Source organism: Petromyzon marinus, chromosome 10, assembly GCF_048934315.1.
Source record: "Petromyzon marinus isolate PM22_M1 ecotype Great Lakes invasive population chromosome 10, UKy_Petmar_22M1.pri1.0, whole genome shotgun sequence".
Classification (NCBI taxonomy): domain Eukaryota; kingdom Metazoa; phylum Chordata; class Hyperoartia; order Petromyzontiformes; family Petromyzontidae; genus Petromyzon; species Petromyzon marinus.
The window spans coordinates 6,814,317-7,102,674 of NC_133676.1; the positions used below are offsets into that span (position 1 = coordinate 6,814,317).

General features: G+C 41.7%; 2 protein-coding genes across 4 annotated transcripts; one reads left to right on the plus strand and one right to left on the minus strand.

Annotated features, from left to right (window-relative positions):
• Positions 1 to 50,690: 50,690 nt before the first annotated feature.
• LOC116941020 (contactin-associated protein-like 5) lies at positions 50,691 to 203,734 on the plus strand. The gene is made up of 24 exons (XM_032951569.2): positions 50,691 to 51,062; positions 105,244 to 105,354; positions 118,846 to 119,039; positions 140,918 to 141,065; positions 143,864 to 144,067; positions 145,212 to 145,414; positions 149,876 to 150,019; positions 151,012 to 151,276; positions 154,383 to 154,532; positions 155,722 to 155,881; positions 157,689 to 157,795; positions 160,979 to 161,098; positions 166,378 to 166,578; positions 175,523 to 175,679; positions 183,514 to 183,641; positions 188,581 to 188,751; positions 191,353 to 191,571; positions 192,607 to 192,846; positions 193,325 to 193,672; positions 194,606 to 194,733; positions 195,457 to 195,544; positions 199,414 to 199,680; positions 200,634 to 200,711; positions 201,262 to 203,734. The coding sequence occupies exons 1-24, from the start codon at positions 50,996 to 50,998 to the stop codon at positions 201,453 to 201,455; spliced, it is 4,092 nt and encodes a 1,363-aa protein (XP_032807460.2). The 5' UTR covers positions 50,691 to 50,995; the 3' UTR covers positions 201,456 to 203,734.
• Positions 203,735 to 209,613: 5,879 nt separating this feature from the next.
• GYPC (glycophorin C (Gerbich blood group)) lies at positions 209,614 to 218,558 on the minus strand. Of its 3 annotated transcripts, none has more exons than XM_032951564.2 (4): positions 217,495 to 218,558; positions 215,315 to 215,399; positions 214,119 to 214,157; positions 209,614 to 210,187 (listed from the first exon to the last, which is right to left on the minus strand). In XM_032951564.2, exons 1-4 carry the CDS (start codon positions 217,510 to 217,512, stop codon positions 210,042 to 210,044), a joined length of 288 nt encoding a protein of 95 aa, XP_032807455.2. In that variant the 5' UTR covers positions 217,513 to 218,558; the 3' UTR covers positions 209,614 to 210,041. The 3 variants fall into 3 exon arrangements, with proteins under 3 accessions (XP_032807455.2, XP_032807452.2, XP_032807459.2); XM_032951561.2 differs by having other exon boundaries at positions 209,614 to 210,235; positions 217,495 to 218,481; XM_032951568.2 differs by lacking the exon at positions 217,495 to 218,558 and adding an exon at positions 216,257 to 216,994 and having other exon boundaries at positions 209,614 to 210,235.
• Between the last annotated feature and the right edge of the window lie 69,800 nt (positions 218,559 to 288,358).

Genomic DNA, 288,358 nt, shown 5'->3' on the forward strand with positions numbered 1-288,358 from the left:
AAGCCAAGGCAATTACGGGACCTTGATTGTTGAGACATGGCACTTTTTAAATTGAAGCGCAGACTGACAATTGAAGGTCACCAGTCCACGCTGCATAATGTTAGCAAAGGCGGCATTTGAATAATCACAGAAGGCAAGAGTCGTGCCTGCCGAGATGACTGGGAAATGTAGAGAAATTTTGGAAATGCGTGGTAACTCATTACGTAATAATATTGGCTGGGACCCTCGCTCCATCCCACCCGTCACCACTGAGGAAGGGAGCAAAGGAACTTTGCCTCGGTTTCGATATCACTCAATATTATACATTCACTAAGAGTATAGATTTTGCACATTCTTATTTGAGACAATGATGAAATAGGCGGCTGAGATATGAATCACAAACTTACATTGCCATGTACCCTCCCAATGTGGCACACCAGGTGTTGACCACTCTTTTAATTATTTCCTCGTGCAGCAATGGAGCAAAGTGTGGTTTTGTGAAGGTCCTAATGTGCTGAGATGTACATCAATGCACGTGTGTACACCAGCATGCGATACTGAGTCGGGCCTGTAGGTGGCTGGCAGGGTTATTGAGTAACCATGCCAGCCACCAGTCACGTGGTTAATGGCGATTCATTTGGAAACTGCTGTGTGTGATACACGTGATGTTGCATTTTACAGATTACCACAATAAATGTGTTTGCCCTCGATTTGGAGCACCTGCCCACGTCCTTCATTTCGAGTGTGCAACATATATTTATTGATTGTTACGATAATAGGTTCTACATTTGTCGCAAAATTATGTAATATTCCAAAATAAATGCTTGTGGATTTTTCAGCGGGTCATCCCTCGAGCTTGGGGCCCAGCACAGTTAACTTCCCCCCCGCCCCTTCATGTAGCCAAGCAACAGTCGTCCTCCCTAAACTTCACGAAACACCAGAGGAACGAAATATAAAGGTGGTCGACTTCGTTGTATGCGTAGGGTTCACAGTCCATAATATGATCCAAATGGGTTGTGCTGTTTGCAAAACACATAGCATGTAGCAGCTGCACCAAGGCACACTCTTCCACACCTTGTGCTATTCCCAACAGGACGTTACACGGTTCACAGGTGCACAGATAAATAATTTATGGCCTTCATGCCCTCTTAAAGGAGTTGTTACCTTAATTCTGTTCCCAAAGGATGGCAGGTATATGATGGCACATTTATCATTGCTGCTGCCTGCATATCAGGCTGTGAAATTTAAAGATTTAGCCTGGCTGAATTATGCTGCAGAGACCTCTCTTTAATGGTTTAATGCCATCACATATCACACCAGGTGCTCATGTCATCCTCTCTCATTCCATCTTTTATACTTTCATCTCCATCCCCACTATCTTGCATTTCCTTGCACACAACCCAAAAGACATTGCACGTTTTTGGTAATTTAAGAACAATTTTTATAAGTACAGTATAGCCTTTCGTCGTATCCACTGCTGGATGAAAGTCTGTCCACGTGATGTTGGTTATTTGACCATACTTTAACAATGTTGGTCAGTGTGGGTTGGTCAAGGGCACAGTCTAGGACTGGATGCACAAAACTTGCCACTGATGTTGGTCATGGCTGGGAATCAAAATCAGGCTACTGGGCTCATGATGCATTGCAATAACCACTGTGCTGTCACTCCATCCCATTGTTAATTACTGTGTTGGCTGATAATTCCTGATCCAATAATCAGAGTTCTTACATTAAAGTCGCTGAATCCATTCATGGTCCACTTATCCACGACAGCCAAGCGTTGCCATTCACAGGTTCACTGGGTATATTTGCTAATTGTGATTATTTTTCAAGTACGCAAGCGTGCGTTAATAATGTAATAATTGGTAGAGGTAACAAAGATGGACTGGCCTTGGGGCTTTATCACTTCTTGTATATACAACTCCTCCATTCTTTAGCATTTTGCACTGTCGCTCCTCCCACAATAATGAGATACAGGTTCTCTCAAAGGGATGCTTCAGTTCTGTTTTGCTTTACGGAGTCCACAGCAACGTGTCTCTTTCCCCAGCATTATCCCTGGCAGTTCACACTCACGCCTAGAGCACCTTAACGATAAACTAACTTCAATCACTCCCTGCCTCTTGCTTCCATCACTTATTAATCAGCCAGACAAAAAATAACCCCTTGTATCCTGCAGCTCCTTGGGTTAATTTAGTCTCAAGCAAAACAACAATTTAACAGTTCCAGGGTCTTGCTCTTCAATTTCATTTGGGCCATAATCACTGCCTATATCACAAGTCAGTGAAGCATTAGCACTGGGAATTTGGAATTCTCAAACGCATTCATACACTGCCTGGGTGCACAGCCCATCCATCCTACAAGCACGCTGGGTGTCTATGGGGGAGCGGGGATGTTACGGGTTATGATCAAGTCCCCTTGCAGTTGCGTTATTCACTCCCGCTACCACGGAAGCACCTATCGTAAAAATCCAGACAGCAGGCTAAGCCCTTTTACCTTTTTGCCACGGTAACGCGCTTTCTCAGAATGGCGAGAAGAAATGATTGTATTACTTCAGATGAAATTGACAGGAATAATACATTTACCAATGCCATGCTTTGAAGCTGAACACTTACCTGCCAGAGAACAGGAGCCACTGTTAAGCCTATTTCAGCAGGGGCATGTTTTTCACCGAACGGTATAGGGGAGAGATAACGGTCATTATTCTCGTTAAGTGCCTTATAGTTGGCCAAAGAATAGACCTTTAGGCTTGAGACGTTAACCTATTTCCTTCTTTAACGGGCTGTTATTGTTATTGCATTCTAAAAATGTACCTGCTAGCCTTGATGAATATCTCAGTGTTATAGATGATATTTAATATAAGAATGCCTTTGTATGTGAAGAATACTTAATTCCGAGGACCGCAGCGGTCTCATATTTCACCTTGACCTGTGATCATTAAGGAGGGCGTGAGCTTCAAGGCCAATTTACTCACACGCAATAAATATCGGGCACTCTGAAAGCACGAGCCAGAATATTACTATCTAAACAAACAGTACATGCCTTGCTGAAGCTGTTGAGTACAACGTCTCTCTTTGAACAAGACACGTGGCCTCACAGTGCTATACTGTACATAGATTTTGAAATAAAATGAATATAAAACATGACGAGGAAGTTGGGGGTCGCCTGACGGGCAGCGTTCTGCTTCCGGCGAGGACGCAATGAAATTGATTTCTTGGCCCTTTTGGGGGAGTTTGGGAATTCGCATCTCGGCTTCCGTGAATCCCTGGTCGATAGAGTATTCATTATAACTATAGCGTAATGCGATAACGCGGATGTGTGGGCTGCCTTTTCAGGCAGCGGCCCTGAGTGATGGATTTAAGTTATCGCACCGAGAATTGGAATTTACATCCATGGCTACCTCCCTGTGGTGGTTTGAGGTCTTTATTTCAGGAGCGGCTGACTCTGCAGTGATGCAATTTACTAGTCTGACTGTCGGCAGATTCAGGATTATACCTGCACTGCCTCAAGCTTGCAAGTAAAGGTGACCAAATAGACCTTGAACTTTTCTATGGTTGGTACCCAGTGCCCAATACCTCGATCCTCAATGCAGGGGCATACTCACTGCAGGTGTTATAGATATGGCTAATAGACACCCCGCAACATTTAGGACAAAAATCATGGTGTGTTTGTGTAGGCATTGATCTCCCTTCAATAAGGTGTTCGGAAGTGTTGCTTATGCCAATGATGGAACCTTCAAATCCACAGGAGTGTTTAATCATTGGGCCAAGTATTGGGTCACGGATCCTACCTGTAATCTAACCAAGATCATCCAGCATTGCCATTCGCTAGTAGTGCACTCCAAGTGTGCCCCTACTTAAAATCAAAACAGTTACAATCGGGTCCTGAGGCTAAATTGCTAAAGCCAATGAGGCTAACCAACAGGGCCCTTTTCTATTTGTCACGACGAAATCTGTGAACCTTCTTGCGTTTGAAATGCAAAGCTACAGATGGATATTTTTTAAATGCAATTCTTTCTTAGAGAGGTGACATTAATGGCAAGGAATGCTATAATTAACGATACAGCTTTGGGCCTCTGGAAAAATAATATCATAAGTCACATGGTAATTACTACACAGCACGATCTTGTGGGATGAATCTTCGAGCAAGGGTTGTGAATGTAAAGCTACGTTATTGTGACTCGCCATGTCAGCAATTGGGAGCCATTGCGGCTTTCAGAACGGTCCAAACACTCCGAGCGGCGGGAAATTGTTCTTTAATATTCATCCAAAACAACAAAAGTAAACCGCATTTATAAACATTTCCATAAACACGATGAGCAGTTAACACATAACCTGCTGCAGTTTCTGCAGTGTTTTACTCCATACAAAATGTTTTAATTTATATTGTGACATATGCATCGATACTAAGAAGTAGTGCCCTCGTGAAATAATCTGAATTTTGAAGTGATTGCTATATTATTATTAACACAGAACTCACTTCCATTTAATGAATTAAATAACAGGTTACATGTGTATTTTTTCACATAAGAAAGCCAATTAGCCAATGTGTTGAGATCCTACTATGAGTGATATTCAAATAAAGTCCAATATGTTAATTAACGTATAACCTTACTGAAGCAGCAACTCGACAACAATCTTAATTGTTATAATTGATTCATGACTACATGTACAACCCTTTGTTAATCCACTGCTGGAGGAAGGCCTCCACATGCCATGCGGGTTGTGGGGGTTATTTGGACCGTACTTCATCATGCTGGTCAGTGTGTGTTGCGAAGGCAGGGAGCATACAAATTAAAGTAAAGAGCAACAGTGCAGCATTTAATTCCACTAGGCTGCCCTTTGCTTCCAGCCATTTAGCTTCACATCCTATATCACCTGTTATGCATGGCTGAATTACGCTGCATTTGAGCATTTTCCAGGCACAACCCTGTTAACTACATTGCCTGGTATACAAGAGGTCCGTGGGTTCGATCCCGACCCTGACGCCTGCTGTATATTTGGAGTTTGCATGTTCTCCCCGAGGTAGTGGAGATTTTTTAATCCGGGTCCTCCGGTGTTTCCCTCCACATTATATTCCAAAATTTGTAAGAGTATTTGGCTGCATTAAATTTCTATATGATCACTTCGTTGAGCTTTCAATTGTGGCCAGGTCGCTTCTGAAAAAAGCTATTGAGCTCAGTGGGCTTTACTTGGTTAAAAATAGTTTTGATAGTTTCTAGTTTTTTCCTTCCGATATCTGATGAACTCAAGGTGCATTTCGCGTGATTTGGTCACAGACTCTACTACTATGCTACTGTGGTACAATCTAATATTGTACAATGTATGTATTTCATTACACCCTTCCTGATTTTGATTTGCATTGTGAACTCATTCCTTCTTGTTGGTGATGAAAAGAAAATGGCGGCTGCAATCACATTCAGCTATCTGAAGGTGGGAAATCCCATTCAATCCACGTCTATCGCGACACGTATGATGGTCCAATGAGTACGTTAGCAAGCGCCACCCATCACCTTCTGTCCAGCATCTCATGAGACTCCCACCCCCCCCCCCCCACTCCAAACTATTTTCCTGTTTTCCGATTAGTCGAGTCATTGAGTTAATAATCAATAGGGCAATCGATTACTTAAATAATTGGAGATCCCAGTTGTACTTTACTGTGCTCATAGTTATTGGCTCCTAACATCAACCGGTACGGTATGGGTGATGCTGCCAGTGGAAATTGCGCTTCAAGTTCCTGACTGCACACACGTAGCAGTGATCCTTCAATTCTCAGTCCCACTGGGAATTTATGTCAAGACCCCGCATTCTAATATCGCCTCGATCTACAGGGCTCTGCATTGATCTGTATTGGAAATAAAGCTTGCCATTAAGGATGATGATAATAAGAATTTTAAACGTCGACCCACACAGGCGGCTCTGATAACTATGTTTTGGATTGCATTGCATCAGATTTCTTGAGCTGCAAATCAGGAGGGGAAAAATCGCAAGCCAGTCTTACAACGTGAATTAAAAAAACGGTAGATAGGTTTCCGACAGCCTGAAAAATAAGCATATAACCCACTAATTAATGATTTATGGTGAATCAATTTTTGTATTCCACTGAATACATCATTTTCATTAGGAAGGAAAAGCAATCATAAAGTGCCGAGAATACTGAGGCTGTGTGTGCCGTGCCGCGTGTACACGCACAGGGGACACGACTCCAGGCCCTAAGCTCCTCGCGCCTGTCTGTATGCCACGGCTGTGAATACTGCGATTCTTAATCATGTATTTCATCAGGTTCGAATGTGCATTACGAGGAGTGTAGGTGCAGTTGTTGGCGCACTGCACTATGAAACAGGTGACCTACATTTAATTACCGGTCGTCATGGTGAACGTGAATGGTGAGTGATAATCTCAATGGGTCCTGGCCACTCCCCTTCATCAACCCAGTAAACATTCATCGTTGGGGCCAACATTGCCATGTGAGCCAACACTGGGCCAATGTTGGCCCAACGTTGGCCCAACGTTCCATGTTGATTGGGAACCTGTATCTGGTTAAATATGGTCATCCAGCAGTGGATTGACAATGGGATGCAAATTAATAATTATAAAGTGAACGTGGACTTTTACTGACCATCCCCACTTACACCAAAGCAGTTACAAAAGAAGATCATCAACTTGATGTTTTTTGCATTCTACATTTGATTACGGTTGTATACATTATTTATTGTAATAATTAACAATGTACATGCCCTTTGTCAATGGGAATGGAAATAATGTATGGGAGTTCACAACAAAGTATCACAACTGCACTGCCGGCTCCCCAAAATATGTACAAAAATACATTAATAATCAGCATTGTGCTTGAGCTGATTTTAAACATGACCATGCATTTACATTGGCAGGGGTGAACATAGGTGCATTGATTTGTCAAGGAGCATGCATTATTTCATTAATATTACATTCACTGTGAGTGGGCACATACAGTACACTTATAATGGAAGCTCATTTTACATGCTTACATCATATTTAATATTTAATTCCACAAAGCATCGTTCGCACAGAGCCTTGCTTTCATTCTTATTTTTGTGTATTTTCTATTTTTTTTCTGCAAAGCATACAAATATTTTTGATTTAATATGCATTCCTCTTTTGAATGAAATGGCGCAATGAATACAACACAAATGCCTACACGATTCCATCCATGGCGGCTGCCAGCAGAGTTGTGTGCTCAGTTCCCCGGTAATAATCACATGGCCAAGAGAATATTATACCTGGAGGCAGCAGAGAGCCAAGGAGCTGAAAGGTCGTACATAGGCGCAGACGGAAAATAAAAAAAACACAGAAACGGAACCCACCAAGTCAAAGAGGAAATGTTTGGAGGCCAACCTGTTGTGCGTACGTGCGTATGTGTGTTGGAAATACAGAATGTTGCCCGACCCCAGGGCAAGCGACGAGCATAATCTCGGACCTTGAATCAACTTCACAACGGGAGGCCTCGGTAACACGGGAACACGCAAAGCGACCTTCACAAATCTAACATCTGCGAGCCAGCCACTAACCCTTTGAGTCGCAATGCTCGCCAAACACACGGCGGGCGGGAAAGCAGGGGCGGCAACTGGGATCGTTTTCTTTCATTGTTGCCTGCTGTGGGAACATAAAGCAATGGGACCGACAAATCGTTTAAGCGCCTAAAAGACAGAAAACATCCATAAATCCACGCCCGAAATCATCCCTCGCATTGTCTACGTAACTTTGGGCCGAGGCAGCCGGGTCGTGCTGCGAGTCGAAGGGGTTAAAAGTGGACTCTGGGCACGGGAGCAAACTGCTTATTTCGTGCCATTTCAATGCGCCGCCTGCAGCGCCGCCGACCAGAGGTTAAAATGATTAAATCTCGAAATAGACCTAGGTGAAGCTCTGAATTTCATAGCCTATTAGCGCAGGCCCTATAGACAACCTCGGACATAACCTTTTATTAACTGACAAAAAAAATCTATCAAGAACGTGCTGTATTTTAGATTGAGGAGAAAAAAAAATGGTTAGCAGCACCAGTTTTTGGATTATTAAATTGACAGTTCACGTATCCCATGGCGCGGTGAGCTTTGTCAGCAGGGAATTAATTTGAAGACTTGCTTAAACAACGTAACACATGGGTAAAATGTCTAATGATAAATTGCACCTTAAAGCACCGATATCAAGAATTACGCAATATACAAAAAGGATAACTCCTAATTCAGCTGTCACCCTGATTTCAATAGATTTTTATAAAATCCCTCTAGGCCAGCACATTAATAATAAAGGTCAGGTGTTATTATGCATAATCATATATTAATTATTATAATGCCTTTCAAGTACAGGTGTTGCATATGTTTATACCAATACCCCGTGGTCCTGTGTGTTTAAAACAAGATGGGTTGCTGGAGGAACAAAAACACACCCTTTAAAATGAAACCAATTACTGGTATGTTGCCCTGTTGAGGTGTAAATTATGCATTGCCTTACCATTACATGTGGTGATAAGTGTGATACATTTATGTTAATTTAAAATGTTGCCTGTGAAAAGTTTGGAGATCTGTATGCACTGATAATGACCTTGTGACTTGTGAGCAACCCATTTATAATCAAAGCCAAATTTATAAAGTTTTCAATTTACATGGCTACGAAACTAAATGCTTGTTAGAGTAAAAGGGAATGGCAATTTTAAGAAAATTCTGACACCCAAATATCTGAAATGTTGGAAAATGCAAGAAGAGGATTTGCAATTCTGATATATTTATTAAAATAGTTAATGATATTTATTGTATATTTATCTTTTGGGTGGGAGTGTTGGTACAGTTCTCAATGCGCTGTGCTATGAACATAGAAACCTGAGTTCGATTCCTGGCAATATTTAAACCTATCTTGGGTCTCGCCTTCAACCCAAACCCCCCAAGTGTGGTGAAATATAGTCACACAACCTTAGGGTCGACACATGGACAGACATTCATCCAGCAGTAGAGTGATAAAATATCTGTAAATTATTCATATTGACCTTCCTTTTTCCGATTTCAATTGACAAAAGTGGCCTCTTTTTTCTTTTCTGGAGCAGAGTGCATTCTGTCGAGCATGCAGGACAAACGGTATGTGTAACACATGATCAGGGGCAAGGCCAAGAAGGGGTTGAAAAGGTCAAAAGCCTAATGTCTCCCTTGTTGCCATTCCATAGTCGGGTCAAGGGAGATGGAGGACACGAGACGAGAGTTATTGATTGATGCATGTGGCTGCCGTGCATATTTCTAATTCCGAATACATGTTTTTTTATCTTCTCATCTGGCAAAAAGGGCAAATGTCAACCCATAAGGGCACGTGCATAAAGGCGTTGATAAAGGCATAAGAGCACAAATATATAAAAGCGAATGTCAGAGCATAAGGGCAAACGTGTATAAAGACGCGTTTTTTTTTATAACAGCACAGGCACGAAGACATGTCAGGGCATAAACCGACACGTTGGCTTAAAGGCTCTTTCCCAGGCATAAAGGAGCGGACATAAAAGACTTTGTCAGGCATAAGAACAAGTTTGGGGGGGTTTCGTGGAATAAAGGGATTTTTATCCAGCAGGGGAGCACTTGTGCATATCGTTTGATACTCTGCATTCTTTCCGGGGCTTCATGATCTTGAATTTATCCTGAAGGTCATGGAAGGAAGGCGTACACGTCGAGCCAAAACTGAAACTTACAAAATATTGAAGCTAGCAGACGCACATCACTTGATGAGCATAATTGATACCTCATGTAAGCAAAAAAACCTCCATAGTTTGAATGCCAATTTGCGCAATGTTTTTTTGCTAGGTTCTTGCAGGAATTATTTATTTATTTGATGTGTGGCCCTGTGTCATGACATCAGTGCAACGGCGATCCACAATCAATCTGGGATAGCCAAAGGCAGACCGGCATAACCGTTTCATCAGCTATTTCATGAGGTCTGCTTAATTTTCAATTTCAGCAGGCGTTTCTTATTTATTAGAGAAACTCATAATTGAAAATCCTTTCTGAAATGCATAAAACTTTCCAGCACTATTTTATTGCCATAAAATTAATGGCATTGACACGCCATCTATAAATTATGTCACTAGATCATCAGGACACACCCACGTGGGCTGTTAAATGCGGGAGGTTTGACTTCAAATTTAACACGCAGGTTTTGGCCACCAATATTATCTATATAATAGAGGTGTTTGGGTTTAGATTGCAGTAATATAAATGCGTCGTTAAACCTGTCCCCACCCGACACAGCCAATTAGTAAGGTTTGTGACATAAACAAAACATGCAAATTCTTTACTATTACAGCACACCGGTGTGTTGGAGTTTTGGAGAGTGGGTCGGGTGGTGATGGGTTTAACGACACATTTATATTTACGTAATCCAACCCAAAAACCTCTATTATTACTTTTTATTATTTTCATTTAAGGTACGCATACTATACAGATGGATAAAAATACAATACTACGTTGACTTACACCACTGAAAAAACGGAATTATTCTAGATTATATTATGACAACATCTCCTATTTTTTAAAAAAATATGTATGTTGAACTTTTTTCACACCATACATAGACAACCATGATAATCGGAGGTGGGGAGAAAGGACACCAAACTAAACACAAAAAGCTAAATAAGAGCAGAGAGACACAATCAAATCATGCAAATATCAAAGAGTGGAGGTTATTGCATTTTAAAAACAAGCCAGTCAAAGAATTCCAACCGTTTAAAGGAATCTGCTAGTCCATAAAAGCTGGAGTAACAGTTCTGGTCACGTCTTTAAAACCTGGACATTCGAAGTGAGATAACTGCTCATTATCCAAAATGATCACTTGCTCATTACCGAAGCAGTGAAAATTACTGTTGACGTTAAATAAAACCCCCCCAAAAACGCAACCTTTGCAATAAATCACGTTCGCAAATGGTAAAATTGAGCCTCGGGCAGATATGACAAAAACAAACAAAAAAACACCTGGGTGAAAGTCCGTTTGTTCATGACACCCACAAGCTTGCATCTGTTTTTTTTTGTTATTGTTCACCCCAGAGGAAGCGCATCTCTGTGCAGAGGTCTGTGCCCTGGTGGGTGTTTCGCAGGCCTCTTGCGCAGGACGTGCACTCTGAGTTGACCTTGTTTAACCATTGCATTATTTATTAACCTCACGGGCCCCATTGCCAGCTCATGCTACGTACGCGACGCCACTCTTGGCATAGCAAGGCGATCGCGAATATAAACACGGAAGACAAATCGTGCACGGATCCTCTAAGGCTCTCCAACATGCGTTTGTCTTCGGGAATATTACACGAGTCACAATAACGTCTTCCATGCAATGCTGTGTGACGTTAGCGAGATGATGACGGCACATGCAATCATGTCATTGGGATGGAAAGGTGCAAACACGGGGTGTGATGTCACTGGACAAATGGGTTTTAGCAATTAAGCGCTGTGTTTTCATCTCCAGCTTTTAGTCAATCTTTTGATTAATTTGTCTGGTTCTTTTATAGGGTAAAAGTCACGAAAAGCGGCATACATTCATACCGATGTTTTATTTATATTATAATCAACTTGGTGAAAATTATTGTGACTCCTGCTGTGGACGAACATTCATACAGAAGGAAAGACAGACGGACAGGAGCTAATTCCTGAATTATGACAACCTTATTTGGAAAGCTTTAGAATGAAAAACAATAATTTGCTCTCAAACTTTGTGTAACTATGTTTTATTTTTATGTATTTATATTAATGTAGTAATATGGTGTTTTTGCTGATTTGTTGATTGTGCCACTGTCTATTTTAACAGTTTGCTTAGATAATGCGTGGGATTAAACAACCACGTGTCCCGCAGAAGCGTGCGGACGGAGCGCATGACTATTATTTCTGCTGCCATTCCCCGCCCCCCGCACACAGTACACAGGTTCTCAACTTTCACCTGCATCCCTGTGAAGAGTCAACGGGAGCCTTGGCGCAATCCACCGCCCGTCATTTGAAGCCCTTCCCTGGCTAACTTGTCTCGGCACAGGCATACAAAAGTTGCAGCTCATGCAGCGATATTCAAAAGGAAAACCTACTATTCCAAAATGAAGCTCAAAATCAGCCATCTATAATTGCGTACAGTGAGGGAAAAAAGTATTTGATTCCCTGCTGATTTTGTACGTTTGCCCACTGACAAAGAAATGACCAGTCTATAATTTTAATGGTAGGTTTATTTGAACAGTGAGAGACAGAATAACAACAAAAAAATCCAGAAAAACGCATGTCGAAAATGTTATAAATTGATTTGCATTTTAATGAGGGAAATACGTATTTGACCCCTCTGCAAAACATGACTTAGTACTTGGTGGCAAAACCCTTGTTGGCAATCACAGAGATCAGACGTTTCTTGGAGTTGGCCACCAGGTTTGCACACATCTCAGGAGGGATTTTGTCCCACTCCTCTTTGCAGATCTTCTCCAAGTCATTAAGGTTTCGAGGCTGACGTTTGGCAACTCGAACCTTCAGCTCCCTCCACAGATTTTCTAAGGGATTAAGGGCTGGAGACTGGCTAGGCCACTCCAGGACTTTAATGTGCTTCTTCTTGAGCCACTCCTTTGTTGCCTTGGCCGTGTGTTTTGGGTCATTGTCATGTTGGAATACCCATCCACGACCCATTTTCAATGTCCTGGCTGAGGGAAGGTGGTTCTCACCCAAGATTTGACGGTACATGGCCCCGTCCATCGCCCCTTTGATGCGGTGAAGTTGTCCTCTCTCCTTAGCAGAAAAACACCCCCAAAACATAATGTTTCCACCTCCAGGTTTGACGGTGGGGATGGTGTTCTTGGGGTCATAGGCAGCATTCCTCCTCCTCCAAACACGGCGAGTTGAGTTGATGCCAAAGAGCTCCATTTTGGTCTCATCTGACCACAACACTTTCACCCAGTTGTACTCTGAATCATTCAGATGTTCATTGGCAAACTTCAGACGGGCATGTATATGTGCTTTCTTGAGCAGAGGGACCTTGCGGGCGATGCAGGATTTCAGTCCTTCACGGCGTAGTGTGTTACCAATTGTTTTCTTGGTGACTATAGTCCCAGCTGCCTTGAGATCATTGACAAGATCCTCCCGTGTAGTTCTGGGCTGATTCCTCACTGTTCTCATGATCATTGAAACTCCACGAGGTGAGATCTTGCATGGAGCCCCAGGCCGACGGAGATTGACAGTTTTTTTGTGTTTCTTCCATTTGCGAATAATCACACCAACTGTTGTCACCTTCTCACCAAGCTGTTTGGCAATGGTCTTGTAGCCCATTCCAGTCTTGTGTAGGTCTACAATCTTGTCCCTGACATCTTTGGAGAGCTCTTTGGTCTTGGCCATGGTGGAGAGTTTGGAATCTGATTGATTGATTGCTTCTGTGGACAGGTGCCTTTTATACAGGTAACAAGCTGAGATTAGGAGTACTCCCTTTAAGAGTGTCCTCCTAATCTCAGCTCGTTACCTGTATAAAAGACACCTGGGAGCCAGAAATCTTTCTGATTGAGAGGGGGTCAAATACTTATTTCCCTCATTAAAATGCAAATCAATTTATAACATTTTTGACATGCGTCTTTATGGATTTTTGGTTGTTATTCTGTCTCTCACTGTTCAAATAAACCTACCATTAAAATTATAGACTGATCATTTCTTTGTCAGTAGGCAAACGTACAAAATCAGCAGGGGATCAAATACTTTTTCCCTCACTGTACATTGCATAACAAGCTGAGGACACATTTAAATGACATTTCATTGACATTAATGTACATTAATGTACATCATCATGTAACATATTTAGGACGTCGTTATGGAGAATATGAGAATTTTAGTCAGCCACTCATATAAAAGCAAGTCACAATGCTAGCACTCATTGTGGACTTAATATGAGTTGGACTTTGGGTGTCACAGTATTTTTCAACGTCAATCCTTGAGACCGTCCCCACCAATTCAGCTTTCCGTGAGTGTCCAACCATCAGGTGCATGCCATGTAGAATGCACGAAAATGTTGTCGACTGTTGGGAGTTGTGAGGACTGAGGTTGAGAGAGACATATTTAGATGTTTGGATGGGTGTGATATTTGCTACAAAAATGTAATGAATGGAGCCATCCAGGTGCATAGCGTGTAGAGTTTTAACGCAATGTCTTGTGTACGGCGCTAGGCAGAACCAATCTTCATTTTCAATGGGTTTACTTTCAGGCAAGACAGCTTTATTGCTCATTTGTAAGGTTATCCTCATAGCCGTACGTTGCCAAGCGGGTGACACTTAAAGGTGCCCAAAGGCAAGTTCAAAAATCCACTTTGCCATACTGCCACCTCCTGACCACCTTGAACCGGTGGGGTTGGGAGTCTCACAAGTCTCCGCGTGATCCACCAACCCTTGCCTCTAAAAGCACTGGCTCAAAGGCGTGTACAACCATACCAAGCTCATATATCACTCAGCAGCAAAAAAAAAATCAGTATGTAATTATGCAAATACAAGTTTTTTCCGTAGTTGTAGCAAACAGTTGTGCGAGAAATGTTCGGTAAAAAGAGGAGCGAGGAATCACACGGCTGCAGCAGTGAATTTCTGTTGCCTTTTAATGGCATGTCAGGGCATCATTCATAAATTGTAGAGGACTATAAAAAATATTACATTACATTTTTTTTCCAGCAAGGCATTGATTTCTCCTGGCTACCGCATTTTGCAAACAAGTTCTGCTTCAGATGACAATCACCTCAATTAGCAAAAAGGGCACACGTCCAAGGGTGCAAGGTAACTGCGCTTGACATCCTAACTTCAATTGAAGGCGCCCTCTGTGTGAAGGCTTATATACCCTGCTCATGTTCTGTTCGTATTTCAACACAAGCTATGCATCAGAAGCAGCTCTGAGCGTGCTATGGGTAATGTTCTCGGAGAACTTGATGTATCACTTTTCCATCGGTGCCAACGGGTAGAGCTAAATCTTAAAAAAAAAGGATTCTCTGTGTTGAGCTGTGATATTTTTTTCTTTCGCTAGATCTTCATGCACGTGCGCAGCTATCTATAATCAAGGTGACTTGGGACAGGTTCTGTGCTAAACGGACACCGTGGTAGTACCGTGCTTGCATTCAAAATGATGTGCGTGCCTTCACAAAAAGAGAAGACAACTTTAGATATTTTTTTCCTTAGTTGCGCTACATTGCTCATAAATCGACAATAATTTCACACACTGCCCTTTGAGCTACATTTTTTTTATTGTAAAGGGATCTGAACTGAAAATCTAAAATGCATTAAAAAAATGACAACAACACAGTACCGGTAGGTTTGTGTTTTGATCAATGACTAATGAGCGGATCAAGAGCTCCCTCGTGCATTGCTTGTTTCTGTTTCATGCGTAACAAGGCACTCCCAGGGCACACGAGCTTGTACACAATAAGCCCGGCTCTTTTTCACCGGGGCCATTGGCTTCGGAAAGCAGACATCAGATCCATTCATTCGTGCTTCCAACCCACAACCACGTTGCAAGGTTAAACAGATGCGCATTTGTCAGTCAGGAGTGTTTGTGATCACGTAATTGCGAGATGAGAGAGCATAGTTGTTCATTAACAGCAGCCGAGACTGAGAGTGTTCCCCCGGGAGCATGCTGTTCATCCTGACGCTATGCACGGTCCCGCTATTATTAACTTCTGTGCTCCTTGGGCTGCAGATGTACCATTGTAATTATATCCGCTGTCGTCTTGACATTTTCATCTCCATCTTAATCGGGCCGACAGGCATGACAGATGGCCATATGCAGTCTACCACCGGCATGCATGTGTAATGACAGGGTGACACCGGCTGGCCTGTAGGGGTAATTACGGTTATAGCTGCATTACATAATGCCTTATTATCTGGGGTAAAGGTCAAGGGCGAAGTCAGTCGAGAAGCTCCGGGAACCAACCCGAAGGTTCTGGAAAAGGGGGCGCGGCCAGAGGTGGAGCTTGGCCGCGCCAGGCAGATATAAGGAGCACCGAACCCTGGGTTTGGGGCCGTTGGCGTGGGGTCTGGGTCCTGGTTGCGTCGCTGCCGTCGTTATTTCTTCGTCTTTGACCACGTGGCTGTTCTTCTGCAAGAGCAGCTCCGTCGCCACCGCTACGCTCGTCAACCAGCCAGCGTAGCTACGCAGGACGGAGATGGGCTGCGTGTTTGGACAGCCTAGGTGTAGCCGCGTTACGAAGTGTATCGCCCTGTGTGCTCTTAATAAATAAGAAGCTTTCTACTAGACGTGCCTCTCTTTCATGTGTCAGCTCGGGGTGCTGGTGACAGGCGCCTGCAGTATGGTGTAGTCGAGGGAGGAGGTTTTTTTTCAACCTCGCGCATGACATGTGATGGATATGCGTGGCCACAGGAGCATGATGCCCAGCATGATGACAATTTGCGTTGTTTTCTTAATATGCTGGCACACCCAGCGGCATTTCTGAATGTCTTGCAGATGGAAAGATAGATGCTTTCATATTTTCCGCAATCTGTTACATTACGTTTATTTTATATTTACAATGCGACTCTAGTTACAATAAAACGTTGGATTTATATGTATAGAGCATCGAATCCATATATAAATGCACTGCTTGATTGTTTCTCCAATAGGAGCAAGTGATGTCGAACGTCTTATCAATATCATATTCTGGGTAGGAAATAGTTACAAATGAATTTTGGGTGGAAAATTGGGTTATGGTGATTTTAATATTCCTTATGTGTTACACAATAATGACATTGTCTGCCAACTTACTTGAGTCATTCCTTAGTGCTGTAATGTACCGGTAATTTAAATATAATTTTGACAACTTGTGATTGGTTTGAAAATATTATTTAATTTAGGTGAGCTTAAATCAAATACAGAGAGGGTCATGTTTTTATAATGTTATGCAAACCAAATGTTAATACCATGTATATCTTAAATTCTGCACCACTCATTTACCATGTAATACTGCCCCCATTTAATATCATCATGAACAGCCATGATCTATTCGCTTTTGGACGAAGGCCTGCCAAAGGTGTCACCATCCATCATAGTCACGTGTTGCCATAATCTATCTACCGCTTGCACACAAGCTGATCTCATCACTCCATCTCCGCAAAAGGAGGCCTCTTTTATATATAATGATGTGATTTTTTTTCTATAACAATACTTGTGCTGACTAATACCATGTCATCCCCTGAATGCTGCATGGATTGATAGTCGTCAAAATACCAAGAAAACGTGAGGAATGCGCCAAGGTCAACTGTATGACGTATTTTGTCCACTAATAAGGCAGACAGCGAGTAAGTGAAAATTTTCTTTGCCTGGAGATGGGACACATCCTGTTTCGACAACATGAGACATGGCCTTATTTGCGAGGTTAAATCATAAGTTTGATTTCAAAACTCATACAGGTAACAAAAACAACTATAAACGAAGGTGGGACAAGGCCCATAATGGTGAAACAAGAGCAACCTAAAACAAACACCTCTACACACAGACCACAAGGAAAGTCATTGGGTGTGCGAGCGATAAGCAAAGCCAAGCAAAGTTTAGGACTCCAAACAGCTCACGGAGCCCTGGATGCATTAAGAAAATATGGGGTGTATCAAATATCTCAAATTAAAAACGTATGCAACATTACACGCTTATTACCATAAAACGCCAAATAAATCCCTCTCTCATCTTTGTCTTATCTGCATCTCTCTTCTTTCATCTGACTACATCTGTATTTTGGTCTACATTTATTTTATTTCATTACATTTATATCGCGTGTCGATAGCTCTTCTGTCATCTCACTAGGATTTTATAGATTGAATATGGGGGCTCCACAAATTAATTTCTGCTAAGGGCCCCCTGCGGGCCAGCGCCACAACTGTGGAAAGTAGACACGTGCACGCATTCCTATTCCACTATCTTATGAAGAGAGTTCGCACTGACCGCAGTCTACACGGCACTCGCAGAGAGTCTCGGAGCAGGGTACAAGTGAGTTGTGGTCACGGCAGTGATGGGAAGGTGCTTTGCTTGCTCACCTAACGTAACAAATGATGTACGTTGAACTTCTTTCGCACCGTAAGTAGCAAACCGTGTTAATCGAAGATGCGGAGGAATTACAACAAACTAAACACAAAAAGCAGTCCAAAAGAAATGCATTTTCAATCTAGATTATTCAAAAGTGCATAATAGCTCCAGTGGCTTCCTAATATCGGAAGGAAGAGCGTTCCAGACGGACAGCAGAAGCGCATCCGAAAGCGCACGATGCAGTGACCGTCTTTGTTCGATTGCTAGCCAAAAGCCGCTGCAGCTGCTGCTGCTGCAGCTGCTGCTGCTGCAGCTGCTGCTGCTGCAGCTGCTGCTGCTGCAGCTGCTGCAGCTGCTGCTGCGAGGATGACCGGGAGTTCGCGCCATGGCTTTTGCAATTTAACATCAATCAAGGCCAAGGCATTGTCGCCGTGCACCCTGCGATCTGGACTAAGTGCGAAAACACAAGAAGCCAAACGCTGGGTGTCGGCAGTGAGTGATGAATGGCTGGCCGGGCGCAAGTTGGCGTGCGGAAATCTCCTCGGGCCTCCCTTTCAAGGTCATTTGGTTCGTCTGTAAAACGCAAGGGAAAAAATAATGTGCATTTGTTTGGTGCAGACGAGGGTAGTGGAAGTTGGTGGCACCGACTGGACTGTATAAATGTGCCGCAATTGTATTTATTTCGATCTTTTAACGGGATCTTTGTATTTATTCCATATTGTTTTGATGTCTGGTAGCATCTGCAGCCTTCTTCTGCAATCACATGCCCACTACCTCCAGGGAAGAAAAGCTACTATAATTATCATATATATAGCACTGTATATAAACATATATATGCGTGTATGTGTAAGTTTGTGTGTAGTGGGGAGCGGTCGTGCAGTGGATAGCGCACTATGATACAAACCCGGCGACCCAATTTCGATTCCCGCTCACGGCCAACACCAGTGACAACTATCTGATCTGCTCTTGCGTCTCCTTTAGGTCGACTCAGTCTCAAATGAGCACCTGGTGCAGTGTGTAAATATCGCCACTCTGGAGACAAAGGCGGCCGGGTGTGGTGCTGGCCACCCATCCCCTCGTGTGCTGTGTGACCCTTCATAGGTGCTGCTCGCTAACAGCACTTGCCCCAAAAGTCTGTCAAGGCTGTGCGGGGGATCTTCGGCTTTGGAAGTTTGTGCACCCATGAATATGAGTTGTGCAAAGCGGTGGCGCAGTGCTTTGTGCGACTACGGACCCATCGATTGAGTTTAATTCCCGGCATTAGTATCGAGTGATATCAGGACCGATACTGCACCTCCCCTAGGTCGACTCAGTGTTAAATAGGTACTGTACCTGGTGAGGTATTGTAAACTTCAGCAGTAGGAAGACAAAGATGTCCGTATGTGGTGCTGGCAACACCACCCCTCATGCCCCATGCTAGGCTTCATAGAAGAGCACGAACAGAAATGGCCCCAACCGTCTATCAGGCTATATGGGGGATCTTTGTCTTTGTGTAAGTGTGTTCAAGCCTGCTTGTATGTATATTGCATTTAGATTAAATTCATACCATCTGTGAGTCAAAGTGTAGGTTTGTTTGTACAATGTTCAGAAAAATGCATAAGCCACAACTGTGGCATGATTTATCTGCATCTGGTTTTTAAATTGTTTCTTCATGAGTGTTAATTTTGGCATCCGTGCTGGAATTAATGTCAAGTCAATGAGTGATTCAATACAGAAAAAAAGTCATTAATCAATCAATCTATTCCATTATTTATAACAGGATAAGAACTCACTGAGATAACATATCTCATCTTTAATGAAGAGCTCATATAATACTTACACAATAATGTTCGTGCCTCATGTTCTAGAATAGATCAATAAAACAACGGGCAAATAGGCAAATATTTACGCACTGTTATGGAATAGCATAAGGATAGAATACATATGAGATATTATTTCAGATTAAATGCAGTGAAATGCATTTTCTGGAGCATCCAAAATGTATTTTTTTTTACTGCACACATGGGTGTGCTCAATTGCGCGCTTGTCCTGGCGGTGTGAACAGATGCCAGCAGCGTGACGTGGGCTGGGACAGAGTGTTTTCACACCCACCACACGCCTGGACGGGTCTGACGAGCTCAGCAATCCAGCAGCAGACTGGACAAATCCCACAATAATTGCTGCCCCCCCCCTCTCTCAAGGTCCGCCATCCAATCTCCAACCAGCTGGCACGTGTGCTGATAATTTATCCAGGAATTTGATTCACGTGTACACTGATTATATATACATGCCTTCTGATCAAATCACCAGCCATGCACCAGATTCCTCGTTGGATCTCTGAAGCTAAGCAGTGATGAGGCTAGACGGTGCTTGGATGAGCGACCACCTTTCGTAACAGGTATTATCGTTTGTGGGGGGGGACTTGAAGGGGAGTGCAGCAGTATCCATTCTACCACATTTCTTATACTCCAACATCTACGAACTCTGCCTTCGCACCCCGCACTGAGCAGCGGAGTGAAGTATATTTAAATACCTCCACAACCCGCACGGTCTGCAGTTGCCCTCATATCCAGCAGTGGATTGACAAACAGGTAGTTTTATTTAAATGATGTTAGCGATGTATACATACAAAGCATACACATTCCAACTTCCCCCTGAACTCGCCCCCTGCTAAACACCTCTCACTTTATCACACCAAATTCAGCAACAGCTTTATCTGCATCAGTAACCACTGCCTTATCTGTAAAAATCTCATCAATCTCAATCCGTTGGGAGGTGGCTCCTTTTCTGCTGCTCCCAGTACCTGGAACGAGCCACAGTCCATCTGTATTGCCAACTCCGTTTCTAGCTGAAGTACCAATTGGACACCCGGAATAAAACCCTGGTCACACCTCAGGTTAAGTCGTCGCAGTTTAAACAATGAGGCAAGTTTATTAAATTTCCATGCATACGACCAACCCCCCCCCCCCATATGAATGGATATACAATACATTAGATTAGTAGGTCCCGTGTGGTGTGAGTACTCCAATCTCTTCGAAGACGTTTGGCCAGCGTCTAAGAGTAGGTCAAAATACCGTCTAGAGGGGTCTCGAGAGCTCCCTTATCTACGCCAAGGTTTGAACTTCAATGGATCTCAAGTGACGTTGTGACTTTAACCTTTACACAGATCATTCTCTAACATGGGAGATGATGCATCGCTCTCTGTCAGACTTCCAACTGGAAACTTTCTCTCATCACATGCGATGCCCTAAAGCACACTTGTCATAACATTGGGGAAATATAGCAACAACAAAAGTACAAGAGGTCAATATATCCAGGTTAAATTAATGTGAGTGATACTTTAAAAATATGAAATTAGAGGAAGCATCTTCAGCACATTAGCAATTATTTTTTTATTTTTTGTAACATCACCTTGACAGCTTTCTGTGTTAATCTTCATTCTATTCCATATATATTTTTGAACGCCTCAGCTGCAGTAAGGTAATCTCCTTGTGTCAACAGTCTGCCAACTTTGTATGGATTTTGATCTTATTCCTTGGCATCTGTATCTACCTTTGTAACTCGATTTGGTGTTTGCCCTTAATTTCTGATGGAACATTCTTCAGCTGTGTTAGTTGTAGTTCCCAGAACGCTGGGATTAAATTGCATTGGGGAATTTGGGTTTAGTTTCGATGGTTGGTTGGAGTGGCCTAAAGTGTCGACCAGCTCTTAAGATGTAATGGGTTTGAATCTTTGCCTTTGACAAATGCCCTTGTAATATGAGACATATTTAAATACAGGGCCACAATTTCCATATAAATATCAACATTCGTGTCATGTATCAGCCAAATGCGGTGTGATAATGAGATATCATATAATCACCTATTAGGAGTCTGTGAATACTCATCACAGCCGTTGGCTCGTTGATCCTCTTGTCTATTTTGTAGATACAGATCATATTCATTATTTGGCACAACTGTGCTGCGAGTTGCCAAAATGAGTTGGGATGTGTTAGTCACGCAGCAGCTGTCCACAGGCGTGGTTATCTCATATTGTTGTTGGCTTCGGTAACATTACCCTGCGGACAGATACCTAATTGGCATTGCATTATGTGCTTATGGCACAATATAGTTATAGATAGAGATGGTTAACCCCGATGGTGGTGTTTGATACAGAGAGTTTCAAACAAGCAAAATTTTATTTTAAGTTTCAATAGAGCGTTAATATGTGTGCTGTTTTGCCTAAAAACGCCCCCCATAGTGCACAAGTGGCTGTGGTATAAACATATGTACATTCAAGGATATTTACGGCGGGTGGAGGAGTGCCCCAAAGGGAGATGCTTTAACACTCAACGCTCCTACACACAGCCCCACAAACAACCTCCCCGAACGTGTGTGGCTTCACAAGGACCCAATGATGCAGCTGGGGCCCATGGAGAATTTCGCTTCCATTTTCACCGAGTTATATTCAAGGTGGAACTGTATAGCTCCCCCCGCCCCCCACCTCCACCACCCCAGGGAGCACGATGTAACCCGCACGCGAAAACCATGGAGAACTCGGCGGCCGCGTTTCCACAGCAGTAGCGCTGGGACTCCATCGCGGAAAGTCCTATCTGGACAATACTGCGCACTCTTCATCTCACCAGTTCCCTGCGGCAGATGGGAGAGATCCTCTGAACTCGCCGTCACCAGGAACTCCCACAATTTCACACGGCATCTCCATGCGAGTCAACGCGTCTCTGAGATGAGAATAGCTCAGGATCACTGCGGCAGATGGAATGGCGTAGAGTCTCTGCCAACACTTCCACCAACTACCAGGAACTCTCACATCATAACGATAGTGGACGAGTGGCTACCTGGCTTTTGATCCCCATGCCACCTGTATAGCCGGCTTAGTAGGGTCCGGTGTGATGTGTTCCGTCGTAACAAAACTGACCATTCCTGGGGCATTCAGAACACACAACTGTACGACTACAACGATGTAGAGGAGGATGCTAGATAGCTACTCTTTTTGTGGAGGTTATATGTATGTGGATCTGTAGGTCTCTGTGTTAGTCTATGGGTCTCTATGCGAGTCTATGGGCCTGTATGTGAGTCTATGGGCCTGTATGTGAGTCTATGGGTGTTTGTGAGTCTATGAGCCTTAGTGATGGGGAGGAGGATGTTGCACGCATGCTGATTGACTCCTCTTTCCGTGCTGGATTTCCCAGCGATCTTCTCAAGCTGAACACTGAATGGCTCAAGACAAATTAACAGCATTTTTACATGTTGGACCTCATCTTGTTTGTCTTTGACTCCATGCAATCGGTATCCGGTCCGAAATTTATTAATTACTCACCAATTAATTAATTGGGAAAACCTCATAGCAGCATTGTCCCCGAATGGCAGATAAATACCGACATGCAGACCAGTGCTGCTGTAACACCACGTGCTGCACAGGGACAGCTGCCAATGGGTGGTCCTTTTGTCTCGACTGCACCAGGGAATTGGAATTGAGGCATTAAAGCGCCGCGTACATTCTGAAACAATGCTTTATATAGCGCTGAGACTCCAGGGTGTCCTCACAAAAGGACTTCTCTGGTGACGTGTTTCCAATTTAGAATGTATATATATACAAAAAATGGAAACCTGTCTAAATACGAAATGTCAGTTGATTGGAAACAAAAATTGTTGTTTCGGGATTTATCCGAACGTGTGCCGTCAAAGCAAATGACCCCACGTATATTGCGTCGCGTCTGTCCTTTTCCTACCAAAAGCATTGCCACGTGGCATCGTGCGAGGTTCAACTATGTTTTAGTTATTTTACCAGGTAAGGCCCCACTGAGCTCTTTCGCTCTTTTTCATAAGCGACCTGGACACAAATGGGAGCCAAATACTAAAACCGCACGTTCAGAAATGTGGAGCGGAAACCCGGAGGAACCGGAGAAAAATCCACGCGACCACGGGGAGAGAGACACCACAGCCTCCAAATATACAGCAGGCGTCAGGGTTGAGATCGAAACCACGACCTCCTGCAAACCAGGCAAGTGGTTTAACATCTCGCCACTGTGGCGCCCTTAGGCTAATAATCATAACCTCCTAAAATCCGAAACTGTTATATATAATAAAAAAAAATCGGAAAATGCAAAAATTAACACTGTATCTTTTTCCATCAATCCAAAAGCACCCCTGAGACTTGTGCCGCTGCTCGGTGTAAAAGTGCCCTCAGGGCACTCTCGAGGCTTCCACGCACAGACGAGGAGGCACACGGGACGTGAAACTGCAGGGGGATCCCGCGAGCGGAGAATTGAACATCCCTGGCCCTCCAAAGCATATTCATCATTTGCCATGAATAACACGGGAAACCGCTTGAGTCAAGACACTGTGAAAGAGGGATAGGCCTTCAATTTATTTGTCAAATCAAGTGAAGCGGAAGTAACGGTTATAAGTTGTGACAACGCACCACGCCGGGGCCAGTGTCGGATGCAGTGGCGAGAGATACTGTTATGAGTGAAGGGGGTGGGGGCATTTATTAAGTTGTGGGGGGGGGGGCATAGATAAGACAAGATGTTTGGGGGGGGGGTGTATGTGCATTCTTTGTGGATAAACGTCTCCCGTCGTTTCATGCTCCACTAACGAGCTGTTTAGCTGCATCGCTGTGTTTTACTTGTTGGAGATTTTAAAATTAAAATATATTTATATTTATTGCTTCACTGCCCTGCAATTATGGGAACCCTGGCCTGGCTAAACATGCATTGCTTAAATTCTCAAATGATGTGTTCGTACGCATTTCTTAGTCTCCTTTTTAAATTCTGCTCTTGTTCAATGTGTACGTGTATATGTGTACACGTGTCACTTAAAGATGTTCCTCAAATGATTCTATGTGTTCGGCTATGTCTTAATTTACGTTTTATTTTGCTTGCTTTTGACACTTCCACAGCACCCTTGTTAAAATTCCCACGCAGAGTGGAGTTCTGTATTGCATGAAGATAAAACATCTGTACAGCTTATGTAAATAAGGACTGGTATGGCTGCATATTTACTTAGAATATTCCATGGCACACATGGATTATAAGAATACATTCCAGATACAGGCCTATCCTGAAAAACATAATTTAATGAATGCTTTTTTAACTACTTTTTAAATGCGTACATTAGAAAATTTGCTAAAGATTATAAACCAATTACATTTCATGAGGTAGATTGTTTTTTATTGCAAATACAAACAAATATAAATGGCTGGAGAGGATTAAGGTGTAGTTCGTACATTTTTTTTAAATATATAAAATTCATGTAATCACATCACTCTACTTTTGTGTTACTAACACACCAGTGTGTTCCGTCTGCTATTGAACCTTTGCCAAACTCCTCTGGTCCAGGCAATATGAAAAAAAAATGTAATCTTCTCTTACATATTGTCCTGCACAGCGAAGCTGTACAACAATCAATTCTTTATTTATATTTCTCTTCTGACTCCCAGTTAGAAGCCAAGCCAAGCATCGAGTGCACATAAATAATGCAACGGAAGTAAAAAAGGTAAATGTATCATTATCAATCTTCTGCTGAATTAATGCCTCCCCCAAGCCAATCCTGTAATGTAACAAATATAACGCCGCACCTCGGGCTGATTTCGTCTCTCTCTCCGTGGCGGACGCACGCGCGGGCATGCTTCCCACCGTTGGATGCAACTCCATTGTTAATCTCGACCACCGGCCATCACCCCTTCTAGTAGCGACATGTCCTACCAAAGCCCCCCCCCCCCCCCTTTTCTTAACAGTCAATATGATATACCTGACGTGTGTATAATTTCTCATTTATGTCTTTAACTTGTGTCCGATTTCTAATCTCTAATTTGTGTATAATTTGGGGCGCCACGATGGCGAGATGTTAACTACCTCGCCTGGTATGCAGGAGGTCGTGGGTTCAATCATGACCCTGACGCCTATATATGTTGAGTTTGCATGTCCCCGCCCTGGTCGTGTGGATTTTTCCCCAGGTCCTCCGGTTTTCCCCTCCACATTTAGAAACATGCGGTTTGAAAATTTGGCTGCTATCAATTTCCACATCACAAGCCACTTCGTTGAGCTATGACTTGTGGCCAGGTCGCTTCTGATAAAGAGTTACTGTATATAGCTCAGTGGGCCTTACCTGGTAAAATAAATATTTTTTCATCGATGTGTGACTTTCTGTCGCTCACCGTAATTCCAAGCATGCACCTCTCATGCTCGTTTTACGCACTTTTGAGCTCATGATCCATCTTCTGCATCAACGTCCACATTTCTGAGCCGCAAGTTATCGCAGGTAATGTGCTCCGATGATATAAAATGTAAACTGCTGCAAATCAGATATTTTAAGATTGCAAGTACACACAAGTGAAAAAACTACATTTTTGTTTCAATGAACACAGTAAATTTAATAAAACGAATTAGTTTTTTTTTCTTGCTTAACATTGGTAATAAATCTGTGTTATATCTGGCTTTGTTTGGGATGCAATATAATAATATCAGAAGTTACCATCTGGATCAAATTATAGTTATTTCCAGAATATGAAAACAAATCCTGCTTTCATTACACAGTTTATGTATAAGTAAAAATATGTTTAGTACTATACGTTTTTATTTTAAGGTATTTGTTATGTTAGAACAGCTGGTCTCCCATGAGCTATCTAATTGGCCATGCACAATCTCTAAACTGTCTGCAGCTGGGGAGAAATTATTCAGGCATTGCTTACCAGGTGCCTTTAAACTAAAAATCATAATTACATTAGAAAAGGCACAACTTTAAAATAAATGTTATGGGGTTTCAGCACAGCGGTGCATTCCATGTACATTCTGTCTTTCACACCATACTGGTTTCTTTGGGTAAAAAAAAACCCCATGAATTAAACAATTTTTATGACCCGTGTAAATTGTGCCAATAACTCTTGTTTACTTTATATGAAGGAATTTATCTCGTTATTCAGTGACGAGCTCGTGTTTGATAAAACGTCTAATTTGATCAATTAAATATAAAAAAAAAGTTAGGTTCGAAATCATAGAGACAGGTGCTAATTAGAAATACACTTAAGCTTTCCATTTATTTTCTAATTGTCACTCTTCAATTCAAATAGACTCATCCATTCATTTGAGTTCAGTATAGGTTTTAAGGAACATCAACAGTATGGGTCACCGCGAAGCAATAATCGTTAGTACCAGTGGTTTTCCGAACTCGACGATAAAATCTATCGACCCGGGTTCGATTCCCGACGGTGGCTGACAGCAGTGGTAGTGACATGTGAGCTGGTCCTGGCCACCCCCTTCGCCAATCTGCACTGACCAGCATGAGTGAAGTATGATTGATCAAACAACCCCTATAACTGACAGGATATGGAGAGGTCTTCATCCAACAAGGAATTGACAAAGGGCTATAACAAAAAACAAACGTCAGAGAAAATTGTGCATCTCAAAGCGCAGCTGTTGCCTAAATCATAACGGAACACCAGACGACGCTCGTTGGTAGAGCAGCATTTCTGACCCTGTTGCCATGCGTGCTTTCTTTACAGTTTAATGAATTAGTTTAATATATGACCTCAATGGAAGTCAAATATGTCACGCAATTTTTTTTTTTTACAATTCTACTTCATGAAAAAAATCCCAAGTGAAAGGTCAGTATGCAACCAAATGTTAAAAGCATTTTTAAAAAAAAAATAAGAAACTGGCTTAAGCAATTTATAGCCATATCTCGCAGCAAAAGGCACCTGAAGTTAAATGTAGAGACACCTTCCTTATGAACAACATTTTTCTGCTGCTTAATGTTGCAGAAAGGCAGGCATGGGCTCAGAGTTCATCGTCCTGCATCACTCCACAGTATGTCATGGCCAAGCCCAAATAAAATGCTCCTCACCTGTCATAGCAGTCATAAAACAACTTTTGCAGCTACAGAAGATAGGAATGCTACATTTGAAGGGTTCCACGATGTGGATTCACGTGATAAATATAATACCACAGGCCCGCACTGCTCCTCAAAGCATGCAATAATACCAGAATGTATGCATGCGACTTACAAAAGACGGCCTGACCTAAGTATGTGCGTAGACTGCAACGTGGCTGGATTAGAAGTAGTTTAATAATTGCATTGTTCTCCAAGATGACATGTCGTTATTAGATTCCTCTGTAGTCCATGGATCCCCTGCTCCGAGTTCACTGTAAACTGCATATGCAATGCATGTACTTTATATTATTCCTCAAGGACACGAATTCGGGTGACAGCGGAGTACCACGCAAACATTATATTTGGATATTCGTCTTGAACTGATTATACTAATACCAGGCAATGATCGTTCAGTGAGGGAAAAAGTATTTGATACCCTGCTGATTTTGTACGTTTGCTCACTGACAAAGAAATTATCAGTCTATAATTTTAATGCTAGGCTTATTTGACCAGTGAGAGACAGAATAACAAAAAAAATCCAGAAAAACGCATGTTAAAAATGTTATAAATTGAGTTGCATTTTAATGAGGGAAATAAGTATTTGACCCCCTCTCAATCAGAAAGATTTCTGGCTCCCAGGTGTCTTTTATACAGGTAACGAGCTGAGATTAGGAGCACACTCTTAAAGGGAGTGCTCCTAATCTCAGCTTGTTACCTGTATAAAACACACCTGTCCAAAGAAGCAATCAATCAGATTCCAAACTCTCCACCATGGCCAAGACCAAAGAGCTCTCCAAGGATGTCAGGGACAAGATATTGTAGACCTACACAAGGCTGGAATGGGCTACAAAACCATTGCCAAGCAGCTTGGTGAGAAGGTGACAACAGTTGGTGCGATTATTCGCAAATGGAAGAAACACAAAAAAAAACTGTCAATCTCCCTCGGCCTGGGGGTCCATGCAAGATCTCACCTCGTGGAGTTGCAATGATCATGAGAACGGTGAGGAATCAGCCCAGATCTACACGGGAGGATCTTGTCAATGATCTCAAGGCAGCTGGGACTATAGTCACCAAGAAAACAATTGGTAACACACTACGCCGTGAAGGACTGAAATCCTGCAGCGCCCGCAAGGTCCCCCTGCTCAAGAAAGCACATATACATGCCCGTCTGAAGTTTGCCAATGAACATCTGAATGATTCAGAGGACAACTGGGTGAAAGTGTTGTGGTCAGATGAGACCAAAATGGAGCTCTTTGGCATCAACTCAACTCGCCGTGTTTGGAGGAGGAGGAATGCTGCCTATGACCCCAAGAACACCATCCCCACCGTCAAACATGGAGGTGGAAACATTATGCTTTGAGGGTGTTTTTCTGCTAAGGGGACAAGACAACTTCACCGCATTAAAGGGACGATGGACGGGGCCATGTACCGTCAAATCTTGGGTGAGAACCTCCTTCTCTCAGCCAGGGCATTGAAAATGGGTCGTGGATGGGTATTCCAGCATGACAATGACCCAAAACACACATTAAGGTCCTGGAGTGGCCTAGCCAGTCTCCAGACCTTAATCCCATGGAAAAATCTGTGGAGGGAGCTGAAGGTTCGAGTTGCCTAACGTCAGCCTCGAAACCTTAATGACTTGGAGAAGATCTGCAAAGAGGAATGGGACAAAATCCCTCCTGAGATGTGTGTAAACCTGGTGGCCAACTACAAGAAACGTCTGACCTCTGTGATTGCCAACAAGGGTTTTGCCACCAAGTACTAAGTCATGTTGTGCAGAGGGGTCAAATACTTATTTCCCTCATTAAAATGCAAATCAATTCATAACATTTTTTACATGCGTTTTTCTGGATTTTTTGTTGTTATTCTGTCTCTCATTGTTCAAATAAACCTACCACAAAAATTATAGACTGATCAGTTCTTTGTCAGTGGGCAAACGTACAAAATCAGCAGGGGATCAAATACTTTTTTCCCTCACTGTATTGCTAGAATGCGGGAAGAGAATAATAATAATAAATTAATAGATTTAATGTTCGAGGGCCTTGCAAAAAAGTTGGTGATTAAAACAATCAACTTTAATAACTCTAGTGTGCTTAAATTAAAACCATTTGGGCTACTTCAGTGGGGTTCCATGGGCACACCGATGACATGAATTTTTAAATATATTCTCGCACCCAACGGAGCAAAATTCTCCCAGGGATTCTCAACCCCACTGTGAATATGAATTACCCGTGCAAGCAGACCTGAAATCTCAAGTTCACGGCAGGATAACTTTCTAATGAAAAATGAATTCAACAAGATAAAAAAAGAACAGTGAAAACTGACATTACAAAAATCACAGTGGAAATTCAAACTGGTAATTCCAATTTAATAATTTATATCTGCGACTGCACATTATTGAATCAAAACGCAACACTGTAATTTCAACTTGTCACTTAACGCAGAAATGTACCCCAAGTATGTAAATCATGTTGTGAAAAATGTACAACAACAAAAACAATGTCCCGATTACTTGGCCGTAACTTACATGTACTTGTGACATTGCAATCGACGCTTACACTTTGGTCTCTCGGAAATCACTGAGGATGAAGCCAAATTCAGACCAGCAGTGCAAGTTTCCATCTTAAAATCTGGTGCCAACATTAATTACAACCTTAGAAGCAGGCCTCTTTATTACTACACATCGTATAAAGCCGCACAGAAAAAAAGGGGCTCACGGTCTCAATCTCTCTGGTTTTAAATCGTAATATCAATGACATTATGTTGGAGCTATACAAATGTGACTGGTGGCATGTGAATGATTACAGTGACAAAAAAAACCCCAACGTGAACAGGATAAGACTTTGTAAAACACGGTGATAAGCGCGCCGTTTTTTTTCTACCCTGCATACAATAGAAGAGCTATTGTGCTGCATCTTATCAGGTGCAGTGTTATACTTTCCGGATGAACTGTGCTTTTGTGATTGACATATCGCGGAAAGAGACTCCAGAATGATGTTGGTATTTACCAATGACAAATATGTTTTTGAATGTACACTGTCTCTGTGAATAACGAATTGTCTAAAATGTTGTTTTCAAAAATTATTCGTCATATTTTAGAATTAAAAAGCAGAAAGGTAGCACAGGAGGTATTGCATTGCGCTATGGATCCGTTGACCTGAATTCAATTCCCTGCCTGGGCTAACATCAGTGGTCAGTGGTATATGAATTAGTTATAATCCCCCCCCCCCATCCAACTTTCCTAAACTCACTTACCGGTGTAGTGAAGTATGGTCAAACAGTTCCTATGACTGATATAGCATGGTGATGCCTTCATCCAGAAGTGTATTGACAAAGGGCAGAACGTAATAATAATTAGTAACACATTATTTGATTCGTTCACTTTTGCTTCAATTGTCTGTGAAAAGTGGGCGGTGCACAGGAAATTATAATCTCTGGCCAATGCCACCTTCGCATGACTATTGATCATTATTAAGCAGCACAAATGTGATGCGTTCAATAAGTGCGTTTCAAACTTAGCAGATGCTGCTATGTTTGTGACTGACCCAGTGAGGCATCACGGTCCCTGCACAGACAAAAGGGCAGCTCCTTACGATGTTGAGCCATTGCCTGCAGGTATTTACGTCCGACAGCAAGGACTGCAGATGAACCTGTTAATCACATTGTCGAGCGTGTTAACGTGGTCGTGTATTGAGATCACAATGGCCACGGAGCCCTGATGACTCAGACATGCCCGATTGCAAGCAAAGTAGTGTGGAAAAGCACAAGCAAAGCACATGTGTCCTGACTGAATTAAAGTGACATTTAATCCGGTTTATTTTTTTGCATCATCCACAATCCACTGTGGGTGCATGTGCTTATTCGATTTTCGAGCATTTTTTTGCTGGTAGCTACGTTTCCTTTGCTTCTACCTAACAGAGGCATGCTCACGCAGCACGCTTACTAGCCGTGCCCACCTACAGTGTGCTTACAAGTAGATGCAGGGTACTGGAGGTACATGCACTGCTGCCTGATAATTAATTTGAAAGTGCTTTTTTCCAAATATCTTATTCTCCTGTGAAAAGCCAGTCCGAGTTTGAACGAGGTATACCGATGTATTTAAAATGTTCAGAAACGTTGGCACTGAAAGCGTGTATATTTTTTTGAAGTGACATGCGAATCCACAACCAGTGGCATCTTGGTTTGTCATCCAAAACTTTAATAACTGTGATTATCATCAGAAATGTGACTGCTGCTACTGCTGCTTTGGTATTCCCCATGTACTACGTCTATCATGTGACTGTACTTCAAAGTGAGCTTTGGGGATGATAAATATTACAGCCCGCGTGCTGCTAAATTATAATTGTGCGCCTTCGTGCCTGGCTTACCTTGTGGAGAATTTGAATATGCAGTCGCGTGGTCTCCTGTTGTGGGTTTTTACCGCAGGTTGATGACTTGCCTGTGCCACATGTCATCGTTGCTGTGTGGAGTTAATAACAGGACATGAGGTGAGGCAGTTCAGCACAGCAGGATGTTATGAGAAACTCAATTTTGAATGAGTTTACCTGGTATTGCATTCTGGAGATGGCGAGGCTATCGCGTTACTTTAAATGTTCACTTATATATGCTCGTATATATATTTTTAATTTACACCCACTTCCAAAATTAGCTGGATCAATTTCTCCACATGCTGTAAACTAGCATTGTGTGCATTGTACATTAGTAGTGTACACGTAGCATTTCCGTGATTAATACTTTATTTAAAGTGTTAAATGTTACTATAGAGCTCATAAATGTCTCAAATGGTAATTTGCAAGTCTCCTAGCATAATTACAGTTGACTATGGAAATTTAAATTACTAAAGTTCCGTTAATAGACATGTAGCATTTTGAGTAGCTATTGACAGCAGGAAATTGCATTTAAAATCAATATTTGATTAATTTAATCACGTGCAAAAGTTCTTGCTGTGAATGTTTTTTGTTATTTTAGATTCTACTTTGGTAATTTTCTCAATTACAGAAGTGTATCTGTAAATATAAGTATTTCCATACATTTCATGAACCCCCCCACCAAAAAAAAAATATATACATGCTTAGCTTTCGGTTATGCTTCTAACTTCGCTGAATGAGACTTTCCAGGGAATTGATTACCCAGCCAGGCTGATAATAAAAGCCCACCATTGTGAATAGCAACTAATTTCCATCTTGGCCCTCCATGTCACCCCAAATGACAAGAGAAAATGTTCAGCTCCCCAAAGGCTAACCCTTGTCCATGGCCAAGAGCAGAGCCTGGTCCATTAGGCCATCTAATTAAACTACTCAGCCGTTATAACTGAGGACCTCTAAAGCCAGGCTTTTACTTATGTGGGAGCAGATAGCAGGGGGCGGGGGGGGGTATACATTAATTTGCTAATTTATTGGTAATTGTCCAACATTTTAGTAGGACTTGCCATCATTTGCATCCTTGACTCGTCTTCGTCAAATTCAATGCAAATTTCACCGACTCCCATTACATAACACTAACTGCAATCAGTATATATATCCTTCCATGAAGTAAAAGGCCACTGATAGTATCATGGTCTAAAGTTTCCACGTTTTGAACATTACCTACAATTATGGTGCTAAAATGCATTGATTGATTGCTGGGCCCTTCATTATATAACTTGATGGGGCAGGAAATCATGTGGTGATTTATGATTCCACCTCCCACCACTGCCCCCCAACAGCAAATAACTGCCAAAATGCATGAGGATGCTGATTGAATTACTACACTGCGTATACATGCAGCGTTTTAAGTGGTAAATGCTGCGGCCAAATCGTATGGCGCCAAATGAGTGTCTATATATTTGGGGCGTTAAATATATAGCGTTGAGTTGTTGCAGGCACAAAAAGAATGCACAGGAATGCAAAAATGAACGGCAATAAAAACAATTGCCATTAAATGGCGTTAAATCAATATTATGACTTGCAAGCGTGGCTGTTTGCTGCCAGCTCCACAGCTTATCATGATGAAGCCGTTCCAAATTAACAGTTTGTTTATCATGATATGAAAGCCCAGATGGAGAATGGCCAGACCAAATATAAATAAAAGTAACTATATATGTAGACACAGAGTAAATAAATTTATCCTTGCGTACACGGAAAAATACGACAACAACAACCTGTGGTTACGTACAATTAATGACCGTAGTTTTAGAAATATTTTAATATACAATTAATATTCTTGTGAACATTGGTTACCAGTAATTAATTTTTGCAAAAAATCTCGCATTTTTTTCACTACTTTTCGTAATTAAAAACTAAAATAAAACAAGGCAATTAACCCAGGTATTCAACAAATCAAATTATGTTCTTGTTATTAATTGCATATAATAAATCTTCCTAAATATGGAAACACAAGGTAACAAGTTTTATGAAAATAAATAATCGTTGGAAATTCCACACTCATAATGTTTTAATGTAAACCAAAGATCAGTCGATGTTGTTACTCAACCAATGGAGAAAGTATCTTAAAGTAACGTTGTTTATGCAATTCACCGAGCCAACACATTGCCACACACGACACGTCCGGCCTCTGCTCGTGAGACTGCATTGACTGCAATTGCGATACATTATTAATTTCATTAATCAGATTAACTTCAATAGTTTATATTCAAACACCAAACAAAACTTGAGACCGATTCACTTGGAAACTGGCGATTTAAAGTGTTTATGAGTTCACGTCAAAGTGGCGGTGGCAAGAGGGCACGTTGTTTCCGACCCCGTGCTTCCTCAGCCATGCTCCCAAGGAGCTTTCTCAACGTGCTGGGAGTCTCGTGGTATGAACCCGATTTATAATGAGCACACTAAAGAAGGTCCATTTCAAATTGGTCTTGGCTCTTGGTCCAGTGTTGCCAAGAGCCAGAGTTCACATGCAATGGAGGTGAGAATAATTTGTTTCTCTTATTAATCAACCGTGGTGGACTGTGATAATTTATTTATACGATTGCCGTGAAACAATATGTACAAATTTGCAACACCTTTATTTGGAGGGTTTATGGCTTACTCTTAAAATGACATTAAACAAAAAACAAAAGTATTTTTGGCTTTTCTATTCATAAATTATTAATGCGTGTTGGTTTAACAAATGGCTGTGGAAAAAAAATATTCCTTAAAAATGGATTATTGTAGACGCATTTTGCTATTTTTTAAATATGTAATCCTCTAAAAAAAATTACCCAGGCACTCACTCAAATATTCACATAGTACAGTTCAACTGGATTTCCAAAGGAAATTTTAATAAATGATCATGGTGACCTGCTACATTTAATCCATCACAATACCCCACCCCATTCCTCATACTTCTTCCACATTTTGGCCAGGCAAGGCCAGTGCCACAGCCCTGATGCATTACCAGTAAAGCTGACATTTTGCTTATCAATTTTGGCTTCATTCTGTCGGCCTTTATCTGTATTGCAACTGCACACCGGCATTGGGAATATCAAGAAAGCATCATTGTATCAGAGCCCTGGAGTTTGCCACCGGGGCTCCGTTATGGAACGCCCGTGCCCTTTAACCAGGCTTATCTCTACATGGCAATAACCACTGCTGCATTTAGCCCACCTTGTCGCCGCAATCGCACGTTATTGCTTTCTGAATTCGTCTGCGTTTTATCATTGAGACATTCCTGCTGCATTTTTTTTGACAAAGCTTTTGATGTGTACTGTATACCCACACACGTGCACGAACACAAAATAAATTAAAAGTTCTCTGAAATGAGTGAGAAAAAAAATCAACCTTTCAGCCAACAGGGCCTTCAAAATCAATATTTTTCCATCGCCAATTATTCAACATGACCGACTTGTGTTGGTGTTCACATCGTGGAAGAGTTTTGTGCGCGCACGTGTGTGTGCCACAGCAATTCACACAAAATTACACATGCATACATTGACTTCTGCATCACATGCAAATTGTTCATATTTTCCCGAGGCTATTTAGCATTTAAAACTCTCCTTGGATCTAGCCTACTATAAAAACCAATACAGCTTGCCTTATGCATCCCCGTCTTCTCATAACTTGATGGGGAAGGTGCGATTTGCTATCTTTATCGGTCCTCTTGTAGCGAGAAGCGTAACAATTTGGGCTAGGGGATAGCTTTAAAATGGTGTGCTCCACCCCAAATGTTACCTGCACTATACATCCCCAGGTACCCTTTAGCGTTAACTACACAGCCACCACCGTCGCCATGCACTGCTTAATTTCGCCCCAAATTTTGAATTTCATGTAGAGTTATATAATTAAGGTATGCTCACCTGGGAAATAACAGAACAATAAGCCTCCTTGTATAATTAAGCCAGGGCATCTGGGGCGATTGATTTAACAATTGGGCACCCTCTCACCCAATCCTGCCCTCTCGTGCTGATCAAGATAGAATTCCCACAAATATGCCGTGGCGTTGCCTTTTCATAAACCTGCACGGCGCAGTAATTTCTGGTTATCTTCCTCGATTAGGAAACTGCTGTAATTCCATACAGAGAAGAATATCTTCATTTGATATGGTACAAAATGAGTGAAATATTTCTAAAGCCCCTATAATATCGAGTAATTATGTTGCATTCCTTTCACCTGTGCACCTCATTTGCACATTGTCTCTTAATTTGCGTCACATGATAGATGTATTAATAGTGACCAGGGCAGTCTTGTTTAAGTTTTTTTTTAATTCCGAGATTGTTTCTGTAAGCCTGAAGAGCCTTGTGCTGGCATTAACCCAGATGCCACCTTTGCAAAGCAGCTTCTCCCTTGAGATTCTGCAAACTAATGTTTCCCATTAAAATAAGGTGGAAATGAATTAACATAAGCGGACAATGGTGGAGTTGCACACTGATGAGTGTTTTGAAACCATCTGTATGTTTATTTAGGAATTGTTTCAATATCATGTGCTTTTTCAATTCACACAATTAATTTAGAGTCCCTTGGCAATGCACTTTTGGATGAAGGCCTCTCCATGCCTTTACGTCATCGGGGTTGGTTGACCATACATCACCATGCTGTGCAGTGTGGGTTGGTGAAGGTGCGGAGCCCAGGACTGGTTCCAATGTCCTGGCTGGAAATTTCAATCAGGTTTCTGTCTTCGTAGTGCAGTACACTAACTATTGTGCCACCGCTCTACATCACTGCACGTCCACTCCTTTCCCCCTTTAAAAGTTAAATTATGTATGCATGTTGAACTTTTTTCGCGCCGTATTTAGCCAAACATGCTAATCGGAGGTGTGGATTATTGAAAATTATGCTGGATGGATTTTTTTTTGTACGGACACACAATTCCCAGGAGAAGAATGCGAATAGGATCTTGGGAATGGTTTTCAGGAGTTCGCGATTTCCGAGCGCTCGCAAGTGCAGTGTGTGTGTTTGTTGAAACGTAATGGTGCCTCTGCAAATAGTAGGAGAATAAATTAACATGCAAGACAAAATTACGTTGAATGTCGACAGGTGGGTTGTCACGTTACAGTCTTGCAAAGTCTATTAGACATTTGCATAGAAATGAAGCACACGGAAATCTATTTCACCACTTAGGGTGATTGATTTACCCTGAATGAATAAACAGTGGTCTTATTACCAGGCTGCATGAGCGCACGGTGCCACACGTGAAAAAGATTGATGGATGATGTGTGCTGAATTATAACCTAATTTCTGCAGGTCTTACTCAGTCCACAGTCTAGCACAAGAGGACATTTGCCCTACACATAGCCCAATATTGGTCTCATGGCATGCAGCTGCTTAAAGTAATTACGAAATTATGAATTCCTGTCTCCAAAATTAATTGGTGCCCTGGTTATACCCTCAAATTCCCTTCAAAGAAACACATGGTAATTAATGGAATGTTGCACATATGACCAGCATTGCTGCTTCATGCGACTCCTTTCTGTATGACCTCTAATTAATAGGAAATTAAATACCAAGACTATAAATGACGGACACTGGTTTAGACTCAGTGTTTGCATTGGTTAATCCTGAAGTCGATACAGAGAGCACTAACAGTTTGACTTTGTGATTAATACAATGACAACCAAATTATATGCTAAACATTTGTCATTCGTGTAATGGACCACATTACAAAATTGCTCGCGTGACTGACTTGCTTGACAAAAAAACCCCTCAATATCTTAGGCCATGGCAAGGTTTGAGACTTACTTGCGGAGATGGTTTTACCTGCTTTGTGTTGTCTTCATTACCAACATTGTGTGTGTGTGTGACTGATTGATGAGATTGACCCACGCATGTTTTTCGCCCGACCTCAATCATCCCCACCTATGGGTGATGCATTCAGACATTTAGTGGACACCACTGATTCCATGAACGAGATACCCTCACGGCTGTTGTGCCAAATCCCCTACCCCCCACCAATCAATCAATTGTCGCGATGAAAGTTTGCTATTCGTTTCAAAAATCAATGCTTTTTTCAATACTGCTGCAGTGGCTGCAAAAATGGCACGAAACCATTTATGCAACATGCTGTAAATGAATGTAAAAACGCGTGTGTTTACAGTTTCAGTTTATTTATTAGGTATAGCCCTGTGAGGCATTCGGCTCTTGAATCGGGTGCAACCACAACAAACAAAAACATGAACAAGCATTGTGTGGAAGAGTAGGCCAAACATCCTCTAGATAGACTCTCTAGAGCCCTCTGTAATGGAAGTCCTTCCGCCAGGACTGGCAGGGCTGCACATTTATGTTCAACAATGCACGTATCACGACCTAAATAATTTATATTATTCGACGATTCTATAAAATTGTCAAAATCTTACCACTAAACATGGAACCCCTTCACGACCTCGCCTCCAGTGGCTATTGCTCTTTAAGAGCATTCATGAGGACATTTGGGCACTACCCCACATTTATCCCCCCCTCCCTTTTTTTCCTCCTACAGGGGCATCAGAGCTTAAGAAGAGACCAGGATTGTAGAAGTTATTGAAACAGTTTATTGAAACATGGGGTCGAGATAGGTTTCCATTGCACTGGAGTCTGCAATGTGTTTGTGCTGGTGTCAACCTCTTTTCACATCCTCTGATTCAACCGCATTAATTGATCAATCTAAACAGTTATCGTTGAAACCTTCTGCTGCCAGGCCACCAAGATTATACGGCTTACCAAAAATACATAAAGTAGATACACCCCTTCGTCTCATCGTCTCTACTATCAACTCGCCCACCTACAAACTGGCTCGTTTTCTGTCTGAAATCCTGCGTCCTTTCACTGGAAAAACCACCTCTGTCGTACAACATTCTACTTACCTTGTATCGACAATCACGGGTATTTCCCTGTCCCCAGACGACCTGCTTGTCAGTTTTGATGTAGTTTCCTTATTCACCAAAGTTCCTGTACCTGACACCATCGCAATCATTGAAGACTTGGTTCATCAAGGACTAAACACTGAGGTACCCCCCTGGTGAGACACTGCTTAACCAATACATACTTCACTTGGAATGGAATTTTCTATAAACAAACTGAGGGCACCCCAATGGGCTCCCCCCTATCTCCGGTTGTAGCCAGCATTTTCATGGAGAAATTTGAGACTGACGCCATCCAGACTGCCACTCTGCGCCAAACCTTATGGAAGAGGTACATGGATGACACTTTTGTCATCTGGCCAAATGGCCGGCCTGCTCTAGACCAATTCCTCGACCACATCAATTCCATACACCCAGCCATCAGATTTACCATGGAAGTCGAAAAAGATGGCAAGCTACCTTTTTTGGATGTCCTAATAAAAAAGAGACCTGATGGTTCAATGAGCCACTCTGTCTACAGGAAAGCTACCCATACGGATGCTTACCTGAAACCGGATTCCCACCACCATCCATCCCAGAAGAATTCCCTCATCAAGACTCTGCACCATAGAGCCCAATGCATATCCGACCAGGAACACATAGCCAGTGAACTCAAGCACGTACACCAAGCTCTTAAGCCTAATGGTTACTCCGACTACACAATCCACAAAGCTATCACTCCAACCGTGAAGAAGGACCCTCTTGAGGAGCCTTTCAAAACCATCACTTTACCCTACATTGCGGGGATCACAAAAAAGATCTCCAAAATCTTGAATAAACACATGATCCAGGTCCGATTCAACACATTACATAAAATCCGTGATCTGGTTCCGTCTGTAAAAGATGTGATTCCGGACATACATTACCCTGGCATCTACAAACTAAGTTGCCTCTGTGGTAGTAATTACATTGGAGAAACCAAACAACATGTCTCGGACCGCATTCGTGAACATAAAGCAGACCTAAAACACGGTAGGACCAACACCTCGGCCGTAGCAGATCACTGTTATAATTCAGTAGGCTCACATGACATTGACTTCTCCAAGACAGAGGTTATTTGCAAGCCATCTAGCTACCATGAAAGATTCGTTCATGAGGCTATCCACATATACAAACACAGAGACAATTTCAACCGAGAAGATGGATTCTGGCTTAGCAATCATTGGAAGGATTTGATAAACCATTTCGGGTCTTAATTGATTGTTCACGCTTTCGGTGGCTTTCAGATCGCATCCATTATTTTCATCTCCCCCCTCCTCTTTTCCGAACATAGATGGACTCGTCCATCTGAATAAATGCCAAATCGCTCTCCGTGGTGCTAATGTTAAAAAACCCGCCAACTTTTTCAAATTTTCTTGCTGTGGTTTTCACACCTGATGATGATTGCTTGTGTTGCAGTCGAAACGTCGTGAGAATTTTATTGTTTTATATTTTTATTATTTTATTGTTTCCCTTCTACGTGACTTTACCGAAAGAACCAGGAATATGAATCCCTGCAGTCACGAAAGCTTTAAATAAAAAATAAAATCCTCTGTGTTGTGTAACTGAATCGCCTTGTTAATTAAATACTTTTGACGTAAAAATATTGTCAAGATCTCTTTTGTTATTTAATTTTCTGGTTTGCCCACTGCGTTGGGTAGTGGAGGGTTATAGTTAAAACACCTGACATTATACCTACACGATCTAAACCAAAATTAACTCATTATGAACCACGACAATTTTCTGTGCATCGTTCCAACCCGAGTTGATAGACGATGTCCATCATTGACTGCCACTGACTGCCACAACAATTGGCGTTCGTGCGTTCTGTGCTGAATCTGCTCCTGCTGCATCTCTCCTTGATCAAGCCGAACCCCAGTAAAGTGGCGGTGTGCACTCATTCCCCTCTTCATCGATGTGCAATAAGCATCCTCATCTGTAATTAAGATCCCCTCACACAGGACTCCCACCTGCTTTGTTGTTCGTTTCTCTCGCTGAACATCTTTCTCCAGCATCGCGAGCCTGTTTATAACAATGAAAATGACTTCCTTTAAGCATCTGAATACTTACAGTAAGTGCTTTAAATGTTACAAATTAGATAATAGCTTAAAATGTACTCGGGCCATCTGTTTAATGCATGCAGGCTCTGCAAGTATGCTTAATTATTAAAAAAAAATTGGATTTCTTTCTTCTCCTAATGCTAGATATGCCTTGCCAGGACAAGAAACAATCACGTGCGTAATTTATGGATGCCATTATTACTCCTCCCATGCATGTACTGTCTGCGTACAGACACGTAAACTGTATATTAATAGTATAGGAGAATGTTAATAATATGTAAGAATTTGAGCATCATTTTTGCAAGGTCCTTTCATTTTATATTTAAAAAATAACCTTGACAATGAATTACCGTCATGAAAATAGAATGCCATTGCTAGTTTGCCTTATTAAATTACAATGTACAATGGTTATAACGACAACAGTTTCAAGTTCTCCATTCGTAACTACTGCGTGTGCTTAATAAATGTATATTTAAGCTTTAAATAGGGGGAGATAACAAAGATGTTACTCGGCTAAAATGTGTCCTGTTCGTCACCAGGGGCAGTGCATTCATGTTGCGACTTAAACGTGACATTTCACAGTACTGGTGATGACAAATCATACATTGCACAGCTGACCTCACCACATCTAGGTAAGGCAATTTAAGTTGAACGTGATAATGCGATGCAACATGCCACTGTCAAGAGGAAAGTGTTTAATCAATGCATAGAACCTGCTGCGTATGAGATATGGATCAAAAACATGGGTACCGATGGAGTGAGCAAAACAAAAGTTCAAAAGTGTACAAATTAGCGTGGAAAGATGCAGGCCCGTGATTACGCTGAGAGCCAACAGGACGGGTCACATCGACGAGGAATGGTTGGACGGTGGTTGAGAATAATGATGGAGAGGCGAACAAAGGAAATAGCTCATCCGAGGGGGCGATGGAAATCAGCCCATGTGCAGGTGCTATGTGGATTATTACACTGCAGGATCGCGAAGAATAGTGAAGGCTTTTCGATTTAAAGCTTTCGTGACTGCAAGGATTCATCTTCTTTGGTTCTTTCGGAAAAGTCACGTAGAATGAGAATACAATAACGTCGTGAGAATTTCATTGTTTTATTTTATTATTTTATTCTCATTCTACGTGACTTTACCGAAAGAACCAAAGAAGAATAGTGAAGGCTCTTTGGAGGAATTCGTCCAGCAGTGGAGTAGTTAAGGCTGATGGTATTCAAAGTCATGCCATCGGTTAACTGACCCTCACTAGGAATTCATTTTTTCCCTCTGGCCCTGACTGATTTTGTTTCTTTTTCTTCATAAAATAAATATGTCCCGGTGTTTCTGTAGAGCGTTTTGAGATGAGATTGCATTTAGATGCTCTATAAATCCAAATTGTCTTCTTATTACAATATAATATTTTATTAATGGGCAGGTTCAAGTTTCTAATAAAAAGTCTAATGACCCTCAGTACTGTATTCAGAAAAATCTGTAGATGTAGCAGCTATTAAATGTGCTATATAAATTCCAGAAATACAGTAAAGTAAAATACAATTTAGCAGGATTATGCAATATGCATAAAGCTATAAATCATGTTGTCTTCTCAGAGCACCAAGTTGGATTTGTTTACAAAATCGTAATGTTCTAAACCTTTTCAACTTACTTTTATGTAAAACACATCGCCTAATCTCAGAAACTAGCCTTTTGCCGACGGGTGTATTGCAGTAAATCTGAAACTTGCCAGCGAAAAGCAGACCGCGACGTGATATTCATTGCATCAACTCGTGTGCAATTTGTAAGGCCGCAGTGACAAAGACCTATTTTATGTTACGGTTATAATCCCTTGTTCATCACGACGTCCTTTTGAGTTTGATGTCTCAATCGCGTAACGGAGATCACGTGACGTGAGGGTTCTGCCTTTGTAGTGAGGGTTGTAAGTTCACGCCGAGGAGGGGGGAGGAGGCGCCTCGCCCCCCCCATGTGGAGTGACGTCAGCCGCTAATTATTATTAATGGAGGGGGGGGGGTGTCACCTGTTCATGATTATTAATCAGGGGGGGCTGGTCGATGTGGAGTGACGTCACCAGCTCATGATTATTAATGAGGGGGGAGGGTGCTCCATGTGGAGGATGTAACCTGTTCATGATTATTAAGCTTTAAATAGGGGGAGAAAACCTATTCTAATATTTTGGTATTGGCAAAGGAGGTCCCATAATGTACTTTATTCATTGTTTCCTTAAGTGCTTCCTCTTGCTTCATCCACCATGCTACAGAATGTATATGTACAGAACGTATTTCTTTCTTCAACCTGTATTACTATATTTTTTGCATTAAAATTTTGGGAATTGTTACTCAATGCAGCAGAACGATACTGGAGAGCCACACGAAACCTATCATTTATTAAAAAGGTCCGCCAATGATATTTATTTGTCACTGCAAGCGTTTTAGCCACAACTATAGGGTACTAAAGGGGAAAGTGGTTAGCCTATCGACACTTTTCCTAATTTTAAAGCGCTCAGCCACTTCCATCACTGCAAGGGCCTCTTTAAAGTCAGTCGACACGGGTTATATTTCCCATTGTCATTTGATTATGTTGCGGTATGTGTGTAAATGTGCAGCCCACCAAAGTTATGTAAGCGTCCGATTCGGCCATAAATAAGGAAGACATTTCAAACTACGGATTGAGAGCAGGTTACAAGTGTAGCTGGCCTCAGTGGCATAGCAAAGAACTGTGTCGAGTCCGCAATGTTATCATACCATTAGTTTTACAACACGCAGAACCGCGTGCTATGATGGTCGCACTGAGTCACAGGGGGCACGTCAGTTTGCCAACATGCTGCGCAGTTACATATTGCTTTTCATTCACGATGCTGCTATGAACGTGACATAGGGGTGTCCGATTCATAGACACACATGCACCTTTGCAGGCATATGTGTATAACGTACATAAGTCTACAGCCCATATTTGCCAATCCGCTGCTGGATGAGGGCCTCCCCATGCCGTGTGGGTCAAGGGGAGTTAAAATTATTCAGCGTGGATTGGTGAAGACAAGCAGCATAGACGTGGGTGCATAGTACAGTATCACGATGGATTTCAGAGTCAGAATATTTATTTTATCAGAATCTGAATTTGTATTTAGACTGGAGGAATCCGATGAGCTATAAAGCGTTTTGCACAGATGTCCCATTGGGGTGGGTAAGCAAGTTGTTGTACTGCACTGCCCTCTGATGCCTGCAACATAGCCGGGCAGCAGCAGCAGCACTGCAGCAGCAGCACTCTCGCAATCTGTGTTATGAATGGTGGTCGTCCATCAAAGTGTACAAATGTACAAGCATGGATCTGCTATGTGTATGTTTGGAGCTGCAAAACTTAAAAGTGCACTGAGTGCTCTCAGCCTTATTCAAGAACTGTGTGTGCCAACTGCATTATGCTCTGCCTGAAACTCACATAATAGTGCCACTTCAGTGAGTTAATTAAAATAAAATGAATAGACTGCTGAAATAGCGTGTATATGTCTGATCTTTTGTGCCCTTTGCTGACACTACCAGACAGTGTATTTAGCCTCAAAGTTTGGAGAAAACACATGGCCCAGCATACTATTATTGCATTAGATAGGAATATGGTGCATCAGTATGTACACGGATACAATAAAATTTCCAAAGTTATGCGATCATTTTGTCCAGCGTTGCTCATGAAAGGAACACGCGGGAAATCTAATGTCAATTCCAAATAACAATTTTCGTTTTTTTCCCCTCTGAGACGAGGCTTAACAGTCTAGATGTGTACGCGTGCATGTGCTGAACACACTGTAAAGTTTTCCGATAAGCATTAATGGCATGGGATACGTTTTTAACATAAAACAAGCCTCTACCCACATTCATTAATAAGTGTTGTAAAACTCATAAAAAAAATACATTAAAATACAGAGTTATTATCAAAAAGAACATTTCATAATTTATAAAAGATGCCATGGGTCACATTTTTCTATCAATGTGCTCCCCTGGCTCCTGTCCAGAAATATGAAGTTGTATTTTTAATGAAACCTACGTGAGCGTTTTACAGTGGGATGACAATAGCACTTATAGTTCCGAAACAGATTATGAAGTGAGTAGCTATGGCGGGTGTAGGAGCTTTAGTTCGGCAAACACAGGGCCCAATGTTGGAGTTGGCCGTGTGTGTTTGTGATGATAACATTTCCCGCAAACTGTCAGTGACCACAATCAGCATTTGCAGGTCACACTTAAATGCCTACACAACGTCTTTTCCCGTGACCCTTATGTTCTGCTCCCACCATAGTGCAGACAGGAGATCAACCACACCTAATTGTCTGAACCAAAGCATTGAGTTTTATGTTGAAAAAATATAATATTTAGTTATAATTTATCTCCACATGTTCTACCGTCTATACACTGGAAGTGTTAACATAATTACGTACATTCACACATGTGGGGGAATAAGCATTTATAAAGGAAACTGTTAAACATAACGTATACAAAACACTGTTTTTCTTCGAATTAGTTTTTTCTACAGGAAAAGTGAGATGCAACAATGCATACCGAACAAATATCGAACCAATTTCCCAGTTATCTCCGGAGTGGCGATGTTTACACATTGCACCAGGTATTCATTTGAGGCTGAGTCGACCTAAGGTAGGCCTAGAACTGGTTCAGATAATCGTCATTGTGTTGACCGGGTTAGAAGTGCAGCATGCTAACCGCTACTCTACCGGCCCCCAAAAGGCAAAGACAAGATAAACATCTCGTATATACTTATAATAATACTTAAATGCTATATTGCTTAATTCATGCTAAATGCATCCCATAAGGATGTTGATTAATTATATGTAAGCACCAAATCCGATATACAGCTACTGCGTAGCAAGTGAAAACCCTACTCGCAAGCAACATTAAAAATAAATAAATGGCACCAAAACAAAAGGCACAAACAACAACAAAAAAGTTATCACAATAGAGAAATTAGTGAATTAGGTCACATCCCTCAACAGACTTTTGGGGCAAGTGCTGCGTGCGAGTAAAGACAAAGACACACGCACACACACGTATGCATGGGAAGGCGTGTTCCGGTACAGCCTCACATGGTATTAACATGAGTCAATGCAGCACTGCGCCGCGAACATGGCGACAAAAGTTTGAATCTCGGCCACGGCTAACATCAGTGGCAAGTAACGTCTGAACCAGTTCTGGGCGCCCCCACCTCCACCACTTCACCTGATAACGCGGTGATTCTACAAACGTGTGAAACACCTCGACATTAATCAGACCCTCTTCAACGAGTCGTTTTCATGGGAGAGGAAACCGGCATACCTGGAGCATACCCACTCATGTGAGGGCGTGCCACTAAAGGGTTTACACAGGTTCACGAACCCGCTTGCAAAGTGCCTGGGCCCTAGCCACCCACTTTGTTTAAAATTGAATACGATGTCTCTAACTTGGATGTGTCTTTTAATGCATTTGTTCATCTTTATTTATCGGTATAATATTCCGAGCATGCCCGGAATACGCATTTAGCCGTTAAAGTTTAGAAACATGTTATAAATCCTGACGCTGCATTGAAGCGTCACAGGATGGATGGATAGATGGAGGAGGCCATTTTCTGGTGATAGGGGTGGGTGCTCCACTGATACAAAAAATTGCCTCTATTTCTATTCTGCCAAAATGTCACACGGCTTTGGATGTTGGGTGGGCGCGTCGCGGGATCCATCAATTCATCACAATCGTCTCCTGTCTCCTCCCGTCACCAACGCGCCGCCCTCCTTTTCTTTCGCCCTATGTTGCCTTCACCGGCTGAACGGAAGACCGGCTATTAGCTCCCAATTAGTGCTGAGATGGGGCCGCATCACACCGCGTGACCTTTAGATAAATCAAACTATTCACTCGCCGCCACATCAAGCCATCCAGACGAGTAAGAAGTCATGGGGCAGGAGCAAGGCGCAGCCACACTTTGGAAGTCGGGGGTGTCCCTCCTGGCGAATGGTTCCTGGTGGTTATTGGTTATATTACACATAGGATCAGCGAAGTTCGCTCCCACTTGGCCACGGATTAGAAAAGTTATACTGTACTATTGCTGTTATATCTACGCAACTACTGCCTTTTGAGCCTACTGTTTGTGTGCTCGTGTGTATTTTAAGGGGTCTGTCATCAGGATAATCAGCATTAATGTCAGTTAACTTGTTGAATAAATAAAAACACGGACTCAAAAAATCAACATGTCTTAAATGTTGGGGGCGTCTCTAAGCTGTGTCTAAAAAAATGTTGGGGGTGTCCGGACACACACGACAGCTACAGCGGGTGTGCCTCTTAGGCAGGATGGCACCAGAAGGAGTAATGGAGCTGTTGGTTGCTGGAAAAAAGAGAACACCCGCGGTGACGTGATTGATTTTCTAAGCTTAGAAAACAAGCCGCATGGTTTGAGTTGTAAATAAGATTTTAGTTGACGATCTGTTATAGTTATCGTTTTAATTGAATGAGTTCAGCTGTCGCACACTCTTAATCGAAATCCCCGCGGAATGTAACAGGTGTTACAGAGGTACATTTCAAGAGACAGTTAATAGAAGTGTTGCTTTCATACCTATGGTATATTGCAAGGTCGTAGCCAAGGAGTCAACATTGGGGGGGACCAAATCTTCCAGGGGGTCTGGGGGTCCCTCCCCCCCAGAAAAAAAATCTAAATTTGAAAACTCATTTACTGCCATTTCCTGCCTAAGATATTCAAAAATTCACTAACACATAGGATGGACTTTTTATTTATTTTTTACACAATAATGTCTAATAGTGTATTGTATTACATTGCTCTGTTTTTTTCTTTTCAACCTTTTCTTGTTTCATTGTATGTAATGTTTGAGATTAGGCATTAATAAAATACAACCATAACCACACTCATATGAACAGAAATCTATTTTATAGCAATATATATTGGGGGGGGGGGCATTTTGAGCGTATTTAAATATGGGGGGGATGCATCCTCCCCAATATATATTATAATTACTACGGCCTTGGTATATTGTAAACGTTATGCAATACGGATCAAACAAGTATGACTACCGCTTTGCACTTATTAAACTGCATTTTTTTCCGGATATAAGATAGAGCAGCTGACCTTCAGAGTTATAGGTAAGGTAATTTAAAGGAAACTTGATAATGCGCAGTGACAATTTACTGTATCTAAAGCATAACGTTATTAATCAGTGCTTATAACCTGTTTTGACATTTAGCTCAGAATCCAGGACACTGATGAAGAAGGTATAATAAAATGTCAAACGCGTGTAAGGAGCATGGAGAGAACCATGTGTAGAATTACACTGCGACAAAAACAGGAACATATGGCAAAGAGGACACACCACAAACATACGTGTTACAGATGTTATATCGACCGTTGAGAAAAATGAGCTTTCGCAGAACACATCGCTGGAAGGGATGATGACCCGTTGAGGAGAAAAACGAAGCAGTTGGGGTCAAAGCAGCGTCCGTTCGCCGTGGAGCTGGAGTGATGAAATCAGCTCGTTTGTGGGCGCTAGGTGGGTTGTGTCATCACGGGATCATGAGAGGTGGCGACGGCTCTGGGAGGCCTTCATCCAGCGGTTGATTGATTATGACTGATGATGATATTATTGTACAAAATCGTACAAATACCTTACTGGCCCAACATCATGGATGTGGAATTTCCAACACTGGTTCAGAACCCCAAATGACAATGAGTGCCGCCACAACCACTATTTGAGTGTGGAGACACTTAGGGCTTGATTAGTCTGGAATTTGTTTTCACGCTTTTGTGAAATTCTGGTGTCAGCAGGATATTCCGCAAAACGAATTTAATAGTTTCTGGTCTGATTAATCGTGCCTATGATAGATTAGCTTCAAATGCATGCCCACTGTTTTCGTACAGCATCTTGAGATGCGGTCGCATTTATATGCCATATCAATCCAAATTGTAGTTTGTTATAACGGTCTGCGAGAATACAGTACAGCAAGTGGATGCTTGAATATATGTTTGCAGACGTTTGATTATTATCCCCTCTAAGTGTGCATTTTCTTTGAATACTCCGATATCTACCCACATGAAAAAAAAACCCTCTTAAAACAAGTGGTATGATTCAGTGAGGCTTTCCTGCGAACGTTACATCTTCTGCACAATTTTAATAATCGTCATTATCAGCAGGATCAGAAACAGGAAAATCGTTATTGTTATTATATTGACATCATCATTATCATTGTCTTCGCTTATATTCAGGATTAGGTTTTAGGCAGGTATTAATGCATGGCTTCATATTTCATGGATATATTTTCCGGGTCTCCCCACACCCCCCCATATTTTCCGGAGTTCAGCCTCTGACAGCTCCTGTTGAAATGCAGCCAATGATGTATGTAAGAGCATTGCACAGAATTGGAATCTGCATAATGGATTTTCTATTTTTATTGTCCCAGAAGCTCGCTACGGGAGCTGTTGCCGTGCATCGTTATAACTGCCGCTGTCCGTGGTGCTGAATACGCACTCCTTTGCGCCGCCGCCTGGAATCTGGACGCAGCACAGCAGCGCAGTGCTGCTGTGTTGTTGAACGCGTTTGTCCCGTGCTACGAAAATCTAGTGAACTTCGACGACAGGCACATCCGTGTCACACAGCAGCGCGACAGGCTTTTTTTTACTATTCGTACGCCTGTCATTGTCTGTGTATTACGGCGCTCATAAGAGCACCACATAAAGCACTTGGACCTCTGGTTGTCCACCGTGGTTTTCGTCCACTTTGGGCGCAATGGACTCATCGTTCGCTTCCCTCTTTTTCGTCCGCAAATAATCAATTCTGGGCACGACACGAGGCAACCGGACCGTTCGTAATTTTCTCGCGTATCACTTTGCGCGCCACTCTCCGCGCACGTGTGTCGGCCAGGCTGTTTCGCACGTTGACGGTCATACGGGGAGCCTCTCGGCTACGCGGAATATTGTGTTCTCCATTAAATCCGCGTCTGCTGCAGCGTTTACAAAAAATATCGATTTTCGTCCACCTCGGCAAAAGATAAATGTTCGCCGCGTGTTTGGCGCTCCTGCAGTCGATGAACACAGCCGGCGTTTTGCAATTACTAACGCTGCGCCTTGCACCGCTCCAATCGGGGGTCCACGTGTAACGACGCACGCAGACCGCGAACCGTCACGGGTGCTGAGAGCGCGCCCGCGCTACGCGCTGCGTTATGGACGTGCACACGCGCGTGCACCACGTTGCGGAGTCACTCTACCTTCGCGTGCACCGGAGCGCTCGCGTCTTTGTGCGCCGCCTTACACAAACACGAGGAAACATCATCCCCCGCTTCCTCTGTAAATCTAAAAATCCCACGAGAAATAATAATATTAAGCAATAAGGGAGAGCTACTACTGCTGTGCTTTACGACCGCGACACTGTTTATTTACTGGGTGCTTTACGCGAAAGAAAGGAAAGGTGGTCTCGATTGGGTGTTGGGGAGAGGGAGGGTGGTGGTGAGGAGGAGTTAGGTTAAGATTACGGGTTGGTGTTGAAGCAGAGGGGGGAGGGATTGTCAGGACGGGTGGCTGTGGGGGAAGGGGAGGGGAGCTGAGGAGGAGGAGGGGTGTAAAGAGCGACTGGGCGCACACTGGAGCCGCGGGAATCTCACCGGGACCCGCACGTAGCAGCGCCACTCTCACTTTGGCCGGCGGCAGCGCGGACCGCTCCCCTCACGGCTGCTCTCCCGTCCACGGCTGAGCTCCACCTCCCTGCTATCTCTCTACCCACTATAGTATTACGCACCCTCTGTGGAGCGGCTCGGAGTCGACAGCGGAGGCGGCTCTGCGCCGAGTCGGAGCGGGCAAAGCAGAGTCGGGCGTCCCTTCACACGCGTTAGGGGCACCCTGCGACGACGAGACATGGGGCTGATTCCTTTATTAGTGGTCGCTGTCTTCCTGGCACCTCTTTCCGCCAAGGGCTACACGGGTATGTCAACGTGTGGCTGCTATTTTGTGATCTCGATCGCTTGTTTAATTCGTTGTCGCCCTACGTCGCACACAGATCCTGTGCGGCAGATACATCTGACGCGCTTGGTGAATTTACGCGGGTGTGTGTGTGTGCGTCTCGAGTGCACGAAAGTTACAACGGGATTCGTGAGTGTCCCAGCTAAAATAATCTCTCTCTATGTGCCATGCTCTCTCTCAAATACGTCGGCGATCATGGCCTTCCTTCCCTTTAGCTCAATAACTTTGCGTTAGATACTTTCAGTTGCATCCGATTGTTCAAATTGCCATTACGATCAATTCGCTGGCTTCTTGTACCTTTAATTGCCCCAGTTAAAATACATTTCTATTCAGTTTCAAATGATATACGTCGCCTGACCTTGCTTAGCCCCACACGATGCTGTTAAGTCACTTTGAAGTGGGCTCGTAACGCATCATTGGGGCGGACAGGCGGCGCGATGCATTGCGCCGCAAGTTTCGTCTTGCACAAGGAACGTCCCGGCCACTCGCCGCCACCGGGACACTCGCGTGTTCATAGAAGATGCGATACGCGTGGGCACCGAGCGTTTGATGCGCCTCAAACGCACTACTCCACGGACTGCATTAGAGTGTTGTAGTAACTTTGGTGTATATTCTTGGTTCTTTCGGTAAAGTCACGTAGAAGGGAAACAATAAAATAATAAAAATATAAAACAATAACATTATCACGACGTTTCGACTGCAACACAAGCAATCATCATCAGGTGTGAAAACCACAGCAAGAACATTTTCAAATTTTCACACCTGATGATGATTGCTTGTGTTGCAGTCGAAACGTCGTGATAATTTTATTGTTTCATATTTTTAATAATTTTATTGTTTCCCTTCTACGTGACTTTACCGAAAGAACCAAGAATATTAATCCCTGCAGTCACGAAAGCTTTAAATCAAAATTTATTTTGGCTTACTGAAAGCGAATCGCTATTAGCCGCAACGCGTGTTTACCAAAAACATGGTCGAGTGTGCTAAGCCGTGCAGTTGGCATCTCGAGCTCTGCAAAACCTATGCGAATGTCAAGTCACTTATTATCGTGGCCATCAGTGATGAGAAAATATAAGAAGGCGTGACAACTGCAACGACAGTATGGTGCATGCTATACCCCGGTGTCTGTTACCCCCTCCTAAAGCGCCATCTAAGTATAACCATTTTGTCGTGAGTTTTCTGCTATCAAATTACAGAATGCAATTAAGCGTGCAATAATGTATTACACTGTGCCATTAATTGCTCTGCCTGTGCGTGTAGCCTCGCGGTCTCATCTGAACTTTTACGAAGTGAGCAATTGCTTGCGTTTGCACAACTTTCAAATCGATCTCATAAACAGCCGCGTCAGCAGTTCACCTAATCTTGATGTGCGTGACCACGCAGTGCAGCCCAGTGAATGTTCGCGTTGTTAAAATGGAAATTGTTTACAGCCCTTCGTCAATCCACCGCTTGATGAAAGCCTTTCCACGGCGTAGCTGTCACCGAGTTTGTGTGACCAGCGCCTGTTCAGTGTGGGATGGCGAAGAGTGGCCCCATGTCGCGACAAATTAGTCTATCATTCGCTGCTGGTGTTAGCCGTGGCCTGGAATCCAACCCAGGAGACATGGTTTATAGCGCAGTGAGTCAACCACTGCCCATCCGCTCCTCTTTCTCGTGTTGTTAAAACAGTTCTCATAGCTCCTTGATCCATCGACACGAGCTAACGTTGACCACTTATAAAACTTAACACATGGCATATTATTGACGCTTTCATACCTTCTAGCGCGAGTCAGCATTACTTCCAATATGTTCAACGGTGCCTGCTATTTGTGTTTTTGTTATTCTACAAGGAACTGTTGTTTTTTTTTAGCCACAAATTTCGATAAATCGATCCGGGGGGTGGAATCTGCTTCAACCAGTTCAAGAAACCACACCGAGCCTCGACTCGCAGATGGGACAAATAGACTCATTACTATTCACCAGCCAACCCTTAAATCATGCACGGGCGGAGATCGAAGCGCAGCGGGTTTAATTTGAAGTAGAACACGTTATCAACTCTGAGACTCGCAAATCCAGGACACGTGTGCAGGTGCGACCCAGTAGAGTGAATTAAGAGCGGTAATCCGTTTCCAGTGCTATAAAGGTCGGTCATTACCGATGGCCAGTGTGACGCGCAAGGCAGCTGATGCAGCTTTGCTAGGTGGCCGGAGGTGTTATACTTAATTTGTACAAATTAATTGAACAATGTTCTATGCGCACTGTGCCGAGTACCATTAACAGCCATTTAATTATAACGCAAAGCAGCAGAAACTCAGAGGTCGCCGGTTCTATTCCCCAGCGCGGCAAGTTGGAGCAATGTCCAAGTTTCTTAAATCCATCCGCCTCTGTCCACCCAGCATATGTATGGGTGCACCAAGATTAGTTTGTTCGGCGGGTCGCGTGTGTACATTAGTACGGGTACTACCACCTCTTTCAGGACGTCTAGCCAGTGTGGAGGAGCAGACCAAATGCCTACTAGCGGAGTCCCTTTGTCCAGCAGTGGCGTGAGCCATTTATTTTAGCGTTGCACCTTTATTACCCAGAGAAGGAGCAGCCCATGACTTACAAAATACAACATTATTACACCGTAAACTACAGTTTGCATTTTAGATAGCGGCGTCTAAATACAACCGCATCCCAAGCCGCTGCTCATAAACAGCATATTTATGTGATTGAGGCAGTCATTCATAGGCGGAGGAAAACAGGAAGGCATTAGGTCCGACACTTTAGGAGTAAGCATGTATGTATGTTGAACATCTTTCGCACCGTGCTAAACGGAGGGTGAGGGAGTTGCAAACTCTGGGACCCACGTGAAGATTGTCTGGTGGCTTCGATTGCCAGCTTTGGTGGCTGGAGCGGACAGCGGACGGAAGGGAGGAGATGCGCAATGAGAGAGGAGCAGTAGGCTGGGACGGTTTCTGGAAGTAGAGTGAGATGAGTGATTCCTTGGAGGATAGGGAAGATGATGAGTGTGATCTTATAATTGGTCCGGGATTAAATCCTTCCTATTTGCTTGTGTTATTTCCCACCAGTCGCTTCCATGATGTTTGCCGGAAACGGGATAAAGGAGTTGAGAAAAAAATGGTTGAGTTTATTTATCTGTTTTCCCACCCATTCATTGACGTGGTCAATTCCAATGAGAACCGCGTTGTAATATCACTTGTTTTGCGCCATATCTTTAGGCCATGCGCCGTATGGTTCGTACACACACATGCTGTCATAAATTGTATTCCTTGCTCGTAAAATTTAAGGAAACGTGAAGTCTGCTGCCTGTGCCAAAATTACGTTCTATCGTACTGCATCACTGGTTTATTTTTGGAGGGGCCGTCCGAGTTTTTTTCTGCGCATAACTCACCAGAGGCCTTTCACTCCCAGAATATTCTGTATCGCTCATCAAAGGGCGATGACAAGCTTCATCTGACAAGTATAAAGCTTTCTCTCATTAGATGGGGCCAGGACACGGGGATATTTCTCACTCTTAACTATTGACAAAATTCACATCTGCTGTTGTGTGATTGCAAACATATATTGTTTTGTTTAAAAAGTCAATTTGAAATACTCTTTTTGAGCATGGAATTTGATATGAAATTTGTAAATAGATTTACAAAAAGGATTCTGCCAATAATTTACAAAAGCACAATGTTTATTTACTTACAAAAACACAATGACAAATAAAAATGGCTTCAGAGAACACAGGAGATATAATGAATTCCCTTTGATATACCTATTCTGCAACGGCCTTTTTTTAGAAGTTATTTGAGCAATCCAATGTATTGCTGGGTAGTGGTGACGCACGCCTGTAATCCCGTGCTGTGGAGGCGATGGTTGGTGGATTGCACAACGTTCCTAAACTCCCTTTCCATGGATGTCGATGAGATGCCATAACCTGGCTCGCCAGGAGAAGTAGGTGTAGAAAGGTGCATACTAATATCATCTGTCCATTCTATAAGAGATACAGTGTTGCCCCCTCACACACATGGATTTTCTCCGGGAGCCCGGGGTTTCCACTCATATGTATGAACACATTAATTGGCCCGAAATACATCTTAGTATATAGAGGACTACAGAGCTTGGGAAATCGTTGACGCTAGCCCACCACCTGGCTGCCTTCCAGCTCGTCTGCAATTCCTCAGCTGTTGTGAGATGCAATTTGCATGAATGAAAGTGTAGTGTTGGATGGTCCGCTTAGCATCATGTGGGTGTAAAACAAAATATGCTCTTACTCGCATCTTGTGGAAGTGTTTTGTAAAACATTTAAGAAACATAAGTCTTTCAAGTTTATATCACGCAGCCCACCGCGTTAACACAAAGAGGTCATGAACTATTGCTGCAAGTAAGAGCAATTTTGCATTTCAACCTATAAATTTGTAATGCGTCTATGCTGGTCTATAGTATCTGATTCAACTTTTACTGGCAACCATGCGCACAATGCACCTTTAGCCAGTGTGTTTAATAGAACATTAAAAATTTAAACCTTCGCTTTTGGGAATCTTTCCTCACCTTCCCAAGGCTAACAGACAACTTGTTTGCCCTTGTTTAAAAAATAAAAACCCTAAAGTACATGTCCAATAAGACGTTTAAATAGTGATTTTTAACAGGAAATGTATTTTATTTTATATTACTTAGTGAAAATATGACGCAGTCCACGCAGAGAAATACAGGCTGCACATTTCAGTTTTTGCACACAAAATCGGAGAGCACTGCAGTGAAAAATCAAGAACATCTACCTCATAGCAAACAGTCTTTGGCAATTACTCTTTGGTCCTTTCGGTAAAGTCACGTAGAAAATAAAATGAAATAATAATAGAATGCGTCGTTTCGATTGCAACACAAGCAACCATCATCAGGTAAGAATTAATGATAAAACAAATCTCGTAAACTTAGAAATATAATGCAATACAACGCAGAGAGTCGGCTAACACAACAGTCAACACCCCACCTGGTTGATTACGTTCTTCCAACGATTGCTAAATTTAAGAGAGACACAACACAGACACGGAGACAACATAGACAGACACACAGGCGGAGAGAGACAACACAGAGACACACCGAGCGAGACACACCAAGGCAAACAGGAATCTATTCTTTGGCAAGTGGAGCTCGCGTCAATGTGTGTTTTTTTTTCCTGCTGCTGCTCTGTCTTCTGTTACTTATGCTAACATGTGATTGCTTGTGTTCGAAACTGAGATAGATGACACGCATTTGGTTTACACTTCAACATGATCTACAGTTCAATGGCAGTTCATCTTGAGGAGCTCGCAGCTGGCGCGGGGCTAGCAGGGATTTAACGGAGGAGTGGAGCAGGGATCTGCCATCTGGGGGGGGGGGGGGGGGGTTATGGGCAGCAGTTTTTCACATTACCCGTGCCAATCAATGAGTGACAGGTGAAAGAGTGAAACCACTTTTCCCTTCCGTAGCTTCCAGCTGTGTTCCTAAATGCAACTGTTATCCATGTAAAGCTCCGATTGAAGGCATTACAGTGCTGTCTGGCACTCCCCAAAAATCCATTAACCCTTTGTATTCCGATTCAGCTCTACAGGATGAGGTTCTAGTTTTAACATCTTACCGCTTGTTCTGTCTACTCTAAGGGCTAGAGGTGACTAAATGGAGAGCATGGAGCCGGCTTTTTTTTCTCTGCCGGTCGCACCTTGTGTAACCCGACTGTGGGTCTATGAAAACGCAACGGGTGGTTTATGAAACGAACCTCTCCCCTCCGTTTGTTTGCCCAAAGGCTTGAACACAGAAGCTTGGTGGCGGTGCTGTATGTGTGCACTGATGGGCAAATATTGATGTGGGATTATTTTGTTGTTTGTTTAACAAAAAAATATACGCCAATCCAACAAGTGCAGTTAAAATGTTCACCGTCAATTTGCTCAAAGAAAGAGATAACTTTACACTGATGCTGTCAATGTGGCCCACTGGGTACTTCCCCCCCCCCCCCATTGTGCAAATAGTTGTCCACCCACCCTCCCACAAAGCTAAAACAACAGGTTGATACTGCATGTAATAGATCACTTCATGGAGCTGCTGGTGAAATATTTCGATGAATGATTGACTCGTTTTAATGGGATATCTGTTAAAGAGAGTGCTTCTGAAGAACAGGTAAACACACAATTAGTCTGACACCAACAAATTGTGTCAAATTATGAGCGCTCAGCCATTAAAGGTAGTCCCTTGAGCCACGGAGCCGGTTATTTATTAATATATATGCTTGAACTACATATGACTGCAGGACAGTCTTTCAACAGTTTTTCTTGTTGGCTTGTATCCATGTTATCCAGAAACTCTCAGTAAATGTTCTAAAAATAGTCTACACTGTATTGTAAGTATTTGCAGGGCTTAATTTCTCACTGACGATTTTATGGGTTACTGGTAGACTGAAGTAAAGTACATTACGCGACTGGTAGCCACAGCCCAATCGACAGGTACGTACAGTATATGGAATGTGGTGTGCTGGGTGTGAAAATATATTCTGAGATTCCCAGCCAGGCAGACTGGGCTGAAATAAATCCCTGGGTGTGTGCCACAACGCCTACGGAAAATTGTAATTGCTTCGACAGGAGTATAGGAGTCGAACCTAACTAATCATGGCAGAATAATAGGCCCACTAACAACGGGTGCACGAACGACTCTTTCAACGGTGGCTCTAAAAAAAAAAACCGAGACGGAGGAAGAAAAAAAAACCGCTCAAGGAGAGAGGAAAAAAAAACTCACACAAAACAATCTCCGTCGCTAAACCCAAGTCACGGCCGACGAACATTAGCAAAACATGGTTATAGTGGCAGAAAATGAAGCATGTCGAGGAATAAATTAGGAAGCGAATTAAAAGACTTCACGAATTGCCGAGCATTCGCTATGTTCCACAACACCCCCTCCCGTGCGTGCACCGGGTTCACGCGCTGGCACGGTCCGCGGCTCCTTGGCACGCGGAGGAGGCAGCTCTCGGAGCGTGCGCCCCATATGGTGCTGAGAGAATTCCTCGAGCATGAAAGCTAAGGTTCACCTTGAGGTTAAGGATGATTGGCTGCAATAGGACGCGCATCCTTGCCTCCGTTTGGCGGCACAGGCCACCGTGGGCTTAACAATGTGCCCAAGGAAAATTGTGATATTGATTATGCGCCAGTGCTGCAAGTGGGCCTTTAATGAGAAAGCATATGGCTGCGACAAAGTTGCATGAGATAAAAGCGTCTCCTTAGCTTCTTCATTACATTTCAAAGTTGTGCTGTTGTGATCGGCTAAATGATGTCTTGGTTGCGGTTTAAATGTATGTAGTTAAATTCAGCACTGTAGGATGTTTCTACAGATATACTCACTCAACATTGTTTATAATGTATTCGATATTTAGGCCAAACATCATTATATTAGCCATAAGAGGTTTTTTAGGGTTAGATCGTGTAAATATATAAATGTGTCGTTCAAAGCCACCACCACCCGACAGCCAACTAGTAATGGTTGTCACGTAAACAGAACGTGGCCAATTCGTCACTAGTACAGCAACACCGGTGTGTTGGAGAGCCAAGCCACAACATTTACAATCTGAGTACGACGTTTCTCCAGTAATTACAACTAGCTTCATCAGGCGACAGCCAGATTTGTGGAGAAGTCCACCTGTTTTGTTCCTTATATAGAGGAGGCGTAGATGTGGTGACCACGCTTCTGTGCTCTTGCGTCACGTGGTGGTGGGGGGTGGGGGTTAATGAGTCAACGTACATTATGCGAGCATTTTGAACTTGTCCTTCCTGTTTATTGTATGTATTTAAAAAGCCCTGCCAACGGTAATCCCTATTGACATATGCTACCCTTTGTAGGCATGCATTTACATAATGCATTATTTGACGATTCGCTTCCGCGCAGCACTTAGGCGGTAGCTATCCGAATGGTAATTTTTTTTTTTAAATCTGGCTGTCGCCTGATGAAGCTAGTTGTAATTACTGGCGAAACGTCGTACTCAGATTGTAAATGTTTTGGCTTGGCTCTCCAACACACCGGTGTGCTGTACTAGTGACGAATTGGCACGTTCTGTTTACGTGACAACCCTTACTAGTTGGCTGTGTTGGGTGGTGGCGGGTTTTAACGACACATTTATACATTTACACAATCTAACCCCAAAAAAACCCTCTATTATGGATTATAGTGGTCGCGAAAGCCTACGTGTTAAACTGACTTATCATTATATTAGCATTACGTTTAATTTACAACGTTTTCTATAAACAGCTTAATATTTAATACTAGTTCATGAAGCCTGTCTTCGCCAGGCATACGTTTTCAATAAATCTAATAATGAACCTGATATGATTTTTTTTTATAATTGGTATCTATGATCAGACACTAACTACTCCGTAAATGTGTATTTTCCCGCAAATAACAAACAAAATTTGTTGATGACTTGATTCAACTTCTTATTTTTAAAGACGTACCCATCGGAAACCGCTCAATTTAAAGATTCTGTTCTTTTTTATGAGAAAGAACAAAATGAATGGACTTAATACTCTGAGGGAAAGCTCCTATCCTTTACTGTTTTCGAATTATATTCTTAGTTTTTTCGGTAAAGTCACGTTGAAGAGAAACAACAAAATAACAAAATATATATAAAACAATAAAAAATTCTCACGACGTTTCGACCATAACTCAAACGGTCATCATCAGGTGTGTCGGTTTGCATAAATTTATTTTGAAAACGGCATATTTATTTATATATATAAAAATAACGTTTGCGTCACGCGCAACGATTGGCTGTTTGCCAGGACTAGTCCATCTATTTTTTGAAAAGAGGAGGGGGGAGACGAAATTTGTTTTTATGTATGCTGTCTGAAAGCCACTGTAAGCGTGAACAATCAATCAAGAACTGAAATGATTTATCAAATCTTTCCAATGATTGCTAAGATAGAATCCATCTTCTCGGTTGAAATTGTCTCTGTGTTTGTATATGTGGATAGCCTCATGAACGAATCTCTCATGGAAGCCAGATGGCTTACAAAGAACCTCCGTCTTGGAAAAGTCAATGGCATGTGAGCCTACTGAATTAGAACAATGATCTGCTACGGCCGAGGTGTTGGTCCTACCGTGTTTAAGGTCTGCTTTATGTTCACGAATGCGGTCCGAGATATGGCGTTTGGTTTCTCCAATGTAACTACTACCACAGAGGCAACTTAGTTTGTAGACACCAGGGTATTGTATGTCCGGAATCACATCTTTTACAGACGGAACCAGATCACGGATTTTATGTAATGTGTTGAAACGGACCTGGATCTTGTGTTTATTCAAGATTTTGGAGATCTTTTTTGTGATCCCAGCAATGTAGGGTAAAGTGATGGTTTTGAAAGGCTCCTCAAGAGGGTTCTTCTTCATGGTTTGAGTGATAGCTTTGCGGATTGTATAGTCGGAGTAACCATTAGCCCTAAGAGCTTGGTGTACGTGCTTGAGTTCACTGCTCATGTGTTCCTGGTCGGATATGCATTGGGCTCTATGATACAGAGTCTTGATGAGAGAATTCTTCTGTGATGGATGGTGGTGGGAATCCGGTTTCAGATAAGCATCCGTATGGGTAGCTTTCCTGTAGACAGAGTGGCTCATTGAACCATCAGGTCTCTTTTTAATTAGGACATCCAAAAAAGGTATCTTGCCATCTATTTCGACTTCCATGGTAAATCTGATGGCTGGGTGTATGGAATTGATGTGGTCGAAGAATTGGTCTAGAGCAGGCCGGCCATGTGGCCAGATGACAAAAGTGTCATCCACGTACCTCTTCCATAAGGTTGGGCGTAGAGTGGCAGTCTGGATGGCGTCAGTCTCAAATTTCTCCATGAAAATGTTAGCTATAACTGGAGAAAGGGGGGAGCCCATTGGGGTGCCCTCAGTTTGTTTGTAGAAAGTTCCATTCCAAGTGAAGTATGTATTGGTTTAACCAATACATATGTATTGGTTTAACCAATACATACTTCAAATCCGTGATCTGGTTCCGTCTGTAAAAGATGTGATTCCGGACATACAATACCCTGGTGTCTACAAACTAAGTTGCCTCTGTGGTAGTAGTTACATTGGAGAAACCAAACGCCATATCTCGGACCGCATTCGTGAACATAAAGCAGACCTTAAACACGGTAGGACCAACACCTCGGCCGTAGCAGATCATTGTTCTAATTCAGTAGGCTCACATGCCATTGACTTTTCCAAGACGGAGGTTCTTTGTAAGCCATCTGGCTTCCATGAGAGATTCGTTCATGAGGCTATCCACATATACAAACACAGAGACAATTTCAACCGAGAAGATGGATTCTATCTTAGCAATCATTGGAAAGATTTGATAAATCATTTCAGTTCTTGATTGATTGTTCACGCTTACAGTGGCTTTCAGACAGCATACATAAAAACAAATTTCGTCTCCCCCCTCCTCTTTTCAAAAAATAGATGGACTAGTCCTGGCAAACAGCCAATCGTTGCGCGTGACGCAAACGTTATTTATATATATATATATATATAAATATATAAATAAATATGCCGTTTTCAAAATAAATTTATGCAAACCGACACACCTGATGATGACCGTTTGAGTTATGGTCGAAACGTCGTGAGAATTTTTTATTGTTTCATATATATTTTGTTATTTTGTTGTTTCTCTTCAACGTGACTTTACCGAAAAAACTAAGAATATGAATTACTGCAGTCACGAAAGCTTTAAATCAAAATTTGTTTTCGAATTATTCAGATTTGAATATCATGAAGTGCGTATTTTTTTGTTTAAAACCGCTTGAATCCAAAACATCCCCAAAACAATAAAAGACAGAACAATGGTACTCGATTTAATTTTAGTTGCTGTTTATGGTTCCATCAAACGACAAAAACCCCGCAATCTTATATTTTGAACGGTTTCTGAATGACACCAGAAACAAACATGTTTATGGGGCAGTTTATTTTATTTTGGGGACCTTAAAATGAAAAATATGGGATTTTCCGTTTTTTTCCTGTTGTTTTTGTCCTAAAAGCTACCTATGTACCAAATGTCAGATTTCTACCTTGTCTGGAAGTATCCTCGAGGTTTTTGAGATGTACAGATTAAGGTTTTTATTCATATAGATATGCTTGCTGTAGATATAAAAGCGAAGGTTCATGAATGGCCAAGGTTATAGTAATACTGTCAAAATAATAACACTTTGAATAGCGTATATTTATTTCACAAGATTGAAATACAATTCAATAGGGCCAATGCAATTCAAAACAATAAAAAAACATGTTTAACAGAATCTCCCTCCAAGTTAAAATAACATTTGAATGGTATTCTTCTTATGATAAAAATTGGAACTCTCCAGGGGGGCAAGCTCTGGACCTGGCTGGAGCATCTGTCCTGGACAGGGAGAATGACTCCCCAAGCCATTGAACCTCTGCTCACACTTCTAAGCATGTTTTATCTGCTGGGAATCACGTGAGGTTTAATCTTTGACAACACCGGGCCCTTAGCATTCCGCAAGTCTGGTACACGGCGAATGTGGAATCTCGTTCTCTGACCGGAGGTTCGATTTTTTTGGCAACAATTCATCTTCGGTACAAAAACTCAATCGGCCACACATTTATGTACATACAACATAAACAATTCATTTTACTTGTTAGCACAGTGCTTTAAAATGCATTGTTACACTTTAGCAATCGCACAAGATGAATGCCTCGAATCCTTCTGAAATAAAAGCTCCTCCATCAACGTCTAAGCAAGTGCCCACAAATCCTGTCCCGTGTTTTTGCCAGTCGTGTCCATGCTGTCATGGGATGTGGGCAATGCAGGCAGGCCCTCAGGATGAAAACAGCCTTGGGGAAACAAATCATTTCGGACGATCGCAGGCTTGGCGTTGTGTCAAAGTGTTGTCACCGAAGTACCGAAGGCCGCCCCCTGTGTCTAACGAAAATATTGGCGTTCGTGACGAGTGGTGAAGTATACTCTTTCCCTTTATTTTTTCACATTGGATGCTTATGGCAGTGTTTGGCAAACAAAGCACAATTGTCATGAGTCATTGTGCTTTTGAGTCGTGATCCATGAAAAGCATGTATGGGAAATAAAACAAGTAACAGTGCAATGTAATATTTTTTTGAGGAATGAACCAATTCTGTGCTGTGCCTTACCGAGACAATGGGAGGAGACCTTGCGCTGCTCTGGCGTATCCAGAGAGAAATGGACCGTATCTCAAAGTTATGTGTTCAAGCCATATTTTTTCTTCATTCTTTCCAAGTTTTATGTTTGAAAGCAAAGAGGCACCTGTGAAAAATGGGCTGTAGCTATTTGGAGACAAATGTAAGGATGCTAAAATATCTACTTATGACATTCATTTCTCCTTTACCATAATTCAACAACATACTCTTGAGATGTAGTACACAGGTACAGTATTTGCTATATATATAAAACGTGAATAGATAGTATGTCTACTGCACACTACGACCTACTGGAGTGGCATGTACGTGTTTATTATTTAATTTGCATAGAATTACGTTAAAAATCTCCTGTGCTGTTTCCTGCATTTGTGTATTGTACATTAGAAGCCCGTGCCTTACAATTGACATTACAACCATTTTTTCTGACTGTAAAAGCAGTCACTCTTCTTGTACCTGCCAAGCGTAAACTCAGACACCCTGTAAACAAAGACAGCGCAAAGTTGAAGTGCCAATCAATTTAGCTTTAGCTTCTCAGGGGCATTTAATTCATAGCCATTGGCCTAACAGGCCTGCATGTACACAATGAAACTCTGACACCCAACCCCAACAATAAATATAACTATAACTTAATAGACTTAGAACATCAAAGACATTGATTTTTTTTGCAATGGAAGTGCCTATGGGATGAAGGTGTCATAATAAGGGTCTGCACCAAGTCTGGCTGCATTAAATATTCCTCTTGCATTATGTATCAGGCTACCTTCATTAGACAGCCGTTTCAAGGCTGGGTGTGATCTCATTTGCTGGTGATAGCAGTAGAAATGCCGCATTTTCCATTCTTGCATACCCTCCCGCCCCCTTTCACTCGCGTGTTAAGTGCAAATTGAAGATACCGTGTTGATCGGTACTTGATTGACGTAACGTTCGTTTTTTTGGAGATGCAGAGTTGGATATTGTTTTTTTTTAATCAGAGCAATGCAGTGCTTGCGTTAGCGCCACTGTTTTTGTTGTCTTAATAAAGGTGGGACATATATATACGTAATACAACGGACTTTATAACCTTGCAAGAAGTATGGCAGATTAAAAATGCATTTGCGAGCAAATTAAATGTAGAGCTACCGATGTAGACGTATCAATTTTATATTTCATTGCTAATGGATCCTTCACTGTTGCTAGATAACTTATGGCAGGAAAAGGAGGACCAATAAAATATGGATACTTTATAATGATTTATTGATGTCTGCACATGTGGAGTTTGGTAGCACTAAATAGACCGAGAGGAAGGATATTAATCAACATAAGCAGCAGTAGCAGCTGTACGTTATTGCCATAATTCAACTTCTCACTTGCCAGTAAAATGAGGTAATAATGACATTTATACCAAAATCACTGAATAGTTGCGGCAAAAAAGCAAGAAAAAAAACACGCTGAGGTTGGATGATTAAAATATTGCAGTGAATGGTTATAAAAACATTGATGTCAAAATTACCATTTTGTTTTTATTTTCCCCTGTAACATGCTTTTCTCAGTGCAAGATTGCACTGCAAATATGTTGCTTCTCATTGCTTGTCCGGTGTCAGTAATGCGCCACATGTCAGCCTTGCATTAAGTAACGGTACTCTGACAATTGTTGTTGCGGGCTGGGTTTCTACGTAAGCTACAAACGAGCAACTTTATTTATTGCCTTAATGAGAGCATTGTCTGAACGCCACGACGACGTGATTTCCCCAAAAGCCACGCCGCTCGGAAAGCGTCGTTGACAAATGCACATTTTATTCACGGTCTGCTGCACCATGCGCTTGCCTAATGGACAATCGCGCTGTCCACGCGCCAGCCTTCGCCGGAGATGATTACGAGCGGTGTTCCTTTAATCTTCTGCCTGTTTGTGAACCACAGTCATCTTCCCCATGACGTATGACCACAAGGCATCTCTCTCTCTCTCTCTTCAATTGCTGCTGCCTGCCTACCTGTTTGTGGGTGCTGTACCGCTCTTTCGAATGTGGGTGGAGGGGGGGTCTATTTGCAGGTTGCCCAGTTGCGCATGCGTTTGTTATGCAGATTCTCCTGCGGCACGCGAAGTAGCGGGGGTCGTGCCAAACAAAGCACGTTTTGATAGATGCTGGGCTGTGAGAGAATGCTCTGAGAAATTAGGGCTGTCCACCTGCATACACCGCAGTGTAGATATTGGAGCAGTGCAGGTGTGGGTGAATTAAGATTGGAGTCTATCACTCTTTGAAAGGGAGTTTGCCTTTGAGTGCGGTACAGCTGGTGTACTGCACTGCAGATAATTGAGAAACAAAGGTATGCAAATGTTTAAGGGCTGACAATTCTACACAAGTACGAGTGAGAATTCAAGTTCGTTTATATGCGGTGTAAAAAAAAGGTGCCATTTACAACATTTTTGCAATCCGTTGCTGGCCTCAACACATCGTGTCGACTGCAGGGGTTGTTTGATTCCCTGGCACCACAGCGATCAGTTTGTGTTGGTGCCGTGCTGGGGGGGGGGAGGGGGCAGACCATTTCACGTATCACAAGCTACTGATGTTGACCATGGCCTTGATTTGAACTCAGGTCACCGCGTTCATTTTGCAAAAGCATTGCATCACTGCACATAGGGCGCCACTGTGGCGATATGTTAATGCTTTCGACTGGAACACAGGAGGTCGTCGGGTCGATCCAAACTCTGACGCCTGTGTATTCGGAGTTTTCATGTCTCTCTCCCCGTAGTCGCGGGGATTCCCTCTGGGTCCTCCGTGTTTCCTCTCCACATTTAGAATCATGCGTTTAGAGCATATGGCTGCTATACATTTCCACGTGATGAGCCACTTTGTTGAGCTATTATTGTGGCGAGGTCAATTCTGAAAAAGAGCTATATAGCTCAGTGGACTTTACCTGGTAAAATATATATATATTTTATAGTTGACCCATCTATGCACAATGTACATGATTGTAAATACGTAAAAGGTTGGATATATGGATTGTAAATATACAATATATAGAATTCCCACGTATTATCAATCTAAGGTTATTGCATTGGAAATACCATAAAATATGTATAGGCATCTATAATAATTATTATAATTAATTGATTCATCAAATTAAATACATCCTTCTGCTCATGATAATGAATCTTTAAACGAATTATTTATGCTATTGGAATAAACAGAATTCTACAAACGTCACGGAACAAACCAGAAAAACAGTACAAACGAGACAAAACATTTTGATTGCATCAAATCGTGACCATAAATTGTGACAATCAACTCACCCAGAGTGAGCATGAACAGAAACTCTTATGTAAATGAGTAAATTAATATATTCGTAGCCTGATACATTGATTTTTTAAGCCAAAATTTGTCATGAAAGAATAACATTGGAGACGATGTGAACAGTTATTGTAAAGCAACGCTTGTGTGTGCACTTAAGTATCATTTTATTCCCACATCGAGATTAATGCAACAAAAGGAAATACCAAAGCACTTTGGAGAATGTGTCTTATTAATATTTCACCGTTTATAAATGTGAGGCTCTACCACAATCGTTTCGGCCACGTGGGGAATTGCAGGCTGGGATTAATGTTTGGCGGTGGCGTAAGGTGCCATCCTCCCAGACCCAATCGGTTTAATGTGAGCATTACCAAACGTGAATTGCGGAGGGAGCTGCCACTGAAGAGGGGTAAACACGGCGTCACAGCTCGTTTATCTTTCAGAGACGTACGCGACATGAAGACGCGCCTGCTGAAGATGAGCGTTGCATGCCGAGGGAGAAAAGTACCACAAAGATCCCATAGATCCCGCCATATGGCCTTAAGTGTTGCTATCGAGCATCCGATGAAGACGGAACGACGCACAAAGGGGAGGGTGGCGAACGCCACGCCCGGCCGCCTTTGTCTCTCTAAGTGGCCACGTTTACACATTGCACCAGGTACTCATTTGAGGCTGAGTCGACCTAGGGGAGGCCCAGGACCAGGTTCAGATAATCGTCACTGGTGTTGGCCATGAACTGGAATCGAACTCGAACTCGATTCCCGTTCATTCGCGCAGCGTGCGAATCGCTACACCACCACTCCCCAAAAGTGCACCAAGCCGTCTACACACACACACTGCTGCCGAAAATTCGCTCAGCCTCCTGCGCAGCAGCAGCAGCGACAGCAGCAGTGGCAGCATTGAACTGTGATCTCTGCTGGATTGTGCCGTTTATATATGCAGTATATGTGAGAGAAGAAAAAAGTTGTTTGCCCAATTTTATATTCCTGAAATATTTTAAGGCCATGACACAGTCACACAAATTGAAAGGTAGGATTACTCTTCAATCATCTTTAAAGAACATTGGTGTACGATCACCTGGTGTTGCTCACATAGAAAAGCAGAGTAGAGTATGGTATGAGAATTTATTGTTTGAGTATGCGTTAATTTCTAATAAAACATTTGCAATTATTTTCATATTGCAATATTTCTTGGAGGAAATCATGTATATTTTTTGGAATGCCAGTTGTCAGAATGAGTGTAGAATACATTAAATTAACTGCAATGTCTATGTTTTCTGACTATTCAACAGGGTACTAACATCGCATTAAAAAAACATTTCCACTTTCAAAGTGGTTACGTTCAAGGTCATGAGAACTTCAATAAATAATAGGGCTTAATTGAGCGCAAAGTCAGATTTCAGTAAGTGCTAAATCGTTTTGGACCCTCTTTATATAGAGAGCATAGCTCACCACCATCATCATGTGCATTTTTCTTTATATAGAGATGAGCATAAAATCGCTTCACTAATAAAAAAATAATAATGTCTCTATCATGTATGTATGTAGAACTTCGTTCGCACCATACGTAGACAACCGTGCTAATCGGAGGTGCGGATGAGTTATGGTTCCTTTTCTTCCCGAAGAACAACCATTAGTGAATTATCAATCATCAACCTCCTTTTTTCTGCCTTAATGCTCCCAGTGCTTGCTGTGACATTTTCATTAATTCTTGTGTTACTCTCTTGAGTGACCAATTTAACAGTTTTTCTCATTGTTTCCTGAGTTCTGTGTATTCAATCTTCAGTCTAGAATCTCCATCTTCGATTACATTTCTCCCTTTTCCTTAATTCTTGTGTTTTGGACAACTTGCTCTCGGTATGCTTTCTGTTACCTTTCCCCCCCCCCCCCCCCCCACTTTCACTGTACTATTCATTATTATGCTGGTTACATGATTTAAATTAGTGACATCCATTTAATCAGTTTGACCCTCTAGGCATTTTAATCTGTTGCTTCGAGTTACACTAACGATAACGACCTTTAGCCTTTATTTTCATGTAAACTGTCTTGCAATCGGGTTTTTCCACTCTCTGGTCATGTTTATGCTCAACTGACAGTGCAGCAACAGTCTGCGGCCACTTCTGGTGATAAACATGTTGAGGGTGGAGACATCTCTGACGATCTGGAGTTTTGTCCGTTAGAATCAATCCTTTAAAAATGTAATTCTTAATTTAACCAAATGGGCTTCTCCACATCAATTTCTTAGATTCCTTCTTTTATTTAAAAAAAAATTCATTATCTTCATGTCTGTGCTGGCTGCGAATTTGAGTAAATGCTCACCTCTCTCATTTCTCATTTAAACTCCAAATTTGCCAATTATCTTCTTGTCTCTGCACGTTTGACCAACTTTTGCATGATAGTAGCTCATTACTATGTTGACCTATGCTTTAACTCTCATTGAGTAGTTAGGTGATTTCCTCATATATTTGGTCCCCGTCTTCATCATCGTTGTGGCTTGCTGTTGCAGCATACACGTGAATAATTTTTAACGTGTAGTGTTTTCAGAGCCTTAATATGAGCTGGGAAACTATGGAATCCACTCTGTGCCCAAAAACTCTTTGTCTGATCCCAGTGAGATTAAGAATCACACTCCTCCATAACTACTATGAACTCTTCCTCAATAATGGAAAAAAAATGTCCCTATTCAGGTGTATATAATTTTCCCCCTTCCTTTACCTCACTAACACCAACAACTCTGTCCCAAAAATGTCCCATCAATTCTGTCTTAAATTCCACAAGTCAAAGGCAAAAGCCAATCCTTTTCCTACCCAGCTGATGCCATGGCTGGTAGATGAAGAGCTGCTGTTGGACTGGGGGCCGTGGTTTAGGTGCAGTTGGCTATGTGTGGTGCGAAAGAATTTCAACAACATACATACTTGCTGGTCAGTATGGGTTGGTGAAGGGGACACTTTGTTACTGGCAAAGGAGGTCTCATAATGGGACAAATGTTGCCTATACTCTCACTGAGTACCAGCCTGGTATGGGTGCCCCTATGCAATATAGTCACTCAGGTCTTCAAGGCACTCAAGTCTCTTCGCCCTGACAAGAAAGTGCTCCATTGGGAGAAGTTAGCATGGCTCATGGACTGGAAATTGTAGACTGTACAGAGAACGATACAAATTAGATTTTTAGATTAGGCCATTTCATGATCCGGCCACATCTGTGTCATTAAGATCCTCAGCCAACCGGCATATCAAAATACCTGCTCGTGACCCGAGATATATTTGCATTGTCTCCGTACTGTTCGCCTTTTGGTGTTCTCTGGTGAGACAAGGTCACCAAAGAAGGCTGTCTCTGGTGTAGGCCAATCAGTTTCAAAGACAATGTTTGCATGTTTTGCTATAAGTATGTGTGGTTCAAGGCCGTAGCCATGTCGTCAACATTGGGGGGGACCAAATCTTCCAGGGGGCCTGGGGGTCCTCCCCCAGAAAATAAATAAATCTAAATTTGAAAACGAATTTCCTGCCTAAAATATTAAAAAAAAATCACTAACACATAGGATGGACTTTTTATTTATTTTTTACAATAATGTCTAATAGTGTATTGTATTACATTGCTCTGTTTTTTTCTTTTTTACCTTTTCTTGTTTCATTGTATGTAATGGCAGAAATTAGGGATTTATAAAGTACAACCATAACCACAATCATATAAACAGAAATATATTTTATATCAATATATTGGGGGGGGGGGGACATTTTGAGCATATTTTAATATTGCGGGGGATGTGTCCCCCCAATATATATTATAATTACGGCCTTGGTGTGGTTAATGTATATTTAATGCTTTGCAAAAGGTTTCTATTTGGTGTTTGAACATCGCAACACCTGTTTTATTGCCAGAAAGGGCAAAACCTATTCTTATTTTTCATCATATCCAAATATTTTTTTTACATGTACAGAATAACAATCCACGAAGTAAGAATTCCTGGATTTCTATTCTGACATCCTGGATCTTGCCCTGATGATGCGTGACAGTATTAAGTAAAACGTCTCATGTCGTTGCGCAATTTGGCTGCGAGAATTGTCTTCAACTTCCCGGTGAGCTGAAACAATCATACTTGGCGTGTTAAATTGTTGTAGACGTAACATTTTAATTTAATTGTCCGGGAGTGGTGGGTCTTAATGACATAGATTTGGCAAGATCATTATGTGGCCTAAGCCCAAAAATCAACTATGAATCATAATATTGGCTGCGAAAATCCTACATGTTATGTGCAGAGGACATTGGAGCTCACTTTGGAATGATTGCCACCTGCCAAATTGTCCATGTGGCTTTATGATGCAGTCATAAACAGTGCCATGAGATGGAAGAAATAAGAAAGGCATTTAATCTTTTTTTGGTGCTTTTTTTGTCCTTGGTGAGCGCAACTAAAGTGATTCAATATGCTGCTTCTAGACAAGGCATTTAATCACTAGTTATACAGAAAATGTTTAAACCCAGATGCACATTGTGCAATTCTAGCATTTTATTACCTCCAATGTGTGAATGTTCTTCGTTGTTGAATTATGCATGATCGCGTGGACGAGAGGCGAGTGAGGAGTGACTCGCTTATTTAGATGACTTCTTACAATGCAACATTGTTTCAGTTCAATGTGCATGGGTAGTCATGTGGCACCCTCTATGTGACAAAGTAACGTCAGCTCTCAGTGCAAAGATATGAATGTTTTTGTCAGTGCCGGACAGGAAAACAGTAATCCTGAAAACAATTATGTATTAAAGGCTCAAACTATTTGGAATAATATCACTTAATGTTTACCTGGAATAATTTTCTTGTAATCAAATTTTAAAGACAGATTTTAGCCTGTTTAAAGCTACTTTTGGTGCAATTAACTGTAACCCTGTTTGTAAATTTGCAGTGAATCTAACAAATGTTTTCTTTAGTGCTGTTACAGTAGATATAATTTTATAAAATATTAAAACAACAAAAAACTAAACAATTTTTTATTTTACCAAGTAAGGACCACTGAGCTATATTGCTATTTTTCATACGTGACCTGGTTAGACAAATGATAGCCCAACGAAGTGGATTATCATCATGTCGGAATTTAGAGTAGCCAAATACTCAAAACGCATGTTTCTAAATGTGGAAAAAATAAACCGGAGGACCTGAAGAAAAATCCACACGACCACAGGGAGAACATGCAATTTCCAAATATTTAGGTAGCAAGGGTCAGGATTGAACCCACGTCCTCCTGTATACCAAGCAAGGTAGTTAACATCTAGTCACCGTGGCACCCATATATTTATTTTAAATGAGCAGGTAGCTAGGCAGCCCAGAGGTCAGAACTCTGAGCTGCCACAGCTTATATCCTGGGTTTTAATCTTGGTTCTGGCCACCCAAGACAAAACTGGGTTCTCAAGTGTAGTGAGCTGACGGTCTTAGTCCAGTCACCAATGACGCTATAAAAATTGTCACCAATGTATTTTGGCACATTCCAGCTTTGAGCCATATATTGGTTTGATAGACATGTGATGAACAATCTTGCAATGACTTAAATGGTGTGCTTTGAGTGACGGACGCTTGCTGAAGTGACTACGAAGTAGTTTTGTCACATCATCTGCCACAAGGTGGTGCACAGCTAGCTGCATAGTTCCAGATATATATATTTTTATTTTCATCCCATGTTATGATGGCAACAATAGGGGGAAAAAAGAAGACAAAAAAGTGAGTACAAAACCAGAAAACAATTATATACAGTACAGAGAGATACGTCGCACAATGTATACAATACAGTTTACACAATACAGTTTACACAATATACAGTGTAGATATAAAAACTGTACACTAAAACCACAATGGATTTGCTTGTATGCGACAGCCCATTTTTATAATGGCTCTGGGCAATTTTTGCACTTAAAATCCCAGTGTGATAGTAGGCAACCTGAAAATCTCAGTGTGGTCGTAGGTAACCTTCAAATCCCAGTGTGTCGTAGGTAACCTGAAAATCCCAGTGTGATCGTAGGTCACCTGAAAATCCCAGTGTGATCGTAGGTAACCTGAAAATCCCAGTGTGATCGTAGGTAACCTGAAAATCCCACTGTGATCGTAGATAACCTGAAAATCCCAGTGTGATCTTAGGTAACCTGAAAATCCCAGTGTGATAGTAGGTAACCTGAAAATCCCAGCGTGATAGTAGGTAACCTGAAAATCCCAGTGTGATCGTAGGTAGCCTGGAAATCCCAGTGTGATCGTAGGTCACCTGAAAATCCCAGTGTGATCGTAGATAACCTGAAAATCCCAGTGTGATCGTAGGTAACCTCAAAGTCTCAGTGTGATCGTAGGTAACCTGAAGGAGTGAGCACTTGCCGACTTAACTAAAACTTTACCTACTACACCGTAGCTGATGATGTCTACAGCTTGCACATGTCTGGTCAAAGTTGTAGACCTCAGCTAAGCAGTATTGTGCATAGCCTAGTAAAGACAAGCCATTAGGGCCTTCACAGCAGTGTAATGGGAGGTAATTGCTCCGTGGGGGATTGACAGCATGCATGTTTAACTCCCTAAACACCAGTGTGCACGTGTGGGAGACGGCTATGAAATTACAACACCGGTTGGCGGGATGGGGTGCGTTGGCGGAAGTGGTTGTCTGCCCGTCGGCAAAAAAAATGTTAATTCACGCCACGATCGTTAGATTAATCAGCAAGGGAAAGAATATAATTGGAGTTTCGGACAGCATTCTGAAAGCTTAATTGTGTGGCCAGCTTTAATGTTTTGTGCCAAATGTTTGGAAGCCATGTGACGGAATTCCTATAGACGACCATTAGCGATACCTTGATTTGTCATAGTTTCTGGGTTCGAATGGACGGTCACAACGGGGTCATGGTGATTTAAATGTTGAGTACCAAATAATTGTGCTAACATGCATAAGAAATTTAAATGATTATACTTTTTACTGTGCATTATTATTTATGAAATACTACTGAAAGCAGTTTCCGATGTTTAATTATATTTTGATTGATCGTTATATGAAGTGAAACAACGTACTTTATGAAATAAAATATGTAACTAAGTAGGGTTTTCTTAATGCAATAGCATGCCTTTGAGGCTCAATTAACAATTGCTAAATTGAAAAGCATAATCCTAATAGCAGTCAACTCCGACAGTTATTGTTTAATTCAGTACTTTCTACCAAGAAATATGAATTATGAAATTATTTAAAGCCACTTCATATTTCAATTTACAATAAAGCCCAGTTAGCCACTACAACATCCATAGGTAAGGCTGTGGACTAAAATAATTTCTGAAGCCCCTTTGAAAGTGTCAAATTAAATGATCACTTGCAGTTTTAAAGTATTTTTGCAGCCTTTTTTAGAATTCCCCTGATGGCTGAGAGAAAGGAATAATCCCCTTTTCTCACAGTTGTCTAAAATGCAGAGTCTGCGAAGGTATTGGATAGAGACAGGTTACTGACAAATAGTGTGTGTATGCAATTTTAATCTGAGCTCAAACACAAATCGAACCTATATCCTTTATACCTGACGAACTAGTGGAGCGGTACAATGAGAACACCCCTCCCTGTTCTATCGTTCTATTGCTCACAATGTATTTCCATTGGGATGAATCGATGTTTTGTTATTGTTGTTTAATAAATAGTGAAATAATGCGTTAAGACTTTCCAGCTGCCTCCTCTTAACAGCATAGTGCATTAATACGCTCCTGCCACCTATGCATGTATTATCATGAAGCAATTAAAACGCCTAAGGAATGCAGCCCTTGAAATAAATTTTCACCATTGCACAGGTGCCTGAACTTTTTATAACCTCGCCTGAGCGTAAATACCGCGTAATTTATACGGAGCATCGAGCCTCGACTTCTTGAGTAGAAGGCTGATTCTCATTTCAAGACCCTCATAGCTGACCGTTCGAGTTCTCCTAGGCTTCGTACTCCCGAGGCAACAGTGGGCGACGGGTCGTGAACCGCAAGGGGACTTTATAACGGCCGCTGTGGATAGGTTGTGCACACACAGAGGACGTTCAACAACACTCCGCAGAGCGAACGCGGTGAACCGTTTCAAACATTGGAACATCGAGTGACCAACTGTGTCCACTGTTACTCATTCCCCGGAAACTTATTTTTGGATTCACTGAGTATAAAAGATTAATGTCATTCTGTAAAGTGTTGCCATGCCTCCAAACGATATCATCATTTCCAGTTGGAGGCCACAGAGAATGACGCTAATTTCATCCTGTGCAGCGTTAATGGCACTGTTAATGCAGAGGAGAGGACAGGATATAACACTGGGGATGCCACTTATCGATGAGTCAGTCTACCTGCCCCACAGCTCATTACACTTGGGGTTTTAGTGGAAGTAGTGAACAGATGGGCTCGATCCGAGGGCACAATGTGTTTTTATGACTGTAGGCCTCGGTGAGATGACTTTGGTTTTGAATGGAGCCACTCCAGGGAATTTGGTAGCACACCTTCTGCTTGAAAACATTTGGGAAATATGAATTTAACCGTAAATGCTGATGAAACACCATGAACATGATTTCCCGTTTGGCAAAATACATTTTTGAAAATTTTTTCAGGCGAAAAGGAGAACCAAATTGCTTTAAAATTATTTCATGTTTTCTAGAATAATTGTTAACGGTCTTTTTTTAATGATAAATGAGAATGCTCTTTAAAAATGAAAGTGAAAAACAATTAAATAGACCAAATAATACTGAAAGCAGCCAAATAACCACATCGCAATATGTGTTGGTGAATTCATCCAGCAGTGGATTGACCATAGTTGATGATGATTCAACAACAAAAAAATGTTATTTTATTCAACATTAAAGCTGAAGGTGACCTCAGCTTGATCACCCATGACCACACTAAAAAGGCCTTTTTCTAATTGGTGTTTTCACTTGATTAGGAGGCTGAGCTGTGAGAGTACACAAGGCAGTGACAAGAGACGGAGTGAAACCGTTTCAGTCACGTTAGAGAGTACCCATTGTGAAATGGTTGGTTAAGAGGTGAATTGACAGAGACATGGGGGGGGGGGATGCCCCAGGTGTGTTGATCTAGGATTTTCATCAATCAAGGACATTTGGCTATGCCATTCTTTTGCTTCTCGAGATGAACTTGTTTTAATCTACAACCGGAAAAAATATAGCGCGTTGGCACTCGGAGTGGTAGGTGGTAACTGGATGAGACGTAGTAAATGTTTTAATTGAGATTAATTAATGATTAGCCAATATAACCCATAGTGCAATATGGTTAAACCATTTCACAGAGATTATTTTGCTTTCACCTTCTGACTTCCACGATCTGCCACATACCTTAAGGGCACAGCTGCAATTGTAGATCTTGGTTAAGGGTTGAGGAAAGCTATCTTACACAAGACTCGATGTTTTTGTCCTCCTGACATTTTTGTCAAAGGTGATGATAATTGGGAATGGAGTCACCTTAACCTATTGCCCGTGTTCTTTAGAATAAATCAGGAAAAAAAAACCGACTCCGGGATAGGAAGCTGATAAATTAAACAATGTGATGCTTATGCTGGGGCCAAGTTATTGGGATCCAATAACACTTAAATAAAGAATGGGATTGAAAACTGCAGCTTACAGTATGTGACTCGACAGATCCTGATGTTCACCCTCTGTCATATGTGCCAAGTGTTTAATAACTTTATGACAAAGTGTGCTTTTAAGATGTACAGTGGTAAGACTGGGACAACCTTTTAAAATAATACATATGCTTGCCCCATTGATCAAGTCGTGGGAAATTGAAGGTGAACGAGGTTAGGAAAGAAATAGGATTGGGCCCAAAAAGAGGAATGAATTTGGAAAGAAAAGGACACACAACTCTTCCAAACATGTCAGCTGTTAAGCTTTTATTCTCTAAGGAGAGATGATTTCGGCTACCATGAGATAAGTATGCTTGTAATGTTCCTGTACTATACATACTGTTCCTGTACTCTACACTGTATTAGCATGTACTTGTTAAACAAATAAAACACAAGTGCGTAATCATAATGTATATATATTCAACTTCTTTTGCGCAAACACAGCCAACTGCGCTAATCGGAGGTGCGAGTTCCAATGAGTGAAATGAGATCCTGGTGGCATGGCATGTGCTTTATGCAGTGTGGCCAAAAAGTAAGGACAAAAAGGGGTTAGTTAATTTATTTTAACGCTGGCATCAAAACTTTTTTTTATTGTTTCTTCTTTAATTTCATATTTGATCTATTATCATTATTAATATCTGTTTATATTTTTCCTGTGGGGTCACCCCGAGTCCGTCGTTTACCAAACTCGACCCAGAACCCGGAATGAATTGAGGCGAACCAGAATTGATGAACGTTAAAAGATTACACCTGTATTCTTAAATGAAGTTGAAAATGAATTTCAAAAGAAAATGCATGCATGCATTCATGTTAATGGCAGTCAGTTTTATTTTTTTCAAATATATGAAATGTTCCTTTGTCATTGGTTAAAATAAATATAATAACCCTGTGTCCTCACTTTTGGGCCACTTTGAACAACAACAAATGGCACTCAAAACATTTTAATTACATGATTAAAGTACTTACAAGTACACCTATTACAGTGATTACTTTTTCCAGTACATCGAACCTTAATGTAAATTCATCAGTTAAATCGTGATTAGTAAATACACATTTAATTATACCTGGTATCCCTCTAGCACCGAGCTCAAAAGAGCACTAAAAGGACATTCATTTGTGGTTGATAAACGTAACATGTGAAGTACGGTGTCATCATGATCAGCCATGATCTCACCACTGCTGGACGAAGGTCGAAGTCGTCACCATCTCTAACGGTTTCACGATGCACGAATCCATCCAGCCCCTTCACATAAGTATATTTCATTGCTCCGTCTCCAAAGTCGACGTCCTCTTTGCTGCCGGTGGTCTCGAATAAACGGAAGTCAAAATCGTGATTATTGAAGTTATTTTTGGCGACTCCGTCCCACCGCGCAAATAAACGCCGCGACCCACCTGGCGCGGATCGTTCTGTCGTCATGTCATGTCCAAGTGCAGCAGCAGCAACAGCGAGGACGAACGCGCACAAGAGCTGAACAAGCGAATGCGCTCCGTGCTCGGGTGTGTGCAGGGTCATAACAAGTCTTATCCAAAGCTGCTCAGACTGCCGACACGACTTAAGTCCTTTATTCGTCACAACGGTATGCATAATACAGCGAAACTGCTCTCTTATCTTCATTATTATTTGTGACCTACCAATGTCTGCAGACAGGATCAATCGATGGCAATCCTATTACCTGCAGATATTTAACAGATGAGATGCGTTGCACCGTTGATTCCTCCTGTTTGATAATACTTCTCTTGTCCGTATGACACTGTGCAGATGTTTTTTTTTGCGGTTAAGCCATAGTCCCCACATACCGCTCGTATAAATACGGATAAGAGGAGCGGCGACCCACTACTCTGTAGAGTGACATTGGTATAAACGCTTGTTACAATATGAACAGCGCAATTAAAACGCGTACTATTTTATGTACTGTTTACAAAGTGTGTTCACAAATCGACAATGTGAAACACGATAATTGACAGAGGGGTGCAAATAATTTTTTAGATAGTGCATTTAAATATAGGTACTGTAGGTAAGTAGTTTTTAATTTTAAAGGCATAGTTTAACAAGACAACACTTGCCACCATCCTTCAAACCAATTGGTGAAAAAAAATCACAGTTTTTGTTTACATTATATGATGTTATGCGAGAGCTGGGGGCTTATGGGACCCCGGGTTCCCGCCATAAGGTTCATTTGTTTAGAACCACCTGCCATCGTCAATTCTGGTGACACATCTTTCCCAAGCCCATTAACTTTGCTTTTTATTTTTATGTATTTTTTATTTCGACTTTTCAGCAACACAAACATCACCTACTTTTCTTTACAGTTAAGCTATCCCTAATTTGCATTTATTCTCTGATCCAACTGTTCGTCTTTCTGTCTCTCAAGGTATAGTTATCGTTATGCCTGATATATTAAACTGTAGTTCCTGAATAAAACGTCAGACAGCTGAACATCTGCGTTGAGCATAAATGTGTTGTGATGGATAACTGCCATGGAACTTAGTGGTCTGGAATACGTTTGTGTGATTCAATGCAGGCACTGAGCAATTCCTGTGACAATTCTGGACAAGCCTCGCCTTTTTTATCTCTCTCTCTCTACATCACCTAAGTGATTTAAAACAATGACAAAATTCTACATATTGTCTACCCTCATTGCATACGTAATTAATGTCGAATTGCACAAATGTAAAAAAAACGTGGCTATTACGCTATTAAATGGGGGAAATTTAGGCTGGCTGAACAGGCAGATGGTGGAATATCCTTATTAATGCTGTGCTCTTAGCCAGGCAGAGCGCGGCTGGTCCCTCCCTCTCCACTGGAATACAAAGCAGCCTGCAATGCTCCGGCCTGGGGTGGTCAAATGGAAACAATGCATCACACGTGTGCCTCCACGTCCTCCCTTCCCTTATACAGACACATGCTCAGAATCCAAAAAAAAAACAACGGAGTACCACGATTTGAGATGTTCCTCCACGACGCTTAGGATCTTAGACAGGTTGCTTTAGTCCTGATGTTGGAGCCTTTTGGCATTCACACTGAATCTTAAGAAGCTGAAACGTGATCTGGCGTGAATTGGACAACTTGCAGTAACCCACACGTTTTATATGCACTGGTTGTGAAGGTATAGGTTTTTTTCATTTTCTTGAACTTATTTAAATATTATTATTGTCTTGTGCAAACCACTTCCCACGTACCACGTGTACGTGGTGCTGTCATGATTTTTTATCCTATTTTTTGTTGTATAAAATCTAAACATCTGAATATTTTTTGTAAATATGACTTGTGTTCGTGATATTAATTTCTACGTGTCCCATCCATAGGTCAGGATATTCTATTTGATGTAATAATGACATTTGAGGATAATATGTGCATGAAGGAGATAGGGGAGGTACACTTGTATTATTATTATTTTATACTTGATAGAATTCAACATAAAGCGGTCATGTTGACTAGTGAGCCTGCACTCACTGATTCACTCCAGCTACACACTCACTGGTGGTCAGTCACCTCATCACTTGCTTATCACCACTACCATGTAGTGGTGATATATTAAGGACTCGGTCCACCACCTATGCTGTGTTCATCTACCATGCCGCAGGTCACAACACATCTGCTTCTTTCCTCGCTCCCCTCGACTTTGCAAATCCCTTCCATCGTCTAATTTCCAAAGATCTTACAAAAATGCCCAGATCAAGACGTGTACACTCACTTTCACCTATTACACATTCGAGAGTGATGCTCGTTGCTGTCTGCTTGAGGTTGTGGGCCTTTGTAGCTGTGCTCAGCGACTGTGACTAAGAAGAGTAAGATCCACGACTCAATAGACAAATCCGTGTATGTCCCTGTGGTAGGAACGAAGAAGACGTTGCACTCTGAGTGTGGTGGTGTCTCCAGTGGTGTTGTGTCTATTAGGAGCGGTGGTGCAGCGGTTAACGCGCTGCGCTCGTAACCCGGCGACCCGAGTTCGATTCCCACTCACGGCCAACACCAGTGGAAATTATCTGAACCGGTTCTGGGCCTCCCCTAGGTCGACTCAGTCTCAAATGAGTACCTGGTACGATGTGTAAACATCGCCACTAGGGAGACAAAAGCGACCGGGCGTGGTGCTGGCCACCAAACCCCCTGGGCTGCCGTGGCGGCTTTCACAGGCACTCGCTAAGAGAACTTGCCCCAACAGTCTAAGGTTAAGGTCTTTGTATTTTGTGTGCGTCTGTTGTGAGCTTGCGCTGAGTGTTGCCTCTCCCTGAACACAGTGTTCCAATTAGGCACATCGCTGCCACTAACTTGATAAACAGTTCAGCTGCACATCCGAAAAAAGAAGTTTCTCTGATAAAATTACAAGGTCCACTGGAAAATAAGCCTAACGTAGTTTTGTGCATCATTTAATAGGCTGATTCCTATGCAGTTGCTAAATTGTTATACAATGCTTGTGTTATTTCGTATAGACTCATCATTTTTGATGTCTTTACGGAAGCTGGACGTGTCACTTGGGTCTACAAACTGTTTGGAAGTCCACACCGACTCACGTGACCCTTTTACGTGTAGCAGCAACCTCTAATACCAGTGTCTTTATGCTATTTTCTGATAATTGTCATTATTTTACTTATAAAGAAGCCTGACAGATTGGTGGTATTTAAGAAAAATACGTTTTAGGATCTCATAAACATTTTTTTTATTTCCCCCTTTTTAAACACTGTGGCTGTACATCTGTAGAACTGTATATATGTATATCATGGCATATATGGCAGTTAGATTAATTGAGCCTCCCTTTTGCCGTGGACAGGGAGTGGCGGGTGGCAAAATTCGTTAGCAAACTGTGCAATGAACCTGGTTACGATGCAATAATTCTGATTCCCAGCGACAGCACCAATGGCAATTTAGGTCTGGAATGGTCCTGGGACCCCCGTTGTACAAACCTGCACTTACCAGTGTGCTTAAATTTGGATCAAAGGCTACTACTTTAAGGGGATCTCAGTTGTAGCTCTGTGAAATCCGCTTCCGTGGGGCATTGTCTAACACGACGAATTACACTGCTCTGCGAGAGACCCGAACGGATGTCCGTGTCATTGACACGGACACCGATAGGGACACCGATAGAAACATCAGGATAAAAATGTGTGATTATGAGATGGGGGTACTTACATCCAGCATTAGATTGACAGAGAGGTGAGAATTATAATGGATTATTGTTATTATATCATCATCATGGGCAGTCGTGTCAAAATGTAGCAGCCACTATCGAGAAGTAGAAAAATAATGACTGAAATGGAAGTATATTTGAATTTATTTCAAGAGTAAATACAAGTTTCCTTTTATGCAGTTCTTATATTATCAAGGCGACTGAAGGCTAAGGCCTCTATGTAAAGGCTTTACATGTAACATATTAAAAGAATGGAATTAAATTTCAGAATTTGAACTGCAAATTAAAACAAAAATCTAATTATGGCTCCGATAGATTTTAATAGTGAAAACACACGTATTTTTTTACATATTTGCAGCTGATTTGTGAGGTTGTGATAAGCGGGTTAAATATCTACAGTACTGTATTTCATATCACAAATATTCGTTTAAACATAATTTTTATTTAAAGCTTTCGTGACTGCAGGGATTCATTTTCTTGGTTCTTTCGGTAAAGTCACGTAGAAGGGAAACAGTAAAATAATATTTTTATTATTAATAATAATATTAATAACAATATTTTTATTATTTTATTGTTTCCCTTCTACGTGACTTTACCGAAAGAACCAAGAATATAAACATAATTTCATAAACAAGCTGCGGTTATTAACCATGCAGAGCAAACTTAAGAATACTGAAAAAGGCTTCCTTTAAAAGCATTTACAACATGCAAAATTTTAACATTTGCTCATCCGATCACTGGGAATTTGTAATAGTTTTTAATTAGCGCAATTTATTATTTATTTATGCAGATAAACCTTTAATTTCACAGTGTTTGTACTTATGGAGGAATAATCCAGCAGGGTTTTGAATATGCCTATATAGCTCGCATTTTGCCATTTGCAGGACTTATTTAATAAGGTATCTCGTGAGTCAAGATGTGCCATGGTTAATGCCTGTATGCTTCATTCCTCTATGTCTCCTGTAACACACGCGTGACATACTGTGATGGTAGCCTCAGGAAGTATGATCTTTCTGCAACAACAGATCACGTGCTTTGTGCCACTACTTGTTTTTTTTGTTGTTTACTTCTTAAATATCTTGGCGGAGAAGTGGTACACTGCAAGAGTGCATCACACTATGAACCCGGCGACCCAAGTTAAATTCCTTACTGTGGACAACATCAGCGACGAATTTCGATCTGGAATTGCCCACGCTCCCCACTCCCATCACAAATCCGCACCGTGCTAATCGGAGGTGCTAATCGCACCTCTGATAGCACGCTCGGCTAGGTAACAGTGCGAAAGAAGTTCAACATACTTACGCCAAACACTCTCAATGACCAACGTAGCATGAGCTGGCGTTCATCCAGTAGTGGATCGGCAAGGACCTGGAAATCATTTAAATATTCTGCAGATGGGAAGTGCCATTAAAGCCATCTTGAGATTGTTTACCAGCAGGCTTCTGTTTGTTTTGAGGAATATAACGTATGCCTGGTGATTAATTTGGCTCCAACTGCAAGCAGACAATAGCGCACGGGGGAAGGACGAGGTGTGGGAATTCTACTTGCCTGCGCAGATGGAACAGCTGGTTCGGTGTCCCCCTCAGAATGACAGAGCGACTCCTGGTGTTGTGCATGAAACACGCGAGAGAGAGAGACTGGACTCGGAAATAAAAAAAACAGGGGTCGGAGGCCAACTCTGAGCCTCCTCCTTCATTATGCATAACCATACATGTCATGATGCAATGAAGCAAGACTTACAAATAATTATTTCGAGGAAGGCAGGTGATTACAAACCACAGGCTGAGATGATGGCCCGAAACGTGCTGACAGAAAAGAAATACATTTGATGTTCCAAACGGGAATGCTGTTTTCGAGTACCTTTTACGATGTGATGATTAATAATACGGCTGTGGTGCCCAGAAGGGAAAAAAGTGGTGGGGGGCTGGTGCAAATTTGCCCCGGGTCTTACGGAAAGAGGGCTTCACAATGAGCTGGTTTTGTTGTCGCTAATGAATAAGGCCCCCCCCCTGCCCCCCCACGTGGCATTCTGCTCTGGGCCTGCATTCCCCATCCACGGGCCTCTAGGAACCTCTGGCTGCATGAGTAAATTAAACACGGTATTAACCTATAACAAAAGAAGCGGCTCACAATCAAGAAAAATTAAAATAACGAATTCTCAGCACAACGACCTGGGGGCGGTGGTGGTGGTGGGCGGGCGAGTGCTCACCCAGCTGTGAACTCGAGGAGAGGTTTGCACCACATGGGGTGTGTCATGGCACGGTCGATAATATCCTGAGAACGTCCCACTTCACTGATCCTGCAAGCTAATGCAATTATTGATTCCTCTTGTATTTTACCCCCCCCCCCCAACCTGTTATCAAATGATGAGCCCACCACCAGTCTGCCACACAGTGTTTGATTTATAATAAATGTACTTAGTGGATTATAATCCACTAAAGTTTTGTTTTCAATTTTCCAACTGCATTCTAAGTTTAACGCAGGCAAAATCTGTGTTGATAATGTCTAAGCTCAGATAAAGTATTGCTTAATTAAACAGGCATTGAAAAAACTTTGGGTGTTTGGCTAATATTTAAAATTCATACAAAATAGCATTATCCTTTGTTATTAATTTTCACGTTTTCTGGTAAAGACAAATTTGATTTCAAAGTGAATGAGATTTGACAGGGATGTTTTTTTCCGACAATCTCTTTCATACATTGCCAACATTCCTCGTCACTGGGTGGTTCAAAAAGTTGTGAACTTTCCTCACAGACGTTTTAAAGAGTTATGTAATTCCACATTGTATGAGATAAAATAGCATTTTCATTAAGCCTTAAATGTTCTGTTTAATATTAAAGGATATGTCAGGAGAGTGAGTGTTTTACAAGACAGCTGGTTGTAAGTCTGAATTCTACCATATGAACCTTTTTCCATGACAAGATGCCTCCATAATAATACATACATGCACAAGAGCTTTGCCAATCTACTCTTGCATGAGGGTCTCCCCATGCTGTGCAGGTCATGGCGGTTATTTGACCATACTTCACTACACTGGTCAGTTTTGATTGGAGAAGGCAGGGGCATAGACGTGGGAGCGTAGTACAATGAAACAGGAGATTATGCTGCAACCTTTGTTGTTGCCACAATGTAGCCCTGCAAAAGCCTTTAACACCCATTTTTATGCACGATTGTCGCCCACCTAAGCACGATCCAGGCTCAACCTAGGTTAGTTTCCTCGACTTGACTGGATTCATACTGCGGGTAATTAGAACACAGACTGACAACAAAATACCAGAACATAAATTGCAGCAATCTTATATCGAACTTGTGTTTTAGCCGCATTACATGCCACACTGAAGGTAATTGTGGTATTTGAGAGTGATCTGATTTTAAGTGAAAAGGAGTAGGATTCTATTATATTCTTGCATGTGTAATGAGCGACTTCCACGACACGTCGTATAGAGGGTACTTCTTCTTTATTTCTCACACTGGGCACAACACAGGCCAACACTGGTTCTTCCTCTCACTGAATATAACTCTAGGCTTTCGTGACTGCAGGAATTCACATTCTTTGGGTCTTTCGGTAAAGCCACGTAGATAGAAAAAGAATACAAATATCGCGACGTTTCGATCGCAACACAAGCAATCATTCATTAGGTGAAAAAATATAGCGGGAGAGCTGCTGAGGCAGGATGTTATAAAGGTTTGAGATGGGTGTAACCAAGGGTCATAAGCGAAGTGGTTGGGGCTTGAGATGAAATTTGCATCTTAATGTAAGATCGGAGAGCTGAGCTACCTCCATGACGACGAAGCTGTGGAGGTGGCCATTGTATTGTGAGAGATTAGCATGTCAATGTAGGAAAAACGAAAACCACCGCCACATCGCGGAGAATGAGCAACAGTAGCTGTGTTAGTGAGACATTTAGCCTGTTAATGGAAAGACATTTAACTTGGAAGATTAGCATGTCAATGTAAGAAAAACGAGAGCCACCGCCACATCGAGTAAAATGAGCAACGGTGGCAGTGTTAGTAAGACATTTAGCCTGTTAATGTAAAGACATTTAACCCGGTAATGTAACTCAGGAAGTCGAAAATAACTGCTAACATTGGCAGGTAGGATGGAAACATCACAGCCAGTTATGACTTAAACTGGTTAATAATGTCCTTCCAATGATTGCTCAGTTTGTACCCATCTTCTCGGTTGAAATTGTATCTGTGTTTATATATCTGGATGGCTTCATGAACGAATCTTTGCTGATAACCAGTGGGTTTGCAGAATACCTTCGTCTTGGAAAAATATATTTTGTGTGTGCCCACAGCGTTAAAACAATGATCAGCCACGGCTGAGGTATTGGTCCTACCGTGTTTTAGATCTGCCTTATGTTCACGAACATGGTCCGAGGCATGTCGCTTAGTTTCCCCAATGTAACTACTGCCGCAGACACAGCTTAGTTTGTAGACATCGGGGTATTGCATGTCAGGGATCACATCCTTCACAGCTGGGATCACATCACAAATTTTATGTACTGTGTTGAATCGAACCTGGATCTTGTGTTTGCTCATGATTTTGGAAATCTTTTTGGTAACCCCTGCTATGTATGGCAAGGTGATGGTTTTGATTGGGTCCTCAGATGGTTCTTTCACAACGGTTAGGGTGATAGCTTTACGGATTGTGTAGTCTGAATATCCATTCATCTCATTCGTGGCCCATCAGCAAGTGCAGGAGCCTTTTGTTCCAACTCCGCGCGACGCCGCAAGTCTGTCGGGGAATCATCATTGATTTGTTCTCAAACCCATTGAGAATGCGTAAGGTGCAAAACGCTATCTGCAGATGCGAACTACTTGACGGGCTCAGCGTTTTTGAACGCCGCCATGACAGCAGCTGAACTCGCTGTCGAAGGTTTACAACGGCCCGCAACAGACGAACATGCACATCAAGACGATTGAGGCAACCGGGACAATGCTTCAGCATTGCAATGCCGAACCCCTTTTCGATATATCATGCGGAACGAGTATTCCTGCAAGATTTCAAGCCAATGCGAAAGTTGGCTAGAAGGCTGATCAACCTTCAAGGAGTACTGAAGGGCGACGTGATCTGTGCGAACAATAAATTATCTTTTAGACTTAACTTTTGTGACTGCAGGAATTCATATTCTTGGTTCTTTCGGTAAATTTAGATTTTTGCTTTCTATCTATGTGATTTTACCGAAAGAACCAAGAATATAATAATAAATTATCTGTAATACAGTGAGGGAAAAAGTATTTGATCCCCTGTTGATTTTGTACGTTTGCCCACTGACAAAGAAATGATTAATCTATAATTTTAATGCTAGGTTAATTTGAACAGCGAGAGACAGAATAACAACAGGAAAATCCAAAAAAACGCATGTCGAAAATGTTATAAATTGATTTGCATTTTAATAAAGGAAATAAGTATTTGACCCCCTCTCAATCAGAAAGATTTCTGGCTCCCAGGTGTCTTTTATACAGGTAATGAGCTGAGATTAGGAGCACACTCTTAAAGGGAGTGCTCCTAATCTCAGCTTGTTACCTGTATAAAAGACACCTGTCCACAGAAGCAATCAATCAATCAGATTCCAAACTCTCCACCATGGCCAAGACCAAAGAGCTCTCCAAGGATGTCAGGGACAAGATTGTAGACCTACACAAGGCTGGAATGGGCTACAAGACCATTGCCAAGCAGCTTGGTGAGAAGGTGACAACAGTTGGTGCGATTATTCGCAAATGGAAGCAACACAAAAGAACTGTCAACCTCCCTCGGCCTGGGGCTCCATGCAAGATATCACCTCGTGGAGTTGCAATGATCATGAGAATGGTGAGGAATCAGCCCAGAACTACACGGGAGGATCTTGTCAATGATCTCAAGGCAGCTGGGACCATAGTCACCAAGAAAACAATTGGTAACACACTACGCCGTGATACGATGGTGCAATAAGGAGGTACGGCCGATATCAAATTCACTTTTGCTGAACACATCAGAGAATTTACACAGTAGCGATCGCAATTCCCCTCGCTGCACCGAAGGCAACTGTGAATTCTCATGACACAGCGCTTTTGCCCACTTCACATCCACAAGTCCAGGCTGTTCCACTGCACCCACAACACCAGCGGTCGCATCGGCATCATTCTCACAAAATGCGGTCGTCGCGTGAGTCAATACTGTACCCGCCTGGACCGAAACCGTTCCCGGACCTACATTAAGCACCTGTAAGAACGGCTCTTCGTCGAGGTGAAGGACCGTCTGTGCGCCTTCCAGCACCAATCCACGGGTCGCTGTATTCGACGGAGTCAGAAGGACGCCCGCCTTGGGATCAACCTTCCCAAATCGCTTGTGATAACGCAACGGCACAAACATCTACGAGCCCAGTGGAATCTCCACCGAGTCCCTAGCAAAGGCTTGAACCATGGTACACGCCACCGTGCTCATATGTGGAGACGCTAGAAAGAACAATTTGCAACTCGACGGCATTTCCACACAACCCTGATCAACCAGGATCTTAAGACAAGGCACTGCCAGCATCCTTGAGATTAGTACAGCCCTGACCACAGCGACTTCGCCAATTTTAATGCGGGCCTCCACTTGCCCAATCATACCCTTGCTCCCGCCATTCGCCGCGACACAAGCATTCACAACAGGTCGCAGTCGCTGATCGGACATCGGCAACAATTGAAAAATGATATCGGAAATAATAGTGGCCGAGGCTCCTGTGTCCATCAAAACATGAACCTCAATTCCCTGAATAGTCATCATCAGGTGTTTGCGTTATAGTCGAAACGTCGTGAGAATTTTATTGTTTTATATATATTATTATTTTATTGTTTCCCTTCAACGTGACTTTACCGAAAGAACCAAGAATATGAATCACTGCAGTAACGAAAGCTTTAAATCAAAACTCTGTGTTAAGTTGCAAAATCAGCAGTATTGACCTTTGGGATCTTGGGTTCAACACTGGAGCAGACATGAATAATGAATAAAAAATTGTTTCCTTGGACTGGAAGGTTTTATTGTGTAGACATTTAAAATACCTCTTTCAGCCTGTACATTAATGGACTCAAGAGAACATTCTGAAAAAGCAAAACGAATCCTGTTACGGTGCACACGAACAGCCAAGAGTCTGCACAGTAAATGATTCGTTGTGAGGTCCAAAATGCAGTTTTTGTGTGATCACAAGTAGCAGGCTTTTACTGTGAGCTGACGTGTACATTTTACTTTGTTTCCCAGCCTGTGTTTGGTTCAGAGTTGTGATTGTACCCAGTGGAATAGTGGACCCCGGTGCAAGGAATCAGAATATTTTTTCAGACTGGAGAAATCCGATGAGCTACAGTGAGGGAAAAAAGTATTTGATCCCCTGCTGATTTTGTACGTTTGCCCACTGACAAAGAAATGATCAGTCTAGAATTTTAATGGAAGGTTTATTTGAACAGTGAGAGACAGAATAACAACAAGAAAATCCAGAAAAACGCATGTCAAAAATATTATAAATTTATTTGCATTTTAATGAGGGAAATAAGTATTTGACCCCTCTGCAAAACATGACTTAGTAATTGGTGGCAAAACCCGTGTTGGCAATCACAGAGGTCAGACGTTTCTTGTAGTTGGCCACCAGGTTTTCACGCATCTCAGGAGGGATTTTGTCCCACTCCTCTTTGCAGATCTTCTCCAAGTCATTAAGGTTTCGAGGCTGACGTTTGGCAACTCGAACCTTCAGCTCCCTCCACAGATTTTCTATGGGATTAAGGTCTGGAGACTGGCTAGGCCACTCTAGGACCTTAATGTGCTTCTTCTTGAGCAACTCCTTTGTTGCCTTGGCCGTGTGTTTTGGGTCATTGTCATGCTGGAATACCCATCCACGACCCATTTTCAATGCCCTGGCTGAGGGAAGGAGGTTCTCACCCAAGATTTGACGGTATATGGCCCCGTCCATCGTCCCTTTGATGCGGTGAAGTTGTCCTGTCCCCTTAACAGAAAAACACCCCCAAAGCATAATGTTTCCACCTCCATGTTTGACGGTGGGGATGGTGTTCTTGGGGTCATAGGCAGCATTCCTCCTCCTCCAAACACGGCGAGTTGAGTTCATGCCAAAGAGCTCCACTTTGGTCTCATCTGACCACAACACTTTCACCCAGTTGTCCTCTGAATCATTCAGATGTTCATTGGCAAACTTCAGACGGGCATGTATATGTGCTTTCTTGAGCAAGGGGACCTTGCGGGCGCTGCAGGATTTCAGTCCTTCATGGCATAGTGTGTTACCAATTGTTTTCTTGGTGACTATGGTCCCAGCTGCCTTGAGATCATTGACAAGATCCTCTCGTGTAGTTCTGGGCTGATTCCTCACCGTTCTCATGATCATTGCAACTCCACGAGGTGAGATCTTGCATGGAGCCCCAGGCCGAGGGAGATTGACAGTTCTTTTGTGTTTCATCCATTTGCGAATAATTGCACCAACTGTTGTCACCTTCTCACCAAGCTGCTTGGCAATGGTCTTCTAGCCCATTCCAACCTTGTGTAGGTCTACAATCTTGTCCCTGACATCCTTGGAGAGCTCTTTGGTCTTGGCCATGGTGGAGAATTTGGAATCTGATTGATTGCTTCTGTGGACAGGTGTCTTTTATACAGGTAACAAGCTGAGATTAGGAGCACTCCCTTTAAGAGTGTGCTCCTAATCTCAGCTCGTTACCTGTATAAAAGACACCTGGGAGCCAGAAATCTTTCTGATTGAGAGGGGGTCAAGTATTTATTTCCCTCATTAAAATGCAAATCAATTTATAACATTTTTGTCATGCGTTTTTCTGGATTTTTTTGTTATTCTGTCTGTCACTGTTCAAATAAATCTACCATTAAAATTCTAGACTGATAATTTCTTTGTCAGTGGGCAAACGTACAAAATCAGCAGGGGATCAAATACTTTTTTCCCTCACTGTATGAAGCTCTTTTTTCACAGATGTTTTTTTTTTCAGTTCGGGCGGGTCAGCGAGTTACAGCAAAAAACAATACTAGCAAAGCCCAGCGAGTCGCTTTTCCCTGCAGTCATTGCACACATGTTTCATGCTGATTAAAGTAATCGCGGGTTCCACTTGGGAACGATGTTTCTCTACAGTGCTGGTGAACTTTAAAAGCATGCAGCTTCGTCAGGTGGCCATGCAAGCTGATCTCTGAGTGCCAAACACATCGGCCTTCTCTTAGCGGAGATCTTCGAGACATTTTTAACACATCCCTTGTAAAAATTGCATTGATGCCTCTGGGGTTATTTTTTCATTCATTCCGCTGGGAAATAGTTTTTTGGTGCAAAAGCATCCGTAAAAATGTTATTGAAGACAAAGTTACGAAAAAGAATTTGCATAGACTTGTAAGTGATTTTTGTAAGATATTTCTACTTCTATGCACATTAATAAAACACTGTGGAAGGAAAAATAATAGTAACAATGCTTACGAAGCATGTCTTGCAAGTGGCACCTTTAGCCAATTCCATTAACGAGTGTTTGGCATGCGGGAGGAAATCAGAGTTCCCGGAGAAAACCCATGCACGTGCAGGGGTAACGCTTAATGCTCCACACAGATACATTCAACAATCCAGTTTTGCACTGCCATACAATGTATCCCTCATAAAGGATTGTTTTGCAATACATAGGCATATTTTCTTCTTCTTCTTCTTCCACGCGTTTGTTCCACTCATGTGGGGTCCGCTGTCCTTGCCAACTTTCTCCACGCTGCGCTGTCCTGCGCCGCTTCTTGGGCCACCATGGTCTGATCGCACCCCATCGCCCCTTCAACTCTTCTTCTGCCTTCCTCTTGATCTCTTCCTTCCACTTGCATCACTTGCACCTTCTGACCCACATAATGTTCCTGTTGTCTCTCCACATGACCGAACCACACCAGCCTTTTCTCTCTCATCTTCTCTGTGATTTCTACCACATCTCACTCCTTAATTTTTCACCCTGTCCTTCCTTGTTAAACTCAACATCCACCGCAACATTCTCATCTCTGTGACTGCCGTAGCTTGGTCCCTCCCTCTTTCTTGTGCCCCAGCACTCGGCCCCATACAACGGCACCGACCTCACCACCGTCTTGTACACTTTTTCCCTTCAACCCTACTGGGACCCTCTTATCGCAGACCACTCCGGTCATCTCTGGCCATTTCAGCTATCCAGCCCGTGTTCTTGTTCTCATTTCTCCTTATAGTCATCCATCAGCACACATTAAACTCGTTCGTCTTCATTAACTGGTCACTTCCAATTTGCAATCCTCCTGCATTATTTCCACTGAAATGTGTCATCATATACTCTGTCTTTGTCCGACTGATCCTCAACCCATTCCCTTCAATCTTTTGCACCCAGATCTTCAAATCATCTTCCACTACCCCTCTGCTTTCACCGCCTAGCACAATGCCATCTACAAACTGCATACACCATATCTCTCGTGTGTCCAGCACCAGGATGGACAGGAAGGGGCTCAGGGCAGAACCTTGCTTCACGATCACTTTGACTTGAAAGCTCTCTGACACTTCACAGCTGCGTCGCACGTGAATTTTCCCTCCTTCATACATATCCTCGCTCAGCTGGACATTTACCTCAGGAATACCTCTTCTTCTCATACACCACCAGATGAGCTGTCTTGGCACCCTGTCGTATGATTTATCGAGATCAATAAACACCATATATGCAGGTCCCGTTTCTTCTCTCTGAACTTCTACATCAATACTCTTCTCAGTGCAAAGATTGCATCCATTGTTGACCTTCCCTGTCTGAATCCAAACTGACTCTCGCCAATATCCACCAGCTTCCTCAGTCTCCTTTCTATGATCCTTTCCCAGAGTTTCATGGTGTGACTCCTCAATGTTATTCCTCTGCAGTTACCACCCTCTTGTACATCGCCTTTCCCTTTAAAGAAGGGAACCAATGTACTGTCTCTTCAAGCATTCCGGCGTTTTCTTCTCCATCCAGATTTTCTCAAACATCCCCATCAATATTTCAACACCATTTTCTCCAATTAATTTAAACACATCGATTGGAATCTCATCTGGCCCCACTGTCTTTTGATTTTTTCATGCTCCCCAGAGCCTCCACTCCATCTTATCTTGTTATGGTATCTGGCTGTAGTCTCTGGCTATAGTCTCTGGCTATAGTATATGGTTGTAGTCTCTGGCTGTAGTATCTGGCTGTAGTCTCTGGCTATAGTATCTGGCTATAGTATATGGTTGTAGTATCTGGCTGTAGTATCTGGCTGTAGTATCTGGTTATAGTATCTGGCTATAGTATCTGGCTATAGTATCTGGTTATAGTAGCTGGCTGTAGTCTCTGGCTGTAGTCTCTGGCTATAGTATCTGGCTATAGTATCTGGCTATAGTATATGGCTGTAGTCTCTGGCTGTAGTATCTGGCTATAGTATCTGGCTGTAGTATCTGGTTATAGTATCTGGCTATAGTATCTGGCTATAGTCTTTGGCTATAGTATCTGGTTATAGTATCTGGCTATAGTATCTGCCTATAGTATCTGGCTATAGTCTCTGGCTATAGTATCTGGTTATAGTATCTGGCTATAGTATCTGGCTATAGTATCTGCTTATAGTATCTGGCTATAGTATCTGGCTATAGTATCTGGCTATAGTATCTGGCTATAGTATCTGCTTATAGTATATGGTTATAGTATCTGGCTATAGTATCTGGCTATAGTCTCTGGTTATAGTATCTAGCTATAGTATCTGGCTGTAGTCTCTGGTTATAGTATCTGGTTATAGTCTCTGGTTATAGTATCTAGCTATAGTATCTGGCTATAGTATCTGCTTATAGTATCTGGTTATAGTATCTGGTTATAGTCTCTGCAACTACTTCAATTCCTTGATGTTCCTCAACCATTTCGCGTCTTGGGTTTTTCACATTCAGCAACTTATCAAAGTACTCTTTCCATCGCTCTCTAACCTTTATCTCATCCAAGATTGTTCGTCCTTCACTGTTCTTAACGAGATTCACATGGTCGATGTCCCCGGTCTTTCTCTCTGGCTCTTGCCAAACGGTATTGCATCTTCTCGCCTTCTTTGCTGTCAAGCTTCTGGTAGAGTTGTGCACATGCTGTTGTCTTTGCCATTGCTACCACCTCGCTTTGCCTCTCTTCTCGCTGCCAGGTATTCATCCAGACGGTCCTCTCTCTAAGTGTTCTGACACTTCTTAAACTTGGCATTTTCTCTCTTGTTGCCTTTTGCACTCCAGCACTCCACCACCATATTTCCTTCTGTTGCATTTGTCTTCATTTGCTTACTCCCACTGTACTACCTGCTGCTTTCATATTATACATTAATGGGGTTGTATAACATAATGTAGACACTACTTATTACTAAAATGCATACATACATTAAAATAAATGCATAAATAAATTAAAATAAATTTAAATAAAAATATAGCAAGGGTTGTGCACTGAACGAGGTCTACTATACAGGCAGACTGAGGAGCGGCACTTTGTTTCAGTCGTGAACGGGGTCTTACGCGGGGACATGGTGACTCATCCCGACCCCGACAAGTTCTAGCAAGCGAGTCCTATCCCAAGCAAGACGTCCTATCCCAAGACATTTTTTTCTCGTCAAAACACGACGTGTACCAAATTCGACGTATTCCAAAGCGGTCGTATACCGAGGTATGAGTGTAGTCGATGTTGTCCAGTCACACAAAACTCTCCAGGGATCCATACTCTTTGGTTCTATTCGGTAAAGTCACGTAGGTAAAAAATAAAACAACAAAAATCACGACGTTTCGGCCACAACACAAGCGGCATTCATCAGGTGAAGGGATCAGGCTATCTCGAGGAATCTAGAATCTCCAGGGATCACTTTGCATTTCTTCACTCCTTGCAGGTGCTTCCTCCTCACCAAAAGTATATCTATCTGGCTCTTTACCTCTCCACTCTGGTAGGTCATCAGATGTCTCTCTTGCTTCTGGAAGTAGGTATTCACCACTGAAAGATCATTTGGTTGGGCTATTCGAAGAATGTCCTCTCCTCCCCCATTCCTACTGTCATATCCGCATCCTCCATGGTTCCGTTCATATCCGTCCTTACCCCCTTCCACTCTTCCATTTAAGCATATTTGATTCTTGTGCATTACTTCGTAAAGCACGTGTGTTATTCGAGTGTATCCGTCTCAAAAGTTTTTGACTGTCATTTGTGCGCATATTTTTTTGAGATCTAGAGGTACATTTTTTTTTACATATGATATACACTAAACATGGGGGTAGAGTGGTGGCACCTAGTTAATGCAATGCAATACGTACCTGGTGACTTCAGTTCGAGTCTCAGCCATGGCTAACATCATTAGCTCGTGATAAGTGAATTAGTCCTGCTACCACCTCACACAAAACCCAAACTGAGTAGTGGACTTACAAAAAAGCATATATATGGTACACTGCATATATAGGCAAATACTTAAATTGTATGCACATATATACACACATACACGGTGTTTATTGGCCATGCATGTTAAAGGCTGTTGTAATCTGCCAATGCAGATTAAGTCCTGTCATGGTATTGTCCTCAAACTGTATGAAGCGTGAATGCTAAGGCTTCTCGAAGTTGAAAACTCCCGTGAATGGAATGATGCGTTTCTGATGCTGAACTGATGTGATGAAATTTACAATTAAAACTTAGTTCAATTGACAACAGGTGGACATTTACAGATCTCAATCTAGTGATTTATCACCGGTCCCTCCATTAACTGGCATCTATAATGTATTTGTCACATGCCGAAAGCTTTGAAGTGTTCTCGTAAGATTACAAAAAAATGTCTTTGTTCGTGGGAGGTTTTACATTTAAATTGTGCCTCTGGGAACGACTTTTTTTTAAATGGGATTTCTTCGTTGGCTATATATGATCAAAGATCAAATATGTGTAATTGTGTGTATGTAAGGAAGAATAGTGGCGTCGTGGTTAGTTCACCCCACTATGAATCTCTTGACATGCATTTGATTCCTGGCCGTGAACTGGTCCTGCACCTATCCTAGGTAAACTCAGCCTAAAATTTGCTTCTGGTGCTTTGTGTAAACATTAGCATCAGGGAAATAAAGGTAGCTAGGTGTGGTACTGGTCACACCACCCCCACACTGACCTTCATCGGTGCTCAATAGCACTTGCCTCAACAGCTTATGTAGGCTATAGGGTGGTCTTTGTTCTCTTTTCTTATGCAGCATGCACATATATACTTTATAATGATAGTATATAAATATGTATGCATCATGTCGTGCACATGACTCATTCTATTAAGCTTTCCTTCATCCATTTGTTTACTTGTGTGACTACCTGCGCAGACCCAGCAACACTCGTTTTAAACAATACCTCTCCTTGACCTTAGATTCGCTAAAGATAATGTTTGTGTACTATCTTGTATTGTCTTGGTCAAATTATTAATGCATTCATATGTATTTACCCCCACCCACCCCCACCGCGCCCCACCGTGCTACCAACTACATTGCCTTTGAATGTTCTGACGAAGGAATATCATTTTTTTAGAGCGCCCTCTGGTGACAGGATAGAGGCATTAAACAGAGGTGCAAAGTAAGGGGTGGCGGGCGGGGGGGCTTGTCCCCCGAGTTGACGAATGAATTGGTGGTGGGGGACAGCGGTAAATGAACCCTGCAAAATAACGCACTTGCAGGCAGTAAACTAGGGATTTGGAAATGCCATTCCTTAGGCCTACCATACTCTCGACATATTTCAATGTTTACCACGTCTTTTAGATAATAGCCAACCGTTGACTTATTGATAGGTACAAATGAAAATATGAAAGAAAAAAAGTGAGCTGTGGCAGAGCTGTGGGGTTTCAAAACTGCAGATGATAATACGTTCATAAAAAAATGCGTGAAACAAGGTACTAGATTGTTGGAATAAAGGAAAAGTCAATGTTTGGCTCGCAGGCACTTCTAATAATATTTGAAAAAAGAATATGGGATTGAAATTAATAATAAGAATTATAAAGCAATGTAGCTTGCAAATATGAGCCATCACCTGATACATTTACCTCGGGAAAATTAATTTCACCACAAGTGGAAAGTGGTGATTGTCGGGGTAATTTCAGATGGCATTAGTTCAATGCTCCATTTAATACACTGCATTAAATGGCACAGCATGTTTTAGTTTGTGTCCAAAGTAAAGAAAATAGGCAGTGTCTAGATCAGAAATGTTTATCGAAGGTGCATTACGTTGCTCTGTCACCATGCCAACAGTTTTGGTTCTGCTATCTGCATGCAGGAGAGCGGCTATCTCTGCACTGTGGAGATAATTGTTATCCTGCATTCCTTGGACTCCCATCTGAAAAGGCATTATTGGACGTTATTGTGTGTGAGTGTGCATGTGTGTGTGCATGCACGTGTTTGGACGTGTGGGGTATGTGTGTGCATCTATATATAGATGTGGCCACCGTTATCTACATTGAGGTTTTACAGTTCCAGAATGTCATTCCAAAACAAGAGAAATACTGTTTTATGCAAAATTGCATGGGGCTGGTGTTAAAATTCATAACCCAGTAAACATGGAACATTCAGCCAACGTTGAGCCAACGTTGAGCCACTGTTAATGCAACGGTTCCAACCACATGCCAAGGTTGGCCCAACATTGGCATGTTTATTGGGCAATGTTTAATTGATATCATGCTTGATATTTTATATTCCCTGGAATATGTTGTTCTTAGCACGTGTGTGTGAATCACCTGCAGCTCACAAATAGGCACACTGGATCAAACTAAAGCAGCATCGGCAAAGTAGACACATACAAAGTTGAGAAATTTCCAACATAGGAAGTAGAATTACAGTGGAATTCTGTAATAGGTTATTGGGATGCTATGATGCCCACGGAGTACTATTAAGAATAAACCGGGCCAATATATGTTTTTATCACTCAGGATTGACAAATGTTTTCAGTGCCAATTCTTCGTTGATAATAATACCTGTTATTTTGAGATAAACCAACAGTAAAATATACTACTGAGCTTGTGTGGTTTAGTGGGAAATATGCACGTGCACACTATGCGTAAAACAACGAGTTGTGGTACTCGTATATACTCTATTTCACCGAATACAAACAGGCTATTTTCGGGACAAATTTGAACCATTTGTATGATGATGAAAAAAATATGAAACACGGCAGACGAATATACATTTAATAGAAATTGAAGCCCTGTGTTTTGGGCCATTAAGGAGACATCATCATACGTGGAGACAGAAAAGCACGTTCCGTTACGCAGATGACTATGGATAATATTTACCAGCGAATTGAACGCAAAGCATTTGATCTCAATGAGAGAAATCGGGAGCACTGACTTAAGCTTACGAGATAAATATATAAAGAAAAGTAACCTTAGCTCACAATTAGGCTTAACGCGCTTGAACCTGGCTTGTCCTAGGCAGCGTGCCCCCCACATGTGACGGGCCCGAATGACGAATGACGATCAATTAGCACGGAGCAGCTTTGATCCGAGCGGTATCGTCAAAATGTCAGCTCTCCTGCCAGCTGGCTCATTGTTAAGTAGTCCTGCTTTGTATCCACGACTTCAATACTCGGCTAATGTGTCCTCTGGGACCTCTCACAAACACACCGTCGTTTTACCCTGCCCATTCCTGACTTGGGCATGAATGCATTTAATTAGAACAAGTGCAGTTTTTGCCTTGTTTTAGAGGGATATTTAATTTTCATATTAAGACAAATAGCATTGGTTGGGCAAACATCAAATAAATATCCTTAGATATTTAAGAAAAAAAAAGCCGGACAATGAGATGTCAAGCAAATGTAAGCATACTTCCATTCCGTGACCCCATTCCATGCTGGAGGTGCACTTAGTCCTGGAAATACATCACGTGTAAGCGTGCACCAGTTTCGGCAGGCACATTATTCGTAGCGATGCATTGGCTGGTTGGTTGATGGGTGTGTGAAATGCACTTCCGTTCCGCTACTAATTTAAAATAAGAAAAGTGACACGTATATTTGGATGCCATTATGTGCCAGTAAGATATAATAACCTTCATCATGCATATTTAGGTGACATTGTAATGTGTAAAATGAAAATATTTAGTTTGGCATATATATGTAAGCTGTATTCAGCTTAACAGAGCTATCCGGTATTTTATTTTAAACATGAAATGAAGTAAATAATGACCATCATCATCCATACCTATGTAATACCCTCATGTGCAAAGATGAAAATGGAACAGCTTTGTAAACAACATTTATTCAGCGTAAACATCTCATTCAGTAATTGGATTAAAACACGAAAAACGATTGAGTGCCTTCATCCCAATATGCAGTCATTATGTTTAACGATTGTGTATAGCTGGATATCACAGCAATGTACACTGGATCGGATATTGTTCCATGACATGTGCATTGGGGCATCTGCTCAAATTTATTTTTGAATTTTTTTAAAAGAGACTCTCCTGAAGGCAGAGAGAAGAGAAAATGATATTTACAATATACAAAAAAGGCTCAAATGTGTGTTTATCTACAGTGAATTAATTTGAACATGGTCTTGCAGTATGTTAGGGCATTACGGACATCAACATGGCTTGGCACGGATCTGGCACTGTGGGTAAAGTAACATTATTTACATACAAGTCCATATTATAAATATTTTCTTTACATATAAGGGGAGTGTAGTAATCTCCGATCATACTTTCTGCTGGGTGGCACCTTGGTTATAGCGAATGGCTCACAATCAGAAAGTTGTGAGTTCAAATCTTTATGGGACTGGCTCATACCTGCAATGAGAATGTGGAATGTACAGCATTGGCTGGCGATGAGTATCGCCCCTCACTCATTAAACTTTTTAGTTTTCAGTAAAATGCAGAGATGATAGTCTGTTCTCATAGACACCGCGTTATGGAAAAATAGGCATTATAATAATTCATATATAATATAGGGTAAAGCACAGTCCGTGTATCCCGGCTGAATAAAGACTGAGGTGTGTGGGTAGGATCTAGAAGCATCCAGCAGCATCCCGCCTTGTGTGACGCTACGTCGAGGTAGCCGTACTACCGCGGCGTAGTTCAGTTCACTTAATTGCGTTATATCCATTTCACATCCATGTTATAAAAAATGTTTTCCCAAATACATTCATCGCGTTATATCCACGTCGCGTTATGAAACATTCGCTAGAGAACAGACTATATAATGCATTAAGCACCACGACTGTAAAATATCTCTGATCCAAAGTGATGTGGGAGGGTGTTAATAGCAGATCATATTGTCCTTGTTTATCCAAAAGAAATCACTCCTGTTCTCCACATAGACAAATCCAAATGAGAGAATATATTTTCTGATAATTGCAGGTTCAAATCATAAGAATGACTTATTGAAATAAACTTGCAATCAGAGGATGAATTTTTACCATTTCCAATTGGCTCCTATTACTGTATCTGTGAAACAGATACTGCAACGGTAAATATCCACAGATGGAGAATACAATTCTCTGCAGGTTCATTGAAATGTGCATTATAAGAGAATTGGATAATAGGGCCTCATACAAGAGGCATTTGGCTTCATTTGCAGAACTACACTTTCTTAAAACTACAGGTTTGGAATGTACAAATTATCACAACAAAAATGTTATCAAAAATACCTCCCGAAAGTGACAATTATCTAACCTTTTTGAGCAAAGAGGCTTATAGGGTTACTTTTTTCCACAAGTGTTTATGGAAGAATACATTTTAGAGTAAATGTGTAAAACCAAAGTCAAGTACAAAAAGTTCACTAAATATAATAAAGCAGAATATACTGTATCTGCCAAGGACAGTGATTCAAAAGCGTTTGGGATCAAAAATACACCTCGTGCCTTTTAACACATAAATTTGATCATGAAAAGCAATATACCAATGTGCCTTGAGAAGATTCCATTCATTTCCTGCTTACATATATACATCAGAAACATGGCCACTGACAAAGAAAATGGAACAAAAGATTAAAAATGTACACAAAAAAGTGTGCGGAGAAGCGTGCTTTGAATAAAATTTAGAAACATAAAGAAGAACAGAGAGATCAGGGAATACATCCAAATCGGACACAGTTAAGGAAAGTAAGTGGGCGTGGGTAGGACACATCACTGTGATGATGGTAAATGGACAAGATTGATAATGGAGTGGCAGCCAACGGAGAGAATGTGCCTGAGGGCACTACCACCGCAGATATGGAGCAATGATAATAGTTCACATGTAGAAGTGAGATGGACTGTGGGATCACCAGGACCTTGAGAAATTGTTCCGCTATTGGCAGGCCTTCATCCAGCAGTGAATCAACATGGCGGATCATGATGCTGATGAAGAATATGCATAAACATATAAAAGTAAAATAAATTTTTATTTTAAGCTTTCGTGACTGCAGGGATTCATATTCTTGGTTCTTTCGGTAAAGTCACGTAGAAGGGAAACAATAAAATAATAAAAATATAAAACAATAAAGTTCTCACGACGTTTCGACTGCAACACAAGCAATCATCATCAGGTGTGAAAACCACAGCAAGAAAATTTTGGAGAAAGTAGCGGTTTTTATTTTTTTATTTAAAAAAAACGCCACTTTTTTCAAAATTCATTGCTGTGGTTTTCACACCTGATGATGATTGCTTGTGTTGCAGTCCAAACGTCGTGAGAATTTTATTGTTTTTTATATATTTTTTTATTTTATTGTTTCCCTTCTACGTGACTTTACCGAAAGAACCAAGAATATATAAAAGCAATATACACAATGCAGTATTACTTACATAAAAACAAATCTGAAACATTACTGTTTTATACATGACAGGGCAGATGACCCCAATTTAACTTATCTAACATTGTGCTGCAAAATTTGTTTTATTTTACTGTGATCCACCACCATAAAATCTCCAAGTACACAATTTGACAACAGTATATTGCATTTGCATTTCAGGTCACGTGACCTCAATTTGACATAGATTATGCACTTTTTGTCTTCCTGCTTTTGTGTTTTCCAAATCTGACGCAGAGGTGTCCCTTGCTCTGTCATGTGACAATACTCTACTATGAGCAGTACACCGTTTATCATCGGAATACCCTCCAGGAGAAAACAATCAAATTTCGTTTTGCATAGCGTCAAAATACCAAACCATATTTATATTCTGGAACATTAAAATGCATTGGATTTACACGCACAAGTGCATTATCCCATATGTGAGGATATCCATAATACGAAGGCAACATACCAGCCTTCGCATTATGAATTAGCATATATGGAATGTTTTTTTCTCTCTATATATTTATTAAGAAAGCAGAATTCTACGATCTAATGAGTTCTGCGATCATAATGTGCACTATGATTGGATATTGTGAATAATTTAGCACTGGAATTACAACACAGTGTGTAGATTGACTGACTTGACCGTGTCTAAAAACAGACTTATCTAACAATAAAAGTAAAATCCACGCTCATAAAAGAGAACAACCTGTAATTTGCATCACAAAAGAGGAAAAAAGCTTAAAATATCTTGCTAGATTTACGGGCGAAGCCATTGCCTCTGAGGTAAGACGGGTAACCTTGGATTGGGGATTGTTCAATCACATCGACCCACGTGGCATGCGGCCAGATGGCCCACGTTAATAGATGTAGACTGCCCTGTTGGCATTGTGCATTGGAAAGGCGTCAGGTTTGTGATGTAAATTTACATTTTGTGAACTATTGAGTGTAACCTGTCTGTGCCCTAGATATATTTCTGAGGAGATGAATGCACGGCCACGTCTGTGTTGGAACTTGCATGTTTAATGTTTGATATATGAGTGTAAATTATGCTTACAAAATAAAGCTTGACAAAAATAAGTTGTATACCACAGTAGATGGCTCATTGCACTATGAACCCGGTGAGTTTGATTCCGGGCTATGGTTTCCATCCGTGGCGAGCGATATCTGAACTAATCCTGGTTTCATCCCTTCCACCCCATCAATTTGCACTGACCAGTCTCGTGGAGTATGGTCAATCAACTACACTGAAAAACTTGGCATTGGGAGGCATTCATCCAACAGTGGATTAACGAAGGGCTGTACACATTCACATGCACAACTGTAGACATTCTAAAGCATCCATCTTGCCGTGCACATGTTACGCATTGAAGTCTGAAGTTGCAAGGATCCAGAGCGATTTGCAGAAGCACATTGGGGGAGGATTAGATGGAGTGGTAGGCATGGTGAGAATGGGGAGAAATAGAGGAAGGTGTTTGGGGCTGGTGGTGGTGAGTGGGTGTTGGGTGTGATTCAGGGAAATAAATGGGAGGGAGGAGGGTGGCATTAGGGACTTGTAAAGGAGCAAGCTGCGGCGGTGTATGGGGGATTGTTCTGGAGGGAGGCGGCTCAGGCCATTGACTGCCACTCAGCCCGATGTGCCAGGTATTGTGCAAAAAAAATCCAAATGACAGACGGTGCCGAAATTTAAAGAACCCACAATGGGATGCACCCGCTCCGCTCCGTTGTGAATCTGCAAAATCGCTTTTGTGGTCTTGGCAGTGAAAAGCAAACGAAGGCGCGTAAATAAATGACACTCATTATGAGACACGTAAATTCGCGTGCAAATACAGTGAGGGAAAAAAGTATTTGATCCCCTGCTGATTTTGGATGTTTGCCCACTGACAAAGAAATGATCAGTCTATAATTTTAATGGTAGGTTTATTTGAACAGTGAGAGACAGAATAACAACAACAAAACAATCCAGAAAAAGGCATGTCAAAAATGTTATAAATTGATTTGCATTTTAATGAGGGAAATAAGTATTCGACCCCCTCTCAATCAGAAAGATTTCTGGCTCCCAGGTGTCTTTATACAGGTAACAAGCTGAGATTCGGAGCACTCCCTTTAAGAGTGTGCTCCTAATCACAGCTCGTTACCTGTATAAAAGACACCTGTCCACAGAAGCAATCAATCAATAAGATTCCAAACTCTCCACCATGGCTAAGACCAAAGAGCTCTCCAAGGATGTCAGGGACAAGATTGTAGACCTACACAAGGCTGGAATGGGCTACAAGACCATTGCCAAGCAGCTTGGTGAGAAGATGACAACAGTTGGTGCGATTATTCGCAAATGGAAGAAACACAAAAGAACTGTCAATCTCCCTCGGCCTGGGGCTCCATGCAAGATCTCACCTCGTGGAGTTGCAATGATCATGAGAACAGTGAGGAATCAGCCCAGAACTACACGGGAGGATGGTGTCAATGATCTCAAGGCAGCTGGGACCATAGTCACCAAGAAAACAATTGGTAACACACTACGCCATGAAGGACTGAAATCCTGCAGCGCCCGCAAGGTCCCCCTGCTCAAGAAAGCACATATACATGCCCGTCTGAAGTTTGCCAATGAACAACTGGGTGAAAGTGTTGTGGTCAGATGAGACCAAAATGGAGCTCTTTGGCATCAACTCAACTCGCCGTGTTTGAAGGAGGAGGAATGCTGCCTATGACCCCAAGAACACCATCCCCACCGTCAAACATGGAGGTGGAAACATTATGCTTCGGGGTGTTTTTCTGCTAAGGGGACAGGACAATTTCACCGCATCAAAGGGACGATGGACGGGGCCTTGTACCGTCAAATCTTGGGTGAGAACCTCCTTCCCTCAGCCAGGGCATTGAAAATGGGTCGTGGATGGGTATTCCAGCATGACAATGACCCAAAACACACGGCCGAGGCAACAAAGGAGTGGCTCAAGAAGAAGCGCATTAAGGTCCTGGAGTGGTCTAGCCAGTCTCCAGACCTTAATCCCATAGAAAATCTGTGGAGGGAGCTGAAGGTTCGAGTTGCCAAACGTCAGCCTCGAAACCTTAATGACTTGGAGAAGATCTGCAAAGAGGAGTGGGACAAAATCCCTCCTGAGATGTGTGCAAACCTGGTGGCCAACTCCAAGAAACGTCTGACTTCTGTGATTACCAATAAGGGTTTTGCCACCAAGTACTAAGTCATGTTTTGCACAGGGGTCAAATACTTATTTCCCTCATTAAAATGCAAATAAATTTATAACATTTTTGACATGCGTTTTTCTGGATTTTTTTGTTATTCTGTCTCTCACTGTTCAAATAAACCTACCATTAAAATTACAGACTGATAATTGCTTTGTCAGTGGGCAAACGTACAAAATCAGCAGGGGATCAAATACTTTTTTCCCTCACTGTATTGCTCTGGAATAGGTGTTGACAGGTGACAACTATAATGTGATTCTTCACATTGAGTGAATGTGACATGCACTTCTCCAAATCTTGGAAGCATAACGACCCTGTGAGCACGACGAGAGCACCATTTATAGAATGTGTTCTGTTAATTTATTTACATAGAGCATATAATCTGTGATAATGAGGCAGTAAAAGAAAAATTCCGAAAACACTGACGCTTTTGTTTTAACTGCTTATCGTCTTTATTTGTATTAAAGCACAATATTCTAAATAATTACAAAGAGCTTAATTAAATTTAAAACACTGCCCATATTTATGCCAAAATGTAATTAATATATTGAATGTATCGTGTTTATCTACTTTATAAATCCTGGATTAAAGTTTATTTTGTTCTTAGCATAACTAAAACAGAGGTAGTACTCCACAAAACACGTTAAGCTTCGCAATTACGACCATACAACAATTTTCCTCTCGAAATATTCTCGAGATATTTTCAGCGTTGGACATCAATTATGGACCATAACCATAGCTCGCTGGGCTGTTTCACTTTTGCGGCAAATATTACTCCTGACTGCTGAAGATTTTTTTTGTTCATCGTCATTGTTGCATATTCGTTTCTGAGCCGGCCACAAGGTTACGAGGTGCGAACGCTTAAGCAGGTTTTTTTTTTAAAACCTTTGATGTTTGTAAAGCAACCATGCCACCTTTGCAATGCACCGCTCAGTTGATCATGGCTCGCTGTTCTGCTGCCCCGTGCTTACTGCACCGCAGTCATTTGGCGCAGAGCTGCCGTGCTGCTGGTACAGCCTTGCGCCGCCACCGCCGTGCTGCTGTAAATTAATTGGCTAGCGCTCTCTCTCTCTCTCCCCCTTTGTTTCGTCGTTTCAGAGGTGTGCGAGGGGCCGCTCGTGGGACGGCTCGGAGCGGACTCATTCAGCGCTTCCTCAGCCCTCTCTTCAAGCCACGCGCCCAACTTCGCCAGGCTCAATCGACGCGAAGGTGAATGCGCGTTGGATTGCCGCTTTCTGAGCTACAAAAAACAACAACCTGGGGACGTATCATGGAAATAAGAATAGCTCATGGTACCGGAAGAGGGGAGAACCACATTGGAAATCCATCGTCCTGAGTGGTGCATTCAGGGCTTTAGGGGCTGCAGCCCACGGCCCTCCGCCAGCTGGAGGGCCTCCAGAGATTATTTATTCACGACGTACTTACAAGAAAATCCGCAAAACTACCTGCTGGATCTCCTCTCTGTTTCAAAGAACAAATTTGACCCCTGGTCTTCGCTCATTTACCAGCTTCACATTCCCTATTGCCGTACAAAAACTGGAAGAAGGGCCTTTGCTATTGATGCTGTCGGGGAAGCTGACCCCCGTCTCCTCGCTCATCTGGGATCCACTGCTCCCCTCTTCCGTATCCTGGGGAGGGTTACTGCTCACCGACTCCCCCCCCCTCCCCTTCGCTGCGGCCCCTCGGGGCATGATTCGGGGCTGGCGCTTAGCCACCTGGGATCAATTCGCACACGCTCCCCCTCGCGTGCTCCTCTAAACGTTATGCACGCCGTACGCAGTCGCGCGCACACTCATGCGCCCGCAGCCACCAAAATCCGACGCGGCTACCTGCCCGGCGCCGCGCACCAATCGCACGCGCGGGACCCGGGGTCAGGGGTCAGAGGGCAGGGGCGTCACTCGTACGCGCGCAGCCGATTGGAGGAGGTGCCCCGGAGCAGGTTTAAAGGGCTGTGTGAACAACCTCGCGGGTACACCGCCCGTGCACCTCTCGTACACGCTAACCACGAGCTACACAGTTAATCTCGCGTGCACGCCGCCCGTCTACCTCGCGCACACGTTAAGCAGAGGCGGCACGGGTGATCTCGCGTGCACGATGCCCGTCTACCTCGTGTACACGTTAACTACGAGCTACACGCAGCGGCGAGCGCACACACGTGGGTAAAATCCACGCTCGTGCGCGAACACAGGATACCACAACGAGAAGGCTCACAGCACCGTGCACTCCTCTCCGCACTCGTAGGGACGACACAACGAGGTTTATTGACTACTGGCGATTTATTCTCCGTGAATAACAAAGCTAAACTACCCGTGCCAGTGTGGGCCAGCAGGGCAGGTCTAACCTATCTCCCGGTGGTCTAGGACTCAACCTGTCCCGTCTCTCCCCAATCACTCTCCCTAAGGATATCCCCCTTAATCTCACCTCTCTCCTACGTACTCACGGTTCGACTCCGAGGTGTAGGAAGCCGTGGAAAGGCAAGGCTCCACGTAGTCCTCGCTGGGAACGGGGCCTGGCTGCGCTGTGACTCGTCTCACGGACGATCCAGTGGCAGGCACGATGACTCCTCCGATCCTTGACCCCAGAAGAATACGACTCACTGCCCCTACCTTCCCTGCCCTTTTTATTGTCCTTATATCAAAGATAACTTGCCGCTAATCCGTTGGCCTATCGTCCAATCAGGAGCCTCGGATTTCCCGCTCCTCGCTAATCGGATCGGTGCTCTCTCCGACGTCCGCTTTTTACCCTTTAAACAAGCGCATTCGTCCTGCCAATCAGAGGGCCGCTCTGTTTTCCCGCCGCTCGCCACTCCGCCCCACCCTCTACCTGCCTGCTGACCCGTGTCGAGCGTGCCCCTCTACCCGCGGCGGCTGAGCAGCCCCGTCGTGACCATGCAACCTCCATCCAGGTCACGGCGCCGCGGTGCGAGCTAGCCTCGGGGGAGGTCGCCCAATTCCCTGGTCGCAGGAAACCGTGACGCTTGGTCCCATGAGAGGGCTTCTGGGTGAAAACCTGTCGGCCAGGTGACCTCCCCTCGGGGCTCTATGTGGGGGGTGTGTGTGTTCATGTGGGGGCTCTATGTGGGGGTGTGTGTGTGTGTTCATGTGGGGGCTCTATGTGGGGGTGTGTGTGTGTGTGTGTGTTCATGTGGGGGCTCTATGTGGGTGTGTGTGTGTGTGTTCATGTGGGGGCTCTATGTGGGGGTGTGTGTGTGTTCATGTGGGGGCTCTATGTGGGGGGTGTGTGTGTGTGTTCATGTGGGGGCTCTATGTGGGGGTGTGTGTGTGTGTGTTCATGTGGGGGCTCTATGTGGGGGTGTGTGTGTGTGTGTGTTCATGTGGGAGCTCTATGTGGGGGTGTGTGTGTTCATGTGGGGGCTCTATGTGGGGGTGTGTGTGTGTGTGTGTTCATGTGGGGGCTCTATGTGGGTGTGTGTGTGTGTGTGTGTGTTCATGTGGGAGCTCTATGTGGGGGTGTGTGTGTGTGTGTTCATGTGGGGGCTCTATGTGGGGGTGTGTGTGTGTGTGTTCATGTGGGGGCTCTATGTGGGGGTGTGTGTGTGTTCATGTGGGGGCTCTATGTGGGGGTGTGTGTGTGTGTGTTCATGTGGGGGCTCTATGTGGGGGTGTGTGTGTGTTCATGTGGGGGCTCTATGTGGGTGTGTGTGTGTGTGTTCATGTGGGGGCTCTATGTGGGGGTGTGTGTGTGTGTGTTCATGTGGGGGCTCTATGTGGGGGTGTGTGTGTGTGTGTTCATGTGGGGGCTCTATGTGGGGGTGTGTGTGTGTGTTCATGTGGGGGCTCTATGTGGGGGTGTGTGTGTGTTCATGTGGGGGCTCTATGTGGGGGTGTGTGTGTGTTCATGTGGGGGCTCTATGTGGGGGGGTGTGTGTGTGTGTGTGTTCATGTGGGAGCTCTATGTGGGGGTGTGTGTGTGTTCATGTGGGGGCTCTATGTGGGGGTGTGTGTGTGTGTGTTCATGTGGGGGGTGGTGGGGGAAGCGCCGCGATGGAAGCCGGGCGGCTTCGCTGCTGCAGCACCACTGCCGCAGGCGCGGCTCCGACGGGGCGACCTCGCTGCTGTGGCACCAAAAATGCCCCCAGGATCTGGAATGCTGTTGCCAATAAACTGCAACTTGAATTGCTACCAATGAGATATTCTCTCAAAACTGCTCTAGAGGAGTTGTACACCCCTTGCTGCCACTGCTATTCATTGGCGTAAAATAAAATAAAATGTTTTGCTCCGAATGACGCTGCAAAGTATTATCTGTATTTTGATTTAGCGTGCTGATCTTAAAGGTGCATTGAAAAATTTGATACACCGACTGATGCTTCTGTTGTTGTGGAGTAGCTCATGCAGCCAGCTATGGCTCTAGGATTTGGTGTTACATGTTATTTATGTAGTTTACTGTAAAACTTCGGTCAGTCCCTATGGTCACTGTTACGTTGCAATTATGGCTTTATTTTTTGGTGATTTCGAAAACGTTTTTTGGTTTGGACATGTTTGTTTGGTTGTAGTACGGAGTTAGACTGACAGCCTTTATCTAAGTTTTCTTGTGATTGTTGTTGTTCTTTGACTTGCATCCCACTGGGATTTTTTGCACACAGCGTTGGTGTACGGTGCTTTTTTCAGGAATATTTTGTTGTTTTTTTCATGGATTTTGTTTGCACAGTTACATAGTCACTTTAAGATGTTTTCTTGTTCGTGTTTTTGTTTTTTTGTTTGTTGTGGTTGCACCCGATTCAAGAGCCGAATGGCTCACAGGGCTATACCAAAATAAATAAACTGAAAAGTTATTTCATTTGTGAATGCTGAATTGTATTTGTTGTTAGCCTTGTAAAAATATTTTTTATTTATCTTTAACTTTGTTTTCCTTTTGAAAATATTACTGGGGGCCTCTCAGTACCTGTAGCCCCGGGGCCTACAAAATCTTAATCCGGCCCTGGGTGTATTGTTATGCAACCGGCAACAAAACGGGACTTTAATGTCTCTGGAAGACTTACGGATTATCCAGGACAACTGCCTCAAAAGGAGGATGTTCCTCGGAAAATCAGTACACGTGGCAATCCTACTCGCACAAAACAACCCCACTGAAAGATGACGATGCCAGGAATTTACACGCACTGCTATGTTCTGACTGAGGTGTGCGGGCATTATTAAATTTGTGGCTGCAGAGTTTAAGACGTGGTACATCAGGCGCATACAGTATTAACATCTGTTGGGTATGCACATATAAATGTGGGAAAGTTCTATCGTGTGCAAATGGTTTTCAAAGACATAAGACAATGGTCGCCTCTCTACCCCCACCCCTTACACTGCGTCTTCAGTCCTACATTTCGTAAGCGCAATAAAGACTGAAGCAAGGGTGAGGGTTGTAGCATCATTGACATTGGCCATGATGACCTCTTGACCTTGAACGATGAACACTCTAAAAGAATCTTCGAATTATGGTTAAAATATCCTTAACCATAGATGCCACCATTCTGCTAGACATGTATGGCCATCCTTTGCTAATGCAGTATATTATTACAATAATCTATTGAAATTAATAGTAATTCACTCATTTAGAAAAAAATAACGACTCTGCGTGTCATTATCTGCCCATAAGGATTTTGAGGTTTCTTACAATTACACAAAGGTGCCCGAGGTTCAATAATTCGAGAAAATGCCGGTGCTGTAGACAGCACAATGAACATGACACATCGCGAGGACATTCTAGAGAGAGATAAAAAAAAATCTATTAAGTATTAATGTCTATACAGGGTTGCTTACTCTTTAGAGTTTCGAGTTTCCAATAGGAGCACGGTGCTTTCATCAGGGTCCTTTCACCACATATGGAAGTTGATGGAGAGGCATATTCTGTAAGACTCCTGCCCCACCCCCCCCCCCGAAAAGGTCACAAGGTCACATCGTTAGCAGCCGAGAGGGTGAATAGATGCACATCTGAACCCCTTTATGTCATGGGATGCACTGTGGGTTACGATCTGTATTGATGCCCGACTGAGTTCACCGATGCTTTTGGACGAGACCTTGAGGCAATGTCCATTCCTGACACTTTGCCAGTTTTTCTTGTTGGTGGCTGAGAGAAAAAGTTAAACAGATAAATAAATATGCAATCTGTGAAATATATTTTTCTTGGCTGTGGTGACTCAAATTCGGTCACGGTGATGGCAATGTGTTAACAGTTTTAAGGTGAGTGTGTCCTTGGGTTTTTTTTGTGGGTTTGTTCCCCATCCGCCCCCCCCAAAGCAAATTTTGAAACCTACAGCCCTGATTTTGGTGGACTGTATATTTTGTAGGCTGTATAAAATAACTGTTGACATGATCCTTCAACTGTTTGATTGTGGGTTCAATAAATATTGTTGTTTGTGTCTCTCAGTGCCAACTGTGCCTTTGCATTTAAAATATGCCATTGCAAAATTCGAAGTGAGTTAAGGCACAAAGTGGACATATATTTCCGCTGAGGATTGTGTTGTGAGCAGGAATCCCCAATGCCACTAGGCATGAATAGGATACATGCACAAAAAAGGGCAGACTAATGCACGGTCCTTTGATTACCATCTATTAAAAATGAAGCACTAGAACTCTGCTCCTTTTCATCCAAACGTATGACAACACGTTTCCATTCGCGTAAACAATAAAATAAACATGTATTATTGTATACATTGCGGACACATGATGCAGCATGGACTAAAACGCATGAGTCTCAATATTGTCGTGGGTATCTCTCTCGATGGGCCATGTCCTTAGCTCTTTCGGTAAAGTCACGTTGAAGGGAAACAATAAAATAATAGTCCCTTCAACGTGACTTTACCGAAAGAGCTAAGAATATGAATTACTGCAGTCACGAAAGCTTTAAATCAAAATTTGAACTTTACATTATATACTGTACTCTCAGTTGTATCCAATTGTTCAAATTGTTCATGCAACTTAATTTTCTGTCTACCCTGGCTTCTTGTACCGAGAATTTTACCCCAGTAAAAACATTATTTTCAGTCTTCTGTTTTCTCATTACATATCCAAGAAATTTTACTTGCATTTCTCTTATTATTCTTAGAAATGTTCTGGTTGTGAACCCTGCAGCTATCCGTAATACATTTATGTTACTCATCTTGTCTGTCCATGATTTAAAAAAAAATCATTCTTAAAAAAAAACACATTTCTGTTGGGCATCACTCCATCTAAAATATGCCGCACATAATACAGCACACGTTGTTTTGGGCGAATATTGGGTCTGCGTTGATGGATGTGCACTGTTGCTCATTCGCATGCGTATGCACTAATGGGCGTGCATATGTGTTTTGATCAACGTTCTGTAAATTTGTAAACAAATAATAACGGCATGCAAATTTGCACGGAGGCATAATTTGACAAGGCTGGGGTTAGGCGCCGGTTATGACATAGTGACCGGGGAACCTTTATTGCATTTTATTGCACGCTTATTGTATGTTTCGCAGAACACAACTAACCCTGATGGCAGTTTACATAAATTAGAGATTTTTGCCCTTTGTTAATTTTAAGCATTCTATAGAATAGGTTTAAAAAAATATATTTTCCCAGTTGAAATACATTTCCCATACACAATCATGCATTCTGCAATGTAAGCAGCCACAAGCACAGATGCCTCTCCCTAATGTATGTATCCGACACCCGCGAGGGGATCATTTAACAACAGCTAATAATCTCCACACTAAATCAAATTCATCGATTTGTATTTTAAAGGCGAAAAAAAACAACAACCATAAATTCATTACAGGCTGGGACACAAACATTACTGCACACACACACTACACATGAAGAGCTGTCAAAGTTTTTAGACTCTTCAGTGTATTCATTACATATGCATACATTTACCTAACGTATATATATACCTAATTTTTTCACAATACTTAGGTCACAAAACTGTAATAATGTGTCATTAGTTGTGGTGTAACGATTCGTCGACGAATATGAATTCTGAAGTCGATGACGTATACGTGGAATTGTGTGTTTAACAATCGATATTTTTTTATTCGTGACAAAGGCAGCCATCAGGGCATGTCGCTAATAGGAGCGGCGAGGGAGAGAACATGCTCGACCGAGAGTACAACTACTGGAGATGGAGCGATGATATCAGCTGGTGTGCAGGAGCAGGGTGGGAATGTGGCATCAAAGAACTGTACAGAGATGGTGAAACCATGGGGGAGGCCTTCATCTAGCAGTGGCTAGATAACGGCCAATGATAATGATGATTGTGATGACCGCAATGCAGGTGTTATCTATGATAACTTTTGGTCCCTAAGCATTTTGGAAAATAAACAGTTAAATAGTAATGCCAGAAAGCAGTGCTTTGACATTGTTACCACTACGTAGATTTTCACCGTTGTGTGCTATAGCTTTCTGGGAACCAGAAAAAAAACATAGGAACGCTCTGATATTGTTCCTTGCTTTATTAGGCACATCCAGCTTTGCAAACAAATCACGGAAGATGCAACCCGATTTATAAAAAAAGCTTGAAGATGTATTCAGCCTTCTGTGTGCTTTGCCAATGCGAGGGCATGTGCGTGATTCGTGTGCGTGTTTAAGAGGGGAGAGCGGTAGTGTAGCGGTTAGAGCAACGCGCTACAAACCCGGCGACCCAAATTCGATTCCCTCTCACGGTCATCACCAGCGATGATTATCTGAATGAGTACCGAGCGCAGGGAGTAAACATCGCTACAAGGGAGACAAAGGCGGCCGGGCGTGGTGCTGGCCACGCACCCCCTCGTGTGCCTTACAGGCCTTCATAGGTGCTAGTCGCTTACAGCACTTGGCCCAACAGTCTTTCAATGCTATATGGGGGATCTTTGTGTTTGTGTGTTCGAGAGTTCCCATTATAGCGCCTCCGATTAGCGTGGTTGGCAATGCACGGTGCGAAGAAGTTCAACATACATACATACGCATAACGTGGGTACCTTCGCAAGCGAGGTACGGTTTGGCTATCCACCTGTGTAGCGGCAAGGTTATTTAACCACATGGGGTCAGACAGCCACGAAGGGTCAGCTATTCTGCTGTGGCCCTGATAATGATAGAAATGATTGACTCGCCTTCACGCCCCATATGAGTCTGTCTAAATTGTTAAGCGGCTGAAGGTACTGAATAAAAATAAGCAATGTCTATCTTAAGATGTAAGTTTGCATGCGTGCAAACCTGTGCACGTGCGTGTGGTGCTTGAACCGAGCTTATCTGAGTACGTACAGCTGTGTGTACACGTGTGCCCACAAATTAGTGTGTGACAAATTAGTGTGTGTGCTTGAGTGCCCTATGCCTTCTTCGCCTACGCACACGTGTACATCCACGCACACGTGTGCACATTCGTGTAGCGTGGTGAGCGGCAACGGCGTAGTGGCGATAGCTCTGAGTGACATTACCTGCAGCCTCCATGATAAACGACTACTGGGCCAAAAGTGTCATAAAAATCACACTGGGGGCCACACCAGCTGTCAGGCGGAGATTGGCAGACTGTCATTACGAAGAACCGTGGAGCAATGCGGTGCTCCCAGCGCCGCACTTGGATTGCGTGGGCTCTAATACGGCAAGCCCTTCCCAAATCTCACACCCAGGGAAAGTTCAATTTAAATCTTCAGCCTAATTACACCGGACAGCGGCAACACAATTACTTTTTTTTAAAGATGTGGAACTATGTGGCTGCACGAACTTACAGCTGAGAATCAATGTCAATTGCCACAATGTATTAACCTACTCCAAAGAAAACATTGGGCTGAGACCAGCTCCCAGGGTATTTAGTGATTTGAGCCGCAAATGTTTGAACATGCCGTATAAAGTGAAAAAGTAAATGCCTAACTCATCCCACAGTATATTTTCGAACAATTCAATCGCATGCAAGATTTCACATCGATGAGCGTAATGCAAATATGCAGTCTACAGGAAGGGTATTCCTCCTGTAAATAAAGCACGAATAAAAATGTATGAAATCATATATATTCTATTTACTATGTATGATACAGGAGGGACACACGGCTTGGGGAAATGCTTAAATGTTTGTGTTCCAGTTGTGCTCTCACATTTCCACAGCTCAGTATTCTCTATGACCCTTACACGGGACTTGCGAGTGGCATTTGTTAGTGAGGTGTCATGGAGGTCATGGTGCAGCACCACATCTGACGGGCAGTATAGGCTGCATCCACCCTCACTGCTGATGTCCCCTTCAGAGACACCTAGCTGAATCTGGGTCCATCTGTCTTGCCCAACAGACTGCGCTTAACTCTTTGGTGGTACAAGAGCACATGGCATGAAAGGATAAAGTAGCACACAAATGATCAAACGTTATTCCAATCGCTATCAACCAAGTTTTCTTTTACTTTTAATTAAGATATTCTGATTGCGCTAATTGCTTAATGGCATGAGACAGGGACATTCGAATTTGGTCACCGTGAGCAGGGAATCATGTGATATCAGAAAATGGACCCTGAAAAATGACATCACACAACTACCCCTGAAGTCCCTTCAACGAGCCTCTTTTCCACAATGGTGGCATAATCATCATAATCAGGTATAGCCAAACCACTTCTGGATAAAGGCTTCCCCAAACCCATGCCATTTTTCACAATCATTCAAAGTAATAATCGACAACTGCTGATTTTATTAGTCTGGTCGATGTGTGCAGATGCGTTCCACTTTGCGGCATACCACTTTATACGCCGTGCAAATAATGTTCAATGACATAGTAAACCAAAAATCCTCGATTAATTACGTAACAAAACTAACTTGAGACCATCAACATGCTACACTTGAGAACTTGGCTTAATCACCATTGGAACCTCCTTTGCCAGTAGCAAAATATGATAATTGTTTTTTTACCATTTTATCTGGCAACAAAACTGACACCTTTTTTACAAGGAGTCATGTTTGCATTGACCACAATACCTGCGGTCGGAATGCAAACAAAAAACATAACTCTGATAATGTATGCACTGTCCTTGAAATTGATTGGTCCACACCCGAGACAGCTTTCCTTAGAGCCTAGTCTCACATGGTGTTGGACCAGATGACGCCAAAAGGCGCACAACTCAAAGACAATGCACCATCAGAGTATGAGAGCTCGGGGTAAGCATTTACTGTACAGTGTACACCATTGGATTATTAACAACTTGCCTTAATCTCTGGCAGTTGCCCGGACATTGGCTCTGCAGTGCCGGACTCTCCCAAGGAATTAGCCTCCTGAGCCACTCATGTCACCACAGACAAGGTCTCATCCAAGAACCCTTAACACAGAGGAGCAAAGCTACGTATGGGTCAATGTCATTGCTAAAATGTTATCCCCAAACGAAAAGGGTCCCTCGGGCAAAGCAAAGGCTTTCTAAGAAGGTACTAGGCATCGGCCCGCCATGTCGGTGATTCCATCTGTGGCCTCACAGCCTCAATCTAAGATGCATGTGACTGCAGGAAAGCCTGGCAGCATCGGCAACTCGTGAATAAATGATTAGTTTGGAATGCATAGAAGTTACTATTTATCCAGTGTCACATCCTCGCGCCTGTGTCTTTCATGTTGGCTTTGTGTTGTTGGTCAATAATCGCTTCAAAAGCCCTTTGTGTGCCAAGCCTCTCTGTCGGCAATGACAACGACCGCCTTTACAAGCTCATACTTTCACCACCGTATTTACATTGCACACAAATCATATAGCGGCGTTTTTGGAAAGATAAAAAAAATGTTTTTTCAGATAATTCCAAAGTATACTTCAGCTTCACATTGGCTGCATTATTATAATAGCACAGTTCAGCATCTAGTAGGTATTTGGTGCTATGAGCAGCTGTATATGAAAACATGTTACCGTGGTTTCATTTTTGCAAGTAATTTTCTGACAATCTATTTAATTGTCTATGAAAACTATTTCAGCGTAATTAAAGGGCTTTAAATGTGGCTACAAGTATGTGTTGTACTTCCCCACTGTCAAATCAATTCGTGCAGGCTACACCTTGCTAAGAGAGCTTTAAAAGGGCATTATTTCATTTATTTCATTTTAAAAAATACCTTTACCAAATTCAAATTGAAAAAGTAGACATTTGGTGTACGCTTTGACACCTTGAAAAGCCATTTGTTGATTTTATGTCAATAAATGCTTTCGTTTGGCTCTGGGGGAGCCAGTGTTTTTATGTGTGCTATAGTGGTTTCTAACTGCTGTATTGTTCCACTTGGCAAGATGCCGACGGCTCATAGTCATAGGCCACCTTGGCAGGTGATGACAGTTTAAGAAACGGCCAAAAACAAAACATCAATCGCCGTTTATCTGGCGCTGAAAAAAAACACTCCTTGTGCCCGTATTTTAAAAGGACTGCAGGCTTCAGGTCACACTCTAAATACTTTGACACTCAAACACTCGATTTGACACTTAAACACTGACATGCTAGGCTGAATGTGTAGTACAAATTTGTTGCGCTTTTTGGGTTGTATACTTTATTCCTCACTCATTGCATTGACATTTGTGAGTGTGAGCTAAAAGCAACCATCGAAATATATCACAGTAAATCCTTCTCCTGCTGCACGTTTATGTTGACATGAATACGAGGCACTATTTGTTTATTTTAGAGCGAGCTGTAACAAATCAAACGCAGAGAAGAAATCAAGTAATCATGAACAAGGTTTCTAGGATTGAAAAGCAATCAAGCTTTTATTAATTCAATTGTGTGCATCACGTGAGGCATTGCCACAACCAGGATGCCTACTCTGTGACATGATGGTCGAGTGCCCAGTCACATCGACTGGACAGAAGCCATGCCTTCGCGCGTGGGACTGCGATTATTTGCAATTGCAATACTGTTTTCCCAACTGTTGGGCAACATTTGAGTGGGGGGGGGGTGTCAACGATGAGTTCGGGGGGTGGGTTGAAGGGGAGAGGATGAATCTGTCAGTCTGGGCGGAGGGCACTCTCCCGATAAGGGAATTGAGCTGCACTGACCGGCCGACGGGTCAACATGTCAGCGATGAAAGTGCTGTTAGTGGAGTGTCTGGGAAAGAAGTGGCACTTTAAGCTGAGACCGACAGGTACTAAATATCAAAGTGCATTTTTTCTCGATGAAGCGAACCTGTAGATACACTGGGAGTACAACACGTAGGAATTTAAAAAGGGCAAAACTAATAATAGTTATAGTAATTTGGCCACGTTCACAGATTGCTGCTATTTTAATGGCATTGTTGCTCGGGTAATGAGAAGGAAATTATAGCCATGAAGTATCTACACCTCACGTGATTTGAGTTTTTACTCTTTTGTCGAAAACTTGGCCATTGTTATAAAACAACACAACCTGCATTTATAATGCATCTTAATGCGACCACATCTCAAAATGATGGACAAGAAGACAGGCAAGTGCATTACATTATTGGGAATGTTTATGCTCCCTCTGGAAGTTGCAGAGCTTATAACATCAGCAACTTTATTCCTGTGAAAAATAACTTGATGAGAAGTCTCCATGGCAACAGCCGAGAAGCGCCTCCCCAATGGCGGGTTGTAAGTTACCCTCATGAATTAAATTAAACTTGAGTTGGTGCAACTGCTGGTCTCATTAGGGATGCACTTGCTTTGTAAAGCATTTATACCAGACAAACACACGTTTTACGGAAAACGTAAAAGATATTGAGACAATTGAATTAAAAGCAAAGCCTTTAATTAATATATTGATTTTTAGGTTTTTGCAGTCAATATTAAAATCCTCACTTGATTATTGGGTTAGGCCACGCAATTATTTTGCCAAATTTTTTTCGTAAGACCATCCAAGTTCCGACTCATCTAAATAAGTTAAATTGTAATGTGTACAAGGGTTTAACATGCCAATTAATAGTTTCAGCTCACTAATACGTTGCAGAGCAATTCCTCCAAACAAATTCAGCAATTAGATATACCGGTATCCCTCGATTTATGAACGTTCGTTTTACGCCATTTCGCGTAAACGCAATTGGCAAATTATGGACAGATTTCGATAAACGAAATGTCATTTTCCGCGTGAACGAAATTTCACATGGCACACACCATGAGGACAAACAAGAACGACCCAGGAGGCTGCATCGTTTACCCGCGACAGCATCACGGTATCCCCGCATTGCAACAGCAATGCCTCCACATCACCTTTCCAGTCATTCCAACATGTAGATCTGTTGGTGACTTCCCTGAAAAGGTGAATTATTTTAGTTTTCGATTAATTATAATTCAATCCATTATATATATGGTCTTCATTATTATTTTTGTATTGTGAACACATATTGGTGGATAGTTTTATGTTAGGAGTAGAGTTGGAATAACATCGATAATTTTTTGTATTCTGAAATTACGTTTAACGCGTGTTTTTTTAAAAGAAATGTATCCCTTTCGTAAATTGTGGGATACCAGCACGACGTTTTAGCATGAAACTACATAAAGCAAGGGGAAAAACCCTATTATGACATGAAGCATCTTCTGACCTCCAAGATTTTACTCTCACTTCCTGGATTTATTAAATAAATTACGAATTGCGTTGCTTTTTGGATGTATTGCTGCTGTTATAATAACAATACAACACAATAATTGTCTACGGAGCAATTATTTTAAACAGAAAGAGGAACACATGGATCACAGAGCAAATGGCCAATGATGAAAATGACACGGTAATATTATCGCAATAAAAGAGGGGATTTGTTGGCTACTGCTGCGAATGTTAATGCTTGTGCTATTGTGGCTGGCACTGCTGTTGGCAGGAGCGGGAGGCTGGTCACCAGGCCGGGTAGACCGGGGGCCGTGGCTGCAGCTCGAGCTGCCAGGCCGGGTGGAGGTCACCGCGCTCGCCACCCAAGGTCGCTACGGCAGTTCGGACTGGGTGCCTCGCTACCTGCTGCTCTACGGCGACTCTGCCGGCAACTGGAGGCAGTACCAGGAGGACGGGAATGCGTGGGTAAGAGGCTACTCTGCTGTGCATTACTTTCAATATGCAGGTGGCGCTTATTTTTTTTGTTTCTCTCCTTGTATGTACATTCTCAATTTTTATTTTTTTCAATCATCCATGTTTTCGGATGATATGTGCTTGAAGCATGTTTAGTTGAATGCCTGCACATCCACACAGCCATTTTGTCAAGCCACTGCCGAGCGAGGGCCTCCCAACGCTGTGCAGGTCCTCACCACACTGCGCAGTGCTGATTAATGAAAGGTGCGGTCGCATATATTGTTGGACCATAGTTCAAGACAACAGTGGATTTTGCTGCCACTGCCCTCTGCTACCCACCATGTAGTCCTGCAGCCGCCTATAGCAATCTGTTTGTGCGTGGTTGTCATCCTTCTTGGCACTCTGCAGGCTCAAATCTGCTTAGCTTCTGACATGTAATAAGATGCATTCCTAGTTATTTGGTCATAGGTGTTTATTTTTTATATATATATACAGTACTGCATCTACTGTGATTGTGTAACATTCTGGGCATTGTTTTTTTTTCGGGCCTAGCTTACAGTTGAATTTACGTTTTAAATGTGAAAGAATATTCCATCATAACGTGCTTCAGATCGACTGCCCTCATCCACATGGGGTTTGAAAGATTCTTGACAGCATGAAACCAAATACAGATGTAGGTCTTTTAGCAGCTCTTAACCTTTAACACAGCTAATTGACACAGATGACCAAAAAATGATGGCCATAAATATTAAACTGTACTTTCGCAAGAGGACGGGACGTCTGCTTCATTGTGACCTGGAGAGAAACTTCCGATGTGCAAATGGGTTTTTGCTGGCAAAGGGACCGTGCACCCCAATGTAGGCCACACTGCCAACCGAGAAGCCAGCTGTCGTGCCACTTGTTACCAAATTACAAAGACAATGTTAATGGCCATTGTGCAAATGGAGTAACAGGAGTGACTGCAAATATTATCACTCGCGCCTCATTTGCTTCTCCGACATGTTTCCCATTGCTCAGCAGAAATTTTCAGTGGCACTTTCAATTACTACAAACTCTGAACGCGCGTATACAGTGCACGTGCTATACAATAATCATCAACCATCATTATTACTGAAGTAATTGCCATATTCTATAGTCTTTACAATGCAACAATCCATCTCGCACCTATATACGAGCGGTAGTGTAGCGGTTAGCACGCTGCACTACGAACCCGGCGACATGAGTTTGATTCCCACTCACGGCCAACACCAGTGACAATTAATTATTTAATACAGTCCTGGGCCTACCCATATGCAACTCAGCCTCAAATAATTACCTGGTGCGATGCCACTTGGGAGACAAAGGCTGTCCGGGCGTGGTGTTGGCCTCCCACCTGCTTGTGTGCCTTGCCGGCCTTTGTAGGTGCTTAGGAATAGCACGTGCTCTATCAGTCTATTATAGGCTATAAGGGGGGGATCTTTGTTCTATAGAAAAAGATAATGAATTATTAACACTAATATTATTTACACTAATATGCAGTGCTGTAACATGTGGGCAGCTTGCACTTTACAATAAGTGCTATGGGTGGAATTATTCAACCCCTGGCAATTCAATGAATTCTTGCGATTCAGGGTCAGAGTTCCAATTCAAGAAATCAATATTTGTGTTTTATCATTGTGCTGACTGGTAGTGCTTCTGGTCTCTGCAACCATGATGCGGACCCATTACATACAACGTACACAAATCTTAAAGCATTGGTCCTTACATATGTTATTTGATGCATGTATCATTGTGAGCTTAAGAATAAATATCAATAGATTAATTGATGCATTGTTCCACACAAATATATGTAACACATGAAATAAACACTCAAGAGAAAATATTACGTGTTTATACAATATTCCCTCGTTATTCACGAACTTACTATCCGCTATTTTTGGCTGTCCACAAATCGCATTTGGAATTCTACACGACTGCATGAAAGAGAGAGAGAAAGAAAGTGATGAGATAATGTGATGAGAGAGAATGTGATGCCAGAAAGTGATAAGAAAATGTGATGAGATAAAGTGATGAGAGAGAAAGTGATGAGATTGATTATTTACGTATTTCTTTAAGGTAATTAATTAAAAAGATACATTTTCGTAGGCCAATATCGTTATCCGCAAAATGTGCTATTCACTAGCATCTCCAGAACGTACCCCTTGCCAATAATGAGGGGATACTGTTCAATACATTTCAGTCTTTGCTGTATACCACTGTAAGTATTTCCATATGTTGAAGAATTATTTAAGTGTATCTACTTCTATATTGACATGTTTCCAGCAAAGGCTAGTTCTAAAACAGAGCTTGCATCGCTGGCGTTTGCAGACTCTCAAGTAGGTCACTCAGGAAGCGGTGAACTGCGTCTAATTACGCTTGCTAAATTAAGCGATACGGAACTGTCTAAAATAACATTACTCGGTGATCTGCTGGTGGTTAGGATTCATCTCGACGGTGGAATGCATGGTGCTAATGGAAAAGACTAAAAACAAACTTGTGTTTTGAGCCATAAATTAAAGTATTATTTTTTGGTATTGTCTTTTTTGTGTTTAATTTTGTGTCATTTTCAATTTGTGAATAGCAGATGTTTTTTGTTTTGTGTTTTAGTTGTGCTTTTAAAAACATGCATCTATAAATGTTATGCAGTAATTGGCAATGATGCAAAATTATATGAATTTCAGTTATGTGTGTGCATTTGGGCATTCTAATAATATACATTTACATTCTTCCTGTTGTTTTATGGTGTTGGTTTACAAAAACCCAAACCATTACATATTTATTCAATTACAAAATATTTATTTTAAAATTTATTATCATGCCATCCGCCATGTTCATCTGAATTATAATTAAATAGCAGCTCAAAGCCCCTTTGCAGTCTCACTGTGGAATCTGCTCTAAAATAAAATGGATCAATAAAGCTGCGTGCTTTTCAGACACCAGATTATATGGAATCAAGGATAATGTACACCAGTCCATAATCACTCTCCAATCTAATGCACAATTCCGGGCTGTAATACGTTCATTTAATGGCGGACTTCAAGTCAAGGCACCAAATCTATTAGATTTTTTTTCTTTTCCATTGTTTATTATTATTAGTATGTGGACAGTTGGGGGCTTAAAAAAATGAACCCATAATCCAGTCTGCTGGGATTCAGCCTTTGGATCAGAAAATGCCGTGCATTGCACATTTTTATCGGCTAAATTCAGCTGCCTTAATTAACCAAAGGGCAAATTAAGAGGGGCTTTATCGGATTATAAATATGATCCTCCATTGCTGTTAAGGTTATAGAATGCGCTCATTGCTGGGCACATTCTATACAATTGACAAATAATTGAGGACTATAAAAAACATTTAAATTTTATTAATATTTTTGCTAAACATATGAGTATCCTGATTATAAAATAATTCTTTCATATAAAAACTGCAAGTGAAAAGTGTCCAATATGTTATGCTGATGTCTCTTTACTGCAGCAAACTTGAACTGTCAATAAAGATAAAAAAATATATAAATTTACCCAAACAATTTAAGCTCCTTAAAACATTGAAAAGACCACTTGGAATAACATTTTTATTTTACGGTTGTCCACCGAACTTATAACTTCTGCATTGTATTTGAATGTGCATTAACTAAACTGGCTTTTGCCTGCAAACCGTCCCACAGCACTCATTATTAGTGGAGGTGCTCGCCTAAGTTAGGAGAATTACAAATGAGAAATAAAATATAACTTGAATATCCAAAATATGAATTTCTAAAGCAGAAACTGTGCTAATGTTTGGGCCATTGTGATACTGCTTCGTATGTTGGCAGTACATTTGCTATTCTTGGTTCTTTCGGTAAAGTCACGCAGAAGGGAAACAATAAAATAATAAACATATAAAACAATAACACCTGATGATGATTGCTTGTGTTGCAGTCGAAACATCGTGAGAATTTTATTGTTTTAAATATTTTAAAATTATTTTAATGTTTCCTTTCTACGTAACTTTACCGAAAGAACCAAGAATTTAGTACATTTGCTGTTAAACGAGCAGAACTTTCAGCAAACAGTTATCCACCAATAAAATATTTACTGGCAGTAAAGAAACTATGCCATGACAATGAGGTCTGGTGGTTAGCGATAAATAAAGTACTGACAAGGTGTTAATAATGGCAAATATCCATCTAACGTGTGTACTGTTTACTCTTGCATTGAATTTTGTTGTGTCGTTTTTAATTTGCTTTAACGATTGAAATGGAACCACTCGACCAACTCTGACCCAAGCGTCCATTGTGCGTGGGAGGAATGGTTTACTTTTAAAATAAGTTTCAGGTAATTATATTTTTTGCTGTCCAGAATCTTGAAAAAAAAAGTGAAAATTAATGCTCTAAAAAAGGTAAATCCATATAATTTGCAGATACTTTCAAAGCCATTTTGAACCACGGACAATGTGTCCATAGCCAGCGTGTGTCTAAAATGGATGCGATTGATGCATATTGAGTAAATCCCCAAAGTCAATTGTGACATAAAATGCCATAAGGCATTACTTTTATTGTGCGAAATTATTTCTCCGGCAAGCTACAATCCCACATGACCTTTGTTTTGCTTTGGCCGCATGATGCCAAAACAAAACTGAGAGCAAAAAGGTCCCTTTGGTAAACAAAATAAAGTGCATTAATCATTATCGTCCAGATGCAGCCCACTGAGCGTATTGATCGGCATCATTAACAAAACCATTGTGGGAAATAAATCAGGAGTTTGGTAATTCAGCACAACCGCATTGCGTGCTTGCTAATCGTAATCCGAATGCGCGGCCATGTCGCCCGCCCTATTTTCGCATGCATCGTCCATATATTGAGTAGCTCCGTTGCTAATTAATGATATATCATGTTGCTTGTTACGCAGTGTGATTCCGTGAATTGATCATGTTTGCGTTTTTCTACTTTTCACTGCGTGTGAGAAGTGACTGAATGAAGCGCTGCTCCAAGGGAACCTGATGCATGCGCTTCTGCACTTATTGAAGACGTATGGATCGTAGGCTTGTAAACATTTTACTCACGCTGCGCGTCTCTATTTACATTGGTCTTCTTGTGCCTCACTCCACCACACACAATAGACTGGCTCAAAACGCTTTGTTATCTGCTCTCTCATAAATACGAGTGAAGGTCAGGCATGTTTTTTTTTATTGATTTAACATCAATTTCAAAACCACCATTGAACAGATGCATGAACACAGCAGCAAATATATTTTAATCCGTATTTCTTTTGTCTGCTTTGTTCCAATTGAGAGCAAACATATTGGGCTCAGTGGAAGGGGGTTGTATCCAATGGCATGCATGCATGAATGATCAACAGGGCTTTTCAAAACCAATCACAATGTAACAGAGAGATGTGACATTTGTTCATATGCAAATTAAAAAAAAAACTCATGAACCTAGACCATCAAGTTCAAGCTATCACCCTGGCAAATATGCAACACAAACAGACCAGTGCAATATGCAAGCTCTTAGCACTGATCAGTGAGCCACAGTCATTTACACAATGTCCAGAATTTGCGCTTGTATGTTACACGCAGGCACCAATACCAAGAGTGTGAAACCCACTTTGCCTTACGCAAGAGGCATGTTGTCTGAAATTCCACTGTCGGACTTGCCACACTCACCTGTACACATGACTTGCCACACCCACCTGTACACATGACTTGCCACACCCACCTGTACACATGACTTGCCACACCCACCTGTACACATGACTTGCCACACCCACCTGTACACATGACTTGCCACACTCACCTGTACACAAGACTTGCCACACCCACCTGTACACATGACTTGCCACACTCACCTGTACACATGACTTGCCACACCCACCTGTACACATGACTTGCCACACTCACCTGTACACATGACCACATCGCACTATAGTTCTCCAATCCCTCCGAATTTAATCCCAGATCAATTTTAAAATCGTCCTCACTGTTTTCCAAGATTCTCCAGTGACTCGGCACCCCCATCCCACTCTGTTCCCTTCCGTGCACAATCTACTCCAGTAACCCAGGGGTTTATGTTAAAGCCCCTTGTCAACCATCGCTCTCTCTCTCTCCATTGTTGCTCTAATTGTCAGGAACTCACCCCATTCATCCATGTTATGACTCCCTGCTCTTGTTCAAATCAATGCTCAAGACCTTAACCTTCTTTGCCTACGACTAAATGGTTCTTTCTCTGTATAAAGTAAGCCAACATACATGCCCCATTCCCCCAGGAAACATGTCCCACTGTTTTGTACAGCAAATTAAAACAACTATTGTACATGTGGTTGCATGTACATGCTATATAAATCCCATTTGTATTGTACAGTATTGCATTTAGATGCTCTATAATTACATATTGTATTATATTTGTGTTAATTATACGGGTAAAAATGTATTACTGGCGAGGTGATCCTTTCCACATCTTGTGAAAAGTAACCAAAAGGTTCTGCACTCTCCTTCAGACACACGATGATCTCCCTACCACCGAAATTAACTGCTGCCCACCAATTACCCACACATATGTGCATACTAGCCAGTGTTTATGTTGCACTGTTGGCATTAGTAATGAGTATTCCTTTAGGTGTTATTTAATACCAAGCCCAGCGTCTACTTCATTTAGTCATCGTAGTTCCTCCTGGACAGTGCTTGCAGGTGGAATTAATGGCACAGTCATTTGGAAGGTTTAATTGCAAAGAGAATTATGTTTGTGCCTTAGGAAGAAAGTTTACAATGATTTTCAATGTATTCTGTTGATATCCTTGAGAGAAAGGTGAAAAAGCAAAAACTAATCTGGAAGCTCTGTGCGTACTATTTGAAGAGAATGTGCTGCGCTACACTTATTGGCATCCAATTTTCAGAATGTTATATCCATTACATTAACGAAACGTACTTTTAATTGTTTACGTAAAAATCTAATGGCAACAGGTTGATGGAAGGCTTGTTGGTAGGTTTGCAGATATGTACTCCAAATGGCTAGAGTATTCTGCTTGAAGTGGTTGCTCACATTTATAGCAAGAAATGAGCATACGTCAGAAACATTGAGCCTCTTGACCAAATGCGCCTGCTCTGATCGCATCATATCTCAGATGCTTGTACATGGCTGAGCCATGATTGGCCACCACCTTGCAAAACGTGGATGTTGTAGGCTGCTGTGTGACCCATTGTCAAAGAGGACAATGCGGCTAATTCCATTGTTTTCCTCCATGGGTAAAACAACTTACGGCAGAATGTTTCTAACCCGTGTAAAAAATAATAATATATATTTTATTATTTTGTTGTTTCTCTTCAACGTGACTTTACCGAAAAAACTAAGAATATGATACCTATGTTATCACTATGCTTCCACTTGCATGCTCTCCGTCTTCAACTAACCTGCACTTACCAGGTTGACTAACCAATACGTTTCGGATGATGTGGAGAGGCCCGCGTACGGGATTGTGCCGTAGATGCAGAGCCAACGTCGTGGCCTGCTCCCAGTCATACACGAGGGCGGGTTATTCACTGTAATACATCTCCCGTGGGGGAATAACGGGCATGCGAATTTTCACACTTCACCGCTGTGGTGCCAATGCACTGGCTTTCACGGAGGCCACTTGTAGCTTTGGAATACAATGTATGTGCGCTGAAAGCTCGGTCGGAGGCGTACAGAGGTTAGTTGTTCACGGTGTTGAGTACCCAGTCTCCGTGAGTATTGAAACCCACACCGCATCCACAACAGAGATTAACAGGGAGAGGTGGTAAATAGCGTCCTAAACATAAACAGGTCAGTTGCTGCTGCTGTCTCAGAGGAGTCCTTCCTCACGTGTGAACACACCAACAGCTCCTGCTGAATACTCACCTTGCATTTGCCATCTGAACGCACAGCCCCCTTTGTCAATCCACTGTTGGATGAAGGCCTCCCCATGCCGTGTAGGTCTTGGGGGTTTGTTTGAAAATATCTCACCACGCTGGTCAGTACAGGTTGGTTGAAGGGGCCAGCCCAGAGCTGGTTCAGATATTACATGCCCTGATATTACCCGTGGTTGGGATTGAACTCAGGTTGTCCGGTTTCTAGGGTGGTGTGCTGACTACTGCGTCACTACTCCACCCCCCACACTCTAAAGAGCCGTGTGCAATTCTAGATTTGAAGCAACATTGTTAAACCTTAGACCTTTGCTAAAACTCAGAGATAATTTGCAAGTCACATTATGCAGTGAATGCCAGCACATCTCATATTTTACTAAATGTCTACAATGCTAAGTTAATACAAAATTTTGTGAAAAAATTGAATACGTAAAAAATAGACCGAAAGGAGCTTTATATTGTTAAAACACAACTAAGTTATATCGGCAAAAATTGGTAGAAAATCATATTTCTGTGGTAGGAATGTCTTTGCTCTAGAGTAGAGAAAATAAAATATGAATAATACAACATTAAGGACCATAACATCTCCCATTGGCTGATATAAAAGGTCATGTTCCTTTCCCTCCATGTCCCCGTATCTGCTTCCAACACTGAGTACAATGGGCAACTGAGCAAACACGCACGTGGCCTTTGAGGCACAATGCTTTTACCAGCTCCTGTCATTCCCTTGCCTGATGATGCAAGATAAAGGTCTGTTCCTTAAGCCATGACTCATGCACACAGTGCATAAACCAATGCTCTGTGTTTTTTTACCACTTTGGTCTTGCCAGTGGCTTTATTTGGCCTTACCGTAGATTCCCTTTGGCTCCTCTCTGTCTTGTTGTATTTGCTTTGAGGAGCTGACCATGGTGCTGGCTGACCTTAGAGCATGTAAACAGCGCTGTGATTTATCGCCTTTTTAGGCAAAGTGTTGACATAGGTGGCTACATTGAGCAGATGGTTTGCATGTTTTTCCAGGAAAAAAAAAACTCAACACAAATAAATGTTTTGTCATGCTTTACATTTTGCCTGTTCACATTTTAATTTGGTAAGCTAAGAAGTTGAAATATTTGCGGTTTGGGCAAATACTTTCATTCTCAATTCAAATGAGGACCTGCATGGTCTACTGCCTCTGATGCTAAAGGTCAGACGCACCAGAGGAGCAAGTGCTCTTCTACATTAGTTTAGCCCAGACACTGCATTCGCTTCAATCGAGTTAAATACTGTGCTTTAATGTCATTTCATTCACCAACCAGTTTGTAGACTCTCTAGTCACGCCATCTTCAGAATGAGTCTTGGGACCAGCAGCCCAATAAGTTCATGAACAACGTAGTCCTGTCGTCTGCAGCATGATACAACACGACCACCCAATCTTCTTCCATCATTTCCTTGTGTTGTTGCTCTTGAAATCAGGACATATTGACACTTAATGGTACCTACTCTCACATGTGCCTGTTTATCCTAACATAATTTTACGTTACCACCTCTGTATCATCCTCATCTTTGAATTTAACCACTCACTGGTTAGATTCTACGCAGGCCCTCCGATAATATTTTGTTGTGGGAATGTTATTGAGAAACGATTCTCAACTCTATTAAGTAGGAGCAATCCCGTGATGGCGTGACATATTTCCAACAACTCCGAAAGGAAGAGAATTCGAGAGAGAAACTACCACCTGAGGATGTAGCAAATCAAGGCATGGTAAATGCAGTCACAGTATAAAAGATTAAGTAAGAATACCAGTTGAGGTGTAGAAGAGATTAGGAAAGGAAAGGACTTTTACACTGACTCGTCTCTTCAACAGGATTATGCACCCTGATTATTTTTGTTCAAGGGCAAAGGAGCCATGCAAAAATATGAAGCTAAAAAGGTGTCATGTCGTATCTTGAAGCTGTGGGAAAAGATGATCAAAAGAAGATTAAGGGCAGCAGTAGAGAGCAGCGAGAACCAGTTTGGCTTCATGCCAGGCGTGTCGAGAATGGATGTTATTCTCCCGCCTAGAATGCTAATGATCAAATATGCATAAAAGAGACACATGTCTTCGCATGGTCTTTATAGACCTAGAAAAGGTCCGCATGAAGAAAGTGGTTTCTGAAAAGGAGAGTCCTTGACACCTATGTGACACCAGCCAAAGCCGTGTATGGCAATTCAAGAACTTCTGTGGAAGCACATAAAACTTCACCCTGGGTGTAGGAGTGTATCAGGTCTCAGCACGAAGTGCCTTCCTTCTTCATACTTGTCCTAGGGTCCCTTGTTCTTTGAATGTTGTTTGCTGATGAGATTTTACAATGTAAGAAAATCAGTGAAAAAGTACATCGAGACCTAAGAAGAGTGGATACACATGGTATGTATACATTTTGATTTAAAGCTTTCGTGACTGCAGGGATTCATATTCTTGGTTCTTTCGGTAAAGTCACGTAGAGGGGAAACAATAAAATAATAAAAAATGTAATAATAAAAATAATAAAATTTTTATTGTTTTATTTTTATTATTTTATTGTTTCCCTTCTACGTGACTTTACCGAAAGAACCAAGAATATGGTATGTATAAGTCGAATGAAGACAGAGTATATGAGAACTAGGTTCAGACAGAAAAAACAAGATGAGCAAGAAGTGCGGTGAAGTTGGGGGATTTCCATCTCCCAACTGCCAATTTTGTTGAAGTATCTAGGGAATGAGTGGAAAAAGAGAAGCAGGAAGGCAAACCACAAATGAGTGGGGAATATGGCAGGGAGGGTGCCGTAAGGGGGTTATGGGCCCCGTGGAACCCATGTATCAAGTCCCTGAGCCACCTGCTAACAGTGTTGCTGACGCCCAGAGCCATTGCAGCCAAGGAGCCCAGGAGCCCCCAGTTGCCAAAATTCCCACGTGGATGTCACTTTCTGTGAAAGGCAAGACCGCCCATGCTCTTGATTATAAAATATTCCCAAGGGTGTGGCATACCAATTGCTCAATTAACCCACAGGTCCCGTGTATAGGAAAACCACCTACTCTACCACGCCTTGCCTCGCCAAAAATAGAGACATCAATAAATAATAATGCATTTATGAAGGTATAGAAAGTTAATTGAATGATGTAGGAATGTGAGTGGAGTTTTCATTTTACAAACTAAAACACCATACCAACATAACTCGGTCATAGGTTACTGTGCAACATACAACAATATTTGCATTGTTATTGCAGTTTGAATTGCATATATAACCAGTGATATTCGTGCAGCAGAACAACGTACATTTACATATGTGAAACGTAATTTTAATTAATGAAACATTTTGTAAATTCACATCGTTTTTATACAGTACAGGCATCTTGAAATATGTGCTTATACTTTACAGGCCATTAACAAGGCCTGTTCATGCCTGTTTGGTCATGATGACTGTTTGACCATACTTCAACCTGATGGTTAATGCATGTTATTGAAGGGGGAGGCCCAGGAATATTTCATATATCACTTGCCACTGATGTTAGCCATGGTCAGGCATTGGACTCTAGTGACTGGGTTCAAAGCACAGTGCACTGATCACTGATCCACTGCATATATGGTAATTCATGTATACTGTAGATATAATTGTCATGGTATAAAAACATTTGTTGATAGTATCTCATCATGGCACAGTCATGAAGATGTGTGGGGAATTAACTATTAAATAGACAAGTTAGGCCATCAGCCTATGGATTTTCTGAATCTAGATCAATGCTTTGCATCAGCATTTATTTAGAAATATTTAGGACATCAGCAATCAGCTTTAATAATTATAATAATTTTTACATTCACGTTTGTGTCCGTGGAAATGTGGTAATAAACAAAATGGTTAAACTTCAGTCACTAAATAAATAAATTGATTATCAGTGAGGAACTCAGACAGCTTTAATATAGTTCACCAGGCACATACGCCGTCCATATGTGCCCTCACGTTGTAAGCCAATTAAACCTCAAAATGCTGAGAAATAAATAGGTCACGCACGCTTTGAAGGGATACAGAAAAAAAAGTAATTAACAGTCTTCTATTGGGAATTCTCATTCAAGTGTCCTAATCACCTTCGGTTGTCCAGGTGGTAATGTGCTGCTCTAGCTCGTTAACTCGCTCGTTAATGGTTTCCCTGCCGCGGTATCTCTCTTGCACCCAGCTGACCATACGTCGAACAAAACCTGTACTCAGTTTCATCATCGTGTGAAGAAAGAATTTTTCTCGGTTTTACAAAGCAGAACTCTCAAGTATCACACATTTAGGGTGAGAATTCTCGCTTTTGGCACGAAGATCATGCTTTTACGGGCTTTCTCACACCATCACGGCGTCTCACACAAATATCACGCCTTTCCAGGGAAGGTGAATTGATACATTATCCATAAAGGACATTCCGTTTTATCTATGTGACTGTGTAAAAATTGGTTGAAAGTGCCCACCCCACAATTATTCCTTTGCCACTCCTCTATCTGCATTGTTCCGCCGGCGACTGATAAAGTGTATCTCGCGCTTTGACCGGATAATCTCACGGTCCTCTAATGAGGACCTTAGAATTTTGAGTAGGCATTGTCCATTGGCCTATTTAACAGCTCTCTCAAAATGTAATATTACTGTGGTGATTTAAAAACAATGTTTAGACTGTATATATGGTACCACATTGGCATCTGTTTCTTGAACTATTTATTTAATAATGCGAATTATTGAACGGTATAGAACAACTCCTCTGATATGTGCCAATACATAGGTAACCGTATATGTGGGGGACCAATATCCGCGGAGATATCTGCGAATTAACTTATCGGCGGAGGAAAAACTTGCAGTTAATTGTGGATAATATTATGAACATGCCACGCTACTCCATTTATCCGTAAAAAAAAAATTCTGCTAATATGTTTATGATGTACGATAAGGGGTATTCGACACCCACGGATGGACTCGTGGGAACAGGATTCATTTTTTGCACAACTCCAACAAGCTATGATTTTTGGGTAAAATTGTAGACAACTGCGAAAAATAGGAAGGATGGGGTCATGGGTAAGTGCGAACCATACAGCTTCTGCGGATAATAGGAGTCGTGGATAGGGCTGCAGATAATAGTTTTCCTGTATTATGTTTACCAGAAAAACCTTGCCGAGTTTTAAGACTCTCTTTCAGGAGGGCCCTGCATTGGGTTGTTTGGCTATTTCCAACTATGGCTTTTTGGCTTCATGTATAAGCAGACTGGAGCACGTGGAACAATCCATACATTTGAGGGGTGACACTCAACACTCCCATCTCTTGGCCACAGGAGATTCACTCCAACAACATCTGGGAGACATTGGTAGTCATCTATCCAAGTACTAACCAGGCTCAAAACTTCTTTGGTTCTTTCGGTAAAGTCACGTAGAATGAGAATAAAATAATAAAATAAAATAACAATTAAATTCCCACGGCGTTTCGGCCACAACTCAAGTGGCCTTCTTTAGGTGAAAGGAACAAACCTGTCAGGACGACAGAGCTTGAATGAACGCTGTTAAGATTCGCAGCGTCTTTTAAGCTGGTTGAGAGAAGTGAGGCACCTTGACAAAGGGGTTTACATATCAAACAGGAGAATTTAGCATTGAAATAGCTGAGGGATTAGCTTGTGACTGGTCACAGAAATAGCTATGTTAAAGTCAAAGCCTACACATCCACAGAGGCACCTAGTACAAATCAAACAGGAGAATTTAGCATTGAAATAGCTGAGGGATTAGCTTGTGACTGGTCACAGAAATAGATGTTAAAGTCAAAGCCTACACATCCACAGAGGCACCTCGTACATGGACGCCAAAGGGGCTGCAACAACTCAACTATCATACAGTAAACCGATGTGAAAAACCTAAGTCTAAATTACATCAATATAATAAATGTACTCAATATATTCTTCAATAAGCTGAGCTATTAACAGCAACTGGGTATACACTACATTATATAATGAATACCATATAGTAAACCAATAAAAACTAAAATATAATAGGCTCAAACCTATTTAGCTTCCACACTCTGAAAGGCACGATGATCTTGTCTGACAGATCAGCTGTTTCAATACAACGTTATTAACTCCCTCAGATTTAGATATCCTGTTTATGCGCCATTTTATTCTGAACAAGAATTGTATATGTTGTACATAATATTTACACAATCATTTAGCATGCGTACTTTTATAGCAAATATGGGTTTTCTGTAATTTTTGTTTAACGTGCTTGTCCTATCAGACAGAATTAGGCTAAAGCCAAATATATTACAAAGCCAATAATGACAGTCAATGACATTCTAATTCATTTCCCAACAGCACTGCGCCATGCAGTAAGGACGGACATTCAGCCCATGTGACCTAACATTTAGTTGAATAACTTTATTTGCTCATTTATTATTTCTAATGAGTGCCCGTGGGAGAGTAACAAACCTCTTTTTTCAGCACTGATAACATCATTTTTACAAGGTACATTGTTGGAAATAAAATTACTGAAATAAATACAAGCGTAGGCTGTCAAACAACTTCAATACTATGACTAAAAGCGTAGGCTGTCAAACAACTTCAATACTATGACTAAAAATGTTGGCCTTGTCATTTCAAAGGGAAAGGATTAAATTGGAACTCCATAGGGGTAAACCATTTGTTTCAAAGTCAGCACTGTTGATATTTTTTCACAAGTAAGATCAGTACGGTCTTCACATTGCTCACAAGACTATAAAATGCCCGTTTGTTGCTAGATGAGACCGCAGTCATAATTGTACAAAATCGGCAACACAAAAATTATTACACAATTAGAAAATGTTTATATCAACAAACATAAAAGTTGTGGTCGTGTGCAGGTTTTAAATCTGCATAGGGCTGTTCCAATATCGTGCTGTGCGTTTAAGAGTTTTAGAAGCAAACGGTAGCTTTTGCTGACTTTATGCTGAGTCGAGTATTGTTTAGTGTTGACGGAAATGTGCTCATTAAAGTTTGGAAATTAAATAAAAGTTGGTCTTTTAGAAAAAAAACCTCCTAAATAAATAACTTCCAAGTAGAGAACATCGTTGAGTTCATGTTGTCCCTGAGGCAAATTAAAACTGAGAGGAAAAATGTGAAATTTTGAAGATGTAAAAAAAGCACTGCTTACTGTGTCTGGTCCAATTTACTGCCCACAGCCTGTAATAAATCAAAGGGCCGACTTTAACGATGTTTGTGTGTGGTTGCGGGTGCGTCTTGTACATTTGCTCGTAGTAATGTTCTGTCGAGTTGTACCTGGTGCAATTTTACTCTGTTAGCTGGTAGCGTCGCAAGCCAATGTTGTGGTTGCAACATCAAGAATCTCAAGTCTTTCTTACAAGCCACGAGGGACTTTCATGATATTTTTTTTATCAAAAAATTTCAGAGGTTGCGTAGACCATTAAAAAGGAATTCGTTTCAGTGGAAATTGATGCAGTGATCCACATTATCTCACAAATCAAGGGCTAAATTGAAAATATTTGTATATGATAATATAAATAACGAAAATTTTACAGACACACGAATATTACGTGAAGAAGTATCAACATACCCATTAAAAGGGGAGTCAGTCAAGGTGGTTAATGTGATTTAACCATGATTATTCACAACGACAGAATATTTTTTTTTAACGAAAAAAGTGGATTGGAGAAACAAAGACATAACATGTTGGTGGTTATAACCATAACTATCTCAGATTTTCTGGAATATTATTCAGTCATACAAGCTCTCACAAACCAAAGCCGAAATGCTCTAAAATATTTAGAAATGTTAACAATTATTCATACAAATAGAACAACTACACTGAGATTACATGAAGACAGCGCCAACACACGAGTTAGACAGAGGGGGTGGCACAAGGACACACACTTTCGCTAAAGTTATTCACAGCAACGTAGAGAAGATGTTTTTTGAAAATTGGTTTGGTGTAAAAGAAGGGATAAAAATGTATGGAAAAAAAACGTGAGCTATTTTAGATTGGCTAAAAACGAAACATTCTGTGTAACTTCCAGTGGAAATGAGCCATGGGAAATATGAGCAGAACTCAATAAACCAGGCTTCAAAGTTGTGCCCCTAGGACTCCTAAGCCGTAAATGTGAAAGTTTGGAATTAAGATAAAAATAAGCAAAGTAAAAGTCATGTACAATGAGTCTGATAAACAATTGAACTTATTTGTTGGAGGGATAGAACTGAAAAACATGTTAGTAAACACACGTGCACACATGTAGTACAGCTATTGAAGGTGGACTGGGCTAAAAACAATTAAAATAAAGAGTGAGATGAATAACAGGTTGAAGTGCTTTAAAAAATGAATTTAATAATGAAAAGTAACATATTAATGCGGCTAAAGAATAATATGTTGAGTGAGTGCAATACCTCTGCCGTTGCCGATAATTGTTTTAACGCTGTGGGCTCACACGAAATAGATTTTTCCAAGATGGACGTACTTTGCAAACCTACCGGATACCTTCAGAGATTTGTTCATGAAGCCATCCAGATATATAAACACAGACACAACTTCAACCGAGAGGATGGGTACAAACTGAGTAATCATTGGAAGGACGTTATTAATCTTGATTTGGAGCTTTCGTGACTGCAGGAATCCATACTCTTTGGTTCTTTCGGTAAAGTCACGTAGAGTATAAATGTTATTCAGTTCTATCCCTCCAACTATCATACTCACATGCTCTTTGGATTGCACCCGTTGGGTTGTGCTCCCTCGTCGAGGAGGCCGCTCTCCTCCTATCTTACAGTTACATGCTGATTTCTCACATTGACATCACTAGCACCGGCCACTTCTTTATGACCCTTGGGCTACACCCATTTCAAACCTTTTAAAACAGTCTGCCTCAGCAGCAGACCATGCTTTCCCACCTGATGACGGACGCTTGTGTTGTGCGCCCGAAACGTCGTGATTTATTTTATTTTACATCTACATGACTTTACCGAAAGAACCAAAGAGTATATTACCTATTCATATTCTTGGTTCTTTCGGTAAAGTCACGTAGAAGGGAAACAATAAAATAATACAAATATAAAACAATAACATTCTCACGACGTTTCGACTGCAACACAAGCAATCATCATCAGGTGTGAAAACCACAGCAAGGAAATTTGAAAAAAGTGGCGATTTTTTCTTAACGTTAGCACCACAGAGAGCGATTTGACAATTTGTTCAGATGGACGAGTCCATCTATGTTCGGAAAAGAGGAGGGGGGGGGGACGAAGAGAATGGAATGCGGTCTGAAAGCCACCGTAAGCGTGAACAATCAATTAAGACCCGAAATGTTGATCAAATCCTTCCAATGATTGCTAAGTATACCTGTTGTTACAGCAATATGGACACTGACAAAAAAATGGAACAAGCTGAAAAGTGAGATAAGCATGGAGCAATGCGTCCTTGTAATTGCACGAATCTCTCTCTATGCTGCAATTCCATGCGTGCAATTCCAGAAAGACGAACACATTAATAAAATAACGTACGAAAATTAGAGACATTGTATTGTGATGTAAGTAAAGTAAGCGGGCTTGGGCAGGACACGTCGCTCAAAGAGATGATGGCTGGTGGCGAACGACGAAGTGACAGCCAAAAGAGGAAACACACCTCAGATGACATCCACCGAGGAGATGGAGTGACGAGATCAGTTCATGTGCAGGTGCTAGATGGATTGTTAAAGCGTAAGAACCGTGGGAGACGGTGATGGCATGGGGAGGCCTTCATCCAAAAGTGGTTAGATTATAGTGAATGATAATAATAATTAAAAGGTCATAATGAAAGCCCTTTCAGGCATTATCCTGGTGGACAACTTGTTATCCACTACTGAATCGATAGTAATTACTTTAAACAAATATTAATTGTATTTAGGCAGTAAGATAAAATAATTATTTCATTAATTTATTTTCTTTCTACGTGACTTTACCCAAAGAACCAAAGAGTGATTCCTGCAGTCACGAAAGCTTCAAATCAAGTTTGCAGTATGATTATTTACATTCACGTGAGAAATCGTGACTCAAAAAACATGTCACAGAGAAAACACGTGCAAAAAATATTATTGCAGTTAATAACAAATGACATTACAGTAAACAAAAAATACTCTTTGGTTCTTTCGGCAAAGTCACGTAGGTATAAAATAAAATAAATCACGACGTTTCGATCGCAACACAAGCGGTCGTCCTCAGGCGGAAAAAATATAATCCAGCAGTTCCACTGGCGGAAAAAATATATATTGGAACTGCTGGATTATGTTTGGAACTGCTGGATTATATTTTTTTCCGCCTGAGGACGACCGCTTGTGTTGCGATCGAAACGTCGTGATTTATTTTATTTTACACCCACGTGACTTTACCGAAAGAACCAAAAAGTACGGATTCCTGCAGTCACGAAAGCTTCAAATCAAAACAAAAATAATTTCACATAGGCAATTAACATAGACAAAGAAATCCACAAAAGCAGCGCATATATGTTCACAATGCAAAGGGTTGACTCTAAAGTGTGTTTGTTGCTGAATTTCAAATTGTGCTGCTTCATAGATCATGAAATATATTTCACTCCGTCGTTCCAGGCAAAAACAAAAAAACTGTCCGACCAGGGGATGAGAACGATTATAAATAAAAAATCAAGGATTTTCTTGCTTGTGTTTCAAGGATACTGCAGTGGCACAGTAGTGCTCACACATTCCCTCTTTCATTACCTTTACAGACAGCCTGTCACTCATGTCTCTATCATGCTATCATCGTGTGTGCTTGCTCTCTCTTTGTTTTATCCCGGTTCGATCTTTCTTTTTTGCTTCTTCCACCCTCACTCGTTGTCACCGGCGGTGTCAATCGATGGGTGTGGTGGTGTAACCACTCACCTGGTGAGTGGTTACACCACCACACCACTCACCTGGTGAGTGGTTACACCTGGTGAGTGGTTACACCTGTTCACCCTTAACCCTATCTGAAATTCCATAGCGACCTTAAAAGAAGTTCAGGTAGCGAATGATGAACAACATTGCTGTAGCAGTTTCACAGTGTGATGATCACTGGCAGTCAGAGGCAGGTATTTCATAAAATTTGTTTGACATTTGCCCCACTAATTATGTATTATATATTTAAATATAATCATATAATATTAATCATGGTCGGTGTGGATTATTAATGGGTGGTCCCAGAATTAGTCGCACTCGCCACTCACCACTCATTTTATCCATGGCCTGGAATCAAATTCGGATCACCAGGTTCAAGTTCCAAAGTAGTAACTACTGTACTGCAAAACCACTCCACCTATATATGTAATTCATTATTCCATAATTTCTATCAATAACCAACTTTAATCGAAGTGGTTTTTGCTATGCATGGTTTTGAGTAACAACAAAAAAGCGTATTATTTTTGCTTGCAGAAGTCTTGGAGATTAAAGTTGTTTAGTATTTTGATTCATGAACAATGATTGGTTCTGGGGAAGCTTTAAAAAAGAACATATTGACAAGCTACCACAGGAAATGTATTCTGCTATGAGACTGCTACATCACTGCAGAATTAAAGATGTGTGGCAGAGCAGTTGTGCAGTGATCCATGCACTGTGCTATGAACCCAGCAAACCGAGTTGAATTCCCAGCTTTGGCTATCATCAGCAGATATCTGAAACTGGTCCTAGCTGCACCCTTCACCAATCTGGACAGAACGTCAGAGTGAACTATGGTCAAAGCAAACCGAATGACAGACAATGTGCAAGGAGGACTTTATCCAGCATTGGATGGGCAGATGGTTGCAAATTATTAATCATGAACGTGCAATTCTCTAGGCTCACTGTTTAGGTCATAACCATGAATCTGGGTCAGAAAGATTGGTGACTCAGTCATGTAACTGGAAGGCAAATACAAATAGTTGACAGATGTTCCTTTGGAATAATTATCATGCTAGAATTTTAGTGGTATTATAGAATGCTGATAGTGAAATTTGAGTCTCTGTGAGCACAGTTCACTGGTCAGCCTTTGTTCGGGAAAATATTTGAGGGCATCCATATTATTTGTAAGCGATCAAGTTGGGATCTTGCCTGCTGTCGAATCCATGAAACACATATGCGTGATGTAATTAAAACTTCTGGGAGGATATATTATAATGGTAGAAATAGCTAATGTGGTCCAGATGATCTTGCGCATTGTATTGAATGAAAATAAAAAGTTTGCTGAGAAAAGCAAGGCCACTCTCAAGAATGCCAATCCCCATGGCTGGTTCCCAGCCCAGTGATAATTATTTAACGATTGACACTTCAGGCTATGCTAGAAAACTCACTCTCAGGCCATATGGAAACATCCATTGCTCATTAAATCCAAATACAACATTGCATTTTACAAATAAATAACAATACAGCCAACACAAATCATACAGGTGTCAAACATTCAGATTTTAAGAATTACACCTTTCATTATTGTTCATTTACCCATATTGATCCACATCTGCATAGTCAATGCAGTTCATTTGACTACTATGTCACGCGAACATAGTACAGCAGAATACATGGGAGTGCCACAATGTAACAGACGTGATATAAATTAAATTTTGGATATCCATGAAAACAGCAGAGACACCACTGCACTGCTGAGAACAAATTTACTTGTTCCCAAATGTGTTAAATATGATTAAAAGGCTAGAGGGTGATGAGAAAATAGAAATGTTGCCTTGCTATTAAAATAATGGTTTGTGTCACGACCAGCCATGTAAAAATAGTATTGGTGTTTGTGCTCATCAACATAAGTAAAGTGGACATTTAATTCAGAAGAATTACACAGTACATATTACGAGCACAAGAGACTGCCTACTAGATGATTTATTTAGAGCAACTCTAACATCCTTCGTTGTCTCAAAAATAAAAAAACTCGCCTTTTGCCCGTCCCAGGACGGGTGTATTACAATAAATCTGAAACTTGCAAGCGAAAATCAGACCGCGACGTGATATTCATTGCATCAATGCGTGTGCAATTTGTAAGGCCGCAGTGACAAAGACCTATTTCATTTAAAGGTTATAATCCCTTGTTCATCATGACGTCCTTTTTACTTTGATGTCTCAATAGCGTAATGGAGATCACGTGACGTGAGGGTTCTGCCTTTGTAGTGACGGTTGTCAGTTGACGCCCGAGGAGGGGTTGGGGGGGAGGCGCCTCGCCCCCCCCCAACCCATGTGGAGTGACGTCACCCGCTAATTATTATTAATGGTGGGGGGTGTCCATTTGGAGGACCTCACCTGTTCATGATTATTAATGAGGGGGGATGGTCGATGTGGAGTGACGTCACCTGCTCATGATTATTAATTAGGGGGCTGGTCGATGTGGAGTGACGTCACGTGCGGGACTCACAGACATTATTGGCTCATTATAGTAGTAAATAAACACGCTTATAAATGAATTACATAAAAGTAACTCATGGTTATCCTCATCACATTAAACTGATTCCAGGCTGAAACTTCCATCCTTTCCTATGAACAATGAGATTGTTGTTTTGAATGCATTATTTAATACATTATTTCATACATTATTTTGTAATACATTATTTTCATTGACCAGGTGGAAGCAGGGCTTCAGCTCGCCATACGCAAGCTTGAGCCCTTCATAATCGAGAGACATTTTGCAAATCGTGCTGAATCCTCAGGGGCCGCTGTGTGTGTGTGTGCTGTGTGTGTGTGGTGTGTGTGTTGATGCTCTCCAGGTGTTTCCAGGCAATGAGAACTCCGACGAGGTGGTGCACCACGAGCTGAATCCTCAGGGGCCGCTGTGTGCTGTGTGTGTGTGCTGTGTGTGTGTTGATGCTCTCCAGGTGTTTCCAGGCAATGAGAACTCCGACGAGGTGGTGCACCACGAGCTGAATCCTCAGGGGCCGCTGTGTGTGTGTGTTGTGTGTGTGTGCTGTGTGTGTGTGTTGATGCTCTCCAGGTGTTTCCAGGCAATGAGAACTCCGACGAGGTGGTGCACCACGAGCTGAATCCTCAGGGGCCGCTGTGTGTGTGTGTTGTGTGTGTGCTGTGTGTGTGTGTTGATGCTCTCCAGGTGTTTCCAGGCAATGAGAACTCCGACGAGGTGGTGCGCCACGAGCTCCAGCACCCGATCGTCGCACGCTACCTTCGCTATGTTCCCCTGGACTGGAACGCTTACCGCTGGGTGGGCCTGCGCGTGGAGGTCTACGGCTGTCCCTACAGTGGGTTACGCTCAGTCTCTTCATGACGCTACCTTTTTGCAATTTAGTTTTGGTCCATTTGCCGCGGTGTAATGGTTGGCACGCTAGACTTGCAATCCAGAAGGTTGGCCGGTTTGATCTCCCGGAGTGGTAATTGAATCTCTCTAACCCACCCCGCCACTGCTTTTGTCCACCCAGCGATATATAATGGGTGACACCACAGTTGGTTGATCGTTAGGTTACGTGTGGTGGGGTAAAATGTGGGTGGAAGAGGAGGTTAAATGCCCTCCAGGGGGGAATCTAGAACTCCCTGAAGTGGAGACTCTTCCACCAACCATAAGCAACAAATTACAGGGCAGCACCGTTACCTCTATTTTACCTGTCTCTCTCTCTCACGCCGCTATGTTCACATTGGCCTTTAAACTACAGTCAGTGCCAACAATATCATGGGATTTAAGTTTTTTTTTTCCCTGCAGGGCAGGGAGAGTAGGGATGCGAGGCCAGGTATGGGGTGGTAAATGGCAGATGGAATAGTGGTTGGGATCTACAAGCGGCAGGTGGGGGTGGGGCACAGCGGTGTGAATGGTTTTTGTAATGCAAAAAAAATCACTCTCAGCAGGCTTCAGTTACACACAAAAAATTCTAACGGGGCTGTTTCAACAAACGCACCTCACAAAATTACGTGGAATTTTCAGGCTAAATCAGTTCTTATTGATTTATATCAGTTTGATCGTGAGTTTAGTCTGTGAAATTGTTTTCTGCGCTCAGGGCAGCCCAACGCGCCAATAAGGATGAGAAGCTTCTTACTTGGATCAGTGATCCTCACCGGAGGCCTCAGGGACCACTGTCCACTTCCTCATTTACATATGTGCCAGTGCACAGACATAAGCAGTGCACCCACCTTGTTTACACATAAAGGGACGCCTGGTTTGCATATGAATAAAGCAGATTGTAAGTCACGGAATCGTGGGCTGTTAGCGTCTGAAACTAGGACTGAAACCCATTACCTTGTGTGATTGCAATGTCTCTTTTTTAGGGCTTACCTGCCAGAGGGATAAATTTGTTTCCTACTTTATGTAGGCTTTGCTCAACACTGCATCTGAATAATTACTGCAAACTAAAATCACACAAGGGGCACGCATATTTCAGATTATATTGCCCGAATGTAGTTGCTGCACTTCAGGTGCTATTAAGGTGCTGCTGAATTGATTATGACTTTATTGATGTTCTGTGTTAATATAATAGTTAATCATTACTGTTGGAGTACGATGATGATTTTTTTACATTTACAGATGCAGGAATCTCGGCCAACGTGTTCTTGAAATGTGTCTCTGCTCGGCACACTGTCTTCCCGTTCCATGATTGTTTAGAGTATAATAACTGTCTTTAAACCTGCAGAGATATTCAAAAATAATGGGCCAGGTCTCTAAGTGCTCCACTATTGCCTTTTTTTCTCGAGTAAGTTCCTGTGAATTACTGCTTCCCGGAGAAATGCAGAACAGTGGCATGGTGTCTCATTGTAATGTGAACATTTTGCTCGGGAGTGCAAGGCACATCACCCGAAGCCCACTGCTGAAAATGTGTACACTCGCCACTTTCTGCAGCTACACTGCTGAGGGTAGAAGCTTTTTTAAAGTATTTAAATCCCCTTAAAGGTAATTGTACAAAACTGCAACGCAAATCAACTGTTTAGTTTTTAATGCGCCCTATTTATTAATACAATCGCTGTAATATATTGCAACATCAGCTTTGATTTAGCACACTACGAATAAGACGTACATACTGTAAAACTGTTTTGTTGACATGTAATTGTTTTGCTCCAGTTGGCAGTCATAACTGAGCAGGCTTGCCACCACTTATAATCATTGTGTCATTTACATACTTGTATCTGTTTGCAATATTTAGCCTAATGTACTGTTATTGTATTGCATCACTTAATTTTCATCAGGCTGTTTGAAGAGCGGTAATGTTGGCTTAAAGCAATGTGAGTTACCACGGCATTCTGAAAATGACACGTTAAGTAGAGGTTGTGTAAACTGGTAATCCATTTCAAATACAATAGACAAATTGCCTTACAAAATAAACTAACTCTCTCAAGCTGAAATAACCAAATAATTGCATTCTATTATGGGTCACTTCCCTGATATCCCCTACACCTCTACAAGTATATAATTACTTCCAATATCTCCATCAAAATATAATCGCATTCATGGCCATAGCACATTTAAATTTAACAGTGAGTTTTATTGCACGCACAAGTTATTTTAGAGTGTCTTCATTCAATTACATTTATATGCTCTATAAATCCAAATTGCCATTTAAGCAAATTATTATTGTAGCCAACATATCACATTTAGAAGGAAAGCATATACTGTATATATTCTGATATTCAGTGTGCAGTATAACATCATTTTAAAAATGATCAAATATATGCTGAATCTCAAAAAAGTAAAATTTTTAATATATTAAGTGAAAACTAGACATATCTGCCCATTAACACAAAATACTGGCCCACTGATAAATCATTGAACATTTCCGACTGGGTTAGAGGTTATGGCTTAAGGGCTTCATGCACGATAGCGCATTTGCTGTTTAATGGTGGCACAGGCTATTCATGAAAGGCCACACTCTGGCACATTCCTGCCCCGATATCGACGTGCAATCATTGTGCAAAGTGCGTGTCAGGATTTTTCCGAGTGCCATTATTTTGAATTACGGCACCGGCGAGACCGACACTTTCGGTCGCGTCAATCGTGAGGGAAGTGGCCTTGACGCCTCTGCCGGTATTGCCACACCACCACCACCACCACCGTGTCCAGAGTCGGAGGCCGTGTTCTTCGACGGCCGCAGCCTTCTGGCGTACCGCTTCGAGCAAAAAACGAGGCGGACGCGCAAGGATGTGGTGTCGCTGCGGTTCCGCTCTGCGCTCAGCGAGGGTGTGCTGCTGCACAGCGAGGGCCAGCGCGGAGACACCCTCACCCTGGAGCTCCAACGTGGATGTCTGCACCTGCTCATCAGCCTTGGTGGAGTCTCCTATCCTAATCGCCTAGCCACCCCCCCACCCCGACTCGTTCCCCACAGACCCCATCCACACCCAATCAGGATGGCCTAAGGCTCAGGCTTCCTCGAAATTGACACCATTGCTAATCAGATGGACTCATTTGAAACTTGTAGGGTCGATGTGGATTAATGTTTGTTGATTTTTGTTCCCGGTCTTCTTGCCAATTTGGGCCTTTGAGCCTGTGCTGAGCAACTGTTAGGTTTAAAAATAATAATGTGTTAGACGGGTGGAATTATCAGCTCTTGCTGTTGAACAGTTCTCTAATGCATTCAGAAGTCATAGAATAATTGTTTTTTGTACAGTTTATTACAAAAAAAAAGAACTGAAATTGAAAGTCTCACTCAAGCAATATTCCACCAAGGTGCCCCTCACAACATTTTAATTGAAGAGCCCCAAGATATATTTTGGAGTTGCCTTAGTTAAACTTCTACCCTTACCTCCCCCTTCACACCGTCTGCATTTATTGCATTGAAGATGATGTGAGGAGTCAGGAAAGCTTAAAATAATCCTCAGTAGCACGTACAGACTCGCACCCTCATCATTTTACATATCTGAGAACAATATTCCTGATACCGAAGGGTACACCCACATCGACTTGTTAGCACCTCCAAAGAATTCCCTGTTCGCCTGCCAATTATATGTGATGGAGGAGGAAGTAATGTATAAGGTGAAGACTGGTGCCGGGAGGTCCAAGATGATGGCCTCTGTAGTGTACAGCGAATTGTTTCGTATTCTTGCACTTGCCTTAAAACAAATCATCACCATAACTTTTTTCTGGCTGCATTTGTGCCATCAAATTCTTACCTTCCCCATTACCTGACCCTACTATCCACCACGTGCCCTCTAATCCATCAACCAAGGCCTCCTGTCAAAGCCTCCCTCAACGAGGGGTCACTCTGTTCTCTGATGCTGCTCTTAAGGTCTGGAGCTGTATTTCAAGTAGAGGCTTTAGACTTCTCGCCCGCCATCAGAAAGGTTGGGGACCCGCTTTTAGATATCAGGCCATACACGCTGAGAACTATTGAGCGCTGAGCCACAGATAATCATAAATAACAATCTCCTGTTCGTTCTTCCGTGGCGATGGCATCGGTCGTGGCGTGAAACAGGTCAGGAGCCGACGGGACCTGGTGGGGGTGGCCCTGGCGAGGTGGCGTATACTTCTGCAAGCGCTGGCAGCCTCCTCGACGACCAGCACTGGCACGACGTGATGCTTGTCCGCAGCGGTCGCCATGGCAACCTGACGGTGGACCGCCACACACAGCGCTTCCACGTGAAGGGAGACGATGATTCTCTAGACCTCGACTACCAGGTGCGTTGGCCTTGCGCGAAAATGCGGATGTCTCTGAGAACCGACCCGATGGATTATGCACACATTTGTCAATAATATTCTGATGAATGCCTAACAAATGGTAAATTAGAAGCCGCATATTGATGATAAATGTGTGTTCTTCAATTGCTGATTTTTCTCTAAACGGATACTTAAAAAAAACACATTGAACCTGAATGCTGTATACAGGCTTTGACTGAATTGGTCATGGAATTATTTGTTGTTCTTAATTGAGAGGATTATATATATTATGTTTTTATTGCAGATTATATATCGTTTAATTTATATCTTATTAATGCCGTCTTCTAACATTGATAAAGTCATTGGAGATACATTGCAAGGGAAGGAAATGAGTCATAACTTAATAACAAGCTACACTTGTGGCAGCCACATAAGCACGTCTCCTTTACTGATAGGAATTTGCCCGATTCTTGTTGTAAAGTGAACCACTGCACACTGACTCCGAGTCTAAGTGAAATGCCTGTGGCTTATATGGAGTTAGAGGCAGGTAATTATAGCAACGCAGAAAAAAAGTATATTCGACATAGGATGAAGGGCTTTTGCAAGCAAAGTAAAATCTAAAGTTTATGTTTGCTGATGTCAAATACTTCATTTGGTTGTATGTTTGGCAGACTATAATTTTTTACCATTGCATGGTTTTTTTTTTAATGAGTATTCGAGTCTCATTTAAAGTTTTGGGTATTGAAGCAATAACATTTTTGTGTGTATGGTGTATTGTATTTTTTAAATATTTGCTTCAGAAAGCTATTCTCATGTATGCATATAAAACATACCCAATTGAATGACTATTGTGCTTTTCCGTGCATTCTGCTGATACCCAGAAAGCACGGTGCCGTGCCATTTTTATTTAATGTAAGGCAACTGATACAGTAACATTGGCACCTCTTGCAGGGGACATGACCCCGTGTCTGAGAAAAGACAGATCGATGCTCGTGGGCCCACATTGGCAGCAGCCGCTCAGCTGGTGACGCACGGTCCGACTCAACCGTAACACAAGCAGACGACTTTGCCGATCACTCGCCCTAGTTTTCATTTTGTCCTTTCACGCGGATGATATTGATTGAAGGCCAGGGTGAGATTCGGGGTGAAATCTGGGCTTAGTCCATGTGAGTGAGGGCATGGGGTGTATGAATGGGTACTTGTGTTTACATTTGCATTGAATTACACGTCTTTAAGTGCGTTATTGCATGCAATTGTTATTGAATATGATTACAGACAATTTGTTTTAAATGTAATAATCGTGTTTCTTATCATGTTCCTATACCATTTCCCCGACCTCATAAAATGTGTCCTAAAACCACAACATGCCAGTAATTTTGACCATTCAATAACATAAGTAACTTGTACAATTTCTTGATATTCCTCAAATCTTTAAAGTCGATTTCACAGTACAATGTTTAACAATGAAGACTATCATATATATGCTGCGTATACATGATTTTTTTAGGAATCGAACACAAATCATATATTATTGTTTGCATGATTAATTTACATATTCCTGAAATACACTTGTACTGGTCAGTTTCTGCTACAAGGAATCATTTCAATGTTTATGAAATTATTTCCACCTGATTGCACATCCACCCATGATGTAAATATTAAGATGGATTTGAGCACATTCAATTGTGAGTGTAATCCATATCTGCCATGATGGAGGATTTATTAAATCAATCCCAGAATTACATAAATGTGATCGTGCCGATATAATACATAATTCATAATGTTGTCCCTGCAGAGATGTATGCTTTTGCTTCTCTTGGTTTTACATGATTAACAGGAGCCGGTTAGCAAGAAGGGTGTTATCTAACACATTCCCTGACAACTTCTGCTCCACTCCCCTGTCACTGTCATGTACTCTCCTTCACACGTACACTCGCCACCATCCCTCCGAGGCTGCTGAAACACCATGCAGGGGAAACATGCGTACATGGAAGGCCTGCAATAGGCTTGGCACGTGCACAACTTGAGAAGACAACTCCGCTGCAGCCCTCAACCCTGTCTGTTGCTGCTCTACATTAACGCAATCACATCCAGTAATGAAAATCATTAAAGCGCCACTATTGAACGCAACATAAGGGTACGGCTAATTGAAAAAAAAAAAACTTGTTGGAAGGGAGAGCTTAGTGCACACAATATATCGACGAGTGCACAAAAGCCCAACATATGGCTTTGAAGTAGTTTAAAATAAATTGCAAACTTACAAAGGACTTCCGTTAATCTTAATTAAAGCAGATGGTTGTTTTGTTTTAGAAAACTAATGCTGTGGTCAAAATCTAAGAGAGTTCAATAGTAACTCCACCAGTTAGAATTTCAAAGGCTGCCTTACTCGGGTCATAGTTCAGCTCTGCCGCATTCCCAATAAAGAATAATAATTAGATGGAACTGAGCTCCTCAGGCAGGATACTGATATCCTGCTTAGCTCAGACCCTACAAATAACCACCACGTGCAAGCATATTGCAGACTTATACCAATTAAATCATCATATTACACACAAACGGAATTTTATTTGTATTATTTTTATATGCTTATTAGTTTCGTTTGAAAACATTTTGCTGCCAACCCTTTTTTTTTGCTCCTAAACAAATTTGCTTTCAAGTCTCCTCGGCCACACAGAGGTTATGTTGATAATTTATTGGAACTTAAGTCATGTAATTATACTAAATTACTGTGAAAAAAAACGCTGGCAAGAAGATTTGGTTTTGGTTGAGAGGATGCGTAATTGGTTTATCGCGCTGGGCACAGTGCTGCTGGAGGTGCCTCCTTGGCTGTGTGGATTATGCGCCAGGGATGTGATCGTTTTGCGAATTTCTCACCCTGCCGTGCGATGCCCTCCACTACTCGGGTCTACTGGCTCCACTGCCCCCGGCGACTGACACTCACACGTGTTTGAACGCGTAGGCTTTCGTGATCAACGTTACGATTCACAGTTGATTTTTTTTTAGGTCAGATCGCCACGTGAGAAATATGCCAACGCGTATTGTACACCCTCTTCCACGCGACACAGCCGAATAAATAGAGCTGTAACGTGGTGAAACGAACACACTCACTATTTGTATTGCTTCAGCACACACCGATGTGCTGAAGAAGCGATTCACAACATCTAGCAATTAGGTAGGACGTTTCGCTAGTTGTTACATTCAGCATCGTCAGGCGATTTCCAGAGTTCAACTCCTACTGTTGAACTCTCATAGCAGGAGTTGAACTGGGTGTACTAAAAATAAAGAAAATGTAACACTGTTGTTTCAAGATATTACTTTGTGAATGCTTCAAATACAACAAAATTTTTTACCATGGGAATACATGTCAAGGTAATTTATATAAATAATGTCCAATCCTGTTCATTCATCTTATAAGCCCTGGTGTAATCACTTGTTTTTTTCTTTATCACTGTTAATTTGGCATTGTTGGAAGATTTCATATACATTATTCTCGTTTTTGTTTGACATCTTACCTCATGGTTTATTGAAAAACAAAATACCATTATTACTTCAGCACTGCAACCAGATTGCATCTACAAGTACTGCATGAATAGAAAGGCATTGGCAAATGTCACCAGGTTAAGTGGCCACAGTGAAAGGTTGAAAGGACAAGACCTTAACTTTCATAGGAGTGGTCAACGGAACCGAGTAGGGTCAGACAGTCGGTCAAGGCTCTTATTGACTGCATTTTTGTGGCTTCATTGGCATTTATTTGTTGTTTGCAGGAAACCTAGCTGACCTTGGTGACTTCACTAAATCCCAACAGTTCAATACGAAGCCTGTCCAGCCTCGTTCTAAATTAAATGCCCCCTATTATATTTAAGTGGTCACTTGACGTGCTTGTAAAAAGACAGTTAAAGTAAGTGGCTTTATTAAATGATAAGTGAAAGAAAAATTACTGGAATTAATTACAGTACGGTAATGTAAAGTTCAGATATCACACACCACTGACGTTAGCCGTGGCTTATGGGATTTAAATTTTCTGACTGCTCTGACTCCCTTGAAATTATTTTGATTCCCGGCCTCGTCTCACATCAGTAGCAAGAGATATCTGAATCAAGTTTGACCATCGTGATGCAGTACGGTCAAACACTGATCATGCCTGGTGTGGGGTGGGAATACATAAATTAGAGAATTGAAGGTAAAGATATCACATTGACTCTTAGGAAAATAAATGGGATTGGGAAAGGACACGTCGCTAGAAGGGACGGCGTCTGGTGGTCGAGAATAACGACAGTGTGACAGCCAAACAAGAGAAATCGCCCGAAAGCATGCCTACTAAGGAGATGGAGCAATGAAATGAGATGATGTGTAGCATATTGATGATCTGTTGCATTACAAATCCATGAGAGACGGTGACAGCTTGGGGTGACCTTCATCCAGCAGTGGATTTGATCATGGTTAATGATGGCTACTATTTCTCTCGATTTTTTGTTTTCTCAGCTCATGTTTGGTGGGCTTCCGTTTGGAGGCAAGGCGGGAAGTGTGGGGCGGCCCAACTTCCTGGGTTGCCTGGAGAATGTGTACTACAGCGGAGAGTATGTGACAGACCTCGCCCAGCGGATCAAGCCTCAGATCCACATGTCTGTGAGTTGGGGTGCTTTACGGGAAGGACACGGAGATGAGAACGGCCCTGGAAATTAAGGGCTCGGTGATGGGGAGGAGATAGTGTGGTGAGGCATGCCTCGGAATATATTCTGCTCATGTATACTGACGACTGTAATTATGTTTAAAATTGGTGTGACCAAAATTATCTTTGGAAATATATTGACTTTATGTATAATGTAAAATAGGTAAAAGTAAGCATGTAACCCTGCGATTTCTAGCTCACACCACTGCTGGCTGAAAGGCCCCCACTCTAGAGAGTTCTAAAAAGCCACTCTGGAGGATATTTTGCATACCCTGGCCAGATATCTTAAAAGAGGTGGGATTTTACACACTTTACCCCACCACAAGCGACCTTCCCATTGACTGTGGTGCAGCCATTTCGACTGCTGGGTGGACAGAGGCGGGACGCTTAATAAACTTTCCCATCGTTTTAACTTCTGTGCTGGGAGACCGAACCGGTGACCTCAAGAATGCAAATCCAGAGTGCTGACCATGACACCACGGCAGCATCCCCCTTCATCATGTCAGTGATAAAATTGGGTAATATAAAGTCAGAAAATATTAACCCCACAGTACTAATTCCCTCTTCGCTTATCATTTGATATTGCCAGTACATGATCATTTAATCAGTGCGAAACATAATAAATTGCACAATACCTGTAATATTATATTCTTGGTTCTTTCGGTAAAGTCACGTAGAAGGGAAACAATTAAATAATAAAAATATAAAACAATTTGTATTGTTTCCCTTCTACGTGACTTTACCGAAAGAATCAAGAATATGAAACCCTGCAGTCACGGAAGCTTTAAATCAAAATACCTGTAATGTTAGACGATACGGGGCAAGACTGCCCCCTAAGACTATCGATACAATTCTCTCTTCAAGCATTTACGCCAGAGATAGCTACATCTAATATAAAATATTCAAATTAGCTGACCAATGTATCTCCTTGTCCTGGGGCGCTCGCCAGGGCAACGTGACGTTTGGGTGTCCACGTGGCGTCCCCGCGATCCCTGTCACCTTCCCCGGGCCGGATGGCCACCTCGCCCTGACGGGTCGTGTTGGGCGCGCTGCCCTGGCTGTCGCGATGGAGTTCCGTACGTGGGACCCCGCGGGCCTCCTCCTGCTCACCGCCCTGTCACGGGGCCTGGGGGAGCTGCGTCTCACTTTGAGGGAAGGAAAACTGAACCTGGCTCTCATTCGCCCCGGTAGCAGCGACATCCATCTGTCTTCTGGTAAGCAGGTCCGCGATGCCCGTGAAAGCTGTCCGAGTGAGTAGATGGAGCGTTATGCAGAGTGCTTTGTTTGAGGTGCAGAGCAGCAAACCGGGATATAATTTTCATGTTACATTGAGAGCCCGTCAAAACCATGTTTTTTTAAACACCCTATTCAGTGGAATTGTATTGTTGTTGCCAATTATATGCAATGGAAAATGTTCAAGCCAACTTTACTATTGAATGGCCCTGGTATAAATATGCAAATTGCCCCGACTGCTGATCAAATTCCAGTCCCTCCCCAGAAGGTCTGCACAGGTGCACTCCACACCCATGGCTAATGCCTCCCGTGAGGGACCATTCTCCACAAATCAGAGCTACAGTTAGAACCGGAATGGAATGCTTGAAAGTGAGAAGGTAATACTCGATCTTGAGAACAATTATATTCGTAGAATTATTCTCACTGACAAATATTTGTGATGTATTTATTTTATACCGATTCAGGAGTGCATTTTAAAACATCACCATTAGGTGCTTAGCGAACATTTGCGTTTTTTGTTTGTTTTACTTTTTAGTCGGCTCATTTTGACGTCACGTAAAAAAAAGAACGTGCAAGTGAAATAAGGCAACCATCTAGTTGTTGATGCAAGCGGTTTCTCATTAAGTCACATGTTCCCATTAAGTGTGTGCTCATGGTTTCTGCGTAACACTCCTCTGTTATAATGCTAATGCAAAACCGCTCGTGCGTGAGGCCCAGGAGACCCTCGCTGGCTCACCTTCCCACCCACCACCACCACCAGCACACCACCACCCACCCACCCAGCGGCCCTCAATGCAGCACCGATACATTATTTATGCCCTCACTACCCGTGAAACCAGCCGCGCAGGCGTGCGCACTACGTAGGGCGTGCGCTTTGCACAAGCGGTGTTAGGGACTGCAGCAGCGGCAGCATTTGAGCAGCATTTGAGCAGCGGGGGGTTTTGGAGGGGGGGGGGGGAGAAGTGGCGATGGGAGTTTAGAGGGGGGGGGGGGGGCTTGTGTACGGTTTTGCTGCGCCATGGTGGCTGTTTGCCGACGTGGTCACCCACCAGGCCATCCCCCGCCGTCGTGGTTTGCGGAGGACGAGACGCTCGCGTTGTGCGGCGAGCGCGGCGCAGCATGGCACGCGTACCACATCGATCCATCATTGAACGGGGCTCCGTTGCGGTCACTTGGGCCCATCAGGGTGGATGGACGTACATACACTGTGCTGCTCAAATCCACACGTGCTTGCACAATGAGACATAAAGACCACCCCCCCCCCCAGATAGCCATACGGTTTGCTGGGGCAAATGCTTTTCGCGAGCACCCATTCAGGCGAGTACGGCACACGAGGGGGTGGGTGGCTAGCACTGGCTTGGCTGCCTTTGTCTCCCTTGTGGTGTTGTTTACACACCACAGCAGGTACTCATTTGAGTCAAGGTCAACCTCGGGGAGGCCCAGGACCACTTCAGATAATTGTGAATGCTTTTTGCTGTTACCGGCATTCGAACTCAGGTGGCCGTGTTCATAGCGCGCTGTGCTCCCCGCTACACTACCGCTCCCCACACAAAAGACACCTGGTATAGCGTGTACCGACCGTTTGAACAAGTGATGTTTGCGAGCTCCTCCCCACACACACATATATCCACATGCACATAAACTATATTCACATGCAAATACCCTGCCTCCAAAATACAATCACAGCACCACAATTTTTTTTTACAAAAGTTACGATCTCCCAAAATAATGGTATTATCAATAGCCAGGGTGCCTGATTGTTTATGTCACCCATGTATATATGTGGCTACCTTGAGTTCAATTAACAACTCAAAAAAAGAGTAGTAAGCAGTAGATTTTGTCGGGCAAGTCAATTTTGTTCATTGATTAATTTCCAGAGCGGCAGTGGACTCGCACGTGATTACAGATTAAGGGCAGTCAATTAAAGTAATGTCATTAGAAACCTCGTTGCGAAAGAACACACAAAGCTCTTTGTTATTCTACATCAGCACAAAACAGGGTCACATCACCGGCGCAGATAATATCGCTGCTGCACAACCAGCGCCAAAAAAACGCGATGCGTTATTGTTGCTGCGCCAGGCCCATACATAAATGGACTTTTATCACAACATTAAAATTCCTTTGCATCCATGTGGAATGTGCAATTCAAAACATGTACGGCAATACAGTACACATTTGTACACGTGAACACCCAATCAAGATGATATTGTGTATATAATGCTGAGCAAACAAAAGTAACGTGAATGTTGTTTAAAAAAAATATATATGCAGATGCTTTGCATTATCTCAAAAGAAAAAAAAACATATACATTGTTATCAAGTGATTTCATAATGGTGTCCAGTATATAAAATCAGGCACATAACCTCCATTCGTTTGAAATACTGTATGCTGGCCATAACGATATTCATGTATAGTTCTGAAATGGGCTATAAAATATATTATTAAGAGCGCGTTTACGTCTTTAAATGAATAAGTGCTACTCGGTTAACAAAGACTTTATTTTTATTTTTATGCGCGTGTGGTCCCACTTTCAAAGCGGGATAGAAAAAGTTGAGACTGATTAGGACGCGTGTTTAAATTACCCCCTGTGATTCTCTGGGCGTGAAACATTGTCTTTCAATTAAAGTGAAGTTCAAGAGATTTTTTTTATGAAAGAGGTCGACTGTTGAAGCATGTTCGGGTGGTAACTTAATTTTCATACTCCTTATTACGATGATATATGCGGCGCAACGTACTGTACACAAGGCGGATGTTTATGTACGGTACATAACATACACACACAGAATTCCATGTATACACACTGTACACTACGTTAGTTTAAATGTAGAATACAATAACAAAAAAACTCGTGGCCATGATCAATCCACTGCTGGATGATACGTTCTGCAACCCATCCGTCATCTCACAGGGTCTCTCAATCCCAACAATCCTTCCTGCACACGAGCTGATTTCATCGCTCCATCTCTGTGTTGTCCACCCACACATGTATACGGCACCGTGCCCGTTTATGTAAATATATTCGGAAATGTGTGTTCCTGCACTTTCGCTGACCTTCCCCTCCACGCCCGTGCCCACGCGCGCTCAAGGCGTTCTGCTGAACAACGGCGAGTGGCACACGGCGAGTGTGCAGGCGCGGGAGCGCACGCTGACCCTGGTCGTGGACGGTGCCGAGGACACGGCCGTGCGCTCCCTGCTGCCCTTCCACGTCGCCACCGGCAGCATCTACTACTTCGGAGGTGGTCACCTCGGAAAGGGCGCCGCCGACTCCTCGTGTCCGAGAGTCGGGCTCGTTTTCACCGGCATGGAAACCGCCGTTCGTGATTTCCAGGCACCGGCGCGCGCCATGCAGCCTTTGCGAACGAAGAAAGTGTATCGTGCGTCTCAACGGGCCCGTATTTATTTCGCCTGGTTAAAATGATTAAACAAAGGATAATTCAGCTGCTTTCAAGTTTCCTGCACGATAAGGGATCATCATATGTGTCTGCCTTGTTGTAGTCACTTATTCCTGCATACACTGTCAGGTCCAGTTATAGGCAATACGTTCCTCAGGTACCTCGTATCAACATTAGAGTTGTGTGGTGTGTTTTTTACATTGACGAGGTTAGATTAATTTAAGTGCAGACTCGAGGCTTACTTTTTCAAAAAATCTAATTAGCTATGAACAATGGCTCACGTGCATTTTATGAGGAAAGAGATAATTAATGATTATTTTGTTATATAGTACGGTCATTATATGCATGTTTCTTTTTTCAGTAATTTATTGTTATTGCACTTACAGACGTGTGTGGGCATTTGGTTGATTTGTTAAAACACCTCGCATGTGCTTCAAGATGTAACGGCATATTAAGTGCGTTCAAAATATGAAGGGATGATTACGATAATGAAGCCTGGGCCGATACACACACCCACTTATAGGACCTGTGAGAGCTCTGCTATGAAGTCTGTCCAAACGTACTCATACGTTGCTTTCTGGATGAATATTAAGTCTTTGAAAAAAGCCAGGCACTCCAAACCCATTGCAGCTCTGAGCAACCGCAGTGTGAGTGGCAGGGTGCACGCTGCACTGTGTAATAGCGCTTCTGGGTCTCAGGCAGCCGTGCTGAGCTATGCTTGCTTTTAATTAAAGCATGAGGAGTGAGACACATAACGTCAGAATGCCTTTGTGGTATCTTAATTGCTGTGTATTTTATTTACTGTGTTAACAACTAAAGCAAGTTGGAAGGGTTAATTGGCTGTACACTATAAATGCATTACTTTTCATATTGCTTAAATGTGTCCAAAACAAGCACTTTCAAGAGAAATAATAAAAAAAAGAATACAAAAAAAATCATCAGACATGAATTGAATATATTGAGTTTCTTATTTTAATATATCGATGCGAGCCATTTGAATGAAATGAAATGCCATTTTGTTGTCTCTCCCAAGGCTTTCCTCAGAGAGATGCGAACAGGTCGCTTCCCCCATTCCTGGGCTGCATGAGGCTCATCAATATTGATGATCACTTGGTGGACCTCTCCCTCCTGCAGCAAGGCCTCCTGGGAAACTACACAAACCTCATGCTCGACCAGTGTGGCCTCACGGACAGGTGAGGCAACAGCAAGGGTTGCCACCTCTGAGGTACAACAAACTCACAAGAAGAGCATCTCACACTACCAGAAGAGGGATACAAAATGTAATTTACTACTTCTAAACTCATTGTCGTGAGTGGTGTATTATTACGCAACTGGCAAAAACTCAAGACTTTTAATGTTCCGGCAAGATTTCCCAGGACAGCGACCTCAAAAAGACGATTCTGGGAAAACCATGACAGCTGGAAACCTTAGGCACGGCTTACGGTAGAGCCTATGTGAAACGATCAGCGCTCACCACTGGGTGTAAAGTTATGACGACGACCTGAAACAGGTCAAACAGCAAAACATAATTAACGTTCGAGGGAATGGGAATTATTTTGTCATCACATAACGCTGGTGCAGAGTACAGAGTGAGGTGCACCGCAAACACCCAAGTGAGATACATCGACGCATTCCCTCCTGTGGCATGCGAAAGGCTGGCAGTTTTATAGGAAATAGAAAGCATGGCTATGAGCTACATGATTTTAGGAAAGGGGCACTGTACATTGTTGTAACCACACAGGCCCAAGGGAATAGTGAGGAACTATGCTGAGCCTGTGTCTGCTGAAGATATTTATAACCTTTCGGCAGACGGGCAACTCTGTTCTTTTTTTGTGTGTGTAAACGACAACGTAAATCCATAAACCCATCACCGGTCTCACCTTCTGTTTGTCTGCTCGAATATAATTGGAAGCCATGAGCGTGGTGGGTGAGCGGTAGGATTGTTCCAGCAACAGTGCTGGAAAATCCAACAACTAGATCTGAAATAGGAAAAAAAAACCATCGGACCAAAAATAACTACGTCGCTCCAGGCGGTGCCAAGCCATATTAATGGAGCTGTCTGTTTTGCGGACGTGTGGCTGCGAGCAAAAAGTGGCATTGCTCTCTGAATGACAAAATTAATTGGATAATGGCTACTTACAGTCGGCAGTGGTGAGCGGTGACAGTCTTTGCACCATCTTAACGGCAGCCCCGGACCAGCTGCCTTGCTGCTGATATAACAGGTACTAAAATCCAATTGACGTGCAATAAAATTGATATACGCGTATTGTTCAACAGAGGTGCACAAGGTGTGAACACGCACAGTATATATTTAAATAAGTCCGTGTACGCAGCGCTGTATGATGCTTATACCATTGCAGGAATGTTGTTTAAAATGCAAAAAACCATATGCGATATAGCTATAAGAGTAATGCATACTAAAGTTCAATACCCAACAATATGTATGCCATGCAAGTGCGCTGTTTAGAACTGCATATTATCCAAAAGGAGAAGATAAACGTTGAAGGCGCAGCTCTTTAATGTTTTGCTCACGTCACTGCTGGCAGAAGGGGGCCTCTATTCGGCGCAGCTCTATAAACCTTAATATGGAGACGCTTGGCCTTCGCTTGCACACAGGCAAGACGTCTTCGAAGAGATGCGAATACCGACACTTTACCCCACCACACGCCAGCTGCTGATCTACTTGCTGTGGCGAATCCATTTATATTGCATGTAGGGTGCACAGAGGCAGGGTTTGGCGGAGCAATTGAAGAAACGTGCCCCGTTGTTTCAACCGTCTTGCCACAAAATAAATGGCTCGCTAAAACAACCTGGTGTAACAACTTCACATTTCATGGAGAAAATCGGTAGCAATGAAATCGCGCTGCTGACCGTGCACGTACGTGTGCACGTTGAACTTCTCTCGGCACCGTACGTGGCCAACCGTGCCACGAGCGAACAATCGGAGGTTGACGTTTGGACGCTTTTTTGTTGTTTTTGCCGCTGGCGTCTCGTTTGCAGGTGTCTGCCGAGCCACTGCGAGAACGGTGGGACCTGCTCGCAGACCTGGCGCAGCTTCGAGTGCAACTGCGCGGGCACGGGCTACACGGGCGTCACCTGCCACGCACGTGAGCCGCAAAGCCTTTCCTCTCTTTGTCTCTCGCCTTTGCAAATTCGTGCCCCCACCCCCCACCGGGCGAGCGGGCTCCAGGCGTGTGCCACGTTTAATGAGCGGCGCCGCCGCAACGTTCTATTCGTGGGTCTCATCATATTGTCGAGCGTCGCCACACTGTTCAATCACGATCCCGAGCTGCGGGCCCCGCCTGTCTCAGGTGTGGAAGGGCCCGTTGCTGATTGATCGTTCACCTCTCAACCCTATTGGAAAAAAAAGTGTCCGATGCTAAGGTCACGTTTTTCCTTTACATTTCCAATCTTTGTCCCGCTTTTTCAATTTTATTGGTAACACCGGAATGTCACGTTACATTAATTATTAATCAGAATCAGAATGTAAGGCATCTTGAGGTGTCAGCGAATGTTGTAAAAAGTTTTAATTAATTCAGCGTTACTTTCAGGTTTTTTGTTCGTATATAGCAGTGGTAAAATGTCCGTAAGGGTTTTCAAAATAAGCTATATGGGATATTTTTTATGGGATTGGTATATATGTTTTCAAATTGCATAAAATATATCAATGGACTGTTTATTGCATGTTTCGATCAGCCACTGGGCAAAACTAACGCGTATATTTTTTCTGAATATCAGCCATATTACATTTATAGTTTGAATGATGAAGAAAACATTTATATTTTTGTATTGCCCTTTGTTAAACATGGTTTTTAAGTAGGCACTTATTTTTGAAGGTTAATTTTAATATTCATCTAAAATGTGTAGATGATAATAGGCATGCATATCAAGTTTATTTATTATTCCTCAGCTTTAATTAAATTACACCAACATTTTTTTTCCCACTCGCGTGCTCTGAATCATTATTGCTGTAAAAGGCTCACAAAAGCCAAGGCACACAAAGGCACAGGAGCATTCAACTCATCTGCTTTTGATTAAGGAAAGCCATTGATTTGGAGAAAATTACTGCTCACGTTTCTGTGTTGAATCTCAGTGCTTCAAGTGCAGGACACTGGAAGCACGATAACGCTACCCCCTCCAACACACACAATCAATGTGAACGAAAATACAGTTTTCACAGGAAATTAACGCTGGAGCAAACGATTTGTTAAAGAAATTAACTCTTCATCTGCCGGAAGGAAAAGGCTGATTAACGGAGTAGTGTGTCTTACCCACAGTTGGAGCAGACAAGTATACTGTTGGTGTGTCGCACACATTTATTTTATTCATAGTTGTCCACAGTTCACATAAGAAAATTAAAGCCGAATCTACCTCAAGGGGTACAGAGCGTTGAATGTTAGGGTGCAGTTGTAGTGTTTTCATTACTTTGTGTGACCAACATTGAGGCCCCTGACAGAAACTCTGGCAAAGCTTCCTGATGAGTTACAAGTACCCAATCTGCAGACGTGACCCCCCCCCCACCCCCCGCGGTTGATCTTGCACAAAATTCTGACGTCTTACTTCGATCTGAGCAGGTCATGACCTCAATTCACGTTGTAGAATTACATCTCGGCTCTTATGAGGCATCGTTGCCCCCCCGCCCCCACCGCGAGGCTCTCACAATATACGAGACCTGGACTCACGGTCTTAAGGGTGCTGGCAAAAAGGGGGGCTAAAATGATAACGGCATTAGACCCGGCCGTGTCTCCGTTGATGAAGTGTGAAAACTACGCAGCTGGGGATCGCTGCCTCAAGGGCAAGGCTGCGCTAAATAAGGCAGAGTTTCAACTGCGGCTGACAAAATATTTATGCCGACAGTCTAAATGTACAAAAGTGCCGCCAAGCACAAATAATAGACAATAATATTTTACGGAAAAAAATATAGTGTAACTGTTGCATAAATTAGCTTATGCGGAACTGCTGCCTAAAAAATGAATGTTTATTTAGTTTTTTGGCGTATGATACTACAATGTTACTGCTAATAATAAAGTATATTTTTAAATATGTTTTGAATATTTTTCTTGGGGGGATGGAATAAATTATACTTGCAATGTAGATAAATAGTACATGCAGCTTTAACATTATTTACATTGCAAATGCAGTATATCCGAGATATTGTTAATTATCATGAAATTGAAGGAGGACATAGCTGAAACTCTGCCACTCTAAAAATCTATATTAAAATGCACATGCCAAAAAGGCTTGACTTATTTCATGATTTAGTTTTCCTCATTAAAAAGTTATTTGCCTGCACAATACGCTCTGGCCAATTTAATTTGAGTGAAATGCTTTACGATTTTATTTATTGAGGAATACCAATTTAAACACATTAGATAAATTATTTTTTTCTTTTCATCTCATTTCCGCTTCATAGACGTAAAGAAAATAATAATAAAAAAAATACTTTCGTTTTAATCATTCAGCAGTGTCAATCAATAAGCCAAGCGTGCGAGAACAGCAGCACTTGCATTCTATGTACTACTGGTTATGACACAGCACATGAGTTTAACTATGACTTCCTAGAAGCAATCCAGTGAATGGTTAAGATATTTGCTGTCTCCTCATAGCTGCAAAATGGGCCTCAAAGGAGTAGTTTAACCTTTTTTTCTTGGTTATTCGGTTTTTGTTCTCTTTAGTTAGTTCAGGGCTTTTATCAATGTCTCAGTTCCATACAAATTTTATTTAAATGATGTAAAATACTTCTTATGAAAATGTCTCTTCACTTTAGTATTTTCAGCGTGTTAAAACATTTCACTTATGTCAGTGGACTAATGCAGACCCAAATAGCTTTCTAAAGATTAAGCCAATGTTAAATGAAGTCCTATGAAAAATACTAATGTTGCAGCTCTGTGTATTTGCCTGACAATTAATTCCACACTATTAACATAAATATGTATTTTGCTGATTCGTAGAACAATTACGGGCATGCCATGATGAGAGATCTACAAATTTCTCCCACCGTTACTTAGCAGTGCTGATATAATCAGATGCTTAAAAAACAATGTCAAATCATGTTCTGTTTAATAATCTAATATAAAACGTTATTACATAGGTTTTTCACAGTTGCGCTGCATAACTGTCCTATGTGAAACTGAAGCGTTCAGCACGCGGACAGAAATGTGAGGCATCATCCTGAACAATCCGGGATACAAACCGAACACCCATCAGAGAGAAATCATTTCAAAATCTTGTCTCCCCCCCTCCACTATCCCACCACTTTTTCCCATTTTTGGTTGTGTTGCAATGACAAGCCATCTACGAGTCATCGTGCGAGGCCTACAAGCACCTGGGTCGAGCATCAGGCCGTTACTGGGTTGACCCTGACGGGAGTGGTCCGCTGAGGGCCATGCATGTCTACTGCAATATGACAGGTGGGTGCTGGCAACAGCTTATACTTATTCACGTGGAACTGGGGAAGGAGGATGTGAACCTGCAACATGCCCCCAGGCCCCTGTGCTACATGTCCTGACTGAATGAATGCTGCCCTGTTTCTTAGTAATGAAGCTACAGACACAGAGAGAGAGAGAGCCAGAACGGAAGAGAGAGAGAGACCGAGTGCAGGTTAAAGGCAACACCGTTATGCGAGTTTTTTGTTACATTCCAATGCATTTATGAGGCTTTTGAAGTTTTTATGGTGAGCGAGTGAAATGCGGCTTCTTGTAATAGGTGTGTTTTCTCTGCTGGTCATTCACATGGCGAGGTTAGTGTTTGCGGAAGTCGAGGGAAGAAGTGTGCTGGGTGCAAGTGTAATTCTCTCCAGAGGGTGAATCATCATCATCAGCAGCCATGTTCTATACACTACTGGATGAAGAGCTCTCCAAACCGTCGCTACCCCTCACTGTCCTTCAGTGCAACAATTAATATAGCACTTGCACATGAGCTGATTTGTGTGGTCTTCATCTTCTTGGTTCTTTCGGTAAAGTCACGTAGAATGAGAATAAAATAATAAAATAATAAAATAATGAAATAAGACAATAAAATTCTCACGACGTTTCGGCCACAACACAAGTGGCCTTCTTCAGGTGAAGAGACAGGTCTGTCGGGAAGACAGAGCTTGAATGAACACTGTCATGCAAGCATCGCGTCTATTAAGCTGTGTGGGCGGAGTTAAAATATGAATTTGCATGTTACCAGCATCACCTCCGTGACTTTACCTAAAGAACCAAGAAGATGAATCCTTGCAGTCACGAAAGCTTTAAATCGAAATTGTGTGGTCATCTTCCTCTTGAATGCGTTTTGTCCTTCAGCTGTCACTCTCTTGTTAGTCTCAACCACTAAGAGTCGTTAGGCTCGTGTAAATTCCTAATTAATGCTGCGTACATGTGCTCCCTAAATAGGAATGTTGCTGTTGTATTGCTCAGCCAAGTGAAACCAATTGCTGACTGCACCAATTGTCAGAGGAGCATTTCCCTCAGATGCCCTTTCCCCTACGTTTTCAATACCTACAGCCTAAGACCATTAACTTCATCACTGACCCTTGTCACTTACGGAAATATTTATTTCACAGCCATCTGCCAACAGGAATATAAATGACAGCTTTCACACGCAGAAAAATGACTGACTGAGAACCAATAGTGGGCTTGATGAGCCTCTTTAGTCTTCATGGGTTGCTGCCATCTCACACTTTTTTAAAAAAAAATTCCCACCCCCATGATTGAGAGCTGTTGTGGTTTTATCAAAGTGTTGGCCCTGTACATCAAACCCGCACATAGGTCATGCGATATCGCAATAGTGGTGACCTCTGAAAGAACACAATTGCTCTACAGTAATTGGGGTATACTTTTTACAGACCAGCTTCCCATCAGGGAAACCTTGCACATGATCCCTTGCATCATACTGGGTTTTGGCAGCACTACAATGCAACAGCCAAGGGTATGGTGGCATCCATTATTTGCTCCAGAAAATTAGTGATTGAACACACATACATTTAGGAGGTAGCTTTAATTAGTTGTAATATTCACCTGAGAAGGTACGTGTAAAAATACTGCAGCATGACTGCAATGTAGTTTTCAGCATCATCAATTGCGGTAAATCCACCACAAGATAAAGCCCCCTCCAATATGCCACCATCTCTCACGATCATGCAATATATAATCAACCTAGCATCTGAACATGCGCTGATTTCATCGCTCCATATCTGCAGTGGATGTCATCTTAGATGTGTTAGTTCCATTTTATGTACCGTTTATTTTAACGAAATATTTGCACCATGTTGCAATTTCCAATGCCATTAAACAGCATATGATAAATAATGCTGATTCTGGGCTCAGCTCAGGTCACACAGTAGTTGTTCACAAAGTCTTGAACGGTGGGATATGTCTGGCTCGAGTCGACGGATGGTCTTGACATTGTAAAATCGCAAACAGAGCCCTGCAAAATGCATTACAGGGCAACCAATTAGTGCACAATCCCCCCCTCCACTCAATGTAAAGAGGGCTGCTTGGTCAGTTCTGGGGTAGCACTGGGTTTCCTCATCTTGCATCTTCAATGTGGCCTGTAGAAGTACCCGCGCTGTCAATCAGCGACGTGGACATAACTTATTACTTGCAGAGCTGCCATGTCAGAGGTGACATATTGATGCATGAATTGTATCCACTTTACATTTTCTTGATACGCAACTAATGAATTGTATTCAAATTTTCCACGCCGATAATTATCATCAAGCAAATGTAAAGTGGATAGAATTAATTGGTTGCGTTTGCATACGTGCATGGATTCTACAATGCTTTCCAACGTACGTTTATCGCTTTAAGTATTTAATTGCCAATGATAACATTATGTTTCAAGCCAAGCAATGGCACGCTTTCGGCCGGCACGTGACTTGCGACGTTGCGAGATGACGACACACATAACAACGTCATTGAGGCTTGGTGGCGCAGTGGTTAGCACACTGCATTCTGAATTTGATTGAATTGATCTGTGAGTCTTTCCCCCTTCAGCAACCCGAACTGACCAGTCAGGTGAAGTGTGGTTAAACAACCACGATAACCGACAAGGCATTGTGAGGCGTTCATCCAGCAGTGGATTGAAATAAGGGATTCATTTTTCGAAAAAGTACAGTACTGCTGCTTTTTTGGAATTTCAAACTGCTTACAAATTTTCCACGCCGTGTTTTATGCAATGTAAGGTGACTAATTTGTACTGTCCTGTATGTCACGAAGCAGTTTATCAGAAATCTGTCTCATGAGCTGTTTTTGACCGAACAGAGACTTTGCAGTCACGCGCTGTAAAAGGCAACTTCAGTGCCATGCGGTTTATCTGCTCCATGCAGACCCCCACTGCTTTATTACATTTCCAAAGTGACAGGCGCAATGAAAAAGCACTGCATTGCCCTAGGGGTGGCAGTTAACTCCCTAAAAGTAATGTGTTGATGGCGCTGTGATATTCTTGCTTGTTGTTCGATAGCAACTTAGAATAACAATTTCTTTTGAACAGACAATAACAATGTGAAATATGTTTAATGATACAGATTTGATTGGCCTGTACATTGATTTGTCATTTTAACTTGTACCAAGGTGAGTTCATTAATATATTTGAATGTAACAAATGTGAATTAGATTTTTTTTGTAAGTACCCAACATGTATAATAAGAATAGTGTTGCAGCCTTGCTGTTTAGATCAACACAAACACAACGTTATTTTGCATAGGTACCCTGATTGAGTGCATTGGGTTAATTAGCCTTCCAAATAATTGTAAAGCATTTTACCATCAATTAACACGTTCTTAACACATACACACCAAAATATCCTGAAACATTTTACCACTTTACAAAATCTAATCATGACACCACATCCATGAATAACTTTACAGTGTTTCAAATTAATTTAAATTACGAAGAAGACTATGAGCCTGCAGACACAGGGCACGCTGCACATTTCATGGCCACCTGACGAAGCTGCATGCTTTTAAAGTTCACTAAGACTGGAGAGAAACATCGTTCCCAAGTGGAAGCCACGATTACTTTTATCGACAATCTCTGCGTGCAATGACTGCAGGTAAAAGCGACTCGCTGGACCTTGCTTCTATTGTTTGCTGTTGTAACTTGCTGACCCGCCCATACTGGACATCTGTGAAAAAAGACCTTCATAGCTCATTGGATTCCTCCAGTCTCAATAAAGATTCAGATTCTGATCGAACCAGCCAGATGTCTCAGCGGTAGAGCGAGTAGCTCGCAATCGGAATGTTTCGAGTTCAATTCCTGGATGAGAGTTGACTCAATGCATAATTTCTTCAGGGTTGATACAAATTTGGACCACTTTGTGGGGGAGTCAACAGTGGTTGTCCTATGCAAGCTTTGAGTCCCACTAATCATAGGAATGCGAAACTTCAACAACTGGCTCAGGGCTGTAAATGGGAGATGATCACTGCATCAATGGTCATCTTGAGCATAAAATAACTTTGACTACCGGCCATCAGCCCTTGTAGTCACGATGACCCACCCAAGTCCACTTTAACGTTTCTTAACAGTCAATACAATGTCTGTCACTTGTGCATGCTGGTCCTTTTTGTGTGGTTGTTTTACATTTAGGTCAGCTTGCATGTTTGCGTACTGAGCTCAATCACGTTGTTTTTTTAGTCTCTCTATTTTCTACGACTGACAACAGTTAACGTTTACGTGAACACTGGCATTTGACAAAGGGTATGCGATCTTTCAATGAAATGTAATTTTAATCACGATATAACCTTGATAGAAACTGAAATAAATGAACAAATGCAACAATGAAGTCATCACAAAAATGTATTTATTTTCCCAACGGTACACTTCATAACTCATTAGATAAACTGGAGAGTTTTGTGGATGCAGGCAATGGGATCATTGAAAATAAAAGTTGGATGTGTTTTGAAGAAGAAAAGCTTTACAGGACGTTGAGCAGGAATTTCAAGGTGAGGTATACAGGAAGTTTATCTCTCTGTCATCTTTATAAGTAGGACTGCCTTTATAAGCCGAATGTAATTATTTGCTGCCAGGTCTGATTATAGTAACCTTAACTATTCGTAGAATTTTTTTTCCTAACAATACTATATATACGATCGATGCTACATTATTGATTGTTACGATTGCCCTTTGCTTTATGCAGTGTTCAAAACGATTGGGGTGAATTTCAACTGCAGTGCAGGTTTTTGAATTCTACTTTACCACGACAACATTCTCATTAGCTGTCACTGTTTTTTGCTTCCATTTTTTTACTCTGATGAGGAAACAGGGCTCTGTGAATGAATGTGGATTCTGACATTGCCAGGGTCCACTTGCTTGTAATGGAGATGTATACCTCAAATTAAATTATCGTTTTGATTTAAAGCTTTCGTGACTGCAGTAATTCATATGCTTATTTTTTTCGGTAAAGTCACGTTGAAGAGAAACAACAAAATAATACAATATATATAAAACAATAAAAAAAATCTCACGACGTTTCGACCATAACTCAAACGGTCATCTTCAGGTGTGTTTGGTTAAATTATCGTCTTTCCGCCGCCATGCCTCTTCCTCCTCCGTCCGTTTGTGCCGCTCCAATAAGGTTCAAACTCCACATACGCTGGAAACCCACGTGCATCGCGAGTATTCCCAGAACGAAGCGGGTATCACCGTAGCTCGCACAAACCACGTGCGTTTCCCATTCGTGCCATGCCGCGATGTTTCCGAGCGTGCAGAGGACAAGGTGTGGACTACGGTGGACCATAACAACACGGAGAGGACGTGGGTGCGCGGCTCCAGTCCGGAGCGGCCCATCCTGGCGGCGTTCGCGTACAGCGCGTCGGCGGAGCAGCTCGCTGCGCTCATCAGCTCCGCTGAGCACTGCCAGCAGGAGGTGGCCTACTATTGCAAGCGCTCACGTCTGCTCAATGCACCAGGTGGGACAGAGCCACACCACATCCAGACCCGAGCCACGGGCAGGGTTACCATCTCTGGGATACAAAGGAAACTGGGACATATCGTGAGAAGCATAATGTTTCGCAATACCGGAAGAGGGGGTGAACTGCATGGAAGTGCATGGTCTGGAATGGTGTATTATTAAGAAACTGACAAAAAACAGGACTTTTGAATGTCCCGGAAACACTTATAGTTTCCACAGGAAAGCGGACAGTGCAGCAAACATTTAAATATCAAAACCGCCACTTTTTTCAAATGTTCTTGCCGTTGGTTTTCACACCTGATGATGACTGCTTGTGTTGCAGTCGAAACGTCGTGAGAATTTTATTGTTTTATATATATTTTACTATTTTATTGTTTCCCTTCAACGTGACTTTACCGAAAGAACCAAGAATATGAATCACTGCAATCACGAAAGCTTTAAATCAAAATTTAAATATTTGTCCAAGTGTGGTATTCTGGGTTAGGCCTAGGGTTGCCACCTGTCAGGTACAAAAACCTGGGACACATCATGGGAAGAATATCTCACGATATCAGAAGAGGGGAGAACTGCATGTACATGCGTTGTTTTGAGTGGTGTGTGAATATACGCAATTGACAAAATCCACCTCAAAGAGAGGACGATCCTGGGGAAACCAGGACATATGGTGACCTAAGTCGTGAGCAACACGTGTGTCTCTCGACCATCTTCTCCATTTATAGGCGCTTATTATATGCTTAACACCTACAATATATCAGTACAGCAATTCTCCTAAAGAGAGACTCAGCTGATATCTGCATTCTACATAACTGCTACAGGACCCCCTATGGAGATGAGCACTGTCCAGGATTAATTTGAACACATCTTGACGTTTACGTGAAGGAATTAGGAATTAGCCTAAAACATAACATTGGTCCACAATTTTTTAGACGTTGTCTGGTTCAGAGATGAAATGTGCTGTTTATTATGGATTTTGATGTGCTGAATTCAAATATGACAATTAAAACAACTGATTGGCTACTGTTCCCAAAATATAGAAGTTTTTTTAAAAAATTTTTACGTCTACGTAATTTGTGTAGATGGTAGAGTTTTACTCATAAATTATAAACCTAGGTCTTTTCATGTGTTTATGGTTGCTTTGCATGATAACATGTGACCTGTCATGTTCGTGTAAAACTTTAAAAAAATCTGAAAAAGTGTTTCATGAATACAATTTATTATGAAATAAAAGGCATATTATGTATATAGAAGAACAAAGTTTAGTCCTTATTCACTGTCTACTCGGCATATCTTGGCTTGGCTCTTCTCTTGTCACTGTCCAGCAATTAGTCTGCAAGTATTGATGGGCTCCATTTGCCCTGATAGCGTTTCTACATTGTTGCAATGGCCTGGTGAAATCGCTTACCATGCTCGTAGCTCGCTGCTCTGCAGTTCTGTGGAAAAAAAAAATATAGATGAGAGTGCAACAAATGTTTATTTAGTGACATGTTGCAACCAAGGCTTTTGTATGCCTTGAGGTTTTCCACCAACTCCCTGTAGTTGTCTGCCTTGTTGTTTCTGAGAAAAATTGTTGCCACTAATTGGAAGGATTTCCATGCTGTCGTCTTTTCCTTGCCACGCAGTGCACTATCAAATGAATCATCTTGCAGAAGTTCACGAATCTGAGGACCAACAAAGACACCTTGCTATATCTTAGCTTCACCTAACCTTGGAAATTTTCCACGGAGGTACTTGAAAGCTGCTTGTGTTTTGTCCATGGCTTTGACACAGTTCTTCATCAGACCCAGCTTGATGTGTAAGGGTGGTAACAACATCTTTGCTGATTCAACAAGTGGTGGATACTGAACACTTTTCCTCCCAGGCTCCAATGACTGTCGGAGTGGCCAATCTATCTTGATGGAGTGGAAATCTCTCGCACGACTATCCCATTCGCAGAGAAAATAGCAGTACTTTGTGTATCCAGTCTGCAGACCAAGCAAGAGAGCAACAACCTTCAAATCGCCACAAAGCTGATGGTCATAGTTTATGCACCTCAAAGTTGTTTCATGTTGTCATAGATTTCCTTCTAAGGAGTGCATAACCAACTGGAATTAACGGAAAAACATTGCCATTATGCAGCAAAACAGCTTTAAGACTCATCTTCGATGAATCAATGAACAGTCTCCACTCATCTGGATCATGAACGATGTTGAGGGCTGCCATCACACCATCGATGTTGTTGCAGGCTACAAGATCACCTTCTATGAAGAAGAATGGGACAAGATCCTTTTGACGGTCACGGAACATGGAAACCCTAACATCACCTGCCAGGAGATTCCACTGCTGCAGTCTGGAGCCCAACAGCTCTGCCTTACTCTTGGGTAGTTCCAAATCCCTGACAAGGTCTTTCAGTTCACCTTGTGCTATGAGGTGTGGTTCAGAGGAGGAGGATGGGAGAAAATCTGAGTCATGTGACCTTGATAGTTCAGGACCAGAAGTTTAATCCTCTTCCTCGTCTGACTCAAGTGAGAATGATTCTGGTGCATCAGGATCCGGCAGTCCTTCTCCGTGGGGTCCTGGGCGTGTAGCTGATGGAATGTTTGGATAATGCACAGTCCACTTTTTCTTCTTTGACACACCTTTCTCAACTGGAGGCGCCATGTAGAAGTAACAATTGCCGATTTGATCTGTTGGCTCTCTCCAAATCATTGGCACTGCAAAAGGCATATATTTCTTTTTCCTGTTCAACCACTGGTGAAGATTTGTTGCACAAGTGTTGCAGCATATGTGTGGGGCCCACATCTTGTCCTGATCTAAAATTTAGCAGCCAAAATAAAGGTGATATGCTTTCTTAACCACAGTGGTTATACTGCGCTTTTGTGATACAAAAGTCACTTCACCACAAACATCGCAGAAGTTATCTGCTTTGTTCACTTGGCTTAACAGCAATGTGTCCCTTTGCAAAATCAAACACTGACAAATAAAAGAGCACGACACTATGATTTCTAGAGCTGATATAGGGAAATTTGTTCAGCAGAGGGATGTAAGCCTAGTTATGATTGCATCATCCATGACTTCTTTGAATAACATGATGTAATTCATATCAATCTTGATTTTAAGCTTTCGTGACTGCAGGGATCCATACTCTTTGGTTCTTTCGATAAAGTTACGTAGGTATAAAATAAAATAAACAAAATCACGACGTTTAGATTACAACACAAGCAATCATCATCAGGTGGGAAAACCACAGCAATATTTTTTTGCTGTGGTATTCCCACCTGATGATGATTGCTTGTGTTGAAATCGAAACGTCGTGATTTAATGTATTTTATTTTATACCGACGTGACTTTACCGAAAGAACCAAAGAGTATGCAATTCATATCATGTATGACACAATACCAGGTTCAGATTGCATCATTCATTGTTTTGCTCAAAAAACAAATACTGTTTAAACTCAGTCACATATGTATTCATAGATCCAGTCAATGATGTATTTGAGTCATTTTTGGTTTAAATTGAGATCCCTTTATAACTCACTTATCCTCCACCAATCAACAATTGTAAGCATCATTTTCATTCTCAGTGACCCAGAATTAGTAAAGTTGGACTACATATATTTTGGAAGCATTTTGGCTGTAGACCAGTGAATCAGTGCAACTATCTGTAAAATTACTTATTTAAAAAAAAACTAAGTTTGTTCATACCACATTATCTTAATATATAAATACACATTACGGTACAGGGTTTTGAAACTGGGCTCTGAATATACACATGTTACGCATGGTTAAAAACCAGTTGTGCTATACCGTATAACAACATCATCATCATCAGCCATAGTCAATATACTGTGGATGAAGGTCTTCTCAAGCCATCACCATATCGTATGGTCATGCAATGCAACAATGCATATAGGTCCTGCACACAAGATTATCTAATTGTTCAATCTCCATAGTAGACATTAACCTGGGCCATGTTCCCTACACGCTGTCATTAGTTTTGATCACGGTTCATCGTCCCTTCTAGCAGTGTGTTCTGTCTAAGCCCACTTTGTGTACATTCTCTAATCCATGTGTTCCTCATTAAATGTTTCTCAATGTAACTCGAAGCACGCAGCTCTCCATGCTTCTCTGCACATTTTTCAGCTCTCGTTCCATTTTCCTCGTCAGTGTCCATGTTTCTGATCCATTTATCGAAGCAGGTATTATGCGCTGAATAGTCACTGCACATTGTATATAATGTGATAAATGTCATGCTATTTTTTTTTACAGGAATCTACTTGTAAATATAGTTTTTCTTCTGCAGTGCTGGGAAACAGCGATGCATATTAGACAAAGCACTTAGGTGCTTTTGAACATTCCCAAAGGCATTTGGCTGTTGCCCAACGTTCCTGCGGTTTGAGGCCCACTGTTCTGCCCTGTATCCTGCCGACGCAAGCGAGTTTCTAAATAAACTGTTTCATTCTCTACAATAGCAACGTCTCGGGTCAGAGGGTGTTAGCCAGTGTTCAAATCCTGTTCTGAGAACAAAAAAGTTAAATTGGTGTGACACTGCATCATAGGGCCACGTTTGTGCTGACAAAATAGAATGCTTTGAAATTTCCGCGCTTGATTCTGTGACCGCCAATTGACAGTGACAACTCAGTCCGCTTGCCGGTATCGGGCGAGCCTTGCGCCTGCGAGCTGGACACAATGACAGGTAATTTTCTAAGGCCAATGCGCAGAGAGGAGTCAACAGCCCCTGGCTCGTGTGAGTTGCCTCCCCCCCCCCTCCTCACCCGTGATACGTTTCACTTTTGAGTGCCTTATCGTCAAACCGAGCCGTGATGAGAAAACCCGACTTGATGCAGGCGTCACGACGGTATAGTCACAACAGCGAAGACGGGAGTCAAAACACTCGTTATTGATTGGGGGGCCATCCGGTGGGGGGGGGGGGGGCTCAAGAGGCGTCTGCGGATGGGGAAGGGATACGAGATTGGAAAAATGAGCACTCATCACGAACCCGGGCAAAACCGGCTGTGAAAAATCGTCGCGTTTATAGCTCTTTGGTGCATTCACACTCAGAGAATTGATTGCAACACACCTCCACAGGTTTGCGAAATAACGCTGTGTAAATACAACACTTACCGTCAGAGCAAGAATGCATGGTTAAAAATAAAAATGTTGAACAGGAGACAAGTTTAGCACAAAACGAGTGTCTCGTGATGCACACAGTAAACTGTTCAATGATCCGTGGATAATCCTTCACTGCTGCGATAAAAAAAAATCCTCACCCATGCCAGCCTTTTCATTAGCGCAAGCTGCAAACCAATCAATACACTTATATATTTATTTACCATCTCTAGAGAACTTTCAGCTAAACCGTTTTCTGTTTACGATCCTCAGTAGTAGGCAAACTAAATCGTGCATTTTGCCAATTGTGGCCTGAGCCAAATTGCATGTTTTTAAGCTCTACACTTTACCCCATTGAACCTTTGCTATGCCAGCATCTTTGCCGCTACCTTGGGGGTAGAAGTGCTGGCTTAGAGGCAGCCATTCCCTGGCTAGATTTAATATTTATGAAATTGTAACTCAGTCTTTGCTGATAAATGCAACATCAAACCAGTCACAATGGACAGGTGGCTCAGTTGACTAAGATGATGTCAGAGCACAACACCGCTGGGTACCTGGGTTTGATATCGACTATAAAATATCCCATGATTAAATAGATTTGAGTACAAAAAAATGTTTAATTGTTATGCAACAAATGCCTCTTGAGCAGGACATATGAGAAGGTTTATTACCGAGCATGGATGAGGCATGAGAGGCCCTCAGAAGTAGTTCTGTGTTGTTATTTTCCAGATGCGATTCTCTAATTCTGCTTCCTGCGAGACTGTTAGAATGGAAATCTATTCATCTTGTGGCATGACAAAAAAAAGCACAACTCAAAGATAATTGGGGATACAGGAAAAAAAAAGGTCATACTTCTCCTTGAGAACGTTAAACATCCCGCAGAAATGTTGCTGCATGTCTCTAGAGGTGGCAGGATGTTTTCAAGCCACAGCTTTTTGTTGCTGAATTGAGTTGCCCTGTAGGAAGATATTCAATACTGTGAATCAATAATACATAAATAGCACTGAACTGCGAGCTGTTTTCTAGGGGTCCGATCGGTGAAATAAAGATGGAGCGTTTCTCGTGTTGACCTTCCATTCTTTTATTTGCTCAAATTGGTATTTTCAGAGAGGAAAGGACATGAAGTATTGATGCATAAAATTGATGTTTCAAGGGTCGTCACTTTTGGTGACGTTAACAGGCGATGGAAAGTGATTGGGAGGAGTAAAAAATGGAAGATGAGCCACACGACAAGACTTTATCTTGGGTCTGAAATGTAAATTATCCTGGCATCCATTACTACTCACAACAATTAAGAGTAAACTTTGTATTTTTACTGGGTGTGTCTACCCTTAAAATAGATGTGCCGAATGCATATTACAGTACCTATTTTCCACATCTACAGAGGGAGTTTTCAAGTGAACGTCTGGTCTAGAGTATCAATTTAAGCGATGAGATGTGAAAATCTGCACTGTTATGACGGTATGTGGGGGTCCACAAGTTTAAAAGCGTTTGGTACAACATTTTTTTTTTATAACACTTTGCCAGTTTGAAGCTGCCACTGCTGCCGTACAGATAATATGTTGGCAATGTATCAAAATCGCCTGCGAGCTGCTCACAAGTGGACATTAAAAGGAGCCCATGATATCCTGTGCAAGATAAGACCAGTGTACGCCAGTGCCTTGACCAAATTAACTACCTGCAATAAATAGGCAATATCCTTTGCAACAAAACATGGCCTCCTTTCAAACGAGCCACATTCAGCTTAATGGAGCTACCCTCTATAAAGATTTTCAAATAAATCTTTGGCCTTAAGAGTGCTGTTCATTTTACAAGGTCCCTGACGTACGCCTCTTAGAAATTATCGGGCTCCATTACTATTTGGCCACTTTATTTATGCATTCATTTTATTATTCATTCCTAGCTCCTTTTTATTACTTCAGTTGCATTTATCTCAAATAATATGCTTGAAATCGCGAAGTAAATGTATGGGTTAAGGTCTGAACTGCGATAACTAATTCAAGGTCACCCATGGGGAGGAGTGCAGTCTGGAGTCCACGCTCGGTCTGCTGATGGCTTCTCATGTTACAGGAGGGCGCTGAATGCCTCTGCTTATAATCACCAGATAAATTAATGAGGGTTTTAAAATTTAATGGAAAAATCCTTTGAAAACTGAAACACTTGTAAATCTAATGGGCCAATGTTTTATCTCCGCCGAAGATTATGCATTAGCGGCCGCCGCGGCAAGAGTGCTCCACATATTGTGTTGATCTCATATTTCACGTAATTATTGCGGTGCTATTGGTAATTAATTACACCATGTGTCATTGGGAAGAATTAACTTGACAGCAGCTCGTATTTTTAATCGTATGCATTTGCAGTTTTACAATCAATCTGCGCGTGAGCCGAAAATGTGTTGTTTTACAAACATTTAATAATCAAGGTCTTGCATAACAATAATAAAATGGATTATAAAAAACGTATAATAGTTATGATGGTAATTATAGCAGCAGCAATAATATAAATGTGATCATTGTGCTGATTGACAATCACCAGCCATGTTCTGTCCATGTCGACATCTGTCACGTTCTTGCAATGCTACATCAGCTGGTCTCATCATCATTCCATCTCTTGGGTAGTTGTCATCTCGGGCACGTTCCCGCTATTGGCTAGCATTTCCCACACCTCTGATTAGCACGGTTGGCTATAAACTGTGCGAAAAAAGTTCAACATACACAGATACCATTGCATCAACTAGTCTCATCTATCTGCTGTCATCCCTCCCTGTGATGAATTCTCCCCAAGCTCACTTTATTTTCTTAACAGTCAGTATATCTTAAATTTGTGTTTCTTCCCCAGCTGCTTACCCTGCATACTTTTCAGATTGTGTTCAATGTTCATTGTTCGAGCCCACGTCATGGCAGGTAGTACTCACTCAGTGTTCTTCCTGAGACACATTGGTGTGTTGATTTTCATAATCACATTATTTTATTAAAGCACTCCATCCTGTTCACACCGACCTGTTCAATTTATCATTTTGATCCCAGTCCACCTTCAATTAAACGCTGTTGAATTTTCCAGTTGTGTTTCTCCAACGGTTATTTGAGGTGAACTTGTAGGCCATGAGTGTTTATTCGCTCGTATTTAACTTTAATTCCACTTTTTAGTCTTCTTTGTAAAGTTTCAAAATATTTTCCTGTCCTTTATTTTCATTGTTGTTATCATGACTATTTTGTCAGTGAATCTGAGATGATTAATCCTCTATGTCTTCATCAAATCCAGTTATCAGAAAATATATTCAGGTGTTGCTGTGCCTTAGTGAGAATGCATTTACTGACTTGACTCCTGTTTTATGCAATCTCAGTGTAATTGTTCCATCTTTAATAAACGGCTTTGATTATTTCAATGTAGATTATCAAGGCCTTGGTATATGAGCGCTTGGATGACCGCATATTTTTCCATGAAATCAAATTAATTTTCATTTTATTTTGTAGACATTGTCTTTAGTAGACTAAAATACTATGAACATGCTTTACAGAAGTGGCTTTTAGTTGAGATGTCAAATGCTGACTAATTCAAGTATATTTATGTATATATCGTCATATATATCGTCATATATATGTATATGTCTCCATGCTCCTTTACGAAACTTATGGTATTCATGGGGCCAATGTTGAAAATGCTAATTTTCCTTTATCATGGACCATTGTCTACGTGGGATAACCATGATAATTTTTCCACACATTTGGAAAAACATTTGAGGCCTAGCTGCAATCAACATGGGAGGGATTTTTGACGTGTGGAAAAATCGGGATTTATGATGACCATCTCATGGCAGTGAGGGTCCTCTAATTATGATCATGCTCTGCTGCTATCAGATGGAGAGCCATACACCTGGTGGGTCGGAAGGACCAATGAGAAGCAGCGATACTGGGGAGGATCAATCCCTGGAGTACAGAAATGTGCCTGCGGAATCACAGAGAACTGCTCAGACCCCAAGTTCCACTGCAACTGCGACACGGACATGGAGCACTGGTGAGTGGTCTCTGAGTTGGATGAGTACAGTACAACGTCGCATATCCGACCCTCGGGCGACTGTGGCATAGGCGCATATGTGAAAAGGACAGATGTGTCAACACCGGCAGAAAATGACAAATACCGTACCTGGTGTGGGCAGTTAATCGGCCAGGATGGATACATGATGGCCAGATAGTGCGACATTGTACTGCACAATAATATCCCACAATAATATCCCAGGTTGATTTAGCAACGTTGTTGGGAATGGCACAAATGCAGCCTTTAAAAGCCAAATGTTTACTATGAGCAGCCAATTGTTGTTTTGACATAGCGTCTTGAACGTTCTTTTGGCTTGTTGCATTGTTTTTTAAGGTATTGCTTTTAAAACATTGGTCTTCTCCATATTTCCGTTGCTTTCCACTTACCGAAAGAGCATGTCGATAATGCTTTTGCATTCCTTGGTGTAAAACAGAATGCTTGATTACCTTTGTGTATCTGCACACCTTGAAATTCATTTGGGTAATGAATGCATTGACTCCAAAAGGTTACAACATATCCATAACAAGGCTCAATGGAATAATGCAATGAGAACTAATGCTCCACAGCTTATTTTAGAACAATAATAATGACCCAATAATGTGAAATTCATGAAAATATGATGTAGAAAATTCAAGATGAATACCCTTCCTCCCTCTTGATGGAATCAATCACTATTGATGGTATATCTTGCATATAAATAAAATGTATTAATTCAACAAAGCAAGCATACTCCATCTCTATGTTGAGTCAAACATGGTTAACAATAACGTTAAGAAGTAAGCTTTAGACCAGATATTTCGTTAGTGTGCTTGGTGTTGTTAAATACCCCTCGATAATAATTTCAAGTAGTCGGTGATCTCACAATGTAGTGTTTGTGAAGCGAACCAGGACACAATTCACACATTTAAACAAAGCTGAACGGGACTCGTATTGAAAATGTCCAAATAAACATAACATTTATAATGTATACTAGCATCACGCACATCTTCTTTGGTTCTTTCGGTAAAGTCACGTAGAATGAGAATAAAATAATCAATTGATAAAATAAAATAACACAATATTCTCACGACGTTTCGGCCACAACACAAGCGGCCTTCATCAGGTGAAGGGACGAGACTGTCTGGAGGACAGCGCTGGAGTGAAAAAGCCACACTCAGATCACGACCTTTAAGCTTAGAGTCGCGGCTCTTCTAAGCTTAAAGGTCGTGATCTGAGCGTGGCTTTTTCACTCCAGCGCTGTCCTCCAGACAGTCTCGTCCCTTCACCTGATGAAGGCCGCTTGTGTTGTGGCCGAAACGTCGTGAGAATATTGTGTTATTTTATTTTATCAATTTATTATTTTATTCTCATTCTACGTGACTTTACCGAAAGAACCAAAGAAGATGAATCCTTGCAGTCACGAAAGCTTTAAATCGAAATCACGCACATCCTTTGAACAACACCCTCTACCCGTCCCTCCCTCCAGCCAGCAAAACTTTTTGTAACATATGGTATGATAAAAATCCCAAGACCATGACAAGATTTTTCTCATGTATTATTTCAGTAAACCTTTTCTCTAATTATGATAATAGTTTCCACTTGTAACACGCACAGTATTCTCCCACTCTCGTAGAGAGAGAACAACTCAAAGGTGCAAGCAACCACAGACAAGTAGGAAGGCAGCCATGCAAGGAGCCGACGACAATAATTGCCCAATGTCTGCGGTCCTCTATTTGTTCAGATTTTATGAAAAAAAGTGTTTACTTTTGTTATTTAAAAGCATTGTAAATGGAAGGTTTAGAGAAAAAAATCTAACAAAAAATAAGCACAAACTAAATTAGAACTATAGTTCCCCAAAAAGTGTTTAGTTAATCGCATGCCACGATACGTAATATTTGCCATGCGCTCCTGAAAATTTTGCTTGCTTATGCTGGTGTCGTGTCGTAATTAAATTTCATCCCAGTTTTCGGTGAACTGCAGGTGAATAGGTTAAGGTGTAGCATTGATGTGCTTTGCCCAGGGGATTATCATAATTAACCTTCTGCATAAAGATCTCCCTTAGCAGCCTGCAGACTAAGGTCATGGACGTGAAATATGAATTATAATTACTCCTGGCATCGGTACATTGCTTGTTTGGAGGTAATTTATATGACATCATGCATATATATTTTTTCCAATGCACCGAATCTAAGCAAGAATTAAAATAGCACGAACCTTTGTTGGTGATTTAATAATTGCGCCTATTGTGTGCAATTATTTTAAATATGTTTCGTGCAATGTTCAGACATTGTGTTCGCAAGTCTTTGTAATAGCAGAATGCATTTTTACTTTTGCATTATTCTTTAATCGGTATATTATACATAGTATATTATACATAGTATATTATACATAGCATATTATACATAGTATATTATATATCATATTATACATCTTATATTATACATAGTATATTATACATAGCATATTATACATATATTATACATAGCATCTTATACATAGTATATTATACATAGCATATTATACATAGCATATTATACATATTATATTAATGTTAAATTAGTGTTTGTGTCAGTGTTAGTTCGGTATATTATACATAGCATATTAATGGTAATTTAGTGTTAGTGTCACTGTTAGTTCGGTATATTATACATAGCATATTAATGGTAATTTAGTGTTAGTGTCAATGTTAGTTCGGTATATTATACATAGCATATTAATGGTAATTTAGTGTTTGTGTCAGTGTTAGTTCGAAGTCATTCGGTGTTTAGATAATAATACCTTTCAAATGAAAGTACAGGATTTGCACTTTTTGTTCCAGCCGCTGAACATATTTAGTCTGTGGGAAATGGATTATGGATTATTTTCTTGGTTTGTTTATTGCGTTTGAATAGTATATTTTTTTTATGACATCCTAAGTAAAGGGCACCTTGAGTTTAGATATGCATTCTATATATAACATTATCTGAGAGTTGTATGATAGATACATATATAGACTGCCTCATACCCATAATTTTTCAGACACAATACTTGTGGTTGAATATATTTTTGTGTTATTTTTTTACGTGTTTTTCTTTTGATATTTTAATTGAGTATTTCTGGATATTTTCTGCAACGGTTTAATTAAAAGTGTCCACATAAATGTGGGAGCCATGCCTTGTGCTGTCAGGTTAAAGACATTATTAATGGAAGCGTGCTAGTGACAGTAAATCAAGCGAAGTGGTCTTCCCGTTGCGAACGCAAAATTAATAAGCCTCCATCTGATCTTTGGTTCATGAGTCTGACCCTCATTTGATGCAACTAACCTTCCGACCTGCGAATAATAGGTGAAGAAGAAATACTCATGTGAAATTCAATTATTTTTATTTTGTTAATGTAAAAAGAGAAAACGATTGGGAGCACAATGCGCATGCTCATTCAGCCCACACGAGTAATACAACCATCGTCTATCTACACTGACCTGTCCTACATGCCAGGAACAAAGAGTTGGCATCCATCCAATTAAGCAGGAGTCAGAGCTGTAAATTGTATTATTTTGGCACAAAACCACTGCGCAGATCTTAAACTAATGAAACGTGCATTGCTGCAGTCAGATGGCAATTACTTGATAAGCATGAGCCTGCTTCACTTTATATCGAGTAGAAGCCACTTATCTGTGCCTGTTACAAAATTATTGCCTACTAAAATCATACACGAATGCTTTATATCTGAATATGGGTTGCAAGTGATACTCAAAAGCATATATTTACCAGGATGACATTTTACTATACCTTACCTGTGAAAAATAATGCCGCTTCATTTTATAGATTTTTTTGCTGAACAATTGGGTGATTACCACAAAGCAACGCTGACTTATAATTAAAGAGTGCAGGTGTAATGTAGCTCTCAGAGACACAGTCTTGTTCAGTTATATGTATATTTATTATGAATAAAGCCCGCCGAATCACTGATAACTTAACGGGTAACCGCGAGTGACTATATACACTCGGGTAACTTAGATAACTCTATTCTGAGACAACATAACTCTAAGCCTTCCAAGACTACAAGGTGCCCACTCCAAGACGATGAAGACGACCCGCCTCCAGGTGGTGACGGCAGTGCCCCCACAACAGCAGCCCAGAGCCCCGTTTCACGCCGACTTTTATCCCCCTCCCGACCCGGCCACGCCCCTATTCCCGAACCCTCTCTCACCGCACCTGGCCCTGTCAGTCTCTGCCCTTATTACAATTTACGACCGTTAGGTCACGTGCTTTCCCTCGCGCGACCCTGTCAACGCTTGTCGCATCAATCATTATTAGCGACCACTTAGGTCCCACCTTACCCTAACTTGACCCTGTCTGTTCCCGTTACGTTAATTTGTGATCATGGCCACGGGGAGCTGTACTGTCCCTACATCCCCCCCCGTACTGTCCTTACACAGGGAGAGCTCAGCTTGAAAATAATAACCATCAGTGGAGATCATTGTGTGCAGTCCTACATAATTGAAAGGGTACTTTACTAAAGACTTTGATTAAAGTCTTTTGCCAGCTGGAAAGTAAATTTAAGAGTCCAAAAATGTTGTTATTGTGATGTCCGTACCAATCGTATGTCTATTCCCCCCCTCCCCCTGTACACTCTTATCTGTTGGAACATCGGTGCAAATTGAATGTTATATTATAGAGGGAGGGACATGCCTGCTGCTATTTAAAAAGTAGGGGCATTGGTTAGCAGCAGCTCGGGTGTGTATGCACGTGAGGGTTTGATGGGTCAACACTGCGCCATGTAAAATACGTGCTGCCTCCGCCGAGTTAATGAATTCGATCAGTGACTCCCCTGTCAAGGGTGTCGTGTTAAGGGGGGGGGGGGGGGGGAGAGATCGTGTTGCTTCTTTTGTCAGGATGGAAAAAGGCTTAATTCTCCCCAGACCGACAAGGAAGAATTAACGTTCCTGGAACATCGCAGCCCACAACTGTTGTTACAGGCAGGAGTTGACTGCAGGGCATGCAAATTCGCACGTGCGCACGCGCACGTGCGGTCTGCGGGCGCGTGCACGTCATTTTGTATGGTGGATGTGCGGCCGCATTCGCGATCAGCATTAGATTGACAATTTAGCTTCATAGGCAACTTGTTAAATGAACACTGAAGAATGAGATATCTCATATTTTTTAATACGTTTCTTATAAATGCAGTGTTTTGAATTTACAACGATTTACGTATGTTGAACTTCTGTCGCACTGTACATAGCCTGCCGTGCTAATTAGATGTGCGGAGAAAGAACAACAAACTAAATACAAAAAGCAGTTTTAAATAAATGAGTTTTCAATTTTGATTTAAATATATCGGAAGGAAGAGCATCCGAAAGCACGCGATGCGGTGACTGTCTTTGTTCGATTGCTAGCCAAATGAATGTAATTTTAATGGGCACTTGCAAAATAAATTAATTCTCACAAACACATCTGACGCAACAAAGTATTTGTTTCTTTTAAAAAAGGCTTCAGTTCTGAAAGTGAAAACATTCAATATTCATTGTTAGCTTGAGCCCCACTGTCCATGTGTGCACGCAGACAATGAGATGAACAATTGAACAGATTATTTGTGCACTGTCCGTAATATCAGTGGCACGAATGGGCATAGTTGGCAACAACTACTATTTTCCACCAAGTGGTGTTGACGTCCCAACGGCCCTTGTGTCAGACTATGTGCACCTTAAGTCCACGTGAAGTGTCGAATGCTCGCTGGCAGGAGGTCACCGGACAGACTCAGGTACCACGTGTTGACTTACTGAGATGGCTGGCAGATGCACCACCTCTGCTCCCTACTATTCCGAATTGCTTAGTTGCCCCGCACTCTGCTTGTTTTTGTGAGCGTGAACAACCCTTCGCCCTGGCCTATTGATGGTATCATAGTCCTTGACCAGGTCAAGTCATAGTTGGCACATGCACACACACGCACGCGTGCATGCACGAAGAGGTGATCTGCTTAGAGATGCAGACAATGGGAAAGTGCGCTGGCTCTTCTCAACGGGTCAATCGCCAGATGCATTGCCATGAGAGTGTTGAGACATTCGAGTGCTTGGTGTCTTGCTAAACGAAAGAATCCAGATTTATTACTTTAATCAACCATTAAAATATATATTCAATTTCGATGCCAGTCTCATTCTTGATAGAAACTCCAGATGGTGACCTCCCATCAGTAAAGCTTGAATAAGCAACTAAACATTTAGTTTGGTATTTGTGTACAATACTGGAGTATTTAAATATTTTAGTTTTAGCTATACATCTAAATAAAAATAAACCACAATTAACAAACGTTATGTGTAATACATGCACACAGTAGGGCCACTTGAGTTAATTTGGTTATTGTTTTTTTAATTCACTTTTAAAGATTTGAGTAAAGAAAATAACAAAAAACTTTCAAAATCAGAGAAACGTAGAGATGAAGTTACTCAGCGACTTGGAAAAGATTGGTCAAATTGCACATAACGACACATGGCCTGTTTCAAATTGGAATTGACCCTGTCTGTTAACCATCGACGAACCAAATTTTAAACTTCTACAACGCGCACGATGACGTCTACATGTTAGAAGCAAGGAGCTCTGCACGTCAAGCAAATGTACCCTAAAAATACTAGTTTGAAAAATAATCCTTCAAAATTGCCACTGAAAAAAAGAAGTATTTTATTTTAAAAAAAAATATACTCTTTCAATGTGTGAGATATCAAATGCGTGGGCTTGCTCTGGCGTGGATTTTTGAGTGCATTGGCACGACGTGCTGTGACATTATTCGCTGCATCAATTCTAAAGTTGCAACCGACAATTTTGCTGGATTTCACACCAACAAGTTTTACCAGCGTGAGGGCAGACAGCCAGCTCTTCGTCTACAAATGTCAGACACGTGACGTGGGTTATCGTGATATTAGACATTGCGATACGTAAGAGATGAAGAGCTCTGACTGTGTTGTTGAAGAATAAAGGTAATGTGTGGCAGCAGTTTGCTAATATTAGGCGTTCAAAGTGTCGTTGACACATACACTGCGTGATTGATGTTCACAAGTATATAAAGCTGTAAATGTCAAACAACTACGGTACAATTAAACAAAAAAAACCGAAGGACAACGAGTGACATTGTCGTGCGCATTCATTGCAATAAATACATCTTTTATGTATTTCCACAAATAGCCTGCAGCACAAGGTATAAAGTTGTCATTAATTATGACTACATGACCTGGATGCGATGCACAAAAGCCCGATATGTCATGTTCACTCATCTGTATATAGCTAATCAATTAACATATTTTCAGGCCAAACCAAAAATTATGTTTGAAGCTCATACAAATTAACGCTAATTCTTTTTTGTAACATAAAAATGCTCCTGCATAGATTTAATGGTTGTGCTGCACACTTTTCCGATGTGTTTTCGGATTGGACTCCGTGTTGTTCGACGTATTTTCCGACGATTTGCCAAACTCAGTTCCTGAAGAAGCTCCCAGCATGTGGAGCGATTCGTCGGACATTATGCCGAACAATATGCGGGCACAATCCGAAAACACGCCAGAGAGCAACGTTCAATTTTTTTTTATTTTCTGGAACTCTTTCTCTCCGCCTGATGAAGACCGCTTGTGTTGTGATCGAAACGTCGAGGTTTTTTGTTGCAATTTTTTTTACTATTTTCATTTATTAAAATTTTATTTTAATTCTTTTTTATTTAATTCTATCATTTTTATTTATTTATTTTTAAAATAGTTTAGATTTTTTTTTTACAAACACCACCGCTCTTCTTTTTCTTTTGAACTCTACTTAACCATTGTTTCCAACCTCCCCACACTCCCATTGTTTCCCCAAATCTCGTTGCACTCCAGGAAGGAGGACTCAGGCTTGCTGGGCTACAAACCGCATTTGCCTGTGATGCAGCTGCTCATCGGAGACACTGATCGCGCTCTCTCGGAGGCTGCCTACAAAGTGGGACCCCTCTCCTGCCACGGCGATAGTAAGGAGCAGAGCCAGCGCGCGGGCACGTGGCACACAGCGCACGGTGCAGCGCAATGCAAAGTCACCACTGCGGAGAAGGCAGACAGCAACTGCTTTTGCTTGCAAATTAGAGAGAGAGAGAGAGTACCACGTTGTTTTAATGAAAGCTCGGTTATCCTCCTGGCAACACAGGAAGTTTGCGGGATTTAGATTTTGATGGAGTACCGCTGCTCTCCGTTCGATCTCTGTCACTCACGAGTAGTCGTAGAAGACTTTGTTTGATTTTAATTGCCTGTTTAAAACTGGCGATGGAGGGAACATCTTTTATGCAGAGAGCAAAGGCTACACATGCCATTTTAGTAAAACGAATATTGTACGTACTCCATTAAGTAATTCTCCATTTGTTTTGCAGGTATTTTTTTTTTGCAAGTAACTACAATGAAGCTCGGTAGATTGTGGCGTACATAATGATGTAAATTTAACAACAGGCTGACATAAAGCATCATAAAAGACACGTGTCCTAACCTCTATGGTAGTAAAGATATCTGCAGTGTACACATTTTATGTCTGACAGTTACAGTTCTCATACAGTCTCTGTTTTTTTATTTTTTTTTACATGGCCGTGCGTGTTTTTCATGCTGATAAGTGACCAGCTACTGTAAATGTGGTGTTTATGATGCATTTTATTAGGCAGATAATTGCTGATAATTCAACATGATTAGATTTATAATGCCTGCCTTAAAGTGGGTTCTGTATGAATGTGTTATTTTTTGCCTGTTTGGAATAGGGTCCCCTTTTAAATGAATCGCTGCTTAACATACCATTTGCACAGCGGAGCTGATAAATCCATGTTAGAGGCGCCCTGTGGTGTCAAGTGGCAATGTGCTTAAAGTATCTTGAATGAGCAACCAGGTGATCTATTGGTGAGTACCATTGCCCTTGAGAGTGTTCTCATTCAAATCCAACCTTCGCTCCATTCTAGTGAAGAATTATTATGAAATGAGCAGTAAGCAACTGTACAATTTGTACGGATGTAAAAAAATCCCGTAACACAAGCCTCGTTATGGGAGCAGTGGTGGAGCGGCTAGGGAGCTGTTTTGTGAACCTGACAAGGTAAGTTTGATTCCAGGTCATGGCGAAAATCAGTGATGAGTGACACCTGAATTGGACCTGGGCCTCCCCCTGGTCGACTCTGCCTTGAATGAGTACCCAGTGCAGTATATAAACATGAGCACTTGGGAGGCGAACGGTCGATCATGATACTTGCCACATTTTTGGCCTTAATACAGTGGTTCTTCACCTTTAACTTCAGCCTTGCACCCGTTTGGTTCTCAATCGTAAAAAAAATGTACAATGGTAATAAATACATAGGTTTGATGAAACAAAGTAATTGTACTAACGTGCCCGTGCTTAATTTGTGTTTCGATGATTTACCTTCTCAAAAAAATCTGGGATGTCTCGCATCCCCAAAAATGGAATCTCGTACTGACAGGGGGTGCGTGCACCCCAGGTTAAGAACCACGGCCTTAATAGGTGCTCGCCAACAGTACTTGTCCAAACAGTTTGTGGGGACCTTAGTCTATGTTTTTTTTAACGTATCTGCAGGTTGTTAAGAATACCTCTATCTCCGTGGGCATCAAAAGGACAACTGGTTCAAATTTGTTCACTAAACAACCTCAGATGGTATCAAGGGAATGTGTTTTAAAGACACCATCACACGGAAACTACTGAAAAAGCTTGCTGTCACAGTCCCAGCACAAGGATATATTTTACTGTCCAGTACTATATGAGCTTGCTGATGCTGCCACCTCGGATTAGAGTTTTTTTATATGATGTCCAACGAACATTGTCTTCTTGACGTCAAACAACAAACCTGGACACATTGATTACAGCCAACGCGGCACAGCATTGTGACCCTCGTACCAGGTGGATTTTAAGTCATATTTTTCTTTAGCTCTGTCGGATGCATCAAAGGGGTCAACATTAATATCACTCCGGCAGGGGTGTGGCAAATCTCGACGATGGAAGGAAAAGACGTGAGGAGGAGAGGTCTATGTTCATGGAGAGTTCCATATTTATTCTAGGTTCCGTCCTAGAACAGTTTCAGCTGCATGCAACGACATTGGGGGGCAAATCTGTAATAGGTGTGTGTCAGTACATGAGAGTAAGTCCATGTGTGTCTATATCCGAAGTGTGCCTGTATCCAAAGTTGCCCTTTGTCATCCCACCGCCAGTATAATGTAACGATATGTTGCTTATATCACAGCTGTGCTTACATAAAGCTATTTCTGTACAATATATTTGTTCTCCACAGTGATAAATACTAGATTTGAAACTTTCGTGACTGCAAGGATCCATACTCTTTGGTTTACTCCCACACAGCTTAAAGGACGCGACCTGGGCTTGGCTGTTTTCACTCCAACGCTGTCCTCTGGACAGTCCGGTCCCTTCACCTGATGAAGGCCACTTGTGTTGTGGCCGTTACATCGTGATTTTTTATGTTGTTTTATTTTTTACCTACGTGACTTTACCGAATAGGACCCAAGAGTAGTGATAAATACTGTACAGCAGTGCTCTTCTTTGCAAGTCCCTTGGGCCACTGGCGGCCCCTGGTGGCCTTTAGTACGGCCCCTGACGTGCGGCCCCCAGTGCTGTCAAACCCAATGATTTCAAATGTGTGGCGGCCTTCACACCGATGTCCTATTGAAAATTAGTGAATAACACTGCTCTACAGCATTATACGCTGTACATGCATCCGTTCGTACAAGTGTGGGTGTGCGCACAATTTCATCCAATTGTTGCCAATTAACCAGCAGCAGCTTACAGAACATTGCTCAGCTCTGATGTTAATGTAGTTTATTGTAAAAAATTCGGTCACAGTCCCTGTGATCACTGTTACGTTGCAATTATGGCTTTATTCTTTGGTGATTTCGAAAACGTTTTTTGGTTTGGACATGTTTGTTTTGTTGTAGTACGGAGTTAGACTGACGGCCTTAATCTAAGTTTTCTTGTGGTTGTTGTTGTTTGACTTGCATCCCACTGGGATTTTTTGCACACAGCGTTGGTGCACGGTGCTTTTTTCAGGAATATTTTGCTGTTTTTTTCATTGATTTTCTGTTTTCACAGTCACATAGTCACTTTAAGATGTTTTCTTGTTCGTGTTTTTGTTTTGTTGTGGTTGCACCCGATTCAAGAGCCGAATGGCTCACGGCTATACCAAAATAAATTAACTGAACTGAACCAAATAATTACAGAAAATAAATAATTGCACTTGTCGTGATAAAATAGTTACACAAGCGCGCCGCGGCCCATGTAGCAGCAGCGGTGGCGTGTGTTTGCTTTTGAGGATTGCGTGGGCAGTGGGGGGGTGAGCACAAACATTGTATCCTACCCAGGGGAAGACCCTGTTGCGCATCCTCATTGAGCTCGGCGGTCCGCCTGCTCGCTGGAGAGACAGTCACTCTGCATCCTGTTCCTTCCTCTTATCCCTGACCACGCTCTGGCGTTTTTCGGCACTTTGCTTGCAAGGGCCCGTTTGTCAAGGAAACCTGGTTGTCTCCGATAGACTCCTATCTCGTATTCACATCTCGATTCCCCTTACCCCCTTTGCGCCTGATCCATTGCGTCAAAGCTTTGGAACACAAACAGAATATCTATTTCAAAGTATGTAATAGGGAAAAAAATACTTTAGCTTCAGAGCTCCTCCTGTTGGATTAAAAAGAAAGACGATGTGTTGAATAGTTTCTAAATACAAAGTGGATTTGTCATTGTGGCCAAACTGTGTTTGTCGATGGTGTGTTATCATGCTGTCTCTTGCACACTGTACAAGAATATAAACCAAAATAACAGTATAATCTTCTACCAGTTTTGCCATATTCACAAAATTATAATGTGAAGCTCGACCTCTTGATATATTGATACATGACGTGTATTTAATAAAATGTTTATCAAATGTATGGTATAATTACGTCTTTGTACACAGTAGCCTAAAAATACCAAGGTTCCTCGAGTGATGGATCTCAACTGCAGAGTAGTCCACTTGCTGAAACAATAAATGCTGCTGGATAATATTTGTCTGGAAACAGAACGGAGTTCTACTTGTATTGTGCAGAGTTTTCTAAGGCTTACAGAGCGCTACTCGTACAGTACATAATATCTAAAAAAAAGTATAGGTCAGGAAAGATCTCACCAAAAAGATGCTTCTCCAACCATAGTAATTTCATCGCCAGGCATTTCGACAGCCAATCCAGAGACCTTGGCCGTCAAAACGTCTGGAGATGAAATTACAACAGTTGGAGAAATGTCTTCTTGGGAAGATCCTTCCTGACCTATTATTGTTTAGATATTAAGTCGAAGTCCCAACTGCCACACACAATGTTTTTAATCCTACAGTTCACCAGAGGACTGTGACCCAGAAAAGTATTAAGGAAAGGGATGGATTAGTATAACCTATATGACATATTAAACAAGCATATTTTGTGTAATATATAATACTACACTAGTTTCTGAATGTTGTTGACTTGTGCATGCACAAGGAACGTAAAGATGGGTTTTTGGGGTCAAATGGGGACTACCAACAGCTCCTCATTTAATCTTTGTGATTATAGCCTCTGAGTGTCATTCAGAGACTATAATCACATGGCCTCTTTAGCTATAGGTCTTGTCAAGTGGAGAGATACAACCCCCTATATTAATCGCTTTTTGGCCAAGATAATCAGACAACTCACACGATGGGTAAAATAGCTTTAAAATAAAATAGATCAACTGGGAAATCTTTTGCTTTAAATGTGAAGGAAAAAAAAAACTGAAAATGCAGCACTTTTCAAAGTACAACAGCAGTTCCATTTATTTTTAAACTGTGTTTTAAATTACGTACGTGACCTTGGTTCATGGGCATTGGTATTACGAGCAGACATATACCATGATACTTTTGTGCCACTTGTGTATGGACACCTCAGGACACTTCTGGAATTCAGTGCTGTTCACGACGCCAAGTTCCTACCTGCATTTCCCACCAATTCGAGCCGAGACCAGCCTGGACATCGCGTTCTTTTTCAAGACGACGACTGACTCCGGCGTGATCCTTGAGAACATGGGGGCGAGCGACTTCATTCGTGTGCAGCTCAAGTGTGAGTTTCCGATTTGCAGATTCATGCGTGCACACAAATGACGAAGATCCCCCGAATAGCCTTAACAGACTGTTGGAGCAAGTGCTGTTAGTAAGCACTGAGGGGGTGGGGTGGACAGCACCACGCCCGACCGCCTTTGTCTCCCCAGTGGCGATGTTTACACACTGCACCAGGTACTCATTTGAGGCTGAGTTGATCTAGGGGAGGCTCAGGACCGGTTCAGATAATCGTTACTGATGTTGGCCGTGAGCGGGAATAGAACCTGGGTCGCCGGGTTCGTAGTGCGGCACGTTAACTGGTAAACTACTGCTGCATACTTAGACATGATTATGAACGATCGCCAGCGTGATGAGCTGGCATTTAAGGAGGGGATCGATTTTCACCATTCCAGGTCGCAATTTAGAAGTTATATATTTTTTAAAGATTATCGTGAATATATTGTCTCTAGTGGCTACAGGAGATCGACATGTAAAAAAAGAAATGTAACATTCATAAATAAATATATACAATTGAAAAATTGTGTATTTTTTATTCATGCAATTAGTGCACGAATTCATTTTCAACATTAAATCAATGCATTGTTACTTACCTATTGATCATTATAATTTCATGTTAGTGTATTATTGTTTTAACTTTTCACAAATTAGCACTCATCGAAATATTAAACGACGACGGAAGATATTTTTCTTATTAAGCTATGTCAAATTATATTTTAACCATTACATAATGGTATTTATATAAGTAAATCACACGACTTCTGTGTGGCCAACCCCACTGAACCCTTGCCCTCTCCCTGCCCCCCGTGAAAACAGATATTGCTCCGTGTTGCGGTGAGGCCCTGATGTAGCCTGTTCCTACCCATCGTCATCTTTCCTTTCCCCTTGGCTCCCATTTTTCAATTCCTTTTCCATCATTCATTAATTTCCCATTGTTATATGCCTTGACTCTGCTCCCCTTCCAGTGCTGCTGGGCCACGGGTAAAACATTGCCAGTATAAATATAACACATTACTGACATTGTGAGTGCTTATAGAATACTACTATTGACACAATTTCAATTGAAGAGTCAACTCTATTTTTTTTATAGTTCAATGCAAAAGATAGATTCCTGATATTTAGATTAAAAAAACATCTATATTTACGTCTCGATTTAAAGCTTTCGTGACTGCAGGGATTCATCTTCTTGGTTCTGTCGGTAAAGTCACGTGACTTTACCGACAGAACCAAGAAGATGTATTTACATCGGTCACTCCTACTGTTGCACTCAACACTACACCCCATTATATGCCATACCAGATTTAGGGTGATTCAATTAATTACATTTATTTTAGAAAAAAAGACAGATGCCCAAGTAACCAATTATCTTTTCACACTGGGATAGTTTAAAAGAATAAAAGCACGCGGTTAAGCACAAATGCAGAAAATGGTGTGAAATGTATTACATGAAAGGTCTGCTCATTAGACCCTGAAGGAATATGTTGTAACAATCACAGGCTCTGAATTAATTCCACAGAAATTGCTCAAAGTCATTTAATTGTATGCAGCAACTGAGAACAGTCGTGTACCAGAGACACCCGGTGCCACATGGTTCATTATCCATAACAGAGGTTTTAAGACTGAAACAGGAGGATTTCTCCACAACTCTGGCTGTCGCCTGATGAGGCTGGTTGGAATTACCGGCGAAAAGTCGTGCTCGAATTGTAAATGTTGTGGGTTTACTTTCCAAAACACCGGTGTGCTGAACTAGTAACGAATTGGAATCTTTCATTCCATGACAAACCTTACAAAAACCTTACCTTACTAATTGGCTGTGTTGGGTGGTGGTGGGTTTAACATTTATATTAATGCGATGTTACCCAAAAACCTATTATGGATAATATTGGTCGTGAAATCTATGTGTTAAAATGGTTCATTATTATAAGTGAAAAAACTAATTATGCTCATTAAATACAGTACATATATAACCTCAATCTCTAACAAACATGTAGAAACATCTAATGCCGAGCAGATCCGGTTGCCATATACCACATACCAGCCGTACAATACAATATGGATCTATATTGAGTTGAAACGTGACTGAATGGCAAGACGTTGTGCAGAAACGGTGGCCATAGGACTTGAGAAGGTTAACAACACGGATCATGGGATGAAGGCGTTTCTAGACTGCTGGAGCGGGAACTGCGGGTAAAGGAAAAACGTTTCAGCCCATGAGGGATGAATTTTCCCTGATTAAAGGTTGACTGGTGGCTTCCATAGAAAGCCCTGATTGTAGGAGCATAGATTGCAGAGAGTGAGAATAGAGGGGAGAGATAGTCACGGATGGGTCCATGAAGGATCTTGAAAATTACGAGTTTAAACTTAAAATTGATGTGGAGGCCACGCGATTGCAGTTCTGGAGTTACGTGGTGTCATTTATGAGTATGAGGGAGAAGTCTGACAACGGCATTTTGGACTATCTACCTACGGACATATATATGTTGTGATCCATAGGAGTTAGATAAGCAGTGCCTTTTTTCCTTCAAACATCAAAAGCAGTGATGGCATGAGCATTTATTCTCTAAATAATAATTATAATAACAATAAATATTATTACATACTGCAGCCCCGCACGAAGTGAGCTTCAGCTTCGACGTTGGCAATGGCCCAGTGGAGATGGCCGTGCGTTCGGAGCAGCCGCTCAATGACGAGGAGTGGCACGTGGTAAGCGTCGAGCGGAGCCTCAAGGAGGCGAGCCTGCGCGTGGACCTCCTGCCCCGCGAGCTGGTGCCTGCACCCGCACAGGGCCACACCAGCCTGCAGCTCAGCAGCCAGCTCTACGTCGGTAAGAACACGCAACCACACAATACCTTTCTTGCTCCTTTAGGTCAATACCGAAGTAAAATCTGCAGTGTCCTATTTTAGCGTTGTAGGTTTTTTTGTTGTTGCAGCCACTCACAATCCAAGTGAGTGCCATGGTGGAGAGACGTTAACTCCCTCGGCTCGTATGCAGGAGGTTGCGGGTTCGATCCCGACCCTGATGCCTGTATATTTGGAGTTTAAATATTCTCCCTCCACAATTAGAAACATGCAGTTAAAGTTTTTTGGATGTTATACAATTCCACGTGATAAGCCACTTCCTTGAGCTATCATTTGCGGCCAGGGTCACTTTTGAAAAATAGCTATTTGTCTCAGTGGGCCTTAATTGGTAAAATATTTGTTTTTTAGTTGACGTGTTGTTTTCCAAATTAGGCTGCATTTCTTCTCCCAAGCTTTTAGCATGCACTGCCACAGCTTCAGGACTTGAATAAGATGTCGCAGTCATTTGGGCTCGTCAAATGTTTGCTGTCCTATTATTTGAGTGGGTCGTGGGTATAAAAGTCTGCAATAACATTGAGTTAGCCTATTTCAATTCAATATCACTGTTTGTTGCTGATTTATCATTCTTGCTGTTGTGTAATTATTTAATTTGTAAAACACGTGCTTATGGCTATGTTGCCGAGCTTGGAACACAACAATAAATATGACATTTTCATTGAGGGTGTAATAATGCATTGATTAATCAACGAATATCGATCCCGTTGCTCCTGATACATAACTCAAACTGCACACGTAAGAATCGATGTTTTTTTTTACATTCGTGTTTGGTTTGTGCAATGGCTTCTGTTGACCCCTGCAGCCACTAGTGGCCGCTAAATCCAACCCAACACTAAAATAAGAATTTTTCTTTGAATCAAATTGCGCCACCCCTTGACTTGCGACAATTCATCAAACCACCTGGCAATTCACATCACACAATCGCACTGTAGCACGCAAGCAACGCGATGAACGGACATCGTTTCCCCCTTCGCCCCACGTGCGCGCTCCATCACTGCGCCAGGATCCTCCGTGTCCGGCCACAGCGGCTTCCTGGGCTGTGTGCGCTCGCTGCGCATCAACGGCGCAACGCTGGACCTGGAGGAGAGAGCACGGGTCACACCAGGGGTCAAGCCAGGCTGCTCGGGGCACTGCCGCAGCTACGGCTCACTATGTCGCAACGGGGGCCGCTGCATCGAGCGGTATAATGGCTACTCGTGCGACTGCTCCACATCTTCCTACAACGGACCCTCCTGCACAAATGGTGCGCATACATGCGTGTGTCTTTCTTTGGGTCGATTCAGCCTCAATTGAGTACCTGGTGCGGTGTGTAAACATCAGTATTGAAGAGACAAAGGGGGCCAAGTATGGTACTGGCTACCCCCACCCCCTTGTGTGCCATGCCGGCATTCACAGGTGCTCGCTTTTTGTAAGCAACATAAGAGATATAGTAATGGTCATACAGCGTTAGACAAGATTGATAAGGGGTGGGGTTGGGGCTTGTCCTTTACAGGGTAATTGGAATGCTGTTGAAGTTAATTCTTATTAGCGAAGGCAGGTTTAAGTTTAGCTAATCTCCACATGATTCTGAACACACGCAAATGCTTTAACGAAGTGCATGGAAATTGATGGCTGACGAAGAATAATGTATTAATATTCCCCTCCGTGTTTGTGTATTTTATTTGTTTAATTACCTGAGAAGCCCTTAATGCTTCCCACACCAAGCTTGCGTTTCTCCTCAGAGGTTGGTGGTTTTTTCGAGCTTGGAACATGGATTCAATACGACCTTTTGGAAGATGATGACGACGAGGAGGGTGATAATGAGTTTTCAACTCCCAAGCGGGATCCGAGCAACATTGCACTTTCGCGCGAGAGCAAGCCGTGGAAGGAGCGAGTGATGCTACCGCTCGGCAAGTCCGCGGGGACGTACGTGAAGGAGGCCGTGGCTGCGGCGATAAGAGAGCCCTTGGAGGACTCTTTGCCCGGGGAGACGGTGCTGCTGAGCTTCAGCACCACGAGCGTGCCCGCGATCCTCCTCTACGTCGGCACCGACTCGTGGGAGTACTTCGCCGTGCTTCTGCAGGAGGATGGTGAGCCGGAGCGGGGGCAGGTTTGGCAAGTCTCAGGATTGGCTCTGACCACGATGGTGGCTTTTCTTTTGTCACTCACTCAACCTAGGCCTGACAATAAAAGCCTCATTGATGATTTCTGCAAAGGCAGCAATGGCCAAGCACCACTTTACAAATATTGCCCCAATTATATATCTATGTATGTTAGTGAAGGGTTAGATATGACAAAAACATTTCAGAATGCTGTATGTTACGTAACATCGTGACAAGCCATGTCCACAAACCTTCCACTGCTACCTTAAAAAGCATTTGAATCACTCCATCTGAGAACATCGTTGGTTCAGAAGCTGTGGGTGGCATGCAGGAACAGTTTGTGACTCCATGTTGGGGTGGCAACAAGTCCACACTCTCCAGTTTCCATTATTTGGTGATAACGTGCATGTAGGTGGACTCGTTGATAAATTAAACACAAAGGCAACGTGTGCCGATCATGTGCCAGTGCTTGCACTAGACCAATTCTTCTAGAAAGCTACATGAGCTGCATGCATTCCGTCTGGTGGAAAAAGTGCTGATTATGAAGCCACTGCCACGCATTACAATTGATCTCAGTCTATGGGTTTCTATTTGAGTCTGAGAGTCTTTACGTGAGAAAGCATGGATGAATAAGCCACTGTCAGCAAAATGTGATTTCCAAATTGAACATTATATAAGGCCATGGATCTCTGTGTGAGTTTTGCGACTCTCTATCGAATTTTATAGGCGTCTATGTGAGTCTCTATGTGAGAAAGCGCTGATGATGAAGTCACTAGCAGCGTATCCCAGTTTCTAATTCCAACTACATGCATTACCACCTGAAGCTGGTAAGTCCGAGATTAACTTTGTTGCCTCATCATTCTGGAGCTCTGAAACGGCACTGGTGGAGAGTGCATTTCATTGTTTCTGTTTGGCTTGCAGGCAGACTGCAGATCCGCTACCAGCTGGGGGGAGAGACAGAGGCCATCTATATGGAACCACGCAACTTGGCCAATGGGCAGCCACACGGCCTGAATGTAACTCGGCATGGACGGGAAATCTCTGTGCAGGTGGGTGTTACATGGGGTTTCCACCTGTCCTGCTTTTTCTAGGATCGCCCTCAATTTTAGAATTCTATCCTGGGATATCTTTAAGTCTATCTAGGACATTAAAAGTCCTGGTTTTCATCAACTGTGTAATAATTCACCACTCCAGGCAATGCAGTCACATTTAGCTTTCTCCTGTTCAGGATACTGTGAGAAATTCATCTTCCCATGATATGATCTAAATTTGTCCCTATCTCACAGGTGGCCAACCCACGTATAACATGTAGAAATGGCAAATGTTAGTGCTAGTGCCATTGGTGTAGCATGGTTGGGCATGGGCCTGTGAAATGTTCCTTCCTCTTCGTAGGCCGGCACCCACGGCCCTCTGGCCTGCGGAACCTGGTGCAGCCCTGCACCACCTGCACACTGATAGCTATGCCACTTAGATCGAGCACAAAACCTAGGATGAGCAAGTGCCAAAGTTATTCATGTTCTTCACGTAGCACAGACAGTGAATTGTAGGTATTTTTATGGATATGCGAGATCATAAGTCTCAAGTACATTTCTGGCTATCCGTGATTAAGATTAAAAACTTACAGCTTTATCCGAAAATCCCAAACTTTTAAATGTAACGGGCTTTTATTTGCATTTAATTATAAATCCGTCCTGTTAAATACAAATATAAAAAAAAAACTTTCAATATTTTCTCAATTTCTGTTTCACTCATTTTGTCTTTCTGGGAGCCAGCTGGATCACTACGCAGCAGCCACGCACCAGCTTCATGCCCTGCAGATGCACTACACAGCCTCTGTGATCTACCTTGGCAAGGTGCCCGGTAAGCAGCAATAACCAATAATTGTGTTCACAATCCCATGGCACGTGGACACCAATTCTGCATTTTCCACTGCTGAGCTGAAATTGTTGGGTGAAGATTTAGGATTAGCCTTCGCAACGATGATACAGTTGTGATTATATATGAGGAATATTTTTTCTTCTTCTTAGTTTTGGGGTGGTTTTGACTTGATTAGATGACTTAATTAAAGATTAAAGTGTCGCTAGAATTTCCTTTTTTTAGTTTAGCTCTGTATAAGCATTTCATATAATATTCATATATTATATAACATTTTGATTTAAAGCTTTCGTGACTGCAGGGATTCATATTCTTGGTTCTTTCGGCAAAGTCACGTAGAAGGGAAACAATAAAATGTATAAAACAATAAAATTCTTCTTTGGTTCTTTCGGTAAAGTCACGTAGAATGAGAATAAAATAATAAATTGATAAAATAAAATAACACAATAATATTCTCACGACGTTTCGGCCACAACACAAGCGGCCTTCATCAGGTGAAGGGACGAGACTGTCTGAAGGACAGCGCTGGAGTGAAAAAGCCACGCTCAGACAGTCTCGTCCCTTCACCTGATGAAGGCCGCTTGTGTTGTGGCCGAAACGTCGTGAGAATATTATTGTGTTATTTTATTTTATCAAGCGCTGTCCTACCAGACGGTCTCGTCCCTTCACCTGATGAAGGCTGCTTGTGTTGTGGCCGAAACGTCGTGAGAATATTATTGTGTTATTTTATTTTATCAATTTATTATTTTATTCTCATTCTACGTGACTTTACCGAAAGAACCAAAGAAGATGAATCCTTGCAGTCACGAAAGCTTTAAATCGAAACAATAAAATTGTTGCAGATATTCGATTTAAAGTGGTTTTCAATCCAATTAATTTAACTATTTTATATTGCACTTCGCTCCGGATAAAAGTAATTTATTAAATCAGTGACCTGCTCTATCAGACTAATTATTGTTAAGTAGCATGCAAACATCATCGATGTGGGATGAAATTATTAAAGAGCATTTTATTAAAATTAAGTCAATTGTTTATATTAAACATTATTTTCGCGATAAACTTGCAATACATTTTATAACACTTTGTGTTTTTTTATGTTTATGTAATGAACGCATAATATATTCATATGTGTTGTTACATTTTTGCACAAAGACCTTTCTTTGTAAGGTGCACAATATTGGAAATGTCATGAAAACATTTAGCCATACTTTACTGGACACGGTACCTGTTGTCCACGCACGTTGGGTGTTTTCTTATTGAGAAACTGCCTTCGTTTAGAAGCATCGTTTATTGCAGTGCATTGGGTTTGTGAGAGGGAACTTATGATAGCATCTCTTGCATTGAGAACAAAGGTTCAATTGGTGAGCGATCTCTGGGGAATGGTGCCTTGCTACAGGGTTAGAAAGGAGAGCGAGTATCCCTTCATGAGGGGGGGAGGGGGGTATTTTTGGAACCAGCCAAAGCAGATGAGAGAAAACATTACCTCTAACCCCCACCACCACCAGTCTTTCATTATATATCCCCACCTTCTCGGTGCCATTAACGCCACCACGATGGCACCTTCGTCAAGGGTTTTTAAACTGGCCTGCAACCCCCCCGAAAGTTACGAATGCGATTCTTTGTGGACCCCTGCCAGAGATAGATGCTATGAATAACAACTCGAGGCTCGCGACCCCAGTATCGGTAGGGATAATGAAATATTAATGACGCGGCCGCCTGCTACTCCAAGCGATCGGCGTGCCCTCGAAATGTGATGGATGGTCCATGGGGAGCAGCCTATACTCTGCCTTGGCCCTTGCGAATGGCTCAGTGCTGCCCTGTTTTAGTCAATTACGATGGTTTCTGCAGGTGAAAAATATCAGTTTGTGGAATGGACTTTTTTTTTCTTCACTTGGCAATAAAAAAACGTACATGTAGAGCATTCGTTGGGTGAAAGATATGTATGTTGAACCTTTTTCGCACCGTACGTAGCCACCCTTGCTAATCGGAGGCGCAGGGATAGATGCAGTGTCATCCATTGTAATATGGTTGTGCTTTGAGACTAAAAGCTTGTAAGGTAGAGGAGAGCGATATTCTGTGCCGACAGAGGTATTATCGTAAGCATTGCTTTATCACCAATCTTGGCAGCATATCAAATATTAGCAGCCCAATATATATTTAATGAATACATAACAGACTCGGAGAATGAGATTTACAACGTGTATATTTTTTTTACCAAAAAAAAAAGCGGACGTATCAGCGTGCATTTGCAGGCTTGTCGTTAATAACAGGCAGAGTTACGAGGCACTGGCATGATAATATAAAGTAAGATGGCGCGGAATAAATAATGCAGGATTGTCATCATAAGCAATGCTAAAAAAAAAACCCAAGCAGACACCAGTGATTTACTTTCGAAAGTGTGCCTTTTTCGGGTGTTACGGACATAGAATGAATTCCGGTAGCACTCTTTTTCTTTCTGGCAATGGCAACAACAACAAGGGGGCACTCGATGTGCACAATTTAAACGCACTGAAGAGCACTCCACGTCTGACACCGAACTAACGGGACGCAAGTGGCGCCATCGCCCAGGCATGGGGCCCATTAGACAGCGCGATCCCGGGCATTATCCTCTTTGCACTATCGTGCGAGCAGGCTGCTCGTGTGACTCGTTATCAGAGACGCGCGCTCTTCCTCCCAGCTTTCTTGCATTGCTGCCGTGCCTCTACGGTGGCTGATGCATACTTTGAGATAAAACAGCCGGGTGGGGGATGAGTGAATGGGGCTGTTTTGTTCCCAGATGATATGTATTTAAAGCTTGTGGCATACGAGATATGATTTCCCATATATCATTTTAGCCAACTTGGAATATCTGGTGAAAGTTACGTAACGGGAAAACCACGTTAGAGATATAATATACCGATGATACCTTGCAACACTTCACAAACCAAGCATACCACAATGTGTGTGGAGTTGTGTTTATTCATTTTATTTGAATGTTCCTTTGAAAAAGTAAACAGAGAGGAAAAAAAGTGGGAACGCAAAGAATGTTTATACTATTCCAGGCATTTGACTCGGCAAAGGTTGTGGTTGAGGGGAGATCGAGTATAATATCATATCTATCTCTCCTCCCTGGCTACTCCCCCCTCTCTTACCTATATAGCCTCTTGTTACAGCAGCCCTTTTGCCCACTTCAGCAATTGTTTTTTGCTGTGGTTGTCACACCTGATGACGGACCAAGGGACGGCTTTCTTTTGAGCCTCGTCATCTGGTCGAGCACCAATTGGGTCGAGGCTCGAAAGAAAGTCGTCCCTTGGTGTGGCCCAATCAGTTTCAAGGACAATGCATATATTATCATAGTATGTTTTTTTGTTTACATTTTGACTGCAGGTATTGTGGTTAATGCAGACATGAATCCTTGTAAAAAGGTTTCAGTTTTGTTGCCAGAAAATAGGGGAAAACCCATTTTATTATATTTTGGTACTGGCAAAGGAGGTCTAATGATGATTTGAAGCATGTTTTATTTTCAAAATGGAAATATGGTTGGGGGGGGCAGAGCTTTGTGACATCATATTTGAGGGGGGTCTGACTTTTTGTGATGCCATGTGACGAAGGGGGGGGGGGGGGGGCAAAAATCGGCCAAAATCGCGCAACGTCATTTATGGACGGCCCCTTTCTACATCTTCCAATATGCTTGGCGAGTGTGGATGAGTAGGCCAACATACCCTATGGAGTGGTTCTCTAGAGATCCCTATGTGTAGGTCCTTCCACCAGCAGTCATGCGAGCAAGCAATTGTAAGGCTGCACTTTTAACCTTTACAAAAAATGATTTTTTAAAGGGGCAACGACGTTTCATATTTTTTCCCGTCCGCTCGCAGACTCGGAGGTGCGAGACAGCGAGCTGCAACGGGCAAATTTGCACGGGTTCGTCGGCTGCCTCTCCCGCGTGCAGTTCAACCACGTGGCGCCACTCAAGGCTGCTCTGATGCAGCAGGGAGCGCCCCTCCATTCCACGTCCTCCGTCCCATTGTCACACTCCAGCGTGCCCGTAGTCGTCCACGGGCGACTGATCGAATCGAGCTGCGCAGTGCCGGCCTCCACGATCACCCCGGCGGCGACCAGCACAGAGCCCTGGGTCTTCCCGGGTACGCCCAAGGCCGGATTAACACGGGGGGCTTTAGAGGCTGCGGCCCAGGAACTCCGATTTTGAGGGGCTGCCAAAAATGTATACGGCTTCAGAAATGTTGAAATGCAATACTGTATCACTATAATAAATCAGTGGTTAATTTGGTAATAAAAGCCATAGCTTGACTACGTATTATGCGCCAAAATATGACGTTTTTCTTAATTTTAACATAGATTTAAAATTACAGCTTGTGTATCACATCAAAAACTACAACTGAAAATAAGAGGTAAATAACAATGGAGGTGTTTTGCATTGGATATGGGTGGTGGTAAAACAATACACATTTATTCAAAACTGTATAGAAAGAGGGGCCCTCATCAAACGTAATCCAGCCCTAGGTATGCCACCTCTCTTTTGTTTCTGCAAATATAATGGTCCTAACTGGACATGTTTATGTTTTGTTTCAAATGTTGCACAATAAACATAATTGTCGAATTAATTTCTGAAAAGTAAATTCACACTCATGCCTCAAGTGCATTACTTTAATTTTGACCATGTAGCTACAGCAAAATGTTGTTTTTGCTTTCATTAACTACACATGCAGAACGTTTACTCACATTTTAACAGTGCTAATAAGCAGTTCTGGCTATCATTCATCCAAAATATGCATGTGTTTTTGTATTTTTCTTCCAAATTGGTACCATTTAAAGCCACAAGGAAGACTGATTCAAAATCTAAAATGGCTCTTAATAATAGGCACAGCTGGCAACCTGCTTATTTTCAATAACGTTTAATATTTATAAATTCCTTAGTCGTGTCAGATTGTTATTGTTGCACTTCAGGTCCCATGAGAGATGTTTCCTGAGTAACCTTAACGAACGCCCAGATTCCACAACTCACAGTTATTGCGTTTAGTCCTGGCTCATGTTGTTGTTGTGGGACAGAGTAATGTGTCCCTCTCTGGCTCTGCAGACGACTCTTCTGAAATGCCACCAGAAGAAAGGAAACCTATGAGTAGTCCAGTTGGAAGCAACTCAGCTCTCATTGGAGGTAGATGGCTGTTGACTGTTTCTTGAATATACAACAATGTGTGCAAAATTAAGCCTTTAATTCCACCTCTTAATTTAATCAACAATTTGAAAGAGATTTTCATCAGAATACACACTCATCAGAGTAAGCGTTGAAACTAGAGCTGGGTGACTCGATTATATTATTTAAGTAACTCCTAACTCTACCCATTATCAGTTTGATTCCTCAACACTAAAATAGTTGAGGAAAATGTCTCGTCTTCGACATCTTTGTTACCATGTGTGCCACTGGATGGGAGGTGATGAGCGGGGCTCTGCGACATCATGAGCCCCGTCATTCTGGTTGTAGCTTGTAAGGGTCGTTTCCCGCCTTTAAAAGGCAGGAGGTTGGGGTGGCAGCGATTTTTTTTTAAAGATCCCTGAGTAATCTACCACAAAAAATTCAGCTGAATACTATTTTAGTCGCTTAATCCACGTAAATTAACCAATCGTTTCAGCCACAAAGCAAGTATTTTGTATTTGTAGTTTGTGGTTTCTCACGTTGTACGTGTTTGTGTGCATTTATTTTAAAGGAGTGATCGCGGTCTCAATCGTGATCATCCTCTGCTTGCTGGCGCTCGTCGCGCGCTACATCGTCGGGCGCAAAGGCTGCTATCGCTCAGCCATGCGGGGGCCGGAGGTCGTTGAGAGCTCCTCAGCCATGCAGGGTGTCCACCAGAACTTCCACCATGGTCTGGAGGACACCAGGAAGGAGTACTTCATTTAACAGAATAGGGACAGCAACGAGATGCTTTGACGCGCATTTGTCGAGAATATTGTTTACGGTGATGGCCCGGGTGAATGCACCAAGTCACCCGTAGTTGCCGGATGTTGAGATCACAGACGGTGTCTTCACACATGTCCCTGGTATTTTCCTTCTAGACCCTTTCAAATGTTGTGAACCCATTGTCCGATTTTCCCATATTTTTTTATTTCCTTAACATATACAGTTCCCATGGCATTAACTGTTGCGGTCCAGTAGTTTTGTATGTATTTAAATTCAGATTTTGTTCCCTTTTAATGGTTAATGTTTTAATTCTGCTTCCGCAGCTAAATCTTCATTATAGCAGGTGAAATAACATTGTTCCAATATTGTGATATAAGCCTAAAACAATATGTTGAAAATGTTACAATGTATTCACATTATCACATGTATATCATGATTTAAAATATGGCTAAATGTTCCAGGATACATTTATGAAACTGCTTGTGCTATTTTTCTCACAATTAAATGCTACAGCTGTTAACTACTGTTGATGTTAGCCGGGCGTTGTGGCAACCGCCTATAATCCAGCACTTTGAAGGCAAGGGTTGGTGGATCATATAAATTTGTGAAACTCCCAATCCCCCGATTATTGGGTCTTTCGGTAAAGTCACGTAGATAGGTTCAAATAAAATAACAAAAACTACGACTTTTCGATCGCAACATAAGCGGTCATCTTCAGTAAAAGTGGGGTTAGCTTCCAAGGCAAACTGTTTATAAGGGGTTTGAAATGGACGTAGCCCAAATGGCAGCAGCCAATAATAATGTAAGTGGTCGACAGCCAACCCGACGGTGGTTGGTTTTCCACCAACCCCTGTTTGCGAGATGGCAGTACTGGATATCAAGTGGGTTTGTGAACCCATCTGTAAAGAACTTTGAGTGTTATTCCCTCATATGTGTGGGTTTTCTCCAGTTTCCTCTCAAGTACAGAATACTTATTAAAAAATTGGACAAAAACCCAAATGCAGGACTCTTATAAAAATTATTACCAAGACTCAATGAGGTTTTCCTGGATAAATAAGATACCTTAATTTATTGTATTAATTGTGCAAGATAAAATTAATTGCAAATAGAATGTGTTATTTTAAAATTCTAAAAAACTGCATAACAATCTTACGTTTGTATACATACATAATCATGAGCACTTGATAAAAACATATTTTGACCACAAAATCGAATGTGTGCATAATCCTCTATGGTACCATTTCTCTTATACATCGGTCATGTGCAATCTATTAGGTGACATAAATAACATAGTTGACAACCTAGGATTTTGCTAACGGTGAACATCGGAATAAAAACAACTGGAGGGTTCTCTGCAGCCTCTATAATTAAAACCATCTCTGAGAATTAGTATTGACATTTAATGTGCCGTGAATCATGTCGGAATGGCAAATTAAAATATATTTTCTTGGCTTGTGCAGCCAGACTCTGGGGACTAATGGTGCACACTTGTGAATCGCTGAGACAATGTGGAGCTCACTGCTTTAGAATTGCAAGGCTGATCATGAATGTAGCTTGAGTTCCGTTTGGCAAATAGTTTTACAGCAGTGTGGCTATTGTATGTGAGCTCAACATGGAAAGTCCATTCTTGTCTGCGTTTATATTACATTGATTAGCAAACTTGACTATGCTGAAAATCCAATCACAATAAATGGGGAAGCAGCAACAAAGTAAAATATTTGTTTTGTTTGTGTTAAATACATTCAACAAAAAAATACAAATCTATCCACATGCCTTGCGTATACAAATAAGTTTAGTCAGTGGGATGTTACCATCAATGTGGCCATCTTTTAATTGGTTTGGTCCAAAATATTCATGCCTTGTTAAAATATTACAGTTTTTTTTTACTATTTGTAGTTTTACAAAGGGTAAACCATAACTTTTTTGTCAAAACATTCGTGTAATAACCAATTATCCCTTATAAAATAATAATAAAATTAAATGCATTGAAAAATACTGATATAATTTTTCTAAGTACAGTATTGTATATCGATTTATGTTTACAAAATGTATTCTGAAGAAAATCAACATTTAAAGATTTAAAAAAATGTTTTCAGTGGTAAAAACAACGCTAATGTGAACTGCATTTAAGTGTCAATGATTAACATTTGTTAAATGAAAGGTGGGTGACGTTTCATGTGCGGTAAGGATTTGTAAATAATTGTAAAAATGTTGTAAAATTGCTTTCTTCGTCCGTTTTTTGACTTTATGGAACATTAATAAAAAGAGGTTACCCTTCACGCGTATAGTGTGATCATGTAATGTTATTTTACGCAGTACTTAGACGTGTAATGCGTCAGAGAAGCTTGAGGATTACACTATTGACTACAAGTGAAGAGCACTTGAATATTTCTACTGTGTATTTCTGTGTAGAAATATTAAATTGGTATAGAATACAGCCATTACCGAGGATAAAAGTCACATGTTTGTTTAAACGCACTGTTGATTTTCTGAGACCATTCACAAAACACCTATAGTCAATCCCCTTACCCTGGGATCTGTATCTTCTACGTTGCCCCTTACACTTGGTTGTCCAAACTGTGAATAATGTGTACACTAGGCTATGTATATAGCAAGTGACCCGATGCACCTCGTCGCACCATCCTTCAGCCATGGCACATTGTAGGGTTAGATTGTCAACCTCTGCTCCTGGCTTGACATTGTGCTGAATCCATACATAACATTTGTTTAACGAATCACCTCCCGCCCTCACCCCCAGTGATTCAATGAATTGTCACGATATTCAGGGTGGTGATTTGATAGTTTTTTTAGATTGTGGCGAATGTAGTTGTGGAGCTTTAGTGGCTTAGTTGTGTCATGCGAACTCACTACAAGCGAAGAAATAGGAATGTAAAGGTGTTGATTCATACACACATGATTCAATTAATGTCTCACGGGTTTACGGATTGGTATTATTCAATGAATGCTTTGTTACATCTCGAATAAATGACATATACCCAAGGTGCCTAGCCACACCAACTCAAGCCACGTGCGACTTTCCTCGGTTAAATCCAAACATTTCATTCATTCCAATTCACTCCTTAGAAAATGTATGCAATTTCATATTGATTTTCAATACAGTATTTGATTAGTTACTATATCATTCCAATTTTCTGGATAGTTTTAATATACACAGCGTATGCATGCAAATGTATACATACATCACATTAAAATATATATTACATTTATATTAAAAAAGTATGCTGCATTATAAACATGTTATTTTTTAAAATACATATTGCAAAAATAACTTTATGTATATTGCAGTATTAGGCCTTGCAGATATGAACCTTATGGCGGGACCTCAGGGTCTCGCATAAACTGCGTTGCAACGTCATTTTATGTCTGCTGAAGGCGAACGATACGGCGATCTATTCCTCTCGACGAGCTCTACACGATGCGCCAATCAAAGGTGAAAAGTTTTGTTTCTTCTGCGCATTCGTCCTCGCTGCGCTTGGACGTGACATGACAACAGAATGATCCGCGCCAGGTGGGTCGCTGCGTTTATGTACGCGGTGAGACGGAGTGGCCAAAAATAAATGTATTAATTACGATTTTGACTTCCGTTTATTCGGGACCCCGGGGTCCCGCCATGAGGTTCAGTGTATTCATCTCAATAAGGTCATATCTGACTCATGACTGTATTTGAAAATAAGTAAACATGCATTATAATATAGTTAAAGGGTGGACACAGCCCCAACACCAGAGCCTAAACCTGGAGGAATGGTATTGATGGATACCTTGTGAAACCCCTTCCCGTCACCGAGGATTTCCTGTTTATTTAAATACTCCATTTTTCTACCTCATATCAATGCCTCTCATGGGCCACGTGGCATTGCCTGGGGAGTTACTGGATGGCATGGGGATGGTTGACAGAGAAGTTGTAATGAAGGGCTATTCAGCCTACATTATTCTTGCGTTTGCCATCACAAGTCAAAATCCAAATCGTTCAAACGCTTTGTCACTTTTTTTAGAACAATCAACCTTTCAATTCCACTTCTAGCCATTTTAATGAGCATCGGCCCTCAACAATGTGGGTGGTTGTTTGCTGGGCAGCAGTTGTTACGTGAAGTTGTAGGGATGCACACCAAACTTGTGCACACATCTATACAGAGGGAAAAAAGTATTTGATCCCCTGCTGATTTTGTACGTTTGCCCACTGAGAAAGAAATGACCAGTCTATAATTTTAATGGTAGGTTTATTTGAACAGTGAGAGACAGAAATAACAAGAAAATCCAGAAAAACGCATGTCAAAAATGTTATAAATTGATTTGCATTTTAATGAGGGAAAAAAGTATTTGACCCCTTCTCAATCAAAAAGATTTCTGGCTCCCAGGTGCCTTTTATACAGGTAACGAGCTGAGATTAGGAGCACACTCTTAAAGGGAGTGCTCCTAATCTCAGCTTGTTTCCTGTATAAAAGACACCTGTCCACAGAAGCAATCATTCAATCAGATTCCAAACTCTCCACCATGGCCAAGACCAAAGAGCTCTCCAAGGATGTCAGAGACAAGATTGTAGACCTACACAAGGCTGGAATGGGCTACAAGACCATTGCCAAGCAGCTTGGTGAGAAGGTGACAACAGTTGGTGCGATTATTCGCAAATGGAAGAAACACAAAAGAACTGTCAATCTCCCTCGGCCTGGGGCTCCATGCAAGATCTCACCTAGTGGAGCTGCAATGATCATGAGAAGGGTGAGGAATCAGCCCAGAACTACACGGGAAGATCTTGTCAATGATCTCAAGGCAGCTGGGACCATAGTCACCAAGAAAACAATTGGTAACACACTACGCCGTGAAGGACTGAAATCCTGCAGCGCCCACAAGGTCCCCCTGCTCAAGAAAGCACATTCACATGCCCGTCTGAAGTTTTCCAATGAACATCTGAATGATTCAGAGGACAACTGGGTGAAAGTGTTGTGGTCAGATGAGACCAAAATGGAGCTCTTTGGCATCAACTCAACTCGCCGTGTTTGGAGGAGGAATGCTGCCTATGACCCCAAGAACACCATCCCCACCGTCAAACATGGAGGTGGAAACATTATGCTTGGGGGGTGTTTTTCTGCTAAGGGGACAGGACAACTTCACCGCATCAAAGCGACGATGAACGGGGCCATGTACCGTCAAATCTTGGGTGAGAACCTCCTTCCCTCAGCCAGGGCATTGAAAATGGGTCGTGGATGGGTATTCCAGCATGACAATGACCCAAAACACACGGCCAAGGCAACAAAGGAGTGGCTCAAGAAGAAGCACATTACGGTCCTGGAGTAGCCTAGCCAGTCTCCAGACCTTAATCCCATAGAAAATCTGTGGAGAGAGCTGAAGGTTCGAGTTGCCAAACGTCAGCCTCGAAACCTTAATGACTTGGAGAAGATCTGCAAAGAGGAGTGGGACAAAATCCCTCCTGAGATATGTGCAAACCTGGTGGCCAACTACAAGAAACGTCTGACCTCTGTGATTGCCAACAAGGGTTTTGCCACCAAGTACTAAGTTATGTTTTGCAGAGGGGTCATATACTTATTTCCCTCATTAAAATGCAAATCAATTTATAACATTTTCGCCATGCGTTTTTCCGTATTTTTTTGTTGTTATTCTGTCTCTCACTGTTCAAATAAACCTACCATTAAAATTATAGACTGATCATTTCTTTGTCAGTGGGCAAACGTACAAAATCAGCAGGGGATCAAATACTTTTTTCCCCTCACTGTATAAGGTGCATCGAGCAGCTTGCATTTCACAGCTGAATTAAACCAGACTAAACAAAGGCTAATAAAAGATGCTTAAACGGCAGTTACTATATCAACAAGGCAATTGTGGTTGTAAACCAACCATGCTGGCAGCATTTACGTTCTGCAAAGAGGTACATTTTATCAACGTAACCTAGGAATTGTAGATTGTTTTGCTGGGTAGGTTTTTGCGGTCATGCTGCACTGTACAGCTCTCCAGTGTTTGGATTCTATCATACTATTTTTGGCATGTCCGACGTTTCATTCCACGTTCTGGGAGTTTCTTCAGTTTTGAAAATGTTGATGTTTTGCTCCACATGCAGAGATTTTTTCAGTATCTGAAACTCCCAGTAGTTGAAAAACTTTGTAAATCATGCCAAACATGCAGTACAAACCAAACACACATAAGAACTGTAGAATTGCTCAGATAAATGGAAAAGTTAACCTATGCCTTTCAGCACTGTCTGTTGGCACAATGTCAAGCTTGCTTTAAGGTTCCAATCTACCCTGTGTAACAGAATTTCATGGCAAATTTGCAGCTTCTCCCAGTTGAATAGTCAACAGCGGAGAACTGTGTGACAAGATAAAGGAATTAGAGTAATCTTGGGATTACTTTTTATCACATACATAGGGCTTTGGGACCTAATAAATGCTCTTCTATCAACATTGCCCACCTTGGATTACAGTCCTTTTTGCTTAGGGCTGCAACTACAGATGGCTCAGCATCTGTGGGAATTTGGAGTTCAGATCACGATTGACCCACCAGCTGGAATAATTCACAGGAGCATTTTCAGCAGACCTGTGTCAAGCATTACAAAGACGAGGTTAGATTTAATTATAAAACCATTTTTATAGGACATAACTTTTTCTGGTGGTGAAATGGCACTGTCGAACTATCAACAACTCGTAGTTGGTTGCAAAGGGGATACATAACAAGGCTCCACTGAGTCCCAAAATCATCTTGTTGCTGCTGGAGTTGATGACAGTTCAGTGGCGAGATGAACCATTACATTATTTTAGAATTATTTGTGAAGGGAACGTATTTTTCGTGAGTACTAGTGAAGGCCACTTGTGTTGTGGCCGAAACGTCGTGATTTTTGTTGTTTTATTTTTTACCTACGTGACTTTACCGAATAGAACCAAAGAGTATAGTACTAGGTTTTGTTTCGAAATTAATGCTTTTTGTAACCTTTATTTAATTAATGGTGTTTCAACAATATGGCAAGTTGCAAATTGAAAAAGTACATTACATTATTAAAAAAAAGATAGACATAATAACCTTTTTGCATTCTTCAGAACTCAACGAAGTTTTTATTTACCTTTGGTGTCAAAAAATTAAATGTTTTCATTAAACTAGAACTGCATATAAAGAGGATAGTTTTTCCCTTTTTTATGGCAACAGGTGTTAAGATGTTAAAACACCAAACTCAAACCTTTTACAAGGAATCATGTCTGCATTAACCACAATACTTGTGGTCAGAATGCAAAAAAACTGATAATATATGCATTACTTTTTGGCTCTTTCGGTAAAGTCACGTAGAAAGAAAATAAATTAAATAGAATACGTTTATTTAATTAATTTTCTTTCAACGTGACTTTACCGAAAGAACCAAAAAGTAATAGACGCAGACACGAAAGCTCCAAATCAAGTTTAATATATGCAGTCTTTGAAACTGATTGGTCCACACCAGAGACAGCTTTCTTTTGTGGACCAATCAGTTTCAAAGACAATGCATATATTATCAGTGTTTTTTGTTTGCATTCTGACCACAATTTATCGTGGTTAATGCAGACATGATTCCTTGTAAAAGGTTTCAGTTTGGTGTTTTAATATCTTAACACCTGTTTTTTTGCCAGGAAAAAGGGGAAAACCTATTCTCATGTATATAAAGACTTTAAAATAATGGCTTTTTATCAAATAAACTGCAGCTAATCATGCGAATTTGCCTTTAACACAAGCCTTTTCCAAACCAATTACTGAAACTAACAACTAGTTCTTTGGGTCTTTCGGTAAAGCCAGGTAGATAGAACAAATAATATAAGAAAATATTAATAAAAATAAAATTGTTATTTTTCCATCTACGTGGCTTTACCGAAAGACCCAAAGAATATGAATTCCTGCAGTCACGAAAGCTAGTTCACAGCACCTTCAATGTAACACAAACTTGCACTCGATTTGGCTGAATGCCTTCTCCAACAGCCTCGCAGTTGCTTATAAAGACTCCACTGCAATGTGGTTTCTATCACTCAATAGCTCAACGAATGTGTTTAACATTTTCCAATGGACATCTTTTACATTTATTTACTTTTAATGATATCTGCTTATGGCTGCGTCCAAGAGGAATGGCACGTACAGACATGTTGATGAGCAAGGACACTGGCCAGTAACATCGCTTTACAAATGCAATACCATTTATTATGCGTTAAACTGTGTCATATAGACTGTTCATTGTACTTTAACAACGATGCTTTATTAGAAGGAAAACATCCGTAGAAATAAGCAAGTGCCGAACGAAGTCTATAAATAAAGCTTTTCAGTTTTAGACAACGGTACAAAAACGAACACGGTTGTTACCAAATTATTTGAAAACACCCGATGTTATAAAACGTCTAAAATGTGTATCTACAAAATTCAGAAATACTACATTTTAAGTTAATTGGAAATACATTAGAAAAAAACATCACAAGTATAGAAACCACTCCACCCTCCCCACACCCTTCAGTTTGAAAATGTATGCGGGTAGCATATTTAATAAAGGTCAGAAACAATACAGCGCCTTAGTTTTAAAATGCCATTCAAGGCTTGGCCAATGTGTCGTCACAGAAAGTACTCCTTCATGTTTTCTTCCAGTCCCTCACAGTTGTCCTCTACCGCTTGCAGTGCTGTGCCTTGCCCAAGGCCAGGCTGGAACTTGCCCTCCTGCGTGCGGTAGGTACCCTTGTGCCGTAGGAAGTAGGACAAAACTACGCCAAGCAGGCACAGGATAACGATCACAGTCATCACGACCACAACTGCAAAGAGAAAATATTATTGTAAGCAGGGTTCGGCACACAATGAAGCCTACCACTGACGGAATTCAGAGGTGACTTCCAACTCTGCACTGGTAACAATTCCCCATAAACGCCACAGTAGTGATACCACCCCACCCCCATTAATCCTGCTTGCATACTTAAAGGAAATTGACACCAAGATGAGTCATGGATGAGCATTCTTCTGTTGTGCCCAAGTTGTATTCGAGTTATTTTGCCTAAAGTTAAACATGGTTATGCAAAAGCAAAGACTTAGTTGACCCGAATAACTTTGTTCAATCAATTTAACGATTATCAAACACTATTGTGATTATAATTAGGCAACTGATTTGTGAACACCACCCATCATTAGCTCACAAGACAATACAATGTCTTATATTTTAAAATGCAGTACTGTATAAGTTGTAGACAATTTCAATATATAAGGTGTTTGAGAAACTTTTATAAATATACGTACTGTATATTTACTATAATTTAATATAAGCACCCAAACGTCGGTGAACATGATTGGTATCAAATAAGCCATCAAAATAATTGTGACAATTTAGTAAATGTGTAGTGTTCTTCACGGAGGCACACACTTGACTTGGAGGCAACACGTTTATTCCAACACCCCAACCGGGTAACTACATAAACGTGTAAATTAACATCGGTGATAGCCAACTTGAGTATTTACTAAGCCACAACGGGGCAATTACATAACCGGGTCAGTCGGTAACATTCTGACTGCCCCAGGATTTCGAGTGAAGACCGAAGATCGGAGATACATAGCACCAAGGGTTGATTCCAGAGAACAACCCTGATCGGGGCTCGGGACTCGGCCTTTATAGGCCGTGGCGTGGCCAAGGGCAGAGCCCTTAGCCACGCCCCCTTCCAGATACTTCCCAAAAACTCTGGCCCCTACATCACGTGTCCCTCTCTCTACCCCTTTTAGGCCCCCCTTGCCACCTCATCCGGTCACGTGCCCTCTTGGGGTCACCCAGACTGTCATGTCCTCACTCGACCTCTCTCTGTCACCAGAACTATGCCCCCTAGGGCCTGCTTCCATGGCATACCCACTATGGTGCCCAAGAGGCCCAAGACCCACAGTTCCACTCTTGTGACGGTAGCTAGCACTAACCACCATAGTGACCCCCATTTGTCACTACAAATGTACACTCTTTAGTATTCGATCAAACTAACCAACTGCCCCAATTGTGTTTTATATTTTGTACTGCATTCTATAAGCCAGCAGATACATCACAACTCCCATTTATTATTAATTTTAACATAAGGTCATACACATGGACAGATATATGAAGTTTTCATAAAAAAGTATGTCATATCAATCCATAATTTGTAAGCAGTACGCCAAGATAATTTAAAATAAATTTGCTCAAGCAGACCGCTTCACATCTTCTCCGAATCTGAAAGGTGTTACTATTCTACAGAAGGTCTTTGTACATGGAGACACATGGTCAAACCTGCCTTGGAAGATTTGTAAACTCATGCATAAATGTGTTTTTGTTCTCTCACCCTCATCTATGTAATTATACACAATGGAATAAATACCAAACTGGCATGTTTCATCCACTCACATCATATATCATTGTGCATTTTTCTTAGAGTGTAAAAAAATTACACAGGGTAAAAATAAGGTTATTATCATGTTATAAAATTGGAAGACTTTCAGCTCTCGGGAAAGTTTTGTTTATTTCTGGAATTACTCCGATGGAAATTATGTTTTTTTTGTAATTCAAGCCAGTGTTTCTGTGAAAGTTACGTGTTAAAAATGGGATGGTACTTATGGGGGTAAATTAAAATTGGTAACCAGTGCTGTATTCACTACCTACAGTGAGGGAAAAAAGTATTTGTACGTTTGCCCACTGACAAAGAAATGATCAGTCTATAATTTTAATGGTAGGTTTATTTGAACAGCGAGAGACAGAATAACAACAAAATCCAGAAAAACGCATGTCAAGAATGTTATAAATTGATTTGCATTTTAATGAGGAAAATAAGTATTTGACCCCCTCTCAATCAGAAAGATTTCTGGCTCCCAGGTGTCTTTTATACAGGTGACGAGCTGAGATTAGGAGCACACTCTTAAAGGGAGTGCTCCTAATCTCAGCTTGTTACCTGTATAAAAGACACCTGTCCACAGAAGCAATCAATCAGATTTCAAACTCTCCACCATGGCCAAGACCAAAGAGCTCTCCAAGGATGTCAGGGACAAGATTTTAGACCTACACAAGGCTGGAATGGGCTACAAGACGATTGCCAAGCAGCTTGGTGAGAAGGTGACAACAGTTGGTGCGATTATTCGCAAATGGAAGAAACACAAAAGAAGTCAATCTCCCTCGCCCTGGGGCTCCATGCAAGATCTCACCTCGTGGAGTTGCAATGATCATGAGAACGGTGAGGAATCAGCCCAGAACTACACGGGAGGATCTTGTCAATGATCTCAAGGCAGCTGGGACCATAGTCACCAAGAAAACAATTGGTAACACATTACGCCGTGAAGGACTGAAATCCTGCAGCGCCCGCAAGGTCCCCCTGCTCAAGAAAGAACATATACATGCCCGTCTGATGTTTGCCAATTAACATCTGAATGATTCAGAGGACAACTGGGTGAAAGTGTTGTGGTCAGATGAGACCAAAATGGAGCTCTTTGGCATCAACTCAACTCGCCGTGTTTGGAGGAGGAGGAATGCTGCCTATGACCCCAAGAACACCATCCCCACCGTCAAACATGGAGGTGGAAACATTATGCTTTGGGGGTGTTTTTCTGCTAAGGGGACAGGACAACTTCACCGCATCAAAGGGACGATGGACGGGGCCATGTACCGTCAAATCTAGGGTGAGAACCACCTTGCCTCAGTCAGGGCATTGAAAATGGGTCGTGGATGGGTATTCCAGCATGAGAATGACCAAAAACACACAGCCAAGGCAACAAAGGAGTGGCTCAAGAAGAAGAAGCACATTAAGGTCCTGGAGTGCCCTAGCCAGTCTCCAGACCTTAATCCCATAGAGAACCTGTGGAGGGAACTGAAGGTTCGAGTTGCCAAACGTCAGCCTCGAAACCTTAATGACTTGGAGAAGATCTGCAAAGAGAAGTGAGACAAAATCCCTCCTGAGATGTGTGCAATCCTGGTGGCCAACTACAAGAAACGTCTGACCTCTGTGATTGCCAACAAGGGTTTTGGCACCAAGTACTAAGTCATGTTTTGCAGAGGGGTCAAATACTTATTTCCCTCATTAAAATGCAAATCAATTCATAACATTTTTGACATGCGTTTTTCTGGATTTTTTTGTTGTTATTCTGTCTCTCACTGTTCAAATAAACCTACCATTAAAATTATAGACTGATCAATTCTTTGTCAGTGGGCAAATGTACAAAATCAGCAGGGGATGAAATACATTTTCCCTCACTGTACGTAGCCTTCGATACATGGTCTTTCCACAGTGGCCTAACATCCTGTTCAATCAATCAACCTTCTGTACTTGTGCAGGTCTATCCAATGGCCATATCTGTTAAAAAAAAGTCAACTGCAAAGTCGAATTTTCCGACAAATACCAATATTCTATATTCCTTAAATACACCATATACTATGTCTATTTAGGGTGTGTACCCATTTGCTAAACAGTTTATATACATCGTTTAACTGTACATAGGACCCCACCTTTACACAGCAGACACTCTACTGTACCATTTTGCTAAATATCAGACAAATAAAAACAATGTCAAAAACACAACTGTGAAAATATCAAGTGTAGTTGCATCCTATGATTGTCTTGAAGATACAAAAAATAGGGAGCTGTTATGTTGACATTTTGAGGACACTGCCCTTGACAGTAATACAGGCAGAAATACGTGTTGTCTCACCTGCCAAAACCACATCATCTGTGCCTCTTGCCGTGGGGCCTGCACGACACACGAGATGCACAATGAAAAAGGGGAGATGAATGGCAGCACCAAGTCCCAAGGATACTCAACACATTGACTGTTGGTTTTTTTCGTGAAAAATGTGAGCTTTAAAAAATAAAATAAAAAAAATTCCATACGGGCCACTCAGACAATCGCTTAGTTTATTTGTGTGGTGTGTACGTTATGGGAACAGCCACTGACAAATAACTCTCTCTGTGGATGATTGGGAATAAAGTACCATCAGAGCCCCTTAGATGCCCACAGGAGGCATGCCCCCTTTTTTTTTAGATCACAAAAGTTGTCAAGACTCAAGACTGGCCAGGAGAGCCTTACAATTTTTTGCTACATATTGCAAAATTCAGGATGGAGCAGTGGGTGCAGCAGCGGATGCAGTGGTTGAAGCACTGCACTATGAACCAAGTAACCGGAGTTTGATTCCAAACCATTAGCAACGTCATTTATAACAGTACCACTTCTGGGTCTCTACAAAACAAAGACAAATATCCCCTGTATAGCCTTAACAGACTGTTGTGGCAAGTGCTGTTAACGAGCACCTATGAAGGACAGAACGGCACACGAGGGGGTGGGTAGCCAGCGACCACACCCGGCCGCCTTTGTCTCCCTAGTGGCGATGTTTACACACCACACCAGGTACCCATTTGAGGCCGAGTCGACCGAGGAGAGGCCCAGGACCGGTTCAGATAATCATCACTGGTATTGGCCGTGAGCGGGAATCTAACTCGGGTCGCCAGGTTCGTAGCGCAGCCGGCTAACCACGACACTACCGCTCCCCACTCTACCTACCCTTCACTAACCCACAGTGATCAACCCCATAACCGATTTAGTGTGGGATGGCCTACATCCAGCAGTGGATTAAGGTCTGACAATTATTATAGTGCATGCTTAGACTTATGTTGTACATATTTTAAGGGCCACTATAATGCATCACATTCCCATAGCTTATGCCGATATTCAACGCAACTTCACAAGCAAGCATTGTCTGAAGCTCAGCCAACCTCAATGTCCCTGGCTGCCTTTTGTGGCCAGCTGTTGCGTTGTTGACTTTTGGACGATATATCTCATTACTGTGTCGAGTTAGGTCAAGTCAGTGCGAGCAAGAAAACTATATCGAGATTTGGAAGGAGTTTACTTGCATTTACTTGTGGACACCGCAGGTGTGTTGGTTGACACGACATCACCCATGCTGAGCGTTGTCGGTCTACTGTCGAAGCCTGTTGACTGACATCACAGAGGAGGGGGATACACAAATTAGACGTGGAAAGGGAAAGACAGACAGCATGTGGGGGACGTTCCCCGAGTTTGAGGATTAACAGAGGCGGACAGGCGGTCAATAAGCTCGGCTGGAAACTTCACTTGGACTATTTAAGTGTGCTTACTCGACGCCTGGCAGTGAATTAGAGCAACGGACACACTTTTCTAAACCTAATGTTTTTTTCATTAACATGATGCAGTTTCAATTTGCTTTGTGCAAGCATTGCGAAGCTAATGAATAAACAAAGAGCAGGACAAATCTGGTTCTGTACTTCTGCTAATGGGCGTGGGGAAGATACACAACCTGTTCTTTTACTTTCACCACATCCACATACAGTACAGTAATTGTGAACCGAGAGATGTCATCACGGTGCTGCCAATGCAAAGAGGTCAAAGGGAACCCGACCAACCGAACGCTGCCAGGTCATGTGGGGATGGTCGATTTGCCACACTTGGCCAACAATAAAGAACTCGGATAAATACATTACAAAAAATGTTGAATTTGTAAGCGAAACAGCCAACCATCATGGCAATAACAAGCAGTATATATAATGCTTTAAAAAACACAAGTGTATATACAGTACAGACATGTGTGGTCTGCAAAAAAAAACAACATAATCCCAGCTCCGGCCGATGGAAAACAAACCAGGGCCCCCCGATGATAACTGGCTGGGGGGAGGAGAAGAAGAAGAAAAAAATCGTGCCAAGCAAAACGAGACGCAATAATTTACGAGCTGTAAAAGCTCGCGTTGGGTTTTAAAACAGGAAAATGCCGACAATTACGAGCCACCCTGGATACTCCCCCCCACCACCACTCCCCTTACCCCTCACTTGGCAATTGTTTATCTTCCCCGTCTCCTGCTGCTTCCAACAGGCGATTTGAAGAGCCCCGTGCCCCAATTTCCATGCACACACAGCGCGACGACTCCCAGCACGCGAAGCGAGAGCACAGTTTTGGTTGCCAGCTAAACGTGTACAAGACAACCACGCAGTGAGGGGCCCCCCTCCTCCTCCTCTTTCAAACATTCACGTGCCATCGATTGCACATCGGTCACAAAGCCTCTCTCCCTACCCTAATATAAATACGTCTCGAGGATCTAATATAGCCGATGAGAGTCAATGTACAAAGCAAAGTACTAACTAACTACGTTAAGTCGAAAAAGTCTCCACCGCTTGCAGGAAATATTCCCATGCGCGCCGCCAATGTACATTGCGTGGGAGAGTGAAATAACATTCATGCGTTTTATTTATTTTTTCTTCAGGGATTTTCTGTAACGTCAAGTAAATACGTTCAAAGAGAAGAACACACACACAAAAAAAACTAAACTAAACTAAAACTTCGCTTCGATCGCGACGCAAGCGTCCGGACGTCTTTTAAACTTCGTCCCGATGACGACCGCTTGTGTCGCGATCGAAACGTCGTCGGTTGTTATTTGTTTTTTAATTTTACTATTAAAACACACGTAACGTGACTTTACCGAAAGACCCAAACGACATGGTCACGGAAAGCTTTCGAGTGAAGATTGTGAAATATAATCGTGATAAGAAAAACGCGCGTAACAAACGAAACAAAAAAAAACCACCCTCATAACTTATCAACAAACAGCACGGCACGCTTAGGGGCTTGATGTATTAATAATGCAAAGCGTGACATTTGTTATAATAAATACCATTAATCTTCGGACACCAAAATGTTCACCCGCAGCTGCCGGAGTAACAATAATAACGCCTTGGGCGTTGCTGCAAGGCGGCGATAAATACTGAAGCAGACCGGTTAATGTGGACACACTGGGCCCTTATTACTGCTAAAACTTTACTACAACAACACATATATACACACCACACACACACATAGTGTCGTGGTCACGCTGTAAATGTACCGCGATGTCTTGCAGCAGCGAAGTTTAAATACAAGGCACCACGCAAACAAACCTTGCGGCCTCTGCCTCAAAAGTGATGGGGGCGAGGTCAATTTAAAAAAAAAATCGCTCACATCACAATGTATGCCACATCGCATTGACAGGACAACGGCTCTGTAAACCGATAAGCACAGCGTACTCACGTTTGAGGTTCGCTCCATCACAGCCACCACGAGCCGTTGTTGTTGCTCTACACGGGTACTATGTGCTTACTGTATGGGGCACACAATTGCTGGCCAACTTTCCACCCCTACTACATTACATACCCCCTCCCAACCTCCTCCTCCTCCCCGACTCTTTCCTTTATCGCAAAGGGAAAAAAAAACACGGCTTCACGAGCACAACGTCGATAATAATAACTGCCCCTCTTAACTTTCCTCGACAATTTACTTCCACTACTGTACTTGAGTCGACAAATTCACCGACGCGTGTGTAACTCAAGCCACTGGCGTTTAACCTATACTGGTCGGCTTGCTGTGGTGTGCTGGTTGGTTGCTTGCGTGGGTGGCTGTGATGGAAGGGCTGCTGGGGTTGGGTGGCTGGGCTGGGTTGGGTGAATTTAGTTTGGGTGGCTGTGATGGGCGTGGGACTGGTTGGGTAGGATGGCTGGGCTGGGTTTGGTGAATTTAGTTTGGGTGGCTGTGATGGGGGTAGGACTGTCTGGGTTGGGTGGCTGGGCTGGGTTGGGTGAATTTAGTTTGGGTGGCTGTGATGGGGGTGGGACTGGTTGGGTAGGATGGCTGGGCTGGGTTTGGTGAATTTAGTTTGGGTGGCTATGATGGGGGTGGGACTGTCTGGGTTGGGTGGCTGGGCTGGGTTGGGTGAATTTAGTTTGGGTGGCTGTGATGGGGGTAGGACTGGTTGGGTTGGGTGGCTGGGCTGGGTTGGGCGAATTTAGTTTGGGTGGCTGTGATGGGGGTGGGACTGGTTGGGTAGGATGGCTGGGCTGGGTTTGGTGAATTTAGTTTGGGTGGCTGTGATGGGGGTAGGACTGGTTGGGTTGGGTGGCTGGGCTGGGTTTGGTGAGTTTAGTTTGGGTGGCTGTGATGGGGGTGGGACTGTCTGGGTTGGGTGGCTGGGTTGGGTGAATTTAGTTTGGGTGGCTGTGATGGGGGTGGGACTGTCTGGGTTGGGTGGCTGGGCTGAGTTGGGTGAGTTTAGTTTGGGTGACTGTGATGGGGGTGGGACTGGTTGGGTAGGATGGCTGGGCTGGGTTTGGTGAGTTTAGTTTGGGTGGCTGTGATGGGGGTGGGACTGTCTGGGTTGGGTGGCTGGGCTGGGTTGGGTGAATTTAGTTTGGGTGGCTGTGATGGGGAGGCTGCTTGGGTTGGGTGGCTGGGCTGGGTTGGGTGGCTGGGCTGGGTTGGGGGTGACTTTGGTTGGCTTTGTAGATGGGGTGGACCAGATGTGGAAGGGGCAGCCCCCGGGGGGAGGTAGGGAAGGGGGCAGGGACATTTTTGAGAGGGGAAAAGGGGAACAGACCTCACTCAGGAAGTGACTCAACGGTTGTTTTTGTTTGTCCTCCACATGTGTAGGCCAACTGTTGCCTTTTCCACTGGAATCGAGTTTTTTTTTTGCGTCCCACTACATGCTCGTTTTGGAAACTTTAGTTTGTGAATGCATTCACTTTGGGTTGTTATGATGATGATAACTTTCAGTAGCAAGTCACCGCTGGTGTAACCAGCACCACCGGTAGCTGAAAAACAAAAGCTGTTAACTAAAGTATGACGTTATCTGAAAAAATAGGTAATTTTATATATGCTTAATCATCGACCTTGGTCACTCCACTGCTGGATGAATGTCTCCCCAAACCACCATCTATCACGATTCTGTGATGGAACAACAAACAAAGATCCCCCATATAACCTGTACAGACGGTTGGGGCAAGTGCTGTTAACAAGTACAGTACCTATGAAGGCCGGGACGGTACACGAGGGAGTGGGTGGCCAAAGGCACGCCTAGACGGCTTTGTCTCCCCAGTGGTGATGTTAACACACCAGGTACTTATTTGAGGCTGAGTCGACCTAGGGGAGGCCATGATCGGTTCAGATAATCGTCACCGGTGTAACAGTGGCATGACGGTTCACCGAGCACCTGCACACGAAATTATTTCACCTTCCCATCTCCTTGGTGGATGTACTCTCAGACAAGTTTAATTTCTTGGCAGCCATTCGATCATTCGTCTTGACCATCGGCAATCATCCCTCATCGCGACTTGTCTCGCCAAGCCCACTTACATAATGCTTTCTTAAGAGTATTAATTATGACATTAACGTGCGCATGGTCTTCATGCCGTAGGTTCCCCTTTATTGTTTACCAACAAAATTCCAAACGTGCATATTTGCAAATGGTTCTAAAATATCAAATGTTTTTAATGTCACATGTGACAGCAGAGTATTGGAGAAATACAAAACAAATACAGGAGTCTCATCATTTCGTCATAATTTTGTTAAGTACAGTACAGTATCGGTACATAATATAGATAATGTAATGAACATGAAACTGCTGTATTCATACTCTTAATGGCGAAAGGCTTCTCTGAAGATGACTCCCACATCTAAATAATTCAATTGCTGATGCACTGTACGTTCACATTTTTATAATTTCGTTGGCTGCATCCACAATGTTTTAGATTATCTGAGCTATACTTTAAATAGATACTTGCCCGAATCAAAAACATTTCCTGGTGCCAGTATGGTCAATAACAGTCAATGTGGCCTTAGCTCTATGCTATAATTGTGGTAAAGTACAGCGTTTTCCCAAGTTGGTGCTTTGGTTTAGTCTGTGCAACATTAAACACACTGCCCTGGTATAACATACCTGAGGCATTACTGTACTTTAAGCTTTCAGACTTCACTTATCAGCTATGGCAGCCAAGTTCTATTCACTAATGGTTCAAAATGTCCCCATGCTGTCGCCATCCCATACCGTTCTACGATGTCACAATCAATCGTCCTGCACATGAGCCAAACGTATTGCTCCATCTCTGTGGCAGATGGAAATTTTGGACATGTTCTCTGCTTTGGCTGCCATTCTATCACAAGTCTCATCCATAAGCTATCATCCCTTTTACCGATGTGTCCTGCCCAAGCCCAAATTTCCGTTACCCATATAAGGGATGGCATAAATGTTGGGAAACTTTCATTCAGTAGTGCTGATTGTACTGACACTGAAATACACGCATACTTCATTAGAGTATTCCCGTTTAACGAATATACAGTAAACTAGCCTTTTGCCCATCCAAGTACGGGTGTATTGCAGTGCAAACGAAAAGCAGACCACGACGTGATATTCATTGTGTAGTGGCGTGTATAGTGTCTCTGTGGTGTAATTGCCAGTACCGAGAGAAGGGCAGTACTGTAGGTGGAGTCTTTCTCTAGCACCGGGATGAGTATGCAATGGAAGGGTCCCTAGGGGGCATTATTTTGGGTTAAAGCGAGAGAGGTCGGGTGAGGACATGGTAGTCTGGGTGAACCTGAGAAGGCACGTGGCCGGATGAGGTAGTAACGAGGGCCAAAGAGGAGGTGAGAGGGACATGTGATGTGGGTCCAGAGTCTCCAAGAAGGATCTGGAAGGGGGCGTGGCCACGCCGCAGCCCATAAAGGCCGAGTCCCGAGAGCGATCTTGGCTGTTCATATCTGGGAATGGAATTCGCCGGCTACGTCTTCGGTCTTCGGGCTTCACGCACGGCATTGTGGACCAGGCAGGGAGTTAGCTGACCTGGTCCGAGTATATAGTTATCCCATTGAGTGGTTATGTAGCTAACCGTGGTGGTCACCACCCTAAGTCATTATCACGTATAGTGGCTATGCAGTTACACGTGGTTGCCACCCTATATCGTTTCCCGTCACGTGGTTATATGGTTATCCCGTTGTATTAAGAATAAACGTGTTGCCTCCAAGTTCGAGTGTGTGCCTCTGTGGAACCCACTATAATTGCATGAATGCGTGTGCAATTTGTAAGGGCGTGGTGACAGACCTACAGTGAGGGAAAAAAGTATTTGATCCCCTGCTGATTTTGTACGTTTGCCCACTGACAAAGAAATGATCAGTCTATAATTTTAATGGTAGGTTTATTTGAACAGTGAGAGACAGAATAACAACAAAAAAATACAGAAAAACGCATGTCAAAAATGTTATACATTGATTTGCATTTTAATGAGGGAAATAAGTATTTTACCCCTCTGCAAAACATGACTTAGTATTTTGTGGCAAAACCCTTGTTGGCAATCACAGAGGTCAGACGTTTCTTGTAGTTGGCCACCAGGTTTGCACACATCTCAGGAGGGATTTTGTCCCACTCCTCTTTGCAGATCTTCTCCAAGTCATTAAGGTTTCGAGGCTGACGTTTGGCAACTCGAACCTTCAGCTCCCTCCACAGATTTTCTTTGGGATTAAGGTCTGGAGACTGGCTAGGCCACTCCAGGACCTTAATGTGCTTCATCTTGAGCCACTCCTTTTTTGCCTTGGCCGTGTGTTTTGGGTCATTGTCATGCTGGAATACCCATCCACGACCCATTTTCAATGCCCTGGCTGAGGGAAGGAGGTTCTCACCCAAGATTTGATGGTACATGGCCCCGTCCATCGTCCCTTTGATGCGGTGAAGTTGTCCTGTCCCCTTAGCAGAAAAACACCCCCAAAGCATAATGTTTCCACCTCCATGTTTGACGGTGTGGATGGTGTTCTTGGGGTCATAGGCAGCATTCCTCCTCCTCCAAACACGGTGAGTTGAGTTGATGCCAAAGAGCTCCATTTTGGTCTCATCTGACCACAACACTTTCACCCAGTTTTCCTCTGAATCATTCAGATGTTCATTGGCAAACTTCAGACGGGCATGTATATGTGCTTTCTTGAGCAGGGGGACCTTGCGGGCGCTGCAGGATTTCAGTCCTTCACGGCGTAGTGTGGTACCAATTGTTTTCTTGGTGACTATGGTCCCAGCTGCCTTGAGATCATTGACAAGATCCTCCCGTGTAGTTCTGGGCTGATTCCTCACCGTTACCATGATCATTGCAACTCCACGAGGTGAGATCTTCCATGGAGCCCCAGGCCGAAGGAGATTGACAGTTATTTTGTGTTTCTTCCATTTGCGAATAATCGCACCAACTGTTGTCACCTTCTCACCAAGCTGCTTGGCAATCGTCTTGTAGCCCATTCCAGCCTTGTGTAGGTCTACAATCTTGTCCCTGACATCCTTGGAGAACTCTTTGGTCTTGGCCATGGCGGAGAGTTTGGAATCTGATTGATTGATTGCTTCTGTGGACAGGTGTCTTTTATATAGGTAACAAGCTGAGATTAGGAGCACTCCCTTTAAGAGTGTGCTCCTAATCTCAGCCCGTTACCTGTATAAAAGACACCTGGGAGCCAGAAATCTTTCTGATTGAGAGGGGTCAAATACTTATTTCCCTTATTAAATGCTAATCAATTCATAACATTTTTGACATGCGTTTTTCTGGATTTTTTGCTGTTATTCTGCCTCTCACTGTCCAAATAAACCTACCATTAAAATTATAGATTGATCATTTCTTCGTCAGCGGGCAAACGTACAAAATCAGCAGGGGATCAAATACTTTTTTCCCTCACTGTATTTAATGTGAAGGTTATAATCCCTTGTTCACCATGACGTCCTTTTTACTTTGATGTCTCAATAGCGTTACGGAGATCGCGTGACGTGAGGGTTCTGCCTTTGTAGTGAGGGTTTTAAGTTTACGCCGAGGAGGGGGGAGGAGGCACCTCGGCCCTCCATGTGGAGTGACGTCAGCCGATAATTGTATTAATGGGGGGGGGGGGGGTGTCCATTTGAAGGTCGTCACCTGCTCATGATTATCAATGAGGGGGGAGGGTGCTCCATGTTCAGTGACGTCACCTGCTCATGATTATTAATGAGGGGGACTGGTCGACGTGGAGTCACTAGCGTTGCACACAGACATTCTTGTTCCATTATCGTAGGTCATATTTTTGTCTGAACTTTTTTTGAGAAGTGTCTTCAAAATAATGTTTTGGTTGCACATAACGAAAGACATGGCCACTAGCACAGACACTCAATCCACAATAGACCAATGATTTTGATCGCGAAAGCCTACGTGTTAAACTCAATCCACATTTATTATACATTTCCCGATGGATATTTTTAAAAGCCATCAACAGTGACCAACGATTCCCTTACAAAGCCAAAATGCCCCACTCCATTATGTATCCCACATGCATGCCTTTTTCCATTAAAATGTGTGATATAAATGTAACTTACAATAAAATATCACTTTTGTATATATGTTATTTCATATCATACATGTATATCCCCCCAAAATTGAATTTGGGGTATGTGAAACTTTTTAACAGCATGTGTGAGCAAAATAAAAATATTTTTTTTATCAATTCGAGTACAAATGTTTACAAGAAAATTTCCAAAATTCAAGATAGAAAATTTGACATTTACAAGGTCGTATACAATGGGTTATTTAGGGGCTAATCGAGATATCAAAACAATGTAAAAACTAACCTGTCTCTACCGTGCAGTCCGTAATGCTAATTAGCTGTAAACAAACATTACAATCTAAACATAATGTGTAAATATAGTATCGGCTTTTATCTATCATGCATTCAGTTTTAATTATAACCCCCAGAGTACGGTAACAATATATGAGAAAAGGCCACGACTCACATCACATTATTGTACAAATGTTGTACAGCACCCTCTGACTAATGGACGGTAATTTGACTTGACTAAGAACTCAGAAGAAAGACTGAGCTCTCATAAAGAGGGAAGGTGTGCAGTCTCAGGTGGGCTCTTGTGCCTTTTTATACTTTGGAGAAGGCACAAAATAAAACTACAGGGCGAAGACAGCTTCATCATCAGAGAATGGCTAAGTGGACAGATGGGACAATTTTTTGGAAAGTGGAGATAGATTAGCACCGGATGACAGTTTTACCGTCGCTTAAAGTCAATATGCTGCAGGAATGGACCAACATTCCGGGCACTCTTTAGGGCACAGGCATCCTTAGGCAAAGGATACATAATGTTTCAAGCCACTTATGTTTTATGAATTAAGTATAACATATGTAAAGAAATACAATTTGGTGTCTAAATTTGGCATCTGCAGCTGCTGTTAAGGCAGGAAAATATGCACATAATAATATTTTGGGGAAGGTGTAGGTAAGGGACAAGATGGTATGAGACACATAAGACTTTACTACCACGACCGTTGGAATAAAGACATTAAGATGGATATAAATGTTAGATAATTGACACAGGAGAGGAGAAAAGTGTTATGTCTGGACTTGAACAGGGAGATTAATTCAGCAGAGCAGCCAGCCATATAACAAAACCAACAACAGCCACCATTTGGCACTAAGTGGCGGTAATATCACAACTGTGCTTGTGCTATGCTAGGTGCACTTTTAGGCCTTGTAAAGTGTAAAAAGCTTGCTTGCAGGAGGCCAAAGGAGTTAACCAGGTGTTACTCTTTGGTTCTTTGGGTAAAGTTACGTAGGTAGAAATAAAATAAATCAGGTGTTATTGGTTAACACTGAGGTGATGGGCAGATGCACCACCTGAGCTTCTCACCATGCCACCTTGCAATGTTTTAGCTACCCGGTGCTCTGTTCATTGTGAGCTTTGCTCTTCTGTCTCCTGTTGATGAGCAACTCATCTGTGTGTCTGTTCTATAGCCTATGCCGTACCCATTGAGACCCTTCTATGAATCCAAACAGCAGTTGCTTGGGCATGTGATGGCTGCAGAGCATGTGGGCTTCATGATCCAGCCACTGCAACCTCATCTGCAGGAGAGCTCGTTCAGACGTTTCAAGAATCTGTGAGCTCCTCGCACAATTCAGCGTGGTTACGCCCAAAAAGGATTTTAGGTAGGCCAAAACTGTTTTCTTGTAAAGGGTTACATGTTTTTCAAACCGAGAGAAGAGAGGGCATGCTTGTGGCCAAGTAAACCCAGAGCTTTGTGTTCAGCGACAAGCCAGATGGCTTCCACACAGCGTTATATAGCTAATTAAAAGATAACGCCACTAAACTAATTCTGAGTGAGACCTCAATTTTCAAAATGGAGCTGATCATAAGCATAATTCCCACATGAACTTCTCTGACCTCCTTAAAAAATACCTCATTACTCATGGAGAGAATGGGTGTGTGGTGTGCTTTATGATGCAAAAGTACCCAACAGGTGTATTGTTTTTGTGGGGCCATTTGTAAGAGCCTACACCCTTCATGGGATATTGCACGTTCTGCAGTAGTCTCCAAATCCTCAAAATGACCAGCAATTACTCGATCATCATATGTAACATTGTTGATCAGTACAGTAGAGAGATATGTATTTACCGTACCTGGATATCAATGGGAAATCCCACTGTTAAAGCCAAGGTTAGGCTTCTCAAACTACCCATGAAGACATGATTGGTTGTAGGAACCGGAGACCATTGCTGTTGTCCCCCAAGCTGGGATTCTGTTAACCTGTGTTTATATATGCATATGTTAATACTGCGAAGGTGAGCAGATACATTTGCTTCATATTTTACTACAATATACAATATATACAGAAACAAATACAAAAATACTTTCAATAAATTATCTGTTAATTTTCTGTTATAATTTAACACCTTTTCTAAATAATGATTGCATCATGGAAATTCTGTCACAACATTAAGGGATTTAAACATTTTTAATAACAGACGCTACGAGAAATGTTTCACCAATGCTGTTTGCTTCACCACATTTCCTACTTTTTTCTATATTTACTATTACCATAAAGCCATATTATTCAATGGCTTTTTTTATAACGATATGTACAAGGTCATAATTATTAAGAGGTTATTTTTGTTTTAATACCATACATGAGATCATTAAAATCAGAGGAAAGAGCCCATGCTAAACCCAAGTCAAACATTTCCATTAGCTCTTAATCCCCGATTCATGCCAAAAGCACACAGCCCGGTTAATAATCAACCCAAGTCCCTCCTCCAGAAATTATCCACTGGCAGTAACGTGCGCTTAAGGCAATGGTCCATCTGAGACCAATGCAAATTTCAGGCACTGCTTTCAGCACTTTGGACATCAGCAGAGTGCGGATGCATAACCTAGCACTCCTGCATGGGCTTGAAGGGCATGGGATTAATGTGAGCTGCGTGTAGTCGGAAAATGCCCTCTTGCCCTATTATTGTTTGTGCTCGGGTCTGCTCTGGGAGGAACAGCACATTATAAATAACTGATGAGGCAACAGTGCACAACAAAACAGCTGTTTCCCTATTATGGATAAATATTTTAACAACTTGCAATTTGTTTAGCACCCTGTTAATTATACATTCCCCACATGCTGATAATGAGCCAAAATGTTGCGAAAGTGGTGACACTAGTGCTGGGCTACACATTGTAAATAGTGGTTGCAGCAATAACTGAAAGTGCTTCAATATTGTAATCTAATTAATATGAATCATTTGGCTTAAAGGCATAAAAAGGTGCTAATTAAAATATTACAAATATATTAAATTAACCATATGCAATGCTGTCATACTTGCATCGCATAAATTAGGTAAAATTGCCAGTAACCACACTATAATACCTTGCTATTATTATGCAGTATCTTGCACCAACCAGAGAGTAAAACATGGTATGACCTATCCAACGAACACACAATTGTTTCTGTAAGTTTTTTTTTATTATATTCTTAGTTTTTTCGGTAAAGTCACGTTGAAGAGAAACAACAAAATAACAAAATATATATAAAACAATAAAAAATTCTCACGACGTTTCGACCATAACTCAAACGGTCATCATCAGGTGTGTCGGTTTGCATAAATTTATTTTGAAAACGGCATATTTATTTATATATATAAAAATAACGTTTGCGTCACGCGCAACGATGGCAGTTTGCCAGGACTAGTCCATCTATTTTTTGAAAAGAGGAGGGGGGAGACGAAATTTGTTTTTATGTATGCTGTCTGAAAGGCACTGTAAGCGTGAACAATCAATCAAGAACTGAAATGATTTATCAAATCTTTCCAATGATTGCTAAGATAGAATCCATCTTCTCGGTTGAAATTGTCTCTGTGTTTGTATATGTGGATAGCCTCATGAACGAATCTCTCATGGAAGCCAGATGGCTTACAAAGAACCTCCGTCTTGGAAAAGTCAATGGCATGTGAGCCTACTGAATTAGAACAATGATCTGCTACGGCCGAGGTGTTGGTCCTACCGTGTTTAAGGTCTGCTTTATGTTCACGAATGCGGTCCGAGATATGGCGTTTGGTTTCTCCAATGTAACTACTACCACAGAGGCAACTTAGTTTGTAGACACCAGGGTATTGTATGTCCGGAATCACATCTTTTACAGACGGAACCAGATCACGGATTTTATGTAATGTGTTGAAACGGACCTGGATCTTGTGTTTATTCAAGATTTTGGAGATCTTTTTTGTGATCCCAGCAATGTAGGGTAAAGTGATGGTTTTGAAAGGCTCCTCAAGAGGGTTCTTCTTCATGGTTTGAGTGATAGCTTTGCGGATTGTATAGTCGGAGTAACCATTAGCCCTAAGAGCTTGGTGTACGTGCTTGAGTTCACTGCTTATGTGTTCCTGGTCGGATATGCATTGGGCTCTATGATACAGAGTCTTGATGAGAGAATTCTTCTGTGATGGATGGTGGTGGGAATCCGGTTTCAGATAAGCATCCGTATGGGTAGCTTTCCTGTAGACAGAGTGGCTCATTGAACCATCAGGTCTCTTTTTAATTAGGACATCCAAAAAAGGTATCTTGCCATCTATTTCGACTTCCATGGTAAATCTGATGGCTGGGTGTATGGAATTGATGTGGTCGAAGAATTTGTCTAGAGCAGGCCGGCCATGTGGCCAGATGACAAAAGTGTCATCCACGTACCTCTTCCATAAGGTTGGGCGCAGAGTGGCAGTCTGGATGGCGTCAGTCTCAAATTTCTCCATGAAAATGTTAGCTATAACTGGAGAAAGGGGGGAGCCCATTGGGGTGCCCTCAGTTTGTTTGTAGAAAGTTCCATTCCAAGTGAAGTATGTATTGGTTAAACAGTGTCTCACCAGGGGGGGTACCTCAGTGTTTAGTCCTTGATGAACCAAGTCTTCAATGATTGCAATGGTGTCAGGTACAGGAACCTTGGTGAATAAGGAAACTACATCAAAACTGACAAGCAGGTCGTCTGGGGACAGGGAAATACCCTTGATTGTTGATACCAGGTGAGTAGAATTTTGTACCGCAGAGGTGGTCTTTCCAGTGAAAGGACGCAGGATTTCAGACAAAAAACGAGCTAGTTTGTAGGTGGGGGAGCTGATAGTAGAGACTATGGGACGAAGAGGTGTATCAACTTTATGTATTTTTGGTAAGCCGTATAATCTTGGTGGCCTGGCAGCAGAAGGTTTCAACGAAAACTGTTTAGATTGATCAATTAATGCGGTTGAATCAGAAATTATTTTGTTGGTTTGTGTGACGAGGCTGTTGGTGGGATCTCTTTTTATTTTTGTATAACTACCATCGTCGAGTAATTCTTTAATTTTGTTGTTGTATTCTATTTTATCCATGATAACAGTAGCATTGCCTTTGTCAGCTGAGAGAACTACAATATCATTCCTCTTTTTTAATTTATATAATTCAAAACGCTCATCTTTGCTGAGGTTGCTAGCTGGCATCTTAGCGTTTTTGAGGGTTGTAGCGATTTCAGATCTTGCTACGTCTGCAGCGATGTGACCCAGGCCCCTGAGAGCAACGTCTACTTGGGCAATTATATCATTAACTGGTATGTGTTTAGGTGTGACTGCAAAGTTTAGACCTTTAGCTAAAACGGATTTCAGACCATCGGAAATAGAACTGTTACTGCGATTAATTACGACTTTATTAACGTCTAACTTTTTGGTGTGTGGGTCCGGTCTTTTGTTTAAGAGGAGGTTAAATTTGGAAATCAGGTTTTCCTTACATTTGGTCGACATAGTAGCAGCTGAAGAGGCAGTCATATTGTCTACATGTTCCCAATCCGATGTGGACATTATTGCCGTCAATGATAAGTGTGATTTGTAGAGTGTCTTGTCTAACTGATCTAGTTCTGTGCGTATAAGTTTCAGACTTATACGCACAGAACTAGATCAGTTAGACAAGACACTCTACAAATCACACTTATCATTGACGGCAATAATGTCCACATCGGATTGGGAACATGTAGACAATATGACTGCCTCTTCAGCTGCTACTATGTCGACCAAATGTAAGGAAAACCTGATTTCCAAATTTAACCTCCTCTTAAACAAAAGACCGGACCCACACACCAAAAAGTTAGACGTTAATAAAGTCGTAATTAATCGCAGTAACAGTTCTATTTCCGATGGTCTGAAATCCGTTTTAGCTAAAGGTCTAAACTTTGCAGTCACACCTAAACACATACCAGTTAATGATATAATTGCCCAAGTAGACGTTGCTCTCAGGGGCCTGGGTCACATCGCTGCAGACGTAGCAAGATCTGAAATCGCTACAACCCTCAAAAACGCTAAGATGCCAGCTAGCAACCTCAGCAAAGATGAGCGTTTTGAATTATATAAATTAAAAAAGAGGAATGATATTGTAGTTCTCTCAGCTGACAAAGGCAATGCTACTGTTATCATGGATAAAATAGAATACAACAACAAAATTAAAGAATTACTCGACGATGGTAGTTATACAAAAATAAAAAGAGATCCCACCAACAGCCTCGTCACACAAACCAACAAAATAATTTCTGATTCAACCGCATTAATTGATCAATCTAAACAGTTTTCGTTGAAACCTTCTGCTGCCAGGCCACCAAGATTATACGGCTTACCAAAAATACATAAAGTTGATACACCTCTTCGTCCCATAGTCTCTACTATCAGCTCCCCCACCTACAAACTAGCTCGTTTTTTGTCTGAAATCCTGCGTCCTTTCACTGGAAAGACCACCTCTGCGGTACAAAATTCTACTCACCTGGTATCAACAATCAAGGGTATTTCCCTGTCCCCAGACGACCTGCTTGTCAGTTTTGATGTAGTTTCCTTATTCACCAAGGTTCCTGTACCTGACACCATTGCAATCATTGAAGACTTGGTTCATCAAGGACTAAACACTGAGGTACCCCCCCTGGTGAGACACTGTTTAACCAATACATACTTCACTTGGAATGGAACTTTCTACAAACAAACTGAGGGCACCCCAATGGGCTCCCCCCTTTCTCCAGTTATAGCTAACATTTTCATGGAGAAATTTGAGACTGACGCCATCCAGACTGCCACTCTGCGCCCAACCTTATGGAAGAGGTACGTGGATGACACTTTTGTCATCTGGCCACATGGCCGGCCTGCTCTAGACAAATTCTTCGACCACATCAATTCCATACACCCAGCCATCAGATTTACCATGGAAGTCGAAATAGATGGCAAGATACCTTTTTTGGATGTCCTAATTAAAAAGAGACCTGATGGTTCAATGAGCCACTCTGTCTACAGGAAAGCTACCCATACGGATGCTTATCTGAAACCGGATTCCCACCACCATCCATCACAGAAGAATTCTCTCATCAAGACTCTGTATCATAGAGCCCAATGCATATCCGACCAGGAACACATAAGCAGTGAACTCAAGCACGTACACCAAGCTCTTAGGGCTAATGGTTACTCCGACTATACAATCCGCAAAGCTATCACTCAAACCATGAAGAAGAACCCTCTTGAGGAGCCTTTCAAAACCATCACTTTACCCTACATTGCTGGGATCACAAAAAAGATCTCCAAAATCTTGAATAAACACAAGATCCAGGTCCGTTTCAACACATTACATAAAATCCGTGATCTGGTTCCGTCTGTAAAAGATGTGATTCCGGACATACAATACCCTGGTGTCTACAAACTAAGTTGCCTCTGTGGTAGTAGTTACATTGGAGAAACCAAACGCCATATCTCGGACCGCATTCGTGAACATAAAGCAGACCTTAAACACGGTAGGACCAACACCTCGGCCGTAGCAGATCATTGTTCTAATTCAGTAGGCTCACATGCCATTGACTTTTCCAAGACGGAGGTTCTTTGTAAGCCATCTGGCTTCCATGAGAGATTCGTTCATGAGGCTATCCACATATACAAACACAGAGACAATTTCAACCGAGAAGATGGATTCTATCTTAGCAATCATTGGAAAGATTTGATAAATCATTTCAGTTCTTGATTGATTGTTCACGCTTACAGTGCCTTTCAGACAGCATACATAAAAACAAATTTCGTCTCCCCCCTCCTCTTTTCAAAAAATAGATGGACTAGTCCTGGCAAACTGCCATCGTTGCGCGTGACGCAAACGTTATTTATATATATATAAATAAATATGCCGTTTTCAAAATAAATTTATGCAAACCGACACACCTGATGATGACCGTTTGAGTTATGGTCGAAACGTCGTGAGAATTTTTTATTGTTTTATATATATTTTGTTATTTTGTTGTTTCTCTTCAACGTGACTTTACCGAAAAAACTAAGAATATGAATTACTGCAGTCACGAAAGCTTTAAATCAAATTTTTTTTTTTTATTGTTCAGAAAAGTACATGTTTTCCCCTCATGCTTACCTGAAATGTATGGTTATAGGAAATGTGTTCTCGTGCAGACCCAAAAGACTACTGAGCACATCTAGAACCTTCCATCATGGCTCATAAACTCCACTATGTACTGTACCCTTCACTATTTCAAGTTGATCTGAAGTTACTGAACCAAAAAAGATGGAACTGCTCGCTCAAGCGAGGAAACGTTCAGCACTGGCGCTTGCCCATGCCAAAGAATTACACTATGTAACACGATTTTGGTTCCTGGGTAGTAAGTGTTATTTCGTAATTGCTTATGCCTAAAAAGTATAGAAAATGGCAATGATTCGCCACAAACTTTGCTTTTGAGACCAGGACAATTATATTTAGAAATGTACCTATTTTCAATGAGAAAACGGGTGAATTTGTGTCTTTTCCTTCACATAAAGTCAGAAAAAACTACATATGAATCAAAGTTAACATGTATTTATACTAAAGTAATACAAAAATGACTACAAAAGATTTAGAAGTCAGTAGTTTTTCGAGATTTACGATTATACTGTAAATCACTTTTACGAATTAGTTTCCAAATGTAGTCTCCCATCATGTTCTCATTATACTGTCCTTGGTAGCAGTGTAGTGAGTCCAACTGAGTCGCAGACGTACTTCCTCAGAGGCAACACATTTATTATACAACACGTATATACAAAAGGGGTAGCTGCCCCTTAACCAGATACAGCCTAGGGTGGTGATCACCCAGCTAACTACACTACCATACAGGAGTTAGGGATATGATGGACTGGACCCGGACTCGCGTCCCAGGCCACGTGTTGGTGCCTCTTCAGATGTAGAATGTGGATCTTACAGCTTGCAGAACGTAGCAACCCCGGTCCCTCCCAGGGACCCACCTTATATCCTCCCGGGTCGAAGCCTGCTCCACCTTCGAGAGCGTTCCAGCCCGGACACGTGATCATCCCCTAGCCCCCCCACCTGGGGGCCTCCCTATGGAAACTCCGAATCACGTGCCTACAAGGGGTTAACCAGAGTGCCATAGCCCGGGGCAACCCTGTCCCTGGGCTGACACTCTTCCGCTCCCTCTAGTAGGAGCCCACACTGCATGCTATGCGTGGTGCGATCACTTTCCCAACGCTCACCAAGCCCTGCTAGAGCTGGTACTACACCCACCTACGGGGTGTAGGCGATGGCAGTGCATTGCACGCCGTGCTCTGCTAGAGCCAGCATCACTCTGTAACACACACGATGCTGTCCACGATGTATGTACATCACACGCCATGGCCCTCTCGGGCTGGCACCATACAGTGACGTCCCCAATATTACTACAGCAGTGTTCAAAATCCAGTATATCCTGGTGGAAGCGCTCACCTTGCTCCTCCAAGTACGCTCCCGTGTTCTCCCTGAAGTTATCAAGATGAGCATCAAGGATATAGACTTTGAGGGACATCCTACAGCCCACTGTGCCATAGTTCTTCACCAGTCTCAACCAGCTCCACATAGTTTTCGACCTTGTGGTTGCCCAGAAAGCCACGAACCACTGCGACAAAGCTGTTCCAAACCGTTTTCTCCTTACTAGTGAGCTTCTTGGGGAATTAATTGCACTCCAGGATGTTCTTTATTGTGGTCCGATGAAGACACCGGCTTTGACCTTTGCCTTAGACAGCTTAGGGAAGAAGTCTTGAAGGTACTTGAAGGCTGCCGACTCCTTATCTACATCTCTGACAAATTATTTCATGAGGACCAATTGGTGTGCAGTGGTAGCATCAGCACCTTCCGGGGGTCCACAAGTGGCTCCCACTTGACGTTGTTCCTCCCCACAGAGAATTCGGCCTGCTGTGGCCAGTCTCGCTTGTGATACTGCTCCTTGGTGTCCCTGCTATTTCAAAGGTAAAGATAGCAGGGAAACTTGGTAAAACTGCCTTGGAGGAATGCCACCATTTTGAAGTTTCCGATGACCTCCCAGACGTACTCATCATACTTCAAGGCGTCCAGCAAGGTCTTGATGCTGTTGTAATCCTCTTTGAGGTGCACCTAGTGATCCAGGGTAAGAGATGGGTACTTGTTACCACTATGGAGCAGCATGGCTTTGAGGCTCCTGGATGAGCTGTCATTGAAGAGGCATCACTCATTCTGGTTACAAGCGATTCCGATTGCCTCGAACAGACTGATCACATTGTGGCAGAAGCAGAGCCCATCTTGACTGGTGAAGAAGCTGCAAAAAGGTTGGTGACGCATCCTCTGATCTGCAACTTGCACACATTTATCCAACAAGTTCCACTGCTTGTGCCTAGATGTAAAAAGCTCGGCATTGGACTTGGTGAGACGAAGATCTCTGATCAAGTCGTTGAGGTCTTTTTGCTTGGGGTAGGATGGGTTTCTCTCCTCAGCTCCACCTCTGAAATTGTCATCTGGATCTACAACGTCTTCCTCGCTCTCTGACTTGCTGCTCTCTTCTAAAGATGGCTGCTCTTTCTTCAGAGGAGTGGGTACGGGGAGCTCATGGCAGTGTGGTACCGGGGCAATGGATGAAGGAAGGTCTGGATACGTGATAGCAGGTGCATTCTTGCCAGTCCGACGTTTGGAAGGGTCCACCATGCAGAAGTAGCAGTTGCTTGAGTGGTCAGTGGGTTCCCGCCAAATTCTTGGGATAGCGAAATTCATGGCTCTCTTTTCCCCTTTGTACCATCCTACAAAAATACGTTTACTTCACCCATGACTAATGTGTAAGAGATTCTTGCAACATTTTTCATGTGATATATATATTTTCAATAACATTGAAAATTGTTAAACATTTTAAAATTAAAAACTTTCACAATTTTTATTTTAACAGATTTCATAACATAAAATTCCGATAAAAAATAGTCCATCTTACCTTCCAGAGTTTTGTGCATTGCTCGCAGGTGAAATGAGGTGCCCAGGGTTTGTCTTGATCCCCGACAGGCATGCCGAAATATGCCTTGTAGGCCTCAAGCATCTTAGCAGATGCTTCCGCAGAGTACTTTTTCACTCTAGACATAGCAAAATGCGTCTGCCGGATGCTTGCAGCCTCTTAATGCCATCTCAGAAAAATGCAGATATGTATGCAGCTGGAACTAAACTGAACTGCTGGGCTTGAGGCCCCTGTATTCATACTATTATTTTAATACTGGAAAGTTCTAGAATGTTCTAGAAGTTACTCCAAGTTTACTCAGCACTGAATCTATCTGGAATGTTCTGGAAAATAAGTACATTTCAAAATATCACTGTCCTGGTCACAAAAGCAAAGTTTTTGTGACCAGGGCATAAGCAGTTAGGAAATAACACTTACTACAGGGAACAAAAAAATGTTACAGTGTTATTACATATACTGCAGTACTGTTCTATGGTTCTTTCTGTAAAGTCACATAGATAGAAAATATAATAACAAAATAATAATAAAAATATTATTTGGGTCTTTCGGTAAAGTCACGTGGATAGGTTCAAAGAAAATAACCAAATTTATATGGATGGCTTCAAGAACGAATCTTTGTTGATAGCCAGTAGGCTTGCAAAGTACCATCGTCTTAGAGAAATCAATTTTGTGTGAGGCAGCCGCATTAAAATAATGATCAGCCACTGCAGAAGTATTGGTCCTACCTTGTTTCAAATCTGCCTTATCTTCACGGACAGAGTCTGAGACATGTCGCTTAGTTTCCCCAATGTAACTGATGCCACATCCATCCATATATACAGACACAGAGACACTTTCAATCGAGAGGAAGGTTAAAGACTTAGAAATCATTGGAAGGATGTCATCAACCACTTTGGGTCATGACTTGATTTGTGTTTTCTTGTCAACCTCCACCGTCAGCAGTGTGGGTGTGTGCAGCGAGGTGCAATGCTTTGATTGGTGTAGACCTACTTCCGGTGTCGGAGCCCTCTGCCACATTAACATTAGCTGCCCCGCCCATCTCTAATCCTTTATAAACAGCTCTTTTATTGGTGTAGACCTACTTCCGGTGTCGGAGCCCTCTCCCACATTAACATTAGCTGCCCCGCCCATCTTTAAACCTTTATAAACAGCTCTTTGATTGGTGTAGACCTACTTCCAGTGTCGGAGCCCTCTCCCACATTAACATTAGCTGCCCCGCCCATCTCTAATCCTTTATAAACAGCTTGCCCTCAGAGGCTAACCTCCTTGTTCCTGATGACTACCGATTGTGTTGCGATCGAAACGTCGTGATATTTTTTATTAACTTTATTTTAATTATGTTATTGTTTAAATTTTTTTGATCTACGTGACTTTACCGAAAGAACCATATAATATGAATTCCTGCAGTCACGAAAGTTTTAAGTCAAAATACTGCAGTACTATGAGAATATTTGAACAGAAATTGATACACATAACTAATCTATATATATAAAAGGGAAATTTGTGAATATGTGTGTCTGTTCAAAATGTTTCACGTACTTCCCGACATGCAACAAACTTGAAATTTGCCATGTAGGTACTTTCCAGACTGTACACCATGCAAAAATTATAAAAATACACTTTTGTATTTGGGGGGGGGGGCGCAATAATGCATATATTTTGCACGGCAAGTGAGCTGTGACGTCACATCTGTCATGTCACCCGTATGCGGAAGCGTAACGGAGTGTGCCTGCTGACGTCACGCACCCCCCCCCAACCCTCCGCGAGTAAAGTGCCATACAAATGTGTTGCAGGTCTAAGGCGTTTTTCGCGCAGCATTGCTTTATTATTTCAGTCGTTTACTGCCGTACGCACCCTGAAAGTTGTGTGTCTGCTGCAAGCGCGTGTATGTGTACCTATGGACGCGCGCATGTTGGGGGGAGCAGTAGTGTAGTGGTTAGCGCGCTGTCTGTGTGTTTGTGTCTGTGTCTGTCTGTGTGTGTGTGGGGGGAGCGGTAGTGTAGTGGTTAGCGCGCTGTCTGTGTGTCTGTGTGTGTGTGGGGGGTGCGATAGTGTAGTGGTTAGCGCGCTGCGCTACGAACCCCGCAACCCGAATTCGATTCCCGCTCACGGCCACCACCGGTGACGATTATTTGAACCGGTCCTGCGCCTCCCCTAGGTCGACTCAGCTTCAAACGAGTAACTGGTGTGGTGTGTGAACATCGCCACTGGGGAGACAAAGGCGGCTGGGCGTGGTGAATCTAAGTCCCAGGCGAAGCCGAGTAGTAAAGCTAGTTTGGCTATATAGCATTGTAGAACGTTTTTCAATTTTGAAATTAAATACTTCATCATATAGATTCATATTGGTTATCTCTGTCCTTACATTTGTGAAAACTGGAAAGAAGGCATGAACTTCCACTGAGTCAAATGTCTTTAGTCTATACAGACTATGTCTAAATAGAATAACGATAGATAATACAAATCCCATTACCAACAATGAAACAGCTACACTGACATTGCACGGAAACAGTAGCAATTTACATATTAGAAGGGGAATCATACGAGGAGACACTAAACATGTGACTGGAAAAATAAACGCATACATACATGGAGAACATAGGCACCATCTAAGATTCATATCACCGTAATAGTAATTTTAACAACCAATGTAAATGATCTTAAACAGAAGCCAAAGGGATGGCACAATGACTGAGAGGACGTCCAATCAGCTCATGTGCAAAGGGCGAGCTGATTTGGTGCATTGCGAGGCCGCCATATTTGGCAACGACTTAAGTCCTTCGTTCAGCAATGGGTAGATCAGGGTTGATAGTCATTTATTTGCGCTTATTTTTTTTTTATCACCATGAAACATCACAGGTCACTTTATGTGTCTTAATCATAGTGGTCTACCTCCTCGAAACGTGGGCTTGTTCTTTCTCAGGAGGGTTCCCTCGAGTCAAGGTGGGAATGGAGTGCTGGATGCTGGACGAATGCAAAATCTACTCATCCCCACAGGAGAGGGCATCATCTAGTGCTTATTACCAACACCTGTGCTGCCTCATAAAGAGCGCTAATGCACACAAAACGCGTATAATTGACGGTTACAACGCAATTAATGTTCGAGGGGTTTGGGTACTGATAAGGGGAAACTCTCTCGAGTCCCACCTGATATCATTACCTTTCTTGCATCGTGTCATGCAAGTCAACGTACCCAGGTTTTTGCATCATTTTATTACCATATTTCATGTCCCACGTTTGCCCTGCTCTACCCTGCAACCAGCCGCACATGCAATCAAAGTTAATATATGTTTGCTTGATATAATTGCCCAAATTGTATCAACTAACACAACTAATAGAGCTTCATGGTTGTGAAAATAGACCTTTAAATATGTATTTAATGGTATAAAATCTTTGATGTTTGGCAGATCAGCATTCATTAGCAGGAGACACGAATTAAACAGTAAATTCATTCACAGTCAGCAATTAATCTCTTCAGTGCCTCTAAAGAAGTCCCCGCTGGCTTCAACAGAACGTAAGGAGAGACAAATATGTTTGGTGACTGGCTTGTCTGCTGTCTTTTTTCCCCCAACACGTCAAACGAAAGCATTATCTACATTAACCCAGTCCTGGCCGCATACCAACCTTCAACACCAACTCCCGACATTACCTAAGAACCTGTCAGATATTTTTCTGTCTGTAAAGTGCGATGGTTTTCCAGAAATTGTCTGAACGCCAAAATGAATTAGAAGTCACTTGTGCCTGCTTTAGGAGCATCATCCTGGCTCAGGCCCCCAATAAAACGGCTGGCTGCTTTTTACATATAATGCTCTCCAGACCATGAATCCATCTACGGCAAGTAACAATTCTCTCTGATGGGACCTCATAGAGCCCATAGAACAATGTAATAATTGTATATCTATAAACTGTCAACTAAAGTTTTCTTATGGCAAGACATGTTTCGATTCTTTTTTTTCCCATTGCAATATTCTGATCATTAGATAGCCTTCATAATTCCAAAAAGTCCAACTAATTTCTTGCTCAAATGAGTATTGAGGCAGTATTTTCATCTTGTATGATTTGCTGCAGAATAGCAAACTTGCTGCTCCCCTACAAAAAAGAGGCAGCGCTCATCCTTTTTATAGCCCTGAGGCAGTAGTGGAAATTCCCCATTCCTATGGCAAGCATAAGTTTATCCATAAAACAACCACTGTTGACTTGCCCACAAAGTGTTACTCAGTTTATCAACCCCCTGCGAAATATTGGACTGCGTTAACTCCCAACCAGTATTTAAACTTGGAATCTTGAAATAATCCTTAAGGGCCCTGTTCTTGCTCATTTATTTTTTGCCCTTTTATCTGGCAACAAAACTGACACCTTTTTTTTACAAGGAGTCATGTTTGTATTGACCACAATACCTGCGGTCAGAATGCAAACAATAAAAAGGTGTCAGTTTTGTTGCCAGATAGAAGGGTTAAAAAACAATTCTCATATTTTGCTACTGGCAAAGGAGGTTCCAATGGTGACACTGTTCTTGTTTTATTTGTTTCTTTGTTGCTACGGTGCTCATGCAGCACGATCTGCCTTGTAAAAAAAGCAGGGAAATTGGCTAAATAGGATCATCTGTGTAACAAATAAAATAAACTGGTGTACATCGCTCGCCTTCTTAAAGCCTCGGGACAGATTTACTTTACTCCTTAACTGTGCACGTGTCTCCCCCCCAAATGTCTCTCTACGGTAAGTATTCTATCACTATCTTAAATTTCACACTTAACTTACAATTTAACAATCTTTGAAACAGCGTATTCAACCAAACCATGCGTTAATTGTGTTTTAACCGACCGTTTGTGTTGCTTTATATAGTTTCCAAATTTTGATAAACCCTGTTTGATTTAGTGTGATGTTCCGTCTCTCTGTGTCCCCTGGTATATCTGTGTTAATTCCCCCTACTTAAGGTCTGTATATATATCTGCGGTTATGTGTTTCCTCTGCCTGATGATGATTGCTTGTGTTGCGATCGAAATGTAGTATGCTATTATATAATTTTATTTTTATTATTTCTACGTGACTTTACCGAAAAAACCAAAGAGTATATTGATAATTATTTTATAGCATATATACATTAAAAAGAAAATAATATTGAGTTTAAAAAAAAAATTGAGTTCTACATTATGTACATTTATTCTCTGGAAAGGGATGAAGGTCTGGGATGAAATCTAACTTATTTATGAAACTCTTTTTTTACAATATGAAAAAAGTAATTATGAACTGCAAATTGCAAATTAAAACTGCAGTGGTAAAAGATAATTTACACCTGGGTGAAGGACCTTTGGGATCGTAAAAACAAACACAAATGTAGTTGCTATTGTGGGCTACATGAGATAACGAATATGAAATACAAATTTTGAATGTTTCAAAATTATTTGCTCGGTCAATATTGAAACAACGTAAAAAATTAAGTTTTATTTGTAATGTATTCACATTTCTCCCTCTCTGTTTTCTTATTTTGCCTGGTTTACTCTTTTATCCACAGGATAACGGGCACTAATTTTCAGTGTTACCTGAGAAGAAACTACATCCTCTAAAGTGCAATTACCACTAAACCCTGGTGATTGTGATCAGTAATCAAATGCAAGTCTCATTAATTGTAATGGAATACATTAATCTTCCCATCCCCATCATCAATAAACTATGAAGTCCTGTACGTATGCGTCGGGTATATTTGTTACAATTACTGCTGAAATATATTTGTGTGTGTGTGCACATATATAATATTTAATAAAAAAAATAATAAGTATTTTTAAAGCAATAAACGTTAGCTCGGCCTGGAATGATTTTACCCCCACCCCTCCCCCACCCCTCCCCCACCCCTCCCCCACCCCTCCCCCACCCCTCCCCCACCCCTCCCCCACCCCTCCCCCACCCCTCCCCCACCCCTCCCCCACCCCTCCCCCACCCCTCCCCCACCCCTCCCCCACCCCTCCCCCACCCCTCCCCCACCCCTCCCCCACCCCTCCCCCACCCCTCCCCCACCCCTCCCCCACCCCTCCCCCACCCCTCCCCCACCCCTCCCCCACCCCTCCCCCACCCCTCCCCCACCCCTCCCCCACCCCTCCCCCACCCCTCCCCCACCCCTCCCCCATGATTCAATTCCAGAATCTGTTTATCATTGTGTCGCATTGTAGCGCCTCTAGTGGCTGTACAGGTCACACAGGAAACCAATTACAGCACAAACAACAGATACAAATTGCAATTAATTAATTATTGCACGAATCGTTATCCTTATGTAGTGTGATGCACGTATCGTGAGCTTAAGGATTGCTCCTCGTGAAATTAAATAATCGTTGCACTTTGTTTAGAGTACACATGCACAACGGTACATTTCAATTTAGATAGCGGTTCTGTGTAATTTTCAGAGTAATGCGGTGGCTATTGCCGACGTCTCGTATGGTTCATATCCTACATCCCATAAAAAGGCCTGACATGTCCCCCCCCCCCTTCCCTCTGCTTGTAGCCAATTATTCATTGGGGTACAATAACACCTGCACATCTAGTTTAACAGGCAATTATAAATAATTACCTCAGATTGTTGGAATTCACAAGGGCACTGACACACATTATATGTTAAGGTAAAATGTAAGTACATGTGATTAATTTTATAAGGTGTGTAACATTTACCATCATTGAAATGAAAGTGATAATCTTGACTTAAAGCTTTCGTGACTGCAAGAATTCATATTCTTTGGGGGGTTTTTTTTCGGTAAAATCACGTAGACAGGTTAAAAAAAAGTTTTTTGTTGATTTTTTTTAACCTCTATCTACGTGACTTTACCGAAAGGCTCAAATAATATTAAGTGATAATGAAAAGGCTTTTATTCAGTTGATATTATAAAAAAAAGACTATACATTTGCATTTAAGTCAATTTGAGTTCTTCCCAGGATCTCTGCTTCCATGAAAACCGTTGCATTATTGTGAATGCATCGGCAGGTTTTATCGGCACTGGCGTGTGGCTGGTGCATCCTTCGTGGCTTTTATTTTGCATCATTTATAATAAATTTGGGAATTGGTGTCGAAATTACCACCTTCATGCTGCGTATTTTAGATCATATTCGTTTTTCAAAGTGCTGATCCTTGTCATTTGATATTTTACATCGCATCAAGCTGATCCCATTTCCATATAAACACTAAGTAAAGAATTATGTGTGCATTCTAACTTCCACAATATTATTTTTTACCTCAAGCCCGATATCTTTTATATTCCTGTATTTCACAAAAAAACATTGTATAAAAGTCAGCGTTAAATAGTATGCATTTACTGTCTTGGTAAAGCTGTATAGAAACTACCATATAAATATCCTGACAAACCGCAGTTATTTTCAATTCTAATCCTATGTACAATTGTACAACATGATATTGTATTCATATGACTGGCGAATTGTATTTTCAAAATGAAATAATAAACGTGAGTATACAGCACATTTCACAATCCCATTGCCAAAAGTTTCAAAACTCATCACATACGTTGCAATTGACAATTGTTACATGTGTCAAACTTCAGCGTATGAACCAAAAGTTGTTTATTTTTTAATGCTAGCCACATATTTATAAATAAACAGGTGTGGCACGTTAGGAACCGACCACTCTTTTCATTATTTCCTCGTGCAGCAAGGGAGTAAAGTGTGGGTTTGTGAAAGTCCTTACGTGCTGTGCAGGACATAAATGCACCTGTGTGTACACCAGCATGTGATAACTGAGTTGGGCCTGTGGGTAGCTGGCAGGGTTATTAATTAACCGGACTTGTACACCAGTCAGGTGGTTAATGGCGACTCGGTTGAGGATTGCTGTGTGTGACACACGTGCTGTTGCATTTTACAAATTAACCACAATAAATTAGTTTGCCCTCAATTTGTAGCGCCTGCCCACGTCCTTCATTTCGAGTGTGCAACACTGGTATAGCTCAAATACTATACTGACTTTACTAGCACACTAGATTTTGCAGACGTATATTTGTTTCTCTCCTAAAAGACAAAATTTGAAAGCAAAGAGCCAGGGTTAGGTTGCGGGTTGCTTACATGGTATTTTAAATTACAATACGGAGCAAAATGCCGCTACTTTATCCGTTAAGCAGAGGCGAGTTTCGTGATTGAGCACAGCAGATTGGCCATACATGTTACCAATCGTTGTTACTGCAAAATAAAATAAATTAATTGTATAATTAATAGATACATAAAAAGATGAATATCAGCAAAACCGCTCCACTTGAAATGGGTAAAGCAATCAACTCGTGCTGTTTTGACACATCAGCCCCGCGGCACTTGGGTACATCTTGTGATGCGTGTGCGTAAAGCAGCTCCTACATCTAATGAGCTGGCACATCAAATGGGAATCGAATTGGTGTGGGGGAGAAACAGCAGAAAAAAGTATGTAAAGTCATGCAAGTGCTCTAGATGTTGAAAGATGAGTACAAGATAAGCTCCTGAGGGTGTTCCACTTAATATTAATATGTCCTTGCTGCTTTGTGTCAATTATAAGCTTGCCTTTTCATCGTGGCACGTTAAAAAAATTACTCATTCCTTGTCCCGACGGGCAGACTCAAAAGTGTAAAGATGTCAACACATATACTGACCTTTCCCGTGAAAAAAAAAGGTACAGTGGAAAAAAAGAATAATAAAATAACAACGGCGACTTGCTGTTTTATTTTGACATCACTATAAACCAGAGACAGAATCTTGATTTAGCCAAAGGGTATGGACCTGTAGATGGAAAGACCAGAGACGGGGGAAGGGAGGAGGGGATTGGGGGTAGTGGGGGTGGGAAATGGAGGAGAAAGCCGATGTCACAGGTAATGGCACCTACAAAGTCATCCCGACAACACATGCCATTTAAAAAACCCGATGCCCGCAGGTCCTGACCTCTAAGACTTATATGCTCCCAATAACCCTTCCTCTTTGCTTCCCCAACTCCTCCACCTCCCCTCCCCCACTGCTCTCACTCACTTTCCCACCCGACCCAAAGCCCCGCTCGCCACGATCTTTCACTGCAGTTATAATGAGACCGCCGTGTTAATGCGACAAGCGTTTTGCCGTCACTTTTCAATGTAGGCCCAATTTTGGGTGCATGATTTACTAACAAATCGTGTTGGGAAAGTGTTGGCAGCAAGTACAGACACATTGCTATAAAAAAAGTATTCTTGACACAAGAAAAATGACCTCCGGAATCAATGTACGATGCACATATAGGGGGACAGACAGACGACAGACATAGGATCCCATCCATAAAATGTAACACAACATTTGGCAAGGTTTCATCCACGATGTGCACATTAAAAGCCAACAAAACCTATTTGTACTTCAGAACATATTGAACACTTCTTGACGGAAGGAATGGGAAACAAACCCTGCACACGCACCTCAAATGGATAACATGTGGTCGGTTTTGCAGTTAAAAGTCCATGTAATGTTAAGGGCCATAAAGCACTTAATATACTTTTGCAGTCCACATGGGTGGCTGCAGTAAGGTCCTCAGAAGTCTCTGGGGAAGGCACATGGATTGTAACAAAGATGCATAGATACAATTACACCAGAGGCTAGCACCACTCTGTCTAATGCAGTTATAGCAGGATATGGAGCTATATATTATTAATGGCTGCAGGGATGATGTAGTTTGCCGTATGCAAGCAATTTCAGATTTGCAAACATACATGCGTAAACAAGCTGCATTGCTTATAGGAAGCAATTCAATGTAATGCAAGGCAATGTCCTGCCCCTGTTAGATTTCTTCAATTTGCTGCATTTGCGAGATTACCCCAGAGATCAAAAAAATGCACGATAGCAAACAACAGAAAATTCTGGTTCATTTCAAAATGATGTCCTGCTTACTGCTCATCAGCACGTTCAATATTTATCCAGCATAGCAATGGTGATTGAAATAACTAAAATGATTATATTATAATTGGTATCAGCATATTGCAATGCCTATACACATTACATTAGATACTTTTAACACAAATGCTATAAAATGGCTGGATGAATATGTTTATTACTATTGGTGATTTTCTGGCAGCTGGGCGTGTGAAATTTAAAGTAAGAAGCCTAATTGAAACTGCCAGCGAGAACTGCAATTACATACTCGTATCTTAAAATAAATAATTAAACCCACGATTGGTGGCACTTTTTAATTATTGCAAATCGGGAATTAAAGATGTGTCAAGATTACTCGGTTTCTTCGCATTTCATTAAAACACCATTGACATTCGCATTCCATTACCACTTCGAATAACCATTTGTTTTTGTTCACGTGCATTTTCAAAGGACAATTACTAATTTGTACATTAGGCAGAAGTTAAACCTACACATCATCACTGTCTCGCTAACTGAAGTGCACATCTGCATAACAAGATGAGATTCGACATTTTAAAGACGCTTTTAAGACAATACTTGTTATTAAATAAGTCCCGAATGTTCACCAATGTCCACCAAACCTGCATCAACCTATTAACTTTTATGCAAGTGTGCTACCTGTTTTACTTATTTCTAACTTGTTTTGTCATTAATATAATGCCGTGTTTCACTATTTGTAACTTATTGCCATGCTGTTATGTTTCAATGTTGCATTTCGAATGTTACATATGCCATGTATAAGTACAATGATTATTTGGAGCGCGTACAACAAGCATAAATAATTAGCACTTTAATTTCTGGAAGCACTATGCAGCCAATAATTACGTGTTGGAAAAGAATGCTTATTACATATCTAAAATTGCCCTGCAATTCTGTGGATGTATGGCAAACACAGCGACACGATGAAAGCATACTTTCAGCCCCTTCCATCCGTACCCAGTTACACCCTAATGTGTGCTTTCACTCCGAGTCACATAATTGAGGGGAAGCACCTGGGTGTTAACGGAGCGGTGGCCCGCGATGGTGATTATGTTGGGCGTTGTATGGGGAATTATTGAAACAATAGGGTCCCAGCCATTCATGCAACACTGCGTTGACCTTCCCATCATCTGAGAGGTTTTGTAAGTTGAACCCCGTTTTGTAAGAGCCTGCGCTAAATTAAGCGCCGGCTATTCTTTACTGAAAACAAACATGCACTGCATTAAGACCCAAGAGAGCAAAAAAAACCCGAATTTCATGGACCTCTCTCCGATGTGTTTTCGGGTTGTACCACATGTTGTTCGGCATGATGTTCAACGTTTCGCTCTCTGTGCTGTGACCTTCTTCTGGAACATACAGAATGAACATCATGCTTTAACAACACGCTGAATATCTCGAAAACACACCCGAGACGTTTACAGCACAACTGTGAAAGCCGCAAATTATATGAATACCGAGAGAAAAAGACATTGTTTCCAAAATTATATAATATGCGTATGAAATACAATGCATGGCATATTTGTTGGAAAATTTTTCACGGTACATTGCTTTTAATTGTATTGCCCTTTCCTGGTGAAATATATGACAGTAGCTACAAGTTATTTCAATACAACCTCAAATTGATAAGCAATTACATAACGATTTAAACAAACATTTTGATTGCAATAAACAATATATTAAATTGCATTTTTGGTACAATTAAATCTGCTGTGAAGCTACGTGTCATATTTTCATGAAATCCGATTAAACAAATGTTATAGGTCCTAAAACAATTCACTTTTTAAAGTTTATAGGTTTTTTATCATTTAGTTTGTATTTGTTGTCAACTATTAAGACTGTATATTTTATCTTTGTAAAAACAAAAAAAGAGCATGAGGGGGTGTGATTTTAATTTAAATAATAGCTTTTCCTTGATTCAAGGAGTCAGAGGTCTGACAATAGGCCTCTTATATCCATCTTCAAACTAATTTTACGTCCTTTTAAAAATGTTCAAAGCTACTGGCTGGCACATCTTAAAAAAATAGATATCAGAAAACCACTTTCCATATAAACAAAAAAAACAAAAGCAATGCAGTAATGCTTGTCACAGACAAGCGCAATATTTCAAAATTAAAACAATAGTAGCAGTTCTATAATATGTTACGGCTGCAACACTGCTGCAAATAATATAAATTTAAAATACAAATGTGTTATAAATACTGTGACAGAATTTCAAATAGGCCAATATAACTAATTGCACTGCAATTATATTCAGGGTGTGTCTAATGACAGGCCTGTTTCAAACCAAGCACAAAATATGCATCTGGTAAACACACAGAAGTGTCCAGTGTAATGGACAGGTGTTTGCACTATACAAAACAAATGCAGTTGCGAGGGAATTCGTTTCTGCATGTATTTTTGTATGTCCATATATGATGTTCATGTATGGTGCTGCAGAGGATGCAATTGTTACCGTGCTGGACTTTCACTCCATAGGTTGCTGGTTTAATCTCCAGACACGGCAGTTGAAACAATGGGCACATTTTTCCTAATTCCATGCCTCTGTCCACCTTGCCATATTAATGGCTATACCACGATTAGCCAGGTGGTGGGATACAGTATGAGTACTCACCTCTTTCAAGTCATTTTGCCAGTGTGGTAGAATAGGCCAAATAACATCTCGGTGGACTTATAGTGAAGGTCCTTTAGTCAGCAGTGGCGTGAGCAAGTATATGCCTTTTAGAAATGTTCACGCATGATCCTGCAAGCATTCCCATCAAAAATGCCTTGAACTGATCTTTTGTGCTAAGTGTAGCCTGCCCTGAGGGATGCATCACTGGTTCCCTTAGTCCTGCCATTGACTGTAGAGTAAATATGTTGGATGGCTGAAGTCTCGTTTTTTTAGGTTTGTTTCAGGCTTGGCAGCAGTTTACTGATTGCAACTGCAAAGTTTGAAAACCTCAATACAGCTATCTTTCAAATCGTACCCCGTTTGTAAAAACAAATGGAACATGAGAGATCATCTGCCGATATTATGCAGGGTACTTTTTCACACACGTTTCAACTACATTTTCCAGCACAGTGAGTAATTTGTGTGGCATGAAACAAACTCTTTGAGTTGGTGTTTTCACAAGGTGATCTGAATGTGGTTTTTTTTTTTTTACACAAAGTTTACTGGCAGTTGTATAACACAAAAACAGTAAGATTTATTGTTTTATCTTCTTACCCAATACTGATAACGAAACCGAAAGGGCCTACGAAAAAAATGTATTCACCATGTATTTTTCCGTATGATAAAACATGTAACCAAGATATCTTCTTGAATAAATATATTTATATTGCAATAATAGGCACAGTGTATATAGAAAGAAGCGAAGTTGTCAATGTCAATATTTGTTTTTGATAAGGTGAGAGATTAAATTTTCGAGATTTTTTCATTGCAATTTCAGCAATAACATCTTCAAATGGTGTTTTTCGCACAATGTCATTTTCAATAGAGAGTAGTGCAAGGGAAGACAAGCGTTGTTGTCCTACGTGTGAAACAAGTGAATAATAGCGGCAGTAGTAACATGGGCAGTACCAACTGTGGAAAGTTATCACCGAAGGCCTACGAAACAGATTGCCTAGGGCCTACAAGAACCTTAATCTGGCCCTGTGACTGGGAATGTGGAAATGTGAATTAAATATTGTACCGTACTATTAAACGGTGCCATGGTGGATCTGGGGTCATTTGGGGATGTTTTTTGGGATGAGTGCCATTATTGGGGTAATTTTTGCTTGGAGTGGGACAGTGGGCTTTTGATGGTGGAACTAAAACTGCCTGAAGTTATTTGTTTACCCAGGGCTTTTCTGGGAAACTTGTTTTTATTGGCCTTTCTGTCATGTTGTTTTCTTCTCTACATGTGTTGCTCTTTCCCCCCTTCCATGGTCTTTTTGATGTTGCTGTTCTTATTAATGTGCATTTGATAAAGGGTTTTGAAATATGTAGTGGCATTTAAGTACTAAATAAACTTCACTCCTTACGCAATAAGCATGAGTGCTCAGCTACACATACAATTATACTAAAGCAATATTATGGGCAGGAATCTATGACCGATATAATTAGCTTGTTTTGAGCCATCACCCAGCGTGAAAAGCAGTCACAGCCCAGGACGCTACAACCCTGTGGGGTGCACAGATTTGAATAACTCTTGCAATGCAGTCCACACTTACCCCAAGTAAGCAAATTATAGTACATTAACAAACAGAACGACAGAGCAGTTAGTGAGGACCTAAGAAGGCTGGCATGGGGCACGAGTCTGTAAGTGGCAAGCATTATGCTCGAGCCACTTTTGTCTCCTTCTTGGCAATACAGTATTTCACATTGTACCAGGTACTCATTTGAGGCTGAGTCAACTCAGGAGAGGTCCAGGACTGGTTCAGATAATAGTCACTGGTGTTAGCCATGAGAGGGAATTGAATTCGGGTCGGTGGGATTGTAGTGCAGTGCACTAGCCACTACACTACCGCTCCCCACAATAGTACATCAACTAACACCATGATGCGATGGTCCAAATTCTTGCATTGACATCCCGGCATGGGAGAGCACTTTCATTAACTCCATAGTGTAGGTCTGATTGCTTCAATTACGGAATACAACAGACATATCCTACAATGCACCCAGCTAATTATTCCAATAGACAGTCTCAGAACAAAACAGGCTGTGAGTTTTCAATTATTACAATGACTCTTGCATAAACATCAGTGAAATGAAATCAGATGCCCCACTGCTCCAGCGGAGTGTAAAGAAATTTACCTCTACTCCAGACAAAAGTCTGCACAAAATTTAAAAGGACAAGCTCATTACATATGGATATTGGGTGCAAATATCTGTTGGGTACACAAGCTCTGTGAAGAAATCAATACCCTGCCACATAAAGTATCACAACACGAGCTGTATGTATCCCTTGATAGATGCATTTCCAAGTGTAATATGGTTAAATAAATGTGCTCAGAGATGTTTTTTTCAGAGGCCAGGAGATACTATTTAAGCAATGGCCAACATTTCTGGCATCATCCCCCTTTTTGTTACCTGTCGTTTTAACCCACACCACACAATTGACACACTCGCATAACATGCTTGAATGTGTATATGTGCGCAGAATTGCCATTTTATTTAACGAACTAATATTGAATTCGAGCTGTATATAAAATATCTACAGAAATATCCCTGCACACGACAGTTTTGGCTAGTGTGCCAAACCTCAGACTGTGTGCGCCTATCGCACTTAATGAACCCACATGCGCAGGCATGAATGTTAAATATGTGAGTCAGGACATGCCACGATATTTAAAATACTGCATCTCTCTGAAATTGTATTATAATGTTAATATTACCGCATCTCAAAGGTGCATATTTAGAGCTTAAAAAAATGTAGCACTAAAAAAGACTGCATGTACCTTTAATTGGCGGAAACCCACCACCTGCGCGGTCGCTGCCCATCACTTACATTAACATAAGCTGCCCCACCCATGCTGCTGACATTTGGGCTACGCCCATTTTAAACCTTTATAAACAGTTTGCCTTTTAGAAGCTAACCCCCTTTTCCTGATGCTGACCGCTTGTGTTGCGATCGAAAAGTCGTAGTTTTTATTATTTTCTTTGAAGCTATCTACGTGACTTTATATATGTATATGTACCTGTTTTGTTATGAATACATAAATTGGTGACTTAATACAATGTATTCAGCTGCAAATATTTATTTCGTTACTTGAATGGAACACAAAAGGTAGGGTTGGTTGATAAGTCTGCTGCTAACAAAACTGAGTAATTATCGTGATATACTAAACCCCCTTACTGGCAGCATCCATATGTAACAAAATACAGGCTTGCCATAAGAAGGAAACCAGGTTCCGCTCTATTCCTGCCCATGCAGCAGTCAATCAACTGAGGTTTATGGTCTTTGAATGCATAGTATATACTTTCCCTGAGTCAAAAATAAATATAGCATTATTACCATTTCGGTTAATGTTAAGATAACGTTATGAGATAAGTATTATGATGAGGCCTTAAGAAAATAAATACAGGACAGTTGAGAAAGGTCACAAAATATATGCATGGTTTGACCACATTCAGAGCAAGATTATTGCCAGTTGCAGGACTAGAAAAACCAGTGGTCTTATCAGGCAGTTAGGATTCCTCTGTTTGTGTCATGTATTTTAATACAATACAACCCCAACCCTGCACATGTTCAAACGCATTATTGTCAGAAACAAGATATAGCACGAACAACACGGTGGACCGAAGCACATGTTAAATTGGTACTGGATTTACGTGTTGCACGCTCGCAGATGTCGAATACAATCTGCCCGTTTTACTGATTAACGCATGGCAAAGTCATCCTCCTACCGCTTGCAACGCGTTGTTGAGCACGCAAAATTATCCCGGAAGATTTTCCTCGTGAGTTAGCAAATGCAAGGAGGAAAAGTGGCGTTCTCAATTTACCACCATGGCCGTAATCCACAAGTGGGTGCATCGCACGGTTGTCTCCTAGATCACATGGACATCTGACGCCCACTTTACAACAAGGCTTCACGTGTGCTGGTGATGTGTCATATCACCATGGCACTTGACAACATCATTTATCTTCATTTGCTATCATCATTGACATATGTGTGAAAATGTCTTGGGCGACAATTACTATTATTTAAATGATGTAGGAAATGAGAAAGTGTACAGTTTAGCAAATTATAAATTAAGCACCATTCAGCATGCTATATTAATTGCATACATCTAGGCATTTGATCAAAAATCAATGGTTAGTGTAATGAGAGAGTACACCGACCGGCTGGATAGGCTCCGCTACATCAGTCATAAGCCAATCAGGATGAGTGGGTTAATCTGGGCCAGAGTTCACGGGCGGAGCTCAAGGGTGCTCGTGGGAACTATCGGGAAGGTTCTAGAGGGGGCGTGGCTAGAGGCGGGGCTTGGCTCCGCGTGAGAGGGATATAAGGGGAAGCAGGAAGAGGCTCGAGGTCAGTGTGGGCAGTCTAGAAGTTGGGACTAGGTGTTGACCCCCACGCAACGCCAGCGGCCAATTGGCGGTTCGAGGGTCGTCTCCTTGCGCGCCGCCAGGCAGCGGCGCACCGCAGGATCGGAGAGCGTGAGCGAGCCGCTCCTGCGGGAAGGAGTCAACGCACGCCATCGCAGGGAAGACAAAGAGCGGTTACCATCCGAGAAGAAGCGCGGAGCTGTACAGCCAACATAGCAATAAATAAAGGCGCAAGTCAACGTTCATCGTCGAAGTGTTTTATTACAGTTAGTAAAGGCAAATGTGCGTACGCCTGTAATGGCCTTTCTAGATTTGAAGCTTTCGTGACTGCAAGGATCCATACTCTTTGGTTCTATTCGGTAATGACCTGCCCAATGCTACTGCTGGCAGAAGGACTTCCAACTAGAGGGAGCTCTGGAGAGCGTTTTTGGAGGGTGTTTTGGCCTAATCTTCCACACTAGCCAGATGTCTTATTATTGTATTCATACAGTTTCATTAATTTGTGCGTTTTATAAGAAACATGGCTCATTAAACAACGCTAATGCCTTTTAATATACTTATTTAATGGTGTCCTTTTTGAAAGTCAGCATTGAAATTGTAATTTCACCACAAATTTCCAATTAATAACGGCGTGCAACTTCAGTTTATTTTACGAACCATATGTGTATACACTGCATATTTATATATACTAAGTATATATTAATTCTATAAGCACAAGCCAATGAAACCTCGGGGTTCAATTTAAACATCACGACGTGAAGCAAAATTAGGCAGATTTAGTCTCCCGCACGACCACCACGTACACCAATTAAAACTTAGTTAACTACAGATAGCATTTCGTAAAATACGCAATTGCTTCAGCTTGCGACACCTGAAATAGCTCATTTAGACCGTTGGTGGGGTGTAAATTGAGTCTTGAAATTGTTGCAGATTCTTAAAAAGGCAGGTTCAAATGAATAAAGTTTCACCATTCAAATTACTGGGCGGTGCACCTTTATTTTATTTGAGACTTTTTCTCAATCATACCTGAAGATGCGTCGGAGAGAAATACATTTGAGCCCTGTACAGAAACAGGGTGAAGTAATGTGTTTGCAATAATAAAAAAATATATCCATGTTAGCTTTAAAAGGGTATGAATTCCCTCGGGTGCTGTTGCATGAGAAAATACGCTGTACAAGGGTGTGATCTCCTATCTTGGATAGCTACAACCAAAACATATCCATATTATAACATGGTCTTCTGCTTTAATGTTCAGAAAATTGTGACATTTTTTTGCACGTGTCAATTCAATACAGTACATGCTGTATTTTAAAGAAACTGCATTCAAGAATGTGGGGATAGGGTCATAATATCTGTCTTAGATTCATTTAACATCTTGCAATGTTTTGATTTAAAGCTTTCGTGACTGCAGTAATTCATATTCTTAGCTCTTTCGGTAAAGTCACGTTAAAGGGAAACAATAAAATAATAAAATATATGTTTCCCTTTAACGTGACTTTACCGAAAGAGCTAAGAATATCTTGCAATGTTGTCTGTCGTTTTCATGAAGCGTTTCTGGGAAATCTATATAAAGGGCCAACAGTTACATGGTATTATTATTATTGCCTTTTTACAATGTGATATACATTTACCAATGCACTCAACCAAAACAAAAGCACAGCATCCACCCAAAAATAACAGAAATTTGAAAAAGTACTTCAAATCACAAGGCTGAGATCCAAAATAGAATTTTCTGCTCTAGTGAATAGTTAATTCCTATAAAGTTTCACATCAGTACACGTGACAGATAAGCAATGGCAGCAGGGCTTCCAGCCAATAGAAGGTATAATGTCTAACACTCTATCAACACACAGCTTGGTTACTGCACACATTTGTGAGTTACATCGCAGCAAATGCAGGATAAATTGGTTCAGTAATGAGTTCAGGCTTTTGCATAATGCACACCATAAGCCAACGAGACAGTTAATTACATTTTGGTTTAACTTCCATTTCTAGGCTGCATGTGGGCCATCAGCCCTATGCGATCAACCCAACATTTAGACCTGCTCAGGCTAGCCCTTTCGTCAATAAGAAAGGTACTGTACATTGACACATTTGTGGCAAATGCTAATGAAAATCTGGGAGCCCTGTGGACTCATTCAGAAACAACTAAATCGGTTTGGTATAAAAGTTGTGTGAGCTGAAGCGATGAAACGGCGCATTAAAGTTCAGGAACCAATCATTTTTGAAAACAGTAAATGAACTGTGAAATAAGGCTGTAGCATAGTCGCTTTAATTGCCCTAAACCATTATTTTTTTCAACTGCATTGATCGGAGGCACTTCTCTGGAATGTGACATGTCGAGTTCGTTCTGCCATAAGAGCTGAATTAACATCAGAAACATGTACACAAACAAGACACTCTACCAATACTCTTCGCCTCTAAAATGACATTAATTGCTGATTAGTAATAATTTCATTTGGCTCGGAAGTAGCACATAAAAGTAAAAGCCAATTCTGTGTTTCAAATACTGTATGTCTATATGGAATTATTCTCAGATTAATGACCTTACACCAAAAGAGACGCTATTGAAAGGACACATAACTTATACACGTTTAATAAGCATTTCACTTCGTAAGGTTCATTATTGTTTTGTTTTTATAACAAAACGATGCACAGTAGGCTGCGGTGTATATACAGTACGTGTATGTTTGTACATACACATATGAGTGTAAGAGAAGGCTGCACATTTTTTATGCAGTGTAAGTTTAACCTTTTTGTCAATGCAGACTCCAGATAGAATGTTTAGAGATCACAAGGTTTTAATGTTGTTTTGTATATTTCTTCAAAGGTGGTACAATGTGTTTAAATAATAACAAACTAAAGCAGAGGAAAGTCGGAATCTACGTTATATAAAAAAACAAGTCTACTTTTTTCAAATACTCTACATCATGACAACAATACGCTTTACAAAGTATAGAACAAGTGGTGGTGGTTGCAATGCCCTTTTTCTGCCCTCGATAAATCCTTTTCTAAACCCAGTGTCATGCGCCATTGCTGAAGTATGAAATGCCATTCCATAAGTTAATAGAATACGAGTTTAATGCAACAGAACCTATTAAAATATTACTGAAATGTAACAGCAAAATGTCAAACTACACACGTTATATTTTTCTGGCCTATACAATGCGTTTGACCAATTGATGTAATACAACATTCTTCTGAATTTCATCATGCAAAGCTGGTGTAAATATGGCCATTAGTAAAATAATGTTCGTCTGTATTCTCAATTTTGTATTTTTTGACAATTCTATTTACCAGCAATGGAAACATTAATCAAACTTTGAATGGCTGTGTGTATACATGATGCAGGTATAATGGTACTTGTTTTTTTAAATAAGCATTTACCAGAAGTGTATAATTATATTTTACTCTACAGGGTTCCATAAAGCTTGTGGCAATACACAAATGAATGTGGTGATTTTCATTATCAATACCATCGTGGTACAGCTAGAGGTTCAAGTAATTTCAGAATGTCACTATAAATCACACAACGGTTCATATACATAAGACCCAATCTTGTACATGTCATCTATGTTTAATGCAGCTTGATAATTTTACTCTCATTCGTAACAATTTCTGGGCGTTCATGTTTTTGCTGAGATACGCAACTACTGCTTACATTTCCAAAATGAAATTGTTTTTAAACAAACCCTCTCAGATATAATTTGCACAACAAACCGCAACATTTGCAGTCATGTGCACAATCTGTCAGTCACAATTACCATATGGAGTGACAATGGGGCTAAAAATAATAGCTTTCATTATCAAAGACAGATTTTCAAGTTGGCTTATGAGAAGTAAAAATTTAGAACAAAGACAGGGAAGGAATGAGTTGCTCTTTCAATGTCAAATTCACATGAAGAGAAAATAGTAATCGTGTCCTAGCCACAGAATGTACATTCAATGCATGCTGACAGTAATGGAATTCAATTTTAAGCTGGAAATTAAGTTTATGGATTGAAAACAAATACATTGTTTAAAAAAAAAACTGTACATTCAAATAAATTGACCAGAATGTCCCATTACAATAAAATGCTAGAGTAACTACCTGAAAGTAAACATTTGTGTTCTGAAAGTGCAATGGCAATTGATGTTTACCATTCAAGTTTTGCCCATCGTATCAATAAAGTAGCAGACTTGTGCCAAACTCTAGAATCAGTATTTTGGAAAGAATACATATAGAAGCATCCACCATTGAAAGTAGAATAAGTATATTTCTGGATGCATGTGATTGCATTTTTTGAATCAGGCTCAGATGTGGCACGCATTACAGAACCATCCATATACCTCATCTACGCAATTAACTATCACCATCATCAACCATGATATATCCACTGCTGGATAGAGACTTCCCCAAGCCATGACCGTCTCACATGGTCCAGCAATAAAACAATTAACCTTTAGCTCCTGCACACAAGCAAATGCATGTGTGTGTGTTCATCTCTGCACTCTACAGCAGGAGTCTGAGGCAAAAAGTTCGACTTTCTCCAGACCAAATGGCCTTTTTAAGACTTGTGCTGTCTATACCTCTAGAGCCGCACAAGGACCTCTGTCACTGGGGGGGGGGGGGGTGTCCCACTTTAATTAGAGTGCAGCAGGTCACCGAAACGGTTGAGTTGAAATGTGAGATGATGATAACATCATATTGACATATTAGATCACATATGATGCAAGGCACACTAGTTCCTGAGGCCTCTAAACACTCCTTATGAATGCAATTCCTAAATCCGTCTGTTTGCAGTCGTGATTGAATTATAATATTACCATTGTGATGCATGGAGAATCTATAGTGACACGAATGTCCGTTATCTTTAGTGGTAAAATATCTACAAATAACATCTTATAGATTTTAAAATGCATGAATTGTTCAATGTATTGTAAGTATGAGAATAGATCCATTTATTGGTTAGTATTATTAATCTAAATGATGAATTACATCCCCCAATTTATACGTTACACTGTATTTTATTGCTTAAAAAAACTGCTCGTTGTTTCCAAGAAGCTCTACACGAGCAAACCTAAATTGACAAGTCCTGCCCATAGACAATGGTGCGTCCATTTAAAACTACCAAAGTAATGTACAATCACATAGCACACCACTGGAAAAGTATCTTCTGCTCCAGCATCAATTTGCCACAACCAGCTAGAGAACGTTTACTCCTGACAACGAGTTGGAGCACACCGGCCTTTTTATTTCTCAAGCGAGACATTTTTGACTTCAGCAAGGCAATCACAGTAATCATCAGTCTGAAATTCCCCACCATCACGACAGGCTCATAGAAATCTTATGAATCAAGGCCAGTCCTCTGCCAGATTTCAGGGGAAATTACCAGTCCTTCCTGCATTGCAACAAAACATCCAACACATTTATCAGTGGGCTACCAAGCTCCTGAGAGAGAACGGCAGTCACAGTCGCAACATAATATGCAGTACTTGATTACATAGAGATTACAGGACACACGTTTTGGAAAAAATGTTTATTTTCAATCTAGCTAAGGAAAAAAAAAGCTAAAAGGATAGACATTCAATAATAAGACAATGGTAAACTACTATGGCTGAAACATGCGGTTTCAGTTTATCTGTATGGGCTCAAGCGATACTGTGCTTTGAATGTTAATGTGGGGTGGAAGAGTTCGTGGAAATGCACCTTTTTACTTTTGGAAAATATCGTATATAAGATATAAAGTTTACACAGCAGGCACTTTAGAATGGCCAAACATCTCAGTGCAGGACCTTGATACAAAGAGTCTGAAGATTCCATAAGGCTGCCCTAGATAAATAATGTTTTCATCAAAGTTTGCCAGTATTTTAAAATACTTAAATGACAAAAATGCATTTAATCAAAAAACAACATTCAAACAATGTTAATATAACATCCTTAAAACTTTTACAGTGCTCAATAATTTTTTGACTACAGTACTGCTAAATAAAATCTATGGCTACTCATGAGAAATAAAACATAGATAATACAAATATTCTTGGTTCTTTTGATAAAGTCACGTAGATATAAAACAAAAATGTAAATTTAGATTTTTGTTTTCTATCTACGTGACTTTACCGAAAGAACCAAGAATATCAATTCCTACAGTCACTAAAGTTTTAAGTCTATAGATAATACAAATATGAATTTACAGCCATTTGACAATCCACCGGGTAAAGGCTTCTCCACACTATGTCAGTCGTGAGGACTGTTTGGTTCCATTTCAACCATGCTAGTCAGCACAGTTTTGTAAAAAGGGAGGCCCAGGACCAGTTCATATGGCATTCGCCACTGATGTAAGCAGTGGCTTGGAATCAAACTCACCACTGTATCACCTTACCAATCAATACTTGGTTATTCCCCAGCAAGCTGCTTAAATAAACAGATCCTGACCATGTATAGGATCGCACTATCCCCACCACAGCCCTGCACCAGGCAGCACGTAAAAAGTCAGATGATAGAATCCATTGAAGATTTTGTACCAAATGTCAATGACAAAACGACCAATACAGCAATGACAAACGAAATCAAAGCTGACATTTTACAGAATGACCACAAGTGTACCATTATAATTATTAAATAAAGTAGAATTGAAATATGAATTTCCAAGATCCATTTATTAACACTTGACTGTTACATTCTAAGATTGGCAATTATTGGAAAGGTTTTGTTCTAATTGGAAAGCCAGGAACTGAGGTGAATGGTATTTTTATCTTTGATTAGAGCCTGCAAGCAATGCACTCTTCCACTTGGCATGCTCAATAAATCTTAGCTCTTTCCTATTTCCCCTGCGTGAATTTGATAACCATGAGGAGTCACACTTGTGTGCAGAGTTTTCTTCTCGGATACGTGTGAACCTCCAACACCTCCCGGTCATCTTATTTCCTTGCTACACAATTCACAAAATTCAAGCACGGTGGTAATTGACAAGCATCTCTGGTGGTATCCCGTCTCCCTTAGGTTCTCAGTGCATTCTGCTCCTCGTCCTCTTTTACCCATGAAATTCGCAAAAAAACAACACATCATATAAATGAGTAAATTAATTCAAGGCAATTAACAATGACATAAAAAAACAAGTTAAAATAGACAATTTGACAAAATAGCAACTGATGAAGTAACAGTGAGTATGCAGTGTGCCGGAAAACAAGGAACCCACAGTCCCTTACACAGATGGGCAAAAATAGGTTTTATTTTCCCTGCACATATGGACTTTCTGTCTGTAAAACTATTTTAATAGTGGTGGATATGCCACCACAGCCCACAGCCCACATTGAGTTTTAAACAGTGAAACATGCTAATTTTAACGATCACGGGGATTAAATTAGTGCAGTGGGCTATGTACGGTGTGAAAGAAGTTCAACATACATACCAACATACATATGATGAATGGGATAAATATATGGGATGAAACCACAATTCCACCCGATGAGAATACATGTTGTGCCCATTAAACAACTGAAATTAACATGCACTATTAAAGTGTTAATTGGTAGTCAAGTAAAAAAGAACCATCAGCAGAGTTTTCACTCTTCCACAGCCAACTTTAACAAACAGCCCTGGATTACAACAGATTAAGAATTCAAATAGATTTTAATTCTGTAATTACTATTTTTTTTAAGTAAGATTACTGCAGACTGAGTTTTATTTGCTGGCATAAATGTCCATGTGCCACAGCAAACACATTAATGCAAGTGGAAAACAAAAGATGTGGACAGTTCTAAAAAAAATTCAGACATACATTTCAAACTCCTTAAAAGTGCGAATAATCATTACTGTTGTATAATAATAAAAATACAAAGTATTCAAAAAATGGAATATACTTAGCAATCAATGCCCCCTACTGCAAACAATTGATGAGATCCTCCTGAAATATAGTCATGAGACTCAGTGAGGATCTGGGGAAATAAGTTTAATAATAGAATCCTTTACTTAAGCTTCATTTAAAAATGTCGGCCACATTCTACCTCCTAAAGGCAGGACACCCCTTAAAAGCCAGGCTTAGGGGAACACAGCTGATTATGTCCATGACATAACCAAGGCTCACCCATCAGCCATCAGTCCTCCAGTGGGAACGTAATTGAATGTATTATTGTGTTATCTGATTACTCAATTAATGAAAATGATAATCAGTACAGCAATCAATTATTTAAAGTATCCGATATCCCAAATCAACTAATAATAGTATATTGTCTGACAGGCAGACGGCAATACATTGCATTTAGTCTCTGGAGAAGAAAATAAGAAGGCAAGAAAGTAAACTGGCAGGGAAGCACTTTGAGAATTAAACCCGAGAAATAAAACCAAGGTGTTCATCATCCCAGTACACATCTTATTGCAGACATTTTTCAATAAACCCATGTTCAAAAGCAACATACATTTTGTACCAGTATGGACTTCACTGTTATTGGGAGGTACTTTACTGCAGTATGTTCTTGTGGCCGTTAGTTCAAGTGAGAGCCAATGGCTGCAGTTATTCACAATTTAATATCATTCAGTCTGAAGTAAAACTCTCGTAGTTGTGACCAGTGGCAGTCTCAAAACTGACATTAAATCACAATGTGTTGTGGTTTATATTATACATGACTAAATTAAACGTGAAGATACAAAAGAAAAAGACACTTTATTTAGCCAGCACTGATTACACACAACATTAATACGAATTTCGATTTAAAACTTTCGTGACTGCAGGGATTCATCTTCTTGGTTCTTTCGGTAAAGTCACCACGTAGAATGGAAACCAGACAATCTCGTCCCTTCACCTGATGAAGGCCGCTTGTGTTGTGGCCGAAACGTCGTGAGAATATCATTGTGTTATTTTATTTTATCAATTTATTATTTTATTCTCATTCTACGTGACTTTACCGAAAGAACCAAAGAAGTTGATGTATATCCTTAGCTCTTTCGGTAAAGTCACGTTGAAGGGAAACAAAATAATAAAACATATATAAAACAATAAAAAAATTCTCACGACGTTTCGACCATAACACAAACGGTCGCCATCAGGTGTGTCGGTCCGCATAATTTATTTATTTTTAAACGGTGTATTTATTTATTTATAAAAAAACGTCAGCGCCACGCGCAGCGATTTGGCAGTTTATTTAGAAGGACGAGTCCATCTATGTTCTGAAAAGAGGAGGAGGGAGACGAAAAATTAATGTATGCTGTCTGAAAGCCACCGTAAGCATGAACAATCAATTAAGACCTGAAATTATTTATCAAATCTTTCCAATGATTACTAAGCCAGAATCCATCTTCTCGGTTGAAATTGTCTCTGTGCTTGTATATGTGGATAGCCTCATGAACGAATCTCTCATGGTAGCCAGATGGCTTACACAGAACCTCTGTCTTGGAAAAGTCAATGTCATGTGAGCCTACTGAATTATAACAATGATCTGCCACGGCCGAGGTGTTGGTCCTACTGTGTTTAAGGTCTGCTTTGTGTTCACGAATGCAGTCCGAGACATGGCGTTTGGTTTCTCCAATGTAACTACTACCACAGAGGCAACTTAGATTGTAGACACCAGGGTACTGTATGTCCGGAATCAGATCTTTTACAGACGGAACCAGATCACGGATTTTATGTAATGTGTTGAAACGGACCTGGATCTTGTGTTTATTCAAGATTTTGGATATTTTTTTTGTGATCCCCACAATGTAGGGTAAAGTGATGGTTTTGAAAGGCTCCTCAAGAGGGTCCTTCTTCATGGTTTGAGTGATAGCTTTGCGGATTGTATAGTCGGAGTAACCATTAGCCTTAAGAGCTTGGTGTACGTGCTTGAGTTCACTGCCTATGTGTTCCTGGTCGGATATGCATTGAACTCAAGCACGTACACCAAGCTCTTAAGGCTAATGGTTACTCCGACTATATAATCCGCAAAGCTATCACTCAAACCATGAAGAAGGACCCTCTTGAGGAGCCTTTCAAAACCATCACTTTACCCTACATTGCGGGGATCACAAAAAAGATCTCCAAAATCTTGAATAAACACAAGATCCAGGTCCGTTTCAACACATTACATAAAATCCGTGATCTGGTTCCGTCTGTAAAAGATCTGATTCCGGACATACAGTACCCTGGTGTCTACAATCTAAGTTGCCTCTGTGGTAGTAGTTACCTTGGAGAAACCAAACGCCATGTCTCGGACCGCATTCGTGAACACAAAGCAGACCTTAAACACGGTAGGACCAACACCTCGGCCGTGGCAGATCATTGTTATAATTCAGTAGGCTCACATGACATTGACTTTTCCAAGACAGAGGTTCTGTGTAAGCCATCTGGCTACCATGAGAGATTCATTCATGAGGCTATCCACATATACAAGCACAGAAACAATTTCAACCGAGAAGATGGATTCTGGCTTAGGAATCATTGGAAAGATTTGATCAACCATTTCAGGTCTTAATTGATTGTTCACGCTTACGGTGGCTTTCAGACAGCATACATTAATTTTTCGTCTCCCCCCTCCTCTTTTCAGAACATAGATGGACTCGTCCTTCTAAATAAATTGCCAAATCGCTGCGCGTGGCGCTGACGTTTTTTTAATCAATAAATAAATACACCGTTTAAAATAAATAAATTTACGCGAACCGACACACCTGATGACGACCGTTTGTGTTATGGTCGAAAAGTCGTGAGAATTTTTATTGTTTTATATATATTATTATTTTATTGTTTCCCTTCAACGTGACTTTACCGAAAGAGCTAAGAATATGAATTACTGCAGTCACGAAAGCTTTAAATACAAATTTATATTGATGTAATTTAGACTTAGTTTTTTCACATCGGTTTACTGTATGATAGTTGGGTAGTTGCAGCCCTTTAGCGCCAAATATACCAAATGCCTCTGTTGATATGTAAACTTTGACTTTAACATAGCTATTTCTGTGACCAGTCACAAGCTAATCCCTCAGCTATTTCAATGCTAAATTCTCCTGTTTGATATGTAAACTCCTTTGTCAAGGCGCTTCACTTCTCTCACCCAGCTTAAAAGACGCTACGAATCTTAGCAGCGTTCAATTGAAGCTCTGTCGTCCCGACAGTTTTTGTTCCTTCACCTGAAGAAGGCTACTTGTGTTGTGGCTGAAACGTCGTGAGAATTTTATTTTATTTTGTTTTTTATTTATTACTTTGTTTCCATTCTACGTGACTTTACCAAAAGAACCAAGAAGATTAAAACGTATGTTGTAACATCATGCGAGATGTACAGAATACATAGACATGTAAACACTCAAGCTTGCTTCCATAATAGAAGTTTTGTGTTAGATCGCGTAAATATATAAATGTGTCGTTAAAACCCGCCACCACCCGACACAGCCAACTAGTAAGGGTTGTCACGTAAAACAGAACGTGCCAATTTGTCAAGCCACAACATTTACAATCTGAGTATAAATTTGGCTCTCCAACACACAACCGGTGTGCTGTACGAGTGACGAATTGGCCACGTTTTGTTTACGTGACAACCCTTACTAGTTGGCTGTGTCGGGTGGTGGCGGGTTTAACGACACATTTATATATTTACGCGATCTAACCCAAAACCTCTATTATGGATGATATTGGCCGCGAAAGCCTACGTGTTAAACTGATTCAAGCTTGCTGTTACCGACGAAATACCAATGTATATAACCTAAAAACATCACTCTTTATTTAGCATTGGTTAATTTTCCTTCATGATCCTGGTTCTTAAGTTAGCACAGCTGCTGTGGTGAACAACAATAAACTTCACGTGATGGTCAGTGACACTTACTGTCATTTGTGATCTTTCATTCCACTGCAATCGAATTCATATCAATGGATTTTTTGTTCATTCAGAGTTATTTTTTTAGGAGTGTTATGTTGTTTTGGTTGCAATGTTGTTCTTGCCTGGGCCCCTCAATATCCCCGGTAATTAATGGCCACATGCCAATTCCATACAACACAATCTTCTTCCCTCATTGCTAATTTTCTGAAATTTTTGTGGAAAAACATTTACACTCATACCTCGGTATACGACTGCTTGGGAATACGTCGAATTTGGTACACGTCGTGTTTTGACGAGAAAAAAATGTCTTGGGATACGACGCCTTGCTTGGGATGCGACGCCTTGCTTGTGATACGACGTCTTGCTTGTGATACGACGTCTTGCTTGTGATACGACGTCTTGCTTGTGATACGACGTCTTGCTTGAGATACGACGCGTTTGCTAGAACTTGTATGGGTCGGGATGAGTCACCGCGTACAGTACCCGCGTACACAACACTATTGTGTGGAATGACCAGACAATGTCACACTTCAGGAACATTCTTAGAAGAAAGCAAAAACAAACTTCAATGGACAGGTTTTTAGTAGAACTCAAACCTGGTGAGCCTCAACCAAGTCCAAGTCAAGAAAAAAAGACAGAAAAGAGAAAAAAACCCCCCAGAATTTCAGCTTCCTGAAGTTTTAATGGAAGGGGACTCTCCTTCCAAAAAATAGCATCTCCTCCTGCTCCCCTTCCTCACCACCATCCGCGTAAGCTATGAACTCCTCTCAGCAAGGTAAAGTGATGTAAAATTTTATTTTCATTTCCATTTATTTTAATGTATGTATGCATTTTAGTAATAGGTAGTGTTTAAATTATTGTATACAACCACATTAATGTATAATATGCCATGTAAAATATAATTTATTATTCTCTGGAACGGATTATTTCCTTTCCCTTAATTTCTTATGGGAAAAATCCGTTTGGTATATGTCATTTTCGGTCTAAGTCCTACCTTCTGGAACGAATTAACGACGAATAACGAGGTATATACCTTATATTGCGGACCTGCGCAACAATCATGCATTGTTATCAACTAACCTGCACGAGGCTGCACATGTTTTTGTTTACTAAACCTTTAATACTCTTAAACTCAAGATCTGAAGGTTATAGAGACAGATTTTGTATGCTTTTGCACTCCAAGTCCCTTTCATCGACATTTATCTGAACATCATTATAGGACATGTTTTAGACAATAGAGTACTCAAGAACTGCATTAACCAAAATATTTATATGTTCATAGTTGGCACACACAATAACATTTCTGCGCCTGATTTTGCAGAGCAACCTACCGACGTGATTCTTATTTTATTCTGTCGCGATTAACACTTATTCCTCAAACTTTTATCTTCTAGCTCCAACTCGGTCACATTTATCTGGTGCAGTAAATGCTGTCGGTGAAGTGGTGGCACCCAGTGCCTGTCGCACATTCATATTGTCTCAATTCCTTGCCATGGCATGGCTTAATACATCAGTGTCACCTAATATTTCTAACACACGCTGACCAGGTCAATGTGGATCCAATGATAGCGTTTATACATATTAAGATAGTGATCTTGTGTATTTGTGTGTACATATGCGTGTGTGTGTGTGCTTATCGCGACAAAGACAGTGCATTTGAGTAGAGATTGGTAAACATTGAACGGCCACCTTACCGGCGTATGAGTAGCGCTGGAACGATTATTCAATAAAGGTAATTGACCGTAAATTGTCATTAAGTGCTTGTTTTGTCGTTGGGTCCCTTTAATGTGGTAGCCACCCCAACATCTTGCCTCCATCCCTACCGTTGTAGTCTTTCAAGAGACTGTTGGGGCAAGTGCTGTTGTTGGGTAGCGAGCGGCCGCTAGGAAGGCCCGGCACAGCACACGAGGAGGGGATGGGTGGCCATATCCGTATAAATAAAAAGTTGGGACCGGTTCGTATAATTGTTACTGGTCTTGGCCATCGCTCATACGCACAGACAGACATGCAGACATAAGACAACAACCCCCGCCGACCGCGTGATCGGGCCCCCCGTGCTAGCGCCCTCTCTAAGGGACATACTCATACTGCTGGCTTACAGCCGCACGGAGTTACTCCACACACGCCCGCGTACACCACCACTAATGCTAACGCGGTGGCGAGCACGCGCGCACACCTCCAGGTGACTATAACCTAACACGCGCACACACCACAGCTGACGCTAAAGCAGCTGCGCTAACGCACGCGTTCCCCCACGCAGTCGCTCCACATACACGCAAATCACAGACACTACACCGATGCTCTGTGCTAATTTTTATTCACGTTGCAATCCCTGCACTGGCCGGAGGGAATATTCTGCGAGCAGAGCTTAGCCTACTACTATCCAAGTCCCCAAATACTCACACGCCCTATTACGTACCTCGCGGCTGTACTCTCGGCGTCGCACGGACACTGTGAGAGTCGGAGGGACGAAGATGGGCGAAAACTTTACCTATCGCTGTCTCGTAGCGGCACTTGCTGGCGTCGCACAGATGGTGTGAGTGGCTCCAGGAGGCAGGACGGCAGGGAGTCGGTCTTGGCGGCCAAGAGGTTGGAGATAAGATCTGATCTGAACGGTTTTTGGCTCCCCTTTTTATGCCCCTTGACTTCAAAAATCCAGGGTTTACGTTATCCTGTGCAGTCAATCGTACGCCTACCTGTGATTTTCAATAGTTTTCCTTCCCTTACATGGAGCATTGTGACGGTTACTTCTCGACCTATTTTCTGTGCATCTGTACTCATTAATTCCTGACTCAGCCTGTGGGGGAGGTCATGACACTGCAATCCCATGGCCTCATAGTCTGCTCTGCTGGCTTAATATTTCACCCCAGCCCCCTCCCCGATGTCGTGCATTACTCATTGCGGCTGGCCCTGTGAACCTTTGAGCGCCCAGACAATTTTTAGCCAATTTAGGGGCACCACATTGTGACTTGTCCTGTGAGCGTCGGCCAATCTCCTGGCACTGGGAAACCGCCGGACTTCCCTCCTCGGGGCCCTTCGGATGAAAACCCGTTGTGCCAGGCTATCCCCCCCCCCCCCAGGACACTACGTGTGTGCGCTGCGTGTGCGCTCAGGGTGGGGGCTCGGGGGGAGTCGCGGCGCTTGCGGAGTTGCTCCGCGGCCGTGGCACCACAATGTCACCATGCGCTTGTGCCAGGCTGGATGGACTTTGAGGCCAGGGCCATCGTGTTGCGGCTGGCGATGCCCAATATACAGGGTGCTTCAAAAAAATATGAACATTTAAATGGGACTATCGTTTTTAATGGAAAAATAACTAATAATACACTGCAACACGATCATAAATGTATGCTAATAGCTTAAAAACGTCAAAGAGTCTCCACTTGTTCGTCATCATTGGCAACACGTGGCCTGGAATATTCTCCATGCGGTCTCCAGAGCCCGGAGGCACATTTCTTGTGGTATTGTTGTAAATTCTCAGAAGTGTTAAAACATTTTTTGAGGCACCCTGTATATCTCAACAAGCCCTGTGCCCATCTCCTCCCATCGAGCAGCAGCACACATGGGCACAGAGTTAAGACTCCGTTATGCCCAACTCATGTTTGCATTGTCCGATTAGGTGTGCAATCAAAGCAATGATCAAGAGAGCAATCCCGTTACTTAAATCATCGGATGGCCCAGATATAGTCACGAGGACTGACAAATGTCAGTGAAAATGACCGGCGACAAATGCTAGATTTGGTGCGCGCGTGCGTGCGGGCGTGTGGTTGCAAGGAGCAGCAGTTGCCATCCTCCCGTCGTGGGCCAGAAATGCCTTTCTTCATGCGCTCGAGGCATTAGCAAATGCATGCAGGTGAATTTGGCGCAACTGCACGAGACTGGTGAAGCTGCGTGCACCCGTGATTATTTTTTGCAGTTTGCTAATTAGATGGTGATGGGTGAGTAAGTGGAGCTGTGTCAATTGTCGTCTGTGGGCTTTTTACGTATCCTGTTTTGTTGGAACAAGTGCTGCTTATTCCAGTTTAAGAAAACCACAGGGATTTGGGGAAAAAAATCTGTCCGACGGATGACAAATATCTACTCTGTTATTGGATTTACTGCAAATATCGTTTCTGAATTATGATGGATAATGTATCTGCAGCTCGGCATAGAAAGTAAAGTTTTAGCATGTTTTTGGGGTGTAATGATTGGTACCCAAGTGACTCGGAGCTACGATTCGATTCACGAATTGGCCTCAAGTGGCTGGAAGAGTCACACTAACCCATTTCCTGCACCAGATCACTAGCCACGATCTAACCACTTCTGGATTAACTACTCCCCAAGCTATTGCCATTTCTCACGGTGTTGTTATGTAACAATCTATTTACATACAGTACAATAAACTCAACTATTTTTTATTTCACCAGGTAAGGCCTAATGAGCTATATCGCTCTTTTACAGAAGCAACTTCTGAAAAATAAGTTGCTTATCATGTTGACAAATGTTTATAAATGTGGAGGGAAAACCCCGAAGGACCAGGATAAAAATGCACGCGACTACGGGGAGAATATATAAACTCAATATACAGGCATCAGGATCGAACCCACGACTTCCGGTATACCAGGCGAAATAGTTAACATCTCGCCAATGTGGCGCCCCACAAGAGCTGATTTCATCGTTCAATCTTCGTCGTGGAAGTCCTCTAGGGCGTGTTCCCTCAATTGTCTGTCACTCTGTGGTTGGTCTCAATCACTGGCCATTAACCCTTCGAATAACATGTTCTGCCTAAACCCATTTTTCTGAACAGTCAGCATGATATCTTCTCTGATCCGTGTTCCTTTTTGTTGCCTCGCAATGTAAAGCCAACATGCTGCGTTGTGCACTTTTTAGCTTTTGTTCCATTTCCTTTGTCAATGTCCATGTTTCTGATCTATATGTATACGTTTTCCAGGAATCAATCCGTTTTTCAGATGATATGGAGGAAGATCCACGTGACGCACTTGAAAAAGTAAACTCTGCCCTTCCCATTATGAAGAAAATGGAAAGCTGCTGAAGCAGACGCGGGACCAGTTTCTGTAACAGAATTAGTGGACCTATTTACACACATATATGAAATACTTCAATCATCTAATGATGTATTAATCATTATTCTATTAAAATAGGGTGATAAAACGGACGTGAATAATTACATACACCTTATACGGATGTAACGACATTGATTTTTTTACGGGTTTAGGAATCGATATGAATCGATTAATTGATGTTCTGTTACATCCCTAATATATATATCACGTGATTTTAATACACATTTTTTGGGGTGTTGAAATACTCTTTGGATATATGGATTGTATTATGAGTTTAATTCCTGGTGTTGGCCAACTTTTCCGCATGTAGTTAGCTCCATGGCTAACTCGAGTTATTTCTCCAAATATGTATATTGGTTTACCAAAACAATGAATAATGTAACATTTCCAAAGATCAGTGGATATATTGTTTGGAGTGTCAACAGATATTAATACGTACATTTAAAAAAAGTACCGCAGACTTGGATGCGTTTGGAATAAAGTCAATGCGTTGGAAATTAAAAGATTCCAAATACTTCACAGTGCGTACACATTCTATGTCACATTGTCTTCCCATAACTAGTTTATCTCGCACATTTACCAAAATGTGAAATGGACCTATCCATCAGGCCGCACATCAGAGTTTTTTTTCTCATTATAGAAACTCTATTATACTGTATATGTATGTAATTTTATACTGTACAGTATTCCGTGTCGTATTTGTGTGTAAATTGTGTATATACAGGAGACAAGATGTATACATTCATATAAATGCAGATTTGTATTCGATTGTATATTATAAGCATGGATACAAAATTCCAAACTTTAAAACAACACCCACTCTTTATATCCATTTCAGTGTTATTGCTTGGCATATATTGCATTTGAAATACGGTAATGTTACGGTCGGGTTTATGCTCATCTACGCAGAGAACACCAGCCATTTTGCCTCTGCACACGGAAATCCTTAGGATATAAATCTAAATAATGCCACACATCTCCATTACAGCACCACGTCCATGCCTGGCTGGGCTCATAATGTTGACGGATGCCGTTATTCCTTCACAGATTGTTTCTTGACTGAGTACCACGGTAATAAGCCAACCATTGCACACAATGCATTGGTTTCACTCTGTGTTTAAATTCACTTCTCAGAGAGGGATTGGAGAATATTAGTTATAATATTTCTTGGTGGGTATCTCACTGTAAACCTGTAAAAGAGAATTACATCATGTTTTATATATTTTATTACGAACACATCGTAAATGCGATTTTAACAAATAGCATGCTTTCCCCCAGGTCCCCATGTATGTGTAGAGGTATTAACTACTCACTGTTCGGTAACCTGCATTGCCACTAGGTATCAAAGGGGCAGTACAGCGTTACCTCTGGGTACATAACGGTTGGGGTCAGACGAGGTGAAGTGCATCGTAGCCAGAGTTTGATAAGAACCAATCAGACAGTTCCACGTGGGAATGTGGGATTGGTTACACCTGGCCACAAACGGGTATAAGAAGGGTGACCGCACAGAGCGCGGGGAGTTCTCTCCCTACATGAAGATCGAAGCCTGGGCTGAAGATAGCCAGGACCCTGGACCCTGGACCCAGCCTTCAGGCCCTTCTGAGGGCTAAGGCTCGGCGTATCCAATGGTCAAGATAGCCTCCCCGAGGTCCCAGCCGGAGGACTCTAGGATAGCGGTAGACGTGTGAGTAAGTCCCGCCAAGATAGGGGGCTGTACCTCCTTAGGTTAGGAAGAGACCTGTGTGTAGGTCACGCTAAGTCCGGAGGCTGTACCTTCTTAGGGTATCGGGTGAGGGGACCCTATACCCCTCTGGGTGTTAACGACTGTGTAAGAGAAGTATTACAATAAACAGTGTGCCTCATAAGAAGTTTATTCGTCATGATAAACACTACATATGTATTAAATAGCACATCTACACGAATAATTAGTTAAAGTTACTGTATTCTGGCTAAAGCAATAATGTTTAGGATATTATTGGTTCTTTCGGTAAAGTCACGTAGAAGGGAAACAATAAAATAATATAAAATAAAATTCTCACGACGTTTCGACTGCAACACAAGCAATCATAATCAGGTGTGAAAACCACAGCAATAGTTAAAATGTAAAAGCTTATAAAATCAAGCCTGTTTCAGGAAAAAAAAGGTCATGTGAAAAGTTAATGAATGGAACGATTCAACTTCATGTAGTCTTCTGATAGAAGTTTGCTTTAATTCAATAATTGGATGTTCACACAAATGGGCACTTTTGCAATTATAACTTAAGATTGCATATCAATCAACTGCCCTTGAACCAAGAGACCATCTCTCCAGAGCTTGATTATAAATACTGCGCTAGACAAATCTCCCACCGTCTCTTCAGCTCGGTAAAACTTTAAAAGAGTAGAGCTCTAATTGGGCCCAGCGGTGGTTCAGCGTGCTCTCGCTATATGAGAATGCTTTGCAACTGTGAATTGAAATGGCGCCATTAAGTAACAGCCACTTTACGTATCAATACAGTGTCTGTTGTGGCCCTTATTTTTAACTAGGGTTCCCGCAGCATACTATATTAATATCACACGATATAATATTTCACGAAATGATAATTATCGCAATATAAATTCCTCACGACATTGCCACGAAATTTCACTTTTTTTTGATCACGTTGTTTTTTGTGCTTTGATCTGCTTCAAATACGAATAGGTTGCTTGAAGGTTATTCAGTTGTAGTTCACTCAAAATACGCCCGCAATAACTAAGTATATTAATCATTGCAACTGTACAATCTACACGCTAATAATGCACAGACTTCAGAAAACATGACGTCATAACCATCATGCCATTAAGAAACCTTTATAAAGCACTAATCTGATGGGAAACAGAGCTATTTTTTGCAACTTGAATGTTTATTGAGAACTTTATTTTGGTTATTTCATTCAAAGTTTGTCAGGAAATAAACATTATTACATTAATAATCATCACAATATAAGTGTACAGCATGGCATTATACAATGGACGAAATAATTCCTGTAAACAAATTATCTGGAGATGCTGCATTGGCAGTGGTGCACAAGCACAAATAATAAAAAAAACTGAACACATTTGTCAATAAAGCACAATTTCCTTAAGTGGAAAAATATATATTAAAGGTGACATTTCTGGCAATGACCTTTCTTAATAGCGCATCAATAGGGAGGCCACAGAGATGAGAGTGGATACGATTTAGGGAATTCTCTTTACACAATGGGGCCTGGTGAGAATGACATTTTAGGAATGTTTTCTGATGGCCAGTGTTTACATTAGCATGCATAGTTGCCCAATATTACCCCATGAGCACCAGGCAAACCCTTCAATAATCAATAAGTATTTCAAAATAAACACATTTATATTTAGAGCAAACTTATTAAATGGTTGCTGGCACATTGCATTGTAGAAATATTCGTTCTCCTGAGGAAAAAGCACAATCCACCTAGCAATGTATCCCTGGGCTAAATTAAAAATTCAAGGAAAGGCATTTAACTGCCCTACATTCCTGAGGTAGAGAAATCTGAATAATAAATGTGAGGTAAGTGCTATGAGGGGGTGATGTGACCAGGACCATGCTCAGCCACGTTAACCCAGTGCTGACGTTTACACACTGTGCAATGTACCTATTTAAGGCTGAGTCAACCTAGGGAAAGCCAAGGACTGGTTCAGATATTTACTTCTGATGTTGGCTGGGACCAGGAATCGAACTCCGGTGACTGGGCTCATAGCGCAGTGTGCTACCCACTGCACGTGTGCACAAACACACACACACGTGTGCAGTGGGCTACCCACTGCACACGTGTGCACATACACACACACGTGTGCACATACACACACACGTGTGCACATACACACACACGTGTGCACATACACACACACACGTGTGCACATACACACACACACGTGTGCAGTGAGCTACCCACTGCACGTGTGCACATACACACACACACGTGTGCACATACATACACACACACGTGTGCACATACACACACGTGTGCAGTGGTTTAGCCACTGCACGTGTGCACATACACACACGTGTGCAGTGGGATAGCCACTGCACGTCTGTGTGCACATACACACACGTGCACATTCAAACACACACACGTGCAGTGGCCTAGCCACTCCACATCTGTGTGCACATACACACGTGCACATACACACTGCACGTGTGTGCACATACAAACACATACAACCACACACACGTGCGATACGACCAAATTGCCATCAACAACCTAACATCGTTCAAGTGTGCAGACGACGGACAGAATCTTTGCGAGTACAGTACAATATGATACGTTACGATACGTTCAATGCATGTATGATACGTAGCTTTAGCGATTTCATTGTAGGGTTACCACGATACGATACATACGTTCAATGCATGTGAAAAGTTTGTTTTATAGCAGATAGGATTGTTTCCTGAATAAAACTTTCTATTAAATTGCAGTTCATATAGGTAGGCTAAGCATTTACCTTGTTTTTTTTACTTTACATGTTACTGTGCAATACAGTATTGTAATTAATAACTACATACAGTATATAGTTTTTACAGTACGGTACTGTAAATCGCTCTGTTTTGCTAAATTATCACCATTCTTTAAGACTCCTGGGCCAGGCTAGGCCATCTTCGACTTACGATGGGGTCGTCGTAACGCATCTCCATCGTAAGTCGGGGACTACCCTGTATCGTAAGTCGGGGAGTACCCTGTATCGTAAGTCGGTGACTACCATGTATCGTAAGTCGGGGAGTACTTTGTATCGTAAGTCGGGGACTACCTGTATATAGTATTGCAAATATCGGTATCAATCCCCTTTGCCAACCTCCCTTCACATGAGCTCTTCAAATGCTAATTTGTATATAGTTGTAATTTGTATATAGTTGTAATTTGTATATAGTTGTAATTTGTATATAGTTGTAATTTGTATATAGTTGCCTAAAATGTAGTGGGTCCTTGGGCTAGGTTAGAAATTGAGCTGTATAAGAAAATGTTTACTGTCCCCCCCCCCCCCTTGCCTTTCAATTGATTCTGTGAGAAATGTCATAATAATAATGAAGATTATAATCGTGTTGCCATAAACAAAACTCCCTTTAAATAAAGGGTAGGTGTGCCCATGGGCAGAGTTTGCAGGGGGGGGGCACGTGGGGTGACGGGGCACGGGGGGGGCAGTGCCCCGTCCAAACTGTAAACCTTTATTAATTTATTTTTAGTAGTTTATTATAAAAAATAAAACTTGATTAACTATATGCACTCACGATTCCTAATTTGAGAGACAAGGCGAACTCCTGCCTCTCCCAAAAATAGAAGTGAAACTCCGCCTGTTGGTGTTCCCCAACTTATTGTCATGAGCATTGGTTTATAATATGGCCAAACAAGAGACATTTGTGTAAATGGGGAGTTAACTGAGAAACACAATGGACGCGTAGATTATATAGGAGGCACAAGAGGTGGGATATATTGTTTTGTTATTGCCAATGTCAATTCAATTACTAAAAACTAATTTTGTGTTTGCCACCGAATGACTACGCGGCAATCATAAAAGCGGTTGTCAGGGATCACATAAAGTCGACAAGATCGGCAGCGTTATTGCTGTCACCCAAAGTTTGGGTATTAAGCAACTGCTAAGGACGAGCCTGAAGCTGTCCAGATGGCATGCTGTACATTTAAAATGGAATCTAATTACCTGTGTATCAGAACAGTGTGGCCTACATAAACCTGTAATATTAATTTCGCGTGCTCCAATTTAAATGTTAATATGGCTTTGTATCCACTCGCACATCCATTTCTGATTCAGTGGCTGAGCTATTAAAATTGAGCCGAGTTCCAACTTCTTTTAAAACAACATTAAAATACTTCGCTTATCAGCCTATGAAAGGATGCCTTTTTTCACAGAGAACCCATTTCCCATTTCAGATAAGGTTTTAAAATTTAACAGGCCTTGCATTAATTCAGAGGTGATGGAATAAGAGTTTTTAGTTTATATATAACATTAACTGAAAGATCACTTTATTTTTTTAAGACTAACATTTTTTTAATCTAAAATAGTTTTGGCACTTCATTTCACTACTTGTCCAATATTAGCTATGTAGAGTTTTAATGAACACAGTTCACCTGTACAGACTGCATGCTGAGGAGGGCTCTTTTATGGCCGTGGCAAACACTGCGCTCAGTTGCATTTATTTGGTATAGCCCTGTGAGCATTCGGCTCTTGAAGCGGGTGCAACCGCAACACACAAGAAAACAAAAACACGAACAAGAAAACATCTTAAAGTTACTATGCGACTGTGCAAACAGAAAATCCAGGAAAAAAACAACAAAATATTCCTGAAAAAGCACCGTACACCAACGCTTGTGTGCAAAAATCCCAGTGGGATGCAAGTCAAACAACAACAACAACTACAAGACAACTTAGATTAAGGCCATCAGTCGAACTCCGTACTACAACAAACAAACATGGCCAAACCAAATAACGTTTTCGGCATCACCAAAATAAAGCCATAAAAGCAATGTAACAGTGATCATAGGAACTGTGACCGATTTTTCACAATAAACGACATAAACAACATTTAACACCAAACCCTAGAGCCATAGCTGGCTGCATGAGTCACTCCACAAACAACAGGAGCATCAGTCGGAGTATCAAAATTTTCAATGCACCTTTAAGATCAGCACACTAAATAAAAATACAGATAATACTTTACAGCGGTCATCTGGTCATCCGGAGCGAAACATTTTATTTTATTTTAGGCCACTGAATAGCAGTGGCAGCTAGGGGTGTACAACTCCTCTAGAGCAGTTTTGAGTGAAGATCTCATAGGTAGTGATTCAAGTTGCAGTTTATTGGCAATAGCATTCTAGACCCTGGGGCATCAATAGCAAAGGCCGTTCCTCCAGTTTTTTGTACGGCAATAGGGAATGTGAAGCTGGTAAATGAGCGAAGACCTGAGGTCAATTTGTTCTTTGAAACGGAGAGGAGATCCAGCAGGTAGTCTGCGGATTTTTTTGTAAGTACGTCGTGAATAAATAAGATCTGGTGCACAAGCCGTCGAACATTAAGAGATGTTAAGTTTGACCCAATGTAGAGATCACAGTGGTGAGTCCTATATGGGGAGTTCAATGCAAATCTTAAGGCCGAGTGATAGATGGAATCAAGCTTCTTCAATACTACAATTGAGAGGAGTTGAACGCACGGCGTTCTTAACATCCTTTCTGAAGGACGCAGTTGTCCGCAACACAGCGCCTAAAGCAGTGAGTGTGAAATGGTTTCAGAGGCGGATGCACGCCCCAAAGCTCGCTTCACTTTAATAAACAACTCTGTCGCCAATCACTTCTGTCTCTCGTGCGCATTGAACTGCTCGTGGCATTTATCAGATTTAACCATAAATAATAATCGAATATGCTTCAATTAATCTTAAGCTACGTGTGTGACCCTAGCTTCCGGGCTTGGCGAACCGCGGTGTGTGATTAATTACCTGTCACAAGTTAAATGATTTATTGCGCATCTTGCTGTTAAATGTGTAACCTAATCTTTTCAATGTGGAAGAAAACACACAGCAGTCATGTATATCATATGTGCTGTATATTTTAAGAAACTCAATTTGTTTTAGTCCACGAATTAAATTCTCTGAAATAATGGACTTTGTTTCAAAAGAGTATTAAATATCACTACCTCCACATTACTCATACATAAAGAGTGTGGAATTACAGACATGATCCTGCTGTGCTTGGGTCCAACCAAGATACAGTCGATGCAAGATGAAATGCACCCAAATATGTAATTTCTTTCTTGCATTTTCTTGCAATAAACAGCCAGCACCTTTATGTGATTTGGTTTATTGGTTTGGTTTGTTTTGGCACAGGTAAAACCCATTGGCCAATAAATGCTCGTTGGTTACACCATAGAAACCTGCTTACCGCAAAACAACATGGACCGAACAATTCAAAACAACTGTGTACCTGTACATGGTCAAGTTTCTTAATGGCAAGTTCGTGCATTAACATGGTACAACCAACGCAAAAACATACAACAACGCTCGCACAGTATAATGCATCACATACAAAGAAAAGTATTGCGTCCAAAACAGTACCAGGTGTAGGTAAGATTGTCAAAATTCTTGTCAACAACCCTCCACCACCTGAGAAGACTGTCAAATTTTACAAAGATATTATGTACACGTGTCAATTGTATTGATCACATTTTTTTATCGATACAGCTTTAAGACTTTCATGACTGAATTGCCAAATAACGATTGACGTTCAATCAAACTGCTTTGAGCTTCTTCGGGTAGTGGAGCTTGGATATCGAGTGCCCTACTTAATTTCTTGACGGGAATTTTGGCATAAAACCACCACGAAGCCTAACCCGAAAACAAACACGAATTGTTATGTTGGCTACAAAAACTTAGCACCTCTAGGTAATTACAGAAGCTAAGATGAGACAATTGTAAATAGAGGGAAACAAGATAAAAGTTGCAAGTTATAATTACATTCCATGAATGTTCTGGGTTTCATGCCTGAAATATGCACATATTTGATCGAGTTTTTTGCCCACCTGAGAGTAAATCGGATGTGAAAAATGTCTTCAAAGAACGCAATAATCGCTTACGGAAATCTATTATTACATGTTATTTGCCGTTACATTTTCATTATATCCAGGCATTCACAACACATAAAAAAGATCAGCTGTCACCAAGAACTCAAACATTGATCAAACAATTCCAAATCGTTGCATTTGTTGAACATACACAGAATTTTTGACAGCATGGAAATGTGGGTACTGTGCAGTACTTAATACATTTGGGTACATTATTCAATGCAATGCTTTTGCTTTGTTCGCCGTTGTGGCCTTTGTACATGTACAGCCTTTTTGTTGTTCCACAGCTGGGCGAGGGCTTCCCCGCATCATGTAGCTCATGGGAGTTATTTTACCATACAGTACTTCACAATGCTGACCAAATGTGGGTTGGTGAAGGTGGGGAGCATAGACACGGCAGCACGACAGCAGAGTACAATGATGGATGTTTTTTTCTGCACTGCCAACTGCTGCCCACAAAAGTAGCTCTGCAGCAGCCTACAGCAGTTGTTTAAAAATATCGAAATAGTGGTCGCCAATCCAAGCAATATCCAGGCTCATCCTTGCTGAGAGATGATAAAATACCCTGCTACCGTGGTGTAATGGTTAGGACACTCGATTTACAATCCAGAGGCCGCTGGTTCAATTTCCCGACACGGCAGTTGAAATAATGGCCAAGTCGATTAAATCCCCTGACCTCTGTCATCCAGCAGTGTGAAATGAGTACACCACACATAGTCGATCAGCAGGCCGCGTGTGCTGGGGTAAAGTGTGGGTACTCCAACTTATTCTCAGATATTTGGCCGCAATGGAAGAGTAGACGAAATAACCCCTAGAGAGGCTCTCCAGAGCTCCATCTAGCGAAGGCCCTTCCACCATCAGTGGCGTGAGCAAAAACATTGCAGGGCTGCACCTTTATATGTTTAACCTTTTACTCATCTCAATATAACGTGAGTACAGCGACAACTTTAAACATCAAACGTGACATACAGACCGGGCTGAGCCGCGTTGACAGATGGGACACACGTTCCTCTTGCAGCAACACTGAAACACGCTCGAGAAACACACACAGCTATCGTGGCAGCGTTCGTGTTAACGTGTCGGGGGAGCAAAAAAAAAACGATGTCATGTCGTCACGATGAAATCCTCCTCCAATTTAGATTTTTTTTGGGGGGGATTTGTGACAGATGGGCTCATCTGTGAGAAGGGCTGCTCAAAGGTAAATGATAAAATTAAAGATCACCGTATAATGGGTCTCTCTCAGCCAAACCAATTGACTGCATTGTGAGCTTTTTTTTCTAAACAATATTTTAATAAACGCCAATGTTTATTTTTGGGTTATCTGCCGTAGGAAAATAACGGATTGAAGAATCTGTGTCACGAATACATAAAGTAAAGGATCTGAATCACGTACACATGCTTTTTACTCGAATGGAGTACCGTACTAATGCCGAGAACAATAGGCAAAGCACAACGACCATTATTCACATTGCAACTGTTCTCACTTCTCAACTTTAGCTCCGTTACGCCAACATCATCAGCCATGATCTATCCACTGCTGGATGAAGGCCTCCAAAAGTCATCACCAACCCTGCCAGGTCTTGCGACACAACGATCCATCTAGCTCCTGCACACGTGCTGATCCCATCGCTCCATCTCCGCAGTGGTTTTCTCCGTAGGCTTGCACTCCATTATCAGTCTGGACAATCGGCCATCGTGCGCCTTCCAGCGACGCGTTCTGCCCGAGCCACATTAATTTTCTGAGAGGTCAATATGATTTGCACTCTGGTTTCTATGATCAATGTGTTCTTCTTTCTGTCTTTCTCAGTACAATTGCGAGCATACGCCTTCCTTTGCTCTTTTAAGCTTTTCAACTCCATGACACACGGAGTAAAATAAAGTTTCGTATTTCATTTAAAGGAGAGGATGAGTAAGCAGTAAACCAAATCCATTAAGAGCTGTCAGACAAGCAGCGCGTCAGGTTCGCACTAGAAGGTTCGTCTTGAGTCACAAAGCTTCACAAAAGTATACGTAGCAAGTGCTTTCAGAATCACAGTTTCAAAATGAGCCTGAAGGGGTGATTAGCCTATTTATATGCAAACAACTATAACACTACTGTGAGCCACACATCTGCCGGATACCCACGGAGGAAACAGTCAGGGTAATTTGTTAGCATTGTCAAGCGGCAGAATGGAAACCAGTCTCATGCCTCTTTTCACGTGGCGCTTTTAAAAAAAAAAACACCGAAAGCCACTGATGATTTGATGGGTAAACTTGTCCTTAGCATGCGATGTGCATGGAGTTCAATCAAACCACAATAGGGAGTCTCTGAATATTAATTGAGGTAGGTGCTCACATACCAAGAGAGACACCTTCGGATTTTATCAGTGTTTTAGTTCAAAATTGATTGTCTAAGTCCATAAAAAAGCGCCAAATGACATTCACTGGCTATTAGTGAACAAGCAGACAAGTAATGAAAGTGAGAGGCTGAAATAAATTACCATTTTTTTTATATATATTCGAGGAATTGGTTAATGTTTACGAAGATGTATATTATTTGGTAGAAAATGTCAATATTTGTAGAAAATCAACAAAGGAGTGGAAAGTTATAATCACATTTCACTTGAGAATAGGTTTTTCCCTTTTTTTCTGGCAACAAAACAGGTGTTGAGATGTTAAAACAGCAAACTGAAACCTTTTACAAGGAATCACGTCTGCATGAACCACAATACTTGTGGTCAGAATGCAAACAAAAAACGTACTCTGATAATATATACTTGAAACTGATTGGTCCACACCAGAGACAGCTTTCTTTTGAGCCTCGTCTCAAAACGGTGTTAGAACTTGAATTGCAGAGATACAATTACGTTATTGTGATAAAATGTAACTACAGTATAAACAAACTAATAATAAATTTCGATTTAAAGCTTTCGTGACTGCAAGGATTCATCTTCTTTAGTTCTTTCGGTAAAGTCACGTAGAATGAGAATAAAATAATAAATTGATAAAAATAATAAATTGATAAAATAATAAATTGATAAAATAAAATATTTTATCAATTTATTATTTAAATTGATAAAATAAAATAACACAATAATATTCTGAGAATATTATTGTGTTATTCTGAGAATATTATTGTGTTATTTTATTTTATCAATTTATTATTTTATTCTCATTCTACGTGACTTTACCGAAAGAACCAAAGAAGATGAAACTAATAATACTGCACTAATATATATGCATTAATAATGTTTTAAGTATTATGCACAGCCTAAATTGAAATAAAAAAAATGGAATTTAGAAATGTTGGTTTTTATTTCCTGTATAATTGCAATAAATTGAGTTTTATTGCGAGTCTCCAAGCTTTGGAACTTCACACACACACAGAGGAGTGCCCACTGCCCCCAGACGACTGCAGACCCACTGACGGTTAACGACTAGAGGCGTGTATCAGAGATGTGATTTCAATTCGACCACTCCACGCACCCACCCAAAATGTTACGCCATTAGGGCATTGGCAAAATAACCAGGTTTTTTTTTTGCTGAAAATGTACGAAAATGTGAGGTTAAAGATTGTATTATCTGCGTATGATAATGTCTGCATATCAATATATTCTTTGGGTAACAGCGAACGGTGGTGCAGTGGATAGAGCATTGTTTTATGAACCTGGCACGACGTGATTTTAGTACACCTTTTTAAGGTATTAAAATATTGTTGAGGTGTATTGATTAAATACTGAGTTGTACAGTGAAAGAAAAAAAGCATTTGATCCCCTGCTGATTTTGTACATTTGCCCATTGACACAGAAATGATCAGTCTATAATTTTAATGGTAGGTTTATTTGAACAGTGAGAGACAGAATAACAACAAAAAATCCAGAAAAACGCATGTCAAAAATGTTATAAATTGAGTTGCATTTTAATGAGGGAAATAAGTATTTGACCCCTCTGCAAAACATGACTTAGTACTTGGTGGCAAAACCCTTTTTGGCAATCACAGAGGTCAGACGTTCTTGTAGTTGGCCACCAGGTTTGCACACATTTCAGGAGGGATTTTGTCCCACTCCTCTTTGCAGATCTTCTCCAAGTCATTAAGGTTTCGAGGCTGACGTTTGGCAACTCGACCCTTCAGCTCCCTCCACAGATTTTCTATGGGATTAAGGTCTGGAGACTGGCTAGGCCACTCCAGGACCTTAATGTGCTTCTTCTTGAGCCACTCCTTTGTTGCCTTGGCCGTGTGTTTTGGGTCATTGTCATGCTGGAATACCCATCCACGACCCATTTTCAATGCCCTGGCTGAGGGAAGGAGGTTCTCACCCAAGATTTGACGGTGCATGGCCCCGTCCATCGTCCCTTTCGGTGAAGTTGTCCTGTCCCCTTAGCAGAAAAACACCCCCAAAGCATAATGTTTCCACCTCCATGTTTGACGGTGAAGATGGTGTTCTTGGGGTCATAGGCAGCATTCCTCCTCCTCCAAACACGGCGAGTTGAGTTGATGCCAAAGAGCTCCGTTTTGGTCTCATCTGACCACAACACTTTCACCCAGTTGTCCTCTGAATCATTCAGATGTTCATTGGCAAACTTCAGACGGGCATGTATATGTGCTTTCTTGAGCAGGGGGACCTTGTGGGCGCTGCAGGATTTCAGTCCTTCACGGCATAGTGTGTTACCAATTGTTTTCTTGGTGACTATGGTCCCAGCTGCCTTGAGATCATTGACAAGATCTGGGCTGATTCCTCACCGTTCTCATGATCATTGCAGCTCCACGAGGTGAGATCTTGTGTGGAGCCCCAGGCCGAGGGAAATTGACAGTTCTTTTGTGTTTCTTCCATTTGCGAATAATCGCACCAACTGTTGTCACCTTCTCACCAAGCTGCTTGGCAATGGTCTTGTAGCCCATTCCAGCCTTGTGTAGGTCTAAAATCTTTTCCCTGACATCCTTGGAGAGCTCTTTGGTCTTGGCCATGGTGGAGAGTTTGGAATCTGATTGATTGATTGCTTCCGTGGACAGGTGTATTTTATACAGGTAACAAACTGAGATTAGGAGCACTCCCTTTAAGAGTGTGCTCCTAATCTCAGCTCGTTACCTGTATAAAAGACACCTGGGAGCCAGGAATCTTTCTGATTGAGAGGGTGTCAAATACTTATTTCCCTCATTGAAATGCAAATCAATTTATAACATTTTTGACATGCGTTTTTCTGGATTTTGTTGTTGTTATTCTGTCTCTCACTGTTCAAATAAACCTACCATTAAAATTATAGACTGATCATTTCTTTGTCAGTGGGCAAACGTACAAAATCAGCAGGGGACCAAATACTTTTTTCCCTCACTGTATCATTAGTTTCATTCCTGGCCATGGTTAACATCACTGGCAAGTGATATCTGAATTGATTTATTCTCGCCCCAACTTCACCAATCGGAACTGACCAGTGTGGTGCAGTATAGTCAAACAACCTATCCGACAGACACGGCATGGAGAGATCTTCATCCAGCAGGGGATTGACAGAGGGCTATCAATCATTGTTGCTATATTTTCTAACAGGTATATTCTTGATTTAAAGCTTTCGTGACTGCAGTAATTCATATTCTTAGTTTTTTCGGTAAAGTCACGTTGAAGGGAAACAACAAAATAATAAAATATATAAAACAATACAAAATTCTCACGACGTTTCGACCATAACACAAACGGTCGTCTTCAGGTGTTCTTTCGGTAAGGTCACCTGAAGACGACCGTTTGTGTTATGGTCGAAACGTCGTGAGAATTTTTTATTGTTTTATATATTTTATTTTTTTGTTGTTTCACTTCAACGTGACTTTACCGAAAAAACTAAGAATAGGTATATTCTTACCTAAACAATACATTTCTGCAGTTTTCTGTTAAATTATGTTCCTTCTAAAGACAGCCTTGCAAAAGAATTGTTTTAGCTGCTCAGTGAAACGCATTTTCAACACAATAATTAAATACCCCAAAAATGGGGTATCTAATTATATATATGATAAACGTTACCGTTGTACAATTTATGTATATTTTTTACACTATTGCCAACAATAACAGAATTGAAATATCAAGCGTGTTTGTCTTGTCTGGAGTTTAATGGTAAGTACCATATTATTCAGCTCATCAGATACGCTTTCCCCCCCTGTTCAGTATTTTTGAAATAAAAGTTAGGGGTGCATCTAATTATCCGATAAGTGTGTGTGTGACCAGATATATAGAACGTTATTGACACCTGGCACACGTTTGGGGTGCATCTTCCTTTCCGGAGCGTCTTATAATCTGAATCATATATTCATTGTTTTAAATTTCGATTTAAAGCTTTCGTGACTGCAAGGATTCATCTTCTTTGGTTCTTTCGGTAAGGTCACGTAGAATGAGAATAAAATAATAAAATAACACAATAAAATTCTCACGACGTTTCGGCCACAACGCAAGTGGCCGTCTTCAGGTGAAAGGTACAGACCTGTCGTCCCTTTCACCTGAAGACGGCCGCTTGCGTTGTGGCCGAAACGTCGTGAGAATTTTAATGTGTTATTTTATTATTTTATTCTCATTCTACGTGACCTTACCGAAAGAACCAAAGAAAATGTATTCATTGTTTGTTGGTGATTTCCATTCCCTAAGATTGTCACTCCATGGAGATGCATACAGCTTCAGTGACGGGTTAATTTTCCATCCCATTCTGGGCATCATATGGTAAAACTCAGTTCCACTGGGTAAATGTTTTTAATACATCACTCAGAAAGGAAATGCAGCAACTGCCCATCAGCCTTCAAGTCATCTGCACATTCAAATAAACGCGTCTTACTTGAACAAAATGAATGTGTTCTGCTGTTCATGTGTTTGCTACTGTATTTTTTTGTGACGGTGACTCAATGATTCTGGATGTCATTGAAATCGCATAATTAGTAAGGATTTTTTTGTTGTCAAATAGCATAAGTATACTGTGTGTCATCAACCTTCCTCCACCCGACACAGCCAATTAATAAAGCTGTCACGTACCAATACTTCAGCACACCACTGTGTTGGAGAGCAATCTCACAACATGTAGTTACAGCGAGCATCATCAGGCAGTTGCCAGAATTGTGTGTTAAAATTGTGCAATAAAATTGGTAAGGCAATTTATTGTGTCGGGGCGGAGGGATGGGGAGTAACACGCAACAGTATTGTCACACTCACAATGCATGGGTCTTTCAAATAAGTATCACAATGAAAATTGCATCATTTAAGGATGTCATAGATGATTTAGCAAATGTCTGCACATGCAATTTAAAAGGATCCACCACGTCCTTTTTTTTAAACGAATTACAATAAAATAGTTTTGCAAGCGCACTCGCATTATCTCTAGCAGGCCTAACGAACCGTACTGTGCCATAAAGTGTGATCGCTGTGGAGGCACTTAGGTTGGTTAACCGTTGCTGAAAAGCAATCAGTACTTCCACAGATTTCTACTGGAACGTGGCAATCCTGTGGGAATACACGGTTTTCCAGTGGAGGGTCTCACACCTGCTCATACCTTGTGCAATTGAAATTGAGCAACGCACAGCGTTCGTACGTTAGTCAGAGACACATGTGCCATGTGCTGGGAATAAGAAGGGTCGTGACCTCAGCCCCTGGCTTGTATGTGTGCTGCAAGTCAGTGAGCAATGCCTCGGCTTCTAAGGTCACGAATAACAGTGGAAACCTGTCTAACAAGATCATACTGTCATCTTCCCAGTGCAGGACAGTAGGAAGAGATTATGTTTTTTTTATAATTGTTTTTGTTTAAAGTCCAACTTTTATTACAAAAATAGTCCCAGTGATGTTACAGAACCAGAGCAACAGAATTTAGGAATACATTGTCTTTCCTCGGTTGGCTTCCACGAAGATTTTATTTAGACTATCGTCAGAAATTTGATGTAAAGATAGAAATTAACTATATTAACTTTTGAAAAACATCAAGCTTAAATGATTGCAAGTTATTTTTTTACATTTTTCACAACATGGTGTTCCGAGATTACATTTTCACGATGAAGATCAGCCAACTGTAATAGAATTGCTACGCAAACATTGACCAGTGCAATAATTTCCCCTAAAAAAATACAGGACAGAGACTTGGGACAAGTAGCCATGAGGAAAATGAAATAACTTGGTCGGTCAAGGGGTTAACAGCAACACACCCTGCACGCACGCTCGGCCAGAGAGGTAACGAGACGGAAGCCTCCCTGAGGGATCTCGCAAGTTGAAATGCCTCACATTTGTGCCTGCCAACCTGCTCACTTGAGGCCAAGGCCATGTCTAGACAGAGGCCAAATGCTACATGACCCGACCAATGGATTAACAACAACGTATGCAGCTGCTTTTATTGCTTATACCTTTAACAGTATTAATAAAGCCACATGTGTGTGTGCAATAAACCGTGGAACTGTCGAATTGTGGAGCCTGTACCACCTTGCTGATGCAACCAATCACTTTCCTCCTTGCCACTAGCCCTACATCCTCTTGTTCTAAGTCTCACCACATCACCAGATAAGGGGTGATATTCGAAGAGGATAGGATAGTAGCCTCAGAAATATTTTAAGACGCATTTTTATATCTGGCAGAATTTTTATTTTATTTTAGATGTTTTATTTGGAAATAGACATTTTGGTGACAGGCATTTTTATGGAATTCTTATTTTTAAATAATTTTTCCAGGAGTTTTAAAACAAAACTGATTTATTGTAGACTCAACGAAATGAATTAGAGTAGTTTTGGGCATGACCAGATTGGTTGAAAAGTCCCGGACAGAATGCTGAGAATTCCGAAACATGGCTAGAACAAACGATCAACCAAAGAACGAGACAACTGAAGAGGATGGAGACAACAGATGAGAGCTCTCACTTTCTGAAGATGCCTGTTAGTAGTCTGTAGCAAAAGATTTAAAGAAGGTATGCTCAACACATATCCTATGAACTAGGGAAGCCAGGTTTCTTGGTTTTTCCCAGGGTTGTCCTCTTGTTGAGGTGTCTGTCTTGGGAAATCTATGTCTTCCCAGGACATTATACATCCCAATTTATGTCAGTTGTGTAACAATGCACCACTCAAGACCATACCTGTACATTTAGTGCTCTCATCTTAATGTGTATATTCTTCTTACCCTAGACGTAACTGACAAAACCACACTTGGACAAATAGTCAAATATGTATTCACTTGCGATATAGTACACACACACACAGAGGAACAAGAGGGTATTACATGCTTTAAAGGGAAGTTATTTTTGCACATTTATTTTGTCTACAAATGTGATTGCTGTTGCACTTAGCATACATACATTGTTAACTAATGGATGAGTTCAGTGTAGTGTCCTTGCACTGAAACATCTTGTCTCTTGGACATAGTGCCTTTCCAGAGCAAGGATGGTGACACAAAATATTTAACTCGCATTATTCTGCAATATAACTGCACTATCCCTTTCAGATGTCAATTCATACTTAAAGTACATGCTTGAGTGACACAAGATGTATGCTCTTATGCATAAAGTGCCTCTCGAAATATTTATTGAAACGTGTTTTATTAAAATTTGTTGACAAGTATATATGATTGCGTGGCGGTTATTATTATATATATTTTTACGCGCACAAATATACTCGCAAACTTCAATATAACATGTGTTCATTATTTATCACGTTAAAATACAGTTTCGCTTTTCATTTCAATGATGCCCTAAGCGCCCAGTAAAAAGCAGCCTAACACACCGTAAACATTTTTTTTATGAAGGCCTCCTTGGACATTGTCAGTCGTGGCAGTTGTTTGACCACCACGCTGGTCAGTGCGGATTGGTAAACGAGAGAGAGCACAGGGCCAGTTCAGACATCACTGGCTAATGATGCTAAGTGTGGCCGGGAATCAAAATTAGGTCACCAGGTTCATATATCCACACAATGATCACTTCACCACAGCTCCACCACCTAATATGGCAGTGCTGAATATCGTTCCAACCTAAAGTGCTATTAGTGCCCACTTGGTCACATACCTTCACATAATGGCCGATTTAGTCACACATTCTCACAGGTAAAAATGTGAATGATACCAGAAATCCAAATTAGCTTTTAGTTCTTTGCTGTAAGACACTTACGATGAAGAGAATTTGCACATACTGTGCTGCATATACAGTTATGCACTGAATCTGTTATTTGTTACTTCGATTTTAAATATCTGAGTAAAATCTGATGTCAAGTCAAGCAGCTACATTGTAATCTGACCTTGACATGACAATACAGTAAAACTGATCCTTAATTTACTCATGTATGATTTACTCTTCTCTTGACATCAACCTGACATTAGTGAAAAGTGTCCTCGTGAATTTCCCCATCTCGTTCAAGAGGACAACCGTTTGTCATCTTTACGCCCCGAGGCCACGCTCCCCTACTGCCTGCGCCGACCGCGCTCGTGGTGTAGATCTCCGCCGTGCCTCCGCGGGGATTGATGGGACCCACCGCTGACAAAAGACTTCAACGTCCATCTACGTCCGCTGGGTTTTCTCCAGGCACTCTTGTGTTCATTCCACTTTAGAGGGAAAAAAAGAAAAGCTTAAAAATAATTGACCCGAATCCTGAACAGGAGGCCTTCTTGAAAACACGACGAGACTCTCTGGGTATGTACTTATGAGAATTACCACTCTTGCGTCAATAGTCTTACAGCCATGCTGGGGTGGGAATGGGAATAACGAAGCCTAGCATGACTCATTTAATAAACCACTGGATGAGAACGAAATATATTGTTTTTCGTTTAATAACTTTTAAGTCTTTCAAAGCAACATTGCGAGAAATATGAAGTCACATTAATTGTGTCACATGCAATTTATGCACAAAAATGTATGTTTTATTTAAAGTTTCCTTAATTTGGAGCACAACATTTCAGGCTCACGTGCATGTAACTGTGGTGTGTGTTCTTTCACAAATAGTTCTTTAGTAAAAGAAAAAGAGTGAAATAAAAATCTCATATAAATTCTGCATAAGGTTCAAGCACGTTGTTGTTCAACAGGCTTGCGGACTTCCATGTGTAAGACAAGTGGGGCAGTATCTAAGGCAAAGATTTAAGAACGTTGAGAAAATGCCCTTCACTTTCAAGTAGCATGGTCTCATGCTGGTAGCTATAATGTTCCTGCTAGGGAAGGCTATGTGTTTCTATTGTGTGACATAAGCATGGGTTTGCTTTGTGTTTGCTCTTATTCTGTGTTGGTGACTGGCAGGTGTAGATCTAAGGTGAAATTTTCTCAACAGAGGATATTTTATCCACGTTTTAATTCGACGTTTTCATCTTTATATTTGAAAAATACATTGCAAAAAT

Excerpts from the sequence above, each read along its gene's own strand:
- LOC116941020 (XM_032951569.2), top strand. The coding sequence starts at position 50,996 with ATGGGGCTGATTCCTTTATTAGTGGTCGCTGTCTTCCTGGCACCTCTT. Across the intron at positions 157,796-160,978 it reads GGGCGTCACCTGCCACGCAC|CCATCTACGAGTCATCGTGC; the intron begins GTGAGCCGCAAA and ends TGCAATGACAAG. Across the intron at positions 188,752-191,352 it reads CATTCGTGTGCAGCTCAAGT|CCCCGCACGAAGTGAGCTTC; the intron begins GTGAGTTTCCGA and ends TACATACTGCAG.
- GYPC (XM_032951561.2), bottom strand. Across the intron at positions 214,158-215,314 it reads TGCGGTGTCCACAAGTAAAT|GCCCCACGGCAAGAGGCACA; the intron begins GCAAGTAAACTC and ends TGTGTCGTGCAG. Across the intron at positions 210,236-214,118 it reads AGATGATGTGGTTTTGGCAG|TTGTGGTCGTGATGACTGTG; the intron begins GTGAGACAACAC and ends TTCTCTTTGCAG.